Source organism: Sceloporus occidentalis, unplaced genomic scaffold (genome assembly GCF_023333645.1).
Source record: "Sceloporus occidentalis isolate IW3139 unplaced genomic scaffold, rSceOcc1.0.p SCAF_1, whole genome shotgun sequence".
NCBI classification, from domain to species: domain Eukaryota; kingdom Metazoa; phylum Chordata; class Lepidosauria; order Squamata; family Phrynosomatidae; genus Sceloporus; species Sceloporus occidentalis.
The window spans coordinates 118131074-118419431 of NW_028316981.1; the positions used below are offsets into that span (position 1 = coordinate 118131074).

General features: G+C 43.0%; 1 protein-coding gene across 8 annotated transcripts; it reads left to right on the forward strand.

Annotated features, from left to right (window-relative positions):
* Window positions 1-37724: 37724 nt before the first annotated feature.
* Window positions 37725-240203, forward strand: ADGRL1 (adhesion G protein-coupled receptor L1). Of its 8 annotated transcripts, none has more exons than XM_089532947.1 (23): window positions 37725-38028; window positions 157311-157456; window positions 176219-176435; window positions 184525-184634; window positions 210351-211151; window positions 214318-214632; window positions 215581-215684; window positions 215827-216012; window positions 217987-218025; window positions 220558-220741; window positions 222966-223088; window positions 223274-223479; window positions 223769-223939; window positions 224674-224883; window positions 225584-225804; window positions 226421-226487; window positions 226788-226879; window positions 231902-232070; window positions 233684-233812; window positions 233983-234079; window positions 236006-236134; window positions 236737-236754; window positions 239051-240203. In XM_089532947.1, exons 2-23 carry the CDS (start codon window positions 157387-157389, stop codon window positions 239827-239829), a joined length of 4437 nt encoding a protein of 1478 aa, XP_089389073.1. In that variant the 5' UTR covers window positions 37725-38028; window positions 157311-157386; the 3' UTR covers window positions 239830-240203. The 8 variants fall into 8 exon arrangements, with proteins under 8 accessions (XP_089389073.1, XP_089389102.1, XP_089389140.1 ...); XM_089532976.1 differs by having other exon boundaries at window positions 233983-234046; XM_089533014.1 differs by having other exon boundaries at window positions 236737-236785; window positions 239051-239204.
* The last annotated feature ends 48155 nt before the right edge of the window (window positions 240204-288358 follow it).

The window sequence follows — 288358 nt, forward strand, 5'->3', positions numbered from 1 at the left end:
CTTTGTTAAGAGGAAGTAATTTACATGTTAATCTGTATGCTGATCTGTTGGTGAATGGCAAGGCCTGGGGGGGGATATGCAAGGATGATTTGTGTCTATTTAATTAATCATCCATTGTCTGCTGGGAAACCTCCCGACCCTCGGTGATGTTCATTTGCATTTTCTGAGTCTTGATTTTGAGGTTTTTCAAGACTAGTATCTTTGTTTACTTTTCTTCTGTCCTGCTGAGGTTGTCCAAGGACCTTATCGCACACAGAAACATAAACGTTCTAGGGACGGGAGGAGGACTCTTGTGTGTGCGCGCGGCCGCCCAAAAACGGATTTTATCGCACACAATTCAGTCCTCCAAGAGGCCCCGTTCCGTCCCCCAGCGCGCACCCGTTCGCGTCCAGTCCTGATGGGCGTGATTTTTGCCTGACGGATTACCTTCCGTCGGCAAAAAATGGCGCCCGTCAGGACTGGACGCGAACGGGTGCGCGATGGGGGACGGAACGGGGCTCCTTGGAGGACGTCTGCGTGTGCGATAAAATCCGTTTTTGGGCGGCCGCGCACACACACGAGAGTCCTCCTCCCGTCCCTAGAACGTTTATGTTTCTGTGTGAGATAAGGTCCCAAGTGTTTTTGGATTTCAATGGCTACCCTGTGCATTCTGACCTGATAGTTGTTGCCATGGTCCTGAATTTCAGTGTTTTCAAATAGCATTTTATGCCCAGGTAGGTTTATAATGTGTTCTGTTACTGCTGATTTTTTCTGGCTGGCTCAGTCTGCAGTATTTGTCGTTCTGATGATCCCTGAGGGCAAAGCCCTGTGCGTGACTATTACTCTGAGGGGATCCCTTTAAAAAAAGAACTTTTTGCTGCCACCACCCAGTGAATGAACTATAAATTATATTTTTATAGTAGCTCCACAGCTACCCCTTCCCCACACACACTGGGACTTGTGAGGAATAGAGAGAGAGAGATCTAGTTTCCTTTCTTGCCAACCCAGAACAACCAGTAGCCGAGTTAAGGCGCGTGCATAGGAGCAGAGAGATAGCAGATGCTTTTTAAGAGAGAAGTTTATTTTAAAAAGGGATAGAATAGGATAGAAAGAATTTATATCACTCTTGCAAAGCCTCCTTGCCTTGCAGGTCAAAGAACATAGTTACAGAGTTCATTCCAGACAAGCCATTGTTGAAAATAACAAAAGGCCTAAACGCACTAGCTAACACGTTCCTAACTACTCACGGAAGATGGGATTTGTAGTCCTTTTGAGTTCTTGGAATTAGGGAGCTGGCTCCTTGCCAACTCTACCTGCATTCCTGAGTCTGTGTCTCCCAGACTCCAAGAGACATCATCTGGTTCCCCCTCAGGAGAGGATCAAGGGCGAGACAAAGGAGCGCATGGCCGCAAAGGGTCTTTTAAAGATTTCCCATAGAAAGTTCTTGAATCTCGCGGTCCTACTCTCTGATTGGTCAGTTAGACCTTACAGCAGCTATGATGCCACAGCTCATTAGCATATGATGTCATCTCTCATTAGCATGTTCCTCCTCCCAGATTAACCCCTTATGGTTCAGAAGAAGTTCCCAGATGACTGGAGGATCAGTCATCACACGCCCCCCAAATCTCGGCCGTTTGGAAGAAACTGCAAGTTGAGACCAAACTGGCTGAGATTTCATCCTGTCCAAGAGAAAGCACATAAGCATAAATGTGACACGCCCCCCAAGGTCCACTTGGCCTGGATGTCATCTTGGTATCTGTGAAAGAAAACGTAAACAAACACATAGTGCACAGTATCACAACTCAAATGAGAGGTAGTTCAACAATATAGCAAGTTCAGGTAGTTCAAAGATGTGCGGCTTCATTGGCCTTAGTGGCCCACTAGCCCTCTGCGGGAGAGACAGTCAACCACAACATTAGAGGCTCCAGCCACATGTTGAATTGCAAAGTCAAAGTCTTGCAGGGATACACTCCAGCGGAGCAGTTTCTTATTTGCTCCCTGCACTGAGTGAAGCCATCGCAATGCTGCATGGTCGGTCTGGAGAGTGAATTGGCGGCCCCATACGTGAGGCTTCAGCTTGTCTAGGGCATAAACAATGGCATAGCACTCCTTCTCTGGTATGGACCAGTTGGATTCCCTGACAGACAGCTTCTTGCTGAGGAACAGCACAGGATGTAAGAAGCCATCTGGGCCCTCTTGCATCAGGACAGCTCCAATGCCTCTGTCGGAAGCATCAGTGGCTATAGTAAAGGGTTTGTCAAAATCTGGTGCCATCAGGACTGGATCAGATGTCAGAGGTCTCTTCAGGGTGTCGAAAGCCTCCTGACACCCTTCAGTCCATTTCACTATCTTGGGTTTCTTTGAACCCGTGAGGTCTGTCAGAGGAGCTGCTATCTGACTGTAGTGTGGTACAAACCTCCTGTAATAACCCGACAAGCCAAGGAAAGATTGGACTTGTTTCCGGGACTTTGGTCTTGGCCAGTCCTGAATCACCTCGACCTTTGCTTGCAAAGGTGTGATAGTCCCTTGGCCTACCTCATGACCGAGGTAGGTCACCCTCTCCAGCACAAACTGGCACTTCTTGGCCTTGATTGTAAGGCCAGCCGCCTGAATGCGCTGAAAGACAGTCTCTAAATGTTTCAGATGGTCTTCCCAGGAGTCAGAGAAGATCGCAATGTCATCTAGGTAGGCCACAGCAAAGTCCCCACAGCCCCTCAACAGGGAGTCAACCAGCCTTTGGAAGGTCGCTGGAGCGTTGCGAAGTCCAAATGGGAGCACGTTAAACTTGAACAAGCCCATATGGGTGATGAACGCAGTGCGGTGTTTGGATTCTTCAGCTAGAGCAACCTGCCAGTAGCCTTTGGTCAAGTCTATAGAGGACAGATACTTGACACGTCCCAGCTTTTCCAGGAGTTCGTCCACCCCAGGCATAGGGTACTGCTCAGGACGTGTCACAGAGTTCAGCTTCCTGTAGTCCACACAGAACCGGATCTCCTTTCTTAGGCACCAATACAACAGGTGATGCCCAAGTGCTGCGGGAGGGTCGGATGATCCCCATCTTGAGCATTTCGTTGATCTCTTTTTCAATTGCTTGTTTTGCCACTGGAGACACCCGTCGAGGCTGTTCAGCCGAAGGTCGGTTGTCATCTGCTGCTACTACATGTTGAGGGTCCATGGTCAAGCCAGGTACTGGAGAAAACAGGGAAGCAAACCTGGATGTAAGATGTGAAAACTCTGTGCGTTGAGTTGAGTCAAGCCTTGTGGGAATTTGAATGTCCTCCCGGTTGCCTCCTTCCTTCTTATCGTAGAACGCTCCTGCCGGCCACTCCTCCTCATCTGCCTCTGGATCCTCGAGGGCAAGAAGGTAATGCGGCCTTTTGTGAAAGGGCTTGAGTGAATTGACATGATAGACCCTTGGCTTGAGACCAGTGTCTGGTAGTTGGATGAGGTAGTTCACAGTGCCTATTTGCTCAAGCACTGTGGCTGGACCTACCCAGGACGTTTCCAGTTTATTAGTCCGTGATGCCTTCAAGACCATAACGTGGTCTCCAGGCTGGAAGCATCGCTCCCTGGCAAACTGGTCATACCAAGCCTTTTGGTCCTGTTGTGCCTGTCGGAGATTGTCGTGAGCTTCTTGCCACGCTGTCCTGAGCGTGTTTTGCAGCTTGGTGACAAAATCCACAACATTTGTTTGCTGTGAAGGTTGGTCACCTTCCCATTGTCTGCGCACTAACTGCAGTGGCCCTTTCACCTCGTGACCATAGACCAGCTCAAAAGGTGAGAAGCCCAAGCTGGGATGTGGGACAGATCTATAGGCAAAGAGGAACTGCTGCAGAGCCAAGTCCCAATCATTAGAGTGTTCCTCTACAAACTTTCGTATCATTGTCCCTAAGGTAGAATGAAAACGTTCCACCAGGCCATTAGTTTGATGATGATATGGGACTGAAGTGAGGTGCTTCACCCCATGTGATTCCCAGAGACGGTTCATGGCCTTGGACATGAAGTTAGTTCCGGCATCTGTCAGAATCTCCAAAGGCCAACCCACTCTAGCAAAGATGTCCGTCAATGCTTGGGCTACAGCCTTGGCTGAGATGGCACCCAGTGGCACGGCTTCTGGCCACCGTGTGCAAAAGTCCACCAATGTGAGGATATACTGCTTTCCTCTGGCAGTTTTTCGGGGAAGGGGCCCCAAAATGTCCACTGCCACTCTCTGAAAAGGTACCTCTATAATGGGTAGTGGTTGCAGAGGCGCCTTTGTCTGATCTTTGGAATTTCCAACTTGTTGGCAGACCAGGCAGGATCGGACAAAGATGGCCACATCCTTGTTCATCCCGTCCCAAAAGAAAGCCTTCTTAAGCCTGTCCTTTGTCCGTGTGACTCCTGAATGTCCACTAGGATGGTCGTGTGCCAAGCTGAGAAGTTTGGCCCTGTATGCAGCTGGGACCAGTAATTGCCTCAGAGGTGACCAGCCTTCCCTAAAGTCCTTAGGCCAAAATTCCCGGTAGAGCAGGCTATCTACCACCACGAACTTGCTGCGGTCGTTTGGAGAAGTGGTATGTGACTCACTCCTCGCCAGGGACCACGCTGCCTGCAAGGTTGAATCCGATTGTTGTTCCTTCTGGAACTGTTCCCTTGAGACCGGAACTGGCTGATCTTCCACAGAGGGCAGAGTAGGGGGTTCTCCAGATGTAGGTGGAGTGTTGTCCCCATTTGGGGCAGGAGTTGGCGCCACAGCGTCCGCTGGTGGCAACATATCCTGTTGTGGTTCAGGGACATCCTGTGGCTGTGGAATCAGGGAGCTGGCTCCTTGCCAACTCTACCTGCATTCTTGAGTCTGTGTCTCCCAGACTCCAAGAGACATCATCTGGTTCCCCCTCAGGAGAGGATCAAGGGCGAGACAAAGGAGTGCATGGCCGCAAAGGGTCTTTTAAAGATTTCCCATAGAAAGTTCTTGAATCTCGCGGTCCTACTCTCTGATTGGACAGTTAGACCTTACAGCAGCTATGATGCCACAGCTCATTAGCATGTGATGTCATCTCTCATTAGCATGTTCCTCCTCCCAGATTAACCCCTTATGGTTCAGAAGAAGTTCCCAGATGACTGGAGGATCAGTCATCACAGTCGTGTTCCTTGATTCACATCTGAACACTGCATTTGGTGGTCCCTATGTAGATTTGTCCATAGCTGCATGGTATGTGGTAGCCTCCTGCGGCCATGAGAGGGTCTTTCCTGTGCTTCACTGAGTTTGCTGGATCCATTTGCTGGATTTTCTTGGTCGGTCTGTAGATCATTTGGAGGTTCTTTTTCCATTGTCCCACTGGATGTAGCTTGTGGTGAGGCAATGTTCGAACAAGGCTGTGATGTCTTTTGGAAAATTTGTTGGATGAGTGCCATAGTGTACATTATGGGGGCTTTGGTGAATATGGAAACCATATCAAAGCTGATGAGTTCAAGGTTGCTGATTTTTTTCTATGAAGTGAGCTGAGTCCTTGATGTAGTGGGGGGTTTGCCCTATATGGGTTTGTAATTGTGTGGCCAGAAACTTGGCCAAGTCATATGTGGGGAATCCAGTGGTGCTCACTATGGGCTGGAGTGGAATGGAATCCTTGTGGATCCTGGGAAGTCCATACAGTCTTGGTGGGAGAGTCTCTGTTTTGCATAGACTTTGGTGTACAGTTGGCGCAAATGAGTTCTTAATCAAGGTGTTCATTTTCCTGTGATTTCGTTGGTCAGGTCTTGTTTCTTTTTCTTTTTTTTTAAATTTTATTAAATATTAAAAAAATTACCATTCATGTATACCAGGGGTAGGCAACCTTTTTGAGCGGGGGGCCGGGTTGCTGTCCCTCAGACAACTGGGGGGCCGAAGCCAATAAATAAATAAATAAATATTTTTTTTAAAAAAAATTAAATATATAAATAAACCAGGACAAATGTAGGACAAAATTTTCAAATGGAAGACACTTTTTTTAAAAAATGGAGGACACGCAAAAAAATTTGCTGATTTTTTTTAAAAATGTTAATATAAATGCATGTTTCTGAGGCTTCTGTAGACAATTGCCCCCCAAAGGCCCCGGTGGCAATCGGCGGCAGGACCGGGCTGGGGCCGGTCCCAAGGCCTTGCTGGGCCGCATCCGGCCCGCGGGCCGCAGGTTGCCTACCCCTGATGTATACAAAGAAAGTGTTAAATACAAAAAAAGAGAATAAATCAAATACATTTGTTAGATTATATTCCTTATCTATGTGACACTTCCTTGTCCGCTGAATTTCTCCAGTATTTGTTTACTTCTTATTTACTGAACTCTTATTTATACTATAATCCTGTTACCATTAATTTACAGCCTATCTTCATTGCTTCTATACCAAATTCTTCTTCATTGGAGTATTCTTTGCTTGTATCTTTCTATCTTACATATTTTACCATATATTTCTTATATTTGTTTTTAAATTAAACTTAACACTTATAAACTACCACTAATAATCGAATATTATTTACATCATTTTCCCATTACCAAGTTTATTTCTTCACTTCTTTCTTTTTGGATTTATTCTTTCCAGACTTCCCAGTTTTTATAAAAAAATCTCCTAAAGCAATATTCTTAATCAGATATGTTAATTTATCAATTTCAAAAAAGTCCATCATTTTTAGCTGCCATTCTTCAATCGTGGGACTTTCTTCTTTTTTCCAATGTTTGGCATACAGTGGTACCCCGGGTTACGAAATTAATTCGTTCCGCCGCTGCTTTCGTAACCCGGAAACTTTCGCTAGCCGAAAAGCCCATAGGCGCTAATAGCGAAAGCCGCGATTCCGTGTGAAATCGCGCCGAAAAGCACCAAATTTTTGTTCGTAACCCGAAATAACCTTCGTAACCCGGAAATGTTTTTTTCAATGGATTTTTTTCGTAACCCGGAAATTTCGTAAGGCGGCACATTCGTATCCCGGGGTACCACTGTATATTATTCTTGCTGCTATTATTGCGTATGTTAGAATCTTCTCATTTTTCTTTTCCATTTTTATATTGTCCGTCATGTTCAGGAGATACATTTTAGCCATCAATCCCTCTTTAAAATTATTTTTTTTAAAAGTTCTATATGGATATTTTTCCAGAATTCCTTAGCTTTAGCGCAATTCCACCACATATGTAGGTAGCTTCCAACTTCTTTTTGACATTTCCAGCATGTGTTTTTGTTATGTTTAAACATTTTTGCTAACTTATAAGGGGTCAGATACCATCTGTACATGGATTTGTAGATGTTTTCTTTTAGTTCTACACTTATAATTGGTTTGATTTTTCTCTTCCCACTCTTCTAATTTTATTACTTCGTTCAAGTCTTTAGCCCATTTCAACATAAAGTCTTTAATTATTTTGCCTTCCAATTCAAATTCAGATATTAGTTTATATAACTCTCTCCAAATTTTTCCATAATTGTTTCCAAACAGCTCCGTACTTTTTGTTGTTATATTGATGCCTAAATATTTCACTATTTTTAAGATTTGAAAACCAGTTTTTTCTTTCAATTGATATACTTCCTCTTTAGTCAGATTCATTGTTAACACTGCTGTTTTTTCTTTGTTAATTTTATATCTGGCCATCTTACCAAATTTATCTAATATATTCATCAATGTTTCATTGCATTCAGTCGGGTTTGATATTGTTAAAACTTAGTCGCCCGCATAGGCTCTCAGCTTATATTCCTCTCTGTTCAATTTATATCCTTCTATAAGTTGACTTTCTCTAATATTATTTAACAAAATTTCCAAAATTAATATAAATAAAAGCTGAGAGAGTGGACAGCCTTGCCTCACGCCTCTATAAATTGTACACAGCTCTGTTCTTTCTCCATTGATCCATCCTCTTGCTTCCTATTTATTATAGATTGTCTCTATCCAATTCTGAAATTTATCTCCAACTTCCAATTTTTTTATTAATTCAAACATAAATTGCCAATAAACATTGTCAAATGCTTTTTCCGCATCAATAAAGATCATTACTAACTTTTTATCAATTTTTTTCATGAATTTCAATTAGATTTATCAAATTTCTTATATTGTTTTTAATCATTCTATTTGGTTAGAAGCTGGATTGATCTATATTAATCCAATTTACCAACACTTTTTTTTAATCGTCCAGCCAATATAGACACAAATAATTTATCATCGGTATTCAGCAGAGCTATTGGTCTATAATTCAATTTTAAGGTTGGGTCCTTTCCTGCCTTTGGTATCAGTGTTATATCTGACTGTATCTATGACTGCGGTATATTTCCCTTCTTGGTTTCATTCATAATCTTTTATGTGGTCCTGGCATCTTTTGTAATATTCATTCAAGAAACCATCCGGTCCCGGGGATTTCCCTATTTTACTTTTTTTATTGCTTCTAATAATTCCTGTAATGTAATTGGTCAATTCAATATTTCTATCTGTTCTTCTGTTAACCTTTTTAATTTCTGGGAGTCCAAATAATTTTTAATTTTAGTGATATTTATTTTCGGCTCTTTAAACAGTTCCGAAAAGTACCATATAAATATTTTTAATCATATTCTGATCCGTAATTAGCCTTTCACCATCTTTAATTCCTGCAATGGTCCTTTTTGCTTTTTCTTTTCTAATTTGATAGGCCAATAGTTTTCCCATTTTGTTTGCCGATTCGAAATATTTTTGCTTTAGAAATTTCAGCTTTTTCCCCATCTCTTCCACTAATAATATTGATACTTGTTTTTGTAGATATTTAATTTCTTGTAGGATTTCTCTGTTCTTTAGATTCTTTTTTAAAACCTCTACCCTTATTTTTAATTCCATATTTAATTTTCCCAATTTTTCCTCTCTCTTTTTTTATTTCTGATGCCTTTTTTTATCATCCACCCTCTCACTACAGCTTTATGCACATCCCAAACAGTTTGTATTGACATACGTTTATTTAAATTTTCTTCAAAATATCTATCAATCACCATATTTAACTCTTTAACCAATTCCTCATCTTGTAGTAACTTTACATTTAACTTCCAGTTGTACTCATACTTTCTTCCAACATTTAAATTTAATTGTACTGGACTATGATCAGACAGAATTCTAGGTAAGATTTTTACTTCTTGAATATTAGCACTTAAGTGTTTTGAAATCAGTATCATGTCTATCCTTGACCACGTTTTGTGGGGATTGAAAAAAAATGTATAGTCTTTACTATTCCCATATTTTGTTCTCCAAACATCTTCACAGTCTTGTTGTAGGTGTTTAGATTTTAAATTTTTATAGAATTTATTCCTATTTTCTAGAGGATCATATATTCCAGCTATCAATATTTTCTGGCCTTTATTTATCAATTCAATTATTTCATAATTTCCCTCATTATCTCGATATATTTCTTTTACATCATATTTTGAATTTACACAAAGCACTACTCCTTTTTTTTAAATTTAGAGTTTGCTGAAAAGAACTGGCCTAATTAGGCCGATCAGGTCTTGTTTCAGCTTGTTGTATATTGCAGGATCCAGGAGTTCCTTGATTTTTTGTTTGTATTGTTCTGTTTTCATTATTTCTGTAGCATTGCCTTTGTCTGCTGGAAGAATTATGATTTCTGGGTCTGAACTGAGATCCTTGATGGTTTTCTTTCTTTTTTGGTTATGTTGCTGGGTGGTGGTTTTGCTTTATTCCGAATCCATAGTGTTTCTCCTCTTATCTCTTCTGCTTCCTCCTCCTCTGGGAGATGGTGGAGGGCAGATTCAACATGGGCAATGATGTCTTCAACTGGGATTCTGGTGATGGTAATGGAAAAATTACCTCCTTTGGCCAGGGAGGTAATTTGGATGTTTCTTCTTTTGAAAGTTGCTGCTCTTTCAGATTGATGATGTGTTTAGATTGTTGATGTGATGATCTACAGAAAATTATGTGAAATGATGGACATAGAAATTGTTAAAGATTTTCTATAAATTTGCTCAGTCATCTATCAAAATGGAGTCTATAATCAAGGAATCAAAAAAAGACTAAGATTTGGTCCAGGCCAAATGAACTAGATGAGATATTCCAGAAAGACAAATAAATGGTTTGAGGAGAAAATTAAGCCTGAATGACTAAACTAAAGTTTTTCCAATTTAGACATATCATGACATGACGTGACTGTAAAAGATAATAACAGATGGTGAAGCTGAAAACAGTAGGAAAAGAGGAAGACCTTGTTACAGGTGAACTGATCTGGAAAGTCATGACTCTGCTTTTGCAAAACCAGATCTGGGCTGTTAATGACAGGGACTATTGGAGGCCCTACATTTACATTTACCTTTATATTGGAGGTCCCCCCTTCATAGGGTTGCCATAAGTTAGAAGTTGATGGCACATAGAAACATCAATAACCTTCAAAAGTGGAAATTTAAATTGTTTTCCTTAGGCTGGCACTTCCAAGATGCATGCATATCCCACAATACGATTACTGTCTGAGGATGGTGACATTTGTAATCCAGCACATCTGGAAAATGCCAGGTTGAGGAAACTTGTTCTAAAGCACTGCCATCAAGTAACCTACACAACTCGGTTTTTCCTGTGATTTGCAGCCTCTTTTCTGTTCTTCCGATTATACCTTCCTCCTCCTAGCAACATGTGTACCATTAATGCAGCTGTCAAACACCATGGATTGTTTAAGAGAATGGTATACAACTTGAAAAACTCCTGTTTAAATGTCTCAGAAATGTCCTTTAAAAACAACTTTTAAAGGGAACAAGAATTACTCTATGTTGTTAATTGCACAAAACAGGTAACACTATTCCCGCTCACTACTTTTTGAAATGTTTCTTCTTTTAACCCACCCAACTCATTATGGGGAGCTGCACCAACTAACTTGTTACTTTCCATTTCTGTTTAAAGCTTCTCACAGGCCAGCAGGGCGCTCATCTCAGAGTAAACTCATGAAGTTGAATGGGTCACGTGGGATCCTCCATAGTCATTAAGGAACATTAAACATTCTTTTGTCAAGGTCTTGACTGTTCATTCTTCGGGATCAAGCCAGCCAAACTCAGTACAGTGTATCTGAGAGTACGGGAGAGGGGGGAAATGTGATATGCTACCAAAGGTGATTGTATTTCTCTAAAATGAATCATAGTCCATTATTCACGGTGTGGTTTCTCACATTACTGAACTATAAAGGTGCAGAACCACTCCCATCTCTGCATGAGGGGCAGATGACAATAGGAGTATTGTGTTTTCCCATAACTCTTCTGTTTGATCCCTGGCAAACTGCTTCAGCCCAGCTCATCTCATAGCACCTTTAGTAGCCTCCTCCCCTTTCCTTTAAAATTGGTAGAGCACTCCTGGCTCTTTCCTCCATCCTGCTGCAGAGAATAGCCAAACAAGTGTTTAAATCATTTAATTCAGTGTGAAAATGAGGGGTACAACAAACCCACTTTTGGTGAAGACTTTTAACTGCAGCTCCCAGCATTCCTTACCAGGGTTGCTGGGATCTGTAATTCAGTAACATCTGGAGGGCTGCACAATTCCCACCCCTGCTCTGCCCAGTTATTCTTGGCTTTTCTTTTCATCCACAAGTGTCACTTTGAAATTTGACCTAAAGAGCTTAGAATGACAGCAAGCAAACAACAGCTCTAGAAAGTACCTGAGCAACCACATTAGCAGAGAGGTGACTGGACTGTGCTATATACATGCACACACACACACACTCTCCTTATGTGTATTTCACACACAATCTTATTTTGCACAATAAATTTTAATAATAACTTCCAGAAAGGCAGTCATGTTAGTATTATACTGGGGAGGGGAAAAAGCCTCATGGTGGCATGTGAAGGACCAGCACATTTATAATGTCACAAAGTTTTGTGGACACTGTCCACTTCATCAGATGCCTGAAGCATAAACTTCAGATGGCAGATTAATATGTGCATCCTTGGATAGGCAGGAATAGATTGAAGAGGGTCAGTTCAGAAAGAACTGAAATGTTGACATTACAGATAGATTATTACTACCTGTGCTGTGGCTATTAGCAGCATAGTAGTTGTGTAGTAACACAGATGTGCTTGGATTAATGAGGTGATCCACAAACACTGCAAGATAAAATGCCTTAATCCCAATTCAAGCCACATGAAGTAGAGTCAAAAATCCTAGTGCAGTGGTTCCTAATGTTTAGGCCCTCAAATTTCTTGAACTTCAACAGCCATAATCCTTGCTCAGTTAACATGTTAAGCTGGTGCTTCCAAGTGCTGACATCTAAAACATCTGGTCATCCATTGCTGGGGTGGATTCTTATACTGTTTTTTCTTTGATGTTCCTTTGTGAAGATTATCAATTTTTACTCCATATGGCTAAATTGCTAGTGCCTTCCAGTGTATAAATTTTCAGGGGGGTTAAGGTAACAAAAGCCACTACCAGCCAAACAAAAATCTTGTGACACCTTAAGAACAAACACATTTATAATAACACAAGTTATAGGATTGTCTAGAAACATAGTATCTTGCCTTGTTTCACTCTGTATAATTATGATTTCCTAGGAGCAAAAGAACTTTGTTGGAGACCCTGGAGATCTGTTGCTAGTCGTGCAAGGCAGTGTTAGGCTTAGATGGACAAATAGTCTGGTCTGGTACAAGACAGCCTCTTGTGTTCATAATTTTTCTGACAAAATGGAGGGAGACAAGGCCCTTGAGGCATGAGGAAGAGCTTGCTCTGAGGGGGAAGTTGGCTTGGCTCTCTTTTAAAATAAATAGGTCAGACATGCCAAAGTGCACAACTAGGAAAGGGGGGGAAATCCCACTCACAGGGAGATACTGCTGCTTGGGAAGGGGTGAGGCTTGCTTTTGTTTGGCAACTTCCAAGGATTACATGGACTTCCATGCAGCATATGAATCTGGCAAGAATAAAATCACACCCACCCACCAATCCAACAAATTCTTGAAATTATGCTGGCATAATTATCAGTGGTGTTACAGGTGCTATCCAGTGTGTGCCTGTGACAGCCCATTTGTTCATGGCAATCTTAACAGCAGTGAAAGCTGACTTTGTCACTGGAGGTGGGATGCTATGTTTCCCAGTGGGGCTTCAAAGAAGTCAGTGAAGAATAAGCTCTTACCTCACAACCAACAGAAACATCCATAACTATGCTGCCAAGAGCCTATGGCTCTTACTTGACACAGGCAGAGCACAACATTCAGTCAGGGTACTTATGATGTAGGTCCAGAGTGGTGAAGGCTGCATGATAGCTACCTGGGCACAATCCCACAACCATTCATTGGCTAATCTGGGTCAGTGAAGTAGAACAGCACACAAAGGTTTTCAGGCTGCAGTTGTATGGCTGGGGGGGGGGGGGGAGCAAGTAATGGTGTTCCCCAAGGAGATAAAGGATACCTCCTTTTGCGATGCCCCCCCCCCCCCGTACTATGCCAGTATAACACAGTTGCTGTTGCTATGTGCCTTCAAATCGTTTCTAACTTATGGTGTCCCTAAGGTGAGCCTAACACAGGGGTTTCTGAGGCTGAGAGTGTGTGACCTGCCAAAGCCATGGTTGAGTGGGGATAACTCCTGGTTAGGTTAGAGCTGCCTAATTTACCAAGAGGATTCTGGCCACTTCATGCCCTCAAATATTTCACAGATGAAAACCAGGACACATGTGGCCAGGAAACATCAGAATGAGGTCAAGATGGTGAAAGCTATTCATAAGGAAGAACACACAAGCTAAGAGAAGCTGTAGCAGTTTACTTTTGCCTCAGCCTAGTTCTGTCCCTTCCTCAACTGTATGCCCTGCTGGGCTAATTCATTGTAAAGTAATTTGGACTTTAAACTCATTTTGTAGCAAGGACAGTAAGCCAGGACAAAGTGGGAAAATGGGAAGAGGAGACAGAAATTGGGACAGAAGTTATTTTAAAGTTCAGACCCACCATGGCACTATCTTCCAATGGTGATGGGATTGCATGGTCATGTGAGGCAAGAGGCTGTGCTAAGGGCAAGAGTGCTCCTGGTGGGGTGTTCCATGTCAGACGGGCTTTTGCTGAGGAGCCAGCAAATTGGCCTGCTTTTCCGGGATGCCAGCACTTTAACCATTTTCAGGATGGAAGCACCTTGGTCCCCATGTGAAACAGTTCTGTGCCAAAGGGTTGCTGGGCAGCAGCAGTAATGATGACACTAGTGATGGATCTTTCAAAGACAACAGCAGTGGCACTACAGCTAATGCTTGCTAGTACTATGCAGAAGGATGGGTGGTTTGGAGATCTCAAATTCATAAGTCAAAGTTGATTTGACAGCAGTTAACAACAAACAACAAAGTTTTTGTCCACTGCTGAGCCTCTTCCTTGGATAAACATATATCTCCTGCAAAGGGGTTAGATTTACAGGTGGCTTCATAGAGGCTATATGAAAAACAGTATAGGAAACAATTAATTGCAAGCACCTTGAACTATAACGTCTGGCCTATTTTTCATGAGAATTAAGGATGTTAATAATAAGCGATACAAGAAGTCTGAAAAGAATTGAAATGAACACAACAGCTTATGTCGTAACTATGGAATGAGAAACAGCTGCAGCATATTTTCCTCCAAAAAACAAAACAAAAACCATTTAATCTTACATAGCACACTGACAGAAAAGAAAAGAATAAGGGAGGGGGGAATCAAAACCAAAGCCCAAGTCACGAAACAGAATAAGGGCATAATCCAACCAAAGTTAAGTACTTCCAGCCTTCAAAGTGAGCGTGATGCTGAGCACTTGCTTAATTTTCAATGAGACTTTTTGGTTTTTAGGGGTTACTCAACAGCTTTCCCCTCCCCTCCCCCTCCTTTTTATTTTATTCTGTCAGCATGGAAAACACTTCCTGTTGTTGGGTGCACATTCTGGAGAGGAATTACAGCCAATGTTTGGAGCAAGAGGGGCATTCCAGGGGGACTATTGTGGAGGTGGGAAGGAAGCAGTCTCCCTCTTTCCTAAGGATTCCCCTTTTATCTCTTGCATTGAGGTAATGTGGAAGGTAGCAGTTGAGTTTCCAGCCTTGAAACAGAGGGAAGTCTATAACACCCAAAAAAAGGGGAAATGCATTGCCCAGAAAGAGGACAAAAGAGGCATAATCCTCTTTTAAGTAGCAGCAGCAACGGAACTCCCATTTTGTTTTCTTTTGTGTAATCTAAGTGTAGATGCACACTTAGAAATTATTACTTGAATCTCACCATAATGAGGGAGACAAAGGTGGGCCTGGTGAGCTGTGTGCCTGCCTGCTTCCTCTTCTGTCCATATGAAATTGATGGGCAACCTCTTGCTTTTCCTTTGTACAATGATTCTTTACCATTAAACTACTGAACTTGGACTGGAGAAACTTTCAACAAATGTTGCCTTCTTATAGAGGGCAGACTTCTGTAAAGCAGGACATGTGGCAGGACCCTAAGAGGTACTCGCTGAGGGATTCTGGAGGTTTTCCAAGCTCTGTGGAGAACATAAATCATTCCAAGAACAAATGCAAGGAGCACATGTTGCAGCATCAGTTGGGGATGCAAAGTTGTTAGTATGTTCAGTTAGTTTGTTAAAGATAAGGCCACCTTTAAGAGTTGAATCTCCCAAGGTAACTGATACATGGATTTGTAATTGGTTGACCGGTCGAACCCAAAGGGTGCTCAACAATGGCTCCTGTTCATCCTGGAGAGAAGTGCCCCTTGGGGTCCCACGGGGTTCTGTCCTGGGCCCAGTACTTTTCAACATCTTTATCAATGACTTTGATGACAGAATTGGGGGCATAGTTATCAAATTTGCGGATGACATCAAATTAGGAGGAGTAGCTAATACCCCAGAGGAGAGGATCAAAATTCAAAATGACCTGAATAGACAAGAAAGCTGGGCCAAAGCTAACAAAATTAAATTCAACATGGAGAAACATAAGGTACTGCACTTAGGGTGGAAAAATGAAATGAACAGATATAGGATTGGGGACACCTGGCAGAACGAAACTACATGTGAAAGGGAACTAGGAGTCCAAGTAGACCACAAGCTGAACATGAGTCAACAGTGCAATGCCGCAGCTAAAAAGGCCAATGCAATTTTAGGCTGCATCAATAAAAGTATAATGTCTAGGTCAAGGGAAGTAATAGTGCCACTGTATTCTGCTCTGGTCAGGCCCCACCTGAAATATTGTGTCCAGTTCTGGGAACCACAATTCAAAAAAGATATTGAGAAACTGAAGGGTGTCGAAAGGAGGGCGACTAAAATGGTGAAGGGCTTGGAAACCATGCCCTATGAGAAACACCTTAGGGAGCTGGGGATGTATAGCCTGGAGAAGAGAATGTTAAGAGGTGATATGATAGCCTTGTTTAAATATTTGAAGGGATGTCATACTAAGGATGTAGCAAGCTTGTTTTTTGCTGCTCCAGAGGCTAGGACCCAGAACAATGGATGCAAGCTCCAGGAAAAGAGATTCCACGTAGGGTTGCCATAGGTCAGGACTTCCAAACTGGGACAAATGTAGGACAACATTTTCAAATGTAGAACACATTTTTTAAATGGAGGACATGCGGAAAAAATTGATAATTTTTTAAAAATGTTAATATAAATGCATGTTTCTTAGGCATGCTCAAAATGGAGGACATTTTGGCATTATTCCTAGACTGATGGCAGAAATGTACTTCCCTTTCTGGCCAAACACCCCCCCCCCCCCATTCCAAAACACACACAACAGCACATTTGGGCATAGAATATGGCTTCATTTAACATGGCTTCTTGCATATTTCAGATGTTTGAAATTCACACTCTTTCCCCTTCAGAAACAGTGAGCACATGCCTCAGAAGCTGACTGTTATCTATATCATCATCATCATAATCACTTTCATTGTTAAAAGAAGGGAAATCTGTTAGCATTAAAAGCACCAAAAATACACAGAAAGCGCACTTTGGGGGAAAAAAAACCTTTGAAAATGGGCACCCACCTCCTCCTCCTCCTCCTCTTCTTCTTCCTCTTCTTCTTCCTCCTCCTCCTCCTGTTTCCCCCTCCTCCTCCTTGCCATGCGCCAAGAAAGGGCGCCTCCTTGAGGCTGGCCAATGGCGGGCTGGGGCTGGAAACAGCCCTGTCCTCACTCTTCTGCCATTGGACAGCAAGCCTCAAGCCAGGGGATGAGTGCTCCGTTTACAGCCCCGCGCGCAGGCGCACAAGCGGGGCAAGCGTGAGCTGGCGCCGGCCGCAGCCGAAGCAAGTGTTGCGGGTAGCGCGGCCACGTGATGGAGGCGGAGGCGGAGGTAGGCGGGCAGCGTGGAGGAGGAGGAGGAGGAGGAAGAGGGCAGGCACATGGCCGCGCAGAAAAGAAAGAGATGGCCTCCGTCGGAGTGCGTGGAGGCGGAGACAGAGGAGGAGGAGGCAAAGGAGGAGTTGGTTGGCTGGCTGGCTGGCTGGTTGGCCGGCCAGCCGGCCAGGCTGCTGGCTGCATGAGCGGCCGCACGCTCACAGCAGCCACATGAGCACGCCCAGCTCAGGGGCTGGCCCCAAAAGCGTGAATCCGCAGTAACCGGGCCGGGACTAGGCCGTTACCGCTAAAACCAAGACAGTCCCGCCTGCAGGATTCCACCTCAACATTAGGAAGAACTTCCTGACAGTAAGGGCTGTTCGACAGTCGAACAAACTTCCTCAATGGAGAGTGGTGTAGTCTCCTTCCTTAGAGGTCTTTAAACAGAGACTGGATGGCCATCTGTCGGATATGCTTTGATTGAGAGTTCATGGCAGCAGGTTGGACTGGATGGTCCTTGTGGTCTCTTCCAACTCTATAATTCTATGATTCTAAACGTAATAAAAGGAACTACACAAAGCTGTGGAAGTCGATTAAAAACCCAGCCACTATGAATAAGATCACCAGGCCAAAACTCGGATTAAGGAAATGTTACTATGAGCCCGTGGGCCTCATGGCTTTCTGGAGACCTGCAAAGGAGGCCTGATAAGCCTCTGATGGAAACTCATATCAGAGTTTGGAGCCCTATTGAAAAGGACCTTGGCCCCTTGTACCCAACAACCTAATAATGGCTTTTGGCTGTTGGCATCCCATCATTTCTATTAATGAGGTCAGAGTTCAGGGAGGCTGATGCATGTAAAGATAGTCTTCTAGTAGTCCAAGAAGTGTTTTTTTTTATGGCTGCCAAGACACTGAAAAAGTTCATGAGTAATGTACTGTCCCTAAACATGGAGGTTGTATTTCTATCATGACTGATAGCTGCATTCTTCATGAAGGATAGCAACACAAGGACCAAGTCACATAGAAAACATGAGGACATTAACACTTTGTAGCAACTGTGATCAAAACAAAAATTGAGACTGTCAATAAGATTAAAATGAAGTGCAGTGTAACCCTGGAGGCATACAGAATCTTGAAAAATGTCTCCCTGCCCCTGCCCCCCATTGTCCAACCATAGTAGATGAGCCAGACCAAGTACATCCATTTCACAGAAACATAATTCCTGCTTTTAACCTTTTCAAACACATGGGACAATACATCTGACTGTATATTATGCTGAGATCATTCTTGTGAGAAGCAGTGTAGACACTCATTACAAAAGTCCCCATAGTCATTCCCCTAAAGAGAGCCCCAAATCATAGCCGGGTTAATCCAGCCCAATAAACCAGATTCATATCAACAACCTAGCTCTAATAGTTTTCATTTGCACAGGGAGCAAGTCTTTTTAAAGGTCTTGATGTTTTGAGAGCAAGCGAGCCCCAAATACTTTGCATTGCAACCGTAAAGCTCACCATAATCATATTATTGTTGTTAGGAAAATCAATTTCTCCTCCAGCTACTGGAAGGATTACAGTTAATTTCAGGGAAAACAGAGAAACTGGAGAGGCATGGCAGATGACACCCTACACCCTGCTAATCAAAAAGTCTTGCTGGTCTGGCCCAGTGAGCCATGACTCCACTACACCACTGGAGAGATGTTTTATTCTGAACAAATACATTCAAAAAGTTGGACAGACCTGAGCTGTAGGTTGTACTTTTTGTTAATATTAGTAACTATGCTCTCTGGTTATGCTTTCGTTATATTGTTTAACAATTTTACAAAACAAACCAGAAAACATTTGAAAGGAAAAAGGTGAAAGCAATTGGGAGAAGAGCAGCTGCAACATTTCTACTGAAAAAGAATGTGCCGACAAGTACGAGCTCGCCGACCATTCTGTATTTGTGCAATGTGTGACCTGGATTATTCTACTCGCTCAGTTTTCTTGCCAGGTGCCACTATCAATTTGTCCACAGTAGCATTATGCAGGAGTTTATTGGAGACCAGACTTGATTTTCCTGGCCTTTTTATCATCATCAGATTTATGTGCTTCATTTTTTTCTCCAGGAGCATCCCTCGCTCTGCTCCACCGTTGTCATGAACCATAACTGTAGGCATTAGAAGAATCTAATGCAGGTATGGCATATGTGAGCCTTCTGCTCATTAACATCTGTTAATTAAATTGTGGCAATTTAATAATAATACTTGGCAAGCGTATAGCATATTAACAGCACAATCCTATGTATATTGACTCAGAGGTTCTATTGTATTTAGTGGGACTTATTCCCTAGTTAGGGTGTTAAGAGTTGTAGCCTTAAGTGCCGCTCGTCCATAGCCTTTATGGTGGCTTCCTTTCTTCATAAGCGTCTGATTTCTGTCTGGGATAGCCCTGAAAGACCTCTGAAAACACTGGGGGTTGCTGCCACTCAGTGTGGGCAGCACTAAGTCAGGTAGATCAACAGTTTAAATATAAGGAGGCTTTCTATCACAGGTACACCTCCATTAACAAAACCCATGACAATGATGCTCATTTTTTACTATTTTCAAAATACTTACCCAGCCCCCTTTTCCTTCTTGTCCTCAGTCTAGCTGGACATTTTTAGCATCATCAAACAAACACAAACAAACAAGCTTCATTTATATACCGCTTCATACTGCCTAAGCAGCGTCTAAGTGGTTTACAACTATAAGCTAATTTGCCCCCAACAATCTGAGTACTCATTTTAGCGACCTCGGAAGGATGCAAGCCTGAGTCAACCTTGAGCCCTTTTAGCTGATCTTGAACTCGCAACCTTGTGGCTTTGAGTGAGTGGCTGCAGTACAGGCATTTAACCACTGCATCACCAGGGCTCCTCCCAACAGTGGGAGGATGGAGAGGAAGGGCTACAGAAACAATGACTTTCAGTGTCAGGTTGCAGTGGCATGTCTACAGTAAACAAATAATAAATCTTTAGCTGGGAGAAAGAATTCTGCTATAGTTGATCCGTGTGTGTGTGTGTGTGTGTGTGTGTGTGCCTACAACAGGTGAGATAAACAACAGCAATCTCCAGAATCTTACTGACATGTGTGAACAGCAAAAGAGAAGGAAAAGGGAAAAGCAGGGAATCCTGTTTCACCATCAATCTCCAATTGTGTTAGAAAAGCATCTAGATGTTTGAATGGAAATCATAACAAAAGTAGAGGCTGGTGAAAGAAAACTTCATCCCTGGATGCACTTTGGAAGAAGCTTTCAGGTAATCTCCAGAATGTTAAAATGTTTTTATTAGGTTTACAAGGCTTACCTTACATGTGCGCATTATTAGTTTTGAATGAAAATTTTGCTGAGCCTATCCCTATTCTTTCCATGTTATTTCTCTTAAAGAAGTAAAGTTCAGGAGCATATCTGCTTTGTTAACTGTGTATCTTAATTTCCTATGTGCCAGAAAAATACTGGTGAAACTAGACTTTGAAAGGAGGATATGTTTTAGATGACAACTGGCTAGGGCATTGTGGGCCATTCTGGATGAAGGATTCTGGGAGTTGTAGTCCAACAAAGTAGATTTTCCAGACAAAGGCACTCATACAAGAAGCAGACAATGGACATTTCTCCCCCCAGATTTCCTTGCCAGCTTCAACTCAAGGAGCCTTCAGGTATGTATGGGAATCGGGGAGGGGAGGGAGGAAACATAAATGAGTTGTGCTTTCCTTTTCCCACATTACCTCTGGAAACCACAGGGGAGATTATTGAGCTCCTGCTCTGGAGATGATCCCTGAGTTTTCTTTTTGCTCCCTTCTGCTCTGTGCCTGACACTGTCCCCATTTTCTCACTTTTCTGTTCCAAGAAAAAGGGAGGTGGAAAGACTTTGTATCTGAAAAGGAGTGCAGTAGTCTAAACATTCTCTGCTCTCTGATAGAGCAGGTGAAAACACAGGCACACATCTAATAACAAACTTTGGTTTTGTGAAGCCAGGGCATCCAGAGTCAAAGCATTGGGATTTTCTGATTAACAAGGATGACAACAATATTTCCGGCTAATCCTTCCCACCTCTGCTCCTTCTGCAGCTAACTGCAGCCATCATGGTAAGTGAAAAGGCTGGATGGATTTTCACAGCAACAGTCATTCCTGTTGCAGTGTTGCAAAACAAATTCTTAGCATGAGTTGGTCATAAATAGCCAATTAATAACCATTAGCTATATAAAATACCTGTCTCCATTGGAGCTGAAAGCTGCTAGCACTGTTTTGCTGATACAGATCAACACAGCTGCCTGCATTTCTTTGGACTCGCCTGGTGGGAGCAGCTATTGGCACTGCCACCACGAGTGCTTCCATTTCACAATTTTAATACTGACCATTCATGTGCCGCACAGATTATTTGTAGAATATTTCTGTCTCATCATATATATCAAAAGTTCTCAGGGTGCATACAAGTGAAATCAATACAAACAGGTTTAAACCATTTAAAACAATACAAATTATTTAAATAGACTAAAAACATATTAAACATGTTTGCAAGTTAAAAAAGGTCTAAAAGATTTAAACAGTTTAAAACCACATGCATTAACATTCTCAAATGGAAAAAAAGACTTCTCCTTTCCCACCAGTTGTACCTTCACTACTTATCATAAAGCCCCTTCTTAAATCAATAACCATAACTATAACTTTAAATAAACTATTTAAATAAACAATATTATCTTAATTAAATTTCATTTCTTTCTACAATAAAAAACTTCAAAAATCAGTCTTTACCATCTATATGTTAAAACCAAAAGTTATAACTTCCTGTCACTTTATATAATCAATAAAAGGGTGATACAAAGGATTTATTAGGACAGTGGTAGCGAAGTTATGGCACGAGTGCCAGAAATGGCACTTAGAATCCTTTCTGTGGGCACACATGCCATCACCTCAGCACAGAGTTCGCCAGAGTTTGTTACTAGAAAGTCAGAGGGACATGGCACTTTGCAATAAATAAGTGGGTTTTGGGTTGCAGTTTGGGCACTCAGTCTCTAAAACATTTGCCATCACTGTATTAGGAGGTTTGTTTGTATGTCTATTCATACTTCTAGATTATAGATGTCTCTATGTTTTTTTCCTTCCTTTATTGGTGTATGTGTAATTGCCTTGTAGGTTTTCAAGCTCTATATTTTAAAATTTCAATAAATATTTTTTTTAAATTAAATTGAATAAATCAGTTAGGCCTAAAATAAACTGCCATGTTCTTACTTGGTGCCAATCAGACCTCCAATGTGAGTGCCTTCCACCACTGGGGTGCCACATAGTTGTATGTGAGTGGCCTTTTCAATGCTGGAGGAGAGCTGTCTGAGGTGCATCTTAGGAGGTGTTCCAAATACGTCTGCTCATGTCATTGTCTTCATGGGAATGGCAATGATGTATGGAGTGGCAAATGGGCCAGGGGCTAAGCCAGGAGGAGTATCTGGTGTAAAGCGGTGGCTCATTGCTTGTGCCCTGGCTTCTGGAGACTAGCCCTTCTAATTGATGATCATCCCAGCAGACTCCAAAGTGTGCTGTATCTGGAATCAAAGGGTGAAGAGGTATTTGGGTCACTCTGTCATCATAAGCCTATTAATGTATTATTATTTTTTAAAGAAATAAGCATTTTTATGCATGTGTTGCGGCGAGTGGGGGGACATGAACAAATGAATTGCTCAGTGTGCATTTTTACAAGGAATTTTTCAAAAGCCTACATTTGTGCTGAGTAGGGCGGTCAGTCTTCCCATTTTATCATTAGCTTTTTAAAGTGTTGTTATTGATTATGAGGTTGTGTTTGTATAAGAGGAAAAGAGATTCAAAACTGGGATTTTGCAGTACAGCACTGAAAAGAAGAGAAACAGGGAAGAGGGTGTTTTTACTCATGTCTTTGTACTGTATTCTATATTTGTTTTAATTAATATGAGCTGTCTCAAGTTGTAGTTTTAGGCAAAAGGCTATACATACAAGGGGGCGAGGATGAAAACAACAGAAACAAAAAACAACATGGGTCAAGGTACCTGAGACTGCAATCCACATATATAACACACGAGGACTTCTCTTTAATGCTTTTTAGCACTGAAGAATACAAGAAGGACAGGTAGCATTCATTCCTACTAACCTCAGGCTAACTGTCATCATGTATTCCTTTTTCATTTATTTAAAACCAAGGAAAAATGAGTTCCTGGTACTTGAATTCAAGATATATCTGAATGAAGATCTATTTGTGTTCTCTGATTCAACTTGTATCATATACCCCAGCTGTACTGTTGACCTCTGTCCAACATTAAAGCAACCCCGCCCCCCATAGCACTTGATTTTTGTGAGTGTTACAGCTTCTGAGTAGTTTAGGGTAAAACCTAAAACAATAAAAAATAAGATTTATTTTTTTTAAAAACCAGATCATAAATGGGTATGTGCATGCATACCAGTACATAGTCTACTGACTAGTAAGCAGCCTGTTCTTGTGCATTGTTGTTTTGACATAAGTGCTCTTAGTTTCACTGCAACTTGTTTTCCAGTAAATTGGCATAAGATTAGATTTTTAGTGAAAGATGACAAATATACCAGATGCTGAAACAATACTGGAATTAGAATTACCAGAAAATACTTCTTAAAAGAGAAATCTGTCCTGGGTGCCTGTGTTGATACAGAGCACCCGGGCAACTAGTTATACCAAACCTAACAATCCCCAACAGAAAAACCTATTGCCTTCTTAAAGGAAGAAGGCCTGTCTGATGCAGATAGACGTGATGATCCAATGTGGAACAGAATCAATCCATCACCAGCAGTCTGTGTGATCAGCCCACACACATCCTTTTGGAGATTCCTGTTTGGAGTAGAGGAGTCTATGAGAATGTGTGTGTTTGGCTGTATTCCTTGTCTTTGTTTGTTTTTTATACACCTTATGCTTTCAAACAACCCCATCCTTGCATTGTTTTCCAAACAAATAAGCTTAAGTTAGAAATGAACCAGCTGAAGAATAACACCGATCTCCAGAAGTAGGGAGAATGGTGGGCACTGGTTTTGCTTTCCAGCTACATTCATGGTGTTGGTTTAAAGAAGATGTAGGCTGTGTCTGCATTGCTGAAATAATCCAGGTTGACACCACTTTATTTGCCATGGCTTAATGCTATGGAATCCTGGGATTTGTGGTTTATTGTGGCACCAGAGCGTTCTAACAGAGAAAGCTAAATGTCTCTCAAAACTCCAGTTCCCAGAATCACAGAGCATGGAGCCATGGCAGTGAAAGTGGTATCAACTTCGATTATTTCTGGAGTGTGGATGCAGCCGTAGATGCCTGCTGATTTATTAGGACAATAGGCAAAGTTCCTCTGTAATGCTTGAATTCAAAAGAGAAATCATTGTACCTAAGACTGTCAATTGGTTGTTGTTGTTGCTACTGCTGCTGATTAACTAGTTAAATGAGCACTCAATTAAAAGCTCAATACTACATAATCTCAGCGCACCCCCTGGGACTTGGTCCAAAGGGAAATTGCTTTTCCTAGTCTTGGAGGGATTCCACTCGGCCTTAGGGGAGCAGCTAGTCACCCAACATTAGCCATTCCCCTCTGGATGCAGGAGAGCTCCTTCATCAATCTTCATACCCCAGTGAAGCTTGTTTTTTTCCCCTGCCCCACCATGCAAGAGAAATCCCTTATGGGGATGAAGGTACACCTTCCTTTCCTCTGCTTGTATTTCAGATACACACAGAAAGTATATGGTGATCCTTTGCCAAAATCAGCTATGAGAAAAAAAATAAAGAGGGGCTTGGAAAAGATCCATCCTTGGAGTGTAACTGCTAGAATTCTCCAGCCAGCATGGACAAATCTACAGATGTTAATTCTGATCAGATTAACCCTGGGTTCTTCAAGATAGTCTCTGCCTTCTCTCTCTCTCTCTCTCTCCATCTCAGTTTCACTCTGTTTGGTCACTCAGCCTTCTATAAGAATTATTCTGATAATGTAAGGTCCTCCCATGGCCTATGTTCCCAGAAGACATTTTTGGGCATTCTCTACACAAGTGGACACAAATCTGATCATAAAAATGGCATTGCTCCTGAGTAGATCACTTGTAGTCTCTCAGGACAGTCAAGTCACTGACCTCAACATGGCTGTGGTGGCACAAAGGCATTTCAAAGGGAGGTTCTAAAGGGAAATGGCTGCATTAGGATATATTTGCAAATTCCAACAGATTAGCAGGGGTTTGAACAAAGATAATGGCTTCTTAGCACAATACAAGTATTAATAGGCTGGTTTTCATTACAGTAGTGTGTATCTTCTTCAAGATAAGACCCTGTTTTCCACAGAACCAACTTTCCCAAGAGCAGAGTGCCTTGCTTTTACATTTAAGGACAATTAACATCCAAACAGTAAGCAAACCTGTGTATTAGCTGACAGATAACCAGAATGTTTCTGTTAAGCTCTTTGAAGGTTTATACCTGATGTGACAATTGTCCTTTTCTGTCTCTCATTTCACTTTTATCCTACCCTCACAACTGTGTAATGTGAGCATTTATTATTGAAGCTTGAATGTTGTTCTCCAACTAAAGAAATAATGGATTATAATCCTTAAACTGTATGGTAAAATAAACAAGTTACTCTTCAAAGTACCACAGGACTCCTTATCTATGCTTTCCTTCCTTATTTTTAATTCTGTGTTTCAGGGACAAGGAAAGTCCATCCTGTGGGCTGCAGGAGGTCTTTGTTTTGTGGTCCCAGAGCCCCCCTCCCTCCAGTCCCAAACTGGCCCCCTGTTCACCCAGGACATTTGGGGGGCAATAACAACAACAACAACAACAACAACAACAATTTTGATGTGGCAGAGAGGCAAAGAATTACAGCCTTCCAAGATCTACTGGAGGAGGACAGTGCAGCATCCTAAGTTCAAGAAATTGCTTTCCCCTGTCCTGCCTACCTGCCTGCCTACCTTGCCTCTCCAGAGCCTTTCACAATAGCTGGAGTGGGTCGAAGTTTTGTAGGTCTTCTCCCAGCTCATACTGGATTTCTTAAATTCTCTTACCTTCACTGTGTTCATCTTTCTATGGCAGGCCATTGTGTCCCATCAATAATTTCCCATGTTTTCGGCTTTTAATTTGGAGTGTTGGCGATTTGAATAATTTTTAGTTTATTATATAGTAACAATCTGGTGAGAGTCAGCAAGGTGCAGTGGTTTGAGTGTTGGACTACAACTCTAGAGACCAAGGTTCAAATCCCTGCTTGCCCATGGAAACCCACTGGGTGGCCTTGGGCAAGTCATGTTCTCTCAGCTTCAGAGGAAGGCAAAGGAGAAAAAAAAATCCCTCTGAACACATCTTGCCAAGAAAACCCTGTGATTGGTTCGCCTTCAAGTTGCCATAAGGTGGAAAGATGTAAAGGCACACAACAACAACAAACAACAGTTTGCCATTTTGCTGATCAGTTATGTCAATGATTAAATTGAAATAAATGTGCATATTACCTAAACCTCATTACAGATATTTTTTTGGGTAAGGGAAATGAAAAAGCACAAGAAAACTAACTATGTAATAAACAAATATTATCTTCCATCTTAAAAGAAAAGAGTCACTGCATTTGTTTCTTTCTTTATTACAGTAAAGAAATATGTTATTACAGTATGCCCTTAACTCCTGTTCTGTTATGTGCTGTGAAGGAATTTTTAATTTATGGCTACCATAAGGCAAATTTATCGTGGGGTTTTCTTTGCAATAATTGTTCAGAAGGAAGTTGCCATTTCCTTCCTCTGAGGCTGAGAGAGTGCGACTTGCTCAGCACCACAGCTATGCTGATTATCCCCCTCCCCTACTATTTAACCAAGAAAAGCTTTAAAGCCTGATCTCTACCAACCTACATTGTACTAAAGAATTTGTGTCAAGGACCTAAAATTCCAGAGCTGGGGAGTAGTGGTGATTTGGGGGTTACTCCTTGTCCTACTCCAGAGTAAGATGTTTTTTTCTTAATTTTACTCCTACTCCTACCCCTGTAAAAACATCTTACTCCTTTACTCCTTATTCCTACTCCCCAGTCCTGGGAAAAAGCCCCGGTTGCTTTGCAAGGCTGGTGTGTGTGTGTGCGCGCACACACACAAGTGTCTCTCATTGCCTCGCAGTCCCTTCCCCAGTGCAATATAATAAAATTGTTTTTTGGTGTTTGTATGTACAATAACAGGAATAAAGAGTAACAAATATATTCTGTTACTCCTTAGTCCTACTCCTGCTCCTGTAAAAACCTCTTACTCCTTTGCTCCTTACTCCTACTCCCCAGCCCAGCTAAATACCCTAAACTAAAGGCACCTGGTGTTGCCTAGTCATGGAAGCAAAGGAGGGTCAGTCCTGATTAGTGATTGAATGGGAGACTGCCAATGGATACTTGGGCGCGTTACAGACCGCTCAAAACGGGCGGTCTCGCGCCGCTGCCGGTTGCTGCATCCGGGAACCGCAGCAGCCAAACTGCGCGGTTCCCGGGCGCAGCAAGAAAGAATAACCAAAATGGCGCTTCTTCCTGGGCCCCGGAAGTGGCACCGCAAGGCACGAGGCGCGCACTTGCGGCGCCACTTCCTGCTCACGATGTCTGGATGCTGTGCATCCGCGACGTCAAAATGGCGGCGCCCATCTGTATGGGGCGCCGTCATTTTGATGCACTTGTTACGCGTGAGGGGCAAGGCGCGTCAGGAAGTGCCGCCCCTCGCGTGTAATAACAGTGCCTCTATGGGCCTGTCTGTAATGCGCCTAAGTACTTTAGGCTATATTTCAGAGGAAGGAACTGGTAAAATCACCTCTGAAACCACTTGCCTTTAAAAACCCTGTGAAATTCATGGGGTCTCTGTCAACTGGCAACCTGAAGGCACAGGTGCACATGCACACATACACATACATTTAGCATAAAATTTCAAAGGATAAGAGTTGTTCTTGCCTCCTGAAAATGAGTACTGTTTTTGAAGTCAGTGACTTTTTGACAGTAACTTCTGAAATCCCATTAGCTTTGTAAATTAGACTGGCCACATTGGTGGAGTTATTTAGAGAAAGAACTTTCCCAAGCTGTGGTTTTATACCCACAAGCATTTATGAACATGCATGAGAGGCATTCTAACATACAGAGTACAGGCATTCTAACATACATGGAAAGAGACTGTGATCATGCTCCACAAAAACAATAACAGCTTAGCTTAAGCAACAACCTCATCTAATATGAAATGTTGCTCTTCAGTATTCCTTGAACCATATGGCTGAGTATACAGCCATAAGGGAAAGGTAGACAGACAGCATGCCTTATGCATCTCTAAAGACAATCAGTAACAACTTCCCCCAACCTGGTGGTCTCCCAATAGCTTGGATTTGAAGTCACATCATCAACAACCAACATGGGATGAAAGACTTTGTCCCAATGGCTCTGGAGGTCCATAGAGTGGACTTAAATGCAGGGATGGAGGGAAACCACCCTTGCTGGGGTGTTAGAAGGCTGCTTCTCCCATGCCTAAGAGATTTTAGGAACTGGAGGACTTGATTGTATTTGGATGGTGGTGAGGGTGAGAGGCCTGGTGTCATATGATTAGTGACAGATGGATAAAAAGTTCTCTTCTCAGACTGGACCACTGTCGAGTCAACTGGGCTGAACTGCTGCAACGAGTTGAAAAGCTCCACCATGTAGCCAGCATGCTCTGCCAGTAACTTACTCCTTTCAGAAGTACTGGCATATTTATTCACATTGATCTTAATCATCAATGCACTTTGCCTGTCGATCTCCAAGGCAGGAGGGAGAGAAGCTTAAGAGGATCAGGCTCTAAACTGTCAATACTCTTTCAGCTCTGGTTTCTCCTTCCCACTACAAATGGCAGCAGGGGTCCCTCAGCAGATATCTTACTGGGTTGCAGAAGCAGTACCTGGATTGCACTGGTAAATTCTTCCTTGCCAGCCATTGTGGTGATCGTGGGCTTTGTCTTAGGAGGAAATCAGTAGCACTCTTCATAGTAGCTCTTTCCTGACCTGAAATAGTATTGGTGGTTTTGGTGCAGCTTCCACACAAGTAACTGGGTGCAGTTTTTGTGCAATTTGCTTCCTTTTCCTGCCATCCTTCTCCAGATTAGAGTACAGATGTGTTGCAAGCCTGATATTTATTCTGGGAAATACTTGCATAGAAAAATTGATCCCCCAAAACCACATAACCATGACTTAGCCTAGATCTTTGGAGGACAAAGTGTATTATATGAGCATTTCAGATTCATTTTTTAAAACAAAATGAATTTCTAACCCTTGTGGCAGCAGGGGGAAAAGCTTGAAAAGGTGAATCCAAATGACACAAAAGAGGGATTGGTATAGGGGCAAAACTGGGATGGAGCAGTAAGCATGGAATGGGAGACGGAAAAAGTCTTGGCCTCCAGCAAGCGCAAAATAAAAACTGGACTGGTTTTCCCTTGATGGGAATGAACCAACAATGCTAACAATGGAATCATATAGGCTGGCATGAGGAAAAGAGTCACATACTTCAAGCCTGTGTATGTAAATCACATTGAATTCAATTATACTTACTCCCAAGTAATAGCGCATGGCTTTGCAGCCTTCCAGTGGATATTTTCATACATTTCCCTTTTGAAAAAGCCTGTAAGAAAGAGGAGCTGTTCAATCTTTCTATTATTACTGTTATTTTTTTTTAAAGTTTTATCTTGTGATAAGTGCATGAGGGTTGGTCAAATAGGCTTTATTAGCACAAAGCAGAGGCTTAGAAAAATCCTGACAGAAAAGCATTAGTTAGAAACACAAAATGCCCTATAGGAGGAAAGTATCCATCAGTAGTGATACTACAGCAGGCAGCAATGGGGCCATAGAGGTGATATGATAGCCCTGTTCAAATATTTGAAGGGATGTCATATTGCGGAGGGAGCAAGCTTGTTTTCTGTTGCTCCAGAGACTAGCACCCGAAGCAATGGATGCAAACTGCAGGAAAAGAGATTCCACCTCAACATTAGGAGGAACTTCCTGACAGTAAGGGCTGTTCGACAGTGGAACACACTTCCTCAGAGTGTAGTGGAATCTCCTTCCTTGGAGGTCTTCAAGCAGAGGCTGGATGGCCATCTGTTGGGGATGCTTTGATTGTGATTTCCTGCATGGCAGGGGGTTGGACTGGATGGCCCCTGTGGTCTCTTCCAACTCTATGATTCTATGATTCTATCTATGATTCTATGATCTTTTGGATGGGTGCATCATTAGAAAGCCAGCATGGCATAGTGGTTTGAGCATTGCACTAGGTCTGGAGACCAGGATTCAGATCTTGGCTCAGCCATGTAAACCCACTTTGTGACCTTGGACAAGTCACACTCTCTTATCCTCAGAGGAGGGCAATGGCAACCCTCCTTTGAATAATAATAATAATAATAATAATAATAATAATAATATGATTTATTTATACCCCACCTTTTCTCAAGGAATCAAGGTGGGTTACAACATCTTAAAAACCATACAATACAATACAATAAAATGTCAGTTACCATTAAAACAAGTTCTCCCCCAACCCCCCCAACCCAATTAAAAATTACAATTAAAAAACGATAATAAATAAGAACAAATATAATAAAGGACAAAGTGGGGAGGGGTAGGCAACCTGCGGCCCGCGGGCTGAATGCGGCCTGGCAAGGCCTTGGGACCGGCCCCAGCCCGGTCCTGCTGCCGATTGCCACCGGGGCCTTTGGCGTCTTACACGAGGGGCATGGTGGGACAATTGTCTATAGAAGCCTCAGAAACATGCATTTATCTTTTTAAAAATCAGCAAATTTTTTCGCATGTCCTCCATTTTTTATTAAAAAAGTGCCCTCCATTTGAAAATTTTGTCCTACATTTGTCCTGGTTTATTTATTTATTTTAATTTTTTAAAAATTATTTAATTTTTTATTTTTTGGCTTCTGCCCCCCCAGTTGTCTGAGGGACAGCAACCCGGCCCCCGGCTCAAAAGGGTTGCCTACCCCTGGGATAGACTATGTTTGGAGGGAAAAGAGGTGACTTGCTCGGGGGTGTGTGTGACTAATTAGGAAAGGCCTGCTGGAAGAGATCCGCCTTTACAGCCTTCTTAAAGGCCGTCAAGGTGATAATATGGCAGATCTCCTCCGGCAGGTCATTCCTAGTCTAGGAGCAGTGGTGGATTAGGCCCTCTGGGTCACAACAGATAATCTTGATTTTTTTAGGCTGTAATAAGTTCTTCCCAGAGAATTGAAGGGTGCGGGGTGGACTATGTGGAAGAAAGTGTTCCCACAAGTGGTCTGAATTCAAGCCATGTAGGGCTTTAAAGGTAATAAACAACATCTCGTACCGTGCCCGGAAACTGATTGGCAGCCAGTGAAGGGATTTCAATACAGGTGTTATATGGTCGCTTCTCAATGTACCCGCAACCAATCCGGCTGCCATATTTTGTACCAGCTGAAGTTTCTGAACTTGGCATAAGGGTAGCCCAATGTAGAGCGCGTTACAGAAGTCAAGTCGAGAGGTTACCAATGCATGTACTACTGTTTCTAGGTCTCCCGGCTCCAGGAAGGGGCGCAGCTGGCGTATCAGCTGAAGCTGATAACAGGTGCTCCTGACTGTCGCATCCACCTGAACTGACAGGTGAAGTGAAAAGTCAAGGAGCACCCCCAGGCTGCAAACAGAGTCCTTAAGGGGAAGTGTGACCCCTTCCAGAACAGGCTGCCATATCTCCATTCCCGAATTAGGGGTCCCTATAGCGAGTACCTCCGTCTTACCTGGATTCAATTTGAGTCTGTTTTCCCTCCTCCAGTCCATTACCGCCTCAAGACAGGCATTCAGAGGAAAGATGCCATCCTTAGTCACTGCATCAGTCCGAGACACAGAGAAATATATTTGGGTGTCATCAGTGTACTGATAACACCCCACCCCATGTCTCCGGATGATCTTGGGGCAACCCTTGTACCAAACCCAGAAGCTTCAATTAGTGCAGAATATGGCAGCAAGATTGGTCGCTGGATGTTCCAGGACTGACCATATAACACCTGTTCTGCAAGATCTTCATTGGCTGCCCATTCGCTTCTGGGCACAATACAAGGTGTTGGTTATTACCTATAAAGCCCTAAATGGCTTGGGCCCAGGGTACTTGGAGGACTGCCTCTCCCCATATAATCCGCCCCGCACACTCAGGTCAGCCGGGAAGAACTTGTTGAGGGTTCCAACCGCGAGATATGCGTCAACCTCGCAAAGGGCCTTCTCCATCTCGGCCCCTAAAATTTGGAACACTCTTCCCGATGAGCTCTGTTCCATCACTTCCCTGGATTTGTACAAAAAGAAGCTTAAAACCTTTTTTTTCCACCAGGCTTTCCCCCATGTCCCTTGATACTATGTGGCTTCCCCCTATATGTACTGGCATCATGGATTAACAATTCAGCTGGCTTTGATTTGGGGTAATTGGTTTTATTTGTTTAATGTAATGTTTTAATATAGTGTTATTGCTATGTTTTTATTGAAATTTTTATTCTGTATTGTTGTTTTTATTGCATTTTCTTTGATCATCGTGGAAAAGCGGTATAAAAATATTTTTTTTAATTATTATTACTATCTTGCCCAGCAGCTTCATGTAAATGTTGAATAGCTCTGGGGGACGCCAGATTTTAGCTCTCTCTTAGAAGCATAACTGTCTCCCAGCATCACCATCTGGAATCTGCCTGAGAGGTAGGAACAGAACCACTGGAGGGCAGTGCCTCTGATTTCCAACTCTCTCAGGCATTCCAGAAGGATACCATGGTCGATGGTATCGAAGGCTGCTGAGATGTCCAGGAGCACCAACAGGGTCACATTTCCCCTGTCAGTGGCCAGATGGAGATCATCAACTAAGAAGACCATGGCAGTCTCAACTCCGTATCCCATCTTAAATCCGGTTTGAAATGGATCTAGAAAATCAGTTTCCTACAAGACTGCTTGGAGTTGATGCCAAGAAAACCCCACAATAGGTTCACCTTAGGGTTGCCATAAGTCAGTAATGTTTGGAAGACACAACAACAACAACAACAAGAACAACAACAACAACATGGGGATCATTAATGGGAGCCAGCATGGTGCATTGGTTTGGACTACAACTTTGGTGATTGTACAGCAACAGTGTAAACCATGATTTATGCCAGCATGGTGTAGTGGTTTGAGCGTTGGACTATGACTCTGGAAAGCAGGGTTCAAAACCATGCTCAGCCATAAAATCCCACTGAGTGGCCTTTGGCAAGTCACACTCTCTCGGTCTCAGAGGAAGGCAAAGGCAAGCCCCTTCTAAACAAATCTTGCCACCAAATCCCCATGATAGGTTTGTCTTAATAAGTCAGAAACAACAACAACATGGGGCTCATTCTCTTTCATGCCACCCTCAAGTTACTAAGCATCATATTACTCATAACTTACCTATATCAGACAAAGCTTGCCCCCTCTTAAAAAAATAAACAAACTACTTGTCTTGTCTTTCCTGACCTCCCCAATTCTACAGATGGGTGGAGAATCAGAAGTCCTCTGAAATGTTGTCAAACTCAAATTCCCATCAGCCTCAGCCATCATATTAAAAATCCAGGAATGTCATGGGTTAGAATCAACATCTGTAGAACAATGTGTGTTGTGTTGAGCCCCCTTCATGGCACCTCAAGGTGCCTCCTAGGCACTTTATATTGCCCAGGCTGAAGGAGGAGCTACTTCCCATTTAGAAGCTGATTAGCACTTGGTTCTATTTCAAAGCTGACAATGGGGTGCCATTTTTAACCACACCTGAGGACTGCAGGCACAGCTGGGTGACTGCAAAGCAAGCCAGGGAGAAAGCAAAATCCTCTCCTCTGGTGCAGAGAAATGGTCAGAGAGCTGTTGCCACTCTCCTTTCCACATCACCCATCATCCTCTGCCTGAGACATATTCCTTCATGGCAGGAGGTTGGATTATTTGTCCCCCTCAGTCTCCTCCAAACTGATCCACCCTGAGGTCACCGGCCATCATCAGCATGTTGCATTCACTTGCCTGCAGTGCAGTCCTAAGGATTCACTTGAATTCAGGATGACTTACTCCCATATGTGAGATTGCACGCATGTCACTAAAAAACTTTATAGATTCTTTTAACATCACCTTGGTGGAATAGCACACCTTTATTTGCATTTCAAAGAAAGATTGGGTTGAGAGTTGTGTAGTCTGTGAACCAATCTGTGTCTTGCCAAGGTGTGTGTGGGGAAGTATAACTTCAAGGAGTCGAGGTATTTATTGTGTTCCTGAAATGCCATTTTTTACTTATAGGATGGCACAGTGCAATTTTAATACCAGGTGTGGCATCTGTTGGGGTTAAGAACCCCTAATGACACCCAGGTAACCTAGGCCACACACACCACATTGATTTTAAAAAACTAAACCCAACTATCCCCCAAAGCTTCCTAAGGGCCTTGGGGACAATCTTGACTTGTTTTTAGCACAGGGAAAATCTCCCCCCTCCCCCAGGAAATTAACCCACAAAACCAGCCATGAGGGCATATACAGTGACACTCCCCTCAAGCCTGCTGTAAATTGTGAGTTAGACACAACATTTATTTGCCAAAAAATAAAAACTAAATGTATTTATTGACCACTTTATTGACCAAACACCCCTGGTCTTGTTTATTCCTTTGCTTGTGTCACAGAATAATTTGGATGGTTTGGGAGGACTTTGGGGCATGTGAGTTCAGTATAAAACAGGACTGTGCAACTTTCCAATGGTCACTGTCAGTCTCTTTGCAGGTGTGGGATCACGTGGCCCTTCAGCTGTTCTTGAACTGCATCTCACCTCAGCTGAGCTGCACTGAATACCAACCTGGGAGATAAGATGGGATATAATAATCAGAACAATAACCATTGCTGAAGGATGCTAGGACTTGTAGTATCACCACACCAGGAAGGCCACATCTTTTCATTGCATCTGAAGCCATCTCTATGACTGTGTCATTCCCCATACATTCTTCAGCACCCAGAAAGACAGTCATGTCTTTCAGGACGCAATTTCACCCCAGACTCTTAATCCATCCGCTCCAGCCTCTTTTTCTTTGATTTGCAGTGGTTCTGGCAGAAGCCTTTATCATTTCTGGTTACCCGATCCTTCCTAATTGAGTTATACCAAAGCACTGGGCTCTGGGGCCTTCTGTATGCAAAGCATGTGTTGCTCTCCCATTCAGGACTGCAGCCTAAACTGGAGGGAAGATCTGATTTGTTAGGGGCTGGTCTTGCATAAACATGCAAAAGGCCACCAAAGGATTCTGCACTTGGAAATGCCCACCAGCTAAACCCCAATCACCCTGCATAAGACCCAGCAATGACTTGAAGGCACACAACAACAACAACAACAACAAGGTTCTTCTGAGAGAAGGATGCCCTTGTATGCAGCAGTTACGGTGGACAACCACCTGAGAAGAACCTTGTTGTTGTTATTGTTGTTGTGTGACTACAAGTTGTTTGACTTATGCAGTGTGACCAATGTCCTCCTTTTCCAGGACATACCCTACATTTCAACCTTCTGTCCAGGAGGAATTCCGACATGTCTTCCATTTGGGTCATGACTAAGAAGCATGACTTTACGTTGTGTATTAGTGTTTTCAGCTTCCATTTTGTGTGTCCTACATTATTCTTGAATGTCTTAAATGTTGTGGTGACTTCTTAGGACATCTGGCCCCCCTGGGATTATGCTGTGAACCTATGACAGGGTTTTCTTGGCAAGTTTCTCCAGAGGGCTTTGCCACTGGCCTCCTCTGAGGCCGGGAGGGGGTGACTTGCCCAGGGCCACCCCAGTGGGTTTTTGTGGCTGGGCTAGGATTTGAACCCTGCTCTCCATAGTCACAGTCCAAACCACAACACTAGGCTGGCTCCTAAGGTCCAAAACCTATTGCAGAAATGGTCCAGTTTGAGGCCGCTTTAACTGCCCTGGCTCAGTGCTGTGAAATCCTGGGATTTGTAGTTTATTGTGGCACCAGAGCTCTCTGACAGAGAAAACGACAGTTCCCAGAATCCCCAAGCCAGGGCAGTTACAGCGGTCTGAAACTGGATGATTTCTCCAATGGGTTTTGGACCTTAGGAGCAGTGGTTCTCCAGATGTTTTGGGACTTCAGATCCCAGATATGCTGACTGTTGGCCAAGATGGCTGGGGTTTCGGGAAGGAAGCTGAAGTCCAAAAGACTTGGGGGACCGCTGCCTTAGAGGATGAACGGCGGCCAAGTCCACAAGCCCCGGCCCTTTCTCCTCCGCCTCCCGCACTGGCGTCTCTGGCTGCAGCAGAGAAGAGAGAGCAGCGGAGCCCTCCGCTCTCCGGGTTTTCCTGCTGGCCTGCCAGCCAGTCCTGCCAGGGGGCCCCGTCCCTTCTGGGCTCCGGACCGGGCTTTCCCGCCCCGAATGGCAGCCCTGCCTCCTCCTGCTCCTCGCTTGGCGGCCAAAGCCAGACCCAGCACCCGCTCCAGCCTCCGCCGCCTCCGGCTGCTTCCCTGGGCCCAGCATCCCCCGGAGGGCCCCGGCCCTGGGCCCCGCCAGCCAGCCAGGCAGCCAGGGAGGGCAAGGCCAAGGCCGCCGCCGCCAGGGCCGAAGGGCCGCTGGCCTCTCTCTCTTCCCTGCCTCCCTTGGGTCACCTAGCCTTCGCACCCTCCCTCCCTTCCGACACCTTGCTTTCGCATCCTTCCTTCCTTCCTTCCTTCCTTCCCTGCTTTTCCTTCATTCCTTCTCTCCCTCCCTCCCTCCCTTTTTCTTTCTTTCTTTCTTATCCATCCTTCCTTCCTTCAGTTCCCTTCGCATCCTTCCATCCGTCACCTCTCCTTCGCTTCCTTTTTTCCTTCTCTGCCTGCCTTCCTCTCCTTCCTTCCTTCCTTCTCCCTGCCTGCCTGCCCCCCTGGGCCTGGGCCTGGGCTGCCCTCCAGCTGGAGAGGCGAGGGCCGAGGGGCTCCCCTCTCCTTGCCTGCCTGCCTCCCTCCCTCTCGGTGGGGGCCATGGGGAGGCCCCGGGGGCCTGTGGGGCGCTAGAGGAGAGCGGGCAGGGGCTCCCATCCCTTCCCAGCCAAGGAAGGGAGCGGAGCAGACACAGACACCCCCCACCCCAGAAAGCCCCTGCCTCCCTCCCTGCCTGGCCCTTGCCTGTGGATGGGCTTCTCGGGGGATGGCTGTGGGCTGAGCTCCCCTCCAGAATGCCGGCCCTGCTCTCCTCCTCCTCCTCCTCCTCCTCCTCCTCGGAGGGCTGCTCTCTGGCGCTGAGCTCCCCTCTGGCCGGGCGAGGCGAGGCGGGGCGCCGCTCGGAGGCCTCCTCCCCGGGCATCTCCTCCGCCGGCGAAGAGGCAGCAGGGGGGCTCTGATCTGGTCCCCCCGCCCTCCACGGCTCCCTCCTCCCTCCCTCCTTGCTACCTTCCTTCCTTCCTTCCTTCCTTCCTTCCTTCCTTCCCTCCCTCCATCCATCCATCCACTCTTCCTTCCTCCCTCCCTCCCTCCTGCTATTTTGGGAGGGGGCGGCTGCAAGCACCACCAGCACCACAACAACAACAAGGGAGGCAGGCGGGAGGGGAGGGGAGGGGAAGGGAAGGGCCGAGAAGCAGGGGCTGTCTCGCTTTGAGGAGGAGCCGAGGCGCCCCCAGCCCCCTGCCTTGCCTTTGCCCACCCTCCGGGACAGGACTGAGGCCTCGCAGCCGGGGCAGGGGGGCTGGGTGTGTGTGTGTCTGGGGGGGGGGGGTCCTTGGGTGGATGCGTCTTGTGCGGCGCCTTTCTGTGAAAGCGACGCCCCGAGGGGGGAGCCAGCCCTGCCTCCTTGCCTCCATCGCCGGGAAGGAGAGGGCCACCGCCTGGCCTGCGGGGGCTCCGGGCCGGGGCCGAGGAGGATGGCTTAGGGCCCCTGGATGGAGAAGCCCCGAGGAGAGCACCCAGCAAGGTAAGCAGCGCAAACACCCCCCCCGCCTTGCCCTCCCGCTCCAGATGTCTCTCGCTGGCTGGCTCGCTCTCTTTTGGGGGACTAGCCCCTGCCCCCAGTTTGTGACCCTTTGGGCCTCGGACCCCCAATTTCTCCCTCCCCTTGATCGCCTGGCAGGCTCCCTCCTCCTCCTCCTCCTCCTCCTCCTCCTAAGAGGAAGGGACCGAAGAGGCGCAGCTGGGGCCATTCTGGGGGGGGGGGGTCGGAGTGTTTTTCTTCCCCTCTTCCTCTCCCTTCTCTCCCCCTGGACTCGGGTCTCTCTCTCTCTCTCTCTCTCTCTCCAGACCCAGACGGGCTCCTTTCTCTGCCCCCTGGGCAGAAGGGAAACGGGGGGCTGAGAGGGGGCACCCCTTCCTAGCCCTCCGGGGCGGTTGCAGGGGGGGCGGGGGCTCGGTCCCTCTCCGGCGGCCCTGGAGGCAGAGGAGGCCGCTGGGCTGTCTGCTCCCCACCGACCCAGACCCCCATCTGCCCACCCCTCCCTCTCCATCATCTGCTCCTCTCCTCTCCCCGTCTACCTCACCTACCCAGACCCCCATCTTTCCATCCCAACAGCCAAGCCCTCCATCTCCCCACCGAGCTACTCCAGCTAGCCACCCCATCTTCTCAACCTCATTTATTCCATCCCCCCACCTCCTCTCTCCTCCATCTAACCCCCCCCCCCCCAATCTGCGGGCTCGGTCCCTGTGTGTGTGCCAAGAAGACAAAGCCATCTGCAAAAGGGAAAAAAGACAAAATAATAATAATAATAATAATAATAATACTACCCTGCCCCTCGCCTCCGTTACTGCGGTATTTCCAATCCCTCCCCCCTTTTTTGCTCAGATTTTGTGGTTGGGAATGAGAGAGAGAGGGGGGGGGGGAGAATTGCCCTCCAAATCCCATAATGCAGGAAGAAGGGGGCAGGGGGCGAAGGAGGGCTGTTTTTGGAGCTCTCTCCCTCCTGGAGGGTTTTGCTGCTGCAGGGGAGGGAAAGGATCCTAACGTGATGCTGGAGGCAGCGGTGTCTGCTGTCCCCGTTCTGCTGCCAGGAGTCTCCCTCCCTCCCCCCCAGACCCCCCCCCCGTTTCCCCGGTACGTGTCTTTTTATGTAACAGACAGGCGGCGTCGGTGGCGGCGGGGGGCTGTGCCTCCCCCTTCTCCCGCGTCCCCTGGCAAGATGGGAGGCTGCGGGAGCAGGGGGGCAGCAGCCGGGGAGGGGGCCACGATGCTGCTGCTGCTGCTGCTGCTGGTGATAGTAGAGGTGGCAGAGGCTCTGGGCTGTGCATTGATGCTCCCCCCATCCCCCCCCCCCACACAGACCCAGTGGATGCCCAGCCCGCCCCGCCGCATGACTGGCGTGCCCCTCATTTCACCTCCGACCGGCCCCTTGGAAGAGCGGCAGCAATGGCATCCCGCTTTTGGGGGGGGGGCTGGCTGGGAAATGCGGGGGCAGAGACCCCTCAGGGAGGGAAGGGGGCGCCTTTGGTCTCCATCCTCCCCCCATGGAAAGGCTCTTCTCGTGGCAGACATTACCCTGTGGATACCCCCCCCCCCGTGATACCCAGAGCCCCCTTGCCTCCATCGGAAGGGGAAAAGGGGGCATCCTTCTTCCAAGATCGCCCTCACCTTTCCCTCTCCCTGGCCTCCAGTCTTGCTTGGGCTCCCCCCCCCCCCCTCGTTTTATAAGGAGAGAGAGGGAAGGAGAGGAGGCCGGATGGGATCCTTCTTTGGCTTGGATCCTTCGGATTCTTTCCAAGCGCCTGATCCCAAACTAGATGGATGGTTGCTTCAAATCGGTGGGGTTTCCTCTTCTCCAGGAGGGGGGAGGGGGGGAGGGGAGGGGGCAGTCCCAGTTGGTTGAGAAGCCTGGCTCTCTGCTGGTCTGTGTGGGTGAAGGGGGTGCGTTTCTCCCCCCCCCCCCACTGATACAGGGCTGTGTATAAGGGAGGGAGGGAGGGAGGGAGGGAGGACCATGCAAAAGCAGAGAGAAAGCTGGGTAACCAGCATAGGCAGGGTGGGAGGGAGGAAGGGAAGGAAGAATGTAGACAGAAGAGGGACAGATGGAAAGAGGCATGGGTGATGAGATACAGAACCTGCTAGGAATCACTCTGGTCCTCCCTCTCCCCGCAATGGGAAATGGCATGTGAAGGCATCCCACCCCCCACCTTCCCTGCTAGGCTTTCTGCTGGGGGCTGGAGGGTGCCCTGCTCCTGCCCAACCATGAATGTCTTCTCACCCTGCTGGCTGCCTTGGCAAAGGTGAGGGGACTTGGAGCTGTCAGGCCATAACTCTGGGAGCTAGAGAGTGGAAGCCTCCTTTCAAAGGAAGGAGCTGGCAGAAGGAAGCCAAGGTTGGCCTGGCTTCATGGAACCCTCTGCTTTTGGCACTTGGGAGAGGAAGGAAGGCAGGCCTGGATAGCATGCCGAGGCTGAAAGGGTTTCACACTGTTCTGAATCCCACTTCCCCCCTTGTCTGCTTTCCCAGTCCCACTCCCCATCTTGGACTGACCCTCCCTGCCCCACAGAAAGCCCATGTTCTTGCTTAGAGGAAATCAACACATTTTTTGGTTGAGGAGAGAGTGTCCCACAGCATTGCTGTTGTGTTCTGGGAGGTAGGAGTAACAGGGGGCGGCGGGGTGTGTGTGTAAGGAGACGGCTTTGGGAATGAGGAGAGAGGCTTTGGAAGCTTTCAGAACCTGTCTACAGCAGGAAAGCTGTCAGGAAAACAAAGAGTTCCAGATCCCTCTGAAACCTTTCTTTGGAAAAGAAATAATTGTGGGTTGTATCCACAATGCTGGAAAAGAAACATTGGGATTAGGGACATCTGGGAACCAAAGCTTTTGAGCCCTCCTCCTGATTCCTTGACAGCCAAGTGAAGATATGGGTTGTGGTGGTGGTGGTGGTGTGCCTTCAAGTCATGTATGAACCTAAAGCAAACCTATCCCTGAAGCCAATGTTTGATTTCAGAAGTTACAAATTTAAATATACAGTACTCACAATTTAAATATACCTAAAAGCCTGACCGGAAATCTTATTTCAGATGTGTTGCAACTGATTGTAGTAGTACCCTTTGTGTTGGGGAAACAATGCTGTGTATGTAATTAGTAAAGAAAATATCAATGTTAATCATTTCCCTAGAGGAGCCTGGATTGAGCCCCCTTCTAAAAAGGTTAAAATTTAAGCCTTGTAACCTATTTGTGTAATTTCTGGAGTTGTTGAGAAAATCCCCACCTCTAAGCGAGCTTTCAGTTGATGGCTTTTGGATGTGGCCGCCAGTGGCTACTGGATGTGAGAGCTCTATATGCTGCTTTCAGAACTGGAAGCAACATGCCCATGAAATGCCAGTTTTGGGGGAGGTGAGCAGCAATGTGCTGTTGCTATCATATCTTGATTGAGGGCTTCATCTACCTCTGGCCATTGAAGAAGACTGGCTTCAGGGCTAAACAAGGCCTTTGGTCTGAATCAGAGGACTTCTTTTCATTTCATGTGAGGCTGAAGGTTTCTTTCTTGGCTGTGTTTAAAAATAGTAAGGTTTTGCTATGATTTTGGGCATTACTCTATTTTCTTAGAACCTTGCATGTTCTTGGACTTGTTTGCTGAATTAGTCAGGGGAGAGAAGAGTCTAATTGTATGACTGCCTGTAGGATCTTCTGGAACAGAGGTAAGAATCTAGACCTGCATTAAAACAGTTTGTGAGCATGTACCACATTAATTAACAGCCCTGAATCCCATGCTGCTGAGATGTGAGAACTTGCAAACCTTGGTGCTTAGAGGTGGTGGCTGAAAGCTGAGATGTGAGAACCTTGGTGCTTAGAGATGGTGGTTGAAAGCTGAGATGTGAGAACCTTGGTGCTTAGAGGTGGTGGTTGAAAGCTGAGATGTGAGAACCTTGGTGCTTAGAGGTGGTGGTTGAAAGCTGAGATGTGAGAACCTTGGTGCTTAGAGGTGGTGGTTGAACGCTGAGATGTGAGAACCAGCAAACCTTGGTGCTGGTTCTTACATCTCAGCTTTCAACCACCACCTATAAGCACTTTAGTACTGTTGCTTGTTCTCATATCTCAGCAGCATGAGATTCAGGGCTGTAATGCAGTAGACACTGTTCCAATAAAGGTGCTCTGGATCCAACAGAGTAGAGGGGCAAAATACCACTTTAAGGCAGATTATGCAACCAGAAAATTTCTGTAACGTCAGTGAAATGTTTCGTTATTTTATCTTCCCTTTCCCTTTGTTTGCACCATGTGCTCTTGACAGTACTGTAGGGTCATAATAAAAGGCCAGCTGGAAGGAGACTGTTGGTGCAAATGAAACTCAAGTAATAATCCCAGCCTTTTCATATCTGGAAACCCAGTGAGCACAGTAGAGTACAGCAGGAGGAAGGGAGAAATTCCACATATCTTTTCAGTATCTGCACACTCAATCACTGGAGAAACACAGCTAACATCACTTTTTTCTGTGCTTATATGGCACCATGCATTGAGGCCTGTCTCCCTCCAATGAGTGTTCCAAACAAACCATGATGTTGGGGGTTGGAAGCAGGAATTAAAAGTCATGTGGGTCTTAGTTGCTTGCTTGGATGATGGGCATATATTTTCCTGTGTGTGCACTTTCCTGCATTAGATTTATAAGATTTCCAGTGGGTAAAATGAACTAGGTGCTTTGGCACTGATACATTCATGGTGTATGGTGATTTGGATATAATATTTCTTTCCAAAGGTTAATAGCAAGCCTGCATCTAAAGGCAGGGAAGCTTTTAAGCCCTTTTCTAAACATTGAAATTCTCACCATGAATTTATCTCCATCTTTCAGGTTGTTCTCTGTGGAATCCAAATTTTGGATGATGGGTAACAAATCTCTTCTAAGGTTCCTGTTTTCTAGATCCATCTGGAAAATAAAAGAAGTTTCCATCTCTAGTAAGATGGTCCAGGATGGCTTCTCCATGTTCTCCTTCCTCTTAGTAACAAGGAGTTCTATGCATTGCTCATTGTATATGTACGCTTAGAAGGGGAAGGCTGGGAGATATGCTGGCCTAGATAATGGGATCTCTCCACCTCACATGCATATCCCTTTAGTTCCCCTTGAAGAGCCTGACCCTATTTTGGGTGGCTGGACGATTGCATCTGTGGGATGTGTTGCATGGTGTATACATGTGAAGCTTTTTTGCGGATTTAATGCAAACAATTCAGGAATCCAGTTTGGTGTAAACTGGCATCACTTCTTAGAACCCAATAAAGTTGGATCCCTTGGTGGCTGTAAATCAGCATCCTTCTATTTAAATGGATGGGCACTGTGCTGATTAACACCAGCTGGAGGTGTGCAGCCTTTTGCCAAATACATTTGTGCTGTGGCCCCTGGGGGTAAGTGCACAATCTGTGACAGGGCCTTTGCTTATGTGAGCCTGTGGCACTTGCCAGGAGCCAGTGTTATGTTATTTTAAAGAATGCCATCTCCTGACATTGCAGCATAAAAATGCCTCTGAGCAAGGAGCTCTTCAACCAAATCTAAATCAACATCTCCCTGCATAGAGGCACAACCTTGCCTTGGAAACTCACCAGCAACTAAGCCCAGGGATGTGTGTACATGTTGAGGGGACTGTTGTTCTGTCCATCCAAAGCCTCTGGTGTGACAAGAATTCCCTTCTATGCCTGGTCATGTCGGACATAGATTGCTACAGAGATTTCAGCCATTTGCAAGCCAGCAAGTATGTCCCTGAAATTAAGACCTCCCAATTTCTGAGAAGACTGGCAAGGTGGCAGTGGTTTATATACAGACTGCCCATGGGCTTCAAGCAGAAGAGAAGAGAGCAGGTTGTGTTTTATTTTTTTTTAAATCATTTCCTTTCCATCCATTCTTACAGTGTGTGGGTGGCTCTTTCTAAGCTCATGTATATAGTGTTTTTTTCCTTAAATTAATGATTATTATTTAGCTGAAGAGTGTGTGGGCGTCTGGAGCCAATTTCTGAAGCTGCGTTACCTGTCTTGCATTCAGCAATGGGGGATATTTCCCCAAGGGCCTCCGGCAGTTGCACTGAATATATTAGTGACACCTCCTTGGCTCACGTGCACACATAGACGCTTGTGTATGTGTGCGTGTGTGCGCGCGCGCATGCATGCACACATGCAGAAGTGTATGCGTCCCTCTGTGTTGTCTTCTATATGCATAATGCCTGCATATATCCCTTCAACCATTCACACCCTACGCCATCCTGCCTCTTCTAGGTTTGTCATGAATTCTTCTGTGATCTGCATGTCAGATGAATCCATCTTTTTGCCCGGTCTCAACAAACGCCTGGGGATTAGACACAATATGTTGGGGATGATTAGGGGAGGGCAATCTGCTAGGATTTGGTTTGGGGTGGTGCAGTTGAATGGGAGAAAGGGGGGGCTAGCTCAACCTCTTCCTCTACTGCTCTTGCTTTTATTACTGCACTGTATCTTAGATCTAGAGACTGGAAGTAACATAGTAGATATACCAATAGCACCTGTAACATGCCTCTTTTGTATGGTAATGACATTCTTTTATCATGTTCTAATGTTTACAGTTTTGTTGGGTGTTTCGTGTCTTTAGTACTGCTTACTTGTTAATTCCAAAACAGTGCAATTTTAGGGGTCATTCAGAAATGTAGATGACAATTTTTCTATTCTGCATTTTTTAAAAAAACATTTAATTAGTTAAAAAGCAAGGTGTTAGCAACACATTTGTAATGTGTAAACATTATTAATGCGTCCCTTTTAAAAAAAGCAATGGATCGTGCATTTAAAAACTGAGTAATATTCTAGGGCCTGCATTGATCAGCAGTCTGTGGCCATAAAACCTCACATTCTTTTGCTTTTTCCCTTAATAACTTCAGCCATTAGTAGGCTTAAATCCCTCATTCCCATCTCATACACCCAGTATCTTTCTGCAAGGATAGTGTTAGCATCAGACAGTTGCTGTGGTCTCAGTATTCTGGCAGGCCCCATCACTGACACCTCCCCCACCCTTCATTTCTTAAAAAGAAATCTGGTCTGGGTTTACTGATTTAATTTCCTACAAAATCCCTGCAGTGATGCAGCATGTGGGAAATTAAAATGGTGGGTAGGCCTAGGCCCCTGGCAGCACTCAGAACATTGGTTGACCAGTATGGCTGATCTTGTTGGCTGTGCCTGCAGATCCCAGCTGTTAGGGTTCCCCAGAACAGGAGGAGACTCACCAGGGGTGTCTTCCACCACCTCAGGCCTCTTCAAGTCTTGTGTTAGCCATGTCTCTCAGTCCTCACAAGCCTTCATCACACATGCAGAGCAGACATCATTTTTTGGTCAAGGAGGCAGGATTAAATGAAGTTAGATTTCCCTACAAAAGAGATGTAGAAATATCTTGGCTCCAGGGGCTGTATTTATTGTTACCACCTGGGGTTGTATGCATGGACAGGGTCTGCACATTCATAGAAAAATATGCAGATGCATACTGACCACTATAAGATCACCAACAGACCACCTGGAGACCTCTGATCTTGTCTAATTTTGGTAGCTAAACAGGGTTGGACCTGGTTAGTGCTTTGGTGGAAGATCACCAGGAAATGCTTGGGGTCTCTAGGTAGGTTAGGAATGAATCCCACTTGAAACCCTGACAGTACTGGACCAGATGGATTAGATGATTGATTCACTATAAGGCAATTTCCTATGTTCCTCTGCATATATTGCAGTATGTAGGAATGGGGAGGTTTGAGATCTTAGGGATAGTTTTATCTATGTAGGAGAAATCTTATCGTATCTATCCATCAGCAGCTGTCATTGAGGCTGTTGTTCCACTGTCCCTACTGGCAATGGGAAAACAGCGGTCTTGGAAACCAGCGTATTGTGTTTCTGCCTAGAATCATCTGGGATGTGGGGATATGCTTCTGGGTCATTACTGCATGCAAACCCAGGTTATGTGCCCCTGTAACTGATAGGATTTTGCTTGTCACCCAAAGGGTAGTGTTTATTTTGGTATTCTCCATTTTATTGTTTTCTACCTTGACAAATCAAGGCCTTCTCATGCTTTGCATGGGGAACTTGCAGCTGGACTACAGTTCCTAGTATCTCTGACTGGGGCTGATGGGACTTAGAATTTAGCAACTCCTGGAAGGACACAGGTTTCTACTCAGGAGTTCTGGTTTTTTTTTTTTTAAGTTAGTTAGAAGCAGAGCTGCCCCACTTTTTGAGACATTTGTCAGTTCTGCATGGTAAGTTGTGCAATCTTAGAACTTTGCTGGCCTGGTACATTTTTTTGGTCATTTTTGTCTTAGCAGCAGTAATTGCCAAAACCAGTGTCTATTCCTCCTTCAACACTTTTCTAAGGGGAAAAATACCCCACAACAACGTTATTTGACCACCCAAAACAATACTTGAAAATTTTGCCATTGACAGTGGTGGTGAGGGGATTCTGGTGGCTCTGAATCCAAAAAGGAACTTTTCTGTTTAAAATGCCCCCACACAATGGCCTCTATCACTGCAGCAAGAAGGTGCTCCCCCTAATACAAAGGAGGTCCTGCTCAAGCAAATGGGATGTTGTTCTTTGCTTATTATTGTTATCCACTAATTTTCCTTAAGACCCAGTCCTCTTTGCTACTTCATCAAACCCTGTCAGCTGTCCTCTGTATCCCATGGGCCCGATCCTTATCCTTGCCATTAATTTATGGATTACTAGGGGAGGGAAGGCAGGTGATTTGCAACAGCATAGCTGTAATGATATCAAGATGTTATTCAAGGAGCCTTTCACAATCTGGTCCACACTGGATTTTTTGACTACCTTTTCCATAATCCCTGACCATCAGGGTTGATGAGGGGATATAGGTTGAAACATTTGGAGGGCATTGGTTTGGGGAAGGCTACAGTTACTAGGACTCTTTGGTCCACGTGATTTCCAGTGAAATAAAGTTAGTCTCTCCCTTTGAATATTTTACACATAGCCCCCTTTAAAAAAAATGTGACACCAATGTTTACATTTATTTATTTTATGCATTTTTCCAGATTCTCATTAGAGATTTTGTTATGTACATTGGCTAAAATGTACAGTTGGTCCCCCATATCCACGAATTCTTTATGCATACATGGTTTGAAAATATTCCAAAAAGATAGAAATTTAAAAAAAAATATCTTGTTTTTGCTCTTTTATATAAGGGACACCATTTCACTATGCCACTGTATACAGTGAGATTTGAGCATCCATGGATTTTGGTATCCACGAGGTCCTGGAACCAAACCCCAGTGGATACAAAGGATCCACTGTACATTCAGTTTAATAAGACTTCCACAGCACTTTCTGTTTCATACTTAAATGTTTTATTGTACAGTAACAATGTTCATGTACGCAAACACAGCAGAGGCTCAAAGGTGCTTTTTAAAAATTGTAGGTATATACCAACCCACACACATCTTGATTTCCCTCTTAGTCTGTGATGTGGCTCACAGGCCATACCAAACCCAGTCTGAGTAGCTGGTCTGTACATGGTGATCTAATTGATTATATGTGTTCTCTGCTCTCCCAGGTTTATCTAATATTAGTGCTAGAGGGTGTTGTGCTACTATACGTAGCTTGTGACTATTAGAAGAATGCCCTCTTCCTTCTAATGATGAAGTCACCATTCATCTCATGCTATTTCCAGCACATAGGATCGTATGGTTAAGGTGTCCTTGTTGTAAGAAGTGCTGTGTCTGGCAGCCTGCTGACTTCTCAAGGGGTAGGTTTCTATTTACTGCTGGGTAGGACAGAAGAAACTACCTAAATATCCCAAAGGCACCAGATTCTGTCTGATCTGGGAAGCAGGATCAGCCCTGGTTAGGATACCCCCTACCGATATCAGGTGCTTTAGGCTCTATTTCAGAGAAAAGAACTAGCAAAACCATTGAGTACAGTCAGCTCTCCACATTTGCAGTTTTGGCTTGTGCAGTTTGATTATTCACGGATTTATTAATATGTTCTCTCTAGTAATCTCTTGGTCTTCCAGTGTGACTCTGCCAGAAGTTGACCATAGAGTCACAATGGAGGACCTAGGGATTCCTAGAGAAAAGAACTTCTCTAGGCATCTGTAGGTCCTTCAGTGTGATTCTGTGGTCAACCTTTGCTGGATGGTGACAACAAGTTTCTGCTGGAGGACCTTGAGATTACCAGAGGGGTGTACTCTCAGGTTTTTCTTTTTTTAAAAAAATAGCTGTTTTTTAATATGCATTTTTTCCACTTTCATGGGGGACCTCTACCCCTACCCATAGTGAATGTGGAGGAAGTCGAAGGCTTTCACAGCCAGCATCCATAATTTTTTGTAGGCTTTTCGGGCTATGAGGCTGTCTTCTAGAAGAGGTTATTCCTGGCATTTCACCAGCAGCTGTGGCTGACATCTTCAGAGTATGCTGGCATGGAAGAGAGTGAGGTATATATAATGTTGGTTGAGAGGAAGTGATTTGCATGTTAATCTGTGTATTGTTCTCTTGTTGAATGGCAAGGGCATTCACATCATTGTCTCACCACAAGCTACTTCCAGTGGGACAATGGATTCCATGAGCAGAGAGATGTGGTAGCCATGGGAAGCCCTCTGAGCCTCGTGATAGCAAACTTTTACATGGAACACATTTAAAAGCAAACCCTGGAAACAGCACCAAAAAAGCCACAACACTTTCATCATCTGGAGCCCCAGAGAGGAAGATCTGAATGTGTTTTTGAACCATCTGAACAACATCCACCTAAACATCCAATTCACAGTGGAAAAAGAAAAGGAAGAGAAACATTGCCATTCTTGGATATCCTGGATATCCGTAAACCGAACCAATGATTGGGCCACACGATATACAGAAAACCTACACAGACAAACAGATAACCTACACAGGAACTCCAACCATCACCCAAGACAAAAAAGAAGCACAATAAAAACAATGGTAGGCCAAGCAAAAAGGATCTGTGAACCCTTCTTCCTGGAAGATGAACTGAAGCACCTAAACTGGGCTCTACAGGCTAATGGTTACTCCAGCTCAGATATCAGAAGGGCTGCCAGACCCAGAAAAACCCAGAGGAGTGAAGACAAACAACCAGCTAAAGGGAAGGTATTTTTACCATACATCAAAGGAGTCACAGACAGAATAGGGAACTGGTGAGGAAACACAACTTCCAAATGGTCTACAAACTGACCAAGAAAATCCAGCAAATCCTGTTCTCAGCGAAAGACAGGAGAGACCCTCTCACGGCTGCAGGAGTTTACTGCACACCATGCAGCTGTGGACAAGCCTACGTAGGGACCACCAAACACAGTGTTCAAACATGAATCAAGGAACATGAGAGACACTGCACACTGGTCCAGCCAGAAAAATCAGCAATAGAAAAATATGTTATAAACCATTTTGGGCATAAAATGCCATTTGAAAACATTGAAAATCCGGACCATGCCAACAACTTTACGGTCAGAATGCACAGGGAAACCACTGAAATCCATAATGACCTGGACAATTTCAACAGGAGAAAAGAAACCTTTAAAGTAAACTAAGGTGTATTACAGACCGCCGAGAAGTGGCGGTCTGCCGCCGCCTCCGGTTGCAGCATCTGGGAACCGCAGCAGCCAAACGGTGCAGTTCCCAGACGCTGCCAAGAAGGAGCGTGAAAATCACGCTCCTTCTTGCAGCCTGGAAGAGACGCCGCGAGGCGCTAGTCGTGCACTCGCGGCGTCACTTCTGCCGTGCGACGTGTGGACGCACAGCGTCCGCTACATCAAAATGGCGGCGGCCGCGTGGAATGGCCGCCGCCATTTGTTACAGACTCTGCCCGTAATAGGAGTAGGGGCGTCTAAAGAGATGTCCCTTTTTCAAACTGGGACGTCCTGAGGACGTCCAAAATGGTGGTCTGTAACCCGCCCCAGTCCTGAAAAACACTAAAATCAAGACCCAGGAAATGCAAATGAAAACCAGCCAGGGTGAGGGGGCTTCCCAGCAGACGATGGGACATTAAGTAAGTGGACACTCTAAGGCCTTGCCATTCAACAAGAGATTAACATCAAATCACTTCCTCTCAATCAACAGTATATATACCTCACTCTCTTCCATGCCAGCATTCTCTGAAGATGCCAGCCACAAGCTCTTCTAGAACACGGCCTCATAGCCCGAAAAACCCACAAAAAACTATAGGCCATTAATTGTTGTCACTATAACAGACTGAATACGTCAAACCTTGTTTGCACATGGAAACTAGGCGGGCCCAGGCCTGGTTTAGGAGACCAAGAGATCTAGAGGTAGGACTAAGAAAAAATTCTGTCTGAAACTGTAGACAGCTGATATGAGGGCCTAAGGCACGTTACAGAGCGCCCAAAATGGGTGCTCTGCCGGCGCCGCCGGTTGCTGCATCCGGGAACCGCAGCGGTCAAACCATATGGTTCCCGGATGCACCAAAAAGAAGCCACAAAAAGCAGCTCCTTTTTGGGCCCCGGAAGTGGCACCGCAAGTGGCCAATGGCACACTCGTGACATCACTTCCATTGTGGGACACGCGGACACCGCCATTTTGTACATCCCCAGGATGTACTAGGGTTAGGGCCTGCATAAAGCACGCCCTTTCCTAACCCTAGTACGTCCTGGGGACGTACTTTACGCCCATGCAGAACGGGCCTAGGTTAGGCACCTTTCTGTGTTCCTATGTGTAAAGCCTATGAAAAGTTTAGCCCTGCTCTCTTGGGACTGCAACAATGAAATTTCACTCACCAATAATAATAATAATAATAATAATATCCTGCTCTGGCTTACAGTTTGTTTACTTGCTTACTTGCTAATTAGCTTACTTGCTGTTCACCGCTATGATCTTTGGAATAGCGGTATATAAATAAAACAAATTATTATTATTATTATTATTGTTAATTAGACATTTCCCTGCCCTCAGGCTTACGATCTAAAAAAGAGAAGACACAAAGGGAGAAGGGAATGGCAGTAGGGAAGGGGAAAAGTCCAGCAAATCTGCTCTCCCTCAGAGGCCAGGATGGAGTCCAAAACATCTAAATTAGACCACTTTACTTGATATTCACATGTCCCTCTATCAATCTCTCCAGTTTTACCAGTTATATATTGCTTTCTGCTTCAGACCCCATTCCCATCTCTCTGATGTTGTTCCATAATATGATTGTGATTTCACAACTTTCAGTACTCAAATCAACATGCAACCTGGAAGAAGCACCTAATGTGCCTCACAATTACAGTGTGAAATGAAATTGTCTTCATACTTCTTCTTTTGTGTGTTTCATAAGACAGAGAGGGAGCTAATGCCTTCCTGAAAGGGGCTTAGTTTTAGTGTGAAAAAAGAGCAGCCCTTGCAGAATCAGGGTGCCATATTCTGTGTAAAAACAGGTAATGTAGTAGTTTTCAAAGAAGTATCTACATTAGTCTCTTGCAGCATAAAAAGGAGGAAAGAAGGTGGAGAGGAAAAAAGGGAATGCAGAAGCACCTTTAAGATCAACTTTATTTTTGGCATGAGCTTTCATGGTTACAAACCCATTTCTTTGATGTAGTACAGAGTGATAACTAATGCGTAAGTATTTAGGACAAGGGTTATGATTTGCATCCTTCTGGATCCTGTTACAATCCATCCCACTCCTACAATTCTGTAAATATACTTTATGCTGTACTGCATCTAAAGAAGTGGATTTATATCCATGAAAGCTCATGCAAAAATAAAAAGGTAGTCTAAAAGGTGCTGCCATGTTCCTTCCACCCCCTCCACCTTTTAATAGCAGTAATCTAGATCCACCTGGTTGCCATGTTGGTCTTTGGAATGACATTGTAACTTGAAGGCTACAAGAGGAAATGTATATATGTGCATTTATTAATAATATAATCAGCAGGGACATTCTTCAGCATTTAAACTTTCCTGTCAGCTCACATCCTATCCCTATTCTGGTTTGGGATTACTCTGCTATGTAGCCACACGTGGCATTTCAGCAATAGGCCAGTTTTGCTGTTGAAGAGCTGTCTGAGGACAGTTAAGAACATGCGTCTAGCAAATACACAATGGTGGTGTGCACTATAGAAGAAGTCACCATGGTAGCTGTGTCCTTCAGGCTGTCATCTTCTCAGTAAACACAACAATTCACAACAATTCAATTCTTTAGTAGAAAAGACCTGGAGACTATTTGACCCTTTAGATGTTTTGGAGAACCATATTCACAGCGCCTTACCTATTGGCAACACTGGCTGGGTATTCTGAGAGTTGAAAGTAAAAACATCTGGAGGGTGAAATGTGCCTGGGATCTGCTCTAGTAGTTCCTTAGAGAGGCCTGGAATAGCTAAGATGTGGATCATATGAAATAAAGGCAGCTTCCCATCTCATGAACATCTCACTACCATATAGAGATAAGGTATATTCCAGATCCTTCCCTCCAGTGTTCATCTGTAACCATTCTATGTATCTCTCTCATATAGCTAAAGTAAATGCTCAGTTATCACCTAAAATTTTAATCAATTATATCAGTGCCAAGCTTAGTATTGCATTAAATCAGAGTGTTTTTTAAAATGCATTTTCCATAGACCAGACTTTTAGCAGCAAGCTGAATTGGTCTCAAAATAAGTGTACAGAGCTCATGAGGTGATACCTTTTAACGCTTAAAAAAAGGACCAGAGGGTGAGCTTTGAAAAACACCTCATGCACTTGTATTGAAAGCAAAAATAAAAATATGAAAGACAGAAAGCTTTAGGAGAAAGAAATGTGTATCTTGATGCCTATTCATTGGTGTATATATATCTACATCTTTAAAAAGGTTTATCTTTGTGGATAAATTGTAGGTGGGTATGTTACCTACTTTATTGTATAAGATTTTGTGTTTGTGATCCAATTAATGTATTTTAAGCCAACTGCTTATGCCTACTCCTTAGTTTTTGCTTAGCCTCCTTCAATCCAGCCACTCTCAGTGGAGTGAACTACATAATCATCATGTCCACCAGCACCATTAGTGGTTTGAGGTGGCTTGTCCTCTAACATATCTTGACATTACAGAAAGCTGCTCTAGTTATCTCAGAGGAGTAAAGCCATCCAGTATTCAATATTTTTCCCTCCTGAAGGCTGCATCTACACTGCAGAATTAATGCTGTTTGACTGTTTAACTGTCATGGCTCAATTCTATGGAATTCTAGCATTTGTAGTTTTGTGAGCTATTTAGCCTTCTCTCTGAGAGTGCTTTGATGCCTCAAGAAAACTACAAATCCCACAGTTCCATAGGATGGTGTTATTACAGTTAAACAGTCAAACAGTATTAATTCTGCAGTGTGGCAGCAGCTGAAGATTTCTGTAAAGAGGCTCTTGTCTCTGCCCCCATGCTGGTATTTTAGATGTCAACTCAAACTTGAATTTAATGGCTTCTATGCATATATTCCTTTCAAGATAGATGGATTATTCTGCATATAGAACCTGTAGTGAGCTTGGAAATTGGTTGAAAGGTATGAAAAGTACAGTAGTTAGCTACAGTTCTTCCAAGTCTTTTCAAAAGTAGTTAGTTACCATTAATAGATACAGTTTTTTAAAAAAAATTCTTGACTTTTCAGTTTGCCAGAAAACTGAAATTTTAGTCCCCCTTTTTTATACCTGACCCTGGTGTAGTGGTTTGAGTTTTGGATGGCAACTCTGGAGACCAGGGTTTGAATCCCCACTTGGTCATGAAATCCATTGGGTGACCATGGGCAAGTCACATTCTCTCAGCCTCAGGGGAAGGCAATGGCAAACCTCCTAGAAATAAAACTTGCCAAGAAGAGCCCATTATAGGGTTGCCAAAAGTTGAACACATGTTGAAGACATACAACAGCAAAGTACAAGCTGCTGCTCTAAGGTCTAAGAGACTCTCCTCTCACATTTACACAATTGTCACCTCAATACCCAGGCTACAGCACAAGGCACAAAGTAACACTTGAATTATGTAGTATCCCTCTTCTACCATTTAGTGAGACCATGCTCCAGCAACTGTAAAAGTAACTAAGGTTACAGTTACACTGCACAAGAAGTGAGATCACACCCAGTCAAATCAGAATGGAAATAAAACCTATAAATCTATGCCTTTGTTGGGACAAAGAATCAATAACTAGCTACTTACAAACTCTGGGCAGAGGTAACAACAGAAGTAACAATTATAAGGTTATTGTGACTGCTAATTCTTAAGAAATGCAAAGGGCTATTCTTCATTCACAAGTGCTCTTGATTGTCTTCTCTCAGTTTTTCTATCTTCCCTCTCATCTATCACTTTTTCTTCCTCCACAGTCTGCCCATCTATAGCTGCGGCCCCCTTTGCGCGTAGCTAATTGATATGATAACTGGGCACTCACCTGATTATGGTGATAATTGACTGGAGCCAAGCTGGGGAGAAGAGTCCCAGTTTAATTTGGTCAGGGGTTTGGAGCATTTGGAAAAGAAGTTCTAATCAAGTTTCTGTCAAAGCAGCACATGTACTTTCTGCAGCTGGAGGCTGCTTTGATGGCAGGGAATGAAGGGAGGAGAGGAAGAGGTGCTTCATATTTGATACACACCACTTTTCTTTCAGACGTAGAAGATTGATGTTGGAACAGTAGACATAAGGTTGGAACTCAGTTCTTTAACTATTTGCTACATTGCAATGCAGTTCAAGAGTGGTTCTTGACCTAATCTCTAGATCATCTGCTACAAGCTTGGAGGAGCATCAATTTGTACCTTTTGTTGACAGCCTATAAGCCAGCAGTAGCGAATGAGTAGCTCTCCAGTATATTGTAGACTGCAACAGCATCATGCTTTATATTTAACCCAGCTGGCTAGGGTTGTAATATGTCCAGAGGGGGCCCTTTTCTCTATCTCACCAATCTTATGGAAACATCTGGTGATAGTACAAGGGAAGGCCTTCTTGGTAGCTGCTTCCATGCTTCAGAACCCCCTCCCTAAAGAAGCTAGGGTGGCTCCATCCTTGCTTCTGTCTGTCGTAAGGAGAAAATGTCTTTCTGAGAGGCTTTTAAGAACTGACTGCAAGGGCTTTTAATAGAGTGCTGTTCTGTTGAATTTTTATCTTTTGTCTTTTATCTTTTCGGTGGCTTTGTTTTAAATGGTTTTAATTTGCTGGAAAGATTCATTGTAACAACAGGTTTTGATATGTTTTTACTTAGGCCTTTGTATTTTTATCTGTTTTAATATTTGCAAGCCACCTTGACTACCAGTTTTTAAGGAAAGGTGAAGAATAAGAAAATATAATGAGAATGACAGTAATGAAAATAAATCTGATGGGAGATGCTGTCCAGTTACTCCTGGAGGGCCATATATTCCCCACTCCTCTTGTAGACAAACAGAGGACTTTCCTGCAGCCCACTGTTGGGAAGCAATGGCAGTGGTGGGAACTGGCCTTTCATGACATCCAAGTCTGTTGCTCTATATTGTTGCTCCACTTGGTGAATGGGGCCTTTGCTCCAAGATATTGGGGACTGCGGGCAACACATGCACATTTCATTCCACTTGCACATGTGACAATGCTGCAGAGAGGGTCGTTGACTGAAAGCTGTAAAGCCAAGCTGTAAACATTGACTAAGTGTGCCCAGGACCGGTCCCTGCAGGAGCTATGTAGATTAATGAGCATTAATTAGCTCCTGGCTGCCTGTCACCAGGGGATCCCAACTCACCTTGCAGACGTGGGCTGAGGATGCTCAGAGAGGCATTGCTGAGAAGAGTACCTTTCAGCCTGAGCTCTTAGTCCTTGGAGTAAATGCCTCTATCTCTCCTCCCATTATTACTAACCTCCTCCCACAGGAACCTTGGCTTCCAGATGTACTCTTTCCCACTTTCCTTTCCATAGCTAGGAAATTGCTGTACTGCTTCAGTTTACAGCTTATTGTTAACATCTGTGGTAACTGCAGTTGCTGTCTTGGACCTATTTGGATTCTGTAATTACTGACTCAAACAACACACTTCAGATCATAGTGAGGTTGCTTGCAAATATATCATGACGTGCTACTGGTCTGTTTCTGGGGACAATTCAAAGCGCTTCTTGTGACCTATTAAGCCTCTTATGGCTTACTCTATATACTCATGTATAAGTCTAGAAATTTTAGTCAAAAAATTGACCCAAAAAAACTGAGTTGACCTATTCACGGGTCAGTGTAAGTACTGCACTTTAACTCTTATTAAAAATGAACTATCCCCTGGTGAAAGGCAAGAGTGATATCTGTCCTGGAAGCACTGACCCTCCTCTACTCTCTTGTCCATCCAAGTTTAGAGTGAGCACAAACAATCCATCCAAGTTTAGTGTGAGCCTGCTGAAATCTTGTAAATTCTTTGACATTGTTTTCCTTGCTCCATCCTTTAGATTCATTGTTACATGCCTCTACGTTTTACCCTCGACGTATCCATGGATCATAATTTTGGCCCCTAAAACCTGCCCTCGACTTATACATAAGGTTGACTTATAGTCGAGTATATACAGTAAGTCCAGAATATGCGAAAGCAATCATTTCCCTGTATGAATCATAGAGTTGGAAGAGACCACAAGGGTCATCTAGTCCAATCCCCCTGCCATATAGGAACTCACAATCAAAGTACCCTTGACAGATGGCCATCCAGCCTTTGTTTAAAAACTTCCAAAGGAGACTCCATTATACTCCAGGGGAGCATATTCTATTGTCCAACAGCTCTATCAGTGTGCTGTATTCTTATTGTTCTTCAGGGGAGGACTTTCTCTCAGGCTTATCATCATCACAAGCTTGTCTGGTTAGGACATGGGAGGGAGCCTTCTTGCTGGCTGTTCCTTTGGAACTCCTTCCCAAGAGAAGGACATTGGCCCCCTCTCTACTTTATTTTTACTGACAGCAAAAAGTATTATTTAAACAGGCCTTTAGCCTTCGCTGATTGATGTGGAGTTCCTTGATATGGAACGTTTAAATTTTTTTTAAACTAAACTGATTTTTAATGATTTTTAAACTTTTGTATCAAAGATTTTCTAGTTATTTTGCTTTAAATTACACTATAAGATGTTTTGAGTACCACATTGGAAGAAAAGCAGGCTATAAATCAAAATTTAAAAGTGAATAATAAAATAATATGTTCAATGCTCAGTTGATATCTCTTTGCTCCTCATGTGGTAAACATTTGACTAATTCACTTTACAATGGGGATGAAATTCCCTTAATCCCACAGCTAGTTGTGAGGAATTGTGGAAGCTGCAGTCCCACAACATCTGGAGGACCTCAAGTTGTCCATTCTGTTTTAGAGGAGGAACCATAGCAGGGTGGACAATTTGTGATCCTCAACATCATAAGCAATCTCATGAAGCTCAATTTTTCATCTGACTGTGAAGAAACAGTTCAGCATTGTCCCATGTCAGTAGCAGACTGGATGAGGGTGAATTTATTTAACCTTAATCTGGTCAAGACAGAGGAGATCTTGCTCAGTGAACAGTCAGATCATGAAATAAGGTTTCAACATTTTGAAAACATAATGAAAACTTAATTTACAGTTTAGGTGTAGTCTTGGATCCATCCCTGCATCTTGATGTCCAGATTTCAGTGGTATCTAGGAATGTGTGTGTGCAGGTATAGTCCACGAGCCAGCTACCCCTTTTCCTGGGGATGTCAGATATACCCATAGTGAATGTATACCTTAGCTATAGTCTGTTTGTAGTACTGTAGCATGCTGGACAAAAGGTGGTCCTGAAAAGTGTTATGTCAGCTGGCCCTCAGTGCGGTGGCCAGACTGCTCATAATCTCTGTGCTACAACTTCACTGCCTGCTGAACATTTCAAGGCAAAGTTAAAGGGTTGGTTATGAAAGACTCCATCCTCCCATATGATCCTGCCTGCATTTTAAGATCTTTGGAGATGTCATTTATTTCCCTATGGTCTTGCCGCCATCAGAAGGGGCATATTTTGCAAAAATACAAGGGAAAGCCTATGTGGTAGCACTCCCAGACTCTGGAACTCCGTGATAATTGTATCTCTCCAGTGGCATGCAAATACATTTTATTGAGAAAGACTTTGAGATTTTAATTTGATTGGTTTCCTTACAAAACATATGCCATGCTAGCAAAATATATAAATAAATAAAATATTCACAAGTGTGCTATGATAATCAATACTTGTGGTTATTTCTTTGTCAGTGTAATGTGTAGAAGAGGAGGAGCCTTAGCTCAGCGATAGACTGTAGGATGCTTTGTATGCTGAAGGTCTTGGGTCCAATCCCTGTTAGAGCATAAACTAGGAGGTGTTCCGTGAAAGATCACTGTGTGAGTATGAGACCCTGACTTTCAGAAGTAGAGCTGAATAGCAGAAATAGACCTCCATTAGATGGGCTGCATAAGAATGAAACTTGCTTGGAACCTAAATGCCTGTTTGGTTTACTCCTTCAGTCCTCTCTGAGGAAGCCCAATGATGTTGATTATGAGAGAGTTCCAACGTTCCACCTGTGTGTGCACATCTGATCTCTCTTCACACTCTAGGAGCTGAGAAGAGGAAGGGAAGCAGCTCAGGCACGTGGTTGCCACAGAGCTGTCACTATCTAACTCCTCACTTCTCTGGTTCTGTGTTGGAGAGTGCTAGACAATCCCAGCTACCATTTGCCCCTCCAACCAGTCAATCCCTTTGAAAGAAATGTGCAGAGAAGCTGCTTCATATCCCTATCATAGTGGCAACAGGGGCTTGGGCACCCCACAGATGGTGACTTTTTGCAAGGGTTTTCTCCATTGAAAAGATCTAAAGAAAACCAGTCTTACTGAATACAGGAGAGATCATTATCTCTGGTTTAGACCTCCACCAGAGGTAGCCAAAATGATCTCTCCCAAGACTTGCTAGTTGATCTAGCTTTTGGGGCAACAGGGCCAGGCCAAGACCTTTTGCTACCTGAGGCAAGGAACATGACTCCTTATCTTTGCAATGTATTCACAGTTCAGTCATGCTTAATGAATAATGGTGGAGGGTGAATGTCTTTCAGTAGATCTGAGGGATCAGGTTGGTTTAAAGTGCCCAGGGCAAGTTGTGTGGTAGAGTGGCAGAGCTGAGGAGCCTGGGTGGGCTTAGTCTGATACTTCTGTGGCTTGCTGAAATACATGTTGCCCCCCCCCCCCCGCCATATGTGCTACCACATGTGCTGCCCTTGCTCCCCTCACTTTTCCTAATGATAAGCTTTGGTACTGGGCCCTTTGGGGCTATACTACAGATCTGTATGATTGGACTGGATGTAGTAGAGAGTCAATTCTGGGAAGATGCTGTTGCAATGTCTCTCTGACTTGCAATGGAATCCTGTCACTCTTAATAAGATCACCCTCTTGCTGTCAATAATATCATTCACTGCTGAGGCTGAAGAAGGCAGCAGGGGGAGCAGAAAGGAGATGGCATCTCTTTCAGCTTATTCTCCAGTGAAGTAATATTCTATAGCAGTGGGAAATTCTGAGAACTAATTTGGATGACGGAAATATTTAAGAGGGCCGTAGATTACAGTTACTGATAAGCTCTTCATAATGAAAAAGTGGAGTATGTGGTAAGGAAAAGTTTTGTATTTTTTTCCCAGCAAAGGTAATGATCTGCTCCTGCATCTTCCCATTTTGATATTCAAGATACTAGCCCCTCCTAACTTTTTAATTTTTATGTCTATTTTTCAACTGGATGTTTTCTATTTCATATTATGAGTTTTAATTCCTCAATTATAACATCATTATTGTATTTTATTGTTTGCTACCTTGGGTAGTGGTGTGTACATTCAATAAAAAGAAGCAGTTTCCTGTGCTGGCATTGTAGCCAGTGCCTCTTCACTGAGAACACTTTGATCAGTGGGTTTAAAATTTGACTTTAAATTGTTGCTTTGAGAGTCATGAGGGTGTTGGCTGAGTGGTGGAGAAGAACATATATTGGTCAGAGTGAGGAGCCTGCGGTTTACCATATGATGTTGGACTCCAGTTCTCATCAGCCCTTGGCAGCATGGTAAATTATAGAAGATGATAGAAATTTACCCTTAAGTCATCAGATGAGGAGAAATTTACCCTTAAGTCATCAGATCTCATCTGATCATGGAAGCTAAGCAGGGTCAGCCCTGGTTAGTTCTTGGATGGGAGAGCACTAATGAATACTTGGTGCTGTAGGCTATATTTTAGAGAAAGGGACTGGCAAACCCACATCTGAGTATTCCTTGCTTAAGAAAATCCTATGACATTCATGGAGTCAAGATATGTCAATTTGAAGGTTCATACACACACACAGCACTTCCAGGCCACTTAGATAAAACTACTGAGCAAATTTTCTTTCTGATCCATGACTAGAGAGTATTTTGCCAAGTGGTTCTGAGAAACTTGGATCCCCAAAATCCATGTGAGTATTTGTGTCTCATTGAACTATGACAGTTTATGGCTTGCACTGCCTGTATATCATGCTGGTTGGTGAGAAGCAAACATTTGCATGCTTGCAATGTTCATTAGCCATTATTCCCTTCTTGATTGCCCACCTACCCCAAAGGAAGTCAAAACTGGGGAGCTTCTGATGGAATCTACTGAAGAAACAAGAAACACATAAGGCTTTTTTTAAAACTAATAAACAGACCATCTTTTGAGCACCTCCAGTTGTGTCACACATTTCCACCTGCTTTAAAGCTCATAAATTGCCAATATTCAATAGAACATGCACGAGACTGTCCCCAAACTTCTGGTATTAGTAGTTTAAAGAAAGTGTCTGGTTCTGTCCATTTCAGGATTTTCTAAAAGGATTAAATTTCTGCTCACATTAAATGTCTGCCTCTACTAATGAGCTTCCCCAATGCTCTAGAGCAGCTTTCAGGATAGAGAGGGGAGGGGTGGATCCATTGGCCAGAAAGGAGGATGGGGATCCTCTGGAAGTGGCCATGTCATTGGTGGAATAAAAGTATTGCTTCCAACCCAGGATTCTTACCTCTACTCCATTTGTTGAAGCATCAAACATGTTATGTAAGTAATTGTCTGCAGCTCCAGGTCATTTAGGTAAATGGAAGGAGTCAGGGCTTTGAGTTTTTTTACAAGGTTACGAAGAAGAGATGAAGACTTGCAGTTGATTAAAATATGCTGCATGCTCTGTGAAGTTTACAATTGATCCTGTATGATGGGCTGATTTGGTTTTGGGATGTTTATAGCTGCCAGCCCTCCATACCCACCCCCACTCCCTTTCAGATGAATCATGCAGCACCCAACAATCATATCTCTTTCATTCAAACACAAAGCAGCAAGCTAGAAGTGCATCTCTGGCAAAAGTCATGGTTGGAAAGCCAACCATAACAAAGGAAATTCTCACGCATCCAATTGATGTCATTGAATTCTTGATAAAAGAACTGTCTTCGTTAAATGGTGAGCTGCCTCAGTGAGGCCCTGTTGTTAGCATGTTCTTGTGAAGCAACTAGTTGGCGCTATGTGCAAAAATAAATAATAAATAATATGAACTTTTCTCCATGTCAGGTTCCCTGGAAAGATGGAACAAGCCAGCATGTATGGCTCTCTGCTACTGAGGGATGTAAATAAAGTTTTACTAAGGTTTGCCAACCAGCCTGTAGTATGGTTTTCATGTCTCAAGGTCTGGACCCTCTTTCCCAGTCCTCAGGCTGAGGGGGAAGGTCCAGATTATTTGAAGATCTGTATCTCCCCATATGAACGTGCCACAACCCTCTGCTCTTTGGGGGGAAGGCTTTCTCTGGGTCCCACCACCATTGCAGGCTTGCTTGGTAAGGACACAAGAGAGAGTTCTCAGTGGCTGTTCCCACCCTCTGGAACTCCCTCCTGCAAGACACAAGGGTGGCCCCTTCCCTGCTTACCTTTCGTTGGCAATCCAAGTAATTTTTATTTAAGCAAGCATTTGATATATAATCATATCTGGGTGGTTTTTATGGAGCATGTGTGTCTTAGTCATGGTTTTAACTTTTATATATTATTAGATGATATAACATTAGATGATTTTAACTGTTTTAAATATCATTGTAATTTTTTAAAAAATGTTTTTGTCTGTGAGCTGCCTTAGCCCCTTCTGGGAGAAGGATGGCATACAAATCAAATAAAAGCAAGCAAACAAATAAATAGCTAAATTACAAAGGGGGAGTGTTACCTTGAAAAGTGTATATGTGTGTGTGTGTGTGTGTGTGTGTGTGTGTGTGTGTGTGTGTGTATATATATATATATATATATCCTAATTAGTTGGACTTTGTATTTTTTTCTCTGAGTGGCCTACTCTGGGCAAGTGTGATGGATGCTTAAGGTATCATGCTTAGTGTCATTACCAGGGCCCTCCAACTGTGACATCAAAAGGGGTCATCCCTAGCTATCTGGTTTTGGTGCTGCAATATCAGGGCCTGGGATAGTCCTGACTTGCCAACTCTAGTCTCAAACGTGATCACTGTCTTTACTTGAAAATATGCATTTGTCATAAAGCTAGGAATGCCCTCCCTGAAAACAGTGTCTGTGAGTGGATGATTTGAGAAAGACAGAGAATGTGTGTGAACCAAGAACACTTTCCCACTTTCTCTGTCAGCTACCCTGTAGGCCAGAGTTTCACTTCATGTGAGGGTGCATTAATATATAGTGACACAGAACTGCAAAACAACCTACTGCTGCTAGCATTCAGGACAGCACCATTCCTGAGGCCAGCTAGCAGCTAAACAGTTCGAATCTTAACACTGACCTAAATATGACAGGGCAGTTGTGGTTGCAGTGCCTTTAGATATGATGGCACCATTCACTAATTAGACCCTCCTCAATAAAGGAACAAGAACCCAAAGCTTTGGATGTTTTCCCTTTGCATCCCCACTCCCCAATAATGAATTCATTATTTAAAAGCAAGAAAGTAACCCTCATTATCATATCTAGAAAATTACCCCCGCTCCCCTGAACCGGCAATTTGCCTGCCATGCGGCTCCGCTCTGACTTGCCCATTAATTACAGGGATGAAAAATCATTTAGAAGCCAGGAAAGGAAACTAATTGGATCTTCCCCCCAGTAAGAATTAATGAGAGACAGAGAAGATATAACAAGATGGGATCCAGAATCCATAGTCATTGGAAAGGTTCAAGTTCTACTGCCTCATCCTGAATTCTTGCCACTGGATTCTCCTTCCTCGTGCTTCTTCTGTTATTTGTCAGGGATTGTCTTCTCTCTCCTGTTTTTTTGGACTCTTTGCTTCTGCTTGGCCTGTTCTCTTTACTGGCTGGGCCTTTCTCTTGTATTGTCTAGTAAAATTCTAGCTGTGTTCTCTTAAGGGGAAGGGTGGGTCACAGTGGTGCATTTGGGAACCCATATGCATATGTGGAAGCCATTCTCTTTAAGAGTTGGGACTCCTGGTTTACTCCCTGTATAACTATAAGTGCAATCAAAGTGAGATGTCCTAATTGTATGTACATGAAGATAATTGTGCTTCCTGTCTTGCTGAAATGAGGTCTTCCATCATATGAGTGTGATGCCTTTGGTGGAGTTCTTACCCTGGGTACCTTGAGACTTAAGTTTAAAGCAGAACTTGAAAAAAGTTCTCTTATAGTAGGTCTCAGATTTTGGACTAATAGGTCTCAGCGTAGGCACTAGCCATGCTGACTAAGATATTCATAATGTTGTAATACAAAAAATTAAATATTCCAAACTCTGTTCTAAAATGTTGAGATGATCTGTACTAGGGATGTAAATCCTTGTAAATTTCATTCTCTTGGTAAGAACACACACTTTACCCATTTTCTCCCTACACTGAAATTCATAGTTCAGACCTTTGTGAGAAATCATGCACAAATTTTGTGCAGAAAACAACATTTTCTGTTCATAATTTTTTTTTCTGTGCAAAAAATAAACTTTTCTGTGCAGAAAACATTTATGTGTTGAACCCCATATGTATGTTTTACCCAGAATAAATTTAGAACTGTAAAGATTCTCGTTCATTCAGGATTCTCCTTCTTGGAAAATCCCATTTTTGTCCAGGATTCTCCTTATTAGAAAATTCCATTTTCCCCCCTGGGATTTAAATATTTAGAAATATTCTTTCCATCTGTTGTCTGCATACACTTGCAGGTGTAGCAATATGTCAAAGAGTCTCAACTGTGAACTTGTGGTTGCACAGTTCAGATCTGACTTCTGCATTAAATCTAAGGTGAACCATCTCTGATAGGTTGTTAACTATACTACCCTGACTTTCAAGGTTAGTTCAGGATACTTCTATGCAGTTTGAAATTTTCTAAGTGCCGTATGAAACATGCACCTGCTGTTTCTAATACAGAAACAAGCAACCTTTTACCCTTTAGATGTTGGGACTTCATCTCCCAATAGTTCTATCCCAGAAGAGGGAATAAGAGCTGTAGTCTAGAAACATTATTATTACTATTACTATTATATTTATTTATATCCCGTCCTTTCTCCCAAAACATGACTTAGAGCGGCATACAACATTAAAAAACAGTACAATTAAAAGCATACAAAAATAGTACATTAAAAGAGAATTCAATTATTACAATATTAAAACATATTGCATGTTAAAAGAATAAAACACAAAAAGATAAAATGTTAAAAAAACTTTAAAACAATACAACACCATCCCATGTTTTAAAAACTTTCTGTTTTAAAAGCCAGTCTAAACAGGTCAGAAAGTTTCCCTACCCGTGTTCTATTATTTCTGTTCCTCCTGATTGTCATGACTAAAGATGCATCAGTAGAGTGATCAGGAAATAAATGAAGAATTGTGATATCTCACAACATCTGGGCCAAAAGCAACAGAGATCAAAGAGAAAGCTGTGATGTCAAACATTGTGCAGTAGACCCATGGACAGATTTTTGTTTTCAGTCAAAGTTGCCATGGAAGAACCAGGCTTAGATCAAGGCCAAAGTGCTTCAGATATGAGGTTAATTGGTCATATTTGCGGACTCCACCATATTCAAGCACATTGCCCCCTTAGGAAAGGTTTAAATTGAGAAATGGGCACCGGGGAAAGATGAACTTTTCTACTGCTGTCGCCCTGCTCCACACTAGGGGTCTTGTGGCTATTTTTCTGTTTAAAACCAACAGTGCATGAAGGCTTGTCCATGAGTCTCTCTTTTTTTAAATTAGAATTTTATTTGAACATTAAAATGACACACACACACACACATTTAACATATAACAGAACAACACAAACAAACATCACACTGTACTTCTCACCCCAACAAACACCCCACCACCTACCTAGACAAAACACCTCCTGTACTCTTGGTATCTTCTATCTTTGTTTTACTTCAATCCCAAATCAAATTTTAAACACTTTAATTTAACCCTAAGACAAAAGTTGGACCACCTTTAATCCTGAAGTATTTTATAAAAGGATCCCAATCTTGTCTAAATTTACGTAAGGAATTCTTCCTTAGTAACTCTGTCAATTTATCAGTCTCCATATAATCATATAATTTCCAAAGCCATTCTTGTATATCTGTCTTTCCTTTCCCTTTTGATGCATATAATATCCTGGCTGTAGTTGTCCTATAAAATGTATAAGCTTTCCATATTTTTGCCCTGTTCTATCACCTGTAATCATTGTCTCAGACAATATCAAGTTTGACTCTTAAGGCACAAGATTTGGGTGGCAGAATCATTACCTGTGGTGAGATGCTGCCAACCCAGTTCTGACAGGTGCCCTGTGCCTAGCTCAAGTCAGCATGTTGGAAGAGCTGTAATTCCCAGCTGCATCCTGACCTTCATTACAAGGAAAGTGCTGATGAGTGGGAACGTGATACTGGAATCTTGGGCGCAGGGGGGACAAGATTCATTTCAGAGTCCAGGCATCAGTGCTATCTAATTTCCTGTACATCTCTTAAGTTACTCCAGGAGGACCAGTGCCTCCGTGAATGGAAAGGCTGTTTTATTTTTGATTCCTGCCCCTTGCTTCCATGATTAGGTCTGTGGCCAGATACTCCGTTGCAGAGAGAAATCCAGTCCTAACGACACTAACAATGATTCAGTCTTTTTGGGGAGTGGTTGAGTCAGCTATATAACACCACGAATAGTGTTCTGATTCAGTAAGCTTTTCTATGTGCCATTCCCACGTACAAATGTTGTACTCTGCAGTCATGTAGCATTGCTCAGTAAATCCTGATGCGCCTGAACTGTGTGACAGCTTTTGTGATTTCCAAATGGATGCCATATAGGGTGCATTAGTTTTCATCTATATTCTTGCTTTCAATATAAAGATTTTCTTTAGATGAGTATACTTGCCATTAATTATTCTTTGCTTAGGTGCATGCAGATGTTATTTTTCAGTGTTGAAGTAATGGAGTTTAGTTTGTGCATCTCCATGCATGTGTGTTGTACAGTATATATGAGGGGGGTGGAAGAAAGCAAACCTCTTTGTTCATTTTTTGCTTAGCCTAAATGTGTACAAATGTTTATCTGTGAAAAATTATGATAAGGGCCATGGATGAGTAACTTAAGTGGAATGGGACTAGGAGTGAGATGAAGCATATTGTCAGAGGTTGTGTAGATGTATTCTAGAAAAGATACATTTATGAGTCATGAGACTAAGTCAATGTTGTTAGGGTTATAAACTATTGTAAATAATTACTGTAAGAGAAAAATGATTATGCATGTAGTTGTATACATATACAGAGGTATAGACGTGTACCTGGCAGGTGTGTGTTGTGTACTGTGTGCTTGGAATAAGGTTGTGTGTACCTTCCTGATGCAACTGTGTGCATTAATGAAACCTGAGCAATACCAGTTTAAACTAAGCACCTACATATGTGTATTTCATAAAGGGTGAGGCAGCTCATAAATCGGCACATTGTCCATTCAATATGAAATTATTTCTATAGTTACACCCTTCATTTATCTCATATTGTCCTAACACTGTGACTAGTAAGCCTGGAAGTGTACTACGGAAGGCTCAGACCAGAAGAGCTGGGAAGAAAAAAGACAATGCTGACAGGTCCTAAATAGATTTTCTAGGGCAGTGGGGATTGACGCTGTGCCCCTTGTTACTAGCTATTGTTTTTACAGTGGCCTCCCCTGGTGTTTTCTTTTTCTTTCTAGAAGCATTTTTTAAGTCTGTGCATTCCCTGCAGAAGGTCCTGGGGGAGAACATTGCCCACTGCTGTTCTAATGAATGACCAAAAGTGTGTCAGTAGACTCTGGAATTTAGCTATTAAAGCACCAATGTGGGTTGATTTCCCTCAGGTTGAAGTCAGAATTAACCAAATTCCAGAGGATTTGTTTTGTGTCAGAATGATGGCCTGAAGCTCAAGGTGGGTAGATGTTAATTCTAGAGTACATAAAATTATCCTCTTGAGGAGCTCTGCCTCATTTTTCTACCTTTTACCTGGCAAAATGGCCATCTGAAACCGGGGTGGGAACTTTGTTCTCTGAGGGCCTCATGTAGACTTTGGAGCCTCTGTGTGCAGTCCCTGAAGCTCTGCAAAGCCCAAATACAAATTCAGAAAAGATTTTGATGTCACTCACTTTCTGTTTCAATTTTGATGCGGGGAAAGGGTCTGGCAGATTTTTAAGGTATGCGGGAGGAGGAAGCAAAACCACTGCATTTTGGAGCACATGAGGCTTTGCCTTTTATTTGTTTCTTTGTTTGTTTGAAAAATCATCCAGAATAATTTTTTTCAGGGGGTTTGGGAACATTGACACATGAATGTGGCCCACCACGGAGGGTTTGAGGACAAAAATAGTCCCCTGTTGCCTCTACAGTTGTCTGCCTTGAGCTCTTGGCATCTTTGTGTTCATGAGACACAAGTGTGAACCAAACAACACCCCCTCCACCCTTCTTCTTTAAGGGCTATGACTGCCACCTAGATAAGGGAATCATAAGGTGATTAATCGTATGACTTAAACTATCTCCATGATTAATCAGTAAAATGTATGTATAAATAAAATGATTCAGTCTCAAGGGGGAAAAAAACACCTTTGGTTTTAGATGATGCCTGCATTTGTTGTAGCAGGTGCCATTTCAGAAGAATGGGCTTCCCTTCCATGGGAGGTACACCTAGCTGTTTTTGAATAGGCTTCAAAGATTTGGATGTTTCCATCCGTTTTTAATTGATGCCAGTGAAGCATATAGTCAAAACGATGGAATTTGCTACCACAGAACCTTGTGACGGCTGCCAACTTGGACAGTTTTGAAAGGGGATTAGACAAATTTATGGAGGAGAAAGCTATCAATGGCTATTAGTCATAAGGGCTGTATATTATCTGTAGTGGTGAAAGCAGGGTGCCTCTGAATCCCAAGGTGATGGGGAATGTGAGCAGGAGGATGCTGTTCTGCTCACATCCTGCAATGGGAGACCCCTTTGGTTGCTGTGTGGACAGTGTATTATTTATTTATTTATGGTATTTATACCCTGTCCTTCAGCCCTAAAGGCTATCAGAGCAGCTTACAATTATTATCAGACTAGAGAAGCCTTTGGTCTGATCCACCAGGGCTGTCCTTCTGTCTTTTATTCCACATTTTGCCTTTTGTGGTTTTAACTATGACTTGTATTTTTATTTTTCATTTGCATTGGAATGACATTTTAGTAATGTTGTTTTAGTTAAATGTTATGCATTGTTTCATTTTTGTGTTTTGTAAACTGCCTCGAGACTTTAAAGACATCTTTTTTTTTAAAAAAAATGCATCAATAAAAAGAGGAAGGAGTCCTTGCTAGCTACGGTTTCGATAAGTTTGTTTGATAAAAAGCAACAGTGTGGCTTTTATTTAATTAAAAGCCTGATTAATGACATCAGCTTCAAAAGTATGAACATTCAATTAACTGTCCCCCAAACACTTGTTTTTTTTTTAAATGGGTGCTATACCTCTATTAAATACGCCAGCCATGTGAGTATCGGTATCTGCCATGGGTAGAACTGGCCCTTCAAAAGCAAATGATCAACATCTTTCAACCACCATGTAGGATGGGCATGTACTTAAACAATTCTCTTTGGCTAAGCATTTATTCACTGTTTTGTTCCATATACTCAGTCACTTCAGGACAGAGTTGTCCTTTAAATCATATTCTGGGGAAGGTAGATCCACACACAAATCTCTTTACAGCGGCCTGCCTGTTCATTGTGCCAACTGTTAGATGTCTTTGTCCTTAATTGGTTGTGTGTTGCTCCTGTGCCTTATACTAAAACAAATCATTGGTCCCTCTAGCCATTGGCCCATCATGACAGTCTCCATAACTGCACCATCAAGGAAGATACAAAAATGGAGGTAACTGTATGGGCTCATATCAACAAACCAGTTCTAGCCGTTTTCAACTCCACTAGCACCAAATCTTCTGTAGAGTTGTGAATGGGTCCTACTTTATCATGTGAGACCAAGCAACCTTAATGTATCATGAGGGTAGCTGTATGAGCTCATATCAACAAACCAGTTCTAGCCATTTTCAGCTCCACTAGCAGTAAGTCTTCTGTAGAGTTGCTAGAGACTAAGCCACCTTAATGTTCTGTGCATTCTAAGGAGTTTATCACATGAGGGAGATCGAGAGGTTATCCCAAAAATATCCTGGAAAAAACACATAATTACGTAGCACAATTTCAGACGACATCGCACAAAGACTGCAGTTAAACCATCGCACAAAGACTGCAGTTATATGTATTATCCTACTAGAGATGCCCCTTCACCGCCACCACTCCCTCTGTGTCGTGTCTTTCTAGATTGTAAGCCTGAGGGCAGGGAACCGTCCAATTAAAAAGATTGTATGTACAGCGCTGTGTAAATTTACTGCGCTTTATAAATAAAGGTTAATAATAATAATAATAATAATAATAAACCAGACATAACATAGGATTAATCCACATCTTTTAAACTTCAGAACTTTAGCGAAAATGCATTTTTGAATTCGCTTTATTCATGTTATCTTCATGATAACCCTTGTTTTTCTGGTTTTCCCATGGTTCTATAGGGCGAGATTGCTGCCAGTGGTGCTTTGGAGAAAGAGCTGCTCCCCCCTCCCCTGAGATCGCATCCAGTTTTGATTCGTGGTTATTTTGCTTTTGGAAAAGGAGGTTAGGCACAACATTGCCCATTGAGATAGCATTCAGTGGGACTTGATGCTGGCAGAATGTGTGGGAGCATGTTTGGGTCTTTGAAACCATATATTTACTGGAACAGCTCTATGTATACATGTACTATCTTTCCATGTACACACACACACACACACACACAGAGAGAGAGAGAGAGATAGTGTAATAGGGAAATAGATAAAGGCACCTTTGTATGTGAATAAAGGTAGATAGATAAAGGAGATAGATAAAGGCACCTTTATATTTCTGCAACCTACTCACAATTCTGGCATAGATTGCCTTGTTGGGGTGGGAGAAGGACCCCATAATGATCTCTAGGTGCCTGTTCCTTCCCCAAAGCTCCTACCTCCTAGCTGTCACAAAAGGAGGTAGAAACTGTGGGGTTCCATGTTTTCCGGCTACGGGATGACTCCTGCTCCATTTATGGATGTGCGCAGTACATCCAATTCTCTTTTATTTCTACTTTATCTCTGCTGTAAACATTGCTGAATATGAAATACAACTTTGGGGTTTCCCCCCATTTTTACGTTGTTACGTGCAGAATTCAAATGTGTGTTATCCTCAATTGCGAACTTGCGTGTCATTTCCCCTTTATTTGCAGGATAGTTTAACTTTACTTTAATATCTCTTTGGCGGGGTACAGACCGCCAGAAAGAGGTGCCTCCCTGGCGCCTCTCTTTGTTCCGCAGGAGCGCCGCAGCAACCAAATTGCACGGCACTGCTGTGGAGCAAACAAGGAGCACCCAGAAGTGGCCCTTTTTGCAGTGCCACTGCAACGCTGTAAAGTGCCAGAGCCGACGTGGTGACATCGCAGCTGCGCCGCCCCATCTGGAAGTGGCGCAGCTGTGATGTCACTGTCAAGTGCCCTGTCTGGTGGGCATGCTGCGCCCTCGTCACATGCTCCGCCCACCAGGCAACCCTCACATGTGACGAGGGCGCTGCAAAGGCCCGTCTGTTCTGGGCCTTTAATACTGAAATTAGTCCCAGTGTGATAAACTCCTAAGAGTGATAGGTCACAACAATATACTCTTGCAGGAAAAATCTATTTTCCTTCCAGATAATGCTAATTTAAGAGGAAGCAGGGAAGCCTAAGGATAGACAAATGTGGTTTAGTGGTTTGCATGTTGGAGTAGGAATCCAGAAAACCAGGGTTTGAATCCCACTTCACCCATGTGGAAATCCACTGAGTGACCATGGGCAAATCGCACCCTCTCAGCTTGAGAGGAAGGTAATGGCAAACCTCTGTTAAATAAATCTTGACAAGAAAACCCTGAGATTGGGTTACCATAAGTCAGAAGTGACTCAAAGGCATGTAACAGCAGGGAAGCCTGATGGGTTAGGATGCCATATGACATCATTGTCATGGATGTCTGCAAGGGAGGGAGTAATGGGGTGCTTGGTCCTACATCTGAATCCTGTATTTGTTTTACACAGACAGACACAGATCCAGCCACTCAGCAAAAGGTATCAGAGCCATCTCTTATGAGTTTGGCTGCCATATTTGAATTTTCTGCTTTGTCCTGGAGGACAAAGGTCAGATTAGTGTTTGTTATGATGTAATGATGATGCTTCTGGAAATTTTTACAAGTTTTGGACATCCTAGATTCTAGAAAGGGTCTGGGAAAACAGTAATAATCTAATCCATTGGGTTATAGTTTTCCCAAACAAGATCTTACTTTCGGTATGGCTTTAACAGTAGCTAAACAGTAGTGGGATTGGTTGCAGTAGCCTCTAGACCAGGCGTGGGAATAATGTGGCCTTCCAGAAGTTGTTGGTCTGTAATTCCCAGTAGCCTTATCTACCACAGCCAAGAGTGACAGATTCTGGGAACTACAGTCCAGCAATGACTAGAGGGTCTAATGATTTCCATCTTTGTTCTATGCCTTCCTAACTGTATTATATTCTTCTTTTTATAGCCAGCAAACAGCAGGAGTCAGTTTGTGATTGCTAACCATTATACTGATAGAACATGTTCTTATAGCTACCATAGACATCCACAGTGAGGAGGGCAAAGGTATAATACCTTTTCCCATCAACCATAATCCCCAATTGCAAGCTTTCTTCCTTTTAAAAGCATGATTCTAGCTCTTGTAGAAGGTGGGACATAAGGTAAAATGTATAGCCATATTTCTTTCCAGTTGTTTTGTTACCAACTAGTCAAGTCCTATGTTGTTTTTAACCAATTAATTAACCTATTTCTTGGTTCAGTTTAAAGCTAATGTTTTTATCTGTCCAGGTGAGAAGTAATTCCAGCCCCATAAAAAAACATAACCAGAAATCATAGAGTTATGTGTAGTAGTAACTGGGCAGTAGTATTCAAGATGGTAGCAGAAAAGGCATGCATTCATGATCTTTCTAACTCAGATCTTATTTAAAACCATGGGTTTTAAAAATCCTACCAGTCCATAGAGATAATTATTATACTCATATTGCAAGAAGCAGGGCTATTGCTAAGAGATCATAGTAGGGTGTTGTTATGCCCATTTTTGGAGGAGAGTTTGAGAACTCTGTGATGACAAAATGTTTTCATACACAAAATCTGCCGTTCCCAAAGAACTTTTTACAGTTTGGCAATGGCTGACAATAATGTTAAATAGTGGAACAGTCTGTACTCCACTAGAAGTCCCACCTTTATTAAAACAGCATTTTCTTCTTCACATCCCAAAGATATTTCCTACAAGACCCCATTGTTAGTCTCAACAGAATGTCCACCATTTTTTTCCTTTTAGCTTTAATGCTAATGAAAACCATTTTCTTTTCAAGTCTGGTGAAGTTTTCAGTGTTATGATAAGAGCAATGTTATCTACCACATTCTTTATCAATTTATCTCCCCCCCCAAACCTTTTTAATTTTTTTAAAATGTCCCTCACTTCACACAAACATTTGTTAACATTCATGATGCCTCCTGTGTTTTGCATTGTTGTTAACTACCGTCAAGTCAACTTATACTTTTGACAACTCTATGAATGACACCTCCAAGTCACCCTGTCATCAACAGCTGTGCTCAGGTCTTGCATATTCAGAAATGGAACAAAAAAGTGGAAAGCTTGTATTCACAGTAGAAGACTTGAGCTGCTGCCCCACTGCAGAATGAATGCAGTTTAACACCGCTTTAACTGTCATGGTTCCATCCTTTGGAATTCTGGAATTTGCAGTTTGTTGTGGCACCAGAGTGCTCTGACAGAATAGGTGAAATATCTCACAAAACTACTAATCCTTGAATTCCATAGCATGGAGCCATTGCAATTATAACTGTATCAAACTGCATTAATTCTGTAGTGTAGATGAAGCCTTGGTCTCCTCTCATTCTTCTACCTGGGGGCCATGGCTATTCAAGGCCATGGCTTCCTTGATGGAGTCTATCCATCTGGAATGCGGTCTTCCTCTTTTCCTACTGTCTTCTATCTTTCCATGCATTATCTTTTCTAGTGAGCCATGCTTTCTCATGATAAAGCCAAAGTACAGCAGTCTTAGTTTAGTCATCTTGACATTTAGGAAGAGCTCAGGCTTTATTTGCTCTAGGTACCATTTATTTGTCTTTTTAGCAGTCCACAGTATCCATAGAAGTCTTGTCCAGTACCATATTTCATATGGCTGTACAGTCACCTCTTTGGTTACTTGAAGAATATGTTTGCAATGAACAAATTGTTGGCCTCATAAAATTTAATCAGTCACTTCTGCTTCATTTCTTATTCCTGGGCCAAATTTTCCTACAATCTTTGATTCTACTCTGTTCCTACATTTGCCTTCCAATCACCTATGATTAACAAGCAGTTCTGTTTAGATGTGTGATCAATTTCCTCCTGGATTCCATCATAGAATCTTTCAGTTTCTTTTGCCTCTGTAGTGGGAGAATAAACTTGGATGTTGGTTGTACAATATTGATGGGTTTTCCCTGAAGTCTTGATATTATTTTGTCAGATTTTGCATTATACCCTTTGACTGCTTTCGTTACATCTCTCCTCTCTATAAATGCTACCCCATTTCTTTGAGTTTCATTTCCAGAGTAAAATATTGTGTCATTATCTGACTCAAACTGTCCCATTCCTATTCACTTTAGCTCACCCAGCTCAAGTACTGCAAGGTTTATACATTCCATTTCTTTTTATTATGTCTAGTTTCTCTTAATGCATGCTTCTCACATTTCACATTCCTATAATAATCTGTGTTATGCAGCTTCAGACTTTTCGTTCACCTCTAAGCACTTCAGTAGCTGAAGGTGCTTTCAGCTTGAGTCCAGTTGTGTCATTAGCCACAATGTTACTTATAGTTGTTCTCTGCTGTATCCCTGTAGCTCATTGCTTGCCTTCTGACCTTGGGGTTTGATCTTCTGGCACCATCTCTTGTTTCATAATTTGGATTGTAACATCATATAGAGTTTTTATGGTAAAATATATTCAAAAAGGATTTACCATGGCTCCCTCTGCGCAGCACTAACAAGTACTAGCTGCGATGCCACTGCTATCATCTCTGAAAGATTCTTCATCAGTATCCTTCCGCACTATTGCTGCTGTCCAGTAGTTTGGCACATTTAGTCTGGCTCCTCAACAAAACCTGACATGGGAGATCCTACCAACAGCACTACTACCATCATCATAGTCTCCTGCCTCACAAGAGCACATTGTCCCAATGCTGCAGAAAGGTAGTGCCATTGGTCAGATATTCCCCATTTGTGCTGTTAAATTCCAAATTCTGAAGATTTTCCTTGTAATATTTGTATGCTTCTAAATGCCATTGAATATACTTGTAGAGATCAAAGCATGTGCACAAACATACACGGGAAATGCACAGGTGTGTTGCAGCAGTGTGTGCTATGTGTGCAAAACATGCTTGTATACCACTGTGCAACTTCCTCTCCCCCTCCCCCAAAATTATTCCTATGGACATTATTGGTTATTGTCCCTGCTAATAAAAAAGCTTTCGCGCTTCAATTCAGAAAGTCTTGACTCTACTATACCATTACCAGTACGTCTGTGCTGTCTGCTCCGATAGCCAGCATTCTCTACTTTAGTCACAATCCTTCCCAAACATGGCTACTTGGAGGCCTTTCACCCTGTGGTATTATATCACATTTTAACTGCTATGGCAACATCCTATAGAATTCTAGGATTTGCAGCTCAAGAGGGAGAGTTCAAATTCTCAGCCAGAGAGCTCATCTGCTCACAAGAGTTTAGTGCCACTGCCCAAAGTACAAACTCCCAGCATTCCATCCAATCTACCTGTGACAGTTAAAGTGGAATCATAGGACCTTATCAGACGTGGGAGAAACGTCATGCAAATGTGGCAGAAACACTGCGGAAGCACCAGGGATGTGAACGTCCATGGGGCTTCTAAAGTGTAATTGAGGCTTCCCGCTATGTTCCCATCATGGAATCATTCGCAGGGAAGCCAGGAGAAGCCATTTTCTGTATAACGGAATATCCCATTCAGAAAATGGCTTCCTCATGAACAATTCCATGATGGGAACAGAGCGGGAAGTCTCAATTACACTTTAGAAGCTCCAGGGATGATGACATCCCTGGGGCTTCTGCAATGTTCCTGCTACGTTTGCATGATGTTTGGATGACGTTTCGCTCTGCGTCTGATAAGGTTCATAGTGCTGTAACTGTGCATTGTGAAAAGGTTCTTGAGATCTTTTTCAGTGGAGATTGAGGGGCAAAAGCTGAGAATCTGTATATTATTATTATTATTATTATTATTATTATTATTATTATTAACCTTTATTTATGAAGCGCTGTAAATTTACACAGCGCTGTACATGCAGTCTTTTTAGTTAGACGGTTCCCTGCCCTCGGGCTTACAATCTAAAAAGACATGACACAGAAGGAGAAGGGAGTGGTGGAGGGAGAAGGTAAGAGGTCCAGCAGTTCCTCTCTACCTCCGAGGCCTGGACCAAGGCAGATGGACTGGAGGGAGGGCTTGGCTTCAAAATGGAAGGTTAATCTTCATCCAGGGAAAATATATACTCTCAAGTAGGATAATACAAATACAATACATAGCAATACAGGACATGGTTTGATAAACAGGCACTAAAAGAACATCAGATGGTAAGTGACAATTATGCAATGCCTGGGAAGGCTTCTCTGAACAGGATGGTTTTCAACTCCGTTTTGAAGCTAGTTAAAGAAGTGATGGCTCTTGCTTGTGGGGGAAGAAGGTTCCAGGAGTGAGGGGCAGCAAGTGAAAAGGGGCGAATCTGGGATGGGGCAGAGGAAATCCTGGGCTGGGACAGCAGACCTTGACTACCAGAATGGAGGGCCCTGGTGGGAAGGTGAGGAGAAAGAAGGTCTGATAAGTAAAGAGGGGCCAGTCCATGGAGGGCTTTAAATGTCGACAGCAGGAGCTTATACTGAATGTGGAAAGGGAGGGGGAGCCAGTGAAGGGATGCCAACACAGGAGAGATGTGGTCAGAGCAGTGGGTGGAAGTGATAATGCGTGCAGCTGAATGCTGGACAGAGATTAAAGGACGGAGGTGAGAAAGAGGAAGCCCAGCCAGGAGGACGTTACAGTAATCAAGTCGTGAGACCACTAGGGCATGGACCAGGATCTTGGCAGTAGAGGCGGAGAGATAAGGTCGGATTTTGGCAGTATTGTACAGAAAGAATCTACAAGCCTTGGCTGTGGTCTGGATCTGAGGGATACACGACAGAGAAGAGTCAAAGATAAAACCAAGACTGCGGGCTTGCTGGACTGGTTGAATAGAAATGTCCACAGAGACAGAAAAAGAGTGTTGAAGGGTGGGCTTAGGGGGAAAGACAAGAAGCTCCGTCTTGGACATGTTGAGCTTCAAACGAAAGAAATATATATATATTTATAAGAAATATATATATAAATATATATAGAAAGTATATGCGTGTACCATTGTGTACCATTGTGCTATGACTCCTCAGCCACATACACTATTAAAAAATCTTTCACCTGACTGTTCAGATTCTTTCTATTTGTTTTGTTTCTGAGCCCAAAGAATGTATTCCAGTTTTTCTCCACAGCCAGTGGGGCTTGAACAGTAAAGAACCAGATGACAAAATTATGAGAATTAAGACCCCAGTGGGAATAGACTTAGTCCTGCTGATAAAATGCCTTTGAATGAGAGAGTGAAGCACTGAAATCGGTTGCCTTTATTAAGATGTGAAATTTTATACAAATGTTCCCAAAGAATAATAGATTCTATGGGTAAGGTTGTATTTTTGACTGTTGTTTTTCCAGTGCTTGCTTTGTTCACTGGTTTAGATCCAGATTTAAAGAATAGGGAGCTTAAGCTAGTCATGACTAACTAGCATGACTCAGGTATGAGTTAAGCCATGACTAACCTAAATCCCATGGTTTCAGTGGGTCTACTCTAAGTGTGGCCCAAGTGTGGATCCAACTCACTGACTCTTATTTAAATGTGGTGAGAGTATTTTGAGATTTTTTTTGCATGTGTTGCTTCCATGAGGTAGTCTGATTCAACAGTATTACGTGATCACATTGATTTTGATTTAGTCTACCAGTGTTTCATCACTTTCCTATGAAATTACTGTCTGTTGTCATTTGTTGCCATCTTCCTGCTGTAGGGGTGCATGTACATTTGTGGTGTACTTCAAATGCTGTGCTGTGTCTGTGTACAGAGCAGATGAGCAAGCAACATAATCAGGCAAGTCATTAATAAACAGCTTGACCAACACAGACAATAGCTATTTTATTTTCTGTGTAGGAAACTGAGTTAACTACTGCTTCTGAGTGGATGTCATTTCACCTTTCCTTCAGATGAAGATATTCTTCTGCTAGACCTACTTCCAGTCCTTGCATGTCTAGAGGCTATCTTGGTAATGCAGCTTGGAAATAAAGGGACAGATTATAGAAGATTAAAAAGAAGAAGAAAAAAAGATCCCTAAGCAGCAGGAAAACAAAGCAAAGATGTAAATTACTAATAATAGCTCAAGCAAAACAGCTTTCAGTCACTTTACCCAGAGACAATTCAAAGGGCACATTCCTGCAGTTGGGAAAGCCATTAAGAAAACTATCATTGAGCCTCATTTTTGTGACTTCCTGAAAAGGGAAAAGATGTGCAAATAAGTCTTGCTGGATATATAGGTCAGAATCTTCTTGGGGCATTGTAGTTGTTGTTGTGTGCCTTCAGGCTGTTTCCAATTTATGGTGATGCTAAGGTGAAGCTATTATAGGATGTTATTGGCAAGATTGGACTTTGGCTTTTGCCTTCCTCTGAGTATGAGAATGTGACATGCTGAAGGCCACCCAGTGGGGTTTTCATGGCTGAGCATGGGTTTGAACCCTGGTCTCCAGACTCATAGTCCAATGCTCAAACCACTGTCATAAATCTTGGGCCTGTTACAGACTGCCAAAATAAAGCTGCTTCGGGTCTCTTTGGAGGTATGCTATTTAAATGATGCATGCATCCTAAGAATCCGGAAGCTGCACCAAAGCTGCACTCCAGTGCTTAGGAATGGAGTGTGGCTTTGGCGTGACCTCCGGACTCTTAGGACCCATGCATCATTTAAATAGCATACCTCCAAAGAGACCCGAAGCAGCTTTATTTTGGCAGTCTGTAACAGGCCATAGAATCATAGAGTTGGAAGAGACCACAAGGTCCACCCAGTCCAACTAGGGTTGCCATAGCGCCGGACCTCCAAACCGGGGGAAATGTAGGACAAAAATTTTCAAATGTAGGACACAAAAATGTGTCCTACATTTGAAAATTATGTCCTACATTTCCCCTCGCGATCGTGGCGGGGAGCGGAGGCCAAGCAGCGAGGGAAAGCCTCCACTTAAGGAGGCTTTCCCTCCCCACCTGGGCCCCGGGCCTCGCCGCGATCGGAGGCCAGGATTGGGGCCTCGCCTTGTTCCTGGCCCCCGCAGGGACCAGGAAGGAGGCGAGGAGGCCGGTGGCGATCGCCGCGGCCTCGCCTCATTCCTGGCCCCCGCAGGGACCAGGAAGGAGGCGAGGAGGCTGCAGGGAGGCGGGGAGGTTGGCGTGGCTGCGCCGAAGAGGCGCTGCCTCCCTGCAGCCTCCTCCGCCCCAGGCCTCGCTGCCCTCCTTTTCCTCCGTGCGGCCATGCGCGGTGGAGGAGGAGGAGGGCAGCGAGGCCCCAGGGTTGCCTAGCAACCCCGCTGCAACCGGGCTTTTCCCGGTTTTTGGCAGCACCCGTGCCGTGACCGGGCAGGTGCCGCCAAAACCGGGAAAAACCCGGTTGCAACTGGGTTATCGCAACCCTAAGTCCAACCCCTTTCTGCCATGTAGAAACTCACAGTCAGTGCACCCCCTACAGATGGCCATCTAGCCTCTGTTTAAAAACCTCCAAAGGAGACTCCACCATACTCGGAGGGAGTGCGTTTCACCATGGTTTAAACTGGTGTTGTACAATGTGGGCGCTTGAGAAGGGAGGTGTATAATTGCCCTTACACAAGCTGTTCCCTCCATTGGCCCACAATACAACACCCACAGATCTGCTCTCCCACACCATGACCAGAAGAGCCACCGGAAAGCCCCTGGAATGGCTGCATATGTCTGTCTGTAGTGACAACTTCTATTGCCTCTGTCCCCGAAAGTATGCTGGTAGAGCTTTGCCTTCCTCTGGATCTCATTCACTATAAAGAGGATCTTAGTCACTGTAAATAAAGTTGCAAAATAAATTTTGAACTCATCAAACTAGTCAATATTTTATTTTCTACGAAAGCTTGGGCTCTCCTGGCATGTCAGAATATAGCCATCTACCATACCATGCAGCCCAGTTAATAATTGGCCTGTACCAAGATGTCATTGTCCCATGTTATTGTTCTGTAACCACATGGTCAGACTGTCCCTGTTTTATTTATTTTATTTTATTTGCACCAGTTCTAAGTATGTTTCTGCCATTGTTGTTGTTATTATTGATATTATTATTTTTAATTGATATGTTGGCTATATTAGTATGCACACATGCACACTGAATTCCACGCAGTTTCAGTTCCATTCTCTCTCTCTCTGTATGTTAAATATCTGAGTGGGGATGGATTTTTGTTGATTTGAGTGCTCACTGACTTCCTTGCAAACACATGGACACAAAATGATAGTATACTGGCTTTCTTCCATTTCCCTGCCTATCAAGTCAGTAAACATTGCTGAACATGTCTGAATTGAATTCATCCGTAAAGATGAGTATAATCATTCTGAGACCTTGCAGGTTTTTTTTAAAGAAATCTTTTATTGTCATTTTACTAGCACACATGCTTCAGGTCATTTCAGACTAATGGATGTAGCATGCATGGATGTATCATGCTCTCTCTGTATACATACTTAATATATTACTTCCATTTTGTGCTGCTTCTGATCTGCTATCTTGCTCCTTTATGATGCTTTCATGTTGAACACATGATGGTCCAAATTTTGTGGAAAATAAAAATCCAATGGTGTGTGTGTCTTCTGATAGGGGAGGTTCCCTGGATGTGGGTCTTCTGGGATGACCTAGGAAATGTATGTTGAAACAGTTGTAAATTCAACTGGTTGGAACTGGACAAGTCAATGCATTTCAGCAATGTACTGTGAATAAACAGCACTGGACTTCTGCTCACTCAGGGGCAGATTCCACTATGTATGGTACAATTTCCCTTCCCTACTGCAATTGTCCTTCCAAGGACCTCAAAAACCTGCTCCAAAAGGCTGGCATATCCTTTAGAGAAGTGGTTCCCAAACTTTGGTCCTCTAAGTCTTTTGGACTTTGGTTCCCAGGAGCCCTAGCCAGCTCTGTCAACAGTCAGGAATTCTGGGAGCTGAAGTCCAAAACACCTGGAGGACTAAAGTTTGGGGACCATTGCTCTAGAGCATGTTTTCAGTTCCACGGAGGGCATCATGGGAAGGAGGAAGAGGGAGACAAGGAAAGAAAGAAAGCCCTGATACTACCACAAATGTCACACTGGATTTAAGCCAATTTGTGTCTCCCCACTCCATGTGGTTGTTGTGACAATGCAGGCTTTTTACATTGTAAAGTATTCTACATACTTAGAGGCAAATAGAAGAGATTACTAATGTAGTGGTACTACCTCCTCCAGGGTGCTGGATTTAGTGAATTTGGCTCCTTCCCAACTTGTTAGCAAAGGTGTTACAAATAGGAGATTTTCTTTAGCCTCAACTGGTTTCTCATTATGGGGCTATTTTTAGCTCTGCAACAAAGCATATATGGCATTACAAATACCATTTAGAAGTTGCCAAGCCAGAATCCTCAACCAGAGAAATTTGGCAGTTCTGTGATGGTTCTTCCAGAAAACTAGTTATGATTTGTACTGTTGCTTTCTTATTATCCAATTGTTTACACCAATATTTGATTCATTCCAGCATGGCTGTATGCCTATATTTTCAGATGTAACTCTCTGGAAGACCTACATAAAGGAGGAGGTGGGAGGGAGTGCCCATTATTGTTAGTTATTTTGGTTTAGTTTTGGAAATGGAAAAGCTACTGGTGGGAAGGTAATGCTGAAACATTTCTACACCCATTGTTTTTCCCTGCGGCTTTTCTTTACCCAGACCAGTTGATTATTCTGAGAAGAACTGATTTTTGGTTATGGAGCGTTGTTGACACCATGACCAAGGGAAGCTAAGCAGTGAGGAAGGGGGAGAGTTCAGTGCCACCATCCTCAGAACTATTTTTCTGCTCAAAATTGCCTTCTTTCCCACCTCTTGATTTACAGTGCTCTGTGCTTCAAGGAATGGATCTCCTGCCATTACGTGGCCTGGGTTCTGTTGTTAGGGTCAGACCTATATATTTTGCTGTCTGAAGCAAAAGCCAAAGAGGTGTCCCTCATCAGAGATATGAAGATCTGAATTGGTTAAAAAGCAGGAACATTTGGGAGGAAAATTTCCCCAAGGCACCCCCTCCTAATCCAGTGGTCTTCTGAGATGGGGATGTCCTCTGGAGTGGGTGTCCTCTGAGACAAATTAGGTGACATTTAGTCAAATAATGCTTACACTCAACTGTGTTCTTTTAGACAAGCTACTCTTAGCCATAGGCAATGTCATTCAACTGGATCCTGGGAATAACATGGCTGTTTCTAGCACTGGATGTTTTGGATGCTTTGAAAACATGAGGGAATACCAAACTTTTGATGAAACATTTCTCTTTAGGAATGAGAAAAATGCCAGAAACTGTGTAGTATGAAGACAGTCTATAGTATTAAAATATAGTAGGACAGTTTGTAGTTTTAGAGAACTATCATTTATGTGCATACTGTAGACCAGCAGTGAGTAACTGTGTGAGTCTAGGGGGCTACAGCAGTACAATAGGCTGCATACACAACGCATCCCTCCCCCATCAAAAGTTATCTTCAAATGCCCCTTAATACCTTCTTTACTTCTGGTTGTTGTCTCTAAAAAAGCCTCCTGTGGGCCTAAACTGCCCTAGTGTTCCCCAAAATATGGCAAAAATGCCCCCTAATTTTGGATAGTTTTTTTTTTTACCTCTGGGCCCCACAAAAATAACACTGGGGAGCCTCAGGCAGCTCACAGGCCACAGTTTGCCAACCCTTGCAAAATGTATTTCTTCATTTAGTGTGTGCTGCCATCTTCAAAAGAGAAGCAAACAGGGTGGGGTGGGAAGGGGACATAATTGCTTATGGTGATACTACTCTGTTGAATTGTTCAGCAGGCAACCCTATGCCTAACCTATTACGGGTTTTCTTGGTAAAATTTATTCAGAGAGGGGTTGCCTTTGCCTTCTGCTGCGGCTGAGAGAATGTGATTTGCCAAGGTCACTCAGTGGGTTTCCATTGGCTGATTGGGATTCAAACCTTGGTCTCCAGAGTCATAGTCCAGTGCTCAGACCACTACACCACATTGGTTCTTTATATCCAAAAAAGCTGGTAGTCTGAGCTCTTTCAGCTTGTGACTGTATGAGACTACTGCTGTCTAAATAATAGGTGGTGGTTTATTTTGTGGTTTTGCATATCATTTTTTCTCAGATCGCAAAAAGTAAAGTACATGCCCTTAAGTAGCACAGAATGCAGCAGTTTGCAGTGTTTCCTTTAGTATAGTATATGATGCTTTGACAATTAATAATAATAATAATAATAATAATAATAATTTATTTATACCCCACTTTTCAGCCAAGGCTATCAAAGCAGCTTACAATTTTATATTTTTTTAATTTTCATAAACTGGTCAGATAGTTCATTTTTATATGTTAGATTCTGAATGAAGTGTTTATGTTTCTAAAGCAGGACAATAGATTGTGTGCTGATATGAAAATAAACATTGTGTATATTTTAAGTATTTCCCCAAATGTCCATTCTTTCCCCCAAAACAAACAACTTTCCCTTATGACTTCAAAATTTGCTGCCCCTCAGTTCTGCTTACAGTATCCAAATAGGCTAAAAATTAAATCTTTCAAAGATAGAATGCCATCATTTCCACCATACTGGGGGCAGTAGTCTAGCATAGTAGTTTACATCTAGAGTAGTCTATTTCTGGAGGCCCAAGTCACGCTGTGCAACATATCTAGTTTTGTCCACCCAAGAGAGGAGGATGCCTATGTATCTTAGGAGGAAGAGCTGGGAGAATGTAGTCTTATCTGCTCTCATCTGCCATCTTAGGTAGTTGCTTCACTTTTCCATAGTGGTTTGAGCATTAGAATATGACTCTGGAGAGCAGGGTTTGATTCCCACTTGGCCATGGGTGTCCTTGAGCAAGATACATGCTCTCAGCCTCAGGGAAGGCAATGGCAAACCTCCTCTGAACAAATCTTGCCAAGTCAGAAATGATGTGGAGGCACACAACACACACAGGGCTGGTCCTGCCTGCTCTTTCCCCCAACATTAAGAGACAGTAGTAACAAGAGGATGGGTGCAAGAAAATATCTCCATCATCTTTATTTATACCCTGACCTTTCCCCAGAACCAAAATCAAGAAAACATCATTGTCACTGAGTATTTTTTCCCCAGGAAGACCAGCAGTTGTGTATTTAGGAAACTTGGATTTATTTATTTTTAAAACCTCTGATATTGACTTTCTCTTATATAGCCTTTTCTAAGAGAGAAAACATTCCCACGAATGCTTCTGTTGGTGGATTGTACCATTTCAGATAGGAAAGAGAGGAGCTGAGTGACTGACTGAATGTACGTATCTCCACCACCACCTTGACTCTGATAAGCTAGCATCTGAGGAAGAAGGCATCTTCAAGCATTTTTTCTGGTACATGCATTTTATGTACACAGTTTATATGTACAGTTATGAGGTTTTATTTGCATCAGGGATGTAACTGTTTGCTGGATGTCTGAAATGGCAGCAAATACATCACGGCTCTTGTTGATTACAGTGAGAGGTCAGAAGACAATTTGTGCAAAAGAATGGCTCACATGTATGGGCAGAGTAGCATACCAGCAAAAGCAGACAAGATAGTTTGCTCTTTTCTGTGATATGAAATATTGCAAGCTGCAGTTTTCCATTTCATACAGTGGAGAAGGTGCATTTGATGAGTTTGTGTTCTTGCGTGGTCCTGCTCATGCAAGTAGATCACTCATAAGCAGATTTTTGTGCAAATTGTCCTCAAAGCATCTCATCAGAATTGATTCTGCCCCTGTAGTCCTAAATACACTCACTATTGAACTTGGTCTCTTTATGTCAGAATAAACATATATACAATGTTCCAATGTAATGGATTTCTGAACTCTGTTTTCAGAATATGGCACAGTGGAGTCACCAGATATACATCCAGAATGTACACCATAAAGAGTTGTGGCTTTTGTGATATATGAGCAGAGTTTGGGAAATTGGGATTTTAGCTCCCAGAATGTTCTTGCAAACATGGTTTCTGTGTGTGATGGCAGTTGGATTTTGGGAGCTGTAGTCTAAAATGTAACCTTCCCAAACTCTGTATATGAGGGTTTCACGTTTACATTTTACATTTTTTTCCACATTTACATTTTAACATTTCAAATGTACACTTAAAACACATATGTCCTAAATATGACTAATAAAATCCCAAAGAGAATAGAAGCCCTTCATTGGCGCAAGATACTTTATATGACAACAGCTGGAAGGTTGCTTCTGGCACAATATTGGAAACTAAATGAGATTCCATTGATTGACGAGTGGTTGATAAAAGTCTATGATATGATGGAAATGGATAAGCTAACTAATATTATTCATGGAAAAGGTAAGGAAAAGATAGAAAAGGAATGGGAGGCATTAAGGATTTTTTGTGGTAAATGCTAGAAAGAGATATAAAATAACAAGATAGACATGTAAATATATATGGAAATACTACTCACTAACTCTGACAAGTATAGGAAAGTGTAAATCATCAATGAAATAAAGAGACTGAAGTTATCTAGGACTATAAAGAAGATAAGGAAACAATGTAGAAGACAGTAATAAGCACACAAGACGAGTGATATATGTAGGAAGTATATTTATTTTTATTTAGCTTTCTGAAAAACTGAATAATGCTGGACAGCTGAATGTTTAGGAAGATACAGATAATTATGTGTTTGTAAATGTAAGATGTTATATTTATCAATCTATCTAAATGTAGAAATTCGTCTATTTTCTTTTGTTGTTTAATGCTTGAATTTGCAATAAAATTATTATTATTAAAAAACATAATAATAATAATAATAATAATAATAATAATAATAATAATATTTATTTGTATACCGCCCTCTGGCAAACCAATCCGGGCGGTTAACAACAGTAAAATATAAAATATGACAATTAAAAACACTTTATCCCTCCCCCCCTTAAGACAGTATTAAACAGTATAACATATTAAAACACAATATCAATGCATAAAAACAACAATTAAAAACTAAAAAACCCTGATATCCCTCTGTTGATCCTCAACCATCACTAAGATTGGGCCCATGGGAGGAATGAGGGAATCAGGGAACCTGGGCCGGGATGGTTAATCTGGAAAGGCCTGTCGGAAGAGATCCGTCTTGACCGCTTTTTTAAAGCTGTCTAATGATGTTATCTGACGGATCTCATCCGGCAGGTCGTTCCAGAGTTTGGGGGCGACAGCAGAGAATGCCCTCTGGGAGGTCGACGCAAGCCTAGATTTTAGAGGCTGCAGTAAGTTCCTCCCAGAGGACCGGAGAGCGCGGGGAGGATTGTACGGGAGGAGGCGGTCCCTGAGATAGCTTGGACCCAAGCCATTTAGGGCTTTAAAGGTGATAACCAACACCTTGTACTGGGCCCGGAAGCTGATAGGCAGCCAGTGGAGGGACCTCAAAACCGGAGTAATGTGGTCCCTCCTAGATGTTCCTGAGACAAGCCCGGCTGCCATATTTTGAACCAGCTGTAATTTCCGAGTCAAGCACAGGGGTAGCCCCATGTAGAGTGCATTACAGAAGTCAAGGCGTGAGGTTACCAGCGCGTGCACAACCGTCTCGAGATCCCTTACTTCCAGAAAAGGGCGCAGCTGGCGTATCAGCCGAAGCTGATAACAGGCACTCCTGACCGTCGCATTTACCTGATTTGTCATCAGGAGCGACGAGTCAAGGAGCACCCCCAGACTGCGAACACCGTCATTGGAGGAGAGTGTGACCCCATGCAGGACTGGAGGTTGCAACCCAATTCTTGGTTTCGGGGCCGCTACCATGAGCACCTCCGTCTTGTCTGGATTCAGTTTCAATCTGTTTTTCCTCATCCAGCCCATTACCGCCTGAAGACATTCATTGAGAGAAGAGATGCCATCGGAATTCGAGGCTGACGAACGAGATACAGAGAAATAGATTTGGGTGTCATCAGCGTACTGATAACACCCAGCACCATGACTCTGTATTATCTCACCCAGCGGCTTCATATAGATGTTAAATAACATCGGGGACAAAATAGCCCCCTGAGGAACCCCACAAGTGAGGTACCTCTTACTGGAGCTACAGTCCCCGAGTAGCACCCTCTGCGACCTGCCCGAGAGGAAGGACCGGAACCACTGCAAAGCAGTGCCCCCGATACCTAACCCCCTCAGGCGGTCCAAGAGGATGCCGTGATCTATAGTATCAAAAGCTGCTGAGAGGTCTAAGAGCACCAACAGGGTCACACTCCCCCTGTCTACATCTTAGCTATAGCATAGGAAGCACACTTTGCCTGTGTAAAAAGTTTGTTGTCTCCCTTCTCCTCCCCCTCACATACCTGTGCTCTCTCTTATCTACTATTCTGCTATACATATCTGGCATACTGGGGTATGTGATGTATGAGCATCCCCTAAATGCTGTTCCCCAATATCACCAGACTCCTTGGACTGTCTCTCTCTCTCTCTCTCTCTCTCTCTCTCTCTCTCTCTCTCTCTGTGTGTGTGTGTGTGTGTGTGTGTGTGTAAGTGAAGTATTTCTCTCGTAAGACTCCAGGAGTGGAAATTCACCTTTTCAATAGGTTGTAGGATCTCTTTAGATTTTTTAACATTGAAGAATACTGTATTGGCTTTTCAAAATGAAGAGTGGACCATCAGCCACTTCCACTTATGACTTTCTATATAGATCTTTGGATTGTGCTGCAGAGGCTGACTGGAAATCCTGACCCTGTCCATAGGCAGTCAGTAGTCAGAGGCAGCTGTGCTGACAGCAGTATGGAAAGTGCGTGTTTATCAATGCCAGCCTCTTAGGGAGTGCCAGACAAGCTAAAGTTACAGTGCACTTACTGCCAAGAGAAAACCAAGGGCTCATCAGAAGGGAAAGCTCCACTGTAGATAAGGTTTATTCTAAGGCTTGAGGTTCATTCTAAGGCCCTACAGTTAGAAGTATCTTCCTTCAATGCTAATTGTTTAAAAATGCATCTGGATGAAGTTCTCTGTTGGAAAAATCTAACTGCAGTTGTGTTGTAGCTGCAGGCAGCAGCTGTAGCTATTTGTGTACTTGAGTGTGGTTTGGAACAACAAGGTAAAATAGATGAGGGGTGTTGATCTTCTTGAAGGTACTGGGGAAGGCCAGGTACAGGAAAGCCAGGTTTCTTGGTCACTGATGTACAGGAAGGAAGGAATTCAAAGTAGGAAAGGTATAAAGGAACCACCTATAGCAAATATGATGGTCAGTTGTTAAAAAATGCTATTCAAAGTGGTCATCCTTGGACTAATGCCAACTGCTTCTGGTCCCTGAAGAGCTTACAAGAAACAAGGAAACAGTTGTAGTTAATGGATGCAAATATGGTGTGGGTCTCTGACACTCTGCAAAGAAAAAAAATAAAATATTGCCAGTTCCCCTAATTTGGATAATTTAGAAAGCACTGCTTTAAAATATCTATGGGAAAACTAAAAGAGTTTGCCCTGACTTTGGGGTGGGGTGGAGGAAGATTGAGTGGATATATAATAGCAGTTTTTTCCATAATTATTTACAAGGCTGCATCATAGTGTTAGGATTGCTGTTGTTATCATCTTGGTCCTTCGGTTGTGACACATTGTTCTTTACTTCTTTGCATGTTCCATTTCGAGAGCTCCTATTTTCTCCTGTAATAATTGTACGTTTTCAGTTAGATCTATTTTGTCAAGTGGCATGGAGCTGTCTTCTCCAAAGTGTTTGGAAGACTTTTGTTCAGGGATAAACCAGTATCATACTTATGGCTGGGACAAGGTTTTCTCTTAAAGTAATAAAGAGTAACTTAACTATTGATCCCAGGGAAGTTACTTCCCATGTAGTCTGTAGCTTTGGCTTTCTTGCTTGGAGCCCTACAGACATGTTTATTTGCAAATGTAATTCTGGAGTATTCCTGGTGTCCACCTGTGATATGCAGTGGTTCATTCAGATGATATTGATTGATTCATGAGGAGCTGGTAGGTGGACAGCTATGGCAAGGAGCTGTGGTGGGTTTAGCTCTTTCCCCAATGTGATGCCCTTCATATGTGTTGAGCTACAACTCTTATCACTCACAGCCAGCATAAGCATATTGTCTGAGGGTGATGGAGGTTGTAGAAGTCTAACAGATCTGGAAGACACCAAGCAAGGGAAGGCTGCTCTAGTTAATGCCATGGTGCTTCCCCACACTGGGACAATCTGGAGTTACAAATACAAGAAGTTGCCTTGTTCTATGTCATACTGTTTCCCCACCTAGTACACTGCTATCTATTCTGCTCTGACAGCAGGCAGGCAATGAACTTGGGATCTGCTACATGCAAAGCATGTGTTCTGCCACTGTAGGCCCTCTCCTGTGATCCTGTGATCTAGAATTTCATCCCATACAAATATATTTTGAATTACTCAGGTTTTAGGTTTAAATAGAACTTAGAAATAGTGTAGGCTTGTTAACTGAGGAAGTCAGGGATTTGGACTTTGGGAAACTGATTTTTTTTTTTTTTTTGGTTTTTAGGTTTTGGTCATCCTACAACATTCTACCTTAGCCTTTTCTTCACCATCTATCACATCTGTTCTGTTAGTCCTATCATTTATTTGTTTTTCTACAGGGATTATACCCTCCACATCCACAGATTTCAAATAAACTGAAATAAAAATAACAGCTTCTAAATATGGGCATGCCCCATTCTTTTTCTAATATCCTTTCTGGGCTCAACAGATACTGACCACTGTCCTACTTAGGTCTCAAGTAAGACTTTTGTACACCAATATGGTATTTGAAGGCCTACTGTTCTCAAGAGTACATATCTAGGCTGCTGATATACTGAATTATTTTCTCTGATGAGTGACTGGAGGATCACAAGGTCTAGATTCCCAGTGGTGCCTTATCTTCCAATCAAAGCTGGGACCTGGGAGTAGACCAAGTACACCAATTCTCAGAAGGCACCAAGAATGATAAGTACTTCTCATATTTGACTTCTAAGGCAGGAAGTACTTATCATTCTTGGTGCCTCTTGGGAGTTGATGTCCTTGGTCTACTCCCAGTTCCCAGCTTTGACTGGAAGATAATGCACCACTAGGGATCTAGCCTTTATGATCTTTCAGACTCTCATCAGAGAAAATAACCCAGTACACAAGCAGCCTATACTTGTAGTCTTGAGAACAGAAGGCCTTTAAATACCATACTCATGTACAAAGGTCTAGCTTGAGACCTAAGGAGGACAGTGGTCAAGGCTGCACTGAGAGTATCATGTGATCCATTTCTTGCAAAAGGGAAGGCTGGTTCTCTGTGTCCTTTTTGGTTGGATAAGTTCTTAAACTTTTAAACTGTGAGTCACTTCTGTGTGTCACTGGGGGGTGGAACTAGAAGCCTAATTCTATACAGTGGGCCCTCCCCTTACACAGAGGATCCGTTCTGGATCCCCCTGCGTAAGGGGAAATCCACGTATGCTCAAAGCCCATTGGAAACAATGGGGCACGTGCCCATGGCTCAGGGCAGCGAGTGCCATTTCTTTAATTGCAGTGCAGCTTCCATGTAAGCTGGAAGCCGCATATAGTGTACCCGCGTATGGCACTGGTGCATTGTAAAACTGTTGGTAGAGGATTTCTAGACCATTCCTTGCAAAAGGGAAGGCTGCTATTCTTAAACTTCTGTGGGTCACTGGGGTGTGTGTGTGTGTGTGTGTGTGGAGCTAGAAGCCTAATTCTATATAACTGCTGGCAGAGGTGTGCACCTAATGGTGTACAAATTTTTTTATATATATAGTCAAGGAGGTTTTGGAGTACAGAGGAGAAGGTGACATGGGAACAGTGTTGGAGGGGTTCTCCTTTAATTTTTCACTTTTTCTTTTTACTTTTTTCATTAAGGGGCTTGTTGGGACTTTTGCTCAGAGGGAGTGAGTCAGAGACTTGGCTCTGGAAGGAGCTAGTAGCCAGGAGCTCTCTAGATAAATATAGGCCTAGTTGATTGAGCTCTTTAACAGAGCTTGGGGACAAAGGCCAAGCCAACAGGGGCTCTCTACACTGGTGTTTAGAAGGGGAAGTCCACAGTCTTGTTTCAGTGCTTTTTAAAGATTTCTCAGTGTGGACACTGAGGGATCTACTGCAGTCACATGTAACACTTGTGGAGTGTTTGTTTTCTTGCCTATGGATGTGGAGAACTTCACCTGCACCAAGTGCAAGTTGGTAGCCCTCTTGGAAGGGAAAGTCCAACAGCTGGAGGCCCAAGTATCTACACCTCAGCATCTTAGGGAACAAGAGGTTTTCCTGAACAGACTGGACCGGATGATCTTGGACAGGAAACACACAGAGGAAGTTGCTGGGGAGAAGGCCACTTCACATACACAAGAGGTAGATAGTTGGAGGAATGTCACACACAGAAGTAGGGAAACCAGGAATTGTTCTGGGAGCTTGCAACTACAAAATCAATTTGAATTTCTCTTTATTATCAGGAATGATGAGGAACAGCAGCAGGGACAGACTTCTGGGACAGTACAGGGGAGCCTGAGAGTACTACTGCAGGAAACAGCCACTATTAAGTATGTGGTGGTGGTGGTGGGGACTCCTTGCTGAGGGGTACCGAAGCAATGGTGTGTGGGCCTGACAAGATGTCTCTGGAGATGTGTTGTCTCCCTGGGGCAAGGATCTGTGATATGATAGAGAGGCTGACAAGACTTGTCAAGCTTACTGACCATCACCCTTTTCTTTTGGTCCATGTGGGAACCAATGATACTGCAAGGCACAGCCTTCAGAATATCAGAAGCGGTTATGAGACTTTAGGTAGGAGCTGAAAGAATTGGATGCACAGGTTGTCATCTCATCTCTTCTCCCAGTTGAAGGACATAGTCCAGGAAGGGAGAGGAAAATAGCAGAGGTGAATAGCTGGCTCTGCAGATGGTGCCACCAAGAATGATTTGGATTCTTGGATCATGGCTCCACAAGAGGGGACTCCTGGCAAGGGATGGGTTGCATCTCATGCCAGTTGGCAGAAACATTTTTGCCAACAGTCTCAAGAATTTGATCAAGAGGGCTTTAAACTGAGTTATGTGGGGGAGGGAGACAGTATTCTGGAAGAAACTCTTCTAGAACATAGCCACATAGCCCGAAAACCCCACAAAAAGCTATGGATGCCGGCCATGAAAGCCTTTGACTTCACAATAGTATTATATGTCAGGGATATTTATACCTGTGAAGAGATCGAGGACATCATTTCTAGAAGCTAGGTGGAGAGCATCTGGATAAAAATGAAAGGGGAGGGAAACAACAGGGATGTTATTGTGGGAGTCTTTTACAGACCCCGAAGTCAAACTGAGAAATTGAATGATGCGTTTCTAGAACAGATGACCACACACTCAGAAAAGAGAGATATAGTAGTGATTGGTGACTTCAACTATCCTGATATTTGCTGGAATTCAAACTCAGCCAAATCCTCAAGGTTAAGCGAATTCCTCACTTGCCTCAAAGACAATTACATTGTCCAAAAGGTGGAAGAGGCAACAAGGGGGTCAGTTATTTTAGATCTGATCCCAACCAACAAGGATGACTTGGTTAATGGGGTGCAAGTGCTGGGATCCTTAGGTGGAAGTGACCATGTTCTCCTGGAGTTTGTAATACAGTGGAAAGGAGAAGCCAGGTGTAGTCAGACATGCATTCTAGACTTTAGAAAAGCTGATTTTAGTACATTTTGATAAATACTGGGGGTGATTCCATGGTCAGGAATACTAAAACAAAAAGGAGTTCAGGATAGACAGGAGTGTCTCAAAAGGGATATTCTGAAGACCCAATTTAAAACAGTTCCATCAAGGAAGAAAAATGGGAGGTGTCTCAAGAAACCAGAATGGATGACTAATGAACTTTCAACTAAGCTAAGTTTTAAATGGAACATGTATAAGAAATGCAAAAATGGGGAAATCACCAAAGAGGAATTCAAAGAAATGGCAAACATGTGTAGAGGTAAAGTCAAGCACAGAATGAACTCAGACTTGCTAGAGAGGTTAAGAACAATAAAAAGGGCTGTTTAAGGGTATGTCCGCAGCAAAAGGAAGAAGAAAGAAATGGTAGGGCCACTACGTGGAGAAGATGGCAAAATGCTAACGGGGCAGAGAAAAGGCAGAATTACTCAACACCTTCTTTGCCTCAGTCTTCTCAGAAAAGTCAAAGGGTGCTCAACCTGAGAATAAAGGAGCAGAGAACAAAATAGGGGAATTTCAATACAGAATAAGTAAAGAGATAGTACAGGAATACCTGGTTAACCTAAATGAATATAAGTCAAAATGACCTGAATAGACTAAAAAGCTGGGCCAAAGCTAACAAAATGAAACTCAGCACGGAGAAATGTAAGGTACTGCACTTAGGGCGGAAAAATGAAATGCACAGATCTAGGATGGGGGACACCTGGCAGAACGAAACTACATGTGAAAGGGAACTAGGAGTCCAAGTAGACCACAAGTTCAACATGAGTCAAAAATGTGATGTGGCAGCTAAAAAGGCCAATGTGATTTTAGACTGCATCAATAGATTTTAGACTGCATCACTAAATCAGTGAGGGCGAACCTTTTTGGTTCGCTTTGCGGGGGGCGGAGCTTCTGCCCTCCAGGGGTGGGGATGTGTGCCGGGGGCAGGGTTTCTTCCCTTCGGGGGTGGGGCTTCTGGGGCGGGACTTTCCCCCGTGCCCTTTCCAGACTCAAGTTGTCTCTGAGAGACAGCTAGAAGTTGGGGGAAATTGTGGGAGGGGGGTGACGGGCATGCGCCTGCTCCTCCTGCCCTTGCCTTGGGCTCTAGCTGTCTCTCAGAGACAGCTGGGGACCCATAAGGGCCCGTGGGGGGTGGAGCAACGGGCCCTGCAGCCCCTGCTTCTCTCCAGGTCTTTGCTAGTCCTTAGGTGTCCTTGGAAGGACACTTCAGGTCTGGCAAAGCCCCATGGGGAGGAGGAGGAAGCCCGCAGCGCCTGCTCCTCTCCTCGGGGCTTTGCTAGTCCTGAGGTGTCCTCGGGACACCTCAGGTTTGGCAAAGCCCTGTGGGGAAGAGGACTGGCATGCGACCCAGGCCTCTCCTCCCCAGGCCTTTCCTCTTCCCAAAGGGGCTCCGAGGGACCTGTTCGGGCAGAGGAAAAGGAAGCTAGGGAGAAGAGGACTGGGCATGTGACCAAGGCCTCTCCTCCCCGGGCCTTTCCTCCACCTGAAGGGGCTCTGAGGGGTCCGTTCAGACGGAGGAAAGGGAAGCCAGGGGGAAGAGGACTGGGTACGCAACCTAGGCCTCTCCTTTCTGGCTTTTTCCTCTGCCTGGAGGGGCTCTGAGGGGCCCGTTCGGGCAGAGGAAAGGGAAGCCGGGGGGAAGAGGACTGGGCATGCGACCCAAGCCTGCCCTCCCTGGGCCTTTCCTCCACCCAAACGGGCTCCAAGGGGCCCATTCGGGTGGAGGAAAAGGAAATGGGGGTGGGGAGAGGACTGGGCATGCGACCCAGGTCTCTGCTCCCCGGGGCTTTCCTCCGCCCGAAGGGGCTCCGAGAGGCTCTTTCAGGTGGAGGAAAGGCAAGCCGGGGGGAAGAGGACTGGGCACGTGGCCCATCCCTCTTTCCTACAGACCTGTCCCGGCACCCAGCTATCTCTCTGGAGATAGCTGGAGGCTGGAAAAAGTCTCTAGGTAGGAGCTGCTGGCATGTGACTGTCGCTCCTCCTGCCTTCGCCTTTTTCCCGGCCTCCAGTTGTCTCAGAGAAGCCGGGAGAGGGCTGGGAGGAGGAGTTAGACATGTGCACCTCTGGCTCCTTCTCCCGAGTGCCATTTTCTGGATTCCCGCTGTCTTGGAGAGATAGCAGGAGGTCCAAAAAATGGCAGGGAGGAGGCAAAATGGGCACGCACGTGCCTCTTCCACCTTCTCCCTTGCCCCATGCCTGGTGAAATTGTGTCACGTGCCACCCATGGCACGCGTGCCATAGGTTTGCCATCACGGGTCTAGATCAAGGGAAGTAACAGTGCCACTAGATTCTGCTTTGGTCAGCCCCACCTGGAATACTGTGTCCAGTTCTGGGCACCACAATTCAAAATGGACATTGAGAAACTGGAGTGTGCCCAAAGGAGGGTGACTAAAATGGTGAAGGGTCTGGAAACCATACCCTATGAGAAACGACTTAGGGAGCTGGGGATGTTTAGCCTGGAGAAGAGAAGGTTAAGAGGTGATATGATAGCCTTGTTTAAATATTTGAAGGGATATCATATTGAGGATGGAGCAAGCTGGTTTTTTTTTTTTTTTTTGCTACTCTAGAGAACAGGACCCGGAACAATGGATGCAAGCTACAGGAAAAGAGATTCTACCTAAACATTAGGAGGGACCTCCTGACAATAAGGGCTGTTTGACAGTGGAACTCACTCCCTCGGAGTGTGGTGGAGTCTCCTTCTTTGGAGTTCTTTAAACAGAGACTGGATGGCCATCTGTTGGGGATGCTTTGATTGAGAGTTCCTGCATGGCAGAATGGGGTTTTACTGGATGGCCCTTGTGGTCTCTTCCAACTCTATGATTCTGTGACCACTGTCCTCAGAGGAGCCCAGAAATGCTATTAGAAAATATGGAAGAATTAAAATAACTACTTGAATAGGTAGGCTGAATAGGGGATGTGGTGGCTTAGTGATTAAAATGCCATGATGATTGGAACAGCATTAGGCTGTTGTTACTGTTGTTTTGCCTTGCCCACAGAGTGCTTCTACCAAAATGGCTACTGTTTCTCTCCCACCTCCTTCCTCTGCCAGCTGCTGCCCCTTTCCTAAACAATGCCAGATCACTCAGTTTCAGCTTTCAGGGAGCTGCAGGTCTCTCACGGATTTGTGATTCTGGTGCCTCCATGCAAATGAGCTACAAGCAAATGCCTTTTCTTGGTGCAAGGACTAATCTGAGGTAGCACCGTATCACCCACGACAATGGTGCCATCGAACTGACAAGGAAATTAGTTTCTGCTGTGTCCTCTCCATTTCGGCCCATTAGTGAGAAACACTCCTTCAAGCAGAGATATCAACAAGTGTAAAATCAGCCTTTGTGAGCACCACAGCAAATGGAGAGGTTGCAGGCTGGACATGCACAGGGAAACAGTTGGCAAAACCAGCCTTGGGCTTCCTGTTGGCATCTTTTAATCTTGACCTACAGTTTATGCTGTCTTTCTGCTGTTTCTAGTAAGCAACATTTATGAAGCATCTCTAGTGAGTTAAGGATATAAATAGTGATGATCTTTGAACAGAGGCTTATATTTTAGGCAAGGCAGAAGGGAGTGAGGGAAAGGGAAAAGATTTGGCAAATGAGTGGTGTGCATAGGATGCAGTAGAAGTGAGTTGCTGGAAATGTGGGTTAGGTGACTCTGCAGTACTTCAGCAGAAGGCATTGCTGGGTCTTGAGAAATGGACTGATAAAGGGAAGGGAGGTTGACCTATGAATAAAAAGGGCCAAGATGTTCTGGCACAGGGGGCAATATTCCATAGGAAGTATCCTTGTGCCAAGTTGTAAATACATAGTGATCCCACATTAGCATGTATAGCTTGGATCTCTGCATCGTTAAGGAAGGCTATTGTAGAACTGTAACAGATTTTAAAATAAATAAATAAAATGAACACCCTTACTTCAAAGAAAGCCTAAAGAGTTAGTAACTTTTTCATTAAAAATAAAGATGACTGTGCTGGGGGATGAGAATTTATTACTGCTGTAGAGAGCAGTTTCCTTGTCTTGTAGCATTAAGACAGATAAAACGAAATAATTCTTCACCAAGTCATGACTTATGAAATTAACTATACAAGATAAAGTAGTGGCCATTGTCCTAATGCTTTGTTTTTAAAAAGATTAGACAGATTCCCCAAGTTTGGGTGAATCCACATTTATCATGTTCACACCTTGTGTCAAGAGTGAAAGGTTTAGAACTAGATGTCATTGAACTCTGGCACCCACTAGGGCCAGTCAGCCCGGTCAGTGGCCAGGGATGGTGAAGGGTGTAAGATCTCTACCCCACAGGAAGTGATACTGTCACTTTTGAGTCTTCCTTAGGAGCTTTTGGAGAACTAATGAACCTTGCTTTCATCCTGAACATGGCAACTTTCGTTCTTCTGGAGGATGAGAATAGATGGTGCCTCCCATTTTCATGGGATTGTAAATCAGCTTCTGGTTTTAGTCTTCAAAGGGGCTATCCAAGGTGCCTCACTCTATTTCCCCAAATATGTTCATCACCTTGGATAGCGTTTTCTTTAAGTTGCCGGGGGTGGGGTGGGTGGGTGTCCAAAAGCAGATTCTTGGTTCCACTGTGACATGAAAGCCACCAGCTGTCATTGGAATGAGAGATGGAGATAAAGTAAGCTGGTCCTTCTACAGAATGAGCATGATGGGGTGAGAAGCAAGAGGAGAGGTGATAAAGGGAAGACAGTTGGAGAACGTTAAGTGTAAAGATTAGAATTTTGAGGTTCATTCAGAGAGTGACAGAGGCTATTAAAAAGGCTTATGGATAGGAGTGATGTTAAGCCTGGAGTAATGGGCTCAATAACCTTCACAGCCTGTCACAACCTCATCTCAGGTTTTCCCTAACTTTTCTGCTACCAGAAGAGACCTGCCTCACACCTCGCTATGGACTGCCTATGCCCAAAATGTCTACCTGTAGTGTTTCTGCCATCTTGGTTTCTGTACTGTCACTTCTAAATCCTGACCTTCTAGAGCTGTTATAAGCCTGAGGTTAATTGATATGAGACCATTCCCCCTTCTTTGTCCTTTATTTACTACCTAAAATCTCATTAAAAATAAACACAATGGAAGCAGAAAGGAAAAACTCAAGGGGGCAAAGGAACAACGCCAAGCATTATTATGAAGCAGCAGATTAAAAAGAACACAGAAAAACAATTTTCTAATTCTTACATAGCAAAGCAGAGCTTACAAAGCTTCTTCCTAGGAGGGGAGCCATTCCAGTGTGAGAGACTGTGGCAGTGATACCACAGCCTGCGTTTGCAGAGAGCTCAAGACAATGATGACTTCGAACCTTGCCCACAGACCACAATTAAGACTCCAGATTTCCTTTCTGGATCTCAGTGTGCATGATTTTACCAAAGCCGGTGTCTGCCAGGAGGGGCCCCTTCATGTATCTCCAAGGGACCATGAGTCATTCAGCTCACAGGCACATGGGCAAGATTACATGTTATCTCCTGGGCTCATTTAACGAAAATCCCATTCTGCTGACTGGAAGGAGGCAGGCATTTTGTTTAATTTATTTATTTTCCACCATTTCCATCCCACTTTTTTTGTCTGAACAGGAGCATTCAAACTAGCTACCAAAATTGAAAGTCACATATATATAAAATCAACAGTCAAACCACTTAAGAGTCAAACAGTACCGAAGACTGCAGCAAGTCCTTAAATACCACATACCAGCAAGGAGGTGGGGAAAAACTCGTATATGTAGGGATGGAGAATGTGCAGCCCTCCAGATGTTGCTAGAGGTCAGGTTCCAGCATCCCTCACCATTGGAAGCTGGAGTCCCAACAATATCTGGAAGGCACCTGCCCTTGCAGTATCGGGCTCTGACTAACATCCTCCATTCTGAGAAGGGACTGGAAAGTGATAAGCAAAGGAGTAAACAGAGCTTCCTAAGGAGCATGTTCTCAGAAAATTAGTACAATGACTGAAGCTCCTTCTGGACTATTTCCACGCTTTGTCGATCCAACAGAAATGGCAGCCAGTAGCATGGTGTAGTGGTTTGAGCTTTGGACTATGACTCTGGTGACCAGGGATCAATTCCCACCTTGGTCATGAAACCCATTGGGTGGCCTTGGGCAAGCCACATTCTCTCAGCCTCAGAAGATGGCAATGGCAAACCTCCTCTGAACAAATCTTGCCAACAAACCCACATGATAGGTTTGTCTTAGGGTCTCCATAAGTTGGAAACAACTTAAAGGCAAACAACAGTAGTAGCAATGCCAGGTACTTGACAGCCGCTGTTTAAATTTCCGACAAGGCCTCAGGGTGACATTGTATCGGAGGCATTGTGGGAAATTTAAATGATAGACTACAGTGGTACCCCGGGATACGAATGCGCCGGGATACGAAATTTCCGGGTTACGAAAAAAATGTATTTAAAAAAACTGTTCCGCGTTACGAATGTTTTTTCGGCTTACGAAAAAACTTTTGGTGCTTTTCGGCGCTATTTCGCACCAAATCGCGGCTTTTCCCCGTTAGCGCCTATGGCTTTTCGGCTTGCGAAAGCCTTTCGGGTTACGAAAGCGGCGGCGGAACGAATTATTTTCGTAACCCGGGGTACCACTGTATATGAAAGGCCAGTTTCATTATACAAGCCAGTTTGAATTTTAAGATCTGTAAGGGAAGGCTTTCTCTTAGGCCCACCATCTTCACAGCCACGTTTGGTGAGGATTCAGGAGAGAGCCTTCACAGTGGCTGCTCCCAGGCTATTGAGCTTCCTTCCATGGGAGGTCTGGTTGGTTTCCTCTCCTCTCTTTCTTTGCCCACAGGTGAACACAGTTTTATTCAGTCAGGTAATCAAATTTTAGTTATGGGACAGTAGTGTGCCTGTGAAGTGGTGTGCTGTGTTTTTAGTCTTTGATGGGTAAATATGTTTGAAATTTGTTAAACTGTACTTAACCATGTTTTTTTTAAAGAATAGTATCATTATTTAAGTCTTTTAAAAACTTTTCTTGGATCTCATCTTGAAAGAAAGAATGAATGAATGATCAAGCTGTTTGGTGTTTCACATAACACTGGGCTAGAAAAATAAAAGGAGGATGGAGTGCCAACGACTGAGGTAGGACTGACCAAAGTGATGAGATCTTGATGGTTACTCGAGTCCTGGGTGTTGATGCAGGCATCATCTTCAACAAGACCAAAAGAGAATAGACAGGATTCTTTGGAAGGGAGGAGAGAGATGGTGTTCTTCGCAGGTTCTAATTCCAGGTCGGTAATAGTAAAAGGCACCATCTTGAATTAGCCATGGACCAAAATGGGAGCCAGAAAACTAGTGTTGGAGTGATGTGCACCCTCTGGGAGGTTCTCTTTAATGAGAGTGCTTTTGCATTTGCAAGAGTTTTTTTTATGTCCACCCAGCTCCCCTTTCTTCTTTGGCCTCTGACTAGCTGGAAGGATTTTTGTAGCAACATTGTCAGTGGGAGAATGGTGAAGGAGGGTTGCAGCGTGCCTGAATGAATGAAATAAAAGCTTGAGAAACAATGTTCTATCTGATTCTACTATAGCTGTGTGTGCCTGCTCACAACAAGCAAGATAACCAGCAGCTCTGTCCAGAATCCCTTACTGAGCATGTGTGCGCAGCAAAACAAAGAGAAAAGGGGAAAGCAAATAAGTCTGCCTTACCAGATTTCCCCTAGTATATTAAAAATTATAGATCTGTAAGCATGGCCATCAAAATGAATGTCATGAGAAAAGTGGATGCTGGTGAAAGAAAAAAAATATCATCCCTGGATTAGGAGGAAGATTTCAGATACTCTCTGGAAAGTTCAAAATGGTTTTGTTCACTTGCACAAGTCTTGTCTGACCTGGTTGTTTTATTTTACCTGTACATATTGTTAGTCTTGGATAAAAAGTTTGCTGAGGCATGTGGAACTGTCTTTTTTGTGGTTCAGGAACCTCTCTCTGTTCTCTCTATGTTATTTCTGCATTTAGTACCAAATTTTCTATAAAAGAAGTCATGTCCAGTGATACATCTACTTCATTAACTGAAGTGTACCTATTTCTGAAATATCTTCAAAAGTAGCTCCATGTATAGATTATATTGCCATGGTGTAGATTAGGCCTGCCTACTTCACCTAGATCTAGATCTGAGTGTTTATGGTCCACCTCCTTCACAGTGTTTAGTAGATTATCAGACAGGGGGGAAGGCTGGGAGTACTCCCAGGAAAGTTCTCCGATTGTTCTGAAGATTTTCAGACACATCTTGCTTATCCAGGATTTAGCCCATGAAGATCCAGAAATGCTCCAGCAACAAACCATTCACAGGGCAGTCCCAGGAATGGCTTGTTGCTGGAGCATTCCTGGATCTTCATGGGTTAAGTCTTGGATAAGCACAATGTTGTCTGAAAATCTTCAGCGTGACCACTTTGCCAGGAGTATGCATTTTTCTTCCCCGATTTTCCCCATCTGATAATCTCTTTAGGTAAGATAGAAATAACACATATTGTAGTATTACTCCAAAACTGAATGGAAGGGCATCCCATAGAGCTCTACGCTGCAGAATTAATGCAGTTTGACATAGCTTTAACTGCCATGACTCAATGCTATGAAATTCTGGGATTTGTAGTTTTCTGAGATACTTAGCCTTCTCTCTCAGAGAGCTCTGCTGTCACAAGCTAAAAATCCCAGAATTCAATAGGATGGAGCATGACAGCTATGGTGGTGCCAAACTGCATTATGTTTGCAGTCTTTGTGTATACATGCTGTATTAAACTCAGGCATGGGCCCATTCTGCTTGCTTGGGGAGCCTCCTCTGTTTTCATCAGAGATTCCATTTTTCTTTGTGTTTGCATATTTGACCAAGCTAGTGTGGTGTAGTGTTTGAGTACTGGACCAGGACACTGGGAGATCAGAGTTTGAATCCTCACTTGACCATGAAAACCCGCTGGGTTACATTGAGAAAGTCATACTCTCTCAGCCCCAGAGGAAGGCAATGACCACCACCACCACCACCACCATCACCACCACCATGTCTTATCCTGTTTTGCCTTAGGATCACTGTAAGTCAGAAATAAGCCAAAAGTGCATAACAACAAACTTATATTACTATGAATGGGGCTGTGGGTTGGAAAGGAACCTATGGAGGAAGGGCAACATTCTTTTGGTTTTAGGCCAGTGGTTCTTGCCAGGATTTCAGTTCCCAGAATCCCCAGCCAGGATGGCCAGTGGACAGGGGTTTTGGGAGCTGAAATTCCAAAAACATTTGGCAGGCCAAATTTTGAGAACCACTGTTCTAGGCCACCAATGCATAGATTCAAGGAGCCGTAAATAGTGCCTAAACATGACTGTTTCCTTCCCACTCATTTGAAAAGTGGCATTGCTAGTGTTTGTATACTGAAACAAAGGAAGCTGGACCTCAGGATTTTTTATTTCTGGCTGAGAAAATGGGGGTGGTAACATTGGAAGGCAGGGCTGAGTGGTTTTATAAATTCTAAAAATTCTTATAATTTTTTTAAATGTTGCAACTAAGCTCTTCCTTTGTGAGATACATTGGTTTGATCCACAAAGTGTGGGGCTGCTGGGAGCTGCAGTCCAACAACATTGGAGAGATAAAGATTGCCTGCAGCTACTCCAGAGGTGCTTCCCCTGAAGCTGAGAGCATGTGACTTGCCCAAGTTCGCTCAGTAGATTTCATGACTGAAGAGGGAATCAAACTCTGGTGACAAACCTCTTCTGAACACATCTTGCCAAGAAAACCCCATGATAGGGTCTCCATAAGTCAGAAATGACTTGAAGGTACACAACAACAAACTCCAGAAGTGCTAGATCACTGTCATCTCAGTCAGAGTTGTTGCTACCACTTTCCTATGTATTTAATTACAGGTAAATGAATGCCAACATGGTGTCAACATCTGAGGTAAAGTGTACATAACTCTGATCCTTATTTAACAAATTATCGCTCTTCGATATCACTATCCAGATTCCTAAATGCTTTTATTATTTAAATAAAATAAAACAAAGTAATTTGAGTCTTATGTGATTTTCGGCCCAAGCTTCTGAATAACCAAAGGCAAACTCAAGTACAATTTTAAAGAAGGAAAATGTTTGTTTAGGGAAAACAAAACAGAACATGGAAGTAGACATGTACTCAGAATGCAAAATAGCAAGCTTGCTTAACCAAAACTCCGGCTTAGCTGTTGGTATCAAATCAAAGCAAAATATTTGCATGGCAGCATCCTAACGCTTTAAAGGCCATTCTTATGGAACCATGGTCTTTCTTGTGCTTTTTGCTTCTCTTGTTTGCATTCTGTGTTTGTTATGGCAGTTGTCTCCTGGGCTGCTATCACTAGCAAGAAAAAAACATAATTCTCAACGTAGGTAGGAATAAGTTGTCTGGCAGGCTAAACCATTCAGTTTGGTTATAGATAGGCTTGCCATATCCCGCCTGGGGGCGGGACTTTCCCAGTTTGGGGCGGGTCAGCACAGTCCTGCCCCGGTTTGCCGCCGCCCCCGGGCAGGATATGGTAAGCTGAGGGAGGCTTTCCCTTGCCGCTTGGGCTCCGCTCCCTGCTGCGAGGCTCCTATTCAAATGTAGGACACACCCAAAAAATGTGTCCTACATTTGAAAATTTTGTCCTACATTTTTCCCGGTTTGGAGGTCCGGACGTATGGCAACCCTAGTTATAGAGGAACCATGATCCTTTATATATCTGGCTACCCAGCTAGATTGTAACATTGGGCTAGGCACGATGTCTGGGTACATGCAAACTGAATCAAGTTTGTTAAACCTAATGGTCAGAATAAGCCTTGTTTACTGAGGCAGCAGATGTGGGTTGCTGCAAGGGATTAGATTTGTTATTCTTGTTATTATTTATTGCCTTTGTTTATATTCATAGAATCATAGGAGATTATCAGATGGGGGGACAAAGGATGGGATCGCTCCCATCTTTATCCTGTCATTTTTGTGTGATCCTGCCAAAGACTTTCAAATGACGTTGTGTTTATCCTGCCATTATCCTGTCTGTAAGTAGATTTGTCCTGTCACTTTTGAATAACAGAAACTCCTGTTAATAATAATAATACATAATAATAATACAGTTTATTTATAGACCGTTTTTCCAAAATAGATCAAAGCGGTGTACAACAGAACAAAACAAATCAATTCAAAATAAAAAACATAACATATTACAATCATAATCAAATGATAAAACTACTAAAATTACAATTAAAAACTATTAAAACCATACAACTATTAAAATCCAATACAAACTAGCTGGATAAAACAATGTGCATATCGAGGGAAAACAATATCAGGATACATGGGGGAAAGCTTGTTGAAAAAGAAAAGTCTTGAGTGACTGGAGAATTCCTCTTTATGGACGGGTCAGTGACGGGATAAATGCAACGTTGTTTGAAAGTCTTTTGTGCGATCGCGGACAATTCCACTTTATGGACAGGACAATAATGGGGTAAGCATGATGTCATTTGAAAGTCTTTCACACAGTCACAGGATAAAGATGGTAAAAGGATGAGACAAGGACAGCCTTTCCCCTGTGTGATAATCTCCATAGAGTTGGAAGAGACTACGGGGCCATTGAAACCGATGGGAGTTAACAATCACACTCTGACTCCTGTGATATCATGCCTTTTTGTCAAAAAGGGACCCAAGGAGGTTTACAACAGGTTTACATCTTAAGCAAGATGTAGCTGAAAACCTGATAATGTGTGTTTATGTGTCTTCAAGATTCTTCTCAACTCATGGCAACCCCACACATTTCCTAGGGGTTTTTAAAGACAAAGAATACTTAGAGTTAGTTTGCCATTGTCTTTCCATGAAATACAACCTACAGCACCTGGTGTCCCCTTAAATTATGTTGGGGGGTGGGAGAATGCCATATATTTGAACTCCTCTTTATCTTTGATACAGTGCACACAAGTATTATACAATGCTCTGTTACTCTTTCTTTCCACCATTGCTCATTCTGGACTTCATTTTTCCTGCTTTGCAGGAGTCAGTTCCACAATGTACATGGAGCAGGCTCATTTGTTACAACTGCTGGCAGTTCACATTGTGTTTTTGAACCAAAAACATGCAAGAGCCAGGAACTGTGTTTGAACCTGCACAAGAAGGTCTTTTCAAGAAGTGGGGACAAATACACAGGTGAGAAAAAATCCCTTTAGGTCAAATGTAGTTGGAAAAGCTGTGCATAGGATTTCAGTGATGAGCTTGAGAAAAAAGTGTTTGGCTGCAAATAGTACAGTTCTAACATAGATTTGTCAACTGTAAATAAATTTAAGACCATACAAAAAGTAAAGGTAGCTATGCTGGTTGTTAGAACATGCCCATAATCCAGACTAGGGTAATACCTTTATAGGTCCAACCAAAATGGCGCAAAAATGTATGCAAGCATTTGAGATCTCAAGATATATTCATTAGGCAAGATAATAAAAATAAGGCTGGGGGGAAAACCTGATTAGATCTCAGAGTCAACTTGCTTGCAATTTAAGATGTTGTTTGTTTGTTTGTTTATTTAATGGTTTTTCAAAAAGCCTTTCAGGATAGTTTATCCTTCCAAGACAGTACACAGCAGTTTTCTTTTGTAATTTCTGAGCTAATGTTTCAAAGAACTGCAGACATACAGGAATCGATGTGATATTAATAAATGGCCAACTTATACATGGTTAAAATGGAGGAAATGTTACCACTTGATGAGAGCCAAGCCTTTAATACACTAATGAGTACTAATATGCATGAAAAAGGTGGAAATATCACCATACATTTATCATAATAGCTCACCAGATAAATCCATGGTGGAAGTTCTTACTGATTGGGGAACTAGTTATATTTATTGGGCTCCTGTCTAATTTAAAATTATATTCAGTATATAATCCTGACACATGGGTTTGTGTAAACACAATCATTTTGTATATGCATTGATTGAGTTGCAGTTGTTGATGTAAGTGTTCATACTCTACATTTTGTCTATTTCACCATTCCATCATCAAATTTATTTATTTTATATATTTAAGGAATTTGTATCCCACCTTTCTCCCAAAATGGGATTCAAGGCGACTGTGAAACAGATATCTCGTGAAATGCTCTTCCTTTAAACCAATCTGATTATTTTGGCTGTATTTTAAGAAACAGTATGCTTACACTTGCTTTTCTTTCCTTGGTTGGCCCATATTGTGCATATCACCACTTTCTAATTCCTACTCTTTCAATTGTTCAAAGTGTACAATAGCGCCAGGTTTAAAATGCTGCACTTTGCACTTATTTCTGACCCGATTAAGACATCCACTTATGAGTTGGCAAACCTTTCTTAGAGCTTGGTTTACATCTTTTCCATTCATCTGTCTTTTTATTTTTTATGTAACTTATACACATAGTGTATTCTTGGGTTGATGTAATTAGGCTGTTACTTGCTCCGGAATTAGAACAGTTTGATAACTACAGTTGTGCAATATATGCCAAACAAGGTTGGCATGTCTTGTGCAAGACAGCCATCAAACTGAGATGTAAACAAGACGGAATAGTACAGCTGCTTCTCAGTTCTTGGCTGTTGCCCTCAGCTGGGAATACCAGCAAAATGATGTCAAATGAAGTCCACCAATCCAGCTTGTTCTCCTGACATCCTTTCAATTTATCAGTATAAATAGTTAACATCAGTTCAACCATTTTAAGACTTTGACACTGTCATCTTCTTGTACTGTTCACACTGAGAGATATGAATTGAGATAGGAAAACTAGTATAAGCTTTGCTTTAAATGAGAGAATGGAGTAGAGACTTCCTTTTTGAAGCTCAACTCAAAGAATACCCTAACCAGCATGATGACCCTTGCCTGTAGGTTTCTGGGAATTGTAGTAAAAAAAGTAACTTTCCCAGGCTCTGACCCAGATCCTTTGCCTGACAAGAAGGTTGGGTGGTATAGGAAACTATGGATGGCTGAGGTCTCTGTTCAGCCATTACATTAAGCCCAACAAAGACAGCAGTCTCATTTCCTGACCTGACACCTCGCCAAGGTCGTTCCTGGGTTCTGTTTCTTCATGCAGAAAATTGTCAAGGATGAGAATATTGGGGGCCAATGAAGAGCAACTGCTGTTCTCTCTTGTTCTTGGAAAAATGCACTCCTTTTCTCCCAAAATTGGGACTCTGAACGGCTCAGAGATGAAAAGAACAATACAATTAAAAACATATAAAAATTGAGCACTAAAATAGAATTAAAGTATTACAGTATCAAAACATATTACATTAAAAGAATAAAATGCAATTAAAAAGGTAAAAGGGCTTAAAAACAGTACAATTAACAACAGCCCATTTAAAAAAAAAACTTTCTGTTTTGAAAGACTGTTTGCATAAAAAGGTTTTAGCCTTCCACTGAAAAGACAACAAAGACGGGGACAGTCTGCCCTCCTGGGAAGAGAGTTCAGAATTTAGGGACAGCCACCAAGAAGACCTTCTTTCATGGCCCCACCATCTGTGCTTGCAGCATTGGTGGGACTGAGAGAAGGACCTCTCCTGATGATCTCAGAGCCCAGGGTGGCTCATATAGTCATCTCTGGCACTTTAAATTGTGCCTGGAAATAAACTGGTAGCCAGTAGAGCTGTTTCAACAAGGGCATTGTGTGGTCTTTGTAACCTTCCCCAGTTAACCATCTGGCTGTAACTGTTTGGACCAGCACAGTTTCTGAACATTCTTCAAAGACAGCCCCAAGAAGAGCACATTGTGTGTGTGTGTGTGTGTGTGTGTTACTTCAGGTTGTTTCCAACCTATGACGATCCTGTCATGAGGTTGGTTTGATTTTTTTTTTTTTTTTTTGCAATATTTGTTCAGAGGAGATTTGCCATTGCCTTCCCTTGAGGCTGAGAGCATGTGACTTACCCAGGGTCACCAAGTGGGTTTCATGGCAGAGCGAGAATTGAACCCTGGTCTTTAGAGTTGTACTCCAACACTCAAACCATTATGCCACGCTGGCTCATAATCCCAATGGGATGTAACACCACTGTGTCCGGATCCAGTGTTGTTTTGTGTGCCTTCAAGTCATTTCTGACTTACGGTGACACTGGAGGGGGGTGGGGAAGGTTGCCATTGCTTTCTTCTGAGGCCAAGAGTCTCATGTCACCCAGTGGATTTCAATGGCTGAGTGGGGATTTGAACTCTGGTCTCCAGAGTTGTAGTTCAACATTGAAACTACTACATCACACTGGCTCTCAAAGGCTTCATACCTCTAGTCTTTTGTGCTCCTGGGAACATACTTGGAATACTTAAAGCACATTGGCTAAATAAAATAAAATAGCTAACATGCTGATGGTTTTGGCAGGAAATAGCTGTAGCTCTAGGAACTTTAGGCAGGGACACATTTCCATGTCATATATTGGGATGCAGCAAGTCCCTAGTTAAGGATGGTAGAAGTAGATAGTCTTTTTGACTATTTATCCCCAGCCTACCAAAACAAGATCAACTTGACGGTTAACACAGGAACATTTGGCGACAGTCTCCATTTCCAATGCTCCTGGGATGCTATACATGTGTCATTTTTCGCTTCCCAGTTCTTTTGTCTTCACAGACGTGATCCAGAAGGCTTGGCAGGAAATTCTGAGTCAGGAACCAAATTTAGGCATTATCCCACTTCATACTTTGTAGACATTTCTTCTGTGTCACTGGCATAAGCCACAGTCTGTTGCTTTCTCTGTGTAAAATTAGCGAGTTAATAAAACACCTCGACAAGATTTTTCCACCTGTTCTAAACAAAAGATGGAGTAGCAGCCATGCTGGGCACAACAGGTACCTCTCCTTGATGAAGCTGCCCTATCAATCTGTACTAGCATAAACACATACGCACACACGTCTTGGTTATCAGCAGGTGTAAACATTGGTATGAAGGCAGGATGTGCTCGCTTATCAAAAAGCCCTGGAGGAGTTATATGGATGGAGTGGAGGAGCCTCATGCCATACTGCACGCAGGGCCTAACTGCTGTGACATATGGCATCATTTCTCTAATTAGGCATTCTTCATACACTGATGGGGCTTGCTGTGGCTGATCCACCTCCTCATTTTCATCTTCGTCTTTCTGTAGAGAATGGAGGTAATTTGAGTTTTACTTCTAGAGTACAGCCTGTGAGGGAAGGAGGGGCACCCCAGTCCTACAAGAAAGTGGTTTCTCAGGAAGAAACTGATTTCTGGACTGGAGAGAACCATAGAATCATAGGAGTTTATCACATGGCGAAGAAAGTGTCATGCTCCCATTTTTTTTCTGTTACCATTGCGCAATTGTTCAATATTGGAATAGCAACGAAACAGTAACGGGAGATGATCACACCTAAACCAAAAATGATGCAGTTCCACTTTAATTACAGAAGAATAGCCTTTTAGTGTACAAACCTGAAGCGTTATGATTCCATTTTTGCTGTCTCTGCACATGTGCAGAAAAGACCTTGCTGAATCGTCACCCCCCCCCCCCCCCCCCCAGGTCATAGCTGTGATTTTGCACTTCCGGTTTACTTCTGTTGCAGACTTCCAATATCCAAATCCTCAGACAGTCTTGTTGAGGGACAGAGGATATTTGGAGATGGATACTGATACTCTGGAGGTATTGGTATGTGTCCTCACACTAATGGTGAATTGTCTAGAAGGGTGGATGAGGAGGGAGAGAGAGAAGCAGCGTGAATAGCAAGCCAGGAATGAAAGCGTAGTTGCACAATTGCAGAATTGAAATGTAGGTACACACCTGTGCTGATAATGTTTTGTTTGCACTTTTGAGATGTTATTAATGATTTAAATTGTTAATACAATCTGATGGGAACATGATACTTTGATAACTTGTTGACAATGCGATCATTCTGACGTCATGTAATCATCTTCTCCTCGATTGCGCAATGGCAACAGGAAAAAACAGGAGCATGACTCTTTCTCTCCCGTGTAATAAACTCCATAGAGTTGGAAAAGACCACAAGGGACATCCAGTCCAATCCCCCTTCAATGCAGGAACACAGAATCAAAGCACTCAGACAGATGGCCGTCCAGCCTCTGTTTAAAAACTTCCAAAGAAGGAGACTCCACCACACTCTGAGGGAGCATATTCCACTGTTCAACAGCTTTATTATAGTCTGCTCTTTTCTTATTGCTCTTCTAGGAGGGCTTTCCCTGAGGCTCACCATCATCACAGGCCTTTCTGGTGTAGACATGGGAGAGAGCCTTCTTGGTGGCTGCTCCCATGGAACCCCTTTCCAAGAGAAGGACATTGACCCCCTTTCTACTTTCTTTTTACTGGCAGCAAAAAGTATATTCCACTGTCGAACAGCTCTTACTGTCAGGAAGTTCCTCCTAATTTCTATTCCTGTAGCTTGCATCCATTGCTCCGGGTCCTAGTCTCTCGAGCAGCAGAAAACAAGCTTGATCCATCATCAGTATGTCACTTCTGGAGAGGTCAGAGGTCTGCTCTAAAAATGAGATGGGCTTGGGTAAATTCCATTTTGTAGTCCAAAAATGCAACTCTTGTGTTACAAGTTCTGAAAAGAAGGAACATAGTTGAGTGAATTCCTCCACTGATCATGGGCGGGGGTAGGCAACCTCATGGCCCTTGGGGATTTGGAACTATGTCTCCTACAACCTCTGTACTCTAGGTTGCTTATCTGGAGGATATCAGGAGGATAATCCAGGGGTTAGGAAATTAATTTAAAAAGAAATTTCTTAACAGTTATAGTACCATGATCCAACTAAACATTGGGTAGATGCTGTTATAGTCACAATAAAAAATATTATCCTCCCATATCTTTTTTTTAAACTTTTAAAAATATTTTTTAATTATTATAAGTAAAGCAAATTAAAACAGTTCATCTCACAACTTTGAATTACAGTGGACCCTTGTTATACGCTGTGGTTTGGTTCCAAGATCCCCTGTGTATAACAAAATCCGTGTATGCTCAAGTCCCATTAAATATAATGGCATAGCAAAATGGTGTCCCTTATAAAAAATGGAAAATCATGGTAAATTTATACTTTTTTGGAACATTTTCAAACCGTGTATGCTTGAATCCGTGTATAAAAAATCCGTGTATAAGAAGGGCCGACTGTATGTTTTGTGTCTCCTTCTTGGGTTCTGTTCAATGTAAGTGGTCATTTTTAAGTCCAGCGCTGGCTTTGTGTAAATCTAGTCCAGAATGTCTGACCAAAGGTTCAGATGAGATAAGGGTTGTCTTCTTTTGTTTCTGTCTTCGTTTACAACCCTCTCATTTCTTGAAAGTAGTCAGTAATATTAGGGCCCATATAGATGAGCAGGATAGTTATAGTACCCAGACCATGCTTTCCTGCTCTGGGTTCTGACCCAGCTCAATCCCTAGGCTGGCGCAGTGATAAGTGAGTGTTTTTATGCCTGCCTGCTTGTTACTGTGCAATGAACCCACTACCACCTCGCACCTTTTATCTGCCTTTGTTGTCATATATACTCTGAAGACCAATGCCATGGCCCATGAAGGTGAAAATGGGGCTCCTGGTTGTACCCATGTGGGCAGGGTCCCCCATCCAACATCACAGGCCACAACAGGGGTCTTCTGAGCAGACATGATTAAGGAAACTTCACAGCAAACAACAAGTCTATAGGTCCCAGGTTAAGACCCCCTTTGGACCAGGATTGATCAAGAACTACTGGATCGACATCCAGACAGGTTGATCCTGGCCTGGGGCTAATGGCCTGTGTCATCCATATAGGATGACATGAGACAGGGAGAACATGGGCCTTTTGGTCTGTACATACAAGCCCCTAGTGGCTTTAAAAATACATCTGAATTTAAAAAGTGTTTAAATGGCTTCTGAAACTAAAGATAAAAAAGATGAGCCTGTAAAAGAGTACTGTATATGATAAGGCGGGCTCAACATTTTGGGCATAATCTCCATATGGTTGTAGAGGAAGGGGAAATGTGATCCAAAGATTAAAAAAATCACCTTTCTTCGGTAATTTAAAAGAAAACCTGTATGCGATGATGTATAGATGTTTTCTAACTCAAATTAAGTAGTTGAAAATGTCCCAGAATGTTTCAAATCAGTGTTGGGGATGTCAAGATAAAGAGGGATCCTTTTTTATATATATAAGTGGTGGATTTGAATGAAGACAAAACATTACTAGTCTTAAAATTTATAGGTTAATCTAGAAAAATGTAAAAGTATATTTTATAATGTTAGCAGAAATATTTTTTATTGGATGTTATGAATAAAGAGAGAGAGTAAATGCAAATATTGGAGTGGAGAGAAAATACGGATTACTGTACTTCTGTATAGGACAACAGCCGCAAGAATATTGTTTGCTCAAACTTGAAAATGGACTGAAGCATCAACGATGGAAAAATGGATTGTTAAGGTCACTGTGTTAGACCAAATGGCCAAATAAATGTAGGTTTTAAAGGAGAAGCCAATTGAGAAGGTTTTGATAGATTGGAAATTGTTTATGGATTTTTGAGCATTGGAAATCTAACAATGTCATACTCTGTGGTGATGGTTTTTAGTCATTTCAGTAAGATTATTTAGTTGGATATGTAATGTTAGGGCCCGAACAGACCGGCCAAAATAAAGCTGCTTCGGGTCACTTTGGAGGTATGCTGTTCAAATGATATGTGCATCTTGAGAGGCCAGAAGCTGCACCGAAGCTGCGTTCCAGTTCTTAGGACTGGAGTACGGCTTTGGCGCATCTTCTGGACTCTTAGGACGCATGCATCATTTAAACAGCATACCTCCAAAGTGACCTGAAGCAGTTTTATTTTGGCCTGTCTGTTCAGGCCCTTAGAATAATCCCCCCCCCCAAAAAAAAAAAAATTAGTCAGGATTGGTGGTTCCGAGCCCTATTGTGTATTCGTTGTTTGTCCTTTTTTCCTTTTTCTTTTTTCTATTCATTCTGTGTTTTTATTTTTTGAATGTATATTACTTGATTGTTAATTAGATTCTTTGTATTAAAGTTGATACACAGGCCTGCAGTGGAAAAATGTTTTCAGTATTGTAGCTGTTTTTAATGTATTTGGGGGTTCTGAATTTGAAAAACTCAATAAAAATGCAATAGCACACACAGTTCTTTTACAAATATGGTATTTTCATCAATTCAGTTGTTACTCTGCTTTGATAAAGTGTGGACACTGATGTTCAAGTACGATTTCTTGTAGTCCCTTTGAACATATTTTTGTGTTTCATATCAGTGAATTAAATTGTTTTGAACGTCTATTACAAGACTTCAATTCCTTTTTTTATACTTTGCAGGATCATTTCATTTAGTCACTTATTACAACCCAGAAATGTCAAAGCAAATTGTGATGTAAGTATGGAAGGAGCAAATGAAAATTCATTTTCAATTTAGAATGTCAAATTCTTATAAAATCAACATTAATTTTAAAAAAAGTTTTTATGACTCAATTTTGCAGTCTTGTGAAACTGATTTTAAAACTCTTTCTGAATGAAGCAGCAGAGGTGAACACTAGATACTTGCAGTATTTCTCCTCCATTATTTCTCTGGCTTTGCTTCGCGAACGAAGATTCAGTAAGGACTCATCCCATGCTTTGTACAAGCGCGTTGGTGACTATTCCCGTTGGCCGCGGCTAGCCAACCGGGTTGTTGGGGATGAGCTTTCTTTAGGCCACCTTTTCTAGGCCCCTCTCCATATGGAGCAAGCAGTGCTCTCCTTAAAAAAGGCTGCTTGGTCATTCAGGATGCTGCCGAACAAGACTTATCATCCCCGGTCAGTCTCGAGCGACCAGAGTCCTGAACTGCCTGCATGCAGGGTTGGGTCTGCGGCTTCCAATGCATCTTTACACCTGCCGTTTTGTCCCTCGCCTATCGCTACAGGGCTTTTTCAGAGATTGGATGTGTCCTTCGAGCCTGTGCAGTGGATTTTTCTGGTGGAGCGCAGCGTGCACAGAACTGGCCTCACCCTTTAAACCAGAGGTTCAACTGCTGAGGCCTTGACAAGCATGGATAGTGGCAGCGAGGTCCTTGGGTCGTAGGTTTGATTAGAGTTTCCTTCTCTTAGATGGTTGACCTTACAGGGTTAGACGAGCACCATCTGCCCGGGTTTGGAATTAGAGTTTTTCTTCTCCTAGGATGGTTGCCGTAAAGCTAGAGAGCCCATCCTGCCCTTTGGCGCTCTTAGTCAGACCCTTCGGTTGTGACCTGTCTGGCATGGGAGGCCTTGCCGGTGGCTATTATACCACCGCCAGCATAGCTCACAGCTTCATTAGGGTACGCAAGCCTCTCCCCCATGACAAGGGGGCATCAATGGAGAGGCCTCCATTATTTAGCAAGACAGCATCCCTGCAATTGTAAAATTATAGTTACACTGCAAAAGGAGTGATGTTGTCCCTTGTTAAATTACAGTCATAATGTGCCTTAGGGTTTGTCTATATTTGCCAGAATACTTCAGGCTGCCCCCCCAGAGTACTGTGGCCCCAAATTCCGCCCCCCCCCATCTGCTGCAGCACAATGTGGGGCCAATGGGCTACCGCCTTTCCATACGGTCCCTGCAAGCCAAGTGCCACCACTGCTGTGGGCATGAGCCACTTTGAGATCAGTACCTCAGAGCAACTTGCACCCGAAGAGCAACTTGGCAGAGATGCTCACAGGGTCCACTTGGGAAGGCAGCTGCATTTTGTTCTGAATTTTCTGGAAAACCCGGAACAAAAAAAATGTCTTTTTAATGTGGGACAAGGGTTAGAAATCTCAAATCGGGATCTGGCATTGTGTAAGCAAACTGGGCCCAATTCAGGGTTGGGGGTTGTGTAGTTTAAGCAGCTTGCAGCCAGCTTGGGGGTGAATTTGGTGTGTGTGTGTGTGTGTGTGTGTGTGTATATATAGAGAGAGACTAGACCTAAATGTACTGTCATTATGGGGGGAAGAAATTAATTACAATTAATTCATTCTTTTAACTAGTTACTTCTCAGTTCAGTGCCTACCCCTGATCTAGCAGGAGTCAGCACACACCAGAAAGAAAGTGCCACATGATGGCCACGTTGGCAGAGAGTTTCATTGGGATGCCATGTCAGTGAGCTTCCATACATTTAATTTAAGGAGTTAATTTTCTTAAATGATGCTTTCCTAGGAGGTGTCTTCATCTCATAAGGAATCACTGCATCCATGGACAAAAAGAAGATTCTCCAAGGGTGGAAGAATTAATGCTGACAATCTTCAGCACAGTGATAAATCATTGCACTTCAGGGCATGAAAGATAACAGAGGGTCGAAGGCCCTGCACAAAACATGTGCTCAAGCCATTTAGATTGGGTTGGGCCATTGCAAAGGTTGTGCGAGCCATTTTCACCCTGTACTCTGCTCAGGGGATATGTCAATGCACCCTGTGCAACCAGAAATTATGTCATGCCACTTCAGTTTTTGCTTTTGGCTGATTTTTTTCAAAGTTTTAATAGTATTTCAGGTATGTGTGGTCTTGGGGTGAAAAATGACCCCAAAAACATTTTCCGGAAAGATTTGGAGAGTCCAGGGGGCTTTGAGGGCTGGCTGCCAATTGGACCCTTTAGACTGTATTTTTTTGCATATCTGATTTAAAGTCACTTCACACTTCCTTTTTTTAAAAGAGTAAGAAGACATTATTTTTCAAATAACAAGAAGATAGCCTACCTGTGGAGGGGGAAAGTATATACCTGTGTCTGTGCACTTTATTGTGTGTCAAGCACTCTAATTTTTTCTTGAATAAGTATTTTGTTGGTTACACTGGTTTTCAAATATGTATCCATTATGGTAAAGCATATGCCTGATTTGAAATGACGCTAGACTAATTTATTTATAATTATTTGTACACTGTTTGATGTTGCAAGTTTTACATGCAGCTCACATTATAAGTAGCTGTATATGAAAATGATTTTAAACACCTTTTTAGTAGTAAATAATTAAATAACTAAAACAATTATAACCACCCATAAATCAATAGAAGAAAGAGACCAGTGAGAATAATGACTGGGGAGGAAATGTCTGTGTAAATGTTCTCAGTAGGTGTTTTATGCTGAATATTTCTACTGTCTCTCTAATTTCATGGGAAAGAGAGTTCCAAAAGGTGGACATACTTGTCCCATTTCCATTTAGCTTTGACATCATTAGGAAAACGAATCATAGAATCCCCTGTCATGCAGGAATTCACAATCAAGGCACCCCTGACAGATGGCTATTCACCCTCTGTTTCAAAGCCTCCAAAAAAGGAGATTCCACCACCCTCAGAAGGAGTGTGTTCCACTGTCAAACAGCTCTTACTGTCAGGAAGTTCCTCCTAATGTTGAGATGGAATCTCTTTTCCTGTGGTTTGAATCCATTCCTCTGGGTCCTATTCTCTGGAGTAGCAGAAAACAAGCATGCTCCATCCTCAGTATGACATCCCTTCATATATTTAAACAAGGCTATCGTATCCCCTCTTAACGGTCTCTTCTCCAGGCTAAACATACCCTGCTTCCTAAGTCTTTCCTCATAAGGCATGGTTTCCAGACCCTTCACCATTGGTCACCCTCCTCCGGACATGGTCGAGGAGGAGGGGTTGATATCTTGCTATCTAACCACTGCCAGTTTCAAGTTCTATCATTTCCTTTCAGCTATCATTTCTCTTCCTCTGAGTTTCATCCTCTTAGACTCTTTTCTCCTCTACAGCTCCGGGTTGCAGTTATCTATCGCCCTCCTGGTTCTGCTACCCAGTTCCTCTCAGACTTTGAATCATGGCTGACATTCTTTCTTTCAGATTCAGTCCCCACTTTGATCCTAGGTGACTTTAACATCCACATTGATGATTCCAATAACCCAACAACGTCTCGCTTTAACTCTCTCCTAGCTTCTTTTGGCTTCCAACCACATTCCAACTCTTCAACGCATTCTCTCGGTCACTGTCTTGACCTGGTTCTTGCTGCAAACTGCGCCATTTCTGACTACCTGGCACTTGACTTTCCACTATCTGATCATCATTTAATCTCCTTCTCTCTTACCTATACTCCTCCTCCTCGTCATACTGTTCAATGCCATTTTCGTGATCTTCAATCTGTTGACTTTAACCATCTTGGTCAGACCCTGGATTCATCTCTCTCTTCCCTAAATCTTGGGGATTCTGCTGACTCAGCAATGTCTTTATTTAACTCAGGGGTAGGCAACCTGCGGCCCGCGGGCCGGATGCGGCCCGGCGAGGTCTTGGGACCGGCCCCAGCCCGGTCCTGCCGCCGATTGCTGCCAGGGCCTTTGGCGTCTCGCGCAAGGGGCATGGTGGGGCAATTGTCTATAGAAGCCTCAGAAACATGCATTTATCTTAACTTTTTTTAAAAAATCAGCAAATTTTTTCGCGTGTCCTCCATTTTTTATGTAAAAAGTGCCCTCCATTTAAAAATTTTGTCCTACATTTGTCCCGGTTTATTTATTTATTTAATTTTTTTAAAAATTATTTAATTATTTGTTTTTTGGCTTCGGCCCCCCAGTTGTCTGAGGGACAGCAACCCGGCCTCCGGCTCAAAAGGGTTGCCTACCCCTGATTTAACTCCACTCTTTCCTTGACTCTTGACAGTTTTGCCCCTGTCTCTGTACGCACTTCTTCCTCTACGACTAGGCCTCAGCCCTGGCTTACCCCCATCATCAAGTTTCTCTGGTCCTGCTCTAGAGCGGCCGAACGTCTTTGGAGAAAGTCCAAACAGCGGCCTGATTTTATCCATTTCAAATTTGTTCTTTCTTCTTTCTCATGTGCCCTGTCTATGGCAAAACAGAATTATTACAAATCATTGATCTCCGCCAATGAGAGGCGCCTGCAGCGTTTGTTCTCCACCTTCAACTCTTTGCTTAAACCTCCCTCTCCTCCTGTCTCTTCATCATTCTCTCCTAATGACTTTGCTAATTATTTCATCTCAAAGATTACCATTATTCACTCTGAGATAGTCTCTCCCAATTCTTCTTCTGCTCATAATCTTCTTTCGCCCTCGCCTAAAAAAATTTCTGTGTTTCCTCCTGCTTCTTTGGATGAACTCGCTACACTTCTGAACTCTTGCAAACCTGCAACCTGTTCTCTTGATCCAATTCCTACTCGTCTTCTAATTTCTATAGCTCCCTCTATTCTGCCCTCGCTTCTCCATATCTTCAATCTCTCTCTCTCTCTCTCTCTCTACAGGCTCCTTCCCTTCGGACTTCAAACATGCTCTCATTTCCCCAATTCTGAAAAAAACTTCTCTTGACGCCTCCTCTATGTCTAACTATCCTACGATTTCTCTTCTTCCCTTTCTTTCTAAGGTTTTGGAATGTGTTGTTTATTCTCACTGTTGATATACTCTCTGACCTTGGGTTCTCAGACTCTGTTCTCAACTGGTTTAGATCTTATTTGTCTGGCAGATCTTTTGCAGTAGTCACAGGCGGTCATACTTCATCTCCTGTTCCCTTATCTGTTGGAGTTCCCCAGGGCTCTGTTCTGGGTCCCCTTCTGTTTTCTCTCTACACACTGTCCTTAGGTAAACTCATTAGCTCTTTTGGTTTTTCCTACCATCTGTATGCCGATGACACCCAGTTGTATCTTTCCACCCCCGACCTTTCTCCAAGGCTTGAACAGCAGGTTTCATCATGTCTCACAGCTGTCTCGCAGTGGATGTGCCATAGGTGTTTGAAGCTCAACACGTCCAAGATGAAGCTTCTTATCTTTCCTCCTAAGTCTACCTTTCAACACTCCTTTTCTGTCTCTGTGGACAACATTTCTATTCAACCAGTCCAGCAAGCCCGCAGTCTTGGTTTTATCTTTGATTCTTCTCTGTCGTGTATCCCTCAGATCCAGACCACAGCCAAGGCTTGTAGATTCTTCTTATACAATATTGCCCAAATCCGACCATATCTCTCTGCCTCTACTGCCAAGATCCTGGTCCATGCCCTAGTGGTCTCACGACTTGATTACTGTAACATCCTCCTGGCTGGGCTTCCTCTTTCTCACCTCCGTCCTTTAATTTCTGTCCAGCATTCAGCTGCACACATTATCACATCCGCCCACCGCTCTGACCACATCTCTCCTGTGTTGGCATCCCTTCACTGGCTCCCCCTCCCTTTCCGTATTCAGTATAAGCTCCTGCTGTCGACGTTTAAAGCCCTCCATGGGCTGACCCCTCCTTACTTATCAGACCTTATTTCTCCTCACCTTCCCACTAGGACCCTCCGTTCTGGTAGTCAAGGTCTGCTGTCCCAGCCCAGGATTTTCTCTGCCCCATCTCAGATTCGCCCCTTTTCACTCGCTGCCCCTCACTCCTGGAACCTTCTTCCCCCGCGAACAAGAGCCATCATTTCTTTAACCAGCTTCAAAACGGAGTTGAAGACCATCCTGTTCAGAGAAGTGTTCCCAGGCATTGCATAACTGTCACTTGCTATTTGATGTTCTATTTTGTTGCCTGTTTTATTGAATAATTTCCTGTATTGCTATGTATTTTATATGTATTATCCTACTAGAGAATCAGGCTAAGTCCAACAGGCCTTCCTGGAAGAAGTTTACCCATTATCCATTAAGAAGCCAAGCCCTCCTTCCAGTCCATCTGCCTTGGTCTAGGCCTCGGAGGTAGAGAAGAACTACTGGACCTCATCCCCTTCCCCCCCACCACTTCCTTCTCCTTTTGTGTCGTGTCTTTTTAGACTGTAAGCCTGAGGGCAGGGAACCGTCCAATTAAAAAGATTGTATGTACAGCGCTGTGTAAATTTACAGCACTTTATAAATAAAGGTTAATAATAATAATAATAATAATAATAATAATAATAATAATGCAGCTTGTCAACATCCTTTTTGAATTGTGGTGCCCGGAACTGGACACAGTATTCCAGGCGAGGCCTGATCGAAGCAAATAACGGTGCTATTACTTCCCTTGATCTAGACACTATACTTCTACTGATGCAGATGGTTGAATTGAATCCAAGTAGTTGAATTGAAAAAGACCTCAACTGGAGATCTTGATGGACTGGTACCACTTGGAATAGATACTAGCGACTTGACTGTGTTGGCAGCTAAAAGATCTGTGTTTTTTTCCCTTCCCCTAATTGAAAACTGGAGGTTGTAGGAAACAGTACTTACACCCCTGGGCTGGGGGGTGGGGGTAGGGAACAAGAAATATTCTTTCTATGATATATGCTTGGTCATACAGATACTAATAGAACCCCCTCCCCCAAAAAAAATTCAGGGGAAGGGAGAAGAAAGTCTTGGCCTTTCTTTCCTGCAGTAGAAAAATGTAATGTAGGGTTCCTATGAGCCTAGGATGAGTTAATCCCTTTCTGTATATACCTGTGAGTGATTATGCAGCCATTTTGCCTTTCTTTTGTTCCAGCATATTCCTTATCTACTTCATATACTTCCAGCATATTCCTTATCTACAGCATATTCCTTATCTATCTCGCCTTCCTGTCCCCCTCCCAACCTGAAGGACCTGAGGGTCATTCCAACCGTGCCACAAACCCTGTCGCTGCTCCTGTGCAATGCCAGGTCTATTAATAACAAGACCACATCCTCCAGGACCTCCTGGAGGACTCTAAGTGTGACCTGGCTTGCATTACCGAGACCTGGCTGGGGCCTGAAGGGGATGCTGTGTGGGCTCAGGCCCTCCCTGCCGGGTACTCGGTGAAGGACCAGCGCAGGTTAGGTGGGCGGGGGGGGGGAGTCGCCTTGGTGCATAGGAACACCGTACCCCTCACCAGGAACCACCTCCGACAGACCACCTATATCGAGTGTATTTACCTGACCCTAAAGGCTAGGGACAGTCTAGGGATTCTGTTAGTGTATCGGCCACCCCGTGCATTAGCGGACTCCCTTAACGAGCTGACACAGCTTGTTGCTGAGCTGATGTTGGAGACGCCCAGGCTTCTTGTCCTGGGTGACTTCAACATCTCCCTCACGGCAAGCTCTGTTCCACCTGGTGCGGCTCGGGAATTCATGGAGACCATGGCGGCCATGGGCCTGTCCCAGCTGATACGGGGTCCCACGCATTGCGCAGGTAATACTCTCGATTTGGTCTTCTGTTCGGAGGCGGAAAATCCGTGGGTGGAAATAGCTGTTATTTCCCCCTTGTCATGGACGGATCATTTCCTGGTGGAGGCGAAAATCAAGGCTTCTACCCAGATCCCCCCCGGGGGTGGTGGACCGATTAGGATGGTCCACCCTCGAAGGCTGATGGAACCTGAGAGGTTCCAAGAAGCCTTAGAGGGGCTCACGGTTGGAAATGACGGCGACTCTGTTGATGCCCTTACCGGTATCTGGAATACCGGTCTCTCTCGGGCTATACACAGAATCGCTCCCAAGCGCCCTCTCAGGCCCGCTTCCAAACGCAAGCCCTGGTACACGGAAGATCTCCGGGCGAGGAAGCGGGCTCTGCGACGGCTAGAGTACCGTTGGCGGAAACACCTTCGCTTAAGCGACAAGACTCTCCTAGACCGACTGTTAGAGGACTATGGAGAGGCAATACGAGCAACAAAGAATTCGTTCTATGGTGCTCGTATTGCGTCCGCGGAGTCGCGTCCAGCAGAGTTGTTCAGGGTGGTCAGGGAGCTAACTCAGCTCCCTCCCGCCCTGAACCAGATCCTTGAACCCTCTAAGGCCTGCTGCGACTTATTTAACGACTTTTTCGTGGATAAAACTTCTCGTATAAGCGAAGGTCTGAACGCCGACATTATCGCAGAACCTAGGGTAGAAGTGCCCGGAGCCTCCGTAGACTGTATTATTCTGGATCAGTTTGAGTCGGTGAGTACCGAGGATGTGGACAAGATCCTCGGAAGTGTTCGGAAAACAACCTGCTCTCTTGATCCCTGCCCCTCATGGTTAGCGGCCCAGGGGGGACCGGCGGTGACACTTTTGTTACGCCGGATAATAAATACATCTTTCAGGGATGGGCGATTTCCATCGGATCTTAAATTGGCCATAGTAAGACCGATCCTAAAAAAGCCCTCCCTTGACCCCCTGGTTCATAATAATTATCGGCCGGTGTCGCTGCTACCATTTTTGGGGAAGGTGATTGAGAGGGCGGTTGCGATTCAGCTTCAGGGGGTCTTGGATGAAACGGATTATCTGGACCCATTTCAAACTGGCTTCCGGGCGGGTCATGGGGTTGAGACGGCCATGGTCGCCTTGGTCGATGATCTCCGTCTGGGCATTGACAGGGGAAGCGTGTCCCTGTTGGTGCTCTTGGACATCTCAGCGGCTTTCGATACCATAGACCATGGTATCCTTCTGGGGCGCCTGGCTGAGGTGGGAATCGGGGGCACTGCGCTCCAGTGGTTCCGCTCCTACCTCTCTGGGAGGTCCCAGATGGTGCAGCTGGGGGACGTGTGCTCCAGTGAGCGGGCCCTTAAAACTGGGGTCCCTCAAGGAGCCATTCTGTCCCCCATGCTATTTAACATTTACATGAAACCGCTGGGAGAGATCATCCGGAGACATGGGGCGCGGGGTTATCAGTACGCTGATGACACCCAAATTATTTTCTCTATGTCTCCGACTGATGCAGTGACCGGGGATGGCGTCTCTTCCCTTGTGGCCTGTCTGGAGTCAGTAATGGGCTGGATGAGGGAAAACCGACTCAAACTTAATCCAGAGAAGACGGAGGTACTAGTGATAGGTTCCCCTGGTCCAGGAATGACGGTGGCTCCACCTGTCCTGAATGGGGTCACGCTCCCCGTGAAGGACTCCGTGCGCAGTCTGGGGGTGCTTCTTGACTCTTCCCTTCACCTGACTGCTCAGGTGAATGCGACAGTCAAGAGCACCTGTCATCAGCTTCGGCTGATTCGCCAGCTGCGCCCATACCTGGCCCAGAGGGACCTTGAAACTGTTGTACACGCTCTGGTAACTTCGAGACTGGATTTCTGTAATGTACTCTACATGGGGCAACCCTTATATCTAACTCGGAAGCTGCAACTGGTGCAGAACATGGCAGCACGGCTGGTCACTGGTGCTCCCAGGACCAGCCATATAACACCCGTGCTTAAAGATCTCCATTGGCTGCCCATTCGCTTCCGAGCACAATATAAGGCGTTGGTTATTACCTATAAAGCCCTAAATGGCTTGGGTCCAGGATTCCTGAAGGACCGCCTCTCCCCGTACATTCCGCCTCGCACCCTCAGAACATCCGGGCAGCAACTCCTGAAGGTGCCTGGGGCTAGGTTGGCTGCTACGGCCAGAAGATCTTTTTCCACAGCTGCCCCAGCCCTCTGGAACACGCTGCCCACGGAGCTCCGCTCATCCACCACCCTGGCCCAATTTAGGAAGGGCTTAAAAACCTTCCTATTTAATCAGGCATTCCCCGTCTAAGACATCCTGTGGGCCTCCCTCCTCTCTCGTGGCCGTGAGGTTGGGCTAAGGGGTTTTTTATTGTTTTTATGGACTGATAATATTGTGTTTGTTTTTAACCTTGTACTCTGTCTGCGCTTCGGTGCATTTTGTTAGCCGCCCTGATCATTCGGAAGGGCGGGGTATAAATAAAAATTTTATTTATTATTTTATTTATTTTATAAATGTCATGCTTGTTTTACAGCAAATTGGTCTCTGAAGTGAAAAAGCCTGAAGTGTCTTGAATCTTTAGGACAGATGAATCTTAAATATTTTGGTTGATCACAGCTCACTGTTCATGATGCATTCCTAGCTGGATGTGGTCAAAATAAAGGAAGAGTGGCCTTGCACAAGTTACATGCTCTCAGCCTCAGGAAAAGGCAAACCTCCTCTGAACCAATCTTGTCAAGAAAACACCATGATAGGTTTGCCAAATGACATGAAGGCACAAAACAAGAACGTTTAGTGGCAGAGAGATCATTTGTTCAGCCTCTGCCTGGTGGCCACTGATCTCTGAAGTAAAGGATATCCAAAGAAGAGTTTCCCAATGATGATCTTAGCATTCGGGCAGGTTAATGTGGGAGAAGGGAGGTGCTTTCAGGAACCTCAATTCCAGGTTATATTGGTCTAGATGTTTTCTTTCCCAATGCCGTTTTTTCTCTACAATTGAAAAGACATGTCCAGAAGGAAAAGAGCTTAAGCAGATTATTTCCCCCTCTCTTCTTGCTTACACTGTTCCTCCTTTCCTGATCATAGTTGTGGAGGTGGCTCTTAATCAAAAACAAAAATCAAAGCCCTCAGTAAGAGTTACATAACTCCATGTTATTCCTAGTCTGGACCTCTCAGGGATAAGGAGTAAATCCAGGCCAAGACCTGTGCAGTGAAGAGCCATTGAAATGAATTAGTTCATGAGTTGAAATGAATTAATTCATATTGATGGCAATGAATCTCTTTTAGGCAGAAAACTATTGTTGAATTTACCCAGTATCATGATTTGCAAAGAGACACGTCTAACAGGTTTATCACACTAGGTAGATCCCGCGGGCAAAGGGGAGTTAAACATGATTTAAAGTACATTCGAATTCAAACAAAACTTGCAAATTTGGGTAATTTATCACACTAGAGGACAGTCCAAGTGAAATAACTTGAAGTTAATCCGAACACAAAGCAGAGAAAAACTGCAGCTTTTTTACTTGTGGGTTGTTCCGAAAAACACTGTGGGTATTTCATGGTTTTCTCTTAATTTAAATCTCGTTTAACTCCTGTTTTCCTGCGGGATTTGCCTAGTGTGATAAACTAATATGACTACATGTGCACTGCAGGAACAATCCATCTTGACATCACTTTAACTGCCATGGCTCAATACTATGGAATTCTGAGCTTGTTTGGAGGTTCTAGCAGGGGAGCGCTGCTATTGTATACCCTTGACTGAAGAACGGTACACTCCTTCAATCTGGGATGGTCGCCCTCTTCCACCGAGTGCACAGCTTTGGGGGGGACGCACATGGGGTGGTGACAGAGGAAGGGGACACCTGCCTAGCCAGCCAGATCAGCCGAATCAACCCTGGTGATCAAGCGGGTGACAGATGTCACAGCCAGATCGACCTCACATCCATGTAAAGATTCTAACCCTGTAAATGGCCAATGGTTGACATATAAAGATTTGTTAGTGAAAGAACCAACCACTTCTAAGTTTAGATTTAAAACACAAAAAGAAATGGAAGATCGAGGTATACAAATGGGTTGGTTTCTTTACAGGCAACTGCTGAGTAAATACAACTATGACAATAAGGAGCCTGGAATTGGTACTGGTAATATTGAATTTCATAATGTGTTGCAATCTAGGAAAAAGTATACAATCTCCAACCTGTACGATCTTCTCCTAAAATGGCACACCGAGCAAGAAGTGGTGAAGAAAAGTATGATTAAATGGGCCCAGGACCTAGAACAAAGCATCCCATTAGAACAATGGGAGAAAAATTGGAAGATAAGGTATAAATACACAATTTGTTCAGACATTAAAGAAAACCTTTTTAAGATGCAAACAAGATGGCATTTAACACCTGCCAAAATTACGTTAATATACAAATCCCCCAATAATAAATGTTGGAAATATGAAACTTCAATTGGCTCTTATATACACATCTGGTGGAAATGCAAAGTGGCAAATAGATATTGGTTAAATTGTTATAAATTAATGAAGGAAATCTTCGATTGCAACTTAAATTTTGACCTGAATTTTTTTTTGTTAAGTTATGGTTATAGATACCCAATTAGAAAAGAAATATGGGAAATTTTTATTTTATATGTCCACAACAGCAAGATTAGTATTTGCCAAGTACTGGAAGAAGAAGGAGCTTCCGGATACTCATGAGTGGCTAAATAGACTAATCAGTTTTGTTGAGATGGACAAACTTACCTGTTTAGTAGAAGATCCTGATTGGGAAGAAAACAAGAAAACCTGGAACCCTCTGCTTAATTATATGAAAAAAAAGGAGAAGAATTAAAAATTTAACTTTCCAAGTTAAAAAAAAATACTATGGAATTCTGGGAATTGTACTTTTCTGAAACATTTAACTGTCAGAGACCTCTAGTGTCACAACAAATTACAATTCCCAGAATTCCATAGCATTAAGCTATAGCACTTAAAGTGATGTCAAATTGGATTATTTCTAAAGTGTGTACTCAGCCAAAGAGGGAGAGGAAAAATCGCCACTACAGTGCCCCCCCCCCGCATAAAAGAATAAGTGCGCCCATTAGAAGTAATAGGGCTCGTGCCAGCTACGCGGTGCCTCATAGCCACACACCCCATTACTTCTTCTGGGGCGCGCAACCCTTTTTTCTCGTGCGGCTTCCAGCATATGCTGGAAGCCACGTATGACATAGGTGCACTGTATTATGTTGCACCCAACTGGACCTCTTAATGAGCTGTTTGTATTCAGTGAACGGATCTTGGAATAATTTATGTAACTTCTTGGAAATATTGCATAAAATGTGTTTGACATCAAAAGGACAGAGTTCTGGGACTTGTATTTTTTTTAAAAAATACTTTAAGAAAATACAAGTAGTTGCAAATTGAGAAAATAGTATGGGGACAAGGAGCACCTACTCTTTTCCCCCAATCCAGTTGTAGGCCCTGGTTTCACACATAGGAGATTATCAAACAGAGATGGGATAGGGATGGGATCGCTCTCTTGTCCTTATCCCGTCATTAACCCATCTGTGACTAATAGCATGAAAGGCTTTCAAATCGTAGCTCTGATTCTGTCATTAAAGCCGCATTGCAATAATGTGAACTTCCATAAATGAAAAATGCCAGCCAGTGTCGCTTTAATGAAGGGTTAATGACAGGACGCCATATGAAAGTATTTTGCGCGATCGTAGTCAATCACACTTTGGTTAATGATGGGATCTGCTCGATGCCATCTGAAAGTCCTTGCTGCAATTGCATGAGAAAGATGGGACAAGGATGGGATAATCCCCGTGTGATAATCTCCAAAGTCTAGGCATTTTTTCTGAGAATGCCCCTTCCATCTATTTGGAAGACAAATCCAGCAATCTCAGAGGTAGGTCCCAATTAAGTACTGCAGCTCAGAGCAACTAAAAATGTACATCCAGATGTAATTCTGAATCAGCCATATGTCTGCTCTGACATGTGGATTCCCTTGTTGAACTGAAGTATTTGGAGTATTGAAGACAATTAAGTCAGTGTTTCAGGAAGATGTAACAGAGCTGGAAAAAGGACAGGCAAGGGCAACAATCAAGAAAGTGAAAGCTGGCGGGATTTTCTTTCTTTAGAATAGAGACAACTAAGGTTGGAGATGGTGGAGATATATATAACATTATGCATGGAACCAAATTGTTTTCATTTCACAAAAGAAATTCTGGATACAGTGATGGCCAATTATATAATTGGTTAAAAAGGGGGCAAGACAGAGCTCTGGAAGATGGAACCAGCAGCTCTTAACTAAGATGGTTAGGCCACTCATCTCCTTGCAGAAGCTGACCCCAAACATTAGGCTGTCAGAAATTCATGGTGATTGATGAGAACTGGAGTACTTTGTTAGTGCACTTGGCTGTTATACACTTCCTTAAGTATGTGGCACATCAGAGACAGAAAACGAGGATAGAAGGACCATAGGTCTGGCATAGTCATCTGTTGAAGTGTGTGTATGTGTGTGCATGTGTCTGTTTATTTTCTGATGTGCATCCTAGTAGTAAATTTAATGCTTGTGATTAATAAGCCATTTTAAAACATAATGTAGTACACGTACAGCAGCACAAATATGAACCCAACTTTATGGCTATGATCAACTATTGTGTATGTGTTTGTGTGTATGTAGCAAGCCTTACTGTTATGCTCTACGAGTCTACTTGCTCAATTACAGAGTCACCAACTTGACATATTAACTAATGGTACCAAAGCAAAGATTGCAGTCCAGTTTTGGACCAGTTCCATTAACTATTTTGGGTACCTCCTGAACAAATAATTCAGGTTTCTGTATTTTTAGAATCTTGAAAATACACATTTATCAACCAATTTATTTTGATCAAACTTGATATTTACACTTAGGAAGAGATCACAATTTTTTTGTGAAGGTGTCATTATTTAGCAAATTCAGGCATTTTTGAAAAATTCCTGATATGGGACTATTTTGCATGAAACTGCATATGAAAAACATTTTAAGAACTGTAGGTGTTACCATTCAAACATTTGTTTCATTCAAATTTGTAAACAGAATCTTTGCTATACATTATCAGCTTTTCAGGCTTTGCTCCACAAAATATTACAACCTTGCTCTTCAAGAACACAAAAACTAGATTATTTTTTTATAACTAGGATTCCACAGAATGCACAAGAGTGCACACAGTGCACATATGTTCTACTGGCTGCTCTGAAGGTCGTATTTCCATGAGTGTGAAAGCTCTCTTTTCCCTTCAGACCCAGACTGTGTACCTGATCTCACTGTCCCTGCTCTGTGAACATGTAACAGCTAAGCTAAGATCCAAGATCTGTTCTGCTTCTTATCCTCTCTGTCTTTCATATTTCCCAATGAAATCCAACACGAATGGAAAACAAGCCTTGCAGTAACCCAGTACTCTGTAGACAGCAACTCTTGGTGGTTGGCTCTGTGATCTCTCTTTTCTTTGAAGTCTTATCTCCTTGCTGAAGGCTTGATGACCTGCATCCAATTTAAGAACTGCATACTAGGTAGATAAAGGGTTACACCTTAGCTGTGGCTCTGAGCTGCATGAGGATAATTTATCAGCCGGCAAGTGCATTGGCTTATATTGATCCATGCACAGCCCCGTGCAAATAGAGTCAGAGGGAGCGAGAATTAGTCCCAGCATGATGGTGACATTACTGTTTCTATTACAAAGCAGTCCTGTTTGTGCTTAAGGCCCTGTTAGGCTGGGTAGTGAACAAAAGCACAGGACAAAAGTCTCTGCCCCAAAGTTCCCCAACTCCAATCAGTCAAGGACAAGAACATGTTGGGGTTACTGCTGGGGATCAGAGATGAGGAGGTGTGCTACAAGGTTTCCAGAAACACAGATCCTTCTCCAAAGGAAGGCACATTCTGTAATGGAGAAACAGAGCAGCCTCTTCCTAGTACATACTGCCTCAGGTGCCCTTCTGTGTCTATCTGACCCCCTCACAGTCCCCCCTGTAGTTTTATCCCATGAGCCTTTGTAAAATTATTCTTGGACTGATCAAATATACAATTTAAAACTTTAATAAAACCCTCTGTTTCTTTGATTGTCACAGTTTTCAGGATTCTCTTTTGTGGGTTGTGCTACAATTTGTGATGGTTTTATAAGTTACTTGTGGTCAGCTTCTATCCTGTTGACTACATTCAGCCTTTGGCTGTATTTTACATAGCCGCTGGCCTTTTCCATTCATCCTGTTGCAGTTACTAGCACCGCCATAAGAATGAGAAAAGAGAGACCAAGTAAACACATACGTGAGGGCCTGATAATAGAGTGTGAGGTCTAGAGCAGCACAGCATCCTTTGGAAAGGCTTTCTAGCTGCTATGCTCCATGGCTGGATCTCCCGGTTTGTGTGTGTGTGTGTACTCACCTGGCTTCCAGCCTCTCTGTTGTTCTCCTTGTGACAGTGGTGGCCGGCTTATTTTGGGTTGGAAGCACCTGGTATGTTTATGAGTCCTTAGCAATGGGGGAGAAGAAGCAAAAATGTGGTTTCAGAACAAAAAAAAAAAGAGGGCTGTGAGGAAGAGGGGAGGAGTGAGGGAGAAAGAGAAAGGGGAAAAGAGTGAGAAAAAGAAAGATGGCTGTGGAATATATGTGAGTGTGTATGGCTGGGTAAATGTGGTGTGGGATGTGAGTGGGTGTGAGAGACATCAGTAAAGGTGGAAAGACACAGAGAACTGAGGGTTGTGGTGATGACCTCATGGCTTGCTTTCCTTTTCTCCCCCTCTTTCTTAAGATCTCCACCACTTCACTATGTTCTTTTCACTTGAGATTCTTAAGAGCAACAAAGAAAGGAAAAGGGGGTAAGGAAGATTTTAAGAAAGAGAGAGACAAGGAACGATTTTGTGGGTAGTTTTCACATTGTTTGCTGATGACATGCAGCTCTTGGGGGATTGTCTCCAAAGACTGCCTTATGTGGCTCTTGATGGAAAAAGGTTGTTACTCTTGTTGTAAATATTGAATCTGCCTCAGTTTTCAATATCTTACTATCCTGGAGCTCCAATTCTCTGCAGAAATCAAGAGCAACTGATATTGTTACTACTGGGTCTAATTTGGTTGCACATGCTGTTACCACTCCCCCCAACCTGTTAGATTTGTTTTGTTATCCCTGATTCAGAAGGCAGGATCCAAGAAGGGAATGAGTGAGGAGGGGGGGAGAGAAAGACCTTGCTAGTGATGGCTCTCAGGTCAAGAAAGGGAGGGTGTCCTCTGAGGGCAGAAAGGTGGCTATGCCCTTCCATCAAGTGAAAAGCACATGTCCCATCCATTGAACTCTGGGGACAATCCTGCCTCCCGATTTAGCAAGACAAAACTGTAATAATCAGATGAGAGAAAATCTAGAGAAGTTGTGACAAAATGATTAAAGGGGTTTAGAGGATTAAATAAGTGAGATTAAAAGAGCTCAGTATGTCTAGAGCAGCAAGACAGGAAGTGCTCAGAGGCAACCTTGAATGCAAAGATGAACTCCAATCCTTTAAAAACAATTCATAGATTGAAATCAGGGTAAAAAAACAAGAGTTGTGGGGAGCCTGCTATGAAAGGATAGACCATTCCTCCTACAATCCTCCTATAGGAATGGATGAGTGGATGCAGACACTGCAGCTGCTGCTTATTTGCACAAATTAATCTATGTAAAATTTACATCATAAATAAAGACCAATGTATATGCTCTGCAGTCATCCATAAAAGCACCTGCCAAGGCTGCCATGGTGAATGCCCCTCCCTGTTCTACTAGGCATATCTGCCCTCCTCTCTGACTTTCAAGTGAATGTATGGATTGCATTGCACTCAGGCATACTTTAAAGAAGAGACAGGAAGCTTATGGCTCCAGATGTTGTTGAACTGCAACTTGCATCAACCCTAGCCCTCAGAGGTGTTAGGAATTGCAGTTTTAACAGCCAGTCATTCTGCTTCCCTGCTTTGAATGTGCAACTTTGTTCAAATCAGAAAATGATGATTACCATTAACCCTGAAAGCAAGGATCAAATCCTGATTTCTCACAATGGTTTGCAAGACACGGGAAAAGTATAATTTTGGACAAAATGGCAGTAACCATGCACTTCAAATGAGAAAATAGGAATTGCCATATATGTGGGAGAAGACAATGTGAAGATTTGGTTTGTACCATCACACTATGTCTTGACATTATTAAAAATAAGCTAGAGAATTACCTGGAGCGTCCCGTCCCCCCTTTTATATCCTCTGTGTCCCATGATTTGACTTTGGTTTATTCATACAGGATATTCTTGAGTTACAGATTTCCTTGTGCAGCCTTTCCTGTTTAGGGGTGATTTTTAAAAAAAACAACAACATGATGGTTTCTGATTATATGTACTATCTTACCCATATTGATGAGCTTAAAGAAAAGAATAAAAAGCATTCTTAGATCTCTGTCAAAAATTGTAGCAGTTATTTATTTCCAAATAGCAGCACAATGCTATAGAAAGAAAATGTAGGGCTACTATGCACATAACTCCTAACAACTGTGCTTCTGCTTATGCAAAGCATAGGATACGCTGAAGGGGAAGAAGCTTAATGCCTGAGGTTGCCAGGGCACCTTTGTATTTGCAAATGGAATCCAGACTCTGAATGCCAATAAATCTGCTGGTGCTGGCCTCAGTTTGTGTTCCAAGAACCTGACCCCTTTTGTGTGTGTGTGAAGTGGGGGGGGGGGGGAGCCCTTTGCAGCTCTTTCAAGATTTTGAATTTTTAAATTCTTTTTAGCTTTTCTTTTAAAACATCACATCTTAGCAAATTTTCACTTTAACCACATGAGAATGTGTAGATGTAAATTACATATAGGCTGTGCATATGCTATTGTATATGATACTGTAATTTAAAGGTATAATTTTCATTTTGCTGATTGTTTCTGTCACAACTATGATCATTATATTACAATATACAGTGGTCCCTCCACATTTGATGGGGTTAGGGATGAATGACCCCCATTAATGTGGAAAAACCATAAATTTAAAAAAAAAGTCACTATTCTTTTTACCTGAAGAGAACACATCTGTAGGAATCTTCAGGTCCTCCAGTGCCATCTGCCAGAAGAATCATGCTGGAGGACGTATAAATGCCTAGAAAAATGTTTTCTATAGGAACGTCTAGGGCACAACAAAGTTGTGACAGAGTTGTAGTGGAGGACTTAAAGATTCCTAGACAAAACATATTAATCAATACCACAAATAATCAAATCAACAAAAGTCAAATCCGCAAATGTGGAGGGCCAACTGTACATTACATGATATATTTGGAATTATGATTTATGAGAAACATTAGTACAAAAAAGATTAGTAAGGATTCTGTATGGTATTGTATGGGAGGAAGTCAATGGGAGGGGTGACATCATGAGTTACCTCACCGGGTGACACCAACACTAAAGATGCCACTGCATCCCTCCCCATCTCTACTTAAACTAGAAAAGTATATTAAAATCCTCTTAGGATTCTGGTTGTGACAATTGATGTAACTTTATGCCTGTCAGCATGTCCCTAAAACAAACTAATGCAGGCCAAATAACTAATACAATACTGTTAATCAGTGGTATAACGGAATCAGGTTGATATTTGAACGATGGCGGTCCCATGCTTCTGGATTTTGCTTTACAATTAGAAGCATATGCATGCAGAAGAGATTCCAGTTTGTATGAACGGGCCAAAAGCAACACCCTTTTCAGATGATCAGTTTATTGCACAGTGAATATGCAGCAGCAGCAACAGTGATAATAGGATAGCAGCACCAGCAGTATACAGTATTTGTTGTGCAGGATATCCCTGCTAAGAAGCATTTTTCCTTCAAACTGTATTTTCTTGTTGTGTTCAAATGACATTTTATTTATTGCTGGGGAAATCTTTTTTTTTTTTTAGCTATTGTGATTTAGCAGGTTGACCATGGTGACATTACTGTCACGGTTACAAAGGCAGGCAGTGCTTATGATACTTACTTTTATATCCTTCCTTCTTTTTTACTTCCTTCCTTGGTGGAAGTAATCAAGATGTTGTATCCAAGCTATCTCTCATCTAAGCACTGATAAGAACCAGACCTATTTTGCTTTGGTCAATATCACAATACACTGTTACAACACTATTATTCCACTTTAATTGCTATGACTGCTTCCTGTGAAATTCTGGGATTTGTAGTTTAATTTAGCAAATCCCAGGATTTCACAGGAGGCAACCATAGCTGTTAGTGGAATAATAGCGCTATAATAATTTAGGGTGATATTCTACTTTATCAAAGGTGCTGTAGCATGTGCCATCAGTCTATGCCCAGGGACTTCCCTCTCATAAACAATTAACTCCCCCACCATGACTGCACAAGGATGTGAGCCTAATACAACCCAAAAAGAAGGACTTGCATGGAAGCTAAGATTAATTAATATCAAGGCAAAGTGCAGAGAAGAAGCCACTTGACATTTTTACTCCACCATCCTGTGTTTAGATTTTGTGTTCAGAAAATAGCTGAACTGTTCCAAAAACAATCCTTTATCTTTGGAACAATTGTTTTCAACTCCCATACAGATTTCCTCTGTAGGTTGTGGTTTCCCCTTCTAATAAACAGAGATACAAGCCATTCATCAGTACAGTTAAGTATCACCTTCCTCTGCCGAGCATGAGGTACTTGGTTTTTTGTGAGATACTTGTTCTCTGTGGTGGAGTCATCTGAGAAGCTGACCTACCATGTGACTCAGTTGGGCAGCTAAACTAAAGGATGCTCCTATCATCCAGTTGGCAGAACTGGAGAAGCACCAAACAGGAATTGCACAGGATTAGATAAAGTATATGAAAAGACTGCTAACCCTGAGCTCCAGACATAGCTGGCCACCCATGGTAGGAGAAAAAGACTAGTTCTAAAACTGCATTCCCATTCTGAGACCCTTTCCTACAGAGCTGCCTAGGGGAAGAAGGGAGATCTGAAAGCAAGCAGTCCTTTGGGGCAAAGCTGTTGTGTGTGATTCATAGAGCAGAAACAGAGGAAGCTGCATTATGCTCGGTAGGATCATTTGTCCATCTAAGATGCTGTTGTCAACTCTGGATGGAATATGGTTTGGCAGGTTCTGAGGCAGAGGTCTTCCCCATTGCCTGCTGCCTGTTCCTTCCTTCCTTTTGGCTGCAAATATCAGGAATCAACTCGGGGACCTTGTGCATAGAAAGCCTGTGCTCTACCACTGATTCAAGGCCCTTCCCCAAGGATTATTTTGCAAGGGCTGAAATACAGAAGGGATGTGGTTTGAAATTAATGTCCAGAGAAGGGCTAAGAATAGGGAGGGAAGACCATCCTATGATCATGCAGATATAAGCAGGCAAAGACTCCCACTCTTTTTTCAAATCTGAGGATAAAAGCCATATTGTCTTTGCTCCGATTCATATGTTCAATCACTGAATCCCTTGCACCAGCTAGACACAGTATAAATGCTCTTTCGCTTCCCCTGTGTAATAATCTCTTCCAGGCCTACATCTGGCTGCTGTCTCACCCTGGTGTATGTTACAGAGATATGTACATCGCCGCCCTCTTGGGGGTAATGCAATAATTTGGCAGTTTTAGATGTAATTAGGCAGTTTCTTAAGAAGCAGCGTCTTTTCCCAAGAGAGAGCAAGCAAGAGAGCAGCCTTGTGGAGAGATGATAAATCCATAATTAGGGAGGGTTTCTGAAAGTGTCTTTAATGCACACAGCCCTGCCTGGGGAAGCGTACTCCTGGCCCTGCTTCACAAAGCCCAGAGCAAACAAGGTGAAGTGCTGCAGGACAAAGACTTGGGACCCTGCTGAATGCAGGAGTTGGACAGCATTCTCTTAGTACTGGGAAGGAGCAGGCGTGGGGGAGGTTTTCAGTAGGTTTGCTAAACCTCTAGCTTAAGCTGGGATGGTTTGGGTCAGTTTGCATGGTGGGAGCAGGAAATTAACATGAAAGACTCTGCAGGGGATAATCTCTACCATCAGTTAGGGCTGACACAAGGGGGGAGGGGAGAGGATTGTGCAGCAAGGAGAAAGGGGGTGCTGCAATGAAGGGAAAGGGGTCTCAGGCCTTGCATGCATCAATCAGATGATGCTAGGAATATTTTCTTCATTGTGCGTGTACTCAAAGCACAACAGCCAAGTTTCTAAAGTACTTTGCCCTTGGAATTTGGAAAAGCTTATTTCCTTTTTTCGACTGCAGCTCCCAGAATCTCTCAGACAACATTCTTGATCCAAAAGTATTACAATCAGCCCTCCATATCCATGGATTTTTTAATCCACAGAGTCAAGCATCCATGGTTTGAAAATATCTTTAAACTAGAAACATTCAAAAAAAAAAAAAAAACCAAACCTTGATTTTACTTACTGTGCCATTGCATTTAATGGGACTTGAGTACCCACAAATTTTGCTATCCGTGGTGGGTCCAGGAACCAAATCCCAGCAGATCCCAAGGGCCCACTGTATTCTGAGCTCTGGGTATTACAGCAGCTCCAAAATCAAAGCCTTAGGTACAAAACCATTTCCCACTCGCTGTTGAATACTGACTGGTGTTAAGAGTTATGGACACTCTCCTCTGGAAGAATTAATAGCAGTAACATGTTAAGTGGCTGTGTTTATGGTGCTACTCTGCCAACTTTGATAGTATGTGGGCATCATCGATTATAGAAACACTGTCATCCATGACAGAGATAACCTCCGTGATGTTTAGCAGTGCATCCATCCCTGATAGAAGTTAACATTACCAATGGCGTATTGCCAATCTTCATGGAGTAAAGAAAATGGCTGTGTTTGAGGTTTCAGTGGAAAGAATACCATGCTTTAGGAAATTGGGCAGTGGTGGGCAGTGTCCTTCAGCATATGGGCACAGTAGGACAGGTGTCCTATGCACATGCAGGTTTAGTAGAAGGCTCTGTGCTGCCAAAGTTGGAATATCAATAGAATATGTCATGTAAGGTGGATGTCCCCCCCCCCCCCCGTCCAAGGCATAGCCTCCTTGAATCTCAATTGTGCATATTTATGACAAGATTTAAGGGGTGGGGCAAAAGCCTATTCTTCTGCGCCAGAATGTGAATAGTCACTTTCTTGGCATATAGAAGGTACCATGGGGTTGGCGTGAGGGGGCATTTCTGCATGGGCCCTTTTTATACTGAATCCCCAGTTAGACTTCGGCAGAGTAGGGAACGTGAAAAGAATTACTCTTCTCTTCCCAGAACACAATGTTCTCTGGCTGTGATATATGGAGTTCTGTTTCATCCCATCTCCTGTCCTACTCAAAAGTTAAGCCATGGTATTTTATTCTATGAGAAAATTTACAACTGTTTGCTCATGTTGTGCCCTCAGCTTCCATGGGGAATCACTGTCCCAGTGCCAGAGAACTGGACACTGAAGCCAAGAGCTGCATCTCTTTTTTCTGTTTCTTTTCTCTTTGCATTTGCCATCGCCATCCCCCTCCAATTCAGGGAACCTGAAAGAGTCATGGTGCTGAGGAGCAAACATTCTATTCTCCCTGCTGGAGACTCCAGGAGCAGGTAGGGTTGCCAGAGTGAAAACTGTAGGTGGCTCCTGGACCTTTAATGGCTGTGTAAATTTTCTGCACATGTTGCTTGTTACCTGGTTGCATGTCAAGCTACACCAGCTGAAATTCCCTCTTGTGGACAATCATTAGACATACAGAAGATGTCTCTAGTGTTCAGTCTGGCAACCTAGTAGAAGGAGACATAGAATGTGGGGACAATGGGAATCAGAGCTTTTCTGTTTGCTGGTTTCTAGAGCTAGCATGGTATAGTGATTTGAGTGTTGGACTACTACTCTGGAGACCAGGGTTCAATTCTCCGCTCTGCCATGAAACCCACTACGTGACCTTGGGCAAGTCATATGCTCTCAGCCTCAGGGGAAGGCAGTGACAAACCACCTCTGAACAAATATGGCCAAGAAAACCCCATGAAAGGTTTGTCTTAGGAATGCTATAAGTCGGAAACAACTTTGAAGGCACACAACAACAAAGTATTTAACTGAAAATGGAGAGATCTTTCTTATGTCTTCCTCTAGTAAAGTCAGATCCATTTTCACAACATACATGTGGAACCTAAACATGGAAACTGCATTTAAAATAGCTTTGGGGTGGGTTTATCGAAGAATCCCAATTATTGTTATTTCTCTATCCTTCTTACTTTCTTAATGTTTCTTTAATATCTGATGCTTAAGCCTTTGCCTGACACACCCTCCAGATTTCCAGGTCAAGCAGTGCAAATTAATTTCTGTACAAGGCCATGGTGATTTTTCTTTGGCAACACAGTGTACTTTCCCATTTAGAGTGGACATCTCCTTGTCTGTAGCTTACAAATAGGATTGGCATTTTGGGTCATAGCACAGGGGGTGGCTCAGGAGGTGGAGGAGCCATTGTGTTTAATTCAGCCAAGACCCCATTGTAGCTCAGCTGGGGGCCGAGTAGCAGCTGCCGAAGCATCTGTCTACCAGCAGGGGCCTGTTATCAGACTTGGCTATGGGGATTATGGCTGGTGAGTTGGTTGTTGTTTCTTCTGTGTTGAAGATGTATAATCCCATGTTTACACCCTTCTTTTTTGGTGAATAGAAACTATAGGACAGCCTAACAATGAAGCAAAATGCTTGCCTATATGCTATTCTACCTAGAGCTGGATACATTATAGGACTCCTGGTTCCTGCACTTCATTTGCTGTACATCTTAAATTATAAGCCCTAGGATATGGGGTGGGTGGGAAAACATATGGCTTGCTGATCCTTAAGTAAGCATTTAATAAGTTCTGATTTAGCATCTCTGCCTCTGAAACAGTATTCTCAGGTTCCATTTAATGGTGAACACCTCAGTTTGAATTTCAGGCCCATTGCCCTGGCCACTAGGGTAGTGTACTGGTGAGAGAACTAGCCATACAGGAGATCAGGGCTTCTTATTAAGGGGAGCATTATTCACCAAATTATATAGAAAAGCATGTGTTGAGCAAAGTTTGTGCAACTTGGAGTCTTACGGTACTTTATGTGTGTGTATGGTGGAGGGAGCTTAATTTCAATGTTACCTCAGTACTCTTGAAGGTAATACATGCTGTGCTGGCTGAGGGTTAATAGAAAATGTTGCTTACTAATCATGATGTCATTGTTTGAATATTGGACTGAGACCATGGTTTGAATCAGCCATGGAAATCAACTGGGGGACCTTGGGCAAGTCAGAGGAAGCCAATGGCAAAACCCCAATGGACAAATCTTGCCATGAAAACCATGTGTTAGGCTTGTCTTAGGGTTGCCATATGTCAGAATAACTTGAAGGCATGCACCACCAGCAGCAAAATTGCCAGTTTGTTGAAGGATTTGCCAGTGAGTATCAATATTGATTTCATTATTTTGTATGCTAGTTATATATTAATTATAAAGGAAACAACCACACTTGGGACCCTTTCACACTACACAGTAATAATGCTATGATTTCACTTAAACTGGCATGGCTGTAACCTATGGAATCCTAGAGAGGGGAATTTAGTGTGGCGTAGTGGTTTGAGTGTTGGACTATGATTCTGGAGACCAGAATCTTTGTGGAGCCATGAAACCCACTAGGTGACCTTGGGCAAGTCACACTCTCAGCCTGAGGATGGCAGTGGTAAACTCCCTCTGAAGAAGTATGCCAAGAAAACTCTGTGATATATTCACCTTAGGGTCGCCATAAGTTGAAAACAACTTGACGGTACACAACAACAACATTTAGAATTCTCAGCCAGAAAGCTTCATTGGTACCTCACCAAACTACAAGACCTAGGATTCCACGATGTGGAATATGGTGCTGTAATTGCATAGTATGAAATGGACCCTAAAACTTTATCTTTAGATTGTGTCTGCACAAGCTATGCCCAGTTGCAGCCTTTTGATTTGTGGGATAACTCTTTGGGGTCAACTATACAGGTCCACCAGCAGTAACCGTGGCAGTGGGAGAATTCTTGAGTTATATTTTCTTATATTTTCTTTCTGAGTTCAAAGTACCATGGCTCTGGGGTTTTCCTCCAATATATTAGTCAATCATACATGATCTGCCCTGCCTGCCTTTTTGACTCCCTCAATGTGTCGGTTGCTGGAAGTATAGAAATTGTGTGGCTTTTAACGGCCATATTTATCAAACAGTAAAATTGAATTGTTGTTGGTTTTTTAAAAGTCACAAAAGGTACATGAGGAATGATTTTGGGCATGTCACATGCTCTCAGCCTGAGGGGAGGGCAATTGCAAACCTTATCTGAATAAATCTTTTTTTTAAAAAACACCATGATAGCTTCACCTTGGGGATGCCATAAGTTGGATTTAAAGGCACGCAACACACACATGCAACAAAGTGCAGAGAGGATTGTGTTGTAGGGAAAACAAGAAAGACAGTGCAATAGGGATGGGTGAGAGACCTGTAATGTGGGAGAGAAAAGAAGAGAGAGATGTTAACATTAATAAATGATCTGGAATCACAGGTGAGCAGTGAAATAGTTGTGCTGGTGGAATATTTCAAATTGTTCAGGATTATAATATCCTGAGTAAAATAAAAGGATGTTTCTTAACTGGGTTGATGGACAATAAAATCAATTATAAAATTCCAAATATTACATGTAAAGTAATGCATAATGAGGCAGAAAATAATAATAATAATAATAATAATAATAATAATAATAATAAATCCAAACCTGATCCATGTTTATACATGAGGTTTTAAACTATGACTCTTCAGGAAAGGGGTACAACATGGGTGTAAAAGGCAAATTTCATATCAGATATTACAAGGAAAGGAACTGAAGATAAAACATTAGGTGTTATAATGCCACAAATAATACGGCCAAATTTGAATGCCACGTGCAGTTCTGGTCATTCATGTCAAAAAGGATAACTGAACTGAAACTGATAACTGAAAAATTACTGAAGTGAGCATGAATGAACTATTGTAGAATGAACTACTGTATGTCTTAAGTGTGTGTGTGTGTGTGTGTGTGTGTGTGTGTGTGTGTAGTTTATGGGAAATGGAAGTGAATGCCTTATGAAGACCTGCTTAAGAGTTTGTAAAATTATGGAAACAAATAGAACTTGAGAATCTGCTAATGAAATTGATTGGTAGGTGTTTGAAACAGATAAAAGGAAGTCTTTTCTCACACAATTCATAACTGTGAAGTTCATTGTTGGAAGACGTGATGATGACCGCTGGTTTAAATGAGATTAAAAGGAGATTAGATTAATTAATGAATGTTGGTATCTTAATGAAGCTTTGACATATAAACAGGTATTGGATAGGACCTTTTCTTCTTATCCAGCCATCTTTTGTACTGTTGAGGCAGAATGCAGAGATCTCTGGAGAAGGGAGAAATAAGACTAAATGTAACTGAGAGGTGGAGACAGAGTGAGAGCATGCTCTGGGATGCAGAGGGAGAAGAGAGATCACTATGGGGTAGAAAAAGAAAGGGACAACGGAGACAGGAATGCAAAGAGAAAGAAAGACTGGGGTCCTATTCACACTAGCATTTTTGTGCTGGGTAGATCTGGACAGATTCATTGATGCAATACCGAATCTGACTTGAATAGAAGTTCACACTACATTTACGCCGATGAAATGTCTCTGGTGCAATTTAACCCTGTCAAAGTTCATACTGACCAAAGTACTGATTAAAAATGGGGTCTCCTTATCAATCATTTTCGGGGGGTTTTCCACCTGTCCATCAAATGATGCATATCTACATCATTCCACTTCCACCAATCATAGTTTGCCTTAGTTGGGGTAGGACAGGATGGCCTAGAGAAGGAAGAATTAAGGCGATCCACTCAGCTCCTTTGCAGAATTATATCTGGCTTCTTTCCTCCTCCCCACTTTCACCTCAGTTTGGTGACAAAAGAGCCCAGCTCGGCCCTCGAACCTCACAGGGTGACCTTAGGCAAGTCACACTCTCTCAGCCTCAGAAGGCGACCATGTAGCAAATGCAAAGGAGGCATCACCAAAGAACAAGGTGGGGGGGGGGCAGAGGCAGGTAAAAAGGGGAGTCAGTGCAGCCAAGCACTGGCTTGACCTCCACCAAAGGGGGGTGTATTCCCTCCTCACACACACACACACACACGGACGAATGAATAATAAAAGAACAGAAAAGTTCTTCTTCGTGGTCTCTGCGAAGCACACAAATGTGTTATTCTGTGCCTGCGCAGCAATTTCAGATCCCACTGGAATCGCTAGGGAAGACTTTTTGGCGGTAGCTTCACCCACCCTCTATATAGGCAGGCTGTCTTCTCGCCCTTTCTCAGTTCCTTATGTCCGCCACGTGAGCAGCTTAGGAACCTCACTTAGAATCACTCTTTCCTTAGCTTCCACTTTCATTTCCTGTGTTTACTCTGACTTCGTTGGACTCTTACTACTTTTTCAATTGTAATTTGAACTTGGTTTTGGACTCTGATTAACGGTAACACTCGGACTTCTTGACAATTCTCTTTCTTCGTCCCTTGGCTTTGGTCTAAAGATGTCTGCACACTCTTTTAAAAAGTGCACTGAATGTGGGACAAATATCCCGGCACTTGATGGACACTCTTGTGCCTCCTGGGCGAGGGCCACGTCCCTGTTTCCTGCCCTCACTGCATGACCTTCACTCCGCAGGACAGGAAGAATAGAGAGATATGCCTTAGATCCATGCTGTACGTGCAAATCTTGAAGCCTCCCTCCACCTCTGGAGCCTCTGCCAAGGCTGCGGCTGCCAAAGACAAGCTCCCATCTCTGGCTTCAGGGGTCCCTGCTGAGGGCATTACCCCTTTGTCTCCTCCGAGGGTTCCTGCCAAGGCTACTGCTGCCAAGGGCAAACCATCTTCGAAAGTTTCTGGGTCACCAACCCAGAAAAACGGAGGTCTACGGACCAGGATGTAGCTGGCCACCCATCCTCTCCAAAGAGGAAAAAGTCCTCAGACTCCAAACCAGAGAAGAAAAAACACAAGTCTCGGGACAAGTCCAAGGACTCATCCCATCACTCCGGAAAGAAGTCCCGTCCCTGTCCGGACTCCGACTCCGACCGCCGGTCCTGTACCGATGCTCCCCCCAGCCTGCTGACACTGAACTGGGCTCGGTACCGTGCACCCAACCAGCGCCTCAACCTCAGATGTCTCCTCGTCCCGACTCCCGGTTCCAACCAGACACTTTTCTGCATTCCTTGTCTGAACCCTACCAACTCTCGGAGGGTGAAGAGAAACCTTCTCCTTTCACCCAGATGGTGATACCAGACCAATTCTCCCAGACTTCGGTGGTCGTTTGTTTCGAGGATGTACAGGACTATTATGCATCCTCTGTCCTTGCTGAACCCCCCCCCCCCCCCCGACGGGATGTTGTTTTTGATCAAGCCATAGGCACTTATTTTTTGCCTCCTGATCCTTCTGAAGTCCACAGAGGCTGTTTTGTTTCAACCTTTCAACCTGTTGAACCTCTCTTGTCTCCTCCAAGCTCATCTGCCACATCCATTCCACTTTGATCTCACCTTTCCTCGGCTTCCCGAGTGGAACCAGTCTGACCAATACAGTCGGCTTCTGATGTCTCCCTGCAAGTGCACCCCTCATTCCCGGTTCCAATAATCACTCAGGCCCTCTTGGCTCGCACCAGGACCAGGTCAACTTCCGCTGAATCCACAGACCACTCCGTCTCCGACTATGCTCCAGCTCAACAGTCGCAGGCTCTCACCTTTCTCGAGGGCCCCTCTCCTTCAGATGACATTTTTTTCTTTTTCGGAACAAATGATCCAGATGGGCAAAGCCCTAAACATTGAAGTCCTCCATGCAGACTCTCAACCTCTTGATCCCATTGATGAGAGGGTTCGGGACAAGGTCCCAACTTGGACCTCTATTGCATTCCTACCATCAATGTCCAGGATTGCAAAGAGTTCTTGGCCCACTTTGTCCATGGCCCAACCTTCCACCAAGAAACTTGACAATCTCTACTGTTTTACACCCTCGGAAGAGATTTGGCTCTTTGAACATCCTTGCCCAAATTCGGCAATTGTGAAAACCTCGCAGATTCACTCGGCCCTGAAGACAGCTTTGACCCCTAACAACAAAGAGGGTCATAAGCTTGACACCATGGCACGGAAATCCTATGCTTCTGTGGTCCTGGACCTCAAAATCCAGAACTACTCAGCGTGTATGGCTGCCTACTAACAGCAGCTTTGGGGAAAAGCTCTTCCCTTGTATGAAGACCTCCCTGAAGACAAGAAACAGACAGAAGCTCATGCACTGGCCTCGCACCAGATCTCAGTGGCCCGACACTTGGCTGACTGCACTTCCAGACAACTCTCTCATGCCCTGGCCCTCCGGCGCCACACCTGGCTAAGGTCTTTGGACCTAACGCCTCAAGCCAAACAGGCCATCGAAGAGCTCCCCTTTGACGCCACATGACTGTTTCATAAGGGGACTGATGAGAAGCTGGACTTCAAAAACAAAATGAAGAACACAGCCCTTAAATACAGTATGTCTTCTTCCTCCACTTCTCGCCCTCCTTTCTCTCAATGCCATTCAAGATGGCAAAGACCCCCCAACCAGGGCAGATCCAACGAGTATTCAGACTACCAACAGCAGTGCTTCCCTCCCCAACAACAGGGGAAACGCCAGCAAAAACAAAAATACAAGCAACCCTTCCATAGGAAGGATGCAGAACAAGGCAAGCGCCACTTCTGAAGCTTCCCAGTGCACTCTGTTCTGTCAACTCCCTTTGGGGATCACCTGGCCCACTTCCACCATTCTTGGGCCTCCATAACATCCGACTCTTGGGTGCTTTCCATCGTCTGTAGGGGTTATGCCCTGGAGCTACAATCCTCTCCCCCAAGGGGCATCATTCTCACCACTCCCTCCTCAGACACTCTTCTCAACGAAGTGCGCTCTTTGCTTCAAAAAGGGGCCATCGAGCACGTCCCTTCATCCTGGACCCGACATTGCCTTTTCTCCAGGTACTTCATTGTCTCAAAAGCCATAGGCGGCCTCCGTTCCATCCTGGACTCGCATTTTCTCAACTCTTTCATTACCTATAAGCGTTTCCGCATGGTAACCTTGGCCTCCGTCTTGCCTCTCCTGCAGGAGTCACACTGGTTCACCACCTTGGATCTTTGGGATGCTTATTTCCACATCAGCATCCAAGAGGACCGCCGAGACCTCCTCGCCTTCTCTGTCAGCCTCAACTATTTTTGGTACCGAGTACTGCCTTTTGGACTTTCCATTGCACCAAGAGTCTTCACAAAGTGCATGGCGGTCGTAGCTGCTTACCAACAAAACATCATTGTCTTTCCTTACCTCAACGATTGGTTGTTCGTGGCCCCCGTCCAGACAGATGCTCATCTCCCATCTCGAGTCAGCACTCTCTCTCCTTCACCACTTGGGACTCATGATCAACAGAGAGAAGTTCACCTTCTGCCCAAACCAGCGGATGCGCGTCATAGGGGCCACCTTGGACTCCACCACCTGCAGAGCATACCTTCCTCAGGACAGGTTCCTCAACCTCAGGTCTGCAATTTGTCGCTGCCTTGCTTTCTGGCGCATCACTGCACGAACAGCTCAGGTCACTCTTGGCCATATGGCATCCACAACATATGTCACGCCATGGGCCTGCCTCTGCATGTGTCCGTTCCAGTCATGGCTCCTCTCAGTCTTCAACCCTACCTTCGACGATCCACGGAAATAGATCACCATTCCAAGGGCTGTTGCCCACTCTCTCCGCTGGTGGCTCAACCCACACAACATCTTGGTGGGCATTCCCTTTGTGCCTCCACAACCACAGACCACTGATGCCTCAAACACAGGCTGGGGAGCCCATTTCGACAATCTCTTTGTCCACGGGAGATGGTCCCTCAGGGAACGCCAACTCCACATCAACGCTCTCGAGATGTTAGCAATACAGAAGGCACTGAAGGCCTTTGAACCCTCCCTGCGAAACCAGGTCGTCCTCCTCCTCATGAACAACATGACTGTGATGTATTACATCAACAAGCAGGGCAGTACCAGGTCAGCCACTCTTTTTGCCCTCACCCTTCAAATTTGGAACTGGTGCATCTGAAAGCGGATCACCTTACAAGCCATACACCTGTCTGGGGAGGAGAACGAGCTTGCAGACAAGCTGAACAGGACTCCAGACTCTTGTCACGAGTGGCAACTGAATCTTCAGGTTGCCCTCCGCCTCTTCTCTCTGTGGGGAATACTGGACGTCGACCTTTTTGCCTCTCATCTCAACACTCACTGTGACCACTTCTGTTCCAGGATCCCTTCACCTTGGTTCCGAGGGGATGCTTTCCTCTTCCAGTGGTCCGGCAAAAGGTTCTACGCCTTCCCCCCCATTTCCTCTGATCACCAGAGTGGTAGCAAAGCTACACACAGACAGATTGGACGCGATCCTGATCACCCCTTGGTGGCCAAGACAGCCGTGGCTCACCCCCCTCTTTCATCTCTTCAACAACCCAGTCTGGCCTCTGCTGCTATGTCCCGATCTCCTGACCCTTCATGACGGTCAGGTTCACCAACCCGACGTGGTCACTCTCCATCTCGTGCCGTGGAGGATTTGGCCTTGACTCAGCTCTTGGTACTGGTCCGAGAGATCATCCTGGCTTCTCGAAAGCCGTCCACCCAGTGCTCCTACACCTTTAAGTGGGCTAAATTTTTGACTTTTCTGTCCTCAACGGGACTCAGCTCTTCAGAAGTTAATTTCTCTGTTGTTTTGGACTTCCTCCACTACCTCTCAGCATCTGGACTCTCCATTTCGTCCTTAAAATGCTACTTCGCGACTATTTGTGTCCGCTACCAATTCTCCGTCCGCCCATCTTTCTTCACCAACCTATTTGTGAAGAAATTCTTCAGCGGCCTTGCCAACCTGAGACCACCGGCAGTGATCCCTATCCCCGCTTGGGACCTCCAGCTCATCTTGGCAGCACTCGCTACCTCACCCTTTGAACCTCTGGCTTCCTGTGACCTCAGGCTCCTCACCTGGAAGACATCCTTCTTGGTAGCCATCACCTCAGCACGCCGGGCCAGTGAACTTTGTGTCTTCCTTACGGACTCGCCATACCTGAAATTTTTTAATGACAAGGTTGTCCTCCGCCTGGACATTTCCTTTCTACCAAAGGTCATGTCCACCTTTCATCTCAGTCAAGACATCATTCTCCCAACACTAGCCCCGAACACAACCACCGACACCGAGCTCAGGCTCCACTCCGTAGATGTCCTCTTGTTGTTCCCCCAGACTCTTTGTCTGCTATTCCAATTCCAAAATGGGGCTTCCAGTCACACCTCAATGTTTCTTCAAATGGGTGACTTCCACAATCCTCCTCTCCTATGAGATTTTTGGGAAGACTCCACCTGCTCAAATTCAAGCCCATTCCACCAGGGTGGTAGCTTCATCTTCAGCCTTCCTCTCTGGAATTCCCTTGGTGGACATTTGCAAGGCTGCGGTGTGGTCACAACCTCTGACCTTTATCAAGCACTACAGAATTGATACCAGACACCGACGTGAAGCAGCCTTTGGCAGAGCTGTTCGCCTTTCCGGAATGCACTAAGGTTAGTTGGCACTTGCCAGACATGACACTCACACTGTTTCTGGTTTAATAATTGTTTATTGCCAGGACACTCCCTCCTCCACAATGGGAGAAGCTTGCCAGTCTAACCCATTTATGTACATCGCAGAGACCACAAAGAAGAAAGACAGGTTGCTTACCTGTAACTGTAGTTCTTCAAGTGGTCATCTGTTAATCCACACAAATCCTGCCCATCTTCCCCTCTGTCGTGTCCTTCTCTCTTCCTTGTCTGCTCTTATGGTGGACCTTTTGGAACTGAGAAAGGGTGGGAAGACATCCTGCCTATATAGAGGGTGGGCAGAGATACAGTCAAAAAGTCTTCCCTAGAGATTCCAGTAGGATTTGAAATTGCTGCACAGGCGCAGAATAACCGATTTGCGTGGATTCGCAAATGACCAGTCGAAGAACAACAGTTACAGGTAAGCAACCTGTCCTTACTGAGAGGGAGGGGGGAAACTGATTGGAAGTTCTCCTTTTCCTGGGCCCCAGCCTTCTCCTTTTTTGAACAGGTCTTAGGAAGTGTGGGTTTATATTTTTATAGGAGGGTTTTGAGCGTTGGTTTGGTCCTGTCCTCCAGTTTTCCTGGGGTGTCCTCTGTTTTTGCAGCACCTTGTCCTCCTCTATGTTTAGAGGACATCTGGTCACCCTGATTTTGCAGCCCCCTCAGAGAGAAGCTAGGAGCATGAGCACCTTTCCTCTAGACTTGAGCCTCCTTCCTCAGATGCATGAATGTGTTATCCAGGGTGACCAGACTTCATCCTCTTTTTCTAGGACCTGTCCTCCCCTTTTTCAACCTTCTTGTCCAGGAGGCATTTCAACCTTCTGTTCAAGAGGAAATTCCAAAAGGTCCTCCCTTTTAAGCAGGACCAAGAAGCATTTCTGAGTGTTTTAAGCTTTGATGTGGTCATGTCCCCCATTTTTCATGAGTATACTACATTTTGTGGTGTCTTGTCCTCCTTTGTGGCAGGGACATCTGATCACCCTGATTTTACAGGGTGATCACATCAGAGAAAAACCTTTCTCTTCTGGCAGGCCTTCCCTGATTGATAATGTCCAGAACCAACTGAATCCCCCTCCTTTTATTATTTTTCTTATTTGTGGTTTGTTTATTAATTTTGTCATATTGTTATGTATTTTTCACCATTTTTATTGTTTAATTTTATACTTGGGAGGGAGGGTTGGGCCGGGGTCTTGTGGAGCTCATTGTTTTTATTGTTGTATATTATATAAACTTTGCTATTACTCACCTCGATCCTCAATACGGAAGAGGCAGGATATAAATAAATATTTATTATTATTATTATTATTATTATTATTATTATTATTATTACAGCACCTTGGAAAATAAGAAAATCAGTATGCAAAGGGATCTGGCACAGGGTGACCAGAGGTCCTCTTTTTCCAGGACCTGTCCTCTCTTTCAACCTGCAGTCCAGGAGTAAATTGCAAAATTCCCTTCCTTTTGGAAGCATGAATTTATATTTATAAGATTATTGTAAGCTCAGGGTGACCAGATGTCCTCTTTCCAGGACATGTCCTCCATTTGGCACCCCCCCCCCCCCAAAGTAACTTGCCAAGAAAACTCCAGGATAGGGTCATCATGAGTCAGAAATGACTTGAAAGCACATGACAACAACAGCAACAACAGAAGAGCAAGTCATAACCCACTCTTTTGGGAGTTGGGGTTGGTTTTTCTAAAAAGTTCAGGTGGAGGTGTAAAGAAAGATAGCTTTCACACTAGGGCCATAGAGTTGCCATAAGGAAGCTGTTGGCTGTAATAAATGTAATGTAAGGAAGCTCCTGCACAGAAGTGCCTTTCAGAGAGACAAATCACCCTGCATTGAAGCCACATAAACGCAAAGGTTTGCACTTTCTGTAAAAAAAAAATTGTTTTAAATTCCCAGAAGAATATCTCCCCCCCCCCCCCCCGGGGGCTTTGGCAATGTCTGGACATCTGGCAATGGCATTGTTGGGGACAAAGAGCAGGATAGAAGGAAACAGCTGAGTGGTTGTTTAAAGGGCTAGGCTAGAGCACAAAAATGGTGCTTACCATCCAGCCTGAGAGAAGGGATAGGCATGTTCCGCCCCTCTGCCCATTAATCCTTCCCTTAAAAATGACCCAGGCAGGATTGGGGGTAGGTTCACATTGGCAGCACCCTGATAAAACCCATTTTTTTTCTTCAAAAGACATGGGAGAAAACTCAATATCGGAAAACTCACTATGAGGGGGATTTGCCCTGGGTCCATCCCTATTCGGGTGTGCAAAACCTGACACTAGTGTGAACTACCCACTTTTAAAACGACTTGCAAACCAGTTTATAAGATAGTGTGAATGACCCCTGGGTGTGCTACAGGATCCAGAGGAGACTGAGCCAGAGAGAGAGAGAAGAAGGCTTAAAAGTCCCTGCGGTAAAAATGTAACAAAAACAGAGTAGGTATTTTTTATTTCCCCCCCACTAAATACAAGTAGAATTGCCAATTATAAATTCTCAGTAATCATATCAGCTAGGGCAGAGTTTCTCGGGCTGTTGGATGTGGGGGACCAGCAGTTATCCCCCCCCCCCCCCGCTATGCAAGGGCTTGGCACCATATTTGTGCACATTGACTAAAGCTGTTTCTTTCTTTTCCTGAAAATGCATCAGGGACTGGCAGCCAATAGTTCATGAACTGGTTCTGGTTCCACTTTTCAGTAGCAGAGGGTTACAGGATTCTGGGAGTTGTAGTCCAAAGAAGTAGCTTTCTAAAGGTCTGATAAAAATAACAAAAAATAAAAATAAAATGGAAAATATGCTGGGGTGTAGCTTTGTTGGCTATATAACAAATACAAACAAAAACCCATCAGTGATACCTTTATTAGCCAACCAAAATGCACAATATACCTATTGCAAGCTTTTGAAGCTCAATGGGCTTCTTCAGCTGGCAAGATGTTACAAACCTAACCGGGTGGGGGGGACAACAATTGGAGATGTTAGTCCAGTGATGGTGAACCTTTTAGAGGCTGAGTGCCCAAACTGCAACCCAAAACCCACTTATTTATCACAAAGTGTTGTGTCCCTCTGGCTTTCTGGTAACAAACTCTGGCAAACTCTGTGCTGGGTCAACGGCACATGTGCCCACAGAGAGGGCTCTGAGTACCACCTCTGGCACACGTACTATAGGTTCACCACCACTGTGTTAGTCAGATACCTGCATGTTGTTTCTGTCCTTAGTAATGATGCTATGCTGGGGAGGCTGTCTTTTGCAGGCAGGCTCCTCCTCCTTCTGGCCATGCGGCAATAGGGAGATTTTTAAAGTCCAGGAAATTTAAAGTCCATTTGCATCAACATTGCAATTTTTGAAATGGTTACTGAAATGGAACCCTTTTGAACTAATAAAAATTTAAAAAGTAATCCTCACATATCAGTGCTTGTGATGCTGTCTGACAAGATCAAGTAATTTAGCTCTGTCTGTGTGTAGTGTAGTAAAATTACATTGATTAGGATACAGTTTTAATATGCAAATTTATCTGTTAGAGATACTGACTTATGTTATACTATAACATACATGGAAATCCAGCATCTCGGATCATAATGGGAAAGACTGTGATTGTGACTCAGTCTACAATTCAACTGCCAGCTTTAGTAGGCTATCCTCTCTTATGCCTTGTCTTGTCTTGCAAATGAACAGGGACTGTTTCTACACTCTTATAAACTATTTATAAACTATACTGCCTTATAAACCTATACACATTGCTGTCCTCTTGTACCTGGGATGATTTTTCTTGTTGCAGGGGACAACAGTATTCTTGTGCATTTTCTAAATCGTTGTATCCTTTATTTGATAAACCACTGTATCCTTGAAGTCAGAGATCAAATTCTAAGTAAGTAAACAGTTGCCTGTACCAATTTTGGTTTGTTTTTTTTAAATAATCCTGATTTTTTTAAAAAAAACTTTTTAAAAATTGTGATGCCAAAATGATATAAGGCTATCCAGGTGGAGTATCCCTTGTCTAGAATTCCAAAATCTGAAATACTCCAAAATTATCCACATGGGTTGTTGAGATAGTAACCCCTTTGCTTTCTGATGATTCAGTGTGTACAAACTTTGTTTCATGCACAAAATTATTTAAAATATTATATGTAAAATTACCTTCTGAATATTTGTATAAGGTGTATACAGAACATAAATGAATTTCATGTTTAGACTTGAGTCCCATCTCAAGATCTCTCTCTCTCTCTCTCTCTCTCTCTATATATATATATATATATATATATACACACACGCTAATATTCCAAAATCTGGAAAAATTCAAAACACTTCTAGTCTCAAGCATTTCAGATAAGGGAGACTCAACCTGTATCACTTTAATACTGTAACTCTAAAAATAAGGAGACAAAATAGACTTGAGTCTGGTAATTGCTAAATCCCCCTGTCCAGCGTACATTATTTATATTTTTAGTTTGTATTTTTGAGCAGCATTTTGTATAGTCATATAATTAATATAAGGCTATGCCACTTTAGCACTGCAATCCCACCGCCCCAAAGGTGGGGAGACATTCAGTCTGGTAACCAGAAATGCAGTGAGGAAGATCAACAGGATCAGCTTGGCAGGAAATCTTCATGGTGAATGTCATACCCGCATTTGAAAAGTAAGCCCAAACAGACAGGCCAAAAAAGCTGGCTTCCGCATGGCTTGGGGGGCATGGTGATTAGATGACAAATGCTCCCAAGATGTGCCAAAGCTGCAGAAATGTGGCCCAAAAAGGAGTGGGTTGTTTTCCTGCTCAAATTTGGGCCCACGGCAGAGGGCACCCTCAGCAATGTGGCATGTGGTTGCTGCAGTCCTAATGCATCTTGGGCAGGGGCGGTTCAAGACATCCCTTCGTGCCCCTGTAGTCATGTTTGTTACAGCCCAAAATGTAGTGGGAAAAACAGGACAAAAGCTAAACAAATGTGACATATACCATGGCCTCTGTCAGAAAGTCTCAGGATTTGGGGGGGGGGGGGGGGGCTGGGCTCTGCAGCAGGTATAAAAAGTTGGTGAGTACTAGGAATTGCCACAAAAAAGGAATGGGTTAGAAAGAACATTCTGTGAGTATTAAAATCCCACTAAATATAACTTCAGTTCCCACCAGATCCTGAGGCCTTTGGCCATTCTGGAGGAGCCTTAATTTGTGCCATAAGGAAAAAGACCAGTAAAATTTATAAACCCTTTGTCTTTAATGAAGAGGGTCATAAACACAACTTTGGCTGCATTTTGGCCATGTTTAATACATGTTTCATCTCCAAGTGGAATATAGTTTATAAGAGCATTCAGTTCTGTCAAATAGCTCAGAAGCTTGGAGAATGTTGAGTCATTTTTGAACCCTTGTGTGAGGACCTGAATATTGCAAATTCATAGATTTTTTTTTTTAGAGGTAGATTGGTGCTTCAAATTCTACAGGAAAGGCTTTCTTGAAATAATGTAACAAATAGAGGATTTAATCCTTCACAAAATCCATAGGATTGAATGGCAATCTAAATTGATCAAAGCTCAGATCAGGGTGCTAGTACGATTTGGGAATTATCTGGAAAAAACAGCCTTTACTGAGTTTCAGCAGTCATTTTGGAAAGGGCAAAATCACTTGACAAAAGCAGTACAAAAGAGTTCAGTAAAAAATCAGTCCAGTTGTTCTAAAAACACTCTGAACCAAAAAGGCCCACACTTTGAGACAGCACGCATAAGATGTTGAAAGATTCAGAACAGAATGGGAGGAGGTGGGAGGAATGCTCGACTAGACAAACACAATGCTGGAGATGTTCTAAGACTGGGGACTTGCTGCCATGTATCATATGCACCTAGATGATGTATGAAGCGACCACACTAGCAGAGAGCAACTTTTTCCTAGGTCCTTGTTTTGTGAAGATACTGGTCCTCCATAGAGAATAAATTGGACAATGTGTGGACAGCCATTAATTTCAGAGCAGACTGATGATGTAGTACCATTGTGTCCATGGACTTTGCCACCCCCTATTTTTTTTGTTTGCTTGTTTGTTTGTTTGTTTTCTTTTATATTTTTGCTCAGGATAAGAGACAGATCTGTATTATAGTTTGCCCTTATGTTGTCAGAAATGTTGGCTTTAAAAATGATGCCTTGTCCCAGAAACCTGGACATAATTTGATCCTTACAACTTCTACCACTTTCTAATTCATTCACTTTGTATTATCCATTTCACAAATGAATCTGAATTGCACATCTCATGTTTATAACATCTGGGCTAATTTCTGGATTTTTCTGTTTCTTTCCCATATGCTCTGCTTTCTTGTACTGTCTAGTCTGATTATGCGTTCTGGAGAACTCTGAAGTTTACAAACTCTTTTGTGTTGTTTCATCCTAATAAAGATATTGTGCAGCTGGATTTGGAATTATTTGGGGGGAATCTGACAAAGAATTCCAGGATACTATCAGGTATTTTTCACAGCCCAGCAAGTATCCTGCATTGTCAACCAGTGCTTCACCATACAAATAAACTACAAAGAGCACCAGTTTATATATTTATATGTGATACGAGACCCTAATTTGGATATTGTATTGTGCAATGGAGTAGTTGCTGCATGGGACTAATGAAAATTCTTGCAAAAGAAAGAGTTAGAAGAAACTGCCGTAGAAAAAGGCATCCTATCACAATTCTTTTAGGATCAAAAGCAGAGAGTGAACAAATACTCTGCATAACTAGGCTTGCCATTTCCCGCCTGGGGGCGGGACTTTCCCGGTTTGGGGCGGGTCCGCACGGTCCCGCCCCAGTTTGGCACCGCCCCCGGGATTGCCCCCGCCCCCGGGTGAGATATGGCAAGCTAAGGGAGGCTTTCCCTCGCAGCTTGGGCCAAAGCCTGCAGGGAAAGCCTCCCTGAAAGGGAGGAGTCCCTCCCTGTTTGGGCTCCGCCCCCACCAAGGGCGGAGCCCAGGCTGAGAGGGAAAGCCTCCCTGAAGGGGAGGAGTCCGTCCCCGCTTGGGCTCTGCCCCCGCCGAGGCCAGGGCTCAGGCCAAGAGGAAAGCCTCCCTGAAGGGGAGGAGTCCCCCCGCTTGGGCTCCGCCCCCGCCTAGGGCGGGGCCCAGGCCGAGAGGGAAAGCCTCCGAGGCTCCTATTCAAATGTAGGACACAAAAAATGTGTCCTACATTTGAAAATTTTGTCCTACATTTGTCCCGGTTTGGAGGTCCTGATGAATGGCAACCCTATGCATAACTCCCAATTCCTTACTCCACAAGGCAAAAATGGATCTGGAAAAGATGAGCTAACATGGCATAATTAGGAAAATAACTGATCCTGTTTTGTGGTATTTACCTGTAGTTCTGCTTGTTTAAGGAAAATGCATATTTGCATAAATCTTTAAAAGCCCTTTCAAGTTGTAGTCCAAGAAAGATATACTGTATACTGTTAACACAATAGGAGCTTTTCCCAAAAAGTATCAGAAGCCAAAATATTTTCCAAATCGGATTCCTCAAGTGTTTTTGGGAAACGCCCTTGATTACCACAGTGGCAAATTGCCAACATTTATCACTCCCTTTGAGAGATTCTGTTTTCAGTGCTTGCCATTTGGAATCACAATTTCTCTGAAGATTTTTCAAAGAAAGGTAAGAGAACTCCATAGAGACATGAAAGGAGTTTTCTTAATGGACAACCTGATACAAGATCTAATGTGATACATCATTAGCAAACAATGACAAAACATAGGCTAGTGTTTTGAATAAGATTCATAAATGAGATCCATTAATTCAAGATAAGTAAGGATATCCGACTGTCCATCTCTCATCCTCTTTCTTCCTCCCTCCTTCCTGCCCCTCACCCCAAAATGAAATAAGATAGGAAAGCAATCCTACAATAAGAAACAAAGGAGGAAAAGTGCCAACAAAAAGCTGAACACATTGACTGGTGTTTTCTGCCAATGGTGATCTATATACTTCCAAGACATTTCCACACAGACTACGCAGATTCAGTCATTAAACTTACTGCTAAAATTTACCACATTCAAATTTTGTTGACTAGGTCAGGAAGCTGTTTTTATACCTGTAAAGCCCTCCATTGTTGCAGACTGACAGTTGTAGGGTGCCACTGCCAACAAGCCCGTATAACAGTCAACACTGATTCAAGCACCTACAAACTAGAAGGAATCTATACTGCATGGTTCCAAATATACTGTATGCCAAATGCTGAGCTAGTTTAAGAGTGTTCTGTGATTTCTGTGGGCATTACGTTCCAAACCAGAAAATGCTATTCAAAGATGAGAATGCCTTGCTAATGTTTGGGCATGCCAAACATTTATAGTTTTTTATGGGTTCTATTTTCTTTCAGAATACTCTAAAATCCAGAGCTTGAGGTTACTCAATTAGCTCTTATAGTTCAAAGAGGACCCAATAGTTCTTTTTCTCGAAAATAACCAAATTGCTATTCCCTAAATAAATAAATAAATAAATAAATGTCTGATTGCTAGAAAGCATGTGGCACACACTTTCCCCATCTACCTTTGGTACTCACAGCATGGCACAAGGCAGCAACTTGAGGCAGAGCACAAATCAATATATGTGAACCGTATCCTATTCTTCTCCTGCATTTAGTGAGGCTCCCCATAACTATAAAAGTAACTAAAAGGTTACAGTTATACTATAAAAAGATTGACATTCTCTTATTACATTGCAGTTGTAATTCAGTGTAATATAATGACACCTTAATTACAGTATTGAGGAAAGAAATAATATCAGGTAACTATTTATTTGTAAGTATTTACTACCAGACTCTGTCACAGTTATGTCTGATGGAGCTCTGTCACAATCTTTGGTGACCCTGATGGACGGAAAAGATTTGGAGTGTATTAAAATTCACAAGGAGGAAAAAAAAACAGTACACATGTCCAGGGAAGTAAACAAGTGTGATATTCCAGATAAGGCAAACATCTGTCCAGTGAAAACTGGGATGGTGAAGGATTGGGTTCTGTGAGTAGGACTGCCTGATTGAAAATTGGGGATGGCTCCTCTACCCTTTATATTGTGCAGAGGCAGGAATTTCAGCAGGTTTTGCTTGTCAAGTAGGTTATAAGCAACACCTGCTAAAACTCCTTCTTCAACAGAACTATTTAAGAAACAGGAATCCTCCCCAGTTTTCACTCTGGCAACCTATATGTGAAAAATAAAGGTAAATAAAAATATATCAGTCATGTTAAGCATGGTTACTCCTCTCTGGGAGTTTCCATTGCCAGTCCCTGCTGTGGGTAAGTTTTGCGTGCTTTGTACTCTAACAGAATTTACCATAGTTGTAGAATTCAAAGACACAGTCGTGTTAGTCTGGAAAATCAGTGTGTAAAGTGATCTTGTAGCACCTTTGAGACTAACTGAAAGAGAGAAGTTGGTAACGTAAGCTTTCATAGAATTGAGTGCATCTGAGGAAGTAGACTCAAGTCTATGAAAACTCATGCTCCCAGCTTCTTTGTTTCAGTTAGTCTCAAAGGTGCTACAAGATCTCTTAACAACTTACTATAATAAATCATTTTTGTTGTTGTTCTATCCTGGTTATCTTAACAAATTTCACTGAAAGTGTTGCTGTGAAATGACTATGATGCTGCTGTTCAGATAGTGCTCTGACACTCTAGACTATCCCTTTGACCTGGCCATAGAAGAGTTGTGTTAGAACGCTTCTTCAAGTGGCTTGGATGTCTCAGCATCTGAGATACTAGTTGAATGTTCACCATTACATTTTCAAATACAACTAAAGATACATTATAAGCATCCAACATTGAGAAGGAGCTACTGTTTTTATAGTTGGCCCTCCGTTTTCCCAGGGGATCTGTTCTGGATCTCCCGCACGAAAAAGGAGTCTTGTGCATATTTAAGCCTCATAGGCTTGAATGGGGTGCACCCCTGCGCATGCGCACCATTGGAAATAGCGAAGGTTGCTCCTTTGCAGATATTTGAGGTGTTATGAGGGTTGACTGTATATTGATTATATCATTTGTTTTCCATCAAGGAGGAGGAGGTGGAGACAGTAGCTTCTGCAACCACCAGTTAGATCTGAGCTACCCCCTTTCTCATATCTCATATCTAAATGGTCTTTTCCAGTCAGTGGGTAAATGAGAATTTCTATTTCCTTTGTACAATTGAGAGAACATAAAGTGGAAATGGTTCCCATCATGCTGTGGTGTGTATGTGTGTGTGTAGACTCCAACTGTTGAAATTAAAAGGTGGTTGTGTGAGGAAGGAGAGACGTGTACCTCACCATGGGTATGTAGCACTCTGGGGCCTAACATGGTGCTCATAGCAGGGATGAAGATGAGGAAATGGAGAGAGAAAAGAGTATCTTGCACACATAGAATAGAAATCTTGTATTCTGGCCATGAATGATTTTCCAGTTCTGTTCTACAAACATGGAATTGGCAGTTCAGCCTTGTAAAAATTCCTAGCAACTGACAGCTAGCTGCTTAGTCGAATCTTCTGTAAACTGCCACCCACCACCTGTGTTGGGACTACAAATCCCATCTCTAGCTAGTGTGGCCTTTGTTGGTGTGGTAGGAGTTGAAATCCAACACTGCTCTTTCCCTTTTCGTTGCTTAGCAGGTGCATGACTGTATTTTGCCCACCCCAGTATGATATAATATGTTCTAATTAAAATCAGCTCTGCTTCTGGGTGATTTATCCCCGGAAGTAATAACTCCAGTACCAGTCAAGTTCAAACTGTTCCTTCTAGAGAAGAAGAGGGAGGTATAGCTCACTTGGCATATTGGTCCAAGACTTCGGAAATCCAAGTTCTACTCTCCTGAGCCATGAAATTCATTATGTGAGCTTTGGCCAGTCACTCTCTATCAGCCTGATCTACTTCACAGGATTAAGTCAGGAGGAGGAGACCTACTGTATAAATCAACCTCATTCATAAGTCAAAGGCAGGTTTTGGGGCCAAAATTATGGATTTTTATATGACCCGTGAATAAGTAGAGGGTAAAATCTTGAGACATGTAACACAGAACCTAAAGGATGAAGCAAAGGAAAATAATGCCAAAGAATTTACAAAATTCCAGCAGGCGTAACTGTGCTCACACTAAAGGCTGGATAGATGAGAGAGTAGAGTCAGTGCTTCCAGGACAGATTATGCTCTCATCTTTCACCATGTGATGGTTCCTTTTTTAAATAAGAGGTAAAGTATAGTACCTACATTGACCCATGGATAAGTTGATTCAGGATAATTTTTTTGACAAAAATTTCTAGACTTATACATGAGTATATACTGTACCGTATGTATACCACATGAAGCTCATTGGAAGAAAAGTGTGCTATTAACAAGCAAACAAAGAGATAGAAAGGAGTATAGTTCCTTGCAAGCCTTTGACACATAAGGGTGTGTCAATCTGGAGGGTGCCATAAGGAAAGAGAATATAATATTTTCTGGGGGCAAAATAAGGGTGGAGGGCAAAACCTAGCACAGCATTGTGGTGGTCTTAACTGGACTCAAGATTTTTCTTTTCTCCACCAGGCCAGCTATTGCTTCCCACACTCTGGGATGACCAGAGTGGCTCCCAGTTGCTGACAGTTCCAGCATCACATGCAGCATGGCCCGGCTCATCCATGCCCTCTGGAGTCTCTGCATCACCACCGTCCTTGTCACCTCAGCCACACAAGGTAAGGGGAATTTGAGTGAAGCAGCCCTTGGAAAGCTATGTTATGGGCCAGTTGCCTTGTGGACAATCACATCATGAGCCTTCACTGTCACAGCATGCACTGCAAGGGTCAAGAAAAGAAACAAAGCTCTCTTTAGGTTAAAAAAAAGGAATAAATTAGTAATTTAGTGATTTCTGGAGGGGAGGAAGCATTTTATTTCTTTCAGAAATAAAATACACCACTTCTGTTATGTAAGTCAAAATATTTTCTGATTAAGGACTGGAAACATGTACATTTATTTAGAAATGTACAGTGCTTTGCAATTTGTATGTCATAAAATTGTGTTTGAGTTTAAGGCTCTTCAATAGGTAGAGGATGCTTTTGTGTAATTGTTACCCTAGGTCGAAACTGCACTGCAGAAATAATGCAGTTTGAGACCACTTTAACTGTCATGGCTCAATGCTATGGGATTCTGGGACTTGTAGTTTTGTGAGATATTTAGCCTTCCCTCCCTGTCAGAGAACTCTGGTGTCATAAAAGACTACAAATCCCAGGATTCCATAGCATTGAGCTATGGAAGTTAAAGCAGTGTCAAACAGCATTATTTCTGCAGTGCAGTTTAGACCTAGAGTAACAACAAAAAGACAGTCAGTAAGGATACAGATGTTCCCTCAGTATCCTCTTCTACCTTTTGAAGAACTTTAAACTCAAACACAATTTTGTTACATACAAATTGCAAAGCACTGTACATTTCTAAATAAAAGTACTATTGTTGCCAGTACTTAATCAGAAAATATTTTGATTTACACAGCAGAAATGATTATTAAATACTTTTCTAAAAATTTCTGCAGTGCAGATTATTTCTGCAGTGCTGATAACATACTAGTTCTTTCTCTTTCTGAATTTTGGGGATGGGACAGGATGTAAATTTAAATCAGGACTACACAAGCTCCCTTCCAACATAGCCAGTGCTGAGGAATGATAAGAATCATAACCCAGAATCATCTGCAAAGTGTCAGGCTGTGCACCCACTATCTAAATGGAGTGAGCAAAATACAGCCTGTGGTAGGCTGACCATATTTCCTTGATATAAAAACAGGACATTGGGATGGCAAAAATGGGATGGGATTATGTAATATTCCATATTCATGAAAAAGTAAGGCGATAAAAGTTTTGTTACATGAACGTATTACACTAACAATTATTCTTTAGTGACAGAACTCATACAAAAATTTAGGTAGAGGTAGAGGTGGGCAGTATTTCACCATGTTCATACTAGGAATATTTCTCATATGAAGTAATCTTACGCAGCAAATTTCGGTCTTTCAACAACTTATCATAAAACTTTTCACACTCTATGACACAGTTTTGTGTTTTTGTTTGTTTGTTTTTTGACCACCACAATTTCAAATAGGGAACTTCAAACCATTTTCGCAATGTAACAAAGCATTTTTCTTGAAGACGGGACATTTATATTAAAATTACGGGATAGTCTAGAAAAACGAAAAAAGGGTTAAAATAGTATGTGTGGTAAGCCTAGCCTGTGGGCCATATGCAGCCCCCACAGTGGTAGAAAAGATTTTGACAAAAACATTATTTAAAAGAAAGTTTGCCCACAAATGCCCTCTGGAGCATAGAGGCAATTTTGTGATTTTAGGCCCAGCAGATGCCATTTAGTAAAACAGGAAACAAACAAACAAGCTTCATTTATATACCGCTTCATACTGCCTAAGCAGTGTCTAAGCAGTTTACAACTGTAAGCTAATTTGCCCCCAACAATCTGGGTACTCATTTTAGCAACCTCGGAAGGATGCAAGCCTGAGACAAGCTTGAGCCCTTTTGCTGCTCTTGAACTCACAATCTTGTGGTTTTGAGTGAGTGGCTGCAATACAGGCATTTAACCACTGCGCCACTGGGGCTCCTCAAGAAGTGATTTCTATTCATTTTTTGTAGCTAAAAAAGTTTTGATCTGGCCTGGTGGGCTGAAAATGCCCCCCCCCCCCAGAGTGTTCAGAGGCATTTTGAAGCATTTTAATAAATTGTTTTAACTATAGAGAGTGTTGCCTTCCATTGTCTCCTGGAGGGCTAATGTTTGCCCACCATCCCAGAGTTTCCCATCCTTGATCTAAACACACACACTAAAATTAAGAGCTGTATGACCAAATAATCTGACATGGCTACACGAAGAGCCAATTTCACCTACTACATGTATTCACAGTGCAGATGATAATTTTTTGCAGAATTTATAAGCTGCTGGGTAGGCTTTCGTGGCATTACCTTTGTTTCCCATTTTCCAAGTCTGACAAGATCTCTCTGCTTCCCCTGCATATCACAGCTCCTGTTTTTCTGACAGCAATCCTCTAGATGTCACAACTTTAGGAAAGGCTTCTTTGCATTTGGGGTAAAGGGAAAAGTTTTACTTTCAGAAGAAAAAATCATGACAATTCTGTCAGTGTTTGAAATCTTGGATAGGTCAGAAAAAAAGCAAGTATACAAACAAACAAGCAAGCAAATGGTTTATTTAATTATTAAATTCATTTCCTGCCTTTTCGCTAAAATCACACTCAGTGTGTCCATGGTTTCTTATTTGACACAACATCTTTTCTTCAGCTCTTTCTCCAGTTGCTCTTATCTTTCTTTTTATATTTCCTGTTCCTTTCTGCTGTTTTTCTTTTGTCCGTTGTTCCATACAGAAACTCAACATGCCTCAGATGCATCCCCTGTGTAATTTTGTTCCATAGTTGGTTAAGTGAAGTTAAAAGCAAGAGAAAAAGTCTGATCTCTTCATTGTGTCTTTGATTTTGGCATTTCTTTATGTTTCTACTCCTGTACCTTTACTTTCAGTCTATAGTAATAACTTGTTTTACACACTTACTCATTTGTCACATACAAGGATGTTTTATAAAATTAGAGCACTTTTCTGTCTGCTTTCTGAGGAAACTTTTTAAAAGTGGTTTCAAAAACCACTTGCCTCACATGAGTGAACTTGGGAATCTTTCAGTACTGCATACATCAAGGCAAGGGTGAGCAAAGTGGAACTTCGGGGGTACATATGACCCCCCCAGGGCATTTTTGTGGGCCTCCCCCTGGGTAATTCGTGTGTGTGTGTGTGTGTGTGTGTGTGTGTGTATGGCAAAAATATTTATCTTGTTCTAGAATGCTCCAAAATGTCCACTAGGAGTTACGGGTGCATTTCTTTCTGACTGTGTGTATGAGTTCAAGTCATTTCTGATTTATGGCGACTTCCAAGGCACAGGGCTTTCACAGGTTTTCTTGGGACGTTTCTTGAGAGGGGGGTTGCCATAGTCATCCTCTGAGGCTGAGAAAGTGTAGTTTGGCCAAGGTCACCAGCTGCATTTCCATGGCAGAGCAGGGATTCAAACCCCGCTCTCCAGAGTCATAGAAGATTTTCACACCAGTGCTTACTGTGGGTTAAGTGCTGGTAAAAAGTTCCTGAAGCATGAGGGTGTGAAAGCTGGTCGTGCTTCTGAAACATCGGTGAAGTGTTCCCTCGCCATTATCGTCTTTGAATTGTTCACAGAGCAGCCATTTCCTATTAACGGGAACTTTGTGTTAATAGAAAATGGCTGCTCCACGAATGATTCAAGGACGGTAGAGGCGAGGGGATGCTTCACTGATGTTTCAGACGAGCGATCAGCTTTCGCATCTTTGCACTTTGGGAATGTGTTATCAGCGCTTAACCCACAGTAAGCACTGGTGTGAAAATCTTCATAGTCCAATGCTCAAACCACTATGCCAATTTAACCTTAAGAGATGCATGGTTTGAAACCTAAAACATAGTAGAAGTGTCCCCATACCCCTTAGAGGTGTTTGGATGTTTAAATTTCATGTATGTGTGTGTGAGAGAGAGAGGTGGGGAGGGAGAGAGAGAGAGAGTGCATATGCACCCCTCCAAGGACTCCTAGGGGGCTAATGTGACCCCCTAGCCTTTCACAGGTGTTCACTCCTGCTGTACATGATAGCCGGGATGCTGTTTACTGTTTTTCCCTTCTGGACAGATCCTTCTCATTTGGTGGGAATTTGTTCTTTCTCTGCCTGGTTCATCACTACATTTGTAAATGGAAAATAATTTTCCACCATGCTGTACAGTCAGAGGGCTGGGATCCTGCTAGCTTTCTCTCTGTTCGTGTTGGAAGGGGAGTGGGACAAGGGCAACAACAGATATAGAACTTGTTGGAAGGAGTGACTACTATCTCTGAGTGGCCCATTTTTAATCCCTGGCTTCTAAGAGGGGTATCCTCAGAGCTAAAGTGTACTTGGAGCTGCTTAGAAAATTATCTTTCCTTTGGCATGGGCAGCTTGAAAGCCACTCAGAACACCTTTAGATCTAAGGACACCTACCCCTTTTTGAACTAGGCAATTGGAAACAGGGCCCTCAGACCCAATATCTATCTATTCCTGTGAGCTCCTATAACAAACTTTATCCTTCCTTCATGGCCGCAGCATCCCTGATATCTTCTCTTCTTGCACTATTGCTGCCTTGCCTCCATTGGCAGAGGAACTCATAGGATTCTAATCAGATTGGTTAAAGTCTGCAGGGATTTTTAAATATTGCTGTACTTGTTTGGGTCTTCTCCTTCCTCGCATACTTTTCTTTTGCTGCATGTTGCTTGGTGTTGTTGTGAGGAATTGAGATGAACTGTTTGTCCTATGTGAGCACATGCTCGGTGCAAAGATTCACTAGCTTTGTTTATAATATAGTGGGCCCTTGGTATCTACTGGGATTTGGTTCCAGGACCCTCCTCCCATCAATAACAAAATCCATAGATGCTCAAGTCTCATTAAATACAATGGTGTGTAGTAAAACTGTGTCCCTTATATAAAATGGCAAAATTAAGGTTTGCTTTTGGGAATTTATATATTTTTAAAATATTTTCAAACCATGGATTCTTGAATCCATGGATAAAAAAATCAGTGGATACAGAGGGCTGACTGTATACCTCTGAGAGCACAAAAATGGAGACTTGGGAGGTAGCTGGGTGGATGGCCCTTGCTTTGGGCAAAATGTGGGACTAGGTAACTTTTCTGACCTTCCCAGCCTTTTGCTTTAGTCAGGCTCAACTTGGCTTATTGAGTTATTCCTGGACAGGAAGTGCTGTGTTCTGTGTTGTGTGTGAAATTCATCAAGGAGATAGGTGCAGACTAAGAAGAAGAAATAGCTGGCGAGCTGGAGATGGTGCACAGGTAACTTAGACCTTGGAAATATTATTTTTATGACAATCTCCAGAAAGTATGGCCATATTGGCTGGGGGGGCCTCTGGTTGTTGTAGTCAAAAAAATATAATTTCCATCTCTGAGTAACTTGGTGTTAATAGTTTCCAGTTTAGTTCAGAAGAAAGGGGAGTGAGAAGTTATATCCACCATATTCTTCGCCCCAGAATAACTGATGTGCCTTAAAATAATAGACAACATGCAATTTCATAGCAGTTAATTCTCTCTCATTATTCTTTGAGAGCCATTTTTAGCTGCAGTGTGGAATAATACCACTTTAATTTTTATATAGTGTTAAATATCTAAAGCTTTTCCTCAAAGGTTTTTGGAAGTGGGAGAGATAGAAGGCTTCTGGTTTAATCGGATACACACAGTACCATCTGTCTCACCCTCTAATTTTAGATTTGGTGAATGTGGCTAGTTGGAGAGTGGGATTCATTGGAAGTCTCATGTAAGAAGATGAAGTCTGCATCCTTCCTTTGGTAGGAGAAAAGTGTCTCCATTCATTCAAGTGCATTTGGTGTTGAAGGCCCACCATATTTCAGAAGCCTTTGGTAAAGGGAAAGAGATCAAACTCTCTCTTTTCTTAGAGGAAAGTGCTAGGATTTCATAGGTCCATCAGGTTCTTTCCCAAGGAGAGATACCATCAGCTAGGTTCCCTTTTGGGGTGGGAGGAGATCTCATTGGAAACTTGAGAGGATGGACAATTGAGTACTGCCTATTGAATCCACCAGAGGGCATTTCTGTTTTGAGACAGGTACCTATGCTCATCTTGGTATTTGCCCACATTCATACCGTCTTTCAGCTACTTAACCATTAATGGCAGCTACTCTCAAATGTGCCCAAACAAAATTCATATAAAGGTTAATTCCATAGAACAATGTGTATTCAGTAACAACCCCGACCACATGGTGCCTTATTATTTATTTTATTTAAATATCTGAACTGCTGTATCCTGAAAATTAGAGGAAGCATCCTGTTAAAATTAATTAGAAAAATACAAAGATGGCATGAGGTCTTATCCCAGCCGTTGTTTAGGGTGTCTAGGATTGCTTTAAAAGAAAAAAATCTTCAGAAATTTGCATCCAAAAAAGCTGAATCCTGTGATGTTCTGTATGAATCATATATATTGCATATATTTGCTTACTTTGCATTGTTCTTCTCCTGCTAGTTGCAGAATAGCTGGCCTACATCTGCTGCCTGACCACTTAGCCTAACACTAGACTGCTTTCATTTATAGTGAAAAGGGTGATGAGAAATGGAAGGACCTTCCTTCCCCCAATTAAGGGCTTCGCCTCTAGATTTCTGGCCCAGACCTTTGTTTATTGAGATTTCTGGGTTCCTACTCAAAATAAGAATTAATCAGTGGTGGGAGTTCATAAACCTAGATCAAGATGAATTAGATTGTTTTTTCATTGGTACCTGTGCACAATTAACTCATTTCACCAGAATCTCAACAAAGTTGAGAGAAGATTCAAGCACATGGTGTCTCAGTGATGCAGACTGCATACATGTTGACATTTGGACTTTATAACAATATCTGTGTCAATGCAGTACATTTATAAAATGTGGACCAAATGCAGTCCATGGGTGTGCTTCTTGGCATGCCTTTGCTACTCTGAACATTTGATGTGAGAGCCTTCTCCTGAAATGGAGAAGGAGATCAAACTCATCTCTGTCTCAGCAACCTTCAGCAGGGCTGGGCCAAAACACACAGCTGTCTCGAACAAAGGACAAGAGGGCACCTCTGCCCTGACCTTGGCCTTCTGGGTTATGCAGTCTTGCTTAATCTTCATGTAGAGTCTCGTGGCACATAACAATTTTAATGCAGCATTAATCTTTCAGGTGCCAATACTATTTGTTGTTTTTGTAAAATACTAATACAGCTGCCCCTCTGAAAATTTGTTTAATCATTGCTCAGAGTGTAAGATGTTGCTTTTTACATACAGCGGTGGGGGGGTGGGGGAAACTGTATAATTCTTTTTGAAATCTGTTGCTGTTCTTAAAATCAACTCATCAAGGCATTTCAAGTATGATGGTTATGAACTGAAAACTGTTACCAATCCTGAACATTTCAGGTGTAGTGAACTATAGAGCAAAATAATAAAGTAAAAGAAATAAAAGCCCATCAGAAGCATTCTAAGACTTTCCTCTTGTAGCAAGCTTTTGAATGCCAGTATTAAATTGTTCTAGAGGTGGGGCAAATGGGAGTTTTCAAATCATAGGCCAGGGACGTAGCTAGGATTTTGGGAAGGAGGGGTCCAGACTAAGTGCCACCATTATAATGGGGCTTGAGTGTGGCGGCGCAGCAGCACACACCATTCATTTTTCTAATGGAAGGGGGGGTCCGTACCCCAAGAACCCCCCCCCCCCTTGGCTACGTCCCTGCATAGGCATATTCAAATCTTTTCATGTGGAAGGTTTTAGATAATTGAGCTTCTGTGAACATAACTCTAAACCCTGGATTTCCAATGCGCAGAAGGAGCCTGGATACACTCAAGTGAAACACCAGTCTCCTTATGCTGTCTCTTTTTCCCACTTGGCTGGGGGAGGATTTCGGCAGAGTCTAGTATTACTTATATAGAATTTGGTTTAGTGTTAACAATTAAACCAGGGATCCTGGATTTAAAATGACCTCTAATCAGTGATTAAATAAGTCAAACCATGGGTTCAAAATCTGGTTTATTTTTAAAATAAACTTTGTATTGATTTTCAACTTGGTTACAGAGAGCCAGTATGATGTAGTGGTTTGAATGTTGGTCTATAACTCTGGAGACTAGGATTTGAATCTTCATTTGGCCATGAAACCCACTAGGTGAACTTGGGCAAGTCATATTTTATTAGCCTCAGAGGAAGGCAAAAACAAACCCTCTCTGAACAAATCTTGCCCTCCAAAAGAACCTGTAATTTATACCCCACTCTTTAGAAATGCTCTCAGAGTGGCTTACAAATTTGTCATTAGACAGTTCTCTGCCCTCGTTCTTATGATCTAAAGGCACAACACACAAGGGTTGCCATAAAGTTGGAAATGACTTGAAGGCACACAGCACCACCTTAGTTAGAATATAGCAGTTTGCCAGCATTCTGCAAAAGTGAAACTAAACTCTACCAAACTCCTTCCATGGGTACAAAAAAATTCAAATCCCGCAAAACAGTGAGATGTTTATCGGCCAACCAATGTGTACAAAATACATAATTCAAGCGCTCAAATCCATGGGTATGCAGAATGAAAGGGGAGAGAGAAGTGTGAGAGTCTGAGGTTTTCATTAGGTTTATCCACATATAGGGTTGCCATAACCCGGCTGCAACCGGGATTTTCCTGGTTTTGGCGGCACCGTCCCCCTCCCGTCCCGGGTGCCACCAAAAACCGGGACAACCCCAGTTGCAGCCGGGTTGCCGCGGCCCACGGGGCCTCGCTGCCCTCCTCCTCCTCCACCGCGCATGGCTGCGTGGAGGAGTCAGAGGAAGAGGAGGGCAGCGAGGCCTGGGGCGGAGGAGGCGAAGGTAGAGGTGGCACCTCCCCGCACGTCCGCACCACCTTCCCCTGCCTCCCCGCATGTCCGTGCCACCCACCTCCTCCTCCGCCCCCTCTGTCCCAGGCCGCGCGGAGGAGGCGCCTCCTGTGCGTGGGCGCGCCATGTTCTCCCGCCTCCCCACACCACCCACCTCCTCCTCCTCCACCCCCTCCGCCCCAGGCCGCGTGGCCGCGTGGAGGAGGCAAAGGTAGAGGCGGTGCGCCTCCTGCACACGACCGCGCCATCCTCCTTGCCTCCTGTGCACGACCGCGCCAACCACTTCCTCCTCCTTTGCCCCAGGCCACGAGGTGAATGGAGGAGGGGGAGAAGGAGGAGGGGGGAGGAGAAGAAGGAGGTGGAGGAGGTGGAGGAGAAGAAGGAGGAGGAGGGGTAGAAGGAGGAGGAGGAGGAAAAGGAGGAGATGGAGGAGGAGGTGGAGGAGAAGAAGGAAGACAGGTAGAAGGAGGAGGAGGAGGAGGAGGAGGAAAAGGAGGAGGGGGAGGAGAAGGAGGAGGAGGTGAGTGAGTGAGTGAGTGGGTGGCCAGAGGCCTCAAGGTGTTTTTCTTTTTTTTGGGGGGGGGGTGCTTTTAATGCTAACAAGTCTCCCTTGTTTTGACAATGATAGTGTGGTGGTGGTGATGATGATGATGATATGAGTCAGCTTGAGAGGCATGCAGGCACTGTTTCAGAAGCTGTGAAAATGTCACCTTCCAAAGTGTGTTTTGGGTGCTTTTAATGCTAACAAGTCTCCCTTGTTTTGACAGTGATAGTGTGATGATGATGATGATGATGATGATGATGATGATGATGATGATATGAGTCAGCTTCAGAGGCATGCACACACTGTTTCAGAAGCCGAGAGAGTGTCACCTTCCAAAGTGTGTTTTGGGTGCTTTTAATGCTAACAAGTCTCCCTTGTTTTGACAGTGATAGGATGATGAGGATGATGATGATGATGATATGAGTCAGCTTGAGAGGCATGCACGCACTGTTTCTGAAGCCGAGAGAGTGTGACTTTCCAAAGTGCCTTTTCTGTGTATTTTTGGTTCTTTAATGGTGATATTGATATCAGCAAGCCTCTGAGGCAAGGCCAATGTAAATTGCTGTGATTTTTACAAACTCACGCACAGTGAAGAAAAACCAAAGTCCCTTGACCAAGTACACACTTCTGAGAAGTACATTTGGTGCAAAAACTGTGAAACCACCTTGACATGTTCAATATGCATAGCCATGTTAAACCATGCTAAGTGTTAAACCCAAGGGGTTTGGTTATGGAATAAGCCTCTGATGCAAGAGGCCATGTTAAGTAAAGCCATGTGAAATGCCTAAATGTGCTGTTGTGTGTGTTTTGGAATGCAGGTTGGGGGTGTTTGGCCAGAAAGGGAAGTACATTTCTGCCATCTGTCTAGAAATAATGCCCAAATGTCCTCCATTTTGATCATGCCTAAGAAACATGCATTTATATTAACATTTTTTAAAAAGCACCAAATTTTTTCACGTGTCCTCCATTTTTTTATAAAAAATGTGTCCTACATTTGAAAATGTTGTCCTACATTTGTCCCAGTTTGGAGGTCCTGACTTATGGCAACCCTATCCACATAGCACTACATTAGGAGTGGGCTACTTCTCAGAATTTGGTGTGGACACAAATGGGCGTCACTACATTTGCCACTGCTATTGGTGACAAAACATGATTGCAAAGTTTGTGGTTCCTGAAGGTACTAGAGTAAATTCCTGCACCAGGGAGCCCTGTGAATCTGTTAGACAGACAGTCCACTTCCCTTAATGAAGCAGCAAGAAGAAAACAGACATTTTGACAGTTTTGCAGTATTGTGAGGGCCATGAAACAAAGGTGTGGGGGGCACATACAGTCAGTATCTACATGCTGCACATTCCTGCATTAATTCATATTTTACCGTTACAGGCCTATCAGAACCAAGATGTGTTTTCTGAAAGTAATTTCCCCTAATTTACAGCTGCCAAGATAGTTTTTTCTATATCTCCTTCTACACTGCCCTCAGACCTCATTCTTTAGTTAAATTAAATCCAAGTTTAGGTTTATATATAACCTTTGGCATAGTAGTTTGAGTGTTGAAGTATAACTCTAAAAACAAGGGTTCAATTCCCAGCTCGGCCAGGATACACACTGAACAGCTTTATTCAAGTCATATGCTCTCAGCTTCAGGCAACCTCCTCTGAACAAATCTTGCCTAGAAAACCCTGTGATAAGTTCACTTTAGAGTCACCATAAGTCAGAAATGACTTGAAGGCACACAACAACAACAGCAAAGTATATGTGACAGAACCAAATATTTCCACTCACCATTACCTGTTCATGTCCATTTTCCTCGTCTCCCTTCCTCTCCTCTCTGCTGAATTTTACACTGCAGGCTTTAAGGTAGTTTTGTTACTCTGTGCAGCACCATACATGTGGATGGTGCTGTAGAACTACTATCACTACTGTTCTGTTTTATCCATCACACATAACCTTTCTACTAACTATAATGCTCAGGGCATCTAATAATTATACAGTAAAACACATTAGATAAAAGCACACCTGTAAAAAAATCTGTAAGAAACATCACCATTACCAGGTCTAGAATCTGAAATACAGCAGTATGAAAAGGTGATCCCAAATCTACTAACATCAGATTGATGCAAGCATTCATATATGCAGCTGTTTGCATGTGCAAATATTATAATTATTTTTTTAAAGTCGTATGACTGTGATATTCATTCAGGGTGGAATGAGACATTGTCTTTGCTCTCTCATCCTTGAAAGCATTACTACAGTGCAGTTCATGTGATATCACTGCATTGTGCATTTGCATGTGTCTTTCACTACGTTAGAGGCATTTGCTGTGTACATGGGACCGCAAAGTACAAAGGATGATGTACACAGGACTGCAAAAACTGGCTGCAAAGCATTGAATTCAGCATCAAAGAAGTGAATAACACTTTTGCATTTTAAGTATGCAGAGGTCATGTGAACATTAGTCCACTTAATGTCTAGCTAAGGGTTGTTCATGGGCATATTCCACTAGGACATATTGTTGAAAATCAGGGCCCTACTGTTAGGCAGAATAGGGCAACAGTTGCAATCATTGGATGCTGAAGGGCAGCAGTGGCAACCCCTCAGCTGTTTCTCTTGAACCCATTGTCTTTTCCCTATCTAGGAGGATAGAGCAAATTAGTCTGATGCCCTCCAGTATGGTGGAGGACTCTATCCATTACAGTGGGCCCTTGGTATCTGCTGGGGTTTGGTTCCTGGATCTCCCATGGATACCAAAATCTGTGGATGCTCAAGTCCCAATGACATAGTAAAATTGTGTCTCTTATATAAAATTACAAAATCAAGATTTGCCTTTTGGAATTTATGTATTTTTGCATATCTTGGATGGTGGATAGTTGGATCCATGGATACTGAATCTATGGATCAGAGGGCTGACTGTACTGGTTTTGAAGTAAGATTTAGCAGCTAGTCTGGTTAGCTTCCATACATGGGATGGAGACCAGGGCAGAGAAGTCATCTTGTCCTTTGCACCAAGAAGCCGTGTGTTTTTGGCCTGGCCCTGCTGAAGATTGTTGAATAAGAAGCAAGTTTGATCTCTTTCTCCATTTCAGGAGAAGGCTCTAGCAGTCAAAGTCACTGGTGAGCCTCCCATAATGCACTTGGCCTCCTTTTAATCAATGCTTTTCTATCCCATGCTTTCTACTTCAAGGTACTGTGGCGGCGGCAGCTTCCAATGTTTCATCTCTCAGGCCCCTTTGTGTTCCTCTCCTAGGGCAACAGCTCAGCGCTTGGGTCCAGCTTCAAAGTGTCAGCCACATGGGTTTTTGATAGGCAGGGGGTGGCTTTAAATAAAACCAGTTATCTGCACTAACCCTTGGCTCATTGTCTGCATGGCTGAGCTTGACAGCATGGGTAGGGATTGCTAATGCCTGTCATAATGCCCTTCTTTGTATGGTATACAATGATGTTCCTGCTTGTAGTGGATTGAACTAAGATGAAGGAGCTACTGGTAGCCTAAGAGGAGGCGTGAACTCTCCATTTTGAAAAATCTTGCAAAGCAAACCCACCCAAGGAATGGTTTCTCAATCCCATTTTTCTTCTTCTATCCTGTTTGTTCCATGTTGTCTCTGACACTCACTGTACAATGCTAAGCATACCTTCAGAGCTTAGGAAAGGTAACTTTTTTGGACTATGACTCTCAGAATCCTTCAGCCAGCATGATTAATGGCCATGCTTCATTAATGGGGTATTTTAGGATCAAAAGTCCCCCTCAAAAAAAAAATCTTTCCTAAGTTCTGCATATTTCTGTGTAATATTCCTGTGATGTGTTAGTTTGAGAGTTATTGAGCATACAAGCTGATCACTGGTTTGCCCAGTGTAAGAGTGGACCCTTCGATCTGAGTATTAAGTCTTGTGCATTCTGTCTCTTAGTTGTATAAGAGAGTTAACTTGTGATAATGTCAGCCTCCTAAACATTCCCTGTATCGAGTTCCACTAAAGAAGTCTGCCTCTTTGTGCTTTCCTCAGTGTGCTGACTATCAGGGAATGCCTTTCAGCATCTTGCTCCAAACGAAACCGACTTCTGTGTGGCAAAAATAGTCAGCTTGTTTAACTACCAAGCTTGTGTAGCCTGTAGAGAAGACAAACCTATAAAGGGGTGGGGGTGGTGGTGGTAGTACAGACTAGAGAGTGCCATAGTGGGAGAACCCAGAGAGTGCCATAGTGAAACTGCCTTTCACTCCCCTAGGTAGAATTTGGGGGTAAAAATTAAAAAGTAGGAGGATGCATCCTCCTAACCCCCAACCATTGTCCACCTCATAATAATTGGTGAGAATGAATGAGAACGGACTTCAGAATCCTTTTCAGACCTTATTAAGCAGCCTTGAATAGGCACACAGAACATTTACTGTCATCATACCTAGAGTTGCCAGTCTAAATCTGAAAAGTGGAATTGATTATTTAGGGCAGGGGTGGGCATCTTTGCTTCATCTTTGGACATGCTAGCTGAGACTCCTGTGAGTTTATGCCTAAAGCATCTGGAAGGCCCACAATCCAGTTTTGGGGGATTCAAGAGGCTTCCATAAACCAGTATGGAAGAGATAAAAGGCCCCACACCCCAATGCTCAAATATCATTTTAGCTATCATTTTTCCTGCTGCTGTGGAGCAAAATGAGAATCCAATAGGGAGAATGGAAAGAAGATTGGAGTACATTAAAACTAAGGTGGGCTATGGCACTGCTGAATGTTGTCATGCTCTGCTGGAACTCCTGAACTTCCAACCCTGTTGCTCTGAGTTTAGACTTAACCTAGTTATACTGTGCTCACTTTTAGAAATGAGAACCATACAGCAGAGAGTAACAGCAGCAGGAGATGATAGAATAAGGGCCTGAAAAGAAAGTTTTCTTCACAAGAGAATGTACTTGTGAAGGCCTCTAGAAAAGTGTCCATTCATGTCTTCATTGTCCAGAACTAGCTGTCTGCCCTGAAGCCAAACAGGTGCCACTCCCTATCTCCTTATAAACATATTCAGATGCAGCTGGGGGAAGCTTGCTGGGCTTTATTGAAATGAGCCCATTGCAGAGGTTGCCCATGTGAAAAGCCATGGTATTGGCAGCCTCATTTCAGTTTCTCCTGTAGTTAGGGCCAAGCTCTTTAATCTCTTGTTCGTCTCCTGTTCTCCATTCATGCATCCATTCTCAGCAGCCCTATTTTGCTTCCTCAGATCCTACCTTCACTTGTCTGCTGGGCTTCCCCTCCCGTGTGCCACCCTGCTGCAAACAACCACCAGTGGCAGGCTGTACTAGTTAGTTACTCAGCTAATGGTTTAATTACAGACTGTCGCCACAGGGCCCTTCCATTAACCCAGCAAGGGGGAAAGAAAAATTACACAAAGAGCTGCTATGACATGCTTGCTTCCTAGTCCCCCTCTCTAGCTGCCCTTTAAAGCCCTGAGTGCCACTAATACATGTTCCCCCACTAAGAGCTCTGAGTCTTGCCCTTTGCAGGTAAAGGCACAGACCTCCATACTGATTAGCTCCAACAAGTTAAGAGGATCTGGGGGGCCTTGAAGGAGGGCTGTTGTCCTGCCAGATGGTGAGGTGGGGAGGGGAGGTCACAACAGAATAATTACACACCATTGTGCTTCACATTTTGCCATTTCCCTTCAGGAAGTGTGCCAGCTTCTCCTAGCCCACTCTTTTGAAGACACAAAATTGATGTGCTACTCAGTGTAATTCAGATTACAATGGCAGAGGTGCCATGGGAACAGGATAGACCAAAACATTGGGGACTGAGCAAATGGGATATTTATTCTTGAATCACTGGTAGGTGAACAAAGTAGTCAGAGCATAATTGTCAGGTCACACCTGTGCTGCCTAGGTATGTACAGCAGGCCCTTGTTACCCTCTGGGGCAGGGGTAGGCAACCTGTGGCCCGCGGGCCGGATGCAGCCCTGCGAGGCCTTGGGACCGGCCCCAGCCCGGTCCTGCCGCCGATTGCTGCCGGGGCCTTTGGCCTCTCGTGCGCAGGGGCAAGGGGGGAAATTGTCTATAGACACCTCAGAAACATGCATTTATATTAAAAAAAAATTAAAAATCAGCAATTTTTTTTTGCGTGTCCTCCACTTTTTTAAAAAAAGTGTCCACTATTTGACAATGTTGTCCTACATCTGTCCCGGTTTATTTATTTATTTAATTTTTTTAAATTAATTATTTATTTTTTGGCTTCAGCCCCCCAATTGTCTGAGGGACAGCAACCAGGCCCCCGGCTCAAAAAGGTTGCCTACCCCTGCTCTGGGGTTTGGTTTCAAGACCCGCTGTGGCTACCAAAATCCATGTTTGCTCAAGTCCCATTATATACAATGGGCTAGTAAAATGGTGTCCCTTATATAAAATGGCAAAATCAAGGTTTACTTTTTGGATTTTTTTTTAGCTCCCCCCCCCCCCCCCGATATTTTCTAGCTATGGATGGTTGAATCCATGGATAAAGAATCCATGGGTATGGACGGCTAATTGTAACTATTGTTTTGTCATTGTCATCAACCTTTCGTCAGGCCCCAGCTCCTGCTACTGTTTCCTACAGGAGACTATACACACAAAGTGTAGTGCTACTTCTTGCCTTGCAGGTATTCCTCACAGAGTTTGAGAGGGAAACCTGCCAGCTAAGAAGTTTACCTGCCAGGTTGAGTTTCATGCTCCTCCTTTAGTTCAAGGAGAAAATGGTGGAGACTCTTCTGTTTCCCAGTAACCAGCCAGCTTAATAGTCTATGGTCAAAACAAGTGAGGACATACATACAAAGTAAATAAACCAGGCAAAGGAAATCCAGGAATAGAGTCAAAAGGGAAAGGCATGGTGAAGCAAACAGTCCAGCGAAGGAGACAGAACCAGGGTCAAGATCAGTCAAAATCAGTCAATTTCAAGCAGCAATAACACAGTGGTTGTGCAAGAGCCAACTCAAATGCCATCTAAGGTCATCAAATGTCTAATTAAAAATTTGTAAGCCACTCTGATAGCCTTTTAGCTAAAGAGCGGGGTATAAATATTATTATTATTCATTGGGAGCTCAGGTAGAACACCAAACAAGGAATGCAGGAACAGCTAGCAAGTTCTGGCAGTCAGTATAGACATGTGTGTTGTTTTTGTTTGCCTTTTTCTGACTTACGGTGATCTTAAGGCAAACCTATCATGGGTGTTCTTGGTAAGATTTGTTCAGAGTGAGTTTGTCATTGCAGTAGAGTTTGGGACTGAGCCTCCACCTTCTAAAGTTGAAGCTCTTTTTGCCTCAGTTCCCAAAACCCAGGGTCCAAAGGGATACCCAGTTCCAGTTCTGACTCAGGGAGCTCAGATTCATCCTCACTGGAAAAGTCCTTCGCTGGGGTATGACAGGGACTGAGAAATACAACAGGAGTAGGGCCAAAGTTCCTGTTTTCTGGCAAACGTTCACTGTCATTGCCAAGGTGGATTTCCATGGCTGAGTGGTGATTCAAGTCTTGGTCTACTGGACAACACTCAAACCACTACTTCAACACTGGCTCTCATTTGTGCCTTACATACATCTAACTTCCCCTATCAAAACATTTGAACATTTTTGTCCAAAGCACAATGGTCACATTCAGTTTAAGGTTGTGGAAGCCTAGTTGTATCTGTGGTGGCATTGACTATCTACCCCAACTTAGAAGTAATGCATCTGCTGTTGTGCAATCAACACAAGAGTCACATAATTTCTTGCCCCCTCCATCAAGCTCAACAGGAGCCATTTCAGCAAAAGCTATCCTCAAAAGCACTACCTTCCTCAAGGAGGTTGTTTGCACCAAGGGAGACGCCCTACTCGTGAGGAGCCTTTGCTCACAGAGGGGTGCTGTGTTGGATAGTGTCCAACTTTGACTTTTATCTTGCAGTAGAGTTTGGGGCTGAGCCTCCACCTTCTAAAGTTGAAGCTCCCTTTGCCTCAGTTCCCAAGGTCCAGGGTCCAAAGGGGTACCCAGTTCCAGTTCTGACTCAGGGAGCTCAGATTCATCTTCACTGGAAAAGTCCTTTGCTGGGGTTTGACAGGGACTGAGAAATACAACAGGAGTAGGGCCAAAGTCCCTGTTTTCTGGCAAACGTTCACTGTAGCTGTGGCATGCACCACACATCAAAATACTTTTACTTCTTCTTAAGCAGAGGTGGGACTTGTGCAGCCCTCCAGATGTTGTTGAACTGCAACTCCCATCACCCCTGGTCAACACAGACAGTGGTGAAGAATGCTAGGAGTTACAGGTCAACAGTATCTGGAGGCCAACACAATCCCCACCCCATGCTGTTAAAAGTGAGGGGGGGGGAGGAAGGCAAGTGTGTGGGGAGAAGGTGATGCAGCTGTTGGAGGTAAGCTATGCTTCCCAAAGTGATGCTGGAAGCAGAGTATCAATTAACTAGCGGAGCAGTGGCTAGAGAGAGGAAGGACAGACCTGGGTCTTGTGTGAAATACAGTCCAGAATGACTGGACTCTGTGTACCAAGATGAGCCCCCATTTGAGGCAGTCCATTGAATAGATATATCCAGAAATCCCACTTTCATTTGCTGTGTTGCAGAAAACAGTGGTGAAAATAACAATGGAATAAAGTATTTCCCCACCAGTATTCCCCTAGCAGTCCCAGATATCCAGCTTTGGATATAGATCTGCAATGCCCCTGTTCTTTTTCCTCTTTCCTTATAGATAAGATATGTCTGTTCAAAATGTAGCTCCACAGTAAGGGTGAGCAAAAATCTCTAGTATCAGTTTTTCTGGGAACCCCTCTAATATCTATGCTCAGTTGGTCCCCCCTCCCACACACCTTATTTACTTTCTACCTCCACCTCTCCAGACTTGAAAAACCTTGCAGGATTTTTAGTAGGATTGCAAAGAATTTTCGCAGTACATTTCCCAGACTCTTTCCTCAGCAGCTGCCTCTAAAGTGGGTCACGGGTGGTGCGGGGAGGCAAGAGCTTTATGAAAAACATGTCTGGGTTTTTAAAGACACATCTGCCTGAATCTTCAGAGCTTAGACTGAATATACAGCTCAACCTAGCCAATGAAGGGCCAAACTGTTTCACCCACACATGCACACACACTTCTTGGGTGGTGGTGGGACCAGCACACTTTTGCAGTTCAGATATAGACAGACATGCCACAGTGTAGGTAGAAGGATCTTGAAACCCCTGCTGTTCTCCTTCAAAGAATGACACGGAAAACAGTGGCTTAAAAGTACAGAAATATATTGCAGATCTTGCACCATGAGAATAAAGAACATGAGATGGAAAAAAACAAAATCCTAGTTTAACAGCCCCCTCCCCCCGCTTTCTTGTGGGAGGGGTAGCCTACTAGACGCCAGAGTTGGGAAAACAGCCCCAGAGTCCTAATTTCTATGCTGTGGACTAATGCTATGTGTTATGCATACCTAAGGATGTGAGGATATTGCAGTACTCGATCAGGAAATGAACTGGAATTTAAGGTCTGAGCAGCATAAGAATTCTATGAGCCCTCACTCTCTAATTTCCTATCCCCAGCAGGTCTAAGCCGTGCTGGCTTACCCTTTGGTCTGGTTCGTCGGGAACTGGCATGTGAGGGCTATCCTATTGAGCTGCGCTGCCCAGGCAGTGATGTCATCATGGTGGAAAATGCCAACTATGGGCGCACTGATGACAAGATCTGTGATGCTGACCCCTTCCAGATGGAGAACGTGCAGTGCTACCTTCCAGACGCCTTCAAAATCATGTCCCAAAGGTAAGAGACATTGTAGGATTTTAATGCAGGTTAACAAGGAGTTTCCTTTTCCTTCTCTTTACAGATCAGCACAGGCCACATTTGGGAGGACAGTGCTCCAGGCAGTAGTTCAAAAAGAATAACATATTCCCACCCAAATTTGGGACTTGGGCAGTTCCCAATCATTGTGGATTTCTTTACCTGCCATCCCAAGACTGAGAAGTTATACTTACTACAAAGGTTCATTCTGGTATGGCAGGGGCATGAATCCACACTCGCCCATGGAAAAACAGCAAGAAACGTGAGCGTATGTCCCCTGAGGGCCAATTTTTTTTTAGCCAGTTATATGGCTCTTTGGGAAAATCAGAGATGGAAGAATTCACAAATGCCTTTTCACACTGAATCAGTCATCTTCAGGCTGAGAGCCAAAATGGTGTACCCTAGGTAGAAAATCTGCACCTCTATACTGTTGGATTTCAATTCCGATCAGCCCTATGCACCAAGGGATTATTAGGCCTGGGGTCCAAAAACATCTGAAGAGTTACAGGTTCCATTTTTCTGAGGTAGTAACTACTGTTTGACTAGAACTGGGAAGGTGAATTCAAAACTCCCTCAAAAGCCCAAAACAGACTGGCTGTTAAAGCTGGCTTCTGCGTAGCTTGTGGGCATGGCATTTAGACGCCACATGCCCCCAAGATACCCGGAAGCCACCCTGGCTGACCAGACATGGGTGCCTTCAAGATGTTCCAGGGGTATGGTGTTTACATGCTGCATGCTGCCAGAGTGTCTTGAAGCCATCCTGCAGTTGCTGCCATGCTGCCTAAGGCAACTTTTTACCGACCCAAATGGGAGTGAATCTTTTCTGCTCCTTTTTGAGCCGGCTCCAGGGCGGATTGAGGCTGTGGTGTGTAGTTGTTAAGGCAGTGCTGGGGGATGCCCAGTCTGCCCTTTTCAGGTGATCTGTTCTGGCCCAAAGAGCATTACATGAATTTGGGCTGACGACTTTATTTCAGCTGAAACTATCTCACAGGTGAGAATTGTTGTGAGAATAAACATGGAAGAAAATGTCTCCCTGAGCTGCTTGGAGGAAGTCTGGTATATAAATGCGGATAATTTGCACTAGCCTCCATCTCATCCACTTTTTCAAAGATTTTCTGAAAATGGAAAAAATCCATATAAATTCATCTATATGGTTTTGTCAAACAAGAACAGTGAACAAATCTCATGAATTCTGAAAATTTGATTAACTGTAAGTACCAGTTTCCACTTTGACCAGCAGAATTTGGTACTGCTACAACTCCATCCCCCCATCCACCCCACACAAAAAAAGTTTTGGATTAAGTAGGCAGAAAGGATGGCTTAGTATAGTACTGTCGGTCCTTCTTATATACTGATTTTTTTAATACACGGATTCAAGCATACACGGTTTGAAAATGTTAAAAAAAAAGTATAAATTTCAAATATCAAACCTTGATTTTCCATTTTTTATAAGGGACACCATTTTGCTATGTCATTAAATTTAATGGGACTTGAGCATACACAGATTTTGTTATCCATGGGTGATCTTGGAACCAATCCCCAGCGTATAACAAGGGTCCACTGTACCTGACTCTGCACAGAAGGAAAAGTACATTCAGGTTAAAAAACAAAACAAAAAACCTTTGGTTTAATAGCTTGTGTTTAGGTATTTCTGTATTTAAGCCCCCAAAGACTTTGACATTGCAGCGTTTAAGGGACACACGCTTAATAGATGTATGATTTAGACAGTATGGATATATTATGGTTAACTTCAGCTTCACCACTACTTTAGAAGTGACTGTCAGTGGAGAGACTGCAGATTTAAGTAGGGGGAGGGGAGGGGAGAAGAAAAATTAAAGTAAAAAACCCCAAAACCTCTTGACCTCTATGAACCATTAACATTATTATTAGCAATACACCCTAAACAAGTGTAGAAAACAGGCTTTCTACACTCAGGACCCTGAGAGATAGATTGAGAGAGAGAGATGAAAATAGTGGACGCCCACTCATCACAAAATGGTAGCTTACTGGCAGAGTCAGTCATAAAATGGTGGCGGATGGAGGTGGAATTTGGCATTATCAGCTGGCAATAACAGATATAATTTTACATTCCTTTATGAAAATGGCAAAATTCTGTATCACAGTGATCTTGTACCAGGGAATTAAATAGATTAGCTTTCTTCAAGTTAGTCCACTGATCAACCCTGTCTCTGAAGGAAGCACAGCAGTATTTTGTGAGATCAGGGGATATTTGGACATTTCAGATATGATTGATCTCTGGAGCATCTTTGTATTTTACTCAAGAATAGGACGAGAGTTTATTTTAGTAGGAACCAGATTAAAAAAAAATAGGAGGATGAAGGAATATATTACCAAGCTGGTATAGCAGACAACAGCAAATGAGTTAAGTTATTCATGTATAATATTTACCCTTTATTTTTAAGGCATTTCTTTTTCACCAGCAGGCAGGTTGGTTTTACATTTCTTCTGCAATCTTCAGTAGATCAGGCCTCATTTTCTGTATTGTCGGCGGTCTCCTATTCTATAATCCCTCCCTTCTGGTTTCTCCAACATAATGCTCACAAAATAACCAGCATATGCTGAGCAAGTACAACACCAGCCTTATGGACACTGTTGTCTAAAATTGGCTGGGAGGTGTCACATTTTAATAGAGAACAAATGCTTTATATTACTACTAGTCCTAGATGCTAGATTCTCCTCCTGACCTAATGCAATAAACTGTTTCCTGAAAGACACACTATGCAAAGAGAGAAGTATGCTTGCAAATCTAATCCTATCAATGCCTATGGGGGGAAAAACAATACCTGTCAAATTGCTGGAGGGCACTCATCAGAGTTTAAACTCCTATAAAGCAATCACTTCATGGTCATTTTACCATCCCCAAACTGACCTGTCCCAGCCTACCAAATTTCAAATCCATCTTTTGAGGGATACATCTGGAGTGAGGTTCATCAGACCTAGCCTTAACATAAGGCTATTTGAATAACCCTACAATTTCCAAGACAAGTGAGGAATCTGTGGCACTGGAAAAGACATTTCCTTAACAATTCAAAACCTTGAGTTACTGGGAAAGAAAAGGTTAAAGAATGAGTCAGTCTTCTCTCATTGTATTAAATCAGTCTTCTTTCATCAAATGCCGGGGAGTCTACCATCTGGTTCATTGTTCCTCATCAACAATAAACATTATGTCTTCATATCTTCCTTAATGTGTGCAGGTCAGGAAGCCACACACATCCCTATGTGCGTTTTCCATTTAGATATCTTGTACTGAAATGCATATAAATGTATTTCCTGGTGTAACAGACACTATTCATGTCACAGCCTGAGCTTATCCTGTGCCATAGGACTAAAAAGATTAGATCAAGTGTTCTCAAATCTTTTCATAGTAGGCCTCCCAAGTCTAGAAAAATCTCTTTTTAAACCTTCCCCAATGTAACTGAAACAAAAGGCTCTTTGGTGTATTTTTCTGTATGGCAGGTCTCCTGTGCCTTTATCAGCTGTATCATAGGCAAACATTCATCAGGTTAAGTTTTTCCCAGACATGGAAGAAGTAGTGATGAGACCTCCCCACCACCCATTTACTTGAGAAGTTTTTGCTTCAACAATATAATATCTGCATTTTAGCATAAATCTTAATGGCACTAAAAATAACCAAGCAACAGAATTTGCTGAATAAGCACCACCCAAGGAAGGCTAGGATTTGGGTGGATGGGGGGGGGGGGTTTGTTGTTGTTCAAGCTACCTTGAAAGAAACTGAGCTTGGTTCCCTGGTATTCTGTTCCAGCCATTGAATTCATCTCTAACTGTTGTTTGTGTGCGGTGATTTCATGTGAATGTTAGTTCCCTGCTGAGCAGGAATGGCTACCTAAATTATTTAACATTCTAATACTAGTATTGTCAGTCACTATTTAAAAAATGATTTCATTTATTGTTAGTAGGATATAGGAAATAATGTTTCTCAAGCACTTAGAATACAATTAGAGTATATTTAGATGCCATTTTTTCCTGGCAATCTACTAATGTGACATCCCTGTGAGGAGGTGGGAGAGCATGCAGTTCATGCCACAGTCCTTTAATGTGGTCAGAATATAAAGTCTACAAGTAGCCAAAGAAAAGTGAGAAATAAAGTGTACCCCAAAACACTTCTTTGAGGCACATTTGCCATTCATTTTGCCTCTGCAGAAAGCAAGGATATCTAGGATCTACTCACAAAGTCTGCAGCATGTCATCCACACTATGCATTTTGTGAGAATTTTTTAGAATATAAGATTTTGAAATTTTATTTCAGGATTAGACAGCTTTTGACTTCTCTGGGTGTTATTGAATTAGCGTTCTCATCATCCTTCACCATTGACTGCATTGGCTAGATAGGAAGTACAGTCTGTAACTGGAATCCATTTTCTTTTTATTCCTTTTATATATTTTTCCCCTTAAGTTTTCCTTTTCCACATCTTTCTCTAATATAAGCACAATAGTCTGGATGGTGATGTTGCATGGCAGCTTCTCCTTTTACTTTCATGCCCAATTTCAGTTGAGAGGAAAATAATTACACCACTCCCAGACTCATGTGAGTCTGATCCTGGGGCCTGCCACTGGAACCTCTGCCAGCCCTACTTCATGGGTCTGCCACTAGAATAAACCCTGCCCTTTGAGTTAGTGGATCAGAAGGTTAAGACTGTTTCTTTAGAAACCAAAGGCCCTCCTATACTGCATTGTTATAACAATCGACAGGCATGGCCTTCCACAAAGACATGATTAAAATTATACATTATACACCACTACCTTTCTGCAAAAATATGGTGATATTTGCAAAGAATCATCTGAATTTGTGAAAGCCTGATGCATTTTGTGGCATTGATTCATACACTGCTGAGCTGGTTCAAACTAGTTTTTTTGTTGTTTTTTGTTTGTTTTTGTTTTTTGGTTAACCTACACTGAATGAACAAGCTGCAATTGCTCATTTGCTTGGATTTGCCAGTCATGCAAATCATCAGTGGCAATATAGCTTTGCACATAATTGTTGACGGATGATATGGGCACATGATGAACTCGTCTGCAAAACCAGTTAATTAATGGACCAGTTCCCCCCACCCCAGTAGAAGGTTTCCCTCCCTTGCCTTAAGCCATCTTCCATTAGGATTCAGCTTCAGAAAACATGGTTTAATTGCCAGAGCTCAACTATGGCACAGGTAAAGCAATAACAACTTAGAAGAGAGCAACTCTGAGCATGTGCCCTCTATACATTTGGGGTGTGGAATAATGATCCCATGTCAGAGGGTCTGGCTTCTAGGCAGTTTGATGCTTGGCAGCTCTATTTTTAGAAACTAAGCAAGGGGAGTTTTCGTGGTTTTGTAATTAAGCACTGTGATGCTTTAATATTTATCCTCACACTAATTGCCAATTCTGGTGCAGTATACTACATTTTGCCCATACATTCAACACCCTCTGCTCATAACACTATTCACTCTAAGCAGCTATAGCCTCCCAGCTATCCCTCCCACCTTTGAAATAATTTCTTTATCTTGCCTGCTTATCAGGCAGCTCCTCACCTTTCTAGTTTGGCAGAGAAGCCTGGTTGGCTGGTGACTGGCTTCCTTTACTCCTACTCACTTTTTCTGGTGACTGGCTGCTCACCAACTTATTTCCCTTTTTGGTTCTGTGTGGAATTGATGGCAAGTTTCCCCAACAGAAGCAGCTGTAGTGGGCAAGCAAGCATCCTCAAGAGCCCTGAGAACTGCTGGTGGATTTAAAAATAAAAACAAAAGCAGTTGCCCTTTGCAGCAAAAGTCATTATTTGTTATTAACAATATTAAGTGATATTTTTTTTTACCAATACCATTATGAAAGCATGTGTATGCTGTTTTGGTCACTGTTTTTATTGACTAATATATACAAATAGTATTTCTGTTGCTCTGTCTCTTGCATGAATGGCAATCCACAGTCATTCACTCCAAAAGAGAAGCCAGTTAAACTGCATAAGACTTCCCATAGTATATTGCCAGGGTGGGGTGGGGGTAATCACACATCATGCTGGCCTGAACTAGGCTTCACTTAACTCCTAATTTCCAGGCAGATCTGAGACATTTCATGGACCAGTAAATGGAATGTATATGATAAGAAATGAAAGGAATGGAACTGCATGTGAACAACATATACAGGTTGGGTCTCCCCTATCCGGCATTCCCAAATCCAAAATATTCCAAAAACTAGTATATACCAGGTGTATATACTCTCAGTCAGGCATGCTTGTGGGGAATTCTGATAATTATAGTCCAGACTTAAAACCTTTAAAGCTATGTTTAAAGACTGAGGTTTCTGTGAGCCAGAATATCAACCCAATTGTTTCCTTTCACTGTGTAAGGCCTGTATTATAGGCCAACTGACACAGTTTTGATGATGAGCACCAAATATACAGCAGATGGAAGATCATGTGGTGTTCAAGTGCAGGCACCAAGCTGCTACTATTGTTCAGTTGTAATTTGTAGCACAAGTATAGACTGTTTAGTTCAGAATCAGACCAATATTTAAATGCCCAGCTTTGGGGGCTTTTGAGCCTTTGGTAGTCCTGTGTTCCTTTGGCCCTGACAATCTTCCAGCCCCCTTTCCTCTTTCGCTACTTTCCTGCCAGTCTTCTTTCATATTCTTGCTTGTTTGCCTCCTGCATTTCTGTCACCCATCTTTAAGTCACCTTACTTGAGCACTCTGGCGGGTTACAAACCGCCACTTGGGATGTCCTCAGGACGTCCCAGTTTAAAAAAGGGGCGTCTCTTCCAGACGCCCCTATTCCTGTTATGGACTCTGTCCGTAACAAATGGCTCCATGTATAACTGTTCTATCCAGCCAGAACTGAGAAAGTGACTCAGCCCTTGGAGGGACACCTTTGGAGGTGGACACCTTGCCACCCTAGCTATTATTCAGCCCATCAGCAGCTTTGAAGCAGGTGGTGCTTGGTCTGTGTCCCAGGGGGCATGAGCTGATACTGGCTCCAGTTGCTTTGGCAGCCGACAGCCCCTGGGATCCCCCCCTCCAACCTCCCTTGGCTGTTGCATCAGCCTTTCAGGGGAGAGCAGGTGGCAAGAGCTAATGAAGTGGGGAGGAGAGCAGGCAGTCTTCTTGGTTCTCCTTCCGGACTGGAGTAACTGGGGAGGACTCTAATGATTTAGCAGTGGGTTGTGTGAGACAACTGTTTGCTTGAACTGCCAGTTGTGGCTTGGCTTGCTGTGTGAAGGAGATATCAAAATAAACCATCACATAGGGTTTCTCATGGTTGACACTGAGGATGTAGGTATTAGGTAATAAACTCCCCCACTCAGTCAGTCTAATTACTTTTAGGAAATGGTATATAAGTACAGCGTTTTCTAATGGAATGTGATAATATGGGGCTGGATGGACGCATTATTTGGTGGCATGGAGGAAACAGAAGAGAACCACATTTCACTCCTGCAAGATGTGTCGGAAAAGCCATAACATGTCAGTGAAATATGGGAATTATATGTTTTCTTGAGTGCTTCTGCAAAGACATGCTTGGTGCTGTTTAGGGGCAGACAAAGGAATATAGCTTGCTATCACAGGGGCTTCTGGAAACATCTATGGAGGCAAGTACGTTTGAATTTGTGAGACATTCTGTGCACATGTATGAAGGCTGTTAGGTGTATTCTGTGTCCAAAGAGTTGCCCCTCGCAATACAAACCGTAACAATTATATGTTTTTGGTAGCCTTTGACCAACTGCCTTTTTTTCCATGCAAGAGAAAGCCAGAGAGCTAACAGGGACATCTTGAAATCCAGCAAGCCTTTTGCATTCAGAATGGGGTTGGTTACCAGAGGGTTCTCTATGTTATAAGAAAAATGTCTTTTAATTATCCCAGTAGTAGTTGTGCTGCCTAATAGCTGGCAAAATCTTTATACCTGAGTTTATAATCTGTATCCAGACAAAATAGCTGTGCGGCATTTTTTCAAAGACTGAAAATCATTGGCAATTCTGGGTGTCAATCAGTGCCATCTAGCGGCTTCCCTTAGAGCTGTATTATATGTTGTTAGTTTCACCATCTTTTCCTGCTTTTTGTCTTTCAGGTGCAATAATCGGACACAATGTGTCGTGGTGGCTGGTTCAGATGCTTTCCCAGACCCCTGCCCTGGCACCTACAAGTACCTGGAGGTCCAGTATGACTGTGTTCCCTACAGTGAGTCCATTTCTCATTGTACTCTGATGCTTCACCTGATTTCTGTTATTGATCCAATATGGTCCCTGCTTGACCCAGGGAGGAGAGATGCTACAGGCTGGCCCCTAATATTTCCCCGCACAGTTCTGGCATAAATCATGGGAACATGATGTATTTAGAGGAAGTGCTAACAAGAGCTGGAAAAAACAAAAAACCAATACAAGCCCAGACATCTGTATCGGTTGTGCCAGAGAGGACAATTCAGTGACTAGAACACTGGCGGCACTGACCAAACACGTGTCCTGTGAAGATAGTTAAAATGTATGGATTAGACCTGGATAAGGAAGAAAGAGGATACTTGGTTTCCATCTGCAGCTCAAATATTGTTTAGGTAACCATTGTCATAGTGCCTATACTATTTTCCCTGACACTGAATGTCTTACACATTTGGATGCCATTTACTTGACTGGGTGATAAACCTTGGTTCCAAATTTTGGATGTAATATTTCTCAGCAATATAACCTTTTTGGCTGGGTTCAAGAGGGAAGGTTGAATCCTAACTCCACTTATATGCTATTAACCGAGTCAAGAGCCCTAAAAAAAAAAAAAAGGGGGGGGGGGGTTGATGCAGTAGCAGAGCTTGCAAAAGTTATTATTTTGGACTACAGTTTCCAGAATTTCCCAGCCAGCATGATCACTAGCTACACCAGCTGAGGAATTCTGGGAGCTGTAAAACAATAACTTTCCAGGCTCTGCTCAACAGGCAAAAGCCAGATTGACCATTAACCCCCTCCATTTCAGCATCTGGGGCTGATTTTTTGCTGAAGTCCACCCTTTCTCCTCAGTAACTATGAGAGAAAGATCACACTGAGGGGATGCCCTGCACCTAAATTTGAGAAAATCTGAAATGCTGAGTAACACAGGCCCTTAGGCAAGAAAAAAAAATCAATGAGTGTATGTGAACCCACACATGCCTGCACATACAAGGTATAGGTGTTTGAGACACATGCTCTTGGTGTGCACTGTATGTTTGCAATAGTTGTGTGTGATCATTTATGAAGATATATGTAACTGTATAGCACTTGTCTTATCTTTAATGTTCTTGGTGCATTGTGACAGGGTCCATATGGGCAATACAATTGATATGCTAGATCTGTACATCTGTGCTTCACATGCTCTGAATTTATATGCATTGAATCCATGCATATATGGCCTGTATGCCCTTATAGATGACACAGAAAATTTGTTTGCACACTTGGGTGGATACCCATTTTCTTGTTTGTGTGCACTGCATGTTCACAAAGTCTGCAGTGCATTTACACATGCATGCTTTTGTGTCTTTAGTGTGCCTGGGGGTTGCCTTTGCATCAGGGATATAGGAACCAACTGGGAGGTGGGAGCCTAATTTCATTGTAGCCATGGCAGCCGAAGGCAAGGGTGCTGCCACTTACCAGGACAGTACTAGGCTGAAAATGACTATGGCTTCCCCAAAGACATGGCTAGCACAATTGCTTGCACTCACATTTTGAATGCTCATGGGGGAATAGGAAGCTGTTCATGTCTATGTATGCTTATTTAGGAGTTTCCCTATGAATGCTCACATGGGCTGTATGAATTCATGAGTACCAGCATATTGACGGCTCTGCACACCCATAATTATGGAGTGTGGACATGTGTGGGCATACATGTACTTATGCCATCATTTTCATGTATTTTTAAGCACAGACCGATCTTCATCCCAACCAAGAGATCTAAAAAGAGCTTAACAGCTACAGTCTTCTTTGTTGAGTGGGGAAATAGGGACAGGCGCTCTAAGAAACTCTCTCCAGAGAAAGCATTCATGTACTATTCTTTTTCTCAAAGGTAACAAGAAGTGACATTCAAAACATACAGGACCGTTTTATTCTCTGGTTTGTGAGATGATCATCATGCACTCTGGAGCGTAAAAGAACAGTGGGGACATTTCTATCTTAGAAGGGGGTCCTTTTCTCCTACAGCCAGTCTGTTTCATTCATACCACTGGAATAAATCTAGTAAATGTTGTGGTATGACAGCCACTCCTTCACCTGATTTCTGAACTCATCTGTAAGCAGCAGGCCATGCTTGGGTTGGCTCCTCAAAATGAGATCCCTTGTTTGAGGGAGTAAAATTTCTCCTCACTTCAGATTAGCTAATGATCCTAACTGAAATACCTTTCATCTTGCATCATGGGTTCTGACCACCCACTTACAGATGACATTTTGATCTCCTCCAGAGCCAAATGATTGTGACTAAAAAGTGCCAAGCTTGAGAGTGTCCCTCCTTCTTGGGTCAGCAGCTCATTTACACCTCCTCCTTTCCTACTTTGTGTTGCTTGGGGGGAAGGGGTGCTCCTTGTCTTTGGTGTCTTGCACCCTCTCCACTGGGGCCAGGGACCATGCGGGAGGGTAAGTCTTACAGGATGTGTCCCCCTCCTCGCTAATGCCCTTTGGTTTCTCCTCACAGATGGAAGTGGAGCAGAGCAGGGCAGACGTGACCTCTTAATCTCTTAACGTTCCTTCCCGCCCCTTTTCCTTCCAGCTACCAGGTGGCTTCGAAACAAACCAGCCAACACTCATCTCAGGGTGGAACCAGTCTTGACCCCTCACTGTTAACAGCACTGGGGATCCACCAAAACAGCAAAGGGTACTAATTTACCTGGGTAATGAATGGGGAAGGGTAAAAATCAAGTCAGTTGGGAATGCAACTGAGCACAGCAGAGTTGTAAACTCTGAGAACACCCCTCACTGTTAGTGACTCCAGTAGGTATAATACCATTGTGTCAAATTAAGTATTAAGTATGGGCCTTCAAGCTACTGGTCAACTTATGGTGACCCCATGTATTTCATAGGATTTTCTTAGGCAAGAAATACTCATATTTTGACATATATCTAAATTTGTTTTATATAAACCTTGATATAGTTAATATGTATAGACAGGCACATTTGCAGGCTCATTCATATGTGCACACAAATACAATTTCCCAGTCATATGCAGATTTTTTTCATGCTGGAATAACATGATTGCATTTGTAGAGATATTTGCATATATGTACCCACTGATGGCTTAAATAGCCTAAAGGCACCAGATCCCACCTGATCTTGGAAGCTAACCAGGGTCAGCCCTGATGAGTGCTTGGACAGGAGACCCTCAATTAATACCGTGGGCTGTAGGCTACATTTCAGAGGAGGGAAAACTGACAAAACTATCTCATACTAAAATGGTGGAAGGTCTGGAAACCTTGCCCTATGAGGAACGACTCAGGGAGCTCGGGATGTTTAGCCTGGAGAAGAGAAGGTTAAGAGGTGATATGATAGCCCTGTTTAAATATTTGAAAGGATGTCATATTGAGGAGAGAGCAAGCTTGTTTTCTGCTGCTCCAGAGAACAGGACCCGGAACAATGGATGCAAGCTACAGGAAAAGAGATTCCACCTCAACATTAGGAAGAATTTCCTGACAGTAAGGGCTGTTCGACAGTGGAACAAACTCCCTCAGAGTGTAGTGGAGTCTCCTTCCTTAGAGGTCTTTAAACAGAGGCTAGATGGCCATCTGTTGGTGATGCTTTGATTTGGATTTCCTGCATGGCAGGGGTTGGACTGGATGGCCCGTGCGGTCTCTTCCAATTCTATGATTCTATGACTATTCCTTGCCTAAGAAAACCCTATGGAATTCTCTGAAGGTGCCAGCCACAGATGCTGGAGAAACATCAGGAAGAAACTCTTCTAGAACATGGCCACATAGCCCGAAAAACCCACAAAAAAATATGGATGCCGGCCATGAAAGCCTTCGACTTAACCCTATGGAATTCATGGGGACTCCATAAGTTGACAGGTATCTTGAAGGCACATACTCAAAACATGTAACCATTTCTGCATATCTTCACATCCTCACGCTCAGATACACATTATATTTGTGTGTGAATTACATACATCTGTATGTATACTGATTCTCATACCTATTCCTACATGTAATTACTCATGGGAAATGTATGGCTCAGGGTGGGAGCAATTCCATGCAACCCTTGAACCACCAGTATGCCTGCAAACCCCCAAATCATCCAAAAATCACTTTTCCAGCCAAAAATAGTTTCTGGGACAAGAATGGGAAAAAATGCACCTCACAGACCGTGTATACCTCCTTGACTCCTTGTATGACCTCTGAAGCTTTCCACCAATACTCCCCAAAACTCCCAATGTATCCATTTTTAAAGAAAAATATCAGCATAATTTTGGGTGATTTCCATAAATACACAAAATACACAGGTATACTAAATACACAAAAAATTGTAAAAACACCCTTAACTGCACCCCCCCCCCCAAATCTCCAAAAATGTCTTTCATCAGAACCTCCTCAAAGTGGTAACAGGAAGTGATGTGACATGACATCTGGTCATCATTTTTGGAGGGATTCTGAAAATAATCTGAGGATTTTTAGTGTACTGGTGGAGTGTGGCCCACAGGGAAGGTGGGGCAGGGGATTGGGCTCCAGTCTCCAAGTTTTTGCCTATCCCTGCTCTCAGCATTGCATTTTTACTACATTTTCTACTGTTCTGCCATCCAAAAAACAAACAAGAAATATCCCAAAGTGCCAAGTTGTGGTTTATGGATACTGGAAATATCATTCCCGCTCACTGACAGTGTGGCCCACCAAGCGACAGCAGGTGACAAAATGGACTTCTGACACTGTGCATACTAACATCTTGTCCAGTTGATTCATGTTCATTTCTCATGCAGATGTTTATTGGCTATGTTTTGAAATTCATCAGTGGCCATGAGCTATGGCTTATGAAGTTGTAGACCCTTTCATTCATATCCTCACACATTGGCTTTGGTACAGCATTTGACCAGAGTTCCTCATTACACCAGGAAATTCTGGTTTAATGTTGGTTAACAAACCAGGATAATAAGACAGATGGAAGATCAAGCACTCACAGTGAAGATGGCACACAAGCCCACTACATTTCTCTACACCTTCATAAGGTTTTATGAAGCCATTGCCAAAAGTCCAAATTCAACCATAATGTTTTCACTTAAATCAGATTTTGTTCACTGTTCACTGTAAAGGGAACTAAGGATGATTCTCTGACACACTAGTAGGAGTAGAAGCCTCTGTGTGCTAGTTTTCTTTTGATTTAAATCTGCTGAGGCTACATAGTCTTCTCAACTTACTTTCATAGCTTTTTTCTTCTATAGAAGAGATGGAACCTTTCACATTCCCTTGGCTTTTAGCACACATTGAGAAATGCCATTTTATCTCCTTCACATTGGTAAATATTTGACACATATTCTCCCTACTCACCTCAGAATCAGGACTCCTGGGTATCCAATATGTTTCTACAGGTGAAATAGAGCCAGAAACAGAATTGTATTCCCTTACTGGAAATGAATACACTGAGCAGGCATTTTGAAGTAAGTCTACCTTGAATTCATATAGACGTATGTCCAGCTCACAGCAGATAGCAACAAAGAATGCTGGGAGAGATGCTTATGCACCACCACCCGTCCTGGAAATGCCACTTTAATGCTTGAAAATTAGAGGTAATCTTTGCAGCCCTTACAGATCCATTTTCAATGATAGTGTTCTGTTACTATGAGGAGCTTCATCTACAGTGGTTTGTGCCTGGTAAACTGTAGACCTCAGGTCCTGCTACAGGCATAAGCTCACCTCATCTCTACTGCACCTTCCTGGCTGTCCTGTCCTCCTCCTCCTCTCTTAAACAGGGGCTGACTTGATCCAGTGCTGTTTTGTTGTTGGGGTCAGGGCTGGGTCCAGTGAAGGGAGGGAGAAAGCATAGGAAGCTGGAGACCCACTCAGGGGGAGTAGGGCGGCTAACAGAGGGATGGCAGAGATGGGAGGGACCATTGCTGTCAGACCCTTTTGCTTCCTTCCTTTGCAGCTGCCTCCATTCTAACCAGATGCTGATCTTCCTTCCTTAGGGGCCAATCTGACATGTGAGGGAAAAGCCACAAAACAATCCATTTAATTATGTGTCTGATTTTTGGTTTTGAATTTTTTAAAGTGAATTGTTATTATTGTGTCAATATTTTTCAAAACACAACCTCCCTATCCCCTGCCTTCTGCCAGCTCCTTTTCCCGGCTCTCCCTTCTTTTCTCTCACTTCCAGTTTTCTGATGCCTGCTTTCTTTGCTTTTTTCTCCCCTTTCTTTCCCTACTTTCCTTTTCTTTTTGGTTAGGCCAGGGCTGCTTGGTTCCCCTCTGTGGAGGAATCTTAAACAGGATTGTCTGTGTGTATGTGTAAAGAACATGTTTTGATGCTGTCACTCATGCAGGGGAAATGGTTGTTTGTGCACTTATTTAGTACCTGAATTCTCTTGTAAAAATGAGTGGGCTTTTCTAAGCTTGGCCAGACAAACACTTCTGAAAAACTAGGCAAAGAACTGGGAGTTGGCAGGGAGACCATTGCTTGATAAATCTGTGGTTTGCCTAAATGGAAACTCCAGGATCCAAACAGAAATCTTGGAGCCAAGCCTTAGTCAGTCCGCAACCCTAATTACATCCTAAATAGATCTTACTAATTGTATCCTCACTGTAAAGGTTTAAATTTCACAGATTTAAGAGTGGTTCAGACTGTCAGCATGTCTGCACTACAAGACCAGAGATAGGCAATATATTATGAGGGTGAAGCTAGGACACAGGTTTTAAACAGGTTATATATGTTCTTTATCTATCTTGCTTAGTTTCCTCAAGATCCTGGAAAAATTACTTTTTGGACTAAAATTTCCAGAATCTGGGGATTCAGGACGTTGTCGTCCAAAAGTAGTTTTTCAAACCTATTGTCCTTCTAGATTTGCCTTTTGGATTATGGCTATAACCCCGGTACAGACTGTCTGGGGCCGATGTTAGGGCTTGGGAGTGCAAAGTGTCCGCACTCTCCCAAGCCCTACCGCGCACTGCTGGTACCATGATGACGTGGCCCAGTCCACATGGGGGCCGCCATGATGGTGCGAGTGTGCCGCAGTGCCCAAACTGCACTGGCTGGAAGTGATGTAATCTGGACGCGCAAATGTGCCAGTTGCGCCCCTTCCAGGAAGCTGCTTTTGGCAGCTTCTTTTTGCTCCCGAGAGGGAGCGCATCATTGCCGCGCCTTTTGGTTGCTGCAGCAGTGATGCAGGGCAAAAACGGGCGGCACAGAGCTGCTCATCTGTTGAGCCCGATAGTTACCATTTAATCAATTGCTTAATTAGACATGAAACTAGTTCTTTCTGCCTATAAGTATGAAGGCCTGCGGAACAAAAACACAGAAAAATGCTGTTGCTAGTGAGGCCACCCCTTCCCAAAAGGAGATATCTTTTTCTCTGGACCTTCATAATCTTGCTTCTGGCAGGCTTCAGTTAGATTGTCCCCCTCTTAAGAAGTATCGTTGTTGTGTGACTTAAAGTCATTTATGACTTACGGCAACCCTTAAGTAAACCTACCACAGGGTTTTCTGTGGCTGAGAGTATGTGACTTGCTCAAGATCAAGGAGTAGGTTTCCATAGTCAAGTGGGAATTTGAACTCTGACTTCCAGAGTCATAGTCCAACACTCAAACCACTACACCACACTGGTTTCTAAATAAGTATTATTTTTAGTTTAAATAAAAAAGCATTGCATAAACATTTATTTATTTATTTTAATGATGGATTTACCCCACTGAGAAATACCCAACAACCATAAAAAAGAATAGAAGACAGTCAAAATTGCAATGAAAACAAATAAATCAGCTGGATTAGTACCAAAAAGATAAAATAACAGAATATCAAAAGCTAGTAATAAAACCTAAATAATAAAAACTAAATAAATACATAAATTAAGACTAAGTGCTTGCCAGAAGAGAAAGGTCCAAACCCGTCATATAAATGTATCTGATCAGGACTCTAGGTGGGTCTTCTTTGAGAGGGCATTTTACAGTGTGGCAGAAGTGAGCACTACTGCTTTTGTGAATTGTCACCAGTCACTTCATTGTGGAAGTGGCAAAATATTCCTAAGGATTGTAGGTAGAGGATGTCTGGGTTTCAGTGGATACAGTGGGGGTCCTTCAGTGTAACACTATACATACTTAACTTAGATTTACTGTAAATCCTATCATTTCCATCAGGGTTTTTGTCCTTAGTAAAGTGCACTTAAGGTACATGGTACTAATCTACAAACTCTAGTCTATCTATATCTTCACTTTGAGAGAGATAAACATGGTTGACATTATACCTCCTCCTATAGGGTACATATATTCCTTTTGTCCACTTTTGTCTTTTGTAAGACAAGTTTTGCAGGTGTTTGAAACAATACATAACTCTGCAAAACACATTTACTAGATGAAAAAATGGAATGACTAGAAGTGGGGAAAAGGCCATGTTCTGTCTTTCGGATTCCCTTCGTCTGTTGTGGAGCGGGGATGCAGCCTACTCTTTAGCTGAACTTTAAACTAGCCTGAAATTAGTTCCTTTTTTGGTTTAACTGTCATGGTTATCCCAAAGAAATCGTATAGTTTTGCAAGGGTACCGAGAATGCCTTTTTAGCAGCTCTGTCATTTGGGAGAATTACAGTTCTGAGGATTTCTTAAGGAGCCCTGGTGGCACAGTGGTTAAATGCCAGTCCTGCAGCCACTCATTCACAAACCATAAGGTTGCGAGTTCAATCCCAGCCAAGAGGGCTCAAGCTCAACTCAGGCTTGCATCCTTCTGAGGTCGCTAAAATGAGTACCCAGCTTGTTGGGGGCAATTAGCTTACACTTTGTAAACCACTTAGGCAGTACTTAAGTGCACTGATAAGTGGTATAGAGATGTACTTGCTATTGATATTGCTATTTCTTGTTCGGGAGCAATGAATGCGGCACAGCCTTAAAACTAATTAAAATTTGTTTAAACCTCTGTGTAGAAGCTCAGAGGCAATGGGTATACGTAGGAGAAAAATCTACCAAGTGGTGCTACCATAAAGTTGATTGAGGACAATTTAAAGGTAAAATAAAACAGGATGAAATTATTAATGCTGTGTAAAAAAAATATTTTTGGTTTGATTTGCTAGCAACACTCAGCAGTCTGAAGATGAGAAGGTTAAATGGAGAATTGTTAACAATCTTCAAATATTTAAATTTAAGATGTCATATATGTCAAATAATGGTTGCCATTGCCAAGAATTTTTTTAACACACACACACACACACACACACACACACACACACACACACACAATTTTTTCTGCAGCTCAACAGATGTCAACTAAATCCTGGGAAATATTTGTCACCACATGAGCAGCTAACCATTGAAATAAATACTGGAGAGAACTGTGGAATCTCTTTCCTTTGTGTTTTTTACAAAATGGCTAGATAAATATATATGAAAAGTGGTAGACACTCTGGCATCCTGCCTCACTAGAGACTAACAACCAGAACAGACTAGCATAAAAAGCTGGCTTTTAGCCATCATGGGGGTGTAGTGTACACGCATGCCCCCAAGACATCTGGAAGCCAGTTTACACCACCCGGCTGCCCACACATGGGCTGGCCTCTGGGCACTCGAGCGGCACAGCATTTAGACACTGCATGCCACTAGAGCACCTTTAAGCCGGCTTCCGACTGTGGCGGGGCTGATAAGCTGGCTTTTTGCCAACACAAAAAGGAGCAGCTGTTTGCCACTTCTTTTTTGGCTGGCAAAAAGGCAGATTGGGGCAGCGGCGTGTGGTTGCTGTGGCCCCAATCCAGCTTTGTCAGGGGCATTCTGTTTCGACCCTAAGTGATCTTTAAAGAACCATTGGCTTTATTTAGGTTATAAGCATCATACCCCATTTTTGTTTCTCTTCCCACATCCAGGTGTTGGTAAGAACTAGTGGCTTCCTTGCTCCTGCCCAAATAGCCATGCCCTTTTGCCCTGACCTTTTATTTCATCTGTGGGCTTCTCTTGATTTGGTCTTTCTTTAACCCTGACTTTTTCCACTCTCATTTCTCCATCCCCTGTCCCTGTATTCCAATGGTACTTTGAACTTGAGAGACAGAGTGGCTTGCGATGTTATGACAGCACTGGGAAATGGTTCTCAGAGGGCCAGACTCAGGACCCAACTAGCTTGAGATAATTCTTGTGCTGACAGGGAGAGCAAATGGAGAGTATTGTGACTGATTCTGAACCTCAGTTTCTCTCTCTCCCCTTCTAAAAAGAGATAATCTCTGCATCAGAGTAGGAAGTTGTCTATTTCAGACATATTAAATCATTCTAGAAAGCTACTGATGCCTTTTCAGAGATAGGCAGCATAGGTTGAATAACATTCTCTGCATACCCCTGACCCTGCATGGTGTAATATCTCTATTAACTGAAGTCTTAGAAAGATTCATTTTCACACATGCTCCTAAAGCACTCTAAAGTGCTTATCTCTGTTACATACATGGAGAGCTAAGATCGGCATATGGTCATAACTGTTGGTTATCCAAAATCATTTTTTTAAAAAAAAAAAAAATTACAACTACCAATTCACACATAAGAAAAGGTGGCTGCATCACAGATAGAATCACAATAGGAAGGGGCCCTATGGACCATCAGGTCCAGTCCCTGATAATGTATTTGAGGCTTAAAGAGACAAACAAAAAGCCTCTAGCAAGAAAAATCTCTCTCTAAGGATTTGGATTTCACTGAAATACTCTCAACTGATTTCTGGCTCAGAATTGGGGGAGAAAGGAATCCCAATCTTGCAGGGATAAGAGGTATCGAAAGCTTTTGAAACTTGTGAGATACAAGATTGTTCCAGATTATATCTTTTATTGGTTTTATTTATACCAATTAAATGGAGTATTTGTTGTTGTTATTGTTTTTAAGTTGGTTACTTGGTAACACTCTAGTATTTCACATAAAGAAGTTTTGGACTCTTGAGCCAGGAAGCTGCTTCTTTATATACTTTTATGTTCCATTGTTTAGTCCACATTATGTGCAAATTATTGAGTAACCTGATATCACTTGTATAATTATTCTAATTTTGGAGATTAACATCAACCTGTTTTCTAGCCACCCAGGAGTTTACTGATCCAAGCAGGAAAAATAGTCTCCTATGCCATCTGTTTAATGCCAAGACAGGACCAAAATCACAAAGTACAGATGAGTTCTTCAGAAATTGAATTATACCTTCAAATCATAAATTTGCTTAGAAATTATAAGGATTTTGTTAGTTATGTATATAATCAGTTTATATCCTCTTACCACATCTAAAGAGATACCTATGTTTCAATATGGCTTTTTTACTTTTATGCTGTTCAGTGTCATCTTTATAGTTTCCAACAAACCTGATGAGACATCCAAGCATATCAAAAATAAGATCAGCTCTTTGTAATTAGAGTGTGAGAAATCCTAAAAAGAATCACAGAGGCAATGTTTGAGAATGCAATAGAAGTCATTGGACCCATTCTCTTTATATTATTTTCCCACTTATCTGGGACTGGACAGTTTCCCCCCTGAAGTTTCTAACAGAAAACACTACATTAAAAAATCCTGAGCGCCCCCCTCAACCGCCAGTGCTATTAAGAGGAACTACTTAGAAAATACTGAGCTAAATGCAGTGATATATACACGAAAATTATTCCTTAGAATGTTCCTTTACACAACAAGCATTCCATACCATTACTTGGTTCTCCAAATTTGGCTGATATAATCACATTTTCAGGAAGAATGAAGAAAAATCCACCTCTAACAATGTTGTCATCCTTTGCTGCTTATGTCAACAGTTTACCTTTCCAGTCAACCAGCAGTAACACTACCATTTTATTCTTCCTTTTCCATAAAAAATATGCAAAATCCATCTAAATCAGAGTAGAACTTAGAAAAGTTACTTTTTCAGACTTTAATGTTCAGAGTCCTCTAACCAACATGTCCGCTGTCTTCTAGAGCATTCTGAGAATTTGTAGTCCCCAAAATAACTGTATTCTTGGTCTAAATAACTGTACATCCATTCTGGTTCTCCGTTTGCAATGGTATCAAATCAGGCACTTCCAGGGACCCAAAAACAGGACAAGGAAAGTATCAGCATTAGCTTCCTTCCACAATGTAAAAATGGGATTCATTGGTATACTATCTATGGACACAGAGGTCCATTTGGGCAGTGCATCTAGAGCCCTTGATAGTTCTTCCATGAATTTGTTCAATCCCATTGTAAAGTAAAAAGTGGCCCTCCAGATGTTGTTGTTCCATGACACCAGTCCCTGAACATTGGCCATGCTGGCTGGGACTGACATCATTTGGACTCCAATAGAGGGTTGCAAGTTCCCCACTATTGTTCTAATTGCCACCTTTAGAGCCAGAGTTTGGAAAAGTTGCTTTTTGGAATACAATTCCTAGAAACCACCTTGCATGGCCATTGAGGGAAATATAATCCAGCAAGGAGATTTCTCAAGCTCTGCATCTAATGTATTTTCAAACGCTTTCTCAGGCTGTGATCCCACTGGTGTAAACCCATGTCTCCTGTTTAACATCAACTACACAATTGCTCCATACAGTGGGTTGTAACCTTAGCCAGCTGTCTGTTGGTAACTAACCCAAAGGTTAGTTCTGATCTTTGGACTTTATCACATGAGGAAAATCAGCACGGGAAAATCACACAATCACAATTAATATTTTCACACAAATGCCATTATCCCGGGAATAAACAGGCAATAAACATTTTCATATAACTGCCATTATCTCAGGAATAAACAGGCAATAAACAGCAACAAATCATTCACAGGATTGATTGTTGCTGTTTATTGCCTGTTTATTCCCGGGATAATGGCTGTTTAATCTCAATGTGTGTGAAAATGTTAATCATGATTGCATGCATTTCACATGATTTTGCTGTTTAAACCCCAGATTTTCCCGTGTGATAACATCCATTGACTGGTGTGATCCTTGTGCTGCCATCTGCACAGGATTGGGGATTATTTCAGCATCACCTCTGTCCTGATGTCATTAGCACTATTTCTTTGCATCTTTTTCCTTCCTGCTGTGTTTTAACAGTTGCCTACCTTTGTCCTGTGTATTATTACTGTGGTCCAAAATTTACTCAGAAGTCACCATTCTAAAGCAGGCTCCTTTAGACCTTGCTCTGAGAGAATGAACTGTCTCATCTAAAGATAACCTGGATCAGTAGAAATGAACTTGTATTGTACTCCTCTTTGTATTATCCATCTGTCTATTAAGCAGTCTCTCTATAATTTTCCTCAGCTTTAGCAGTTCTGCCCAGCCCCACACAAGCCTAAATATATCCTAGTGCTTCCAGTTAGAGAAATCACATGATAAATAATACAACAAAATCTGCAAGGATAATACCTTTATCAGCCAATATACTATGCAGAAAATATACTATGCAAGCGTTCAAAACTTCATTATTATTGGCTTCTTCATCAGGCAAAGATGTTAAAAATCATACAGAACAAGAAAAGTGACGATGGTAGAGTCACAGGCCTACATGTTGTCTCAGATGTTATTTCTGTTGTAAGTTAAAATGGTCTAGACTAGGATATCAATGTAGGTAGAGGCCATTCCTCTTTTGGCCACGTGGGGATCAGGAGCAAAGGGCTGTAAAAGGCAACTAATAAATTTAGCAACAAAAGGAAGTTCCCTTGGGAATCCAGGTTCCCCATGTCCTGTGTAAAGCTGCAGTTAGATTTTGTTGTATTTTGGCTCATGGCCAACATGCCTATCCCTGAATATGATAAATAATGTATATGATTCCAGAATCAATATCCTAAGTGCAACTCTGAATCTCTCACTTTTGTCCCTCTGAATTCTGCTGAATATTGCCATGAAATACAGGTTTGGAAAGGCAACTAAGGCCCTAAACAGACCAGCCTGGGACCGAAAGTAGGGCTAGATAGGGCTGGATGTCCATACGTGCCCAGCCGTACTTTTGCCACCCGTGCGCCATGATGGCGCATGCCCGTCCACATGGGGCATGCCATGATGACGCACAGGCATCAGAATGCCCAAACAGCAGTGGCCAGAAGGGATGTCACCATGGCACATGAGCTCCTATTATGGCGCCCCTTACAGGAAGGTGCTTTCAGCAGCTTCTTTTTGCTCAGGGAAGGGAACAGATTGTTGCCGCGCTGTGTGGTGGCTGCGGCAACAATCCGTGGCAAGCAGGTGGCGTTACGCCGCCCATCTGTCAAACCCCTTAGTCCGTTTTCAGTCTCATGTAAGACATCTCGTATTTTCTGTACTTGATGACGGAAAGAGCCATGCACCAGTTTCATCCACAAAGCTCCTCATGATAATATGAGCAGATATTAGCTGCAAAAGTCCAGTAGCCTTAATGGATTCATTACAACCATTACAGCAGAAGTACTATAGTCTGTAAAAACTCCAGCAGAAGCTTTAATTGTATGCATGAATCCATAGATAAAAATTAGAATATTATACACTGTAAATTTTCAGTTCACTGTAACACTGCCTTCTGCTTTGAGGAATTTTACAGAAACATCCACCACACCCAACTATATAGATGATAGCTTTTCAAACTCTTGGAGGCAATGTTGCAGTACTGTCATTGCCCATAGTGTATACTTTACCATAATCTCTAGTCAGAACAGTTTTCCCACTTTCATCGCACTTCCAGTATAAAGTCTTTAAAAAAATTTTTTTCAAGAAAGTTAATTTCTATAAGTTCAATGAGCAATGTTGCAATACATGCATGAATATTGGGGTGCCTATTTAAGCACACTCACCATCAGTGATTGTTTCAATGCCTGGAAGTTTCCTTTTAAGTTAAATTTTAAAGGAATAAGAAAAATGGCAATGCATCAACATATATGCTTATCTAGGGGCCTCATTCACACTACATCGAATTGATGAAGCGATTTAGCGCCGAATAGATGTTCACACTGTTCAAAACATGATCGAATCTGCCCATTTCAATTTACTCCACTTTGTGTTCACATTCAAAATAGGACGAAATTAAAATGGAGGTGTGCCACTGGGGTAACTGTACTATGAGGAACTGAATCCAATCGATAGCGCATTCACACTTGTGCTGAATTGACTTATTTCAAAAGATAATGCCACAGATTTGGAAGAACTGGTTTAACTGGGTTTAGCACTACACCACCACCACCACCCCCGAAACTGCACCAGCAGTTTGGTGCAAGTGCGAACAAGGGCCCTTTAAACTGGTTTACACCGGTTCGAAAACCTATTTATAAGGTAGTGTGAATGAGGCCCAGCTCTTTTAAAAAGAAATAAAGGGGGATATACCTTATTGTAAACTTGAGTAGACCAGTATGTTCTAATTAATTTTACTATATGTGTCTTAAATGAGGAAACTGAGGAAACCAATGTAGTAAAGAATAGGAAAGTTGATAACATGGGCTTCTGTCTGCACATAGCACAAACAAGGTTCCCCCTTTATCATGGTTAACAATGCGTCTACATTATTTTGTAAGTAATAGTACCTTCTCCTTTGCTGTTCCTAGTGGTGCTATATCAAGCCTACAGCTAGCACCACTACCCTTACACCTGTAAAGGGGAAGACAATTTTGTTGTTTCATAGTATAGTGCGCCCGTGTTTTATGCAGGTGCGCCATATGCGCCTTTCAGCATGCGCTGAAAACTGCACCGGAAGAGCCCCTCGCGTGCCCCAGAAGAAGTAATGAGGTGTGTGCACGCTGTTGCGCCGTTGTGCACTGTGGGCACAAGCCCCATAACTTCCTATGGGGCTCCAGCATATGCTGATTTCCCCTTATGCGGAGGGATCTGGAACAGATTCCCCCCGTAAGGAGAGGGCCCACTGTAATAACTATACACAGCAGTTGGAGGCTAAGCAAGAATCCCCAATTTTATTTATTTATTATTATTTTGTAGCGTGTTTTAATTTTGAACAGGATTGTGTGCTTTGGGAACCAGAATCTGGTGGAAAGCAGCTGAAGGGCTGTCCTTGAGTAGAGTGGCATCTTTACCCCTGGTGGCACCTGGTGCAAGGGACTCTACCACGATGGCAGGACCCCCTCTTAAGGATGAAGCTGCTGCTGTGGTGAAGCCGGGATGGGCACGCACGCCTCTTCTCACCCCACAGCAGGAGAAGGGTCCAACCCGGTGTCACCCCTCTTCTGGGTTGTCACTTGGAGTAGACTAGTGATGCCACTGCTTTACTGGTGAGGTTCATGATTTATCTTATATGTCTTAAAGTAGGAGGTTCCAGTCCTTGGAAGATTTTTTTCCTTAGAAGCTTTGCAGAGCTTTAGCTGGTCACTGTTATTCATTGACAGTCCACTGCATTCACTAACTCTGTACAAAGTTGCAGCTTATATATTGGCATTGAAATCAACAGCTTGAGAGGTAATCTGGAATGGCCAACAAAGGAAAAGACAGGAGAAGATAGTGTCATGTATTGATAAGATGAATATGTGGATATGAGTACTGGTGCGCTGTTGTTGTGTGTGCCAAGTTGTTTTTGATCAGGCAAACTTATCTCAGGGTTTTCTTGGCAAGATTTCTTCAGAGGGGAATTTCCCAATTGAGGAATTGCCTTCCTCTGAGGCTGAGAGTGTATGACTTGCCAAAGATCAGCCAATGGGTTTCTGTGGCAGAGTGAGTTTCCAGAGTCGTCGTCCAGTGCTCAAAACACTATACCACACTGGTTTTCTTGTAATGAACTGGCATGTAGTTCATAACAAAAAAAGTCAGAACAGAGTAGTAGTGGCATGGATCGCTTTGCAGACAGACTGGTTCATATGATAGGGAACTGTATAGGCAATTCTTTTGTGGTCAGGATAGGTCAGTCTTTTTTAGAAAACAGAAGATTCTGGGGGTGACTCCCCCCCCCCCTTTTTTTTCAAACTCTGTTTCTTTTCTCATTTTCCTTTCTTTCTTTTGAACTTGCTTTCCCTCTACCCTTCTCTGCCCTTCTCCTTGTCCCTCTTGCACTAAATGCTTTCCACCCAGCATCTCCCCCCACCCCTTTTGTGTTTTGTTCCTTTGTCGTCCTTTCTGGTTGGTTTTGATTTCTGACTTTTCTTCTGAAGGGCAGTCAAACTGATCAGATGATGTAAGGGGGAAAAATACCCAAGGGGGAAATGATACAGTACAACTACTAACCACCACCAAACCCAAACAGCTCACTCTCTGCCTCGAAATGATCCCAAAGCGGGAGGGGCTGGTGTTTGTTGGGCCAGTGGGGTGACGGGAGGGAAGATTTTCAGTAAAAGAAAGAAGAAGAAAAATGGTTTTAGGGTGGGGGCGGGGAGAAACAAAAGCAATTTAATCTCTTTTCTCTTTTTTTTCCTTCTTGCACCTTTTTTTTTCAATATATTTTTCTTCTCTCCCTTCCGATGCATAAAGTAGAAGTGGAACAGAAAGGTAAACAACAACAACATTACCACTGACCCCCCCACCCTTAACCCAGCACCTTGTTTTTTTTTCTCTGTGGCCATATTTAATGTGACCTTCCTTTACCTTTTCTCCTTGCTCCTTCTCCTCCTAACCTCCCACCTTCCCTTCCCTTGGTTTCCCCACCTCTTCTCTTTCTGGTCTCACTAATTCCGATTGGCATCCCCCCACCCCCTGCAGAAATAAAATCTTCCAATAACTAAACAACACCCAGCAAATAAAAGGATATCAAGCAACCATCATCTAACAACTGCCCCTTCCAGACCTTTCCATTTCTCCTTGCTCACATGTGGAGGGGAAGCACCATTAATGTCTGGGCTAAGGCTGTCCTTTCTCTGGTTTTGTTTCCTTCAGGGGAAATACACTTTTTCCAAACCGTTCTCTGCCGTCTTTTATCATTCAACTGATTCTCTCTGCTCCTTTCTTCATGTTTCCATGGCAACCAACTGGGTACCTTGGCCTACCTCAACCACTACTTCTCTCTTTTCCTTTTTGTAAAAGAAAAAAAAAGATCCAAATTCCTGATTTTTAAAGAGATGCTTAAATTTTCTGAGATTTACATATAAAATTTTGTCACAATGCAGAAAAATAATGGGAGGTTGTTTTGTTTTGTGTTTTTTGAAAGAAAAGTTTATATTTTCAAAAAAATAATAATAATTTAATTTAATTTTTGCAGTTTGGGCATTTCCAAATAATTCTTCCAGGACTTCTTGCACATTTGAGGCTCTTACATACACATGTTGAACTGTTTCTCCCCCATTATAGAAGCAATCCAGCTTTAAGCAGTCCCACAAGATCCCAGTGGAAATTTAGATCCTATGCACATAGAAAGGTAAATACCACTGCAGCAATGGGGACTTGCTCTCTTTTTCTCTCTCACATATGTATACTACTCACAGTGTGCTCAGGATCAGTGTGTAAGGCACAAAGTTAGAGGACTTTATTTAAAAATTAGCTATGAAGCAGAGTTGGGGTATTCATCTGAGTTTCCCACAATTACTGTGCTAATGTTTGTTCAGTCACAAACTTCAGGTGGTGATACAGATATATACCTACTCAAGGACATCACTTAGGGAGAATGAGGCTAATTTTGTCATCATTCTGAAAAGCAAGCCAAATTTTTGGAAAAAAAGTAACATTATTCTACTTGTGATCATTCTCTTTTTTGGTGAGAATATCACCCCAAGTGTTCACAGTTCTTTGGTGAGAATTTCAAAGTTATTTTTTTACAATGGAATCATTCCCCTTCACACTCCAGTAATATTCTTTCTTATCTTAAAGAGCCTTTTTGTCTTCGCTTATATCTTTTGTGGACTCTGCTACTGAAATAATGTGGAAGCACATAGGAAATAACCTTTTCTAGAACACATATACATTAATTATTCCATTATACTAACCACTTCAATGTGGAAATCTTTTAATTCCCTCGCTTACTATTTCTTTTTCTTCCTTTCCTTTTAAAATTCCCGATCAATCCTGGGTGATTTTATTTGTGTTTATTATTATTATTATTATTATTATTATTCTTTTCTGCCTGTTTTTTTTCTTTTTTAAACAAAAGCTGCAGTCATGATCACTGACTCTGTCTGTTATTGGGGGAAGATGGGGGTGGTGCATGAAAGAAGGGGTCAGTCAGTCTATTTTTAATTTGAACATCTTGGCTAGATCCAAAGGTGATAAACCTAACATAAGTGCCAGGAGTCATAACTGCAATAAGCTTGTCTTGACAAGGGACAGGCTGTCAGGCTAGCTCTAGGAATCCAACAAATTAGCTAATTTCAAAGTAGCAAAACTGAAAAGCCAGGCTTGATTCTACCCAATCCATGTCTCTCTTCTCTCTCTGTTTCTCTCTGCGTCTCTCTCTCTCTCTCTCTCTCTCTCTCTCTCTCTGTTTAGTTTGCTGTAAAAGCACAATTGATTTTTCCCCCTGCATTGCTTTGGATTTTTTTTCCCAAGATTGGGGATGGAGGCATATACTTATACTTTTCTTTTCCACAGGTTTCCATGGTTTTGGATGTGGCTTTTTACTGATTGTTTCCTTCTCTGTTTCTGACATCTTCTCCCCCAACCCCAGAGCACAGTTGCCCCCATCCCGACTTAGAAGGCTGAGTCGACACTGCCCCATCCATGAGGGATCGGAACCAGTTAACGCTTTGTGCTGTCCCCCCCTCGCCAGCGCTTCATTCTTTAATGGTGTGTTTCTCCTCCCGCTGCCAGGAGTCATCCATCCCACCCCACCAACCCAGATGGGAAGCTGGGCTGAGCTGAACCTGTGAGACTCCATGAAGCTGCTTTGTGGCAACAGTGCCAGGCAGGTGTTTGGAGAAGGCAGACTAGAAAATTCAAATTATTTGAATCCTGTCCCCCTCTTCTGCCTCCCTTGAGCTAAAAGGCAGTTCCTAAAACTTCTAGGCCTCAGAACTTCATGCACAGGCAAGAGAGGCTGGCATATGCATAGTGCAAAAATATAGGGGCTTTTGTACACAGATAATGATACACACAATTCACATCACAGCAGCTGTGGTCAGCTAGATGTGTGCAGATGGAAACAAGGAACAGTACATTCATGGTGCAGTATAAAAGAGCCAAGAGCCTATATGAACACAGACTTGTAGATATCCTTACATTTAAAAAAAAGGCTGTTATAAAGATATTTATTTAAGAAATAAAGGCATGAAGTATTGAACATATAAACATGTTAGCACAAAAACAGGTAAATGTAACACTCAGGAACATACAGATGACATCTGAACATGCGCAAATTGACACAGTCCTATGAACATTTCTGCACTTCCACAGTTAAAGCAGTGTGATATTACTTTACACACTCCCCTCAACTACAGCCCTAGAGCTCTCTGCCACAGAAATCTCAGCACATCATCAAAGAACAAATGCCAATATTCCATAGGATGGAGCCATGGCAGTTAAAGTGGCATCAAGCTGCTATAGCCATATAGCTTAGGTAACTCTTGAGTACTTCATTAGACTGGTGGGTAATACATTTTTCAGCATGCATTTACAAATAAAGGAATATGGATACACCTCCATGTGCATGTTCTCTGTAAGTACACTGACTAGATCCTCTTTGGCAACCCTTTGTGCAGCCTCTGGAGCCGCAGCAAGGCTCTTGTAAATCTGGATATTCATTACTGTTTCCAGACTGGGTATTTCCTCTTTTGCTGTATGCTCTTAGAGAGCAGAGGGTAACTATAGTCAGGCTACCCACATTCATACTTCTCATTCCCAACCAGAGCAATTCATGGTTTAGTTTGGGAGAGACTGTGAAAAAAAAAACATCAAAAGGAATGAGTGTAGATATAAAGAAGTTCCACAGTGGGCTTTAGGTGGCAAAGGCATAAGCCAACATTATCATGACTGTTGGAGCTCACAGGTTCAGGCTCCCCACCATGGCTTGTTGATAAATGGCTTTTTCACTTCAAAGCTGTTTACTGGAAACATGACCATCAATATGCAAGTAGATTTGGGTGAGTTTGGGTGTGATGTTAGATGGGTCCCTAACCATGTGGCTACTTTGGTTCTCTGGGACGCAGGAGGGAGAACATTACAATCCTGGGGACAGAGACTGACCCCTTCCAGTAATAAAAGGAATAGCCTTCCTTTCCTATAATAATAATAGGATTTATTATCTATCTTTATCTATGTGACAAAGATGTCTACAGTAATTCTGTAGATCATGAGTTATCAGCAGGGGTTCTGGTAATAGAAAGAGAGTGATGAATTTAGCAAGTCATCCAGTTTGACACATTAGTTTATGGAATCTACTCTCTCTTCCCAGCATTCACTTCTGATCTTGGGGTTCCTTCTCAGTCATGAGCAGGTGGTATTCACTGTTGTTACATTTTCAGAATATGTTCCAGAATTAGACTTTCTGACACACAAGCCACAAAACCCCAACAACATTGCCCAGAATAAAGCTGTTCTTGGCTTGCTGTGGAATGCAGCCTTTTGAATAGTATGGAAACTTGTTTAGGAAATAAATTTCTCACTTAACATGAAAGTGACATGTGTATCCAGCCACTCTAAAGTGACTCTGGCAAAGTCTTAAGAGTATTGAGACCTGTGTCAATAAAAATAAAACCCTTTAAATGGCCATCAGTTACACTTTGTGAGTCTTGAATGGATTTGATCTTGACTTAGGGAGAGCCACTATGACAGGGTTTGAAAACCATGGACTAGACAGAGATAAATAGCTCACACAAGGGACATCATACTATGCTACAAAATCCACATTAAGTTGTTTTTGTCTGGTGACTCCCACCAGAAAACTACAGGGATCTTTAAAAGACCTTGTCATTAACATACATTTTAGGCAGCTCCCCATCCATATGACGTACTGTCATTCAGTCGTGAACCCATCCATTATTCTGCAAACCACTACACCAGAGATCATGTCAGGTAGCCATGTGGTTCTATGAGAGGACACAAAAACAGATGATCTCTACACACCTGGTAGACTACGACTGATGTGAAAAAGCTCCATTCTCAAGTAAAACAAGAAAGATAATTAATAACTGGCTCTGCTTAAACTGTTATATGCATGCATCCTTTCAAACAGTCTTCCAGATGTTGCTGGACTGCAACATAGCTAGTGGCAAAGGATGATGGGGAGGCACAAGTTTCCTGCCCTTGTGCATCAAAAAGTTAAAGTAGACCCAGCACTTTACATAGTGTACATGTGCCCCAAATATACACTCTTCAAATTTTACAGTTTTCAGCTATACATCATGGATCTGTAACACATATAATAACAAGTATAATGTTTGATGCTTCCCCCATAGACCTCTGTTTGTGCGAGCCAGCCTTCTTGAGTTATGTCTCCATCTCTCAGACTTAAAATACAATGTCCTTTAGTTAGAAGGTATCTAACAGCCAGCAGCATTCCTGGGCTCTGGACTCAATACCACGAGCCATTGTGAATCCCCTCCTCTCTCTTCCGTATGCCAGTCTTCCTTACCCCACTTCTACTGATCTTCACTAGTGAACTTGAAAGGAAGAATTTGCCTGCAATTGCAATGGCAGAAGCTTTATTAATCAGAGTTATTTATTATTACTGAGAAAGATGCAGCATGACATCTCCATGGAGACCAAAACACTGTGAATAAGAGTGAACTCATCAGGTTGCTGACTCAGCCCTGCTTTCTCCTGGGGCTACCCTGGGACAGTGACCATTGGAAACAGTGGGAGCTTTCTAACATACAGTTAAGCCCACATAAATCCCCTTGATTCAATGGGACTTCAGCTTTGCTTAACTGTGGGATAGGTTTTGCAAAGAGCCACAAGGTTCATGTTAGCCTTTTCCTGTCCCTTTCCTGGTGCAAAAGTGGGTTAGAAATACAATTCTGGCTCCTTGCATTGGTTCGGTGGCTTATGGTTCTGCCTGGGTCTGGGAGAGCAAGGGGATGGACTATTAATAAATTCTTCATAGGGGCCTGGCATTGCAAAAAAATTAGCTTACTTGCTGTTCACCGCTATGATCTTTGGAATAGCGGTATATAAATAAAACAAATTATTATTATTATTAAAAGTGCTTTTCTTCGCCTCCTCCAGTCTCCATTTGGACTTACCATTAACTTCTAGTATACCTCCTCTGCCTCCAAGTATGTTGTGGCAGGGTTTGTGCTACTCACTCCAGTCAAGGGAGCTGAATCTAAGTTATGCCCAGTCCCAACCAAAGCTTTGCCACAACCTGTGCCCTGAATGGTGTGGCATATCATGTCAACTGACTTTTTAATAAAGGCAGAGCAGAGAATTCACTTCTGCACTCCCAGGCATTCTGGGGCTCGTACAAGATCCAAGTAAGACCCTGGCAATACCACATTGAGAAAAATATTTGCTCCCATGGGTGGAAATAGTAAGACAGAGCCCAGAAAGAGGTGGGCTGGTGGGGATCTGATTTCCCCATAGTCCTTGTAACTGTGACATGAAAGCAGGTGACTAATCCTAACCCTCTGTAACCCTAGGTCTGGGTAATAAAGGCACCATGCAGCCATTAATGCCTGGATTTGGTTGACTGCTCCTGTGTCTTCTCTGTGGTTGCTCAGTGGCACTGTGCTGTGATAGGCAAAGTGAATTCTCTGCTGCAATGCTGCTCTCCTCACCCTACTCCACCACCCCTTCTTCCACCACTAAATGCTTTTTTTCTCCCAGCCTTGCTTCAGCTAACCTGAGACAAACACTTGCAGAATGCCTGGCCTGATTTGTCTTCCTTTCCAACTTTTTTCCTCCTGGCTTTTCCCAAGATTCCAGGCTGCCAACCAGGGTGTGGGTGGAAGGGAGGGGGTTTCCTTTCCCACCTGTCCAGGTCTCCCTTCCTCCTGCTGTCACTTCACTCCTTCACCCACCCACCCTGCCATGTGCACTAGTCTCATGTCCTTTGCTGATCTGAATCAAACCTGGCTGATAAATTGCTCCAGTGACACCCAGGATATGGGAAGCAGAAGCTTTTCGTAACGTCATTCTTCTGCCATGATCCTCCTAGCTCTTCTTTCCAGAAGGGAGCCAGTCCCTCAGCTAATCTACAGCTCTCTGTCCCCAGGGTTGAAAGTAGTCTGTTTCAGCAGGAAGAGGAAACACCCTAACTTTTCTATTCAGTGGGCTTTTAAGTGGCCAGGCATTGGATCTTCTTTATGTTTGTTTTTTATTTCCCATTCAACAATGTTTTGATACCAGTAAAGAAATTTCAGGGTTGGCTGCTGCTCAGCCTTTTTCCATGGGAAATAATCTCTCAGAGCTGCTCTTAAAACAGCACAAGATGTGGAAGACTTCTATGAAGGGGGTGGAAAGTAAAGAATTTTGGAGCAGTGCAAATTGGAAACCAGAGGTGCTTCCAGACAAAGTATTTATTGTACAGTTGCCCTGCCTTACTTATGGGAATGTTACAAGAGGTCCAAATGAAGAATCTTCCACTTGTAATCTTCATGTTTCCTCAGTGTTTTTCACACACACACACACACACACACACACCCATATAAGGATGGGCAAATGCACCACCTGTCCTATCCCTTATGATTGATAGTCATATGAACCCTTCATTTCATACACAGCTTAGAAAAGTCATTTTTTTTGGACAGTGCTTCCTAGATTTCCTCAAGCAGAATGGGATATTAAGTGTTGTGGTTCAAAAAAGTAACTTTTCCAAGCTTTGATCTGGAAGCAACTAGGGCCTCCCAAGTTGTTCTCCCAAACATGTTGTTATTTTCTGACTTTTAAAGTGACTGAACTCACTGAGCCAAGTTGCAGCTCTGCAGTTATCTTTAGCCAATAACTGGAAAGCAAAGGAGCTTGATATCAGATTCCCTCTTTCTATTCCAAAAAGCTCCCTTGAAGTTACTAAAATCAAAACTATTGTGAGAAATTAGAACAAGAAGAGATGCAGAAATAGGACCGGATTTTTGACTGCTTAATTGCTGGTGTTCATACCAACACAAATAGTAATTTAAGTACAGTATGGTGGCAGGAATAAATTAGCCATGTTCCCTGGAGTTGGTAAAACAGAAAATCCTTGTATAAATGGCAAGACCCATTGACTGTGTTTCTAACCAGTCTTAAAGGCACTCCTTGCAATTCCAAAGCAGCTCCCCAGAACAGGAGGCCTGTCTGTTGCAAAACCTTGTGGAACAGAGTCTTCATGAGTCCAGTGATGCCACCACCAAATTCCAAAAGGGATCTTACAATATGTAGTTGCAGCAGCCTAACAGACAAACCAGATAAACATATTCTACCCAATGGATTCCTTAGGGCAGTCAGTCTTGCCATGCAAGACTGAGCCCTTTGTTTTGACAATCTAATTTGGAAGCCCCTGTGTCCCTCAGCAGCTGAAGGGAGAAGATCAGATTTAGGACATGTGGAAGTCTGTCTCAGGTTGACCTTTTTAATTTTTCTGTAACTGGACTCTAGTGGTGGAGAACATATGGTCAGGGAGTAAGGGATAGCATGGTGAGCACACCAAAATGCCTGCCCAGATTTCTGGGTTTTTGAGATGCTGCTCTGGGAAACAATTGACATCCCTTGCTTAATGCTAGATAATGTAACAAATGTAGTGGATGATGGTTTGGAACCCTGAAATGCCCATTTCAGTTTTAACTGGAGAAAGTATCTCCTCCCTCTGATGCTCCTCTGCACCCCCAGTATTTATTTAACATGTCACTGAGCCGTCTCTGCTCAATAACAGATACAAGTCTCATGATTGCAGCTGCACTCAAAATTCAGCGCGGATTTCACTTCTCCTGCCAACAGGCTTTTACAATTTTATTCTTTCTTCTCTCTTTCTTTTCTTTCTCTCTTTCTTTTTTTTTCTCTTGTTCTATCAACTCTCTCTTGATTTCCCCCCCTTTTACCCAATCATCCTTTCCTCCCTTCCATCCCCTCCCTAGTATTCGTTTGCCCGGGGACACTGCACAAGATCCTGGAACCTACCTCAGCTCATGAATCAGAGCACCAGTCTGGAGCCTGGTGCAAGGACCCACTTCAAGCTGGGGACCGTATATACGTCATGCCATGGATCCCTTACCGGACAGACACACTTACAGAGTATGCATCATGGGAGGACTATGTGGGTGCCCGACACACCACCACATATCGCCTACCCAACAGGGTTGATGGCACAGGCTTTGTGGTGTATGATGGAGCAGTCTTCTACAACAAGGAACGGACACGCAACATTATCAAATATGATTTGCGAACACGCATTAAAAGTGGAGAGACGGTCATCAACACGGCTAATTATCATGACACCTCACCCTACCGTTGGGGTGGCAAGACTGACATTGACCTGGCTGTGGATGAAAATGGACTGTGGGTCATCTATGCCACTGAAGGCAACAATGGACGGTTAGTGGTGAGCCAGCTCAATCCCTACACTCTACGTTTTGAGAACACGTGGGAGACTGGATATGACAAACGCTCAGCATCCAATGCCTTCATGGTGTGTGGGGTGCTCTATGTGGTCCGGACGGTCTATGTGGATGATGACAGTGAGGCAGCTGGTAACCGTGTTGACTATGCCTTCAACACTAACATGAACCGTGAGGAACCCATCTCATTGACGTTCCCAAACCCCTACCAGTTCATCTCCTCCATTGACTACAATCCACGTGACAACCAACTTTATGTATGGAACAACTACTTTGTCCTGCGATACTCCCTCGAGTTTGGCCCACCTGATCCTAGCACTGGTGAGATGTCTTTCAAGAACCCAAATATGTGGTGGGGAGATGAAGCCCTCAGTGGCTGAAAATCATGGGTCCCTGGTTTCTATTCTCAGTCCATATAAAGTTGTCAAATGTAATAAGGCAGTATGAATTCTCATAGGTTTCCACTTATTGATCTGTCATATGTTTCCATTTTCTAACATTTGGAATTACTTTAATTTTTTTAAAAAAAATTAAAAATATATATTATACGCTAAAGTTTATATATCAGCCATCTCCAAAGGCACATGATGTAAGATTATGACATTTTTACTTGAGCTAAATGCCAACAAACCAGCACATACTGAAGTTATGCTGCAAATGGCTGCAAGTTATTGAGCCAGTGGCTTCCTGAGCTGCTGCCATCCACCCCATTTCAGGAAACATTCAACTGCATAATGACAAAGTCATTTTTCTTTTTTTAAAAAATGAGGCTTTCAGTTTCTAAGCTGGCTTTTGAAAACACCTTTAATTTTAGCACTGAGTTCTGAGTATCTGAGTTCTAGTCAAACAGTAAGAATCAGAGAATCTGCTCAGCTCAATTCAGACTCCCTATGACCTCAACAAAGTCAGCATGGGCTTGAAATTCTGGCAGTTAGTATCACGTGGAGACTAAATTGACAGAGATGGATTGTCTGATGTGCAGTATTTGGCAGAAGCCTAGAGTCTACAAAAAGTTAATTTTTTGAAGCTGGACTGAAGATGTGGATGGGGAGAGATGTGGAATCCATGGCTTATTTGGAATAAAGCAAAATCTAGATCAGTCATACTCCCAAGTTTCCTTACCAGATCCAGAATTGTGTCATACAGTGTGTGTAGCTAATATGCTTTTCTGACTGTTTTCCATTCATCCTTTCCACCCCTTGCACAGCTGCTACCTGAGTGGCAAACTGAGCACTTTGCAGTTAATATCCCATACTGTGGCAAGTTATGTAAAACATTCAACCTTTGTGTGAATGCATTATTGGCACTTAAACTTGAATAAAATTCTTTTTTTCATATGGTCTTAAGGTTAGGATGGAAAGAGAATTAAACCTGATCTTAACTCCTCTAATGTTCCTCTTTAAACCCATAGTAGCAGCCAAAGAAAAGGCAACCCTAGCTCCCATTATGACTGTTTTAAAATTAAAAACAGTATGATTAAGGGCCAGATTTTGGTAACATTTCTCATTGAGCTGCAAGTCCCAGAATCTCTCAGGAAGCATGGTCCTGGGAGCTGTCATCCAAAAAAAGTAAGCTGGTAAATTTGTAGCCCACTCAGTCACATACAGTAGCGTAGGTTGGCTCCCATGTGAATGCGATGGTGAATCCAATCCACATTTTCATTAGGACTTTAAAAGAACTATAGCCAAAGACACTGGGGGAGTAGGGCTCAATATTTTGTATAGTTCCTTTCAGATATGGACTTAAATGTGGAGCAGGCTCACCATCCCCTTAACAGGGAAGCCGCTGTTATTTAGGAAAAAATTGTCAGGAGACTTTTCAGGTTGTATATATCCTATTACGGTATATAAATATAATATTTATATAATTATATATAAATATAACAAATACATTAGTAGGGCTTTGAAAAGGAAAATGTTTCAGGATGCACCCCTGTCTTGCAACTCAAATACAACTACTGTCCTGGAAGTTCATTGTGAATACAGTATAATCCCCATATCCACAGGATTCCTACCTACAGTTTCATTTACCCATGTCTGGAAAAAAAGTCTCTGTAGGCATCTGGAGGTCCTCCAGAAAAACTCTGTTGTCAAGACTATATCTCCCCATATGAACCACTTAGAGCCCTAGGATCATTAGAAGGCTTTCTCTCGGTACCACCACCATTCCAGGCTCGGCTGATGAGGACCTGAAAGAGCCTTCTCAGTGGCTGCTCCTTCCCTGTGGTACTCCCTTCCATGGGAGACTAGGCTGGCCCCTCACTGCTGGCCTTTCGTAGGCAGGCAAAGACATTTTTGTTTAAACAGGCCTTTTGAAATCTAGCAGGCTTGGTTCTATTGGGAGATGAGAGGGTTGGTCTTGGACTGTTTAATTTTAACTCTACGTATATGTTTTAAATTTTTATATTTGTAATTTTTATTTTTTTATGATTTTAATTGTACAATTTTAACTGTTATGTTTTATGTATGTTAGCTGCCTTGGGTCCCATTTTGGGAGAAAGGCGGGATAAAAATAAAATAAATAATAACATCTGACAGAAGCCAAGAGGGACCACCACTCTAGTCCTCCAGCACAACTTTGTGCTCAACCTCTGGCAGAAATATAGGGTTTGACATTATACACAATTTTCACTGTCTGAAGAAAGTCTGAGAATGTATCCCATGTAGATATGAGGATTGTGCTGTAGCATATATTTTGCAAATTATAAAATTTATAAGAATATGATCCAAGGGATCAATAACATTCCAGAGAGAGACGCATACCAGCGGAAATAGTACTGAAATGGAGCTACCTGTTAAATATGTAAAAGGCACTGTAGTTAAAAGGATGAGTGACTATGATTTGGGGGATACTGGTCAGCATTGGAAAAAAGATCAGAAAAAGTTTGGACTGGAATCAACTGAGAGAAAAAGAACAGGCAAAAGTTCTTCTGGTGATTGGAAGCCCTTCTCAGACTCTTCCATTTTTTAATCTTTAGCAGCACCTGGCTAGAGATTCTAAATTTTATTTTATAATCATGGTAACTAAAACTATAGATTTAAAAACTGGGGTTATTTGGAATCTGGGGGATGTTTCAGAAATGTAGCCTTTGCCACAAGTGTGACCATTCACTTCATGAAGAGCCAAGACTATGGTGCTAGATTGTCACTGCACAATAAATAAACTGCTCAGTGACACACTACATACTGTATTTTCTGTACGCAAGATATTGGGTTCCTTCCCCTGCTTTCTTCATTTTGAAGGAACTGAAGTAGTAAAATTGTAAAAGCCTTTGGGAAAGTCTTTGGACCAGAGCTTGGGAAAGTTATCTGTTTGGACTACAACTCTCAGATTTGAGACGATGTGGTCCAAACAAGCTGTGGTCCAAATAAGCAATTTTTCCAAGGCCTGGGCATGAACTGAAATTTGGTAGCTAAAAGATGGAAAAATTGGGATTGTTTATACACAGGAGAAAACCTGTATCTCTAATGGACTTTCTGACCTGCAGGTCCTGTCACCTCGACACCACTCAGCACTACAACCACCATCCGTCCCACCACAATCACAAGCACAATTTCATCTGCTGCGACAACAACAACACGACAGGCTCCACTCACCACCCATCCCATTGGTGCTATAAATCAGAAGGGCACAGAGCTGCATCCAGTCACAGCCATTATGCCCAGCACTCGCCGTCCACCAGCAAATAATCAGCATCTTTCTCCAGAACTCTTCTGTGAGGCTAAAGAGGTGCGACGTGTCCAGTGGCCAGCCACACAGCAAGGCATGCTGGTTGAAAGACCTTGCCCTAAGGGCACACGAGGTAACAGTGAGGAGAAGCTTCAAGGGTGAGGGTAACTAACCCCAGACAAAGAGAACTTTGTCTTTATCCCATGGTGACTGCCTTTGAGCTCTACTAGAGCAGGAAGCTCTGGGGCCAAATGTGACTCTCTTGGGTCAACAATCTGGCTCTCTAGGCTTCCCTAGATGGCCACAACCCCTTCCTCATGACACTATCTTTTGGCAGTTTCCCAGCTTTTGTCAGGGATTTTCCCCATTCCAAAAGGTTGAAGTGCCTCTCCTAAGGCTTGGCTGACTGGCAGTAAGAACTTTAAACTAATACATGTTGTATGCTTGGTCCTACCCTTTTGCTTTTGGCCTCAGTCATCACTGGAATGCAGCTTCTGAGAATTTCTCTAAAACTGATTTCAGCCTTTAGACTGAAAGGAGTTCCTCACTCTTGTAATCTTGTTGGGGGGGGGGTGTATCCTGGTCCAGGGAAGCTGGGGCTATGGCAGTGTGTATTACATTAGAAAGTGGTCCAGTTAGTAAATGGGGCTACCATGTAATTAGCCATGACCCAGCGACTATACCACTCAGCTCAAGGAAACAGTGCCAGCTTAAACTGCTGCTAGTGATTGATTCATTCACACAGCTTCTGCAGTGTGAATTCTGAGCTGTCATCACTCTGTTAGATAGACGATTCAGCTGAATGTGTCGCTCCTTCCATATTTGCAGTTACAATGATACTGAGCCATTTATCTGTGCTCTGCTCCCCTTGTTTCATTACTCAGAGGTGAGAACTGGTCTGTGCTGGAGGCCAGGCTTCTTCTTCTGCACCAGTGACTATGTAGAGACTCTTGGATGGCTTTGTAGTAGAATACAGATAGATAGAGATAGTCAGAGTGAAACCAGATAACTTGTGCATGGTTGAATTCTCTCTCTCTTTCTCTCTTCCCTCTTCCCAATGCTTTCTCTTCCCTGTACACAGGCATTGCGTCCTTCCAGTGTCTTGCAACTCTTGGAATCTGGAACCCACGGGGGCCTGATCTCAGTAACTGCACAAGTCCTTGGGTGAACCAGGTGGCACAGAAGGTATTGCTTTCCTCTTCCTATTGCCCTGGTCTCTAGTCATACCACTGTACGTTCAGAACAGCTACCAGGCAGGCTTCAGGCTTGCACAACTTCTTTTACCCAACTGAGGCTCATGTGCCTTTCTTTTACAATTCCTTGGCAGATCAAGAGTGGAGAGAATGCAGCCAACATTGCCAGTGAGCTTGCACGCCACACACGTGGTGCCATCTATGCTGGAGATGTTAGCTCCTCTGTCAAACTGATGGAGCAGCTCCTGGACATCCTGGATGCACAGCTTCAAGCACTGCGTCCCATTGAGAGAGAGTCAGCTGGCAAGAATTATAACAAGGTGTGTTGGTGTCTGTCCCCATAAATGCAAGCAAAAGGATGATTTTGGGAATGAGAATGAACATCTAAATGAAGAAAGGTTTGCATCATAAAGAAGGAATGATGGGCAAAACATCATCTGTTGAATTCCTGCTTATCATGCAGCTGTAAAAGGCACAGAAGTTTCAAAAGGCACTAGAGGACTAGAACAAAGAATAGTAACAGCAAATTGGGACTCATGAACATTGGGAACAATAGCAATGTTGAAACAGAGGATTACTATTTACAGTAAAAACAAAAGTAACCCTCAAGCTAAATTCAGTTTTTCTTCTAACTATAAGAGAAAGAAATGTGCTTTTTAAATTTTTATATTATTTTATGTTTAATGTGAAACTGAATTCTTGGGATTTTGTGAAACCTTCTCTTTTTGTATTAGAAGCTACTTTTTTCTTTTCTTTATGATGCAGATTTATGATGTGAAGTTGAAGGCTTTCATGGCTGGCATCCATAATTTTTTTTTGGGGGGGGGGGGGGTTGGGCTATGTGGCTATGTTCTAGAAGATTTTCTGCCTGAAGTTTCGCCAGCATCTGGGGCTGGCATCTTCAGAGAATTATGTTTTCTGATTCCCTGTATTTATTGGATAGTCTGAGATGGTAATGAAAGAAAAGCTTTGTAGTAATAAGTCCTATTGAGTCTAAAGGTCTATCTCACCAGTGGAAGGACATCACTGTGTGAGGACATCAGAGAAGGTCTTCTCCACTGTGTTACTCAGGTTGTTTAGTGCCCTCCCCTTAGAGGCCCAGCTGGCACTGATAATTGGCTTTATTTCAAACCCATGTTTTAACAATAGTTTTTCATTATTTTTTTTGGGGGGGGGGGGGGGTCTAATGATTTTGCCCAGTTTGTGTTTGTGCATGGTTATAACTGGTTTACAGTATTTTCAATTGGAGAATAATTTTAATAGGTTTTAGAGTATAATTTATTTTTATTCTTTTAAATTTTAAACTGTTTTGAATAGATACAATTGACTTTATTATGTGTCCTATCCTGAGCCCCCTACATATGGTGGGAGATCAGTATTTTAATAAAAACATTTCATAAATCAAATAAGTGTACAAGACTGCAGTCATGCAAGATGAAAATACTCCAGTATTCCAATATTGTGCTGAGTGGCAGGATAGAAGAGAGGATGGAGGAGCATTTTTATTATCCCCCCCCCCTTTTTTTTCCCCCCTGTTTTTGTTTTGTTGCAATATTTCCATCTCACTGATAGCAATGGGAAGAAATTTGTTGAGATCCCCTACAGGGCTGGTCTGAATGTTCCCCCCTTGTCTGTGGCAGCTCAGATCCTCCTTCCACTTCTCTTCATTTCAGATGTATTGCTCTGCTGTTGGAGGAGGTATTGCATTATCTTTGGGGGAGGGGAAGTAGAGGGATCCAAGATTAAATCTCCTCCACCAAAACCTGGAGGAGATGCTCTGGCTGTGAACTCAGAGGGGGGATTTTTGATCTGTCCTGAATCAGTAATCAGAATCTTAATATGTCAAGCAGTCCTTAGCATAAGCCAAGAAAACAAGATAGAAAATTCATATTAATTAACTGTGGAGATAAAAAGTTAATTGTCTAGTGTATTTATCAGTGACCAACAAAATGTTAATTTATTCAAGTTTTGAGCTACATTATTCCTTTATTATATTCCTGCCTATTGATACAACTAAGAACCATATAGGCCAGGGCAGGGAAACCTCTGGTCTTCTAAATATTTGACACTTCAGTTCCCAAAATGGCTTACCATTATTGGCCATACTGGCTGACACTTGTGGGAATTAAAGTAACAAAACAAAAACAAACAAATGTCTGCAGTGCTGAAGGTTGCCCACTCCTGCCATACATAAAGTGTTTCCTTCTGAAATTCTATTCTCATTATTTTGTTTTCTCATCATTTGCTCTACCTGAATGCTTGTTCACCCTGGTCTTGGATACCACACCTTGCAGATGCACAAAAGAGAAAGGACATGCAAGGATTACATTAAGGTGAGTGTAATTAACTAATTCTGTGGCTGAAATCCAGGCAGGGATTGCGGCCCCTGATGCAAAGTTTCTGCAGCAGTGGATTTTAGGAATAATGCAAGACTTAGTTCCTTTGGCTTCATCAAGATTTGCATAAATTTAAACAACTACAAAAATTGTGCTAAAATTGCCTTCAATTTTTTGAATGAAAAGAGAGGATATTATTTTTATTTCATATTCATTTTTATTTATTCAAATATATATATGTCACTATTCTAATGTATTTCCATTGTTCAAATGCAAATATCTAGATTACTATCCATAAAAAGAAATAGTGCAGATCATGTAAAATTCCTTAGTCCACCAAAATAAAATGTGGCAAATTTAGATGTGTCTTTCCCAGAGCTTGAAAATATTACAGTGTTGGATGATAGCTCCCAGGGTTTCCCAGATACCATGGCCACTGGCTAAGCTGACTAGGGCCATGTCTGCACTGGCCAGGAGCAACACCAAGTATCCTGGCCCTTCAGCTGACTTATTCTGCCCCTGTTACCTTGGCCTCTGTTTCTATGGCATAACAGCTGTCTGCATGGACATCCACTGGGCCACCTGCCATATCTACCATTGCTTCAGGCCACTTGCTTCTGAGGTCTAAATGAGGTGTCCAGCAACAATCAGATGCTGGGTACCTTGTTTTTACCCCAGAATGAGTGGCCTGTGGTGGCAGAGGATGTACTGGAAAGTCCACCAGAACACCCATGCAGATACTAAGGGCTTCAGATCTTCCCAGAAGATCCAGAGCAACAGGTAAGTTGGGTTTTTTTAGTTTATATTAATCTTGTTATGCATCAGTTCAAGTGTGGGACATACTAGACATCATCATGTGGACTACCTGTACCAGAAAGCCAGAAAAGCCGGGGAGGGATGTTCCTTTTGACCCATGCAGACAAGGCCTTGGTCACTCTAACAGTTATAGTCCAGAAAAGCTCTGGAACAGAACCCTCACATGAGGGCTCTTATCTCGTTAGTTTTGTAGAGGAAGCTGTTTGCCTGTAGTTTTCTATTCACACATGGGTGCAGACATATGTATGCATGCACATAAAGTCCACATTAAAATGGTCAGAGTTACTTCATGAGAAAGAGTTCTTAAAAACTAGCTTTTATTCACTCTGACCATGTGCCTGATTTAATGTGAAAGAGATTGCAGAGAGACTGCTCCCCACAAGAGACTGATGATCCATGAAACATCACCTTATGCTTTGTTCAGTTATCTCCCAAATCTCATCCATAGATAATAAGCACAATATCCAGATTGCATGAAATAAGTAAGGTAGTTTTGTGGAGAATAATTATATTTATCACCATTATTTTCCTTTCAAAAAGCATGGCAAATGCCAACTATATAGTGGGCAGCGAAATGGGGGCACAGCTTCTAAAAAAAATCTAAAACACCTACTTTATGTTTAATTTTTATTTTAATATAGGAATACTAGAAAAGGACGGCGTAGTAAAGGAAATCATTGTACATTGTCACTGTATTTCTTGTTCCTGTAGTGTACAAATAATATTCAGCTTTTCACTAAACGATTTTTTGTCCTTTTTCTCTTATTTGTCATATAATTTTATAGCTTTGTCATTTCAGCTATTTTCATAAATGGTAATGAAGAGTACATTAAATTCAGTTACCTTTTTTAAAAAAAATGAAGGCAAAAGGTTCACAAATGGCAGGGTATTTATGTGAGGAGAAGCTGCCAGGTGGTTAGGTATGTGTTCCTGTGATGAATAATACAGGAGAGGCTCTAAACATTAAGTGTGTGGTGGTGGGATCTAAAACTGTCACAAATGGTATGAACTTTTAGACATGGGAGCTGTACTACTCATCGTAGTGCACAATAAAGGTAATGTCCAAAAGGTGTCTGGAGTACAGGCTCAACCACATTACCTAAAGTACAGTGGATAGAAATGGTTATGGTATCTGGAAAAAGAATTACCTTTTCCCCGGCTATTGAAAACACTTTGGCTTGGATCCAAATTTAGCTTTCTGTGAACGGAAGAGCTTTTTCTGTCCATGGAAGGCTTTTGATCCAATTGAGGGTCCTGCTGGCAGAAGGGAAGAGAGGTGAGATTATTTTCAAAGGAGTACCAGGGACGTGGGGAGAAAGGAGAGATCAGCAGAAACTTCAGCTCCCCTGCTCTGACTTTCAGTAGCTGGAGTTCCACTCAGAAAGATGCTCCTGTTAGTATAACCAAAATCGGGAAGCAAGCCATCCTGCCTCACAAATGAAGAATCCTTTCAGGGAGCATATCTAGAATCCTATTTAATAAATGAGTGACTTTTTTGTGTGCCTGGCCTGCAAGGCATATATGGATATTGTCCTTTGCTGTTGAAAGGAGGTGGTAGAATGGAAAGTGTATCTCTAGAAGGTTTTCTATCATGGAAGACAAGAGAAAATGGCAAGGAGGATGCATGCTATAGCTCAAGAAAGGCTGATGGGAGGAGATGAAAAGTTATGAGTTTTGGAGCTACGTCCCCTCATATCTCTATGTCACTCCCAGGCTGTGGTTGAGACGGTGGACAACCTGCTGCGACCGGAGGCACTGGAGTCCTGGAAAGACATGAATGCCACAGAGCAAGTGCATACAGCCACCATGCTGCTTGACATTCTGGAGGAAGGAGCCTTCCTACTGGCTGACAATGTCAAAGAGCCAGCCCGTTTTGTCACTGCCAAGAATAATGTGGGTAAGTCATGGATGCCTGGCTCATGTCAAAGAGTTAAAGAGGGAGGAGTCACATATAACAGTGTATGTGGGACACACACTCAATTTCCTTTATAGAGTCTCTACCATAAACTTTGTCAGCATTTTGTGTGAAGAGGCTCTTTATCATTGTTGTAACAGGTCAAATATTAGCCAGCCCCCTTGGCTCATTTATTGTGATGACAGAAAAAATGAAGATTATAAAGCAGCCCACAGTGGGAGTACATTTTAAACTATAAAAGCCAGAATCCCCCAATTTTTACTGAAATGCCAATCCTAACATGCCAAAGCCTAATTTCTATCTCTCAGTTGTGCTCCAGTGTGAGGAGGAAATATAACTTGAATTGTTAGCTACCAGGGAGAGAAAGGGAGGCAGTGCATTCAAGATTTATTGTGTCTCTGCCCCAACTCAGGAACTTGCTTGATGTGAAGATCCATTACCTTGAAACCTGTTCTGGAGATTGGGGGGGGGGGGGGTGTTGTTGGGAAAATAAAGCATCTAAGTCTTCTTGTCTTGCCCACACCCTGAGAACATCACAACCTTGTCATTCTGGAAGTAGCTTCAAGGTGAGGGAGGGTGTTGAGAGACACTACTTTTAAAAAGATGGTGTTGCCAGGAAGTATTTATACTAAATGCTCTATTTGTTTGGGACCATGTTGAAGACTCTTCTCCTGGGCAGCAAAGTGATAGGGGCAATATGTGTTCCTGAAGTAAGTGGCGGAGAGCAAGACAGTGGCTGGTATACAGGAAAGGACAAGAGGATTGGAATTAGGAAAGTGTCAGAGTAATGAAACAAAGAAGGAGTTGTGCTTTTCTCCACTCCCCTGCTTCTCCCTGTGAAATTTCACAGGTATTTTCCTGCCCAGGCAGGGCCTGGAAAAGTTACTTTTTTGGTTTATAAATGTCATAATCCACAAGGCCTGTGGGACTCGCTTGCTTCTCCTACAGTGTTTCCCCTGCAGTCTTCCTCTGTGAATATGTTCACATTGAAAGTCCAGCGTACTGACAGGCACTTTGCTATTTTAAAATATACAACAGTGTAGAATTGGTTCTTGTAACAAAAGAAGGCAGTATGGCAGAAGGAGAGACAGAAGTATGGCAGAAGGAGAGACTCAAGTAAAGGCTCCCTCTCTGATCCCAAAAGAAACCAAGAAATCTATTAAGCATGCTGACAAACCCTATTGAAGGTGGAGTTACTTTCCTGTGTTTCTGACCTCTGCTAATCACTAATGAGATGAAATCCATTAGTATAACTGTTGCCAGACCTTTCAAAAGCATTATCTAAACTATTTTATTACATGGAAGAGACCTACCAAGTGTTATTAGTTTGGCCAGAGCTGTCAAAGAATCCAGATAATTGACCCAGCTGGTGAAGCAGTTTGAGCGTTGGTTTATGAATCTGAAGACCAGAGTTCGATTCCCCATTTGGTCATGGAAACCCCACTGGGTGATCTTGGGCAAATCATACACTTTCAATCCCAGAAGATCCTGTGATAGGTTTGCTTTACAGTTACCATAGGTTGGAAGCAATTTGAAGGCACACAACAGCAACAGCATCCAAACAACAACAAGCCCTCGAAAATTCTAGTAACTTTTTTTCAGCGACAAGACTGTAAACTGACACTGTCCCAAACAATCTGTATACAGGTACTTTTTTGATTCTGATTCCTAATTATAATCATGTTCTACAAGAAATAAATATTAAAACTGATTCCTTTGCCAGTGCTGCTTGGAATTATTGACTCCCCTTGAAGAGCAGAGCAAACAATAAAACTCCAAAATAGCTCTGCTGTTCAGTCAAAGGATAAAAACAGCAATCTATAAAGACTGAAGAAAACAAGTCAAGTCAGTATGGGGCCGGTACAGATACCTAAACAGAATTTTCACATTTAGCACACTGTCTCACCATAGTGATATATACAAAACAAAACAGACTATCACCAAATGTAGTGTTAGCAGCCAGAAAGTAGAGATGGTAATTTGACAACCACAAAGCATTTTATGAGCAAAGCATATAATTAGCATGACAAGATGGCCTGAAACAGAATCATCCCATTTTTAACCTGATATTCCAAAGAACAGAAAAATCTGGAAGTTATATGCTCTGCCTATTCTTAAATGAAAAGACAATGAACTGATCCAGATATTGCTGCGCCTGTCTCTTATGTTCTGCCTTTTCTCATCTCACCTCTCCCTCTTGTTGCAGTGTTGGAGGTCTCTGTGTTGAATACAGAGGGGCAGGTGCCAGATATTGTGTTCCCACATGAGTACACTACCAGAAATTCCATTCAGCTGTCAGCTAACACAATCAAGCAAAACAGCCGTAACGGTGAGTGGCAAATGGGATTTTAGGACTAGGGTAGGGGAGAGGTTGCTAGGATTTGATCCAGTTTCCTGGCATGTGCTGGAAAGCATCTTTGCCTTTTTCTTCTTGTCCCTTCCGGGAATGCACTAGATCCTCTCTAATTGTGCCCCAGTGGCATGCCCCTCATCCCCTTTCTCTTCTCTCTTCAGGGGTGGTCAAGGTTGTTTTCATTCTCTACAACAATCTGGGATTTTTTCTCTCTACTGAGAATGCTACCATCAAACTAGGTAGTGAGGTTGGCTCACTTAGTCCTTCTCTTGTTGTCAACTCACAAGTTATTGCTGCCTCCATCAACAAGGAGTCCAGCCGCGTCTTCCTGATGGATCCTGTCATCTTCACCCTGTCCCACTTGGAGGTGAGAACAGAGTGAACCTGGGGCCACTATGCTCATCCACTCACCCTTGGTACCTGGTGGTCTGTATCTCTGCAGACATAAGCCACCATTGGAGATTCTGCAGTTTTGGATGGGCATTATCACTGATGTTCTGTGCATATGTAACTGGAATATGCAACAAATCCCTTCTTTTAATAAGAGATCACCTACTGTACTCCACTTCTTCAAAACATGGGCTCCTCCTTCCACTGTGGCGTCAATCCCTACCTTGTTCATGGTGGCTTCTACAGGCATACGTCTTTCCATACAGGACAAGAACCATTTCAATGCCAATTGCTCTTTCTGGAACTACTCAGAGCGCTCCATGATGGGTTACTGGTCCACACAGGGTTGCCGGCTGGTGGAGACCAACAAGACCCACACCACTTGTGCATGCAGCCACCTCACCAACTTTGCTGTGCTCATGGCACACCGTGAAATTGTAAGCATGTCATTTCTGTTGTTGGGAGCTAGGGGGAAGTATGCCAGAATGGGAGGGAGAGGGAAATGGTTTTCTATCACTGGACCAACCACTGTCAAGGACACCCTTGTGGCTCAAGCTGTACTCTGAATGGTTAAGCTTGTTTATAATAGGCAGTACAACAAAATCGGAGCAACAGATTTTCAGATATGAAATGCTTGGAGTTGGTCCTCTATTATTGCTAAAATAAAAATCACTAGTAGACAGCCAGAGCTTAAACTACAATTCCTAGACTTCTCAAGTCAATACAGTCAATGGCTATACTGGTTGGACAATTCTGTGAGTTGCCTTGAAAAGTAATTTTTCCACATTCTGATGGTGCTTTATCAGATGGAGTCTCTCCAGCATCAAAGCATAGTACAGTCGTCCCTCCATTTTTGTGGACTTCGATTTCGTGGTCTCCGTCTTTCAAGGACTAAGTAGGGAGGGTTAAAATGGTGCACGCGTCAGCAGCGCACACACAAAGTTGCACGCTGGAGCACACAGCCATTCCAGCCAATGGTACTTAAATATTTGCAAATTTCCAGTGTGTGTGTGCGTGTGTGTGTGTGTCCAGAATGGATCCCTTGCTAAAATGGAGGGAAGACTGTAATAGGTTTTGGTTTCCATCTAAATTTTACCTCTTAAGCAGCAAAGAGCCCAAAACAGGGGAGATAAGCTGTGTATCCCCAGCCTCATTTCCCTTCTCCTTTCAGTACCAGGGCCGCATCAATGAGCTACTGCTGTCAGTCATCACATGGGTGGGTATTGTGATTTCTCTCGTCTGCTTGGCCATTTGCATCTCTACCTTCTGCTTCCTGCGTGGGCTGCAGACTGACCGAAACACCATCCACAAAAATCTCTGCATCAATCTCTTCATCACTGAGCTCCTCTTTCTCATCGGCATTGATAAGACACAGTACGAGGTGCGTAACTAAATGCTCAACATGATATTTTCTTCCCTCAACATGAATGCAGTTGAAAAAACACTTAAGAAATAGGATAGGAGTAAGATATCCCTAGGACCCATTTGGCTTGGCCAATTAGCACGCTGGCAGCAAGCCCCTTTGATTCAGTAAAGAAAGAATGTAGTGCACAATGCCCATATGTGTGTTCTAGGCAGCTTTGGGGGGGAAGCACTGATCCACTGAGGACCAAATTGAATTCAATGCAGCACTGGAAGATACATTCGGCAGCAGAAACAGTGTGCTTCATATGTTAGATGGGGAAGTTTGATTTGTAAAGCTCAAAGAGATGTAAGAAGTCACATATTCTGCTTTATAATTTAATTTGGGTGATGTGTTCCTTACAAGTATTATTAGCCTGTGTATCCCATTATCCCTCACCACTGGCTATCCTGGCTAGAGCTGATGGGAGCTGCATTGCAATCATATCTGGAGAACGGCAAATTGCCGTACGGCTAATTTAGAGCACAGCACTTTCCCAGTTACCTCATTCTCCTTCTCTTGAATACTGTGTGCAATGTTCTTTTACTGAATGCTTGTTAGGCCTGCGATAAGGAAGAAAGACAAGTTATAAGCAATCTGCATAAAATAAATGTTTCTCTCCCACCACAAAAAAAGAGGAATCACAGTAATGGGAACTCATATCTTCCCTTTCTCTCAGATTGCCTGCCCCATCTTTGCCGGACTGTTGCACTACTTCTTTCTGGCAGCCTTTTCCTGGATGTGCCTGGAAGCCATCCATCTTTACCTCATGCTGGTTGAGGTCTTTGAAAGTGAATACTCCCGCAAGAAATACTACTACTTGGGAGGCTACTGCTTCCCTGCTCTAGTTGTGGGTATTGCTGCTGCCATTGACTACCGCAGCTATGGCACTGAGAAAGCGTGAGTACAAAAGGGGCTTAAGAGAATGGTTTGGGAAGGGTATGCACAGAAATGATAAAACAAAACATTAAGCAGAATTGCTAGACTGTAGAGGTGAACTAGTACATCACCTTCCTCCTTCTCTTTCACTAACCATGGGTGGAGGAAAGCTAAAGATATGGCCAAGAAAGAATAAAAGTTTAGCATCTGATCTTGCAAATACTCCTTAGGGGGATTACAGTTCCCAGAATCTGGGCTTTGTAGGCCAGAGAAGGAATATTGCCATGCTCTGGAAAATATAAAAATGGGGATGTTGAATTAAAAGCTATAGAATGAGATAAGGCTAAGGGCTGTATAAGACAATGGTTCTCAAATTTTTGGTCTTCCAGGTGTTTTGGACTTCAGCTCTCAGAATCCTTGACCATTGGACAGGTTGGTTAATAGTTTATGAGAGCTGATGTCCAAAACAACGTCATACAACCTGTAGTATAATGAAAGGGTGGGAGCGGAAAAATCTAAAGGAGGTGAATATAGGATGGTATCGCCTCATGGCAATATGCTGTGAGGCAATTGGGTCTTGTGGTGTCCACTATCCTCTCTTAATTCCATTTGGCATGGCCCTAATCTCTCTTGGCAGATGCTGGCTTCGGGTTGACAACTACTTCATCTGGAGCTTCATTGGACCCGTCTCTTTTGTCATTGTTGTAAGTCAGTAGGGATTATTTGGAAATAGAAGCATAAGAGTTTTCCTTTAGCAGTCCCAGGTACAGAGTCCTTAAAGCAAACACACAGATTTCAGGGGAGTGCCTGGGAGGCCCTAGTGTTCATCCCACTCTAACCCACTTGATAAACTCCTTGGTAGAAATTTTCCCCACAGAATCACTGCCAATCTAAGCATGGCTGTGAGGAAAGCTACTAGTGAGGGTGGGGCAGGGGGTAACATAACTGCTTAGAGCAAAGGACTCTCTTTCCCTTACTCACACCCATTTGTGCATATCCCTCAGATCAACCTGGTGTTCCTCATGATCACTCTGCACAAGATGATCCGCAACACATCTGTCCTCAAGCCTGACTCTAGCCGACTGGACAACATCAAGTGAGTTGATGTTTCCATTCTTTTTGATCTTCTGTTTTAAAGCCAGATGTGTCTTAATAATACAGTTCCAGAGTCTTCTTATCCCTACAAGTTGCTCTCCACACCTGTTTCTTCTAAAGCAGTTTATTGCAGGGGTGAGAAACACAAAGCACACACATACACACCAGCCACATGCATTGCTGCACCCATTCTTCTAGTCTCCTGACATTGGTTTTTCCACCACACCAATAAATTTTGATGAATTGCAATTTTCCTTCAAAACATGGAGAAAGCATACATCATGTTTTCAAATTTAATCATGCTCTGGGCAGCCTTCTGAAAGAAAATATAATTTCTGCTTAAAAACACAACACATATTCTCTGAGCACATCGTGTTAAAGAGAAATTGCAATTTGTTTTGCTTCCACTAGCAAAATCTGTGGTGAGAGTAGGGCTAGGGGGGCAGTGTGGCCCAATTGTGATTTACTGGGACAGGCCAATACAGAGAAAGTGGCCAATTCTGCATTTTAAGGAGACTCCTCTTTGCCCAAACCATGAGATAGAACAGGGCACACTTAAGGTTTGTCAGAGCTGCAAGAAATAATATTGTTGTTGCAACTGATAAACAAATAAAATTTGCTGATCCATGGAAAACCATCTCAAGACTTATCAGTAGATCCTAATCAACCTTCTGCTTTGCCTTGAGACCGTGTGCCCTTTCTCTCTCTTCTGACCCACAGCTGGGTAAGAAAAGCCTCACTTCCAAAAGTTGTATTCTGAGCACTGAAACAATCCTTTCGTTATTCTGGGATAAGGAGTACTCATTCCCACTAATGTTGGTAACACCCTGAATGATTTGTCGGACCATTTCATGGTTGATCATCTTTCAATGAGCAAACTATTTTACATCCCACATTATTGCAAGGGATCCTGTGAAACCAGCTTTCATCCCTTCATATGAAGGAATATATCCTTACCCCCCCACCACCACCACCACCACAACACACACACAATGAGCCCTCAGATTAATAAAATCAGATGGTTTTTGCAGAGCTGGATGAATGTTACTTTTAAAGAACACAGTCCCTAGAATCCACTGGCAATGCTAGCCAGAGGATTCTAGTAGTTGTAATCTATGCTTTGTACTTTGTTCAGTTAGGTGAATACAGTGATACTGTGTGAATCACATAGCAAATGAAATAAGAGTTTTTCCATTTCAATGAATTTGGAAATAATTACGCTGCAAGTGCCAAACTCTCAAGAATCAAATGTTATTCTCAATTGAACATCTTCTGATATTCTTTCATACAGAATAAACAGATGACATGGGTAAATACTCCTTGGTTAATGATGAATTAAGGTTAAATGTACTGTTATCTGAACAAAGCAAAGCTCACACAACCCTAGCAGCCTGTAACAGTTCTTAAGAAGAGCCCAAACAAGTGCTAGGGAATATGGACAGCAAAGGCTGCCAAAGCCAAGGAGCCAGAGGAACCAGGTAAAGAGGGCCCTCGAAACTAACTAGGTTCATTCAAATTGCAGATGACTACCTACAAAATGTACAACTATTCTTAGAATTACTCTTGACTGATTGATGAGCTTTTGTTTCCTAACAAACACTTCTATCATAAATATAAACTTTTGCTATAATCTAACTGCTCAGCTTTTACATGCTTGGTTACCCTGCTTTTTGTAATTAATTTACTGAATTTTTCTAATAAATGTCTTTACTGTTGAGATGTGATTTTGCCACACAGTTCCTGTGTTCTTGCTTTATATCATTCAGATGTCAATCAGAGTTGTTGAGCAAATCCTCAAGCCAGAAATAAACATGTCAACACATTGTTTTTGGTCCTCACTTTTTCACCCACATTATAAACAGGCAGTTGATCACTTATAATATTAATTTCTTTAAATATTTTAACTCTTTTAATCTCTCTTAACTTGTTCAGTTGTTTAATATGTTGTTAGCTTTTTAATATGTTGTTAGCTTTTTTTGTTAGTTTTGTTCCCATTGTTTTAAATTTGTCAAATCAATTTTATTATATGTCACTGTGAGGTCTCTGGATTGAGGGCAGTATATAAATACAGTTGGCCCTCTATATCCACATATTCTCTATCCACAGATTCAACTGTGCACACACACACACACACATTCCAAAAAGCAACTTTGATTTTGCCATTTTATATAAGGGAACCATTATACTACACCATTGTATATAATGGGATTTGAGTATTCATGGATTTTGGTATCTATGGGTGGCCCTGGAACCAAAGCCCAGTTGATACCAAGGGCCTATTGTATTTTAATTCAATCACTCTATTGCCTTCCACTCAAAGAGGCAGTGTTGAGAGCTCTGACTTTATCTATCCCACAGGAGTCAAAAAGATATTTGCAGCCCTGTCCTTACCATGTTGACTCACTTGGAGAACACCTCTGATCTCACTGTTGATGAGTATCAGATATATGAGTGTGCCAGTTTGTGACATTTCTTTAATTAAAGGCTTACATGTAGTAGTACTTATGAAGCCCTTGAAATCTGAAATATTGACTTGTACATGCAAATGTTTCCTTGCAGCAAAGTTCACACCATACACATGGATGCCAGGGAGTAGGCCAAGTTTGCACTGGGTGCAAAGTTAAGTCAGCATGGCCCCAGTGATAGATTGATTCAACAGATCTACAGTTCTTCTCATGAGGACTTAAGATGAGGCTGCCTCACCCTCTTCACTGCTTGAGGAGAATTTGTAATTTTTTAGCAAGGACCCTCCCTTTCAGTCCAACTGTAGAGTGAAAAAAGCCCAGAAACAGAACATAACAAAACCTGTGAAATATTCTGACACTAGAAGGGGTAGCCATGTGGTCCTGCACTTGAGGAAGGTTGTAATGAGAAATTTTCTTTTAAACCAATACAGTCAATTATCCAAATATTTTTAATGGGAAAAGTGGAAAACAACAACAACAACAAAGGCTACAATCACACACACACAAAATGTGAAGTAGAGTTAATCTAACTTCAGGTCACTTTGGAGGTATGCTGTTGAAATGCTTGTGTCCTAAGAGGCTGGAAGCCATGCCAAAGCCACACTCCAGTCCTAAGGACTGGAATGTAGCTTTGGCACAGCTTCTGGCCTCTTAAGATGTGTGTGTCAATTAAATAGCATACCTCCAAAGTGACCCGAAGCAGCTTTATTTTGGCCTGTCTGTTCAGGCCCTTAGTTACATGTTACCTGTATAAATAGAATCTTGGGCTTCAGGGCATGTGCAGAGTTCCTTGCCAAAAGAATCGTCTGAAAGAGAAGGGCCCATTACAGACGGGCCTTGGCTCCGCCCCCAGTACATACTAGGGGTTGGCCGAGGACGCAGCGTCCAATGAGGCCTCACCCCTAGTACGTACTGTGGATGTCAAAATGGCAGCACCCTGTACACATGGGCACTGCCATTTTGACGTGATGGATGCTTAGCGTCCGCATGTCACGGCGTGGATGTGATGCCACAAGTGCGCCATTGGCACCTTGCGGCATCACAACTGCGCCGCAAGAAGAATCCGCTTTTTTGCATGTTCTTTTTGCTGTGCAGGGGAGCTGCGTGGTTTGTCCGCTGCGGCTCCCTCGCGCAGCAGACACGGGCGCCAGCAGAGCACCCTTTTTGGGTGCTCTGTAAAGCGCCAAAGTTTCTTTGCCCCCTTGTTAGATAGTATTATGAAGACTCAAGACAGAAAGCAAAGTCACATATTGATGTCAATATGACCAATGAAAGCTGGCCTGTTAAGCAGAGACTGACTACTGCTCTGACCAGCATGTAGTTCCTTTATTTTTGTTGTTGGACATCAGTAATGCCTGGTGTTTGGTGATGTGGGTAGCAAGTTAAAAAAAAAACCAACTCCTTAGTGGCTGGACTATCTTTTAACAATTCACTTTTTTCATATATAAGAGAGCTGGCTAGTCCTAACAGGACATCTTCTGGATGCATAATCACGCACACACAAAACAGGATGTATATCTCCTAGACATATTCATGTTTCCCAGTATTGTGCCATCATGACATAAACTCTGGAGCCACTATTAGCTACATCAGAATGTAGGGGAGCACCTCACCCAGACTAGCATTTAGGATGGTGATGTACAAGGTGATTCAAAAAGAATGGTGCAAAAGTAGAGCTGTTACTCAATTTTGCACCAATCTTTTTGAATCACCTGATATTACTTAGAGATGGTGGTTGTGCATGAGCTTCATGGTGGTTTTTAATGCATTTGTACTAGGTAAATGAAAGCAGAGGATAAAAATACAAGCTATCATGCAGGTACTTTTACAGAAATTAACATGATTGGGCAAGTAAAGTTGGAAGCTTATAAGCAGTATTTTGGCTGGTAATATTTATATGTTCAAGCCCCTCATTCATGGACTATGGAAGAATCTGCTTTCTTTCCCCATATGCTAACTGTCTTGGTCATTCCTAATCCACCCATTTTAGCCTTTTCTTTCTGATTCAAAATATGGCAGCAACAGGGCACAAAGGCTGAAGGAGTGGGTGGGTAACTGTTGCCTTCATTGCATACCTCAAGGAAACATCTCCTGACCGCTAGGGCCAACATAGACACAGAGAGGCAAGATGGTACAGTATGGCAACATGGATTTTAGGACTTCAGAATAGTTGATGGGCAGTCTAGCACAGCCTGCTTTTCCCAACTGGGTCCTTTGCAGACTTAAAATTCCTATAACTCCCAGGCTAATTAAAAGGATGGAGCCCCTGTTCTACCACCTTTAAATGTGCCGTGGAAAATGCACTCATTAGCACCCTGGCAAGATGAAACTTTCAAGTACATTCTGACAGAGAATTCACAGCAGAAGACATGGTTCATCCCACTAACAACTCTGCATCAGCACTAGCTGAGGGAATGCCTTCATAAACCATTACATTTTACTACAGTTCGCTTCCTCTGTGCCACAGAACTTGTAATAACCCAAAAGGTAGTTTTCCTGTGATGGTGACCTTGTATTACTTAAGTGTACCCAGAACCCACTAATGTCTCCCTCTACAGGTCTTGGGCACTCGGAGCCATCACTCTCCTTTTTCTCCTGGGCCTCACCTGGGCATTTGGCCTCCTCTTCATCAACAAGGAGTCTATTGTCATGGCCTACCTTTTCACCACCTTCAATGCTTTCCAGGGCATGTTCATCTTCGTATTTCATTGTGCACTGCAGAAAAAAGTAAGTAGACCTGAGTCTGAACAAAAGGACATCATAATAACTAATACTTAAGGTTAAGAGAAATGGCATTGTGAAGTGGTGCCTGGGCAGGGCTATAGAGCTGGGTTGTGTATCTGGGATTATATCTGTTTCTCGGCAAAAGAAGATCATTGACAGCAAAGAAACTGGAGTCCAATATGAAAGATGTTGCATTGAACCCAACAGACTGTAGAAATCTAAATCAAGCAGTTTTGTTGATTAAATGTGCATAAATTTACATATGATTAAAAACAATGCTTTTGAAGAAAGACACCTATTTTCTTGATGTTTAAATGTTACACATAGGTACGTGGAAGGGGTTATGGACTTTTCTGTATAAATCAGAAGGCAGAGAATGCCTCTTCAAAATAGTGCTTGCCATCTGCATTACTTTTTTTTATTAAACATATAATATACATACAATGAATACAATCAGCATACAATGCAAGCAATGGACATACAGTCGACCCTCCTTATATGCGGATTTGCCATGCACAGATTTGAGCATACGTGCATGGCAAATCCGGGGAAATTGTCCCCAATGGCGGCGCGCGTGTATGCGCGCCTCCATTGGGCACAAGTGTCTCTCTCCTCCCCTCCTCTTTCCCTCCCTCCCCTTCCCCTCCCTGCTTACCTGCTCCGTCGCTGCGCCGCCACAGTTCAAGGGCCAGGTGCTGCTTGTGGAGGCCAAGAGGCCACCAGGCTGCACCCGGCTCTTTTGCGGTGGCGGCGGCAAGGAGGACAAAACTTGGCCTCGGCCTCGTCACCGCTGCCTCCGTACAAGGGCCAGCTGCAGCCTGGAGGCCTCTGGGCCTCCAAGCTGCACCCGGCCCTTGAACCGCGGCGGCAGCAGCAGTGTGGAGGACGAAGCTAGGCCTCGTCCTCCTCACCGCCGCCACGGAAGAAGGGCCGGCTGCAGCCTGGAGGCCTCTGGGCCTCCAAGCTGCAGCTGGCCCTTAAACCACGGCAGCGGCAAGGAGGACGAAGCTAGGCCTCGTCCTCCTCGCCACCACCGTGGAAGAAGGGCCGGCTGCAGCCTGGAGGGCTGTGGGCCTCCAAGCTGCACCCGGCCCTTGAACCGCAGCGGTGGCGAGGACGAGGCCCCCTCGCCACCGCTGCAGAAGAAGGGCCGGCTGCAGCCTGGAGGCCTCTGGGCTTGAGCAAATAGGACTTGAGCATACTTGGATTTTGGCACACACGGGGGGGGGGGCGGAACAGATCCCCCGCGTATACCAAGTGCCCACTGTACAATAAACACGGGCTAAATAACAAATACTGAATAGTACATAAATACCTAAAGAAAGATACAAAAAGAAAATTCATTATATGAATTATTATTTTTTTGTAAAAATAATAAATAAATACATCTCTAATCAAATATATCTGCTTCTTGATTTGAGCAACTTTTTACTCAGTTAATTTTAATCTAACCAATAAGTTGGTTAAATGTTAAAATTCCTCTATTACATGACAATAAAGCTTGTGTCAAAAGAGCTAAGAGTAGGATGAGAAAGGAGCATAAGCATGAAGCACCCTGATGTTGCTGGAGCAACATATTTCTTCTTTCCCCCTTGATTCTTCTTCCTACATCCCAGGTTCATCGGGAATTCAGCAAATGCCTGCGTCATGCATCCTGCTGCCTACGGAGCCCACCAGGGGCCACTCTAGGTTCCCTCAAGACCTCAGCTATCCGCAGCAACAACCGTTACTACACTGGGACGCAGGTACATCTGAACAGAGTGGTGTGGGGTTTCATTGCTAAACAGAGGGACTCAAAGCCATGCTAAAAGGCCCTGGGGGATTAGATAATGAATGAATGGGAGTGGCTGGAAAATGTCCTTACGCCTTGGAAATTCAGCTCCCCTGCTGAATCTAGGTGGTCTATTTTTTTCAGAGCCGAATCCGGAGAATGTGGAATGATACTGTAAGGAAACAGACTGAGTCCAGCTTCATGGCAGGTGATCTCAACAGCACTCCCACCCTTAACAGAGGTGAGCAGCCCTTGTTGCTCCATCATGTCCAGTAGTCCTTTCCCAACCAGGATGAGAAAATGTGTACCTGAGCCCTGCAAGAAGATGGGAGTGCCTGCCTCACTGTAGGCACTCAGGTTGAGCACTCACAAAGACCCACTACCCCATCACATCCCCTGCCGATTCCTTCCTTCCCTCTGTACCAATTTCTCTTAAGTTGTCACCAATGTTTCACCTTTCCTCTGATGTTACTAAGGTTGGTGTCACCCAGTGAAATAACTCATGGTGTCACCCACTGTGAAAAAACTCTTCTTTTCCATCCCTTCCCCCCAGCCCTCATGTGCCTTAAGTGTCTCTCTGATTCCCTGCAACTGACTAAAATTAAGTTCCTTATCAGGCCTACATGGAAAAACATCAGTGGGCAGGCCCAGTCTACATGCAACCCTCTTCCTCTGACCTGGTCTACCCTGTCCCAAGCAGGTAGATTGGGCTACCCCTTCACCATTGATCTTGTGGCTGGGCACATCATTCTGGCTGAAGCCTTTGGCCACATGTAGAGCCATTTGACTTTGGAGCAACTTTACAAGCAGGGATTGTAAAGTTGCAGCCCCAAGAAAAAGGAGAAAGGGGGGGAAATCCTTCTCCTCAGGGCCACCGCCACCTCCTTGGCTGAGCCCCGCCTATGAAGCTGCTCGGAAGGCATATAGCTCTACACGGCTGAAGGTTTCAGCCAGCTATGAGATCAACAGTGTGTGGAGGGGTGGGGGGGATCAGGCCTGCTTGCATGGAAATAGATTCGGTCCTCCTGGATTGGAAGAAGTGGGTTGGTGTAGATGAAAATAACTGTTTATTAAATAATTTTATAATTTTACCCCTCTGTCAAGAGTCACCTGCTGTAGTCCACATTGCCCTAAGGCAGGGGCAGGCAACCTTTTTGAGCCGGGGGCCGGGTTGGTGTCCCCAAGACAAGGGGGGGGGGGGCGCGAAGCCAAAAAATAAATGATTAAATGATTAAATGATATAGGACAACATTTTCAAATGTAGGACACATTTTTAAAAAATTGAGGACATGTGAAAAAATTTGATGATTTTTAAAAAATGTTAATATAAATGCATGTTTCTTAGGCATGATCAAAATGGAGGACATTTGGGCATTATTCCCAGACAGATGGCAGAAATGTACTTCCCTTTCTGGCCAACCCCCCCCCCATTCCAAACAGCATAGTTCAGCATTGAACATGGCTTTACTTAACATGGCAATCTCTTGCATATTTCAGAGGCTTATTGCATAACCAAACTTTGGGTTTCACACTGAACATGGGTTCACATGGCTATGAATATTTAACATGTCAAGTTGGTCTCACAAGAAGTGATTTGCCCTCGGGTTCAAATGTACTTCTCAGAAGTGTGTACTTGGTCAAGGGACTGTGGTTTTTCTTCACTGTGCATGAGTTTGTAAAAATCACAGCAACTTACATTGGCCATGCCTCTGAAGCTGACTCATATCAATATCACCATCACCATCTTCCTCCTGCTCCTCTTCTTCTTCTTCCTCCTCCTCCTCTTCCTTCCTTCCTCCTCCCCACGCGCCTGTGTGAGAGGCTTAAGGCCCCGCACGGCTGCGCACGGGGCCTTTGCCCCCCCTTGCCCGCTGCCAAAGGCCCCACACACTTCCATGAGAGGCCAAAGGCCCCGCGGGGCCTTTGGCGGTGGCAATCGGCAGCAGGACCGAGCAGGGGCCGGTCCCAATGGCTCGGCGGGCCACAGGTTGCCGACCCCTGCCCTAGGGACTCAGCTGCTTGTGATGACCTCCAATCTAATTTTGCCCACACATCTGTGGCCATTTCTCAAGGGGGCTGCTGCTCCTCCTTCCTCTGGTGTGCCTTTCCAGCCAAACATGGAAGACCAATACAGGGTTGACACTTTTGCCTCTACCTCCTCTTCCAGGTACAATGGGGAACCACTTGCTGACTAACCCCGTGCTGCAGACACGGGGCGGGACCAGTCCCTACAACACACTTATTGCTGAATCTGTGGGCTTCAACCCTGCCTCACCTCCTGTCTTCAACTCCCCGGGTAAGACAATCAAAAACCCAGAGAATGGGTTTTGCCTTTCCCTCTAGGTTGATGACCCAGATTGGATAAGTGTTCCACTTACACACTTACACACTTACACACTTACACACACACACACACACACACACACACACACACACACACACAGAGTGTTCCAATTTTTCCTTGCTGAAGGGTGTGTGTGCTAAAGGAATGCATGCAGTTTCTGCTTTTGAATCCAATGTTAGTAAAAAGCTCTTTCAAAGACCTGGGGCACTGTGAGAAATGAGTCAGGAGAAGTGGCTGTGGAGTAGCATCTCCTTTACTCCTCCAGTAGGTAGAAAGCTGCCTTCTGCTGAGTCAGAGCATTGGTCCATCTGAGCTCAGCATTGTCTTCATGAATTGACAGTGGCTCTCCGTGGTTCAGGCAGGAATCTCTCTTAGCCTTATTTGGAGATGCCAAAGACTGGACCTGTGACCTTCTGCATGCAAAGTATGTGCTCTGCCTTCTCCTCCTAGGGAGAATCTGCTCCATCTCTCATAATGTGTGATTGTTGGCCCTGGCTGCTTAGGTAATTCTTTCTCTTTTCTCTCTCCCTCTCCAAAACTGTTGCTGCCTGCAGGGAGCTTCCGAGAGTCCAGTACGTCCCTCCTTTCCAGTTCCATTTCGCAGTAATGTTTCTTTCATTGCTAGTTTGACTCGCAGGCTGGGGGTGGGCACAGCACAGATGTGAGCAAGTAGAGGGTGTGTTCAACTGTGGCTGCCAGCAGCAGGGAGCACTGTAGGGAGGACAAGAGTGCTGACTTTATTGAGACAAGGGAGGTGGGAGGTCTTGACTCCCTGTTTATTCAAGTTCCCATTTCTCAGTGGGGGGCAAGTAGGACAGCATGGCTCATGCAGTTCTGGCTGAAGAGCACTAGATGGTGCTGAAAGCAATCCTTCCCATCTCTGCATGCTGGATTCAAACAGTGGGGCCTGTAGGCATACCTGCCTCAATGAGTTAACCGTAGTGTATCTGGCAAATCATTCCTCCAGACCCCTATGTCTTGCTTTCTGGCTGGAGACAGCTGGCTCTATAGCCTTTTCTTAAAGCAGGCTTTTCCCATTGGCAAAACAGATTACATGTCTGCCTTATCATGCATGCGACTGTGTGGCTAAAGTAAGCATGCCTCTGTGGCTGTTTTTCTGCATCATCCTAAACATCATATCTTAATTGTACTTTTAGATACTGATGTCTGCATCTACAGTTGGTCCTCCATACACATGGATTTTGTTTCCATGGATTCAACCATCCACAGATTGAAAATACTAAATATATATATATATATAAATTCCAAAAAGCAAATCTTGATTTTGCCATTTTATATTAAGGAACACAATTTTACTACTCCATTGTATTGAATGAGATGTAAGCATCTACAAATTTGGGAATCCATGGGGGATCCCTGAACCAAACCCCAGCAGATACCAAGGGCCCACTGTACTAGCAAACCATTTAATACTTCTCACTCTACTCACAGATATATCTTTTTTCACACATGCACACAAAACTCACATTCCCCATTGAATCCTGTACTCTGCTATGTACAAATCCCCCAAAAGAGAGTTTTACAGAGTTGCAGTTGCCATGTGTACCAGTGTCCTTCTATGTTTGTTTTAAAATCTTTTCAAAGGGAGATGAGCACTAAACAGATAAGAAGCTGCCACACCCAGGCAACCATAAGTCAAGGGTTTGGCTAAACATCTGAGCTTTGCTTATTTTGGGAGCAACTTTTGCCCTGATAGGCAAACACAACTGCTCTCTCAATAAGCAAGCATTGAAAGTTCATTTCTGTGTTACTAGCAAGATAAGGCTCTATGTGTGGCAGAGGTACTTTCTTCTGGTCTTGCAGTAAGGTAATTTAGTGGTCTTGCAAGGATGGGGGCCCTTCAGATGTTATTTGTATGATTTCCCCTTACCTCTACATGTAGTAAGCCAACCTTCCTAATTGGGAGGGGGGGACTTGCTCTTTTTGCTGACTGGGGCCACAAACATCTGCACAGATAGCACTACTGAGGAGGATTGTGCTTAGAGCTAGCCACCCTCCAAAACCTCTCCTCCTCTTTCTGTTGGAACTGGAGTGAGTGATGGCAAAGGCACTTTCAGGGTCAGAAGGGGACGAGACTTGGCAGACATGCGGATTGTAGTGTGTGAATCACATTGTTGAAAAAGGAGGAGAGCAGAAAAACAGGAGCAGTGCAGTAAAACTTCTTGAAGAAGCCTGATTTGTTGAAATTCACTCACCATTTGAATTCAGTTTAACAAATAACATTTCCAACATGAGGTTCAGATATACCTCTTTTTGGTTCTCTAGCTGTTCATTTGTTTGTTTTGGGGTCACTGCCCTCTTTTTCCTTCTATATACACAAACCAGTTCTTTCTGTGCAACAACTCCCAGTGACTCCCATATGCAGTTTATTAGCAGTTATCTTCCATTGTTGCAGCACAAATATACTATAGGTTCTGCCTTAAATGTTACTCAAGACATTTTCCCCTCCCCTTGCATATCCTGCACTTTGACAAACTCTCTGGCCATATCTAGTTCAGTTCCCAAGTTATTTATTTATTTATTTATTTATTTGTATCCCGCTTTTATCCCACCGTTGGCACCCAAAGAAATTTACAGTCTAAAAACTTACAATTAAAAACTTACAAAAGTGATAATTAAAAGAGAATTAAATTGTTGTAAAATTAAAACAGACCAAGTGCTTAAAAATAGAATACAATTAAAAAGTTAAAAGCACTTAAAAACTATACACATTACAACAACGCACCATCCCCAGGATGTTGTTTAAAAGCTTCCTGTGATGACTTCCACTTCTAGACCTCAGGCAGTTGCTCATGGCCTTCCTTCTTCTTCACCCTCTAATACCTTTATCTGTGCCTCCCCTTACAGAGCACCCCCTGAACAACAGCCGAGACGCCTGTGGCATGGACACCCTCCCGCTCAATGGCAACTTCAATAACAGCTACTCGCTCCGCAGTGGTGATTTCCCGGCCGATGGCACCAAGATGGCTGATTGCCGACGCAACCTGAGTGATGCTGCTGCCTTTGAAAAAATGATAATCTCTGAGTTGGTGCATAACAACTTGAGGGGGGGAGGCAGTGGTGTGGTCAAGGGAGGTGGGGGTTCCACTGAGGCCTCCAACCCCCCTGGTCCACCTCCCCCTCCCAATGTAGGAGCAGGGGGAGGGGGTACCAACAGCGAGGATGATGCCATTGTGCCTGACGCCCCTTCCTTGACCCATGAGGAGAACATGGAAATTGAACTTATGTATAAGGCCTTAGAGGAGCCGCTCTTGCTTCAGAGGGCACAATCCATCCTCTATCAGAGCGACCTGGAGGAGTCAGAGAGCTGCACAGCCGACCTGACAGAAGGAGGTGATGGCCAAGCCCCTTCCCCCAACAGGGACTCTTTATACACCAGTATGACCAACCTGAGGGACTCCCCATACCCGGACAGCAGCCCCGAGGCAGTTGGGGAAGTGCTTCCTCATGCCCAAGCCATCAATGAAATCTACTACACCAACCGGCCAGCCTTGGTGCCACGCAACCAGCTCCAGGCCTACTACCAAGTCCGAAGACCCAGCAACGATGGCTATTTGGTCCCAGGAAGCTTAGAAAACCCAGCAGTGGAGGGAGATGGCCAAATGCAGCTGGTGACCAGCCTTTGAGGGGCTGAAAAGGAACTGAGGGACCACCCCCCCCCAAAAAAAAAAAAAAACCCAATACAGCATGTTTGCTGTGACCTGGACATTTCCATTTTTTTTCCTGGAGGAAAGGGTTGGGAAGAAGAGAATAAAGCAGGGCTGGGGAACAAACAGAGGAGAGGAGGTGGAAGGAAGAGCTGAGGCAGAGGGCTCCTCCAAGGGGGAGGGCAGCCATTTTGTTGGCCTTTCCTTCCTTCCAATCAGTTTACCAGACAGAAAGTGACCCATCACCTATTTGGTTATGTCAGTTTCTTTTCCATGCAAATGCAGTGGAGGAAAAAGAACACTATTTAGGCAAAAAACAAAAAATTGATAAACATATTTTGACAGTGCCTCCTGGGTGGGTGGGTGGGTATGGAACAATAGATTGAAAATGTTGAAAAGTCAAAATAATTACTTTTTTAAAAAAAATTGCTATAAAACTGAAAGCCATGAGGGTGCCAAATGCAGAGAATGGCGCCCTTGAGGAAATGCCCTGCCTCCTGGCTCAGCACCTGTCTCCCCTCCGCTTCCCATGACTTCATTGGTCTGGAAGAAGTGTATGAGGGACAAACATAGTCCTTGGCCTTACTGGCATTTTAGATGCAATTGTTGCCAAAAACAAACAAAAAAGTAAGGGGAGGTATAAATGAGAAGAGAGGAGGAAGGAGCTGTACTGATGATGCTAAGCCTAGAACTTGCCTTCCAGTAATTAACTGTCACAGTTTATTAACAGGATTTTCATTTAAGTTCCTTCTTTCTTTCAAGATGGCAGAACCACAGGAAAGTTACCTTTGTTTCATTCTTTTTAAGCCCACCTAGGAATGTTTGACTTGCACCATTGTTTCTGGGGAAGAAAGAGAAAATAGGATCGAGGTGGCTATCTTTAGACTTAATTTTTTATTCATTCTGGATGCATTTGGAAGCAGCTCCTCCCACAGTTGCTTTGATGTGGTCACTTGAGATGAAATAAAATCTCACAAAAGATGGAGGAGGGAGGGGAGCAGGGGCCCTGCATCCTGCATCATTGGTTTAACTCAGTTCTCTTTGCCTGTCGGCCAGCCCACCCCCCAACATGGCCTGCTGAGATCCTGCTCCAATCTGTAGCAACAATGCAAGAAGAATAATCTTCCTTCTGTTTCATTCCTGCCTATGAAGAAGCAAAAGTCAGGAGTACCTTATGATGCAAATATGGCTTCTGTCTGAACACATTTGGACCATGTGGGGGGGGGAATAGATGTGTGCTGATTTTCCCCCCCAAACTGGATGGATTGACCTTCAGAAAAAAAAATGTCAAAAAACAAAACCCACAATCAAAATCAGCAACAACAAGAACACTAACCCAGACTGCACTCCCCCCCCCCCCCCCCCAAGGAAAATGAAATAGGAAAGTCTCCCTCTTCAAGCACAACTCCAACTTTTCTCACCAGCTCTCGTCCGGAGAGAGTCGAGGAAGCAACCAGTCTCACCTAGAGGCATCATATCTCGGGCGGGCGGGGGGCGGGCTCCAAAGGGGGTTGGGAAAGGTGTGTGTGATACCAATTGAAATGCTGTAAATATGAAATCCTAAAAACAACAACAAAAGAGAATTGATTTACTCACTTGAAAAGGAAACAAAAACCAAGGAACTTTTTTGTCTGGGTTTTAAATATATCTATATCTATATAATACATATAGATATATGGCACGCAACTCTGCTCTGGCCCTACACGTGGTTGCGGGAGCATGAAAGGGAAAGCAAAAAAAAAAAAAAAAAATCCCTGCTTTGATGAAGACGATGGGGGGGAACCCACCAAGAGCAGATTTTTACAATCAAAAAGAAAAAATGAACATTTTGGCACAATTTTTATGTAATATATAACATATACTGCGTCATTTCTGTGACCTTGAAGCATTTCCCCTTTCCTGCCGAATGAGGTACCTTTTTCATACATCTCTACATGAGTTGGTTATTTTCTCATTAACTGCCACTTTTGTGAGTGGAAAAAAAAAATGTCAAAATACCATTTTTACTGCAAGACCCAAAGATGCTGTAATTCTGTCATGCTGTAGGTTCCAGGAGAATCTGTTCCTCTGAGGAATTTGGGGTGGGGTGGAGTGGAGTCAGAATGTTGTTTCATTTCTTTTTTTTTTTTTTTAAAGCAACCATGTCATTTGTATTTATTTTTTAAATCTTCAGGACAGAGGTTTCCTGGTTACAATATATGGAAAAAGGAAATGATGCAAGGTTTTGCTACACAGGGCCTTGAGTGTTCATTTTCTTGTTTTGTTTCATTTGTACTTCTTTGTCACCTCCCAGCTAGTAGCGTTCATGAGAGCTTGTCAACAGCAAAGAGTGAGGAGTTTGGCCTTTGCTTTTCCACACCATGATGTGGTAGGGAAGAAGAGCCACCGGCAAACTTCTTGGCCACTCTTTGCATCACTTAGCCAAATGTCACAGCTGAGATCCAAGGACTCGATCTTAAATTGCTCTGGATGGTGACAGCACAACCCACTGGTGCCTCTTTCTCTGCCAGGAGGTGAACCTATTCCTGATACCAGTGAAATTTACTTATTTATTTATTTGCAACTGCTCAGTCATCTCCCGAGTTATCAGTGCTGATCTACTTGTGCATTCTCTTCCCCAAGCGAATGCATGCTTCCAGCACCCAAAATTGACCCTTCGTCAATTTTGGTAAAGAGAAGCTTGTTACGTTGCCCATATCCTTTTTTCCTTATCAAGAGCTGAGATAGAGATCAACTGCAGCCAGCAACAATGAAACAGAAGAGCATGCACTGAAGAGCTCTGCAGTTTAGAACATGCCTTACTCAAACTATAAAATTAGATTAAATTACCTTATTTTAAAATTTAAAATGAAACAATCTAAAACAGTTTTAGAGCACAGAGCTTGAGCTGATCATCTTTTAGAAACTAAGGAGCCAGCATGTTGTACAATTACTCAGACTTTTCAGCTTAGAGGTTTCTGCTCCCTGTCACACACACAGCCCAAACCACATAGTAATTGCACTTCTGCATAAAGAGGCAGGACAGTTGGCACTTCTAAAAACGTTTAGAAATCTTTTATTTTGTCATCTGGGCCCTACTTTCCTGCTGTTTCACAGGATTTGGGTTGCAAATTTCCTTGGGATCTCATTGCATGAAAGTTAGAAGATTCCCGATAAACATCTCTTTGCTCAAATGCCTTCCTGCCATTCTGGGTCTTGATCCAGAAGTAACGTGTTCCTTTTGTTAGCCTTCTCAAGATAGGTTCTTACCATTCACCTTCTCACCTGATTGTGGTTTTGATTAATCCTCTCCCAAATACCAAATGGCCTTATTCACCCCACTTGGATTTGCTGCGTTGGCCCAAGGAAGGCCCTGTATACAGGAACTTCCTTGCCATTCTTACCAAGAGGAACCTCCATTTGGAAGCCTCATATTTAAAACCACAAACAACATCAACAAAAACCAAAGACATATCTACAGTCATCTACCCTGTCAGGAGTGAAGCTACAGAGTCCAAATTTCTAACAGCCCAACCGCAAGGCTTTGCATTTAATTGGAAAGAAAACATCTAATGGAGCAGCATCAGAGTGCTACTGCATGTTCTGCCCTGACAAGAGAGGAATGGAGGGAAAGAACTAGCTCTTTTGAAGGTTCAGTGACAAGAACAGAGTTTTAGCATCCAGGCTTTAGAATCAACCTAGCTGTTAGGGTGGTGGCATTTGGGATCTATATGCATTAAATTGTGGCTTTTTGTTGCAACTTTTGGGCTTTCTCATTGCCCAGTTCCTTTTCTTATTGTTTACCTCAGCGCAAAGTACTAGTTAACCATTTGAACCTGAGAGCTGTAGAGGCACATGTGCATTGTAAGGCTGAAAATGGAGGTCAAGACAGGCTGACCAGATGTCCTAAGCACAAAGGAGGACAAGGCACTGAAAAATGTAAGGCATTCAAGAAAAATGGAGGGCATTACAACAAAAAAGTTAAAAACATTCGTATAAGTATAAATTTATGCTGCTGAGTCTTGCTCAGAATGGAGGCCATTTTGGAATTCTTCCTGGACAGAAGGTAGAAATGTAGGACATGTCCTGGAAAAGGGGGATGCCTGGTCTCAGGTCAAGAGGGATCCTGTAGGGGAGACTAGAGGCATGTTTGCCTGCAAGCAGATATGGAATAGAGGAGAGAAGATCTTTTCCCCTCCAGTATTTGTGTGAGGGAGATTGTCCAGAACGAACTCCAGGACTGAGATGGTTCATAGCAGAGTGCCTTTTGGTGATGCCCTCCTATACTAGTTCCCCTGCAGCAGGAAAGCTCTCCAAATAACTGGTGGATGGAGTCTGGAGGTTAACCTTTAAATTTCCCACAATATATTTTGAGATAGAGCAATTACACTGTATTGGAGTGTTAGGGCAATTTACATTTCAATCATAGAAAAACTTGCTTGGAAGAGGAGGTGCAAGACAAGCATTAGCCAGTGGTGGTCCCTGGTGGTCCCTATTGTCCTGTCTCCTATTACCAGTTAATCATCCACCCACTTCATCTTGGGTAGCATTCCAACTTCTGACAATTGAGATTGGGCCTGGAGAAACTAGCTAGGCAGCCAGCCCAGTCTAGAGGAAGGAAGCTATCACTTGGTTGCGAGTGAAGGAGTGTCACATTCCCTCATGTTACCAAAAAATACTTTTTTAAAAAAACCATTTTGCTTGGGCTGTAATTTTGAGATGCTGCTTGTGTTCTTCATTCCACACACTATCATTTTAAAAACTTAATCTATCCCAACCTTACCTTTGTCATCCTTTTCCCTCCTTTGTAGAGGTGATGCTCCAAGCCTCAGTAACTTTAGTTGCTCCTTTTTAAAAAAAAAAAAAAAACTTTCCTTTTTCTATTATGTCTTTTGGGGGGGATGTGAAAATCTAGAACTTCAAACTATGTGCTAATTATGGATACAACATAGATTTCCAGAATAATGTATTGCAACTTGTATTATTTTTCTTCTTTTCCTAACATTGCATTCAACATTTTAAACAAGTTAGCTGCTACAGCAAAGGTGATAATCATTGCATTTTTCACTTTGATCCCATTTTTTTTCTCCTTGGTCATTTTATACCTTTAATAGGGTTTGTGTTTCAATCAGTGAATAGGATTTCCCCTTTTATCCAGCACTAACAATAACAGGCTCCTCCAATTCACACCTGAAAGAGGGGTTCAGTTTACTTGGAGTGTAGAGGTTTGATCCTTATGGTTTTCCCTGGATCTGCATGGTGCAGCTATCTGGCAGCATGCCTTGGGTCTAACACTGCAAGGTCCAGAAAGATTGTGTCCAATATTAGCAGCATTGTCATTCTAGGATGGAACGAATGGGGGCAGGGGGATGTATTGAGCCCTGTACAGATTTATTACTGCCATATCTTTGTACAGAATTCATTTTTCTCTTCATGTATTTTATTTTATATCACTGAAATCTCACTCTGGCAATTACAAAAAAAAATGTTATTTTTAAAGATATCATATGTTGGAAGGTGGAATTAGTCCCTGATGGTCCCATTCTTTGTGAGCCTCAGGAGACAGCAATTGCCAATCTGTTTTCAAAGCTGCAGAGGGCAAGGCTTCTTAATAATGAGAGATCCCACTAAGCTTCCTATTCAACAGTTCCTACTGTTGACAACACAGCTAGCCACAACTGGCACTTCCTTTCGCTAACAGCCCATTAAGCCGAAGCTTCTGGACTGCAGTTCCCTCTTTCTGGCCTGGACTGCAGTTCCTCATTGAAGACTTATGCAAACCTGTGAGCTCAAATCACTTTAGTAAAAAAGTATTCCTGCTGGCTTCTCCAAAGCCATCCACCATCACTGCCTTGGTGCCATTAAGACCAATGGGCTTATTAGCCCAGATTTAATCCCCGCTAGCCTTCAGGCCAGCATAGCATGGAGAAAATGTGATAAGATTTAGGGCAAGGGCTTGGCCTATGGTTCCCATTCTTTGCTGGATAGTTGGGGACCATCAGCCTTTATGCCTCTTGCCAACTGCACCGTACTCTGCTCATCTAGGCCACCTCTGTCATCTTTGTAACTGGCTGCCTACAAGCCAACGTGAGGGACACTTATGTATAAGCTAGTTCAGGACAGCACTACCTCTAGGGCAACTTTAGAACTCAGACCCTTATGTTCTAAAAGCCACTCTGAGCTTAAATCACTGGGCACAGCAGCACCCATACCCTGTTCCCCTTTTTTGTGTGGGACAGAAATGTACTTCCTTCTTTGCCAGGAACTCTCAGGCGGATTCCAAGAGTGGATTCTTTTCAAAGTCCATGGGGGGAGGGGGGAGCTATAAAACCTGAACAAGCAACCAGCAACTCTTGAGAGTGGAGAATCGCCCCCTTCCCACACTGCATGGGCAAAGCATATGGTCCAATCAATGGGCACTCCTTAATTGAAACGGGGTCCATATAATTTTGTATAGCGATGTCTCCTGCTGGCAAAGATTACCTTGGAAAGGCTCAGATTAGTAGCAGCTCCTCAGTCGACACAGGTCTTAAAGTTGTAGTCTGTGTCCTAGATTGTGTCTCTCGCTCCTAACTGCTCAGAACTGCCATCAAAGGAGTCAAAAACCATACATGCAGCACTTGGTGGTCATGCATGCCAATCCAACAGTATCTGCTGAGTATCTATGCCAACTCTTATTCCACTAGAAAGTCCTAGTCAAGTCTGGCTAGCTCTGTCATTCAGCAGAATAAAGAGACCACTTCAGGTAGGTTTGGGGAAAGAAGCACTAGTAACTTTTTTCCAGTTCCTCCATGTTGCGAGAGAGCTCTGTGTGTCAAATGGCCTGTCCTAGAGCCTTCATCAACTGCCCTGTTGCCTCAGGTGTGGTGAAGTTTACAATCCCATTGCCAGTGCGGAAGGAAGAGTCAATTGCTGATCCAGTTAGCTTCTTTGTGGGGAGGGAGGTGCCACCTTGTCTCATGCAGCAAAATGTCTTGGGCTGGGCCTTGTTCTAGACATGGGAATTCTCATGCCAGGGAGACGCAAAGCCAGAGTTGCTTGCGCTGGAGCAGGTAATAGAGACAAAAGATAAAGGAGTGCCTGCTGATAGAACAGGAAATGGCAGCCATCTTTCCAGACATTTGGGTCTGTTTCCTGCCTAAGTCGCACTGCCTCTTGGAAGCTACCCTCTCCCATCCTAGTTTCCGTGATCATTCCCAGCAAAAATTTCCCTCCGGTTTACCAGCGTGGAGCTGTGCCTTTGGAGTAGCAGTGAGGAGCCCTGGGCCCAAGAGGCCAGGGCCTGCTGGGAAGGTTTGTGATTCCTTCCCTCCTTGGTCCCTCAATGTCCCCTTCTACAGGTTGGTGCTGATCCATTTCCTATCTCCACACCATTGCTTTTGTCCACTTTGCCTTTGTTCCTTTCCATTTCTCTGTCTTTTGGTTCCCTTCCCTTCCTTTCAACATGCCAAACCAATTTTGGGTCGAGTGCATTAAACAGAAAAAAAATATAATAATGAAAATTTTAAAAATATTTAAAAAATGGAAACTTGTTGAGTTACAAAAAAATTAAAACAATAAAGAAAATATGATTTCTTGGAACTGCAAGTGGTTGAGAATATTTCTTTGTGCTTTAGGGGTAGGAGAAAACAATGCAGAAAAGGAACCACGGAGAAGATTGTACAGTACATGAAGGATGGGATCGCTCTTGTTTTTAAACAATGGGAACCACATCTGAGGACTAAACCACATGTGCTATACTCTGTCTGTGAGGCCAGTTTAGAATTGCCAACTCTTGAAATAAATATAAATAAGTTATGGCATGTGGGCAGGATGGAGGCCGCAGCACCTCTAAAAAGTCAGGCAAAGGAAATATGTTGTTTTGGCTGGACTGGGGAATATATCAAAGTATATATAGCCAGTGGTGGGCAAGTGTGGTGGATCTGATGATCAGTTTTCTTCCCCAAGGGTCCTCAGGTGGTGGTGATGGAGATACAAGAATTTGCTAATGCCAAATATGCTAAGAAAAAAAAAAGATGGTTGTAAGTCCACTTCATGTTTTGAAAATGAATTGGGTTCTTTGGGGGGGGGGGGGGTGTTAAGAGCAGCAGCTAAGGCCTGAATCTCCAGTTTTTATGCATTTTTGCAGGTGGGAGTCATAAGGGTACATAATCACCAGGCTCAGCCCCAGGCAAGAGGAAAGGACTGTGTGCAAATCTCCAACTCGGATAGGAAAGCTTGCTACAATTGCAAAGGTTGAGTTCTTGTTGCAACTTGCAGACTCTCCAGAGGAGGTCTATGGATTTAACTTTCCCTTGTCTCCAATTCCTTGTACATTCCAGGACAAACCCTCAATTCACCTTCTGGCTAGGAGCAAGTAGGGAACATCAAATATTCCTCATCCTATCTACCTAATTGCATAATAATCCCCTCATTTCATTTTAATCTAGGGATAGACCCTTTAACCAGTGGCATCACTAAGTGCAGGGGTGCAGTCTGCACTGGGTGACACCACAGAAGAAGGGTAACACCTGGTTGGGCCCTCCCCTCAGGGCTGGCTCATCCATATAGGCGAACTAAATTTAGGGGCAGCTTGGCAGCTTTTATGTATAATTTTTTGCATAAATATTAAAGTGAAAACCCATTACAGCAAGTGGCATAAAAGCAAGCTACCATATGACAGTACCTTTGTACAATGGCCAAAACATAAATGTGCACCACCACCACCACCCCCCGTGTCCGTGGTACGGTTTTTAATTGACTTTTTGACTAATTCTCAGTACTCTGCTGAGAGATTGGAACCTAAGTTTTATGTCATGTTTAGCTTTAACAAACGAAACAGTAGAAATCAAGGGGTGAAAATAATTATGAGGGGCAGCAGGGGGTGCCAAAATATTTCTCGCCTAGAGTGGCCAAATACCTAGAGATGGTCCTGCCTCCCCTCCATGCCATCCTGTCCTTCTCCACATAAGGAGAAGAACCAGCTGACCCAACAGGCCAAATGTGCCACCCCTGAAAACCCAGCACCCAGAAGCCCTGCCCCTGCACCAGATGACACCAGGGGTTATACACCACTGTCTATAATTAAGATTTCTGTCTTAATTTCCAAACAGGAAGATATGACAAGATGTGAACCCACTGTTCTTAATGATTAATATCTAACACTTTATGACATCACCAGGGGCCTTCCCTAGGTCTTGGGTTTCCGTCCCAAAACCTCAGGGCCTAGGATGATTCTGAGCTGGCATCAATACTTGTAAATGAAAAGCAATCCCTCCCATGCTTTTTTTTAAAAAAAAAGCAGTCCTGGAAGCCTGAAGGGGTTGTTGGATAAAAGGAAAAATGCCAGGGGTCCAGTCTGCAGCCCTAGCACTGCACTTTTCCCATGCTAGTCTAAACTTTAGATGCTAAAGTGAACAGCATGCATGTTTAAAAATGGTTAAGAAGGGATGGAAAGTGACCTTTATTTTTCTCTTACTTTTAATTCTATTGATAGTGTAATTATACTTTAACTTTTGTGTAATTATACTTTAACTTTTGTGTGTCTTTAGTGATGGAAGCTTTCATCTGTATCTGCTTTAAATTTTATAAGCTGCTTTGTTTTCCAAGCCTGCGGTTTTATTAATTAATTACTAATACCAGCTGCCAATACACACAGAGAAAAGTTTAAAATGGCCCAAATGGCTTTTTCTGATTCATCTGGCAACCTTAAATCTTCCCTCCTTTGCACATATGAGTATTGAAAATGACAGAGAAAAACCCAGTCCGCTTGCATCTTAAAAACTAACAAAAATTCAGACAGGGTAGCAAAAAGAATCTGTGGTGGAGTCTCCTTCCTTGGAGGTCTTTAAACAAAGACTGGTTGGCCATCTGTTGGGAGTGCTTTGTTGGTGTTTTCCTGCATGGCAGAGGATGGGACTAGATGGTCCTTGTGCTCTCTTCCAACTCTATGATTCTGTGATTCCATGAATTATAGTTGAAATGTCCTAGTTCCCAAGTGAAAAATTGGGAGAAAAGAAAGGAATAGCCACGAGGACTTTGGAAGGTATACTATATCTCAATGGTAGGGTCACAGGTTCAGTCCCTGACATCTCCAGATACAACTCGGAAAGAGTGCCGTCTGAACATCTGGACAGCTGTTCCTAACCACTATTACAGACAATGCCCAGCTTCATGGGGTTTCCAGATTTCAGATTCCTCCTCCAGTTCTCAGAGGCACGGGAGGAATCTCAGAATGAGAATGCTGCCTTTAAAAGCCTCTCTTTCCCCTCTCCCTATATGTGTGTGTGCACGCACATGCATGTGTGCACATGCTCACAGGCACACATGCCTCCCTTGTTAGACTATCTTTTTTAAAAAAAAAATGAATGGCATACCAAAACAGGCATGTACCACGCTAACAAACATATTTGAAAGACATTACGTAGGTCACACAGATGTTCTCAATATATTTCATTAATTCAACACAGCTATTGTTATAGTGAAGAGATGGAGTGATGCTCCTGCACAGTTTGTGTTTTAAAACTGGGAGTAAATGCTCCACAATCAAGAGCACCTCCAAGGGAGCCATTCTAAACTATACCAGATGCACCAGGGTAGAGCAACCAGTCATTTAGGAAAGGGTTGAGTGTCAGTGGGGATGTAGCTATAGGGGGCACAATGAGAGCATTGTTCCTCCAGTGAGAATTCTGCCCACCCAAATGAAATTTTCCTTCAGTCCTCAAACTTCTAGCATTGCAAAGAGTAAGACACTGCAAATTGTTCTCACATACAACTCTTTTTCTTGCTATGTTCCCATTCCCTTGGTCACTTTCCTGCCCCTTTGCTTCAGTTACCTAAACTCAGTTTTTAAAAGCTCAATTGATTTTTTTAAATTACTGAAATGCTAGAAGTTTGGGAAGTGAAAGAAAATTTCATTGGGGGAGATCCTTATTTGGGAAGCCATGCACTTATTTTGCCTCCCATCCCATGGCTACCCCCTGAGCATCAGTGTCAGGTGGAGAGTTTATAGTTGAAGGAAGACTATAAAACAAATATTAAGAAGCACAGGAAGCAATTTGATATCAAGTTAGACCACATTACTATAGTTTACATTTAACTAGTGGCAGTTCTCCAGGGTTTCAAAAAAAAAAAAAAAAAAAAAAAACCAGGGCTCTCTCCCAATGTGACCTGGAAATGCCAAAAGACTGAGCCTGGGACAATCTAAATGCAAAGGATATTCTCTAACCGTGACATATAGTTCTATAGACCAAACAGGCCAAACACCATCTCACTGTACCAGGGCAAGAACCACCTCCTAACAGAAATAGGCTGAGCTTCAGGTTTGGCTGGTGGGGACTGGTAAGGATATCAGGTGGTTTACTTGCAGATGGGTTAGCAGTGGAAGTGCTAACCAGAGCTGTGATTTCCCAGACCTGCCATCCAACATCTTAATTCTGTTTTAACCATGCTAGCTCTGCCCACAACATGGTCATGTTGAGGACAAGACAAGTATAATTATGACTGGTTGGCTGAAAATATTGGTTTTAGGCCAACTGATTACCACTATAATATTTTCTTGCAGGAAGGTGTGATTTCATATTTTTTCCAGCACCCTGTATGTGTGTGTGTGTGTGGTTGTGGCTGTGTGTATAATATCTATAAAACGTGTACAAGTGTTGATGGTGAAAGGAGAGAAGAACCCAGAGGAGGAAGATGAAGATGAGGAGACTGGCAGTGGCAGGACTCCAGGGAATATCAATGATCACTCCAACACCAATCCCACTCCTTGCCACTGAAAGGCAGTTTTTCCTGAGTCTTGAGGACAGGTGGGGTCAGCCCAGTAATGGTGCTGACTGGAGCCTTGGGCACTGCAACTACTCATACTTACAGATGCCACCAGATGATAACAGGTGTGGTGACTGCAGACATTTGACCTGTAGCTCCAGTGTCATGGCTCCCAGCAGCCATCACAATGATGGCAGTGGACCAAGGGCTCAGCAGCCCTTGTATTGTCAGGCTTGAGCTTCTGTCTGTTGCCTGTCATCCAGCCTATTACTAAATTCAGGTATTGCTTCAGCACTCCCACCACCTCAGCCAACTCAAATGGAGCTAAAGGGTAGGAGTGGGATGCTTGAACTGGAGTACTAGGGATGTAAATACCCTGAACGAACCAGAGGCTTTCTGATCTTGGAAGCCAAGCAGGGTGAGGCCTGGCAGGTAATTGGATGAGGGGCTACCAATGAATTCCAGGTGCCATAAGATATATTTCAGAGGAAGGCAATGGCAAACCACATCTGAGTATTTCTTGCCTAAGAAAACCCTCTAAAATTCATGGGATTACCATAAAGTGACAAGTGACTTGAAGGCCATACACATACACTGAAGAAGGAGAAGAAAGGCTCTTTTAATGCTCCCTCACATGCCATTTGCTTTACCCAAATCCTACACGTAAGAGCAAATAGTAGCCTGGGGAGGTGGCATGGGGAAAATGTAGCTGTGGATTTAATATCCCTTCCTAGGACCATGGGCACAGGATGCAGTTGCGGGGATAGTTTTAAAACTGAAAAAAAATCAGTCCTGGCTCTCTTGTCTGGCTTTAGAGAGGATTAATGTGGACTGGGCTACCAATATTCCATATATTTCTGCAGTTGGTGATCTGGCCCCCTGCTGCTCTCTCCTGGTTTGTAATAAGGAAACAGCCACCATTCTCTGTTTTGCAGAGCATTTTAATGAAGCCCAGTGCTGGAAATTAGACATGGATGTCCATCACTTGGTTAAGTTGTAGATAATGGAACCAAACAGGTCCATCATCGTCAGCATTGTAATTCATCACACTCCATAACAGAGGGTCACAGCTTGAAAAATCATGGGGAAACATTTTGTCCATTAGAAAGAACAAAACAAAGAGGGATAGAGCAGAAATTTAGAGCAAGTGAAGATTAGTGAGAAGAGCCTGTTGTTGTTTTCCTTAGAGCTGGCAATAAAATGGACTTTGGTAGATTAGAAGAGAAGAGCATAGGTCAAAAGCCTGAATCCTATTATTAGTCCAAATAGAGAAGTTCCACTGAATTAATGAGGCTTGTCTATGTGTTGACTAACAATTGATGCAATAGGTCTACTCTAACTGGCACTAACCAAGAAAATTCAGGCCAACAAATTCTTTGGCTTGGATCCAGAATTTCACAATTTTGTTTCCAGCTTTGACTGAGCACAACATGGGAAAATCTAACAGAACAGTCAGCATGTTTTTGTGGTCTCATTCTTTACCTTTCCTTTCAAATATTGCAGATCGGTCTATTGACTCCTGAGTAGGGATCAAAGCAACAGCTTATGAAATGAGGGCACCTGGCTATTTAGACTTTTCCAGACACTAGAGTTGAAGTAAATGTGACTTTTACAGCTTGTTCTGTGCCTACTTGGCAGTGAATGATACTAGTTCAGCAGCACTTAATCCCAGGCTAAACTTGCAATGAGTTGAGCCTATTCACTTTGGGCCCATTCCCACTACAGTTTGCTGTGAAGCATGATGCAGGCTATATGACTGTCATTCCCATTTGAATGCACTTCCGATCTTCCTTTGATCAATTAGAGGAGGAAAGGTATGGGGCAAACTCAAATAGTCCCAGGTTTCCTGACACTAGTTTGGGAGAGGTGTTTTCTGTAAAAATCGATTCTGAAGTGTGCCCAATAAGTGGGGATGCCAAACCAGAATCATATTTGGGGTTTTTTTGCCATAGAATTGATAGCAAAATCAATCTATTGCTAAAGCAGCTGCTTGTTTTAGCAATACTGTAGATTGATTTTGCGATCAGTTCTATTGCAAAAAAAAGTCTCTTGCCCTCCTCCGCCTCTTCCTTCACTTCCTCCTCCCATTGCCGGGGAAAACCACCACTGTTTGCCCGGTGCTTGTGGGGCTTCCTTCCCCCTCTCCCCCTTCTTTTCCCTCCTTCCTTGCCTTCTCCTGGGATGGCAGGGCCTGCGGCACTCCTGCCGAACCTCTGCCTCTTCTCCCGGGATGGTGGGACCTGCAGTGCTCTTGCCAGGCCAGGCAAGAATGGTGCAGCAGCAGAAGGAACGCTAGCCCCAGGAGAAGCAGCGGAGGCCAGGCAGGAGTGCCACAGGCCCTGCCATCCCAGGAGAAGTGACAGAGACCCAGCAGGCAAGAAGGAAGGAAACTGAAGGTAGGAAGGAAAGAAAAGAAGGGAGAGAGGGAGAAGGAACAAATGAGGAGAGGAAAGAAGGAGAGGGGAGGGAAGGAACAGAGAAAGAGGGTCCAGTTGGGACCTTTGGAAGGGGTCTGGGGAGGGGGGACTGGCTGAAGGGCTGAAGAGCTCCAGTGGGAACAACATGCGTCCCAAAGGAAAAAATTGCTTCCAAACAGGCCCCCTTTTCATAGTGGGAACAAGGGGCGTTTTGGAAACGATTGCAATAATGAGGCAGAGCCCAAATCGAACCTGGCTTATTCCACCAGTGGTAATGGGCCCTTTGACATATTCCTCTGTCCATGGCTCCTTGTAAGGGACCGAGGAGCCCAAGACTCAACTGGAATCATATCCTTCAAGAAAATGATGCATACATACAGACATACATGCTGGATTTCTCACAACCTTTGGATTACATGATAAAGATCATTTTACCCCCTCCAGAATGTAAAACAATGAGGGTCCATAAAATGTCAGATTAAATGAAGAATGCAAATCGTTTACTGAGTGCACATTTTTGCTGTGACTTCTGCATTGGTACGAAGAACTTCTTTCTTAAATTAGCACCATAATTTTTCATGTGGTTTAAAAATAAAACAGGTGGCATTCGTTATGTTGCTGGCCGCAAGCATTCAAATATCATCAAGACAGATGGTCTTTGAGAAGTATGAGGAAAGCTTGAAGTTATTTTTAATTAGTACAATTTGGGCTCTTTGTTTGGCTGAGTGTGTGGGAACTCGGCTCTGTGAAGAAGCAGGAGCCCTCAAACAACTGAGAGGACTTGGCATAGCACTATGGAGAGACTGTAGCCCATCAAGTCCTTCTTCAAATGGCCAAACTATCTACACAGGTGCCGCTTGTGTGCCCCAAACGGATGATTTCCTTGATCTTCAACATGCCTTGCATTTGCTTACAATCAAAGCTTTTTCTGCTGCTTCTAATTTAAAATGCTGTTAAAATGCTCCAATTATACTTGGAGTAATGGTGCTGGAGAATGGAGGCATGCAGATAAGGAAGAGACGAAACTCCTCTGCCTTCACTCTTCTCTGCTCTTAATGATACCTTTCCCAAATGGCTCCTGCTTTTCTCTCCACCACTTCTCCATGCCAGCTTTGGGTGTATCTACACAGTAGACATAATGCAGTTTGACCACTTTAACTGGCATAACTGGCCATCCTACAGAATCCTGAGTTTTGTGAGTCACCAGCAAGCTTTGGCAAGGAAGGCTAAAGCTACAAAATGTAGCATTCCATAAAATGGACCGACAGTGTTTAAAGTGATGTCAAACAGCATTATTTCCACAATGTAGATGCACCCTTTGTTACGACTACCTAGTTAGAAACTCAGCTTTGCTCTTTGAGTCAAAATGAAATTGTGTTGCTGTCTCTAAGCTTCATGTCCTGATGCAGAACATGAAAAAGTTACATTTTACTACCATCTCCACTAACTGACCGCAACTTCTTCCAGTTAGCACTGGTTATGATTGCTGGGAAATTCTGGGAGGTGGTTTCCAAAAAAGTAACTTTTCCAAGAATTAAAGAGTCCTGAAACTTTCTCAGAGTCCTATGACTTTGCAGTACCCTTATTTGACACCACTTTAAATGCTGTAGTTCCATCCTATGGAATCTTGGAATTTGTAGTTCTAGCCTTCTCCACCAAAGAGTCCCCAAAAAGGGAGCTTTATCAAACAAAAGGTGAAATGTAAGACTCGCTGTGCTCATAGGCTGTTGCCATTGTTACACTACTTAAAACAATTGCCTTGTATATACCGCAAGAGATGACATTTATTCTAAGAAACTGCAACTGGCTCATTGAAATTCCAGGTCCATGTTTAGAAGTGTTGATCCAGCAATTTTAACTGCAACTAATAGAAGCTACAAGAAAGAACTCCTGTAATTCTTCCAAAGAGTGGGACTATGTTGCTGCCTCACTCTTCTGCATTGCTTCAAGATGGTTTATTATAAGAAACAAATACAGACATGTCCCATATGAGGGCAGCAGAGGATAATGTGCTTGAGGCAATGGCCAGACTGTTTTAGCCACAGAAAGGATTTGTGTTCCCTCAGGCCCCCAAGGAGATACTCTTAGCAAAATCAATAAGTGAGCCTTAGTCCACCCCCACCCCACCTCCGATCAGAATACACTTTTACTGAGGCTATCCAGTGCTTTTTCAGTAGTTGGTTCCTATCCCTTTGGGTGCTTCTGTCATTATTGCAATATAGACAGACGCCTTGGTTGTGTGCGCATTATTTATCAACCTGTAAATGGTATAGCAGTTAGGTTGGTGGATGGGGACTTAAGAGATCCTGGTTTAAATCCCCAGTGAGCCTTTCAATTTACTGGAATGGTTATTCTCTCTTCTTTCCTCATTAACTCTCTCTCTCTCTCTCACTGACCTACCCTAGAAGATTGTTGTGAAGATAAGCTATGGAGAAGAAGAAAAGATATAACTAATAAATAATAAACTGATAAACAATATAATAAACAATTACACAAATAATAAATATGTGTGTTAGTCTGGAGGGAGGGCATGCAACTGAGGTTGTTGTCTAGTCATGCAAGGAGATGGAACATGTAAATTAAATACACACTGCCAATGTCCCTTGCCAGTACCATATTGGTTGTAGTGTGGAAATTGCCATTTTAATTGCAGTTCCTTGGAACGCTATGCTTTGGCTAGCCTAAAAAATAACCCTGGTTGGTTAAGAACACTACAGGCACCTGTGGGCTGAAAACCTGCTAACATATTGTGTCAAGGAAGTGTTGCCTTACAAACTACAGCTATAAAAATGGATATCCAAATCCTCTGAAATTACAACACACTTTGAAAAATAATCCAGTTGAAACACTCATCATAAAGCAACAGAGTTGTATGTTTCACCAGAGCCAGCGTGGTATACTGGTTTAAGAGCTGGACTTCAGTTCTGGAGACCAGGGTTCAGATTTTTACTCAGCCACGGAAATCCATTGTACGATCTAGGGCAAATTTTTTTTAATTTTTTTTTATTTATTTAGGTATTTATATCCCGCCCTTCAGCCCTAATGGCTCTCAGGGCGGCTTACAATATTATTTTTAATCAGACAGTTCCCTGCCCTCAGGCTTACAATCTAAAAGACACGAAACAAAAGGAGAAGGGAATGGTGGAGGGAAAGGGGATGAGGTCCAGTAGTTCTTCTCTCCCTCTAAGGCCTGGACCAAGGCAGATGGATTGAAGGGAGGGCTCTTCCTTCTTCCAGGCTAGTCCTGATGGAACTGGACTTGCCTGGTGAACTCCCTCTCAGGCCGGCAGATGGCAGTTGTAGAGGGCGGAGTCTCCTTCCTTCAGGCTTAGTCCTGATGGAGCTGGACTTGCCTGGCCAACTCCCTCTCGGGCCGGCAGATGGCAGTTGTGGAGGGCGGAGTCTCCTTCCTTCAGGCTTAGTCCTGATGGAGCTGGACTTGCCTGGCCAACTCCCTCTCGGGCCGGCAGATGGCAGTTGTGGAGGGCGGAGTCTCCTTCCTTCAGGCTTAGTCCTGATGGAGCTGGACTTGCCTGGCCAACTCCCTCTCGGGCCGGCAGATGGCAGTTGTGGAGGGCGGAGTCTCCATCCTTCAGGCTTAGTCCTGATGGAGCTGGACTTGCCTGGCCAACTCCCTCTCGGGCCGGCAGATGGCAGTTGTGGAGGGCGGAGTCTCCATCCTTCAGGCTTAGTCCTGATGGAGCTGGACTTGCCTGGCCAACTCCCTCTCGGGCCGGCAGATGGCAGTTGTGGAGGGCGGAGTCTCCTTCCTTCAGGCTTAGTCCTGATGGAGCTGGACTTGCCTGGCCAACTCCCTCTCGGGTCGGCAGATGGCAGTTGTGGAGGGCGGAGTCTCCTTCCTTCAGGCTTAGTCCTGATGGAGCTGGACTTGCCTGGCCAACTCCCTCTCGGTCCGGCAGATGGCAGTTGTGGAGGGCGGAGTCTCCTTCCTTCAGGCTTAGTCCTGATGGAGCTGGACTTGCCTGGCCAACTCCCTCTCGGGCCGGCAGATGGCAGTTGTGGAGGGCGGAGTCTCCTTCCTTCAGGCTTAGTCCTGATGGAGCTGGACTTGCCTGGCCAACTCCCTCTCGGGTCGGCAGATGGCAGTTGTGGAGGGCGGAGTCTCCTTCCTTCAGGCTTAGTCCTGATGGAGCTGGACTTGCCTGGCCAACTCCCTCTCGGGCCGGCAGATGGCAGTTGTGGAGGGCGGAGTCTCCTTCCTTCAGGCTTAGTCCTGATGGAGCTGGACTTGCCTGGCCAACTCCCTCTCGGGCCGGCAGATGGCAGTTGTGGAGGGCGGAGTCTCCTTCCTTCAGGCTTAGTCCTGATGGAGCTGGACTTGCCTGGCCAACTCCCTCTCGGGCCGGCAGATGGCAGTTGTGGAGGGCGGAGTCTCCATCCTTCAGGCTTAGTCCTGATGGAGCTGGACTTGCCTGGCCAACTCCCTCTCGGGTCGGCAGATGGCAGTTGTGGAGGGCGGAGTCTCCTTCCTTCAGGCTTAGTCCTGATGGAGCTGGACTTGCCTGGCCAACTCCCTCTCGGGTCGGCAGATGGCAGTTGTGGAGGGCGGAGTCTCCTTCCTTCAGGCTTAGTCCTGATGGAGCTGGACTTGCCTGGCCCACTCCCTCTCACATTCTCTTAGTCTCAGAGGGCAAAGGAAAACTCCATCTGAACAAATTTTACCATGAATGTTATTTGATAGGGTTGCCATAATTCAGAAGCAACTTGAAGGCACACACTACCAACAAAAACATTTTCTCACTCAGATCCACAGGCTGGAAATATTATTTTTTTGGATTATAAATCACAAAATATCCCCCAAATCCCTGAAATCATGGTAGCTGTGGATTCTGGGAGCTGTAATCCAAAAAAGTAATTTATCTAAGGTTTTCTAAGGTTTCACATTCTAAGCTTTGCTGCACATTCATTTAGGATGCATCCACCATTGGTTTATTATTTGTTATATTCGTTTATCTCCCACCTTTCCCCCAATAATGGTACACACGGTGGTTTATGGTATATTTAAAAATAATACAAGTTAAAACTACACAAAGTCATTACCAAAAGTATAAATATAAGAGTTATTTAAGATGTAATTACACAATTTATAAAGTTGGTACATTAAACATTAAAACCATTAAAATTCATTAAAAGACCATATACAGACCTTAGAAACAGCACCACACAGCATTAAAATAATTGTTGGAAGTGTTCTGGGTCAAATCCTAGACTCTAGTAATGTGGTAGAGAGCCCGTGTGGCATAGTGGTTTGAGTGCTGGAGACCAGGTTTCAATTCTCAACTCAGCCATGAAACCCACTGGTTGATCTTGTGCAAGTCACATGCTCTTAACCTAAGGGGAAGGCAATGGCAAACCTCCTCTAACCAAATCTTGCCAAGAAAATCCCATGATAGGGTCACCTTAGGCAGCCATAAGTCAGAAACAACTTGAAAGAACACGACAACAACAACAAAGGGAAGGTGTGTCCTACCTGATCTTGTTGACTGACTGCAATTCCCATGAGCCTTAGCAAGCATAGCCAATGCTGAAGGATCATGGAAGTTGCAGTCCAACACCTGTGGATTCATTCTGTGGTGGATAGGGTTACACTCCTCCTGAAATTAGAGGTTTGCAGCTTGGGTGTGCTTTTAGACTCAGATCTGAGCCTGAATGCCCATGTTTTGGGTGTGGCCAGGAGTGCTTTTGCATAGTTAAAACTAGCAAGCTAGCTGAGCCTTGTTCCTTGAGAAGTCAGATCTGACTACAGAGACTCTTGGTTACATCCCATTTTGACTACCATAACACAGTTTAAATGGGTCTGCCTTTGGAAACTGTTCAAATACTTCAGTGGGTCTGACTCCAAAATGTTGTGGTCAGGCTGTTGATCCAGGGCTTGTACAGGGATCATAGGGTGTCCTTGTTGAAACAGCTGCTTTGACTACCAGACCAGGAAGATACAGACTATGAGATGAAATAGATGGTCAAAATAAAGTGGTTTCCAGCTAGTTTGATAGCGGGGTGTTTTTCTGACGCATGCCTACAAAGTGGATGAAAATCAAAATGAAGCTGCACTCTGGGACTAAAAACTGGACTAACATATGGAGCAAAAAGAAGCCAGGATACTCTGCCTTAGCTTAGAAAATGTGCATCTTCATGCCTGCATATAAACAGTCCAACGCCAGTGCAGGCAGCAAAGCAAAAAATATAAAAGTGTGACAACTCCAATGGATGTAATTATAACACACACAAAACAGATAGTCCAACAGGGGGACATGGGGTGTCCATGATTGTGTTTTGCCAATGGATCACTCACACACCAATTCACAAATGCCCTGTACCAGTGAAGCAGGGCATGTGCAACTGTGCAGCCAGCAATGCAATGGGATGGCATCTGGGTGGACCTGGGAGGTACTTGGAGGTCAGAGGCAGTGTGTTTGCACAATGGTGGACATGTATAGTGGGGAGGCAACAAAAAAATATTCAGCAGTGCAGCTTGATGCTGCACCATATGGTCTGCCTGTGAGTATTCAGCCTGCCTTGAGAGTGGACTGTGCGGACAGTAGAGTTTCAACCCACTTTTGGAAAGCCATTTTTTCCTGCCCATCTGCTCTGGCCCTATATGAAAGACCGAATCTTCTTATTTAAGTCGGGTTGTGCAGTGAGATCTGCATGGGAGAGGTTTCTCATATTCCTACCACCTTCACAGGCATGATTGGTGAGGACTCACAAGACAGCCTTCTCCGTGACTGCTCCCAGACTGTTGATCTTCTTTCCACAGGCGGTCCAGCCTCTCCTTCTGTTGGCAGATGAACACAATCTTATTTAGGCAGGCCTTTTGAATTATAATTAAGGAGCTGTAATGGGTGTGTAACACAGTGTGTTGTATTTTTTAAATCTTTAAATGAAATTATATTGTAAATATGCTTTTAAGTCTTTTTAATTGTTTTCAACCATGTTTTTAATAATACTGTTAATTCTCTTTTAACTTTTTAAATGAATGATTTTGCTGTTATTGTTTTTTTAAACTATTGTAATCCGCCTTAGATCTCATTTTGAGAGGAAGGTGGGGTATAAATGCAGTAAAGAATAAAAGAAAAAAAGAAAGACCATTTAGAGAGCAAAGTATCAATGTTGACCAAAATCACAGTGATATATCCATTGAGAGTCATTCAACAGATAGCAATATCGTTCCTCAGGTGCAAGCTTGATCCACCAGTAAGAGGGAACAGAAATGGGAAAGAACAAGAGGCTGATTTCCACAACTGGACCTCATCGTTGCATATCTTGCTTTTGTTCTGCAGTCCAAGCACTTGAAATGGAAACAAGCCTGTTATGATTAAACAGGAAATGGTTTGGATTTAGTTCTGACTACTAACAGCTATTAATGGCACAAGCTCTGTTATTAATTATGGCAGGGTCCAGCTTAAACCACATGAACCCAAATGCCATACAGTTAAGGCTTACATTTATGAGCATGTTATTTTTATTTGGCATGGCTGGGCATCCTAAATTTGTTAGATCCACACAAATATGAACATACACAAAACCCCTAGAATACATCCATCATGATGATCAGAGCTACCAGCCTCTGGATTCCGTGTGACCACAGAGCTGCCCCATAACTGGTTGATGGTGGTGTACTGCTTTCTCAGTAATGATTGGCTTTATATATATATGTCTATTTTCTGCCTTCCTCATTTCTAGCTGGTGGCAGCCCTGAGCAGGGAACAAACTGGCGCCACATAAAAAGGAGAAGCACACTCTGCTCCCCCTTGCTTACGATACTTTTGTACTTGGGTACAACATCTGCGTACAAATGATGTGTGTGTTGCATGACTCATGGAATGACCACATGCATTTGTTGTTTTATTTTTTGGCTCTTGACACTTATAATATAGGCAAGTGGCAAAGGCTCATGCCACAAGTCATGCTTGTTTTATATTTAAGAGTACTTGATGAAACCATTATCAAATCTGATAATGGTACATAGCCAAAATGTCTTTTAGTATCACTCCAAATACCTAAATAAATAAATAAATAAATAAAAATCCTCAACTGGACTGGTTCTAAATGTGTGGGGACAGACTATAGTAATCTCCAGGAAATAGGAAGCACTCTGCACCTACTCAAAGGTACTCCTTTATACTTACTTCATATATATCATTGTGCTTCTTGGCTTATCAAAGTGATTAAGGGGAAGGAGGGCTGGCTAACTGGGTAAAGAAACTGGTGAATGCCCCTTTGCAACAAGGAAAAATTCCAGCAGGCCTAAAAGATACAGTTGTGGGCTTGTTGTTTAAAAATCCCACCCTGGACCCTCCTATATGGGATTGTTACTAGCCAATCTCCAATATTCAGTGTTTGGCTAAGTTCTTAGAGCACATGGTGGTGCCTCTCTGCTTTAGGAGACAGATAATCTAGATCCATTTCACTATTGGTTCAAACATGGATATGGCATGAGGCTGAATTTGTCTCCTTAATTATGATCTGCACTGGTAATTGGATAGGTGGGATACATTCCTGTTGGTTCTGCTGAACCTCTCAGTGATTTTCAATGCCATTGACCATGGTATTCTTCTGGGCTGCTTCTCGAGGAATTTGACCTTTCAGGACCTTCCAGGAGGAACAGATTCAGACTGAATCTGCACTGCAGAAATAATACAGTTTGACATTGCTTTAACCACCATGGCTCAATGCTATGGAATTTACAGTTTTGTGAGATATTTAGCTTCTTTGTCAGAGAGCTCTGGTGCCAATCCCAGACTTCCATAGCATGGAGCCATGACAATTAAAGTGGTGTCAAACTGCACTATTTCTACAGAGCAGATTCAGCTTCAGAAGGTGGTGCTAGGAACTTCCTGTGGCACAATGGTTAAATGCCTGTACTGCAGCCACTCATTCACAAGCCACAAGGTTGTGCGTTCAGTACCAGCCAAGGGCTCAGGGTTGATTCAGCCTGGCATCCCTCCAAGGTCATTAAAATCAATACCCAACATGCTGGGGGCAATTTGTTTACACATTGCAAACCGCTTAGGAAATGCTTAATTACACTGATAAGCAGTATAGAAATGTACTTGCTATTGCTATTGCTATTAACATGTAGCTGTGTTTTGTCTCTCATTCAAGTTAATATCCACACAAACTACTTGAAGAGGTTGCCCAGAATTTTGGATTTCAGTACCATCTATGTTCCGATGACATCCAGTTCTGTTTCTGCTCTCCATCCAAACCCAATGAAGTTCTTTTATTTCTTAACCAACATCCGTGGTTAGTAATGAATTGGATGAGGATGAATAAACTGAAGTTTAAATCAGACTAGATGGAACTGCTCCTTGTCAATCAAAAGGCAAATCAGGGAGTAAGGATGCAACCTCTGGTTAACAGAATTAAATCCCATCAAACAGGCAAGTCTGCACTTTGGTTGTACACCTCATTATAACCATGTCTCTGGATTCCTGAGTTTGGTACTGGCAGAGAGTTTATTTGCACAACTGAAGGCAATGCACAAGCTACATCTCTTCTGAAGATATTTGATTTATCAATGATGACACATGCCTTAGTTATATCCATCACCATAACATGCTCTATGTGAAATTGCCTTTGAAGAATGTTTGCAAACTACAGCTGTAAAAAATGTTGCAGCCCAGGAAAGATGTAACTCCACTGTTACAACAGCTTCACTTGCCCTTTTTTGGGCACAATTCAGAGTACCAGCTGTGATGTGTTGTTGTTAACTACAGTTGTAAACTTTGACTAATGGCAACTCTATGAATGAGAGACCTCTAAATTATCCTATCATCAACAACCCTGCTCAGGTCTTGCAGACTCATTGAGCCATGGCTTCCTTCACTGAGTCACCTAGAATGCAGTCTTTTCTCTTTTCCTACTGTCTTCTGCCTTAGCAAGCATTGTCTCTTCTAGTGAGTCATGTCTTCTTGTGATATAGCCTAAGTACAGATACATGTTTACATTTAGCCATCTTGGCTTCTAGGGAGAGTTCAGGTCTGATTAACTTTGGGACACATTTGTCTTTTTAGCAGTCCAGGGCATCCGTAGAACTCTTCTCCAGCACCACATTTCAAATTAGTTGATTTTCTTCCTTTCAGCTTTCTTCACTGTCCAGCTTTCATAACCATACATTGAAACTGGAAAAACGATGGCATGAACAATTCAAACTTTTGTTTTCAATGATATGCCTTTATATTTCAGGATCTTGTTCAGTTCTTTCATAACTGCCCTTCCAAGTCCTAGTCTTTTCCTAATTTCTTGACTGCAGTTTTCATTCTGATTAATAACTAAGCCAAGGTATGGAAAATCTTTAACTATTTAAATGTCTTCATCATTTGCTTGAAAGTAATGTAAGTCATCTGTGATCATTATTTTTGTTTCCTTAATGTTCAACTGTAAACTTGTCTTGTAGTTTTTCCCTTGACTTTCTTCAGTAATTGTTCCAAGTCTTTGCTGTTTTCTGCTACTGTGATGCCATGCGCATCTTTAAACTGTTGATATTCCTTCCTCCAAATTTAATGCTTCCTTCCTCTGAATCTAATCCTGCTTTCTGAATTATATGTACAGCATACAGGTTAAACAGGGGGATAAAATGCAGCCTTGGCAGATGCCCTTGCCAGTTGGAAACCATTCAGTTTCTCCATATTCTGTTCTGATAGTAACTTCTTGTTTGGAGTACAGGTTTTTGCATCAGGACAATCAAATGTTGTGATCATTTCTTTATGAGTGATGCATTGTTTTTCATGATCTACTCAATCTAACCTCTTGCTGCACAGGAACATGGTATTCCACCACCATGGAAAGGCAGTGCCACAGAGGCCTATGACCTATAAAGCTCTATATAGTTTGGGTACAGGATTCTCTCGTAGAAGCCCCAGGCTTTGAGATATAGTGTCTCCACTTGGTCCTACCACATTCAAAGGTGCATCTGATGCCGATATGAGAGACGGCCTTCTGGGTGGCAGTTTCTAGATTATGGGACTCCTTTCAGTAAGAGTTTAGCCTTACCTAGAATCATAGAATCATAGAGTTGGAAGAGACCGCAAGGGCCATCCAGTCCAACCCCCTGCCATGCAGGAAATCTAAATCAAAGCATCCCCGACAGATGGCCATCCAGCCTCTACTTAAAGACCTCCAAGGAAGGAGACTCCACTACACTCTGAGGGAGTTTGTTCCACTGTCGAACAGCCCTTACTGTCAGGGAATTCCTCCTAATGTTAAGGTGGAATCTCTTTTACTGTAGTTTGCATCCATTGCTCTGGGTCCTAGTCTCTGGAGCAACAGAAAACAAGCTAGCTCCCTCCTCAATGTGACATCCCTTCAATTATTTAAACAGGGCTATCATATCACCTCTTAACCATCTCTTCTTCAGCTAAACATCTCTAGCTCCCTAAGTCGATCCTCATAGGGCATGGTTTCCAGACCCTTTACCATTTTAGTCGCCCTCCTCTGGACACGCTCCAGTTTCTCAACATCCTTTTAAAATTGTGGTGCCCAGAACTGGACACAGTATTCCAAGTGGGGCCTGACTAGAGCAGAATAGAGTGGCACTATTACTTCCCTTGATCTAGGTACTATACCTCCATTCATGCAGCCTAAATTCGCATTGGCCTTGTTAGCTGCCGCATGACTCTCGAGTTTATCAGACACGAGTTTTTGGCGATTTTTCCTGTCTATCGCGCAATGTTAGTGTCACCAACGTTGTGCAATAACGTGAAAGCGCGATGTTCTTCCAGACGCCATTTATTTCTATGGGAGCCCGTTGTGCAATTCTCCCGTAGTTTTAGCGTCATTCCTCCCCTTTTTGGGCATTATGGGGAAAAAGGGAAGTCAGGCCTTTGTCTCCCGTTATCCTTGCAAAAGTGTTGCGAAATGGTTTGGTGTGGTAGGCAGCAGCGCAATGCAACACAAAAGTTACTGATTGCAAAGTTCCCATGATGCTGGGCTGCTTTTTCACCCCATTCCCTTCCGGTGGCCTTCCTTTTTCAGGACAACCCAGGGGGAGGGGGGGTCGCTCTTTCCTGCATGAACACCGAGGAGGCTGCAAATGTCAGGGGCCCCTAAGGGTCATCCATTCCAGCCCCATTCCTCTGCCCTGCATGAACACCGAGGAGGCTGCAAATGTCAGGGACCCCAAAGGGTCATCGAAAGAGCAGCAGCGCTGAGAGAAAAAGGGAACCTCCAAGCTGCGAGGTTATTTATTTGAAAAAATAAATAAAAATCAAGACAGGGGTGTATATATTTAATAATAAAAATAATGGAAAAAAATAAAATTCATGACAGGGGTGTATATATTTAATAATAAAAATAATGGGGAAAAATAAAAATCAAGACAGGGGTGTATATATTTAATAATAAAAATAATGAAAAAATAAATAAAAATCAAGACAGGGGTGTATATATTTAATAATAAAAATAATGGAAAAAATAAAAATCAAGACAGAGGTGTATATATTTAATAATAAAAATAATGCATCCTGTATTCCCCACTCCTTGCCACCCCAGAATGCCTCTTGCACATGTAATAATATTAATAACAATAATAAATTCATCACCGTAAATGACAGAAAAGGATGCGATTGCCATGCATTCTTTTATGACTTTAAAAGCAATTCAGAGTTGTCCCTGAATTCCTTGCAAAAGCATGTATCGTTTTGCCAATTGCCTAATTGACAAAAGCAACAAATGTAACATTCGATTGTAACATTTGCATTTTAGCATGGATTCTCCAAGGAAAAAAGTGCCCTTTTATTGTTCCCTTTCACTTTTATTAGCTGACTTCCAGCAAAGGGATACTGTTGCAAAGGGCAAATAAACACACACACACACATTCCTCAGCAAAAAACACAACAAAACATGCACTCATTTTGTATATATTTAATAATAAAAATAATGGGGGAAAAAATACTGCATTTGCACTCCAAAAGCCACCCTGATTTGCCCTTTTGCCTTCTGTCACCTGTTGCATCCAGATTCCCCTTTTTCCTTCGGCTCTTTCCTTCTCCCCCTCCCCTCCGCTAAATAGGACCCTAGAGATGGGGGGGGAACCCCCTCGCTCCCCCGGAAGCACAAAGGTCACAATGCCACCAAAGCCTCCAAAGGGCATGCGCAAATATGTTGATGCAAAATGTGAAAGACAAAAGGAAGGCGCTGGTGTAGTAAAAAGTTCTGCTATGCATGGTTTCGCATCACGCAAATCACAACTTTCGTGCAATTGTAGCGCTAACATAACGTTATGGGGGAATGACGGAAAAGCAAGCAATGTGGTAAGACTTCACACGAAACAGTCATTTTGCAACGTTCTTTGCACTTCTTTAGCACAATTGAGGGTCCAAAACTTTGAGTCTGATAAACTCCACTGTTGACTCATGTTCAACTTGTGGTCTACTTGGACTCCCAGATCCCTTTCATATGTATTCTCATTCAGCCAGGTGTCACCCATCCTATATCTGTGCATTTCATTTTTCCACCCTAAGTGCAGTACCTTACATTTCTCCGTGTTGAAATTCATTTTGTTAGCTTTGACCTAGCTTTCTAATCTATTAAGGTCATTTTGAATTTTGATTCTGTCCTCTAGGGTATTAGCTACTCCTCCTAGTTTGGTGTCACCTGCAAATTTGATAAATATGTGCCCAATTCTCTCATCCAAGTCATTGATAAAGATGTTGAATAGCACTGGGCCCAGGACAGAACCCTGTGGGACCCCACTGGTCACTTCTCTCCAGAGAAAAAGAGCCATTATTGAGCACCCTTTGGGTTTGGCCAGTCAACCAATTACTAATCCATGTAACAGTTACGGTGTCTAGCCCACATTGCATTAGCTTGTTTGCAAGAATGTCATGGAGAACTTTGTCAAAGGCCTTACTGAAATCAAGATATACTATATCTTCAGCATTCCCTTCATCTAACAAGCTGGTAATTTTATTTTTTTAAAAAAGAGATTAGATTTGTCTGGCATGACTTCTTTCTCTGAAACCTGTGTTGACTTTTTGTGATTATAGAATTGTTTTCTAGATGTTCACAGACTCCCTGTTTAATGATCTGCTCCATAATCTTACCAGATGAACTACATCCAAGGGTATTAAAAGAACTGGCAAATGTAATATCAGAGCCATTGGCAATAATCTTTGAGAACCTGTTGTCCTTCCACCAGTAGGCAAAATCCTTTCTGTTCTATCAGGAATTCAGCAACTGCCTGCTGAAAATGTTTTAAAATACTGGACTTTGAAATATTTTGCTGCTTATTTATTGTCGATGTGATGTTTTTGAATAGTTCTAATAGTATAATTAATTAATTGATGATTTGATAGTATAATTAATTTAATGTATCTTTCAATATGTAGAATTTATTGTGTTTTCATTAGAAACTTTTAAATCATGTTGGAAGCCACCTTGTTTCCCAACCCTGATAGAAAGGTGGGATATTAATTTCAGAACTTGGGGATGATATCAAGACCAGACTTTGAGGCCGCTTCCTGGGTACTAGTTATGGCCAATCTGTTTGCAAACAGATTATCAGTACAATAATACAAGCAGGAGCACCCAAGGTGGCATTCTACAGAGTAGACAACACTACTTGGCAAACCCACCTGTGGAAACACATGTATACACTAATTGTAATATGGGTGGGGAAAGCATAGCTTGCAGGCTGGATGTAGCCCTGAGCCCCACTTGTATGGCCCTTGAAATCCCCCTGGCAATCTCCAAAGTCCCAGTCCCCTTGAAGATTTTTAAAAACTTTTTCTCTGCCAATTTTCAGGCAGTTTTCCACCTGAAAACTAGCAAGACAACCAAAAATGCACTCCCTGAGACTTCACTCCCTGAAATCCTTGAGGGTGGGGGTGGGGAGATGTCCCCAAATTGGCCAAAAATAGCAGCCAGAAATGGGATGACATCACTTCCTGTGTGCCAAAACATGACTTTCTGAGACTTGGAGAGGCAAAATTGGCTTCACCCCTTCCACAGTTGCCCACCCTGTTACCACAAACAGCACATGGGAAGCAGGTTGGGGAAATGTGCAAAGCAATGAAATCAGGACCTGGATGGGGGAGAGATTTGACTGAGTATCACCTGTGGAAATGAAAAGAACTTCCACACTCTTAGCCCATGAAAGGAAAGCTTCCAAGGAGACTGATGTACAACTTTGCAACCTATCATCCTTCCCATTCCCCAGGCTGATTCGATACCCCATTCTAACGGAGGCCTGATTAACAAAGGCCTGACTACCCTAACATTCTTCAAATACTAGTAATAACTCTCCAGAATGTCTTCTTGACAATAAAAGAATGCAACTGAGCTGGCCCCTTAAGTTTTTCATCCCATAATTCTTTCACTCTCCCACTGAGTTCCAGTCCATCTGTAGTTGCACCCAGCTCTGTTGAAAACAAAGAAAAATAAAACCCACTGTCTGGATGGCCCATCCTGTCTCCCTTCCCCTCCGACAACCACTTTCTCTGTGTAACCATCCAGTGTGTGATTCAGGAGGCCACACAGCCCCTTCAGGGGGAAAGAGGACTAAAAATAGATGCCACTGCTTTGTTTGACAAATATATTTTTAAGCCTTTATTATATCATTAAAATGAGCTGAGATCAACCACAAATCCCCAACCATCAAGGTCTCTTTTGTGCGCAGTCTGCAAACCTGGCTCCCATCAGTCTAATGGGAAAGGAAACAAGAAGGGAAAAGGTCATGGTACAGATGGTGCTTCTGCAGTCAAGTGTGGCACAAGCAGGATGCTGACATGGCTCCTGACACAATGTAAAACGGAGCCAGGAGACCTGGTGGCAGTCACGCCTGCCTGCAGAGCACCTGTTAACTGTGCCTCAAGGACAACTTCCACTCTGAAGAGCAGAATTAGTCCTGACACACAGCCAAAGGAAAGCCTCTCCTACAGGTATATGGCTCTTTCCACTACCTCCCCTCCACAATACTGGGTGGCAAAGGATAAGATGCAGAGTGGGTTTACACTGGCCAGAATACTCTGGCTACTCTCACAGTATTCTGGTTCTGAACTTGCCCCGACTTCCCCCTGTTACCTTGTGTATTCAGAATCAACACCATCGGCACATGTGTTCCACTGTTCTGCCCAGTGCCACCGCCACTGGTGCAAGTTGCTCCCTGTGAGGTAAAAAATGAGGTGTCCAACATCAATCATATTGCTGGGCATCTCATTGTAACCTCAGAGGGAGCGACTGATGCCAGTGGTGGTGGCACTGGGCAGGATACTGTGCAAACAGCCACCCAGCATCTTTCTGGAGTGCTCTGGATTTTCTTAAAAGGTACAGCAAAACGTAAGTTATTTTAAACCAGTTTAAGAGAAGAACCGCCTGGATTTGACACAGAACTGGTCTTTCCACATGAAGCCAGTCCACACACAAATCAGGATTTTGGCCCTGTATTGTCTGAACAGGGCAACATGAGGGTGAGGAGAAACTAGTTTTAATGTCCTGTGTAGACATGCCCACACTGAGCTATTCCAGATCCTGAAGAGAAGGGGACAGAGGTGTCTAAGGGGTCAAAAGTGTAACCAAAAACCAGAGTTTACATAATACATAGACTAACTACTATCCTGTTCTTCTGAAACCCATTGTGGGTATTAGTGATTAACTTGATTTATATCATGCTTTCCCCAAAAAGCAGGACTCAAGGCCGCAGCTTACAAAGTGAAACAATATAGTTGAAACATGCAAAAGTTCAACTTTAAGATGTAAGTCAATGGTCAACATTCAAAACAATTTAAAACTTTCAATTAAAAAAGGTTTTAAAATAGTTGAGTTAAAAGTAGGAAAGCACTCTATTAAAAGGGCTCTAAAATCACATGTTCTCAAATGTCTCAGAATAATAATCAAGCCTTTGCCCAATGATAACAGTACAGCAAGGCTAAAGCTAGGGGGAAAATGTGGGAGTCCTTTTTATTCAAAGCCCCGGAGAAGCAACCCACTCAGTTTACTACCCTCTAGGGATGAAAAGGTTTCCTCTAAAAATGAAGGCTTCCTGGTTTCCTGTCATTGGGCTGGGAACTTTCTATCTGAGCCATTATCCCTAATTCTCCTGGCTGAGAGTCCCAAAACAGGGGAAAGGTCAAATCAGAAAGACAGCCAGCAGTGAGGAAGGATCAGAAAGCAAAAGCAAATAGATAATTTAGATAGAAAACAGACTCAGCCTGAGTCCAGAGAAAACGGAAGTGCTTGTGATAGGTTCTCCTGGTCCTGGGAAGGAGGTTTGTCCACCTGTCCTGAATGGGGTCACGCTCCCCGTAAAGGATTCAGTTCGCAGTTTGGGGGTGCTCCTTGACTCGTCGCTTCACCTGACCCCTCAGGTGGATGCGACAGTTAGGAGCACTTGTTATCAGCTTCGGCTGATATGCCAGCTGCGTCCCTACCTTGACCGGGGGGACCTTGAAACAGTGGTGCATGCACTGGTAACCTCTCGACTCGATTTCTGTAATGCGCTCTACATGGGGCAACCCTTGTACCAAGCTCGGAAGCTGCAGTTGGTTCAAAATATGGCTGCTAGGCTGGTCACTGGTAGTTCCAGGGCCAGCCACATAACACCGATACTGAAAGATCTGCATTGGCTGCCAATTCGCTTCCGGGCCCAATACAAGGTGTTGGTTGTTACCTATAAAGCCCTAAATGGCTTGGGCCTAGAGTACTTGGAGGACCGCGTCTCCCCATACAATCCGCCCCGCACACTCAGGTCAGGGGGAAAAAAATCTTTTGAGCGTTCCCAAGACAAAATTTGTACTAACGGCGCAAAGGGCATTCTCTGTGGCAGCCCCGCAATCTTGGAACGCTCTCCCTGAGGAGCTCCGCTTAGCCCCCTCCCTGGAGTTGTTCAAGAAGAACCTGAAGACTCATTTATTCTGTCAAGCCTTCCCTCACATGTCCTGACTGCTTTTCCCCTATGTACTGTGTGTTGTATTGTATTGGATTTTTTAGATTGATTAGTAATTTTTAATTGATCTATGTGGATTTTAATGATGTATAGTTACGCTGGTTTTATTTGGGGTGTTTTTCATTGTGAAGTTGTTTTCTTTTAATCTGTATTGTATTGCATTTGTATTGCCTGTAAACCGCCGTGATCGTGGGAACGGCGGTATAGAAATAAAATTTCAATCAATCAATCAATCAATAATAGAATGGCAGCCAGTGAACCAACTATGGAACATGGATTTGAGCAAGGAGGGAACCCTTCCTTGGAAAAGGAAGTGGTTAGTGGTCAGAATGCCAATTTGCTTTCCTAGCTCAGCCTATTTCCCAGAGACAACCAGGGTGTGTTGGTGAAAATAAGAGTAACGTGGAACAATTAATCAGAGATAATTATTTTATTAATGAGGGAGAGAGAGACAGAGACAGACAGACAGACACACAGAGAGAGAAATGACAGCAGACAGAAATATAGACACACATTCTCTCTCTCTCTCTCTCTCTCACACACACACACACACACACACACACTTGTCAAAAGATATGTGAAGATCTGATTGGTAAAGGTGAAGAGAGAGAGCGTTTCCGAAGTAGCTTTTCTAAATGCATGTGGAAGAAGGCCCAATCACAATATTAATCCTTGTGTCCATGGATTTCTAAATGGCTAAAGAAAAGAGGAAAAAAGATCCACCACCAACCCTACCCCCTAAATTACTGCCTGTACAGGAATAGTGAATTGTACACACACACTTGGGTCTCTTTCATGCTTCACAATTATATGTGTATGATTCCATTTGAACTGCCATGGTTCAGTTCTATAGAATCCTAAGGTCTACAGTTTAGGGAGGGGAATTTAAAATTCTGACTCAGAAAGCTCCTCTAGTGTCACAGTAAACTATAAATTTCAGGATTCCACAGATGTAGCCAGGGGAGTTACAATGGGATCAAACTGGTATAAGTGTGCAGTGTGAAAATGCATATTTGGCAGCTGAGTCAGAAAACAGCAATAGCAATAGCAAGTACATTTCTATACCACTTATCAGTGCACTTAAGCACTCCCTTACAAAGTGTAAGCTAATTGCCCCCAACAATCTGGGTATTCATTTTAGTGACCTTGGAAGGATGTAAGCCTGAGTCAAGTTTGAGCCCTTTTGCTGGTATTGAACTTGCAACCTTATGGTTTGTGAGTGAGTGGCTGCAATACAGGCATTTAACCACTGCGCCACCAGGGCTCCCACAAACATCCTCAGTAATTAAATAATTAACTGATTGATCAATAGGAATTTTTTATTTCATAATGGCACAACTGACACAGCTTATGCTAATGCTAGGATCCTTACTCAAGAAGTTACTAATGAGAAATATTCCCCTATCATAGCTTCTCCTTGTATGGGCTATCAAGGGGAGTATTGACTACCCACTCTCATCAATGAGCAAAGTAGTTTTCCAATAGTATCTTAGACCAGGTCACCCAGTGGGATTTGATCCCTTCCTTCTAAAGTCATAGTCCAATGCTCAAACCAAGTACAAGGTCGCTTTGGACTGGTTTTGAAATGATGAATTGCCTAAATAATGTGAAATAAGGGGTAATGAATGAAAAAAGAACGTAAAACAAGACAAAACCACGGGAACCGGAGGCAAGCCCTGCTGGTGACCTGGTGCAAGTCACACACTCTCAGCCTCCTTAGAAAATGGCAATCACAAACCCCATCTGAATAAACCTACCAAGAAAAGCCCCCCCACACCCGAAGGGAGGGAGGAGGGGAAGGGAAAAATTGCAGCCAGCAAAAGAGATTGGGAATTGTAGTCTGATTCAAAGGCAATCCAAGGGCAATCAAGACATGCATTCCATACCTGCCAAATTCGAATTGAATGCAACTTTGGAGTGGAACAGGATTTGTAAATTCTGTATTTCCCCAAATTTACATACCTCTCATTTGACTCTGGATTGGGTTCGAACTGACCTAGCATTGACTTCGATTATGTGTGATAATTTCTCGCACAATAACGTGAATCTGCATGATTGCATCCGGGATCACACTGCATTGACCTGCCAATTTCCTCCCATTTCCCAGTGTGATAACAACCTCTGTTTCATTGTAGAACTGATCCTTCAGGAGAGGAAAGTTCGGGTTTAACTGCATGGACAAAAATTACACTCAACTGCCTTTCTGTGTTGTTAAAATATCATGAGACGCATTTTAAAGAGGTTACCGTGTCCATATGCCAGTAGTCAATGTTTTGGAGAATGGGAACAGACAGGCACTGGTGCCCAGGGCTTATGTATGGTCTCTGTGTCAGCCAGTTCTGGATGGGGTCACACTTCCCCTGAAGGATTCTGTTCACAGCTTGGGGGTGCTCCTTGACTCGTCACTCCAACTGACAGCTCAGGTGGATGCAACAGTCAAGAGCGCCTGCTATCAGCTTCGTCTGATACTCCAACTGTGCCCCTTCCTGGAGCCGAGGGACCTGGAAACAGTAGTACATGCACTGGTAACCTCTCAATTTGACTTCTGTAATGCACTCTACTTGGGGCTACTCTTGTGCCAAGTTTGGAAACTTCAGTTGGTACAAAATATGGCCACCAAATTGATCACGGGAACTTCTAGGAATGACCATATAACACCGGTCTTGAAGTCCCTGCACTGGCTGCCTATTAGTTTCCGGGCAAAGTACAAGGTGTTGGTGATTACCTTTAAAGCCCTACATGGCTTGGGCCCAGAGTACTTGAGGGAACGCCTTCTTCCCTATTGTCCATCCCTCACACTAAGGTCTTCTGGAAGAAATCTACTACAACCAAAAAAACCTAGGCTAAAATCAGTTTCCCAGAGGGCCTTTTCTACTACTGCTCCTAAACTATGGAACGACCTGCCAGAGGAGATCTGTCATATTTCCACTCTGACAGCTTTTAAGAAAGCATTCAAGACGGATCTCTTCCAGCAGGCCTTTCCAACTTAGTTACCCTCCCCAGATATAGAGATATTTGTCCCCTCATTTGTCCCCTCATATTCTTCCCCGCCTATGTTTCTGCCTTTTTTTAAAATGCTTTTAATGTTTTTATACTATTATTGTTTAATTCTGTTTTAGTACTAGGTATGGGGGGGCGGTAGGTCTAGGGTTTTATTTTTAACTCTATTGTAATTGATGTATTTTAGTATTGTAACCCACCCAGATTCTTTGTGATTGGGCGGGCTATAAATAAATTATTATTATTATTATTATTACTTCAAATGTGTAGCTTTTGCCACTTTTATTACTACCATTTCTGCCTTCTCCCCTTCTCTCTTCATCTCCACTTCCACAACCTCATATGGAAATACCACTTCTCATTTTTAGTAGGAAGGAAATGTCATCTGGATGGTAGTATTTTTCAAGATGTACCTTCAGAATTTCCCCATAATTTGACATGATGATGAAGACAGTGTCAATCCATGTCACTGGCAGATGAACTTAAATACATTGTTAAGTTTTGGTTCTTTTTCAAGAAAGGGTGTAAAGTCTATTAATTACAAAATACTGTTATAACTTCTTTTTACTCTTTCAGGGTGCACTGTAGAAATAATGTAATTTGAAACCACTTTGACTGCCATGGTTCTGTCCTACAGAATCCTGGGATCTATAGTTTTGTGAGGCACCAGCCCTTTTTAGCAAATCCCAGGATTCCATAGAATGGAGCTACAGCACTTAAAGTGGTGTCAAACTGCATTATTTCAACCGTGTAGATGCACCCTCAGATTTTTTGGTCTATTTACTTAATTTGTCTCTTGTTCTTCCTCAGACTGGCATTTTAAATATGTGATTTGTTCAGGATTATTTAATATGCTTCATTGCTGGGCAAGGATTTAAGCCTTAATATTCACTGCAGTTACTGTATCATACCACTGCTTTCTAGGCAACCTGGAATCATCCACTTAGACATTAAATGTTTCTGGGACTCTATCCCTTTCCCAAATCATACTGCAAACCTGTTTCATCACATAGGACTTTCCCCAGTGATGGCTGTTTGACTGTCCGAAGAGATTTTGCTGCCTGAGGTAAAAGACACGAGGATACAGGCTGCACTGGGTGACGCCCTAAGGAAGGATGACACCACTGCTCCCCAAATGGCTGCCTTTTGGCAGAAATGGGTTGTGGCAATCACCCACATCCCTTTAAATCCCTGGAGCTCAGTGGAACATTGATCTTACTCTGGGACATTTTCTAAAAACTATTGTAGGGTATAGCTGTTTCGTATATAAAGTGGAAGAGAAGACATAAATGAGGCAAGGCTCATTGGGCTGAAAAAGAAGGGGCCTCCGATATTTTTAAAAATTTTATTCTTTTTAAATTTTAATTAAATACATCATATCCTACCAAATTTTCACTTTAACCACATGAAACTATGTAAATGTAAATATGTTTAGGCTATGCTTATGATATTGTAATTTAAAGTTATAATTTTATTTTTTTAGTTGTTTATGTCACAACTATTGTCATTACATTCAGTGGCATATGGGAATTACAATTTATGAATAACATTAGTACAAAAAACATGACTAAGGATTCTGTATAGTGCAGTATGGAAAGAGGTCAATGGAGTGTGTGTGACACCTTGAGTTACTGCATCAGGTGATGCCAACACTAGTGATGCCAATGCTTACATTAGTGATGAGATAGCAGCAAATTGTTTCAGAGGATCCAGGGCAGGTTGTATAACACACTTCAGTCCTCCAGAGGGGAACAACACAGTTTTAAAACAAGATCACCACCACCCCTTCTCTACCATCTGGCCAATGCTAGGGCTGACCCAGACAGTGCAGGACTCAACTGTGATTTTCAGCTGGGCAGGCTCACCTAACTGATTATCAATAGCAGACTGACAAAATAGACCTACAGATTAAACCAGCAGTGTTAAGACTGCAAGAAATAATGTTGGAAAAGACATAGCGGGCTGTATCATTGCCATAATCTCACACACAGAATTCCTTTTTAAAACTAGGATTAACACTAGGCCTACATTTATGACATATTACACTGCTTTTCTTTCCTCTCTGGTGAGCTTGTATGGCCCTGATCCAGGCCATATGGATCCCAGCTCCATTTGTGTTTCAAAATCCCCTTCCTGTAGGGAATGAAAAATAACTCACCCCTCCTCAACTGATACATACTTTGAACAATAAAACAACAACAGCTGAGTGAGAAAATTTAAATCTCTGCCAATTGCAAGTGCTCCTCCTGATCTAAATCCAGGACACATACCATTACTAGAGAGTAAAAAAGAAAAGGATCTTAGCATGATAGGTATGTAACCCTCAGTGACGCTATAGTACTGGGAGAATGGGTGCAATGAAGAAAGAAATAAGTACCTTGATCTTACTCTGGGACGTTTTCTAAAAACTATTGTAGGGTATAGCTGTTTCGTGAACTTGGTCACAATATCCTTTATGGCTGTACTTCTTTCGGGAGAAATTGCACATATAACAGCATTAAACACATTAGATTTTGTTCCTCAGAAAATTTAAGTGTTCCCCAAGATGTAGATGATGGTTGCACACAGGCCTCTATGGCACTTCTGATGAAGCTGAGGTGGAGGTTGTCAGGTTGCAGAATTTAAATGAACATTCCAACTGCTCAGGGAATAAACCTGGAGACAATTTCACAGTTTCACAGCTTAGCTTTCAGCTAGTTGAATTTACAAACTTATGGGTGGAGCCACTGTTTTAAGGAAGACTAGGGTCACTCCTAGTTAGTATTAAGAAAAATTCATGGATTACCATAAATTGACAGGCAACCTGAAAGCATACAGACACATTGTTTTAAACCAACAGCAGTGGCATCACTAAGGCTGGTATCACCCCAGCAGGATAACTCATGTTGTCACCCGCAGGCAGGCAGCCACTCCAAAGGAGAAAACAAGGGGAGGAGAAGAGAGAGGTGGTGGAAGGAAAAGTGGTAGCAAGCATATAAAATTACCTTCAGGCTATGTGTATAAGGTGTATATGAAACATAAATGAATTTCGTATTTAGACTTGATTCAGTGGTTTGAGTGTTGAATTACAAATCTGGGAGGCAAGGTTCAACTCCCAGCTTGGCCATGAAACCCACTGGGTGATCTTAGGCAAATCACACTGTCTCAGCCTCAGGAGTAGGCAATGGCAAATCTTCTCTGAACAAATCTTGCCAAGAAAACCCTGTAATAGGTTTGCCTTAGGGCTGCCATAAATTGGAAATTGAAGGCATACAACACAGACACACACACACACATCTCCAAGATTTTTCATGCAAATATTCCAAAATTCAATATTTTAAAAAAATTGAAAACTGAAACACTTTTGGTCCCAAACATTTCAGATAAGACATACTCAAGCTGTATATAAAGAGGTTCAATTTATATAAAGAGTTTCCAGAGTTTCCAGCATTACAGGACTTTATGTCCCAAGCCATTTCTAGCTGTCTCCGTCTCTTTCTGCCAGTCCATTTTTATGGGACACATAAAATAAGAACTGCATGAAATTAGTCTGAAGGCCACATTCATTCCTGGGGTATGTGTTCTCTATGGTTGTGGGATTCTAGGAGTTATAGTGCAAAGGAGAATGAGTTTCAAGCTCTGTTCCTGCCCCAGCCTTAACAGCTACACCAAAAGCATGTACTCACCAATCATCTGGGTACACCAAGAGGTCAAAGTCCCTGTGCACACAGAGCAGATGCCAGACCACTTCCAATGTTATTTTTAAATACAGACCAGCAGCTGGTCTGAAAACTCATCTTTGATGCATTTTAAATAATTTTATATTGTTCTGGGAATTGCTGCTTTTGGGAGCATTATTTAAGAAGAAAATGCCCTGAGATAAAGGCATGGGTCACAGAAAGGTTGTGGATTAAGTGCAAGGGATAGAAGGAATACCAGCCTCTCTAATTTTGGGATCCTGTGGACTAACATGCACCCCGCCTTTGACGTCCAAAATTTCTGTCTCATTAACAGAATCTGGGAAATGAGGCAGAATCTGTGTGTGAGAAAGTGAAGAAATAAAGGGTTTTCATTTAATAATGGGTTTATTTCATTTACTAATGGGTTAAGTCCATTGAGGACTAAATCTAAGTTGATTTAGGTTGTGTTTGTTTTTAATGAGTCATGGTGCATCATTCTGGAGAGAATGTGTGCGTGGGAATACAAAGCTTGATGAATTATCCTTGCTGATCCCCACTAAGTTATAATGTTAGGGTTGCCAGTCAGGTTTCCTGAGGTTCAAGAGTTGGAGACACACAGTTTCATGCAGCTCTAGAGTAAGAGGACCTTTTTGTACTTGGTGATGATTTTTAAAAAAAGAAATCCTACCCCCTTTCATCTGTTTCCTGATTCTGAGATTTAACCAGTCTCTGTAGTGAAGACCCAAAGGCTCAAACGACACAATATAAGAAGAGTCTGTGATTCTCTTCTACATTTTTATAAACTAAAGCATTGTGGGCAGGTTGAGATTCTGAATAGAAGAGCCAAAGAGACTGCTTAACCCACTTCTCTGAGGTTCTTTTCCTGCTGAAATTCATCCTCCCAAGCTACTTTTTTCTTTACTTACTGGTGTATCCACAAAACAACTTTACAGCACAACTGCCACTAAATACCCTCAAGACACCAAATCTTTTCTAATTTTGGAAACTAAGCAGGGTCAGCCCTTGTTAATACTTGGATGGGGGAACACCAATAAATACTAGGTGTTGTAGGCTATATTTCAGGGGAAGAAACTGGCCAAACCACCTCCGAGTCTTCCTTGCCTAAGAAAACCCTATGAAAACCATGGGGTTACCATAAGCCAACAGTTGACTTGAAGACACACACAAACACTGTTATATTAGTCATGATTCCATCCTATGGAATCCTAGAATTTGTAGTTTGGTGAGGCACTTACCCGGGCAATGAAGAAATCTAATAGGAAGATAATTGACTAATTTGAAATGTGAAGCTGAAAGAGGGTTCCATAGATACCATGACTTTCCAAAAAGACAGATAAATGGAGCTAAGAGAATATGAAGCCTAAACTCTTCCTAGAAGCCAAAATAACTAAACCAAGACTGTTGTACTTTGGATTTATGAGATTACATGCATCATTAGAGAAGAAAATAATATTTGGTAAGGTGGAAGGCAGTAAGAAAAGAGGAAGACCACATAACAGATGGAGAGACCTAGTGCAATGTAGTGGTCTAAGCATTGAACTATGAATTTGGAGACCAGGATTCAAATCCCTATGCAGCCATGGAAACCCACATCACACTCAGAATCAGAGGAAAGCAAAGGCAACCCTTTCTGAACATACCCTTGGTAGGCTCATTTTAGGATGACCATAAGTGTGAAACAACTTGAAGGCCCACAACAACAATAGACTTAATCAAGGAAGCCATAGCTCTGAATCTGCAAGACCTGTGTAGGGCTGTTGATGATAGGATGACTTGAAAGTCTCTCATTCAAAGGGTTGCCTTAAGTCAACTTGATGGCAATTAACAACAGCAAAGGCACTTAACATTTTCTGCCGGATAGCTCTCCCCTCCTATAGTTTGGGGAAATTTACTAGAGCAATCAAGCAGATAATTTGAAATACCTCACCAAATTACAGAATTCCATAGGGTGGAGTCATGGCAGTTAAAGTGGAACAAATTTTATTTTGGGAACTGTCCTAAAACATATTGTTGCCTGAGGCTAAACAGCAAAGTCAGAAGCTGGATAGCATCTACAGCCAACTAATCTATTTTGGTACAAGTCCTGTATGCATTGCTACCTATTCCTGGCCCTAAAACCACAATAAAACAAATTGAATAAGTAACAGTTTGATGTCTTATGACATGCACAATCTGAATTAATCACCATCACCATATCTGCTCATGTTCTCTTCAGATGCAGCATGTAAAAACATTTGCTCAGCCTGAAAGGAGGCTAAACTCTGGAAATTTCAGGACACACATTAGGAGGTGACAACAAGCCTATTTATGTTAGCAGAGAAACGGTCTCTCCTTGCAGGGACGTAGCTAGGATTTTTGGAAGGGGGGGTCCAGACTAAGTGCCACCATTATAATGGGGCTTGGGTGCGGCAGCACAGCAGCACACACCATTCATTTTTCTAATGGAAGGGGGGGGGGGTCCGGACCCCAAGAACCCCCCCCCCCTTGGCTACGTCCCTGCTCCTTGTGCTAATCTTTGCCTTCTGTCTTGCCATCTTTATTCACTCCACTACCTATTGCTGTTGTTGGTGTGTGCCTTCATGCTGTTTCCGACCTATGGCAACCTTAAGGCAAATCTATGAGGAGGTTTTCTTGACAAGTTTCTTCGAAAAGGGCTTACCACTGCCATCCTCTGAGGCTGAGAGAGTGTGACTTGCCCAAGGTCATCCAAACCAAGATTCAAATGCTGGCTCTCTCCATTACATAACACTATCCTTTAAAGATCTTTAGCCTGTTAAAACTTTAAAATAATAATCAGCACTGTGAATTGTGCCTCAAAATGGGCTGGTAGCCAATGCTGTTGGTCATGAGTGTCACTAGGGGTGTGTGGAGGATGTATATGGCATTGGGTGACATCTGGGGGATGACACCCAGTCAGATCCTACACTCCCTGCAGCCGCTGGTGGAGGTGGGGTGCTGCAGTCACCCAATGGCCCTTTCTGGGTCTGGCAAGGCTGCCAACTAGCTGGCAGCTGTGGCAGCAGTAGCAATGATACCATGAATTCCTCCCCCTCCTGCTGCCATCACCTCTCTTTCCTGGCTCACTGCCAACACCAGCTCCCATTCATACTTTTCTTTGGCCTCAGGTTCTCTTAACTTCAGCCAAGGTAGCCCAAGGCTGTAGAGAAGTATGAGGTGGTGGTGAGATTGGCACAGGTGAGGGTGTGGTGGTGGAAGGAGATTTTGGGTGGCAGCCACTCACTGCTCCCGACACTTTCCATTCATGCTGCTCTGCTCCCTTGGGCTCTCATAGCCCCAACGTAGCCCCCAAAATGAAATTAAAATGGCACTGATCAGAATAACCTTTTCCATGGTATTCTGGGCATATTGAAGAAAAGGGCTATTAGGAGACATTTTCCTGTTCTGGATAAAGAAACCCAAAAAAGGAAACATACAAAGTTTGAGAGTTTTGTTGTTTTGCTGAGTAATAGTAAAAAGTCATCTGTTATTCTAAGCTCATCCTTTAATGGGGGACAGTGAACACATCCAAGCAATTTACCTGCATTAGAGCTTGGAAAGATACTTTTAACAAGGAATTTCGTTCTGTTACTTTTAGTATTTTAAAACTAACCCATTGCTCTTATTTATTGCAATGATGAGAACCAGTAACTTACTGCTTTCTTTGTTGTGTTACTCATTATTTTTACATTATGTTCTGTTATTTTTTTAAAGGAAAAAAAGTCTTGGGATTTTAAAGAGAAGGGCACAAAATTTGAAAAATCCCTTTGAAAATACTTTTTTAAATGGTTTTTTTTTTTGGGGGGGGGGTTGGGCTATGTGTTCTAGAAGAGTTTATTCCTGATGTTCTCCAGTATCTGTGGCTGGCATCTTCAGAAAAATTTAAAATGCCCTTTACAAGTAACATTGGGACATAACTAGAAACTGTTACTTGTCACACCAGTAATACAACTTCGGCCTTCTAGTAACATTGGGACATAACTAGAAACTGTTACTTGTTACACCAGTAATACAACTTTGGCCTTCTTCATTACATTACTTTTGACATCTGGCTTTGTTGCATCTTCCTTACATCCCCAGAGTAACTAGTTGCTGGCAGCTATCTTACTTGTAATTTGTTACTTCCAAGCTCTGGCTTGCACTTTCTCTCAAGTCACTTGAAATGGATTAGACTGTGACAATAACCTACTCCCAGTGGTAACAGAACACTGCTATGAGGCACTGCAGAGTTGTAGAGCTCTGAGGCATGTGCATTGTGGTCATGAAACTGATTAAGCCACAGAGGCCTACAACAGCACAGTAATAGACACCAGTGCATCCGCCATCATCATACTTGTGGTCAAGCAAGCAACGATCATTTCCAGGAAAGACATAACTTTACAGCACAACAATGATGACGAGCTGGTTCACTATGGCTGGAAGTATTGATCTGAGAATTTCTATATTTATGAAAGTGAGTGAGGAAGGAAGAGTTGCCCATTGGAGATCCAGAGAAGACAGGAACCAGCATTTGATGGTACACATAAATGTTCCCAGGGCCACTATCATTCCATGGATTACATGCAGGGCTTGTCAGAGGGAAATGGGGCAGAGCAGCAATGTCAGCTTTCCCCTATGCTTCCTCCTGAATTTCCTGGCTGTTACCCTGAGGACACCTTAAATCTGACTGCTGCCTAAGTGCAGTGGAGGACACTAGAATTAAGGATAAACCAACTGGCTTCTGTACAATGAGTATGTTGTTCATTGCTTCAGGTATCAATATGTTTTGCTTTGGCTCTGGGTGATATCTCTCTCTCACTCACACACACATTTTATGGTCTGCAGATCTTTACATCATCTTTATACAATGGTGTCCCCCATCCATGAGGGCCACAACTGTTGTTGTTCTCAGCTGACACATTTGGAAGGCACTAGGATAAGGAATGCCATCTTATGATATGACACAGAACTTGTTTTCATATTGTTATCCACTGAGCAGGGACATAGCCAGGATTTTGGGAAGGGAGGTCCAGGCTAAGTGCCACCATTATAATGGTGCTTGGGCATGGCGGTGCAGCGGCGCACACCATTCATAGTACCTAATGGAAGGGGGGGTCTGGACCCCCCAACCCCCCCCCCCCCCGCAGGCTACATACCTGCACTGAGTTAGTCTGAGAAGGCACATTAAGTCCCTTTCTTCAGTTATGACATTTAAAGAATGGGGCACCTTTATGCCCTCGAGCCAGTGAAGGAGGCTCATGTAGAAATCATGGCATGATTCCAACTGAATTTAAGAAGTATATAATGGTTAGTTTTTTGTGGGTTTCTCGAGCTATGTGGCCATTTTCTAGACGAGTTTCTTCCTAGGAAGAAACTCTTCTAGAACATGGCCACATAGCCCAAGAAACCCACAAAAAACTATGGATGCCAGCCATGAAAGCCTTTGACTTCATATATAATGGTTGTCAAGAGCAGATTTGGCTGGGATCCTGTTAGATTCCCAGCTATGGATCCATTGCACTGAATCAACTGTTGAATTGAGAGTTATCTCAAGAGACAACCAGGCTCTAACACAGGACTTAGAAATATTACTCTCTCTCTTTTCTTTTTCTTTTTTTCTTTCTTTTTTTTGGACTATATCCCCCAGCATCCTCATTCTTCATCACTCCGACAGCAGTGTTCTCTTCTGGTCTTAGCTCTGAAAGTTATTCACAATTGAAAAGGGTCCTTGTAGGATCACTCACAGAGTACCCTTTTACATGTTCAAGTGAATGTGCAAGTGTTAAAGGATACAAGTGTTGAAGGACACAGCAAATCTGAATTATGGCTAGCCAATGTTGAGATGTGGCCAGCTAACATAGTATTTCTTCCTTCTCCATGCACAGAGGCATATTGTTCCAGTCCTAAAGAAACTGAAAGAAGAGGCAAAAAGCAACTATCAGAACAATAACGGAAGGCTTAAAGGTTATATAGTTTTTAGTGGGGTTTTTGGGCTATGTGGCCATGTTCTAGAAGAGTTTATTCCTGCTGTTTCACCAGTATCTGTGGCCAGCCATGAAAGCCTTCAGCTTCACATCACTTAAAGATTACTTGAATTTCTTTGGAAATACATTATACATCTCAGGGTGATGCACAAAGAAACAATTTCTGTAAGTCATACATTCTTACTTCCTATTGCAGCTAGGTCTGGAGACCCATTCTTTCAATTTATTCTTAAGCCATATGAAGGAACAAATCCAAGATGTAAATATAGCCAAATTTCTAGGAAATAGATACCACCATGGCCAAAATCCAAATTTTGCAAAAGAAACATTTATGGGGGAAGGGAGAGAACACTATACTTAACTGTAAACCTTCCACTTTAAACAGAACTATGCAAAATTGAGGACGCTAATTAGAACACAATGTGAAAGAATAGTTTATAAGACAAAAAAATCCCTCAAGAATGCATGGACAGTGTTTAAAAATACCAGCATTGCCATGTATAAAATCTGGAAAGGAGTAAACAAATTCTAGCATTACTAAATTGAAGAAAGAAGCTATTAAAAGCAGAGAATCGTCTTTTGAAAAGTCAAAGCATATTTCAAATGTGGGCAGAAATACTGACCAATTGAATGTAACGTAAGTCAAGTGTGATTTTTAGGAGAAGCTAGGAAAGATACAAATGATACCAAGAATAATTTTAAAAATGTATTCAGACTTGGAGGTCATCAGAAAATGCTTTTGTTCTCAGTCAAGAAATGTAGTTTGATTTATTTGTTTATCCTACCTTCTCCACATATTTATGATTCAAAACAGCTTATGGTATTTTGAAAAATGTAACTGATACTAGCTGAATGCTTATGAAATGACATGGGCTACTTTAAATTTTTTTAAAAAATCTGTGTTACATGTAATTGCATTTCACACATAGCTTGTCCCTGAGCAACTGTAAATTCCTGTCTGTTCTCATAAGAAAACTACAGAAAGTCTAATGTTTCATATGGAGCTCCTTGATTCTTGTACATGCAAGAGTATTCTTATGCACTTGACAGTGTTGTCCCACAGGTAAGAACTACAAACCTGGGAGAGGAAGGGAGAAAGGAAGAAAGTGAGAGTAAGCATCACCCATCGCACTATCATCATCTTACTCTTCCGACCTCCATCTAAGATCAACCTTCTTCTATCATCTCTGACCCACCATCTATTCCACCTATTGGGAATAGTAATATTTAACTGTAACAATTTTTTCTTCATTATTCAGACTATGACCATACAACCAACTAGAATATTCCCTTTGATGCAACTCTTCATGCAGCATTCCTGTCCAACAGCAGATGACTGAAAGGACAATTCTGACCGATGAAGTTCATACCATAGCACTGAGCAGGATGTTTCAGTATCACAGGCCTTATGTCTTGTGCTATCTGCTGCTGGGGAAATGTAACAGAGGGGATTGGTGTGATCCTCCTGTTTGTGGCCTTCCTATTGGGTCAGCTGGTTGGCCACTGTGTGAAGTGAATGTTGCACTGGGCAAGCCTTTGCTCATATCCAGCAGCATGGTTTCTCTTATGTGACTACAGTACTTGGAGGAAACACTCTCCTTGATGCAATTCCTGTGGGAAATGCCTGCTGGGTGTTAAAGAGTGCTGATTTTTGCACAAGGAAGACCATAGTTCCAGCTTCAGCCCATGGCCTCTCCTAGGATGCATCTAGACTGTAGAAATAATGCAGTTTGACACCATCTAAGTGCTGTTGCTCAGCCCTACAGAATCCTAGGATTTGTAATTTTACAAAATCTTCAGCCTTCTCTGCCAAAGAGTGCTGGTGCTTCACTACAAATCCCAGGATTCTGTATGGTGGAGCCATGGCAGTTAAAGTGGTGTCAAACTGCATTATGCCTTCAGTGCAGATGCATCCTCACTTAGGCTGGAAGGAAAATCCAACTTGAAACCCAAAATAGCTGCTGTCAGTATAAACAATACTGGACTTGATGGGTCAATGGTCTGATTGGTTATAAGGCTACTTCCTGTGCTCCTATACTGTATTTATATTTTCTTGTTCAAAATGGTGTTTTAAGGACCCTGTTCCTTGGGTCCAGTTTTTCCTTACCCAGGGGCAAAATTTCTCATGCTCAGAGCCACAGTTTCCTTAAGGAACAGACTCATAATAATAATAAAGAAAACTCATTTTGGTGATCATTCTTCACACTAACCTGGGATTCCAGCTCTGGCTGAGAACTTCTACCACATTTTCTTGCCATCCTCTGCTAGGTACCAGCTGTTCATGTGTTTTTCTGATTCTGCTAGGATGTTTTCTAGACTTCAGAAAACCTGTTTGGCTTCTGCTTATGCCTTCTGGTCCTTGTGGAAGTACTCCAAAAGGAGCTGAAATACTGCAATAACAAATACCAAGTACACTTGTGAAAGTATACTCTGGTTTAATATATAAGCTTCTTATGTCAGCCTGTGACACTATGTTCCAAACACATTTGTGGTAGATGCCACATGGCACCAGTCCCCCCATTGTTGTAGGTCCAGGTCCAGGTCCAGAGACAGAGTGAGCTGAGCCATCTCTTACTACAAACCCAGGCATGGTGTGATTCTTAAAAGTCACTTGAGAAGCTTTCTTGCTAGCACTTCCTTCACAGCAGCCACCAATGCCTTATGCATAACTATCTCCACATTGCCCCTGCTTTATTTGTACAAAGCACGCAGCACTTTACCAGTTCTCATTAATTTAACTTGTTGTTGTTTCTTATTCGACCAGCTTAAAACATGTTCCTGCCTGAGGAGAGCAGCAAATGGTACCTCCACCCACCAAGTTAAGGTACAGAGCACCCCAAAGCCAGCCCAAGTTATTTTGAAAGATGAGACAGAAGACCTCACAGGAAACCCTCCTCACTGTGTCTGTCAGCAGAGATACAATAATAACACACCGAAGAACTAACAGTCTTCTGCCCTGTTGTGATACTCAAAATATGCTGTCTGAGGTAGCTGTCTTGCTCTGCCTAATGGTAAGGCTGGCCCTAGTGGTTATGATTACTGCTTTTGCAAGATTTCAGAAACAAGAGTAATGTATCTGAGAAAGGAGAGCCTTTAATTTCTCATTTACAGATTGACATATTCTCCTGAGACTTGAAACAGTTCTGTACTTTGCACTTTTTTTTGTTTTAAGCAGACACTCGTTCTTTCTTTCAGGCTTCCAGGATGCTCTGCACGCACACGTCTGAGGATTCTGTAGGCCGTGTCAGAATCCTGTAGTACATTCCCAGCTCAAGGGAAGTAAAGAGATATTAATTAATCCCACGGTGCTGCAGAGCACCAGTAGCACAGAAACTTCCATCTCTACTCTTTTGTTCTACTCAGTCAGTCTAAGAGAAACATAAAGAGTGAATACAAATTGCTCCAGAGCCAGGTCACCAATTAACTTCTTGATATACTAATGCAGAACTTGGAAAATTAACTTTTTTGACCTATAGTTACTAGTTTATTCCTAATCACTGCATACATTGGATATGCTGGCTGTCGTATCGTGAAAGCTGTAGTCCAAAACATTAATTTTCCCAAGCTCTGTCTTTAGACTGTGGATAGCTACATTCACAAAACACAAACAGCTCTAATGCTGGGATCTTTGGGACAGATGAATACATAGCAACATAAGTTTTGCTTAAGGTTTCTGTGTACTTCTTGCTTCCCCAGGGTACAGCTGGTGAATGCATGATGCAGGGCCTTTGGAGTTATGGCCCCAGTTCTTCCTAAAGAGATTTGTCTTAAAGCCTTTATTATTTAATGCCTTTAAATTGACCCAGCTTACAGCAACCCTAT

Excerpts from the sequence above, each read along its gene's own strand:
- ADGRL1 (XM_089532947.1), top strand. The coding sequence starts at position 157,387 with ATGGCCCGGCTCATCCATGCCCTCTGGAGTCTCTGCATCACCACCGTC. Across the intron at positions 216,013-217,986 it reads CTGGCAAGAATTATAACAAG|ATGCACAAAAGAGAAAGGAC; the intron begins GTGTGTTGGTGT and ends CACACCTTGCAG. Across the intron at positions 225,805-226,420 it reads AGCTATGGCACTGAGAAAGC|ATGCTGGCTTCGGGTTGACA; the intron begins GTGAGTACAAAA and ends CTCTCTTGGCAG.